A 288,358-nucleotide genomic window follows, 5' to 3' on the forward strand; every position below is an offset into this window, starting at 1 on the left:
TGTGAGGAAGTTAGTTGTGTGAATAATAATATATATAAAGAATTGTTTTAATGAACGGACAGAATACTTGAAAGTGCTGTTTAATACGTACCGGAACTTCGGAATGTAATTATGTACAATACGCAATTATTACAATACTGACTCATGACATTTTCCAAGTTTCTTCAGTAGGGAGTCTAAGTAGAACTACTTCATCTTCGGCAGTATAGGACGTTTCTTCAACCGATGTTCTGTTCGTATATAAAGAATGCCGCCTTCAACGTGTGGTCGCTCGTGCCATAAATAAATTATCGTCGGAGGGATCTTGTGGATCAACACCCCCGATAACTAAATGGCCAACCAGATCCCTCATTTCAAACAATTGACAATCGCTTGTTAACTCCACGTGGAGTTTTAGTTGCCCAATTCCAAATGCTGTTCTTTAAGTTAGTTCTCGATTCCCTGTTCCCAAGACCACTTCCTTGTTCTTACATTGCCTGACATCTGTTTCATATTAGCCGTAGTATTGGGAAGAAAGAACAGACACAGTGGGTGTTAAGACACAGTGGGTTGCAACCCCTCAAATGTAGTCAAAAGATGGATGGAGGGAGGAAGGGATGTTGTAAAAATCGGCATAGGAACTTAAAAGAAATTTGTCAAACTGCACTCCAATTGAGTGAATACACCATAAGAATATATTGCGGCTCAGCTAATGTTGTTGGATACAAAGCTCCAATGTGCTTCCAAGCCCCTAATACTTTTAGTTGTTTTGAAATTGGTTTTGGAATAAAAACATACAACACACAACAGTGTTTTTTACCACTCGTATCTTTCTTAAAGTTCTTCCAAATTACGCTTTCCTGGTGGCAAATGCAATTGCACTTAACAACGGTAACAGTTGTAAAAATTTTTATTTGATAGATCTGCATGTAGTTTCTGCAGTGGTTTCGTTTGTTTTCAAGTTACTGTCAACAGAGTCCAGTGAATTCATTGTTTGCTACGATTTGACTTCTGTTGGCTAAAAAGCCGAAATCAAGGAAAGTATTTATTGACAATCACTTAAAACGAAACAAATCGAACTACGAGGAAATTTTTGAAGGCAGGTGCTTTTCGTAACATTCCAGTTCCTTCTGTGGGGAATTCTTCATCTTCTAGACCCTCAATAGCAAATGCAAAACAAATGACCTACCCAGTATTTTTGACACTTTTTTGTTGTTTGTTTGTTTCGATGACAACTCACTCCATTGCCACATTTTCTTCGTAGGACTACAAATTAGCTAGCTATTTATCTGCAATAATTATGTTAATTTTTGATGGCATCACCATGAACTCCGCATGCGATAAACTGACAGGTTCTTATTAGTTTCGCCACACACTTTCTGAAATGTAAGTTACTGAACAAAATAAATAAATAAAATGAATGTCCTATAGTAAGCTAAGCATGGGCAGATGTTACAGTAACACAAATCTGAATAATATTCAGTTATTCGGCATGCTCCCTGATCCGATTTTCATTTTAAAATTGAAGACTTCTAGTAGATTTTTAGACTATAATCATACATTATTTTCGACGCAGTGTGTGTCTGGATCCGAAAAGCGGGTATCTGAGTCCAAAACCCAGAATCGAATACCCGGTTCCAGAACTAAGAAATGGGTACCCAGATCCATCATTACCTGGGACCCAGGTATTTCAGGATCCGGTTCTGGTCATCCCTAATGCGCTCTTCTCTGGGCCTTAGCTGGTGGTTTTCCCAAATTGGTGAAGATGATGCACTGCAATGGACTGGGATATACCGGGTTAGTTTGACAATCGTCATGTGCTATTGGATGGATTTTCGCAATGTCGTGTCGTATGACCTCAGAATCTGTTACCGTTGAGTGGCCGTACCGGACCTTGGCTGAACTTCCACATTTTTACAATCTACACGAAATTTCTGGAGCGAATTAGTTGAAGTGCTGTGGTTCACTGCACCTTCCACTTTCGCATGACAAATGTTCTGATTTGTTGCTGCAACATTATGCCAGAGTTCTAATCCATAGAGTAACAGTTCACATATCAAATGTTGTTGAGCACTTCATGTCACTGCCGCTGAAAACTGACTAAAAATAGTGACGGAGTGGTGGCCTCCGTGTTAAATAGTTCGCTTGCTACACTACCTTTTGAGCCAGTTTAACTTTGTATTATCCGCCTGTTGATCGGGTTTTGGAATTATTGACTCACTTCTGAAACAGACCAAAAGATAGCTCACACCTGATCAGACAATACGGAAAGCTTTCAGTGTGGATTTATTCTTTTTTTTTTATGCTTTAACCTGTTTGTTTCTCGATACAGTATAGCGGACAATACAAACACTGAACATAGAGAATAGGAAGCCAAGATGAGTACATGTCCACCTTAGTTGGAGGAAGACACATATTGCTCATCCTTTGCCCTGACTCTCGAGTCCAGCAGAGAGATTATCAACTGAGAGGGCAGCCAAAGTACATGGAAACAAGATTGTAATAAATGAATGCAAAATTGAACCGTTCTCTTAGTCCCAGCCCTTCTCCACAATGAAGGACCTTGCCTCTGCTTGAAGTTATCACGAGATGAGATTAAGTAGCTAATAGAAAAAAAATAATAGTATAGAAGTACAATTTATTGAAATAGAAACAACAGTAATAATGAAATATCATTATATAGTGACATATCAACAGAAGAAGCTTCTTTTAGTCCATTAAATGTGTTTGAATATACAGTTAGCGTGGTTGAAATAAAAACAGGAGGACATTAATCAAGTTAGAAATACAATACTTTTATTTATTTATTTATTTATTTATTTTGGTAACACAAAGGGATGCAGGTAACAGCAGAAAATCGATACTTGAGGAACATTCGATATCAAATTTTCTTGAGTATCTAGTATATTAAAGAAAGTTTTGTAGGTTTACTTGAAAATTACAGTTTAACTTATATTCTCCGTACCTTTAAATTCTCTTATTAATATGTCTCCAGTTATCAAACTTCTTGGCCTTGACTAATTTTTCGCTTATATCTGAATTTGAAAAGCATTATTTTCTTAGACTTTTCTAGTAAAAGAGTAACTTCGAAACTTTAAAGGAGTATGTACTATAAGGTATGAACACAAATTTATTTCTTAGTGTTGTTGTTTATTGAATACAACTTTCAGTTCTTCCTATAATAGTTTGTACCTCTTAAGTTGCCTTTTGATTTTATTAAGATAGTGTAATACTTTACTTCCGGAAGAATAATGTAAGTCAACGTGGACTAGATTATTTTATGATAGAGCAGACTTTGTAAAATTGACATTATTTGTACAATTTTAAAGTGATTATTTTCCTTTTTTTCTGTTGTTGAAAAATCAATCCCTTACGTATATTTCGAAAATTTGGTCATTCTGTTTAGAAAAAGATCTTAAGATATTTCATCTCGTATTATTTATGAGCTGTATAATGTACCAAAGCTTCCAGTCTTGGTACTTACTCAACAGAAAGAATTTGTACTATTGATTTTATCAGACTGATTGTGATTCATTCTGCTCACTTGCTTATTTGGTTCTTGTCGTGGGTAGCGGATAAAGTAAAATTCCCCTTTCTTAGTGTCATAAATTCCCCTTTTTGAGTCATAAATTTTAGTAATCCCCTCCAAAATAGAGAAATTCAACGCGCTTCTAAAGAACAATATTCCTGTGTTGAATATAAGTGGATACCAAGAAATTGTGAAATTAGTTTAAACTTTTGATGGCAAGATAATTGCGGATTTTTGATATTTTGATTTTCAGCCATTTATAAATCATCATCTATCTGATTCCTAACTATAATCATCATTGATAGTGTTTTGTAGCTTGATAACGTTTGTTTACATGATGTTCACGTTCGATATTTACGTATCAGCCTTCGTAAATACTGTAATTTAAGAAAATTTCTTGAACTGCTGTCGCTCACTTGATAATCGTTTTTCGCTGCAGCATAGAACAATCACTTTGATCCTAAAATGTGAGCCTGGTAGTGGACCAATTCTGTGTGCATTTTTCGGAAAGACCCATTTTCCTAATTTATGAATTCACTAATTATTTCGTCGTCATTTATCATAATCTCAATTAGCGTAATACAGAATCACAGAACAGAATATTACATAAAATAAGACAAAAATTTTCTTGAGTTTTGAATATACAGTATGTTGTAAATATTTATGTATTAGTTGCCATGAAAGTCTTGCTGTTTTAATATTTGTAATAGGCCTAATCATCATATTTAACCTTTGTCATATTTAATTTGGGAATAACTTTCCTGTTCAAAAATTTGGCTCGTTTTAGAGTAAGTTTACACCTAAATAATACAAAATTAAAATGTGATTTCTTTTGTAACAATTATATCGAGTAGTAATTAAATTACACATATCTTTACAAAAAATAATGGATTATTATTTTCCAAACTTGAACAACACACATTATCTTTAACTAGTCATAATTGTTAGAACAATGCAGAGGTAAAAATATTTCTTTTCGTATTTCGCGTCAGAGATGTATTCTAATTTAACAATATCACATATACTCCAAACGGACCAATTAAATAACTTGTGCTTTTGTGCATAGAGTAACTTTCAAGCCTTGTCAGTCAACTGTTTGAAATGGTAAGTATTTCCATAATATAGAATGTATTCAAGATGCTTCCCAAGTTCTGGTCCCTCTGGTGATAAAGGGAAGATATTACGGTGTCACTGGATGTCCTTGGATGGGAAATTTAATTTCTCTTGCGCACCATCATCTTTTGTCTGAAAGTAGATTTTTCAATTAATAACGGAAAGGTAAACAATTTTAATATGATTTACACACAAATCTTAAACATTATTTTCAGCTAATATCTTTGTTCCAGTAGTGTATATTTATCCTCAGTTTACAAATTTTCCGAAAAGAATTGAGTTGTTAATTGGTTGGGTTGATTGATTTAACGTTCCTTTTCAGTATCCTACGTCTCCAAACTGAGTCAGAATCATATGTACTTCCTACAAGTAAACCAGGATCTCGTGGGACAAAAAGCAAGAACGTTAGACTTAGCTATCGAGGAATTCTGTAAAACAATCGTGTTTTTGTTAAGAGAAACTCCAATTAAGTCAACGGCAAACAGTGAAATTTAGATTTCCCAATTAATAATATTTGATAATATATTTAAGCTAAATAATTCGTCAAATATTTTGTCAACTCTAAAGTGTTTCAGAGCTCGCTCCCTCGTGACTATATGGTTAGCGTGACCTGGATTCGATTCCCGAGTTGTTCATGTGGTTCGAATTACACGTTAAGATGTTAAGCTGTAAGTCCGCGTCTCATGTAGCCTCGGTGCTATAATGTACGTTAGGTTGTAATCAATCAAATAATCAAGATATTCGAAACGAAATATGGAAAAGGATGAAGAAACAACAAATCTGTTAGTTGGAACGCAAAAGGAAACGAGTAAGTATTGGGGAAAGCAGAGGAAAAAATAAGAATATTGCAGACAAAACAGGAGATTAATGATTAGAACGTTATTTGAAAAAAGTGTAGATGATGTGGTAGAAAGGAAATAAGGAAAGGGAAAATATTGCAATTGATTGATGCCATTAAAATAGATAATTCCCTTGTCGTGACGGGTCTTTTGTCTTTTTATCTGGGATCAGTAATGCATCTAATTAAAAAAACTATGTCAAAACCATCATGATGGATGCTCTAAAGAAAACCTTGGAAAATGTTGGGATGTATGCCGTACGCGACGCATAGAGGCTTCGCCCAAGTCCTGTGAGAAATGTGCAGGGGCTACCGAGTCGTGAACGGGCTCGGTTAGAGAAGCTAGTCCATGTAAGGGTAAGAGTGAGGACACTTAATGTCGGGATAATGAGTGTGCGAGGAAGAGAGATTGCAGATCGGATGGAAAGAAGAAGGTTGGGAGAGGCTGAGTAAGAAATAAGATAGAAAGATAATAAGGCAAGAATGCTAAGAGACGGCATATATATATATACAAGAGCTATGATCCAGTAAGAAGTAGTGTGGGATTAACACGCTAAATTTCTGTTACGGTTGAATTATACCAGGGTTCATCCTTAAGCCCGTACCTCTTCAGCGTTGCCATAAATGTTATAACTCAAGATGTGAGGGATGAAGCTTCCTAGTATATGATGTTTGTCGACGGTATTGTACTGTGTAATACAAATGAGGAAGAGGCTGAAGGAAAAGTAGACAGTTGGAGAGTCTTTAAAGATAGAGGTCTAAAAATTAGTAAAAATATAACGGAACATAATCGAATTCAACGGAGAAGGAAATGGGAAATAAGGATACAAAAGAACGATTAAATGAAGAACGATTAAAATTGTAAATACCTAGGCTCATATGTTGCCAAAAACGGTGACTTGGACTTGGAAATAAGACACATAATGCAAGAGGGAAGGCGAAATCGGAAGAAGGTATGTAGCGTTCTGTGTGACTACAAAATCTTGGTAAACAATAAAGGGATGATTTACAAAACATTAGTTAGGCCAGCATTGAGATACGTAGCAGAAACATGGTCAATAAAAAAGCACAAGAAAAAAGGTTGAATGTTACCGAAATCAGAATGCTACGCTGCATGTGTGAAATAACAAGAAGAGACAGAATAAAGAATGAGGCAGTAAAGCGAACAATCAAGGTTATAGGGATATTTAAGAAGATCCAACAAAGAAGAATGAAATGGTATGGCCATCTCATAAGAACGAACAACTATGTGGCCAGAAGAGAGATAGCAATGAAATTAGATAAGAAGCAAGATAGAGGGACAACAAGAAGGAAACGGATGGATATGGTTAAGAATGACTTCAAGGAGAAAGGTCTAACAGGGAACGCCGATTTATGAAGAAGACTCGTCGACCACACATAAGTAAGAAGAAACGAAGAGAAAGAAGAAGAAGAAGTAATGCGTGGAAACTTCTTCTTTGCACCAACCAGTTACGGCAAATCCAAGTACTACTTTTGGGTAACAAATATTATAGCCATTGTCTATTCACTTGAGTGGACAATTTATCAACTCACCTTGTTAGAGAGTAAAATACCTATGCAAAAATAGACTTAAAGTGTCTAAAACATTGAATTGCTTCCAGAAATTTGCTCTCAGGAATTGGAATTGCGAAGTTCCTTTTGAGAAATAGTTAAGTAATAGAAGCCAAACGATGGAAAAATTAAATTAAAAAATCAACAGTGAACTCGGAATTTGTTATTAGGAATATATATAAATCAAGAAATTTTATAATTAAAAATATGTACTTAAATTGACTATACATTATTAGATCTACTAATAAGTGATGCTGTAATATGAAAGTGTCTCAACAATACAGAAAACTTACCACTGTTCCTTTGAACTCCATTATTTCAGTCTGTAAATAAATGCAAGAAAAAATAAATGTTAATATTTGCCTTGAAAATTAACTGACATATTGCACAAAAGTATTTTTTGGACATACTTGCTTGATACTTTATGTTGCGTGTTAGAGTGATAAATGACTGCATATCATACATCAAATATGGAATATTGATTATAATTTATTCAAGCAGATGTGTATATATAGAGTGTGACAAAAAGGTACGGCAAAATTTCACGGATGGATTCCTTATGGGTAGACAAGCAAAAAAGTTCATATGACCTTATGTCGGGAAATGCATCGTTACAGAGTTACGGCCATTGAGCCACCTGACGGTGTGAAATAATCACATTATGGTCGCCTTCCAATGTGACTCAATTTAAACCTCAATAACTCAGCCCCTAATTAAGCTAGGAAGATAATTTTGGTATCAATGTGATCCTGAAGGACGAAGCTTTCCGCCTATATGCATTTTATGCACGTGAGGAGCACCACGGCGAACGAGGGACAGTAAAATAATAATTTTTCGTTTTTTGCATCAGAATTTTGGGAATGACATATGCACAAATGCATATCAGCGGCAAGCTTTGTCCTTCAGGAACACATTGATATCAAAATTATCTTCCTAGCCTAATTAGGGGCTGAGTTATTGAGGTTTAAATTGAGTCACATTGATGGACGACCAAAATGTGACTATTTCACACCGTCAGGCGGCTCAATGGCCGTAACTCTGTAACGATGCATTTCCCGCATATGGTCATATGAACTTTTTTGTTTGTCTACCCATAAGGAATCTACCCTTGAAATTTTGCCGTACCTCTTTGTTACACCCTGTATAAAATTCTGCAAGTTGTAAATATAATCTATATGGTCCAATTTCTCAAAACTACTAGCCTTGTAATACTAGTGTAAAACTTTTCAAAATGAAACATTTTACAATTGTATGAAACCATAACAAACTAGATATGTTAGCTTTAGTATTTAGAAAAGACTTACTATTATTCTAGTGTTTCTACTTCAGGATATTTTACGACTTGTAAAGCACATATTGCAATACTAGTAGCTTTAAGAAATAGACCCTACTAAGCTAGAAACATAATCAGCGTGTTTTTTACTTCTGTAATAAATAAGCAATACTTTACATGTAAGTCAATATACTCGTGTATTAGTATATATTCTTCTGAAAAAACGCTTCAATTACCTTTCCCCTTATAGATTTGAACTTATTGAGGAAGCCCAAAGAGCGATCTGCTTGCATGAATTGTACTTCTTCTTCTTCCCCATCAATTAGGGCACAGCTTTCAGCTGGAGGTAATTCTTCATCTCCTTCCCCATCCCTACTTCCAGATGACTGAACTAATTTCATATATTTGTACTCAAGACGTTGTGTTTTCTTCCAAAAGTGAAGCATTAGTCCACATAAGAAGACAGCTGCAGATATTGCCGCATATATCAGCAACTATAATAATAGTAATAAAAATACATTATTCAGTTACTCTATCCAATATTCTTTTAACTAACAAACAGAAGCAAATGTTATAGACATGTGTTGCCCCTTTCCATCAATGTTACTTATATTGTTTTTAACTGCTAATGTTAAAGGAACACTTCGGATAAAGTGTCACGTAATACGTTTGCTTCAAAAGTGAATCTTATTACCAAACAATTGAAAATTTCAAAAGGAAATAAATTAACTTTGAAAAATGTATAGCATACATAATCATAAAATTACCTTACGAATTTATATGAAAAATCAATGTTTCACTACCGGCACATCTCTAAAATTTAGTGTTCATTTGTCTCCTGTTAAAAAAAAAAAAAAAAAAAAAGTCAGACGGAAACTATCATTTCTCTAAAATGCATTCTGTAATAGGAATTTTTGTATGTTTTGCAAAGAAACTATAAAAATGAGGAAAATATAAATTCAACCACGGTCTTTTTCAGTATATACCTTTCTATTTTCTTTTTCAATTAAACTTAGTAGCAAATATCCCCTTGCATACATACCTGCCACAGGAAAGGAATGTACGTTTTACAAGGAATGCTCTTTGATGTTGGCATATCTGAAGGCATAAAACAATGAGCTGAAGGCAAGTAATGAACAGACTGCATACCATTAACACATTCTCCTTTGACCATACTGTAGAGAAAAATAAACTATAGTTGTATCGTCTATATTTAAACTGTAGAAATACAATTTTTGTGTGTATATATAAACTTTTCTTTTTCCCTTTTTTTATAAATTATTTTATAAATCTGAGTAACTGTAAAACATAGTAGCAATAAAACAAATATATAATGTGACTAACCAATACGGAACAATAATACTAAAGGAAAATAGCTCCTGATTTCGGATATAAAGGACTAGAAGGTCCAAAAAGGACTGCCAAGAAATGACAAAACAACAAAGTAGTATCATTTTCAATAATATGGCTTACACTAAAATATCATTCTCTTTTCACTCCGACTATACTTTTTTCTTTCTCTGTTTTCTTTCTTTTTATTTACTTTCCTTACTAGTTAAAAACAAAAGAGTTTCTTTGTACATTATAAAACTATGAAGAATTCCAAATTCAATATCGAAAGGAGGAGTGACAGATCTACACTTCTGGCTACTTTTGGCGTCAATAAAGGAATTGGGACAGAGGTGGAATCTGTCCTTGATACACTGAATCAAGATCAAAAGCCATTTATCGCTATCTCTTACCATTTTTGCTCTAAGATCTAACATTAATTCATGTCCTATGAGAAACATTGAAACCGGAAGTGTTGGTTTCAATGAGGGCTAAGAGTTGAGATGGAGACTATTCTCGAGACGCTGGACCCGTATTAAGAAACATTTCTCGCTATATTTTACTATCTGCTCTATGAGGGTCCAATATTGAAACCTTAACTGCTACATATTATCAATCTACTACATGATATGTATGTACTTGAAGTTGTGCAGATTAATTGAGCTATCTCAAGCCAAACCGAATTATCTACATTTTTGTGCTGACGGAATATAGTCCTTTAAGGAAACAGTGGCACCTTGACACGAACTGCTGCCAAAAATAAATATTGTAGATAAAAATAGCTGCCTTTGTTATTTTACATCCACGTGAAACAGGAAAACAAATAATTACACTCAGTGATAATATCATTCTTGAAATCAGAATGCACTAACTACATTTTCGCCGATTTGTGTGTTTAAGCATCAAATTATTTACGTTTCACGTATTTCACACCGAATCTTATGCTACATCAAACTAAGTGTAGAAATTGATGCAACAGTCACATGAAGCTCATTTTCAAAGGAGAGCAGCTCGTGTGAAGTAGTCATTGTTTCCATAAGGACCAATTTCCCACAGCATTCAGAAAAAAGCTTGTTCAAACGGCTCAATTTTTGTTGGGCAAGAAGAAAAAGTTATTAAGAATTAAAATTTCGACAAAATTAATCTGTTTGGTCATTATTAATGCTTTTGAGCAGATTAAGAGAATACAAAAGTAACGACTTAAAAAAAAAAACTCCCTTATAGTAAAATAGAGTAAAGTAGCATATGTTAGCGTATAGCATATAGAGTATAGTAGTGTAAATTATCGTACAGCAGTGTAGGTTAAAGAAATGTAGAAATATAATAGGGAAGAATAGTGTAGAGTATAAAGGAATTTAGACATTCTACTCACTGGTTAAACATGTATAAAATAGACACTGTACACTAGCTTTGTACTAATCTAATTCGCTTTCCTGCAGGGCAACTTAGCGAAGGTGGATATGAACGTATACGAGGATTTGTAACGTTAGTGTGATACTTTCTGGATACATGGAGATTCTATAATCTTGTAGTATGTGTTATGGTTTCTTGTTATATAGTAAAAGCGGTGACACGAAATATTGTTGGTTGGTTTGATTTTAGTTTAACGTCTATTTTGAGCTGCAAGGCTGTGTGAGATGGGACCCTATTGTTTGAAATGAGCTCCAAACCAGTGCTTAGGTTTGCATTCTGGGTAACTACTTCCACAAAAAATCAAACCCAAGACCAAACACACACCACGAGGAGGTACTATGATACATTATTAACAAATAATATGTCACGCTATTACTCTAATATAATAACCCACTCATCATACAAGGATATAGGATCTCCACATCTGCAGAAAGTGCCATGCCAATTCCCTAGCACAGAAAAAATATCGTGAACCCTCTTCATCATCATGCAAACCAGCTTTCCCAAATATTGAGCAGTCTATTTTCATTATGCCTATATATGTATGTATTAGAAAATGAAATGAAATCTTTGAGTTTTACGTCCCACGGTTATGCCGGTTAGGCTAAAGGAGACGGTGATGATGAGAGATGAGTGAAATGGTGGAATGAAGAAAGTGGGAGGAAACGGGAGAACCCCGAGAAAACCCACGAGCACGGTGTTTGTCCACCACAAAGTTCACTTGGCGGGGGCTGGAATCGAACCCGGGACCCCAAGCACCAGAGGTGAACGCTCTACCACTGAGCCACCGCGCCCCCATGTATGTATTAGAATCTTACATTCATAGTATGAAAAGTAGTTTTACAAAGAACTCTGCAATTCATTCTTATAACACAGATTATCAGATAAATTCATATTAATAGTGTAACCATATTGATATACAGGTTGTATGATAAATCACTTCTTACTTTTAAATCACTGTAACTTTTTTCATGAAATGATTTTTATGAAAGGTTTTTTTTTCATTTTATTTTATTTTAGAAAATGCATTTGAGGTTTTATTTGACTTTTCTTTTTCAAATTTCACATTATTACCAGCACTCTCAACATATTTCCTTAAACGAGTGATACATTCACCACTACTGCTTAGGGAAAGTTTTCTGGAACGTTGCTGATCATGTCGGCTATTGTTGCTTCCAGTTCATCCAAGTTGGTTTTCTCTTATAAACATCCTCCTCAGCTAACCCCAGAGGAAAAATCAAGTACACTAAATATGGACTGCAGGTCGATCATTCATGTGCACCACGTCTCCGATTCCAACAACCTGGCAACTTATCACACAGTCATTCGCAGACCTCGTTATCATAATGTGCGGACGCACCATCGTGCATAAACAGAAGCTGTGATTTTTTCCACTGTGAAATTAAGGGCCACACACAGGTTATAACCATATCCAGAAATCTTTCGCCGTTCATTGGTTTCGTACAAAAATATGAGCAAATTGAGCTAACTAAGAATTAGTTATATTTATTTGTACTTTTTGGCTGTTGTCGCTGACAACAACGGATATGCGTATACAAGTGTCAGGACGATATATTAAGTTTACTACTATGGTGTTGTGGCTATCAAATTATTTCATTATTTTATTTTATTTTATTTTATTTATTTTTGTTTTGCTGGATTAAATATGACTGGATGAATTTAATGCACATTTGTAGCTTATGAAATAAAACTAGTTAGTTCTGTAAAATTTTTAGGTGTACATATATCAGCAAATTTAAAATGGGATTATCATATAGAAAAAATTGCGAATAGGTTAAGAAAAATGTGTTTTGCCGTACAAACCATCAAAAATACTATAAACCGAAATACAGCAAAAATATTATATTACTGCTCATTTGAATCTATATTAAGATATGGATTAATATTTTGGGGAAATACTGTAAAAAGTAGAGATATTTTTGTTCTTCAAAAAAGAGTTGTACGAATCCTAGCTGATGTAGGACCCCGAGAGTCCTGTAGGAAATATTTTAAAGAACTAGCTATACTACCTTTACCATGTTTGTATATATATTGCTTAATAGAATTTGTAAGATCCAATCTAAATGAGTACACAACAAACGGTGACGTGCATGGATACAACACAAGAAAAAAGACTAATTTTCATCCACCAAACCATAGAACAGCAATGTATGAAAAGGGAGTAAAATATGCTGGTATTATGCTATACAATAAGTTACCAAACAAATTAAAGGTAATCAAGTCTGTTACATTAAAAAGAAAATTAAAAGAATACCTATTGTCACATTGCTTCTATACAATAGATGAATATAATCAATTAAATAGTCACAATGTATATAGTAGTAGCAAAGTAACAAGATAGGTTCATTTATGTATAAGATATGCTGCAGTATTGGTATAATGATATTTCAAATTACTGTAATGTATAAAAGTATGAATTATGTTTAACAAATGTGTGTAATATATGTACTGCATCTATTAATCATGACGAATCCCATGTACTATCGGAAAATTATTTCCAAGTTTGTACAGAATGGAGGATAAATAAAATGAAAATGAAAATGAATGAAAATGAATGACTAATGGATTATAAATAAATACAAACTACAAACTCAATCCTGAAGTACATATTCTACTTCCTGCCATTTGTTTGACTGAACAGCACGCAAAACTCCAATATCTATTATTATTACTATTATTATTATTATTATTATTATTATTATTATTATTATTATTATTATTATTATTATTATTATTATTATTATTATTATTATTATTATTATTATTATTAAGTTTTGCATGTCAATAGGTGGTTTATGGACTTTTGGAAATTTCCTTGCTAACACAGGGTAATCATTTATGTTTACTTCAAACCGCTGGACGTAACGGCACAAAATTTGATATATTGGGACTTCTTGTTTCAGAGAATACGAATCTCTTTACTTTCCCAATTCAATGTTGATGAGCAGAAGGCAAAGAAATGATTGTGGCTCAAAATATTTACAACGCTGAAACACAGAAAAAATTGGTAGTAATGTACAAAATATGTTCAATTTTCTTTCTTCGAACAAGGCACTTTGTGTTCCAATGCACATAATTTGGGTAATATTAATTAATGTGAAGGATGAGCTTACAAATGTGTAACGTTACTTTATATATCATCATTTCTCATTATAAATCATTTGTATTTCCTGTGCCTTTATGAAGCTTTCACAAGAAAGTCTTAGACATGTTTCTGGTGTGCCGAACTTAACGTTTACAAATACCCATGCAGAATCCATAACCAGCAATCCATATGTTTTTGAGGAACTTGTACTTGGCTTCGAATATTGAAGACAAACAGTAAGAGAACGTTCTTAGATTTACGTTTATTTATTTTTTTTTCTTTTTAAAAATGGAAAAGAAGTTATTTGCAATATTGTGATCTCCCTCGTGATCTGATTCGATTGGACCACAAATAGTGGTATCCGAAATCTTAATGTAAATTGTTTTGTCGACATACTACTTTCTGTTATTACAACTTGCTTACTAAGAGCCACTTAGCGAAGTGCAAAATAACATTTATGTTACTGTGCAAATTTCGTTGCACCTTTCGAACAGTTGGCATATACAAATATTGCTTGTTCATGATTGTTTTCTAGTAAAATAAATAAAAAAAAGAGTACTGCTCATTCTTAGGAGTAACAATTGATTGTAATATCATTTGGGAGAAACATAAATAATCTTGTTTCTAAATTGTCACCTCTGCTTTGCAATAAGAACAATAAGGAAAAACTAAATCTACCAACCGCTACCTTTCATCTAGTATTAAAATTTGGTATCATATTTTGGGGTAATTGTAGTAATTGGGGTAGTAGTAATTGTGGTAGTTGGGGTAATTGCTTTTAAATTTAAAAGTAAAAAAGTGGTCAGGATTTTATGTCGAAAAAATAAAGGAACTTCCTGTTCAATTCCTGCAAGTGTTTAAAGATCTTGGTATTTTACCACTACACAGTTTATATATGTAACATGTAATACTATATGCAAAGCTCAATGGTGAGTGAAGATTTCAAATTAAATAAAGATTTACATGCGATTTACATGCGTAGAAGAAATTATTTCTACATTGATGAACATAAAAGTAGCATATATCAAAAAGATGTAACATATACGGGCAAGAAATTGTACAATATATTACCCACTTTAACCCATAATATACCTAAATTCTAAAAAATCGAATTCACTCACAATTTTTTTTTATATTCAATATCTATTTGTTACCAAATATATGAGAATTAATAAAAAAGTAGAATGTGTCCCATTTTTGGTACAGTTTAGGGACGTATGATAAATCATACGCTGGGATAAGAGAGGAAAACACTGCGTAACATGACTTTTTTTATTCTAAAAAATAACCTAACCTAACCTTTTCCTGTACATGCTTCATTACAAACTAAGCTTTAGTTTTCTTGTCTTAACAATTATAACATATTTATTACAATGGATCTTGTTTTCTCAGTACATGCTTGAAATAAAAGGAACACTTTTTTAAATTCAATCAAATGTTGTACTTTATGTATCGACACCTTTAACAACATCCAAATTTTACTTCTTGTGGTATAAAAGGAAGCACTTTTTTGGGTGTAATCCAATGTTGTACTGTAAAAATCAGAATTTAGTACACTTTTCACACCGCTGTGTTTCCTCCTCATCAACGAGATGGTCTATTTTGTCATATCGAATTTCTGTTGGAACGTTCCCAGATGACTTTAGACGAACACCTCTTGGTCTATGTTGAGTGAAGACAGAAAAGCAAACTGGAAATATATCAGTGAATTCTCCCAGAGGCAAATTTTTATTCAAATGTCTGTAGAGTATCCGCAGGTTGACAACAGCAGAATTGATATAAAATCTGACAAACAGCCAATACCAGTTTTTTGATCTGATTTGAATTCTATACAACGAATGAAGTTTATCAAAAAGGTCGACTCCACCCTGTTCCGGTTATATTATTCAATGATCGATGGACGAGGAACAGCAACTTTCTTCTTGTCTTTTCTGCTATATCTGTAGCAGGTGCCTTCCTCAAGAACACCTTCATTGGTGACATTGGTTACTACTGTAACTTGGTTATTGGCATTCCACCTGAAAGGGGAGTAAGATCACCAGACATATCCTGGAGAACATCAGAAGATCCCCTAGGCTGACTACGGAGTTCACGAAGTGGTGTCTACTGTTCGGTCTTTACTAATTGTACCAATATACTTTATACCTTCTGCTGAGAGTGCTTCCAAAACAGACAATGAGTTGAAATAATTATCAAAATCAATTGAAGTTCGCCTGGATTTCCCACTTCTGTGAAAAGATCTTGCTTCTCATTATCATTCAGTTCGTCTAGCACATTTAGGATCTCCTCTGCACCTAGCAGTCTCTTTGAACTAAAAATAATAAAAGTATTGTTTAGTAAGGTCAATGTATTAGTAACTTTGTTATTCATATGAACATATTTGGATAGTCACGTGCTAGAACGAAGTAATCCCCAAATCTGTAGTAATCGCTAGTAATACCGATAGTAATCGCGAGGCAGTTGAATAGAATGTATGGTCGCTAATGGACGCGGCATACAAACTCATACAATTCGTTGACAAACCATTCAAGGTAGAGCCATGATTCGCTGTTACATAGAAGAAACTAATTCTGAACGAATATATTACATTATCTCAATTTACTAAAAACGGAGCTACTCCGTTCTGGCACGTGCCTCTCGATTTAGAATGATGTTTTCCTCTGGCTGTTAGAGATCGATGTCTCAGGTATCAGAATGGAATAGTGATCACGATTGGGGAATCAGCCAGAGCTTCTTTTGAAGTACAACTCTATAATGCACATTCACAAATTTAGCTAAAATTCTCTCCAATAGAAATTGAAACCTTAGGATTCGAATCCACGACATTCAAAATGCAAGGCCAATGCTGCAGTCTATATGATATTTGCTGCAAATAGAGGCGATTATTAATAGTTAACCTAATGTTAAAATATTTAAAATCTGTATTTCATAATCATTTATTTACACCTGACAATTTTGGGTATATATTCTTTAAAAAAGCACATAAAATATGTGGTATATATATATATATATATATATATATATATATATATATATATCCTAACCTAACCCAAAATTATTATTACAATAAAGCAATGGTTCTAATAGGTCGTTGTTTCACAGCACAGTATATAAGAACTTTTTCCAAGTCCCCTCAGAATCATAAAATAAATACCCCTAACACAGTTTCTAAATGCCATTTATTTAAAATTTTGAAAAAATATTGCAAAAGGGTTCAATGCACTTGACGGTGCCGCGACGCACACTTTGAGAAACAGTATACTGAAGTAAATGTTACGCCTCTTTTTAATAATAACCCTTACGAATATTTAGACGTGTTATCCTTTCAATGAAAGAAATATGTAAGTTGAAATGTATATAGACTAGAAAACTCATATTGTGTTATTTTTGTTGCCCAACGTATCATATTCCATACATCAATTTTCAAAATTCTGTAGCTAGACATCTAATTATTAGATTTGAAATAAATTTCTCCTACTTTATCTTTGAAAACCTGCATAGATATTGGTTAACTATTTTTGTGTATGATTTAGAAATACTCGAGAAATTGGAAAAATAAACTTACCTCTGTGCCATTTTGGACACGTTTTAGAGAACATCAAAATTCTTCTGATTTCCAGCGAAAGTCAATACATGTGCTGCGAGAACAAATTCTAACCAGAAGTAAAAGTACGAGTATGAAGTTCCTGTAGCAACTGCTATTTCCTTCATAGGGGAGACAGTGTGTATTTAATACAAATATAAAATGTATCTGTTTTACGTATGAACAATACGCTGGGATATAATGGGTACAAAAGGAGAAAAATGTGGTTAAATTCAAGAAATTACTTAAAAGGTATATCCCAAACAACTGTTTTTATACTCTTGATGAGTTTTATAATTTTGACTGTAGGAGCATGTAATTATGCTTGCTATTTGACAAACAATATCATGTATATGAGCCAAGGATGCAAAAATTGAACTGAATTGAATTATTACATCCGAAATCTTTTATTATTATTATTGCACTGCAGAAGCAGAGCATGGAAGTGCTCTTTCAACTGCCAAATACTTAAAAAGTGAAGGATTATTACTTACTTGAAATCATTGTTTTTACATATAGCACAAGCTACTGCACTTTCCCACAAGAAATGGAAATTACAGCCATCACAGGTACCATCAGGACATTTTGAAGGAGGGCTAATAGTTCCATGTTTCTTTTCGGAAGGGGAACAGCGTAGAGTTACTGTTGTTGTTCTTCCATCTGGACAAGATCTTGTTGTTCTGAAATAAAAGTCAAGAGAATATCAGTCATTTTGTGAATTTCACAACTCAATGTCTATGAAAGTTAATACCTAATTTCTACTTTCACATCTTTCACTCTTATATAAGTTACGTGTAATGTTAATGATATTTCTTTCAAGGAAAGTAACACTTCAGCGATATATGAATGTTTTTTGATATAGCCTACAGATACTTATCCTACTTAAAGAATACATAAAAGTACAATCAATAGGAACTTCGTTACCAATATACAAATTCTGAATTTAAGTTAAAATAATATGACAGCACTTCTCAAACATTCCTCTCTTAATTTTTTGCTTCAATTAAGACACTTTCGAAAGTATATACTGTTAACATTCCTTTCATTTAGTTATTTTAAAGTCTTTTATACAAGGATGTTCATACATATTAAGTGCACTTTTTAATTGGTATAAAATAGCTTTAAACAATTAGACATTATGCAATTAGATGCAAAATATTGTAATAGAAAGATGGTTTAATATTAGATTTAACATGCTTGTTGATCCTTCCTTTCTTTCCAGTAATCACAAACCACTAACGCTTAATATTTGTTTATTTTTGTTTAATTTAATTTTAGAAATCTTCAAGGAGCAATATTATTTGTGATAATTTACACGAAACTGGTAGAAGATGCTGAAGAACTGTACTCAATTAGAACTATAGATCAATAAGTTGAACCAGTAAAATTTAATGAAAGAAAGGCTCAACTATATGGAAATATTTGAACCATTAGTCTTCCAGTTTTAATACTTACAAGTAGCAACTGACATAAAATATTTTAATTTGTATGAAGACTACATAAATAAAGTAGCTTTTTAAATAGTACTACTAAATGTAAGTATTCAAAATTTTCTGTGCATCTAATCTTAATTTTAATACACAAATATCCATTAAGAATCAGCCATTTTGTTAGAGCTTTAAGATACACTATTTTGTAGCTCAAGAAATCCATATTTCTTGTTGACATTTCCATTTATCATTAAAGGAAGGAAATTCTTGATTTAAAGTATTGGGTTATCAGTTAAGTTTGTTAGGTTTTTGTAATTAACGCTCGTCTCCGCATTCTGAAATGGAACTACGGATAGCAACGATAATAGTCTACTCAAATAGTTATACGCTACAAGCAAATAATCAGGTGGATGAAACTTGAGTTTCAGAAATGTTGGTCAATCAGTAAGCTTCAAGTTGAAACGTTTAAAGTGATACGAATTAGAAGTAGGCAAACTTTCAATGAATACCGGATCAGGATGCACTCTTCATGTCAATGAGGCCGCGAATGCAACACTGCAGGGAGAGTCAATACATGAATAGGTAGACAGGTCAGTAGAGAAGTGAGCACCATTGCTGTCCTTAAGAACGAGCATCCCATTCTCTTCAAGAAATTCAATTTCCTGACGACCATCCCGATTTCCGACGATCAACAAGGGTGGTTTGAAATAATTGTAAAACTGACACAGATCATCTGCCAAAATGGCTTCAGAATTATGGATATATAAAGAATAAATTGTGAGCGAGAGACGAAGAAAACTAGTATCACAACGGCTTGTGAGCGAGAAATGAGGTTGATGTGTCTATAATGGCAGGATATTGATATGCCGATGGTAACTTATTTTTCTCGAAAATCTCAGGTTTTTCAAGAATTTAGAAACATAAATTTTACTTAGGGAAGCAGTAAGAAAGAGAACAATCCGTATCGTGAAGGAATCGCGACCGAAGAACTCCCCATCTGAAAGACCATTCTCTAAGAGATTCATGTAGATTCTCGTGAATAAGCTTGTTCAATCGGTTCTGACTAAACTAAACAGGCCGTCCAAAACGAAAGTTTGTGAAGTCAAATTTACCCTCCTCAAAAGTTAAAAACCATTCCTGTGGAATTCATTTAACAGTACTGGCTTCTGTATACACAGCATAAATGTCTCGAGTAGTTTGGGCAGTTTTGAAACAATTAAAAACAAATAAAAGTAACTGTCGAAAATATTCGTTTCTTTCTGCTTAGTACTCCATCGTTGTATGACAAAAAGGAGAAATTGTAAATAAACTTTGAAAACAATGAACAAAAATATTATAGGAAAGATTAAAACAGAATAAAAAAAAAGCACTGTTTCTTGATAGTTTAAATAACATTGAAAAAGTGAAGAAATTTGTCTGACAGGCATTTTAAATGATCCGGTTTCCAAATTAACTTACATGGGTGTTGAGTAATAAAAATGAAGATCGTTGGGATATTTGGAACTGATGAACTCTTCAATAACACTTATGTTCATGTATGAAGTGTCTTTGGTGACCCCGATCAAATCGTCTCCTAATGTTACTGATTGTGTAGAATACGTGGATCCTTCATCACCCCATTTACTTGGCACGATTGTAGAACGACAAACCAATGATCTAGTCTGAAATTAAAAAGAAAGAAAATGAAAAAAAAAATCTCATTATAGTCAAAAACAGTAAGGACAGGCAAACCAGTCATTGTACACTGAATATACTAAGGCAATATCAAAATATCTTCAACTAGCACTCACAGGATATAGTTTTCGACCTTTTTATCATGGTTATATGTTATATAAGACAAACAAGAATTAAACGAATGTTGATATAGTCATTGGATGTTAAATAAAACAGTTTTGAAAGAAACATACTATTGTTGACGACTATACATGAATATGTTTGAAAAGATAATTCATTTTAAGATTATGCACAAATTACTTCATTTATTCTAAAAACAAACATCATGTGGTTCGGGTTCCACGTTAATCAGTAGATCCACGTCTCATATAGCCTCGCTGCTAAAAGAGACGTTAAACTCAAATCAATAAAATCTAAAAACAAACAACTGTTAGATACTAAACATAGTGTTAAAAATCACGGGACTTTTTTCATATTTAAATTTAACTAATACTTGATCTTGCTAAGAAGATGATGAAATAAGATGCAAAAATAGTACAGAAACAAGCCATTAAACAACAAATAGTATATCTTTAAAATAATATACATATGTATCAAATTAAAACGTAAAAAACAATTAACTGTTAAGGTGTGTTCGTGAGGAAAGCATCTATGTACTGTTCAATAAAGATAACATGTTTATAATCTTACCTCCGAGTTCTGATCCTCTAGTTGGTACGTGAAGTTATTTGAGCATTGGGCTAATGCTGAACCACAGAGATTAATGTTAAAGATGTGATAATACATGTTTCCTGACGCAGCAAACAGAGGACTGCCTTTCACCAGAAATGTTCTGCAGGAGGAAGAATGTTGTGATAAATGACTTCTATTACTAATAATACCCATAAACTATTGGCTGATAATTGCACTTCAAACAAATTTAATTTGAAAATAGTTTGTTGTTTGGAGGGAAGGGGGGGGGAGATTTGTAGTTAAAAATTAATGTTTTGATGAATGGAATCCCTGTATTGGATGTCAAGTTAGCTCTACTTGAAGGATTTTTGAACGTTACGAAAACGTCAATCAAGTTGTAACATGCTAATGCTCTCTCTCTCTTTTGATTGGCATTTTCCGCTTCAGTTAATGTTGGCTCGCTCATCTTCAGAAAAACGTTTTGGTGTGGCAAACTAGATATTAAAATGTCAACCTTTTTTTGTTTACTTTTGAAGTGAATGGATGATAGGAAATTCATATCAATTTTCAAATAATTACGCTATCTTGAAATTAATTATCTAAATCATCATCATAATTTGATCCGAGAACACATTTTGCAAACATGTTTCGCATTGCTGTGACATTTGCGGAGTCCTCTACACTAATATACATCTGGAATAAAGGAATCCTGAAGCGGGAATGGAAAACAAACTACACAACAGAAAATCGTAGATACTATCCACAACATTATGAAAATAAACTGTAAGCATTTCATCAGGTATGAGGAAGACAACAAAAAATTCAAGAACAAACAAATAGTTCTTTAACACTCATGAATTCCAGAATCACTAATACAGTGTTCTATCGAGCAGCTTCACAACTACATTATATATATATATATATATATATATATATATATATATATATATATATATATATATATAATTTTATTTTCCCTTCTCTCTTATTTTTACCCCTCCCCTACTAGATAAAGTACTTAGCAAAACCTCCTATAATTACTTAAAATTCGTTATTTAAAGTAAATGTAAACACCGTAAGTTCATATGTTAGTCTTCCCAAATTTATCAACTAACACCATCTACCTATACAGTTAAAAATATAAATTTACCAACATTGTTCATTGGTCTATTAACAAATCAAAATTCAAATATAAGTTTCAAGATAACGTACTATACAGATATTTATCAATTTCATGGGAAAACCTGAAGAAAGTGCAGCTTAGTGAGTGGAATATTACCGCGTTCAACGCATCACTCAGTCCCGCGAGAGAGGGTGGGCACGGAAATCTGCACCAGATTTGTATCTCCAAAACAGACCACAGACGTTCAGTTATGTCAAAGTCCGGGAATTGGGCAGGTCAGGGGAGGTGTTCTTCCTAATATTCCTCGAGCCACACCGCAACAGCTTCAGCTGTTTGATTGGGTGTATTATCATCCTAGAATGTAGTGTCATTTCCCGGAAACTACATGTAGACCACATGATGCACATAGCCCCCTAAAATAGCGACATAATCACGGTCAGTGACGCAACCCGTAAGCGTAAGCACGGTCCCACTGCAAACCAGGATATAAAGGCCAAAACCATCACAGAGCCACCGTCAAATTTCACGGTTCGGCGCAGACACTTCGGATCACACGCTTGTTTGGGCATCCGCTACACAAACACAGTCTGTTGTTTGAAATAAGATGACAATGACTCATCCGAGCATATCACACGTTTCCAGTCATCAGCGGTCCATGTTGTATGTTCATGGAACTATTGCCGTCGTGCTAAAGTGTTACAGTCTTAGCGGATATAAGCTATTTTTAGGATAGACATGAACAAAAACACAATCTAAAACTTTACTTTGAAAACTGAATTACGCCACCAGAATGTACAAAATAAAAAGAATACTACACAAAAGAAATTCTGTCACAAGGCGCACGACAGTTCTGGATAGCAATCCGCTTTAATACCCGACGGGACCTGTCATTGACGGTTTCCTTTTCCTTAGCCGATGTGGTGTTGCCATGAGTTTTGTAGGTCGTCATCACCTGGGACACTGTCCTTCACACACACCCAACACACCAATACACTTGCCACTTTCATCACTCCCACTCCACATAACTAAGCGCTAACAATTTGCCTCTTTGGAGATCAGAGAGGTTGCCATTTTACATTATCATCGTCTGCTCAGTTCACTGCACACTGCCATTCTACTCTTCCTCGCGTACTACGGAGTTTATCCTAACACAATACCGCTAACGGCATAGCGGTCGCCACCTAGTCGTTACCAACCCATACATCTGATGTGTTTTCAACTTCAGGTGTTACCATTAAATTGATAAATAATTGTACGTACGTAAGGTGCTTCTAGGAGAGATATGGACAGAAACACTGTTTAGAATGTAGCTTTTGAAATTGAATTAACATCAGAATGTACAAAACAAAAAGAATACTAGACAAAAGAAGTTGGGTCACATAACTTACTGACAACCATATTTCACGTTGTGCAGGGATTCTCTTGTCTAGGTTTTTTTTTTTTTAATGTTCAATCTTGGAAGACTGAGTGCTTTTGTTTGACTTCTTTAAGGTGGATCACCACCCGGAAGTCAGTACATATTTTAGCTCATTTCCTTAACTACTGCGCAATGAAACGCTACATATTATAAATATTGCACTATAAGATAGAGTATTGTTTCAGCTACAGCACAAGACACTGTTTCATTTCATTGCGTCTCCTGATATCGAAAAATATAACAAATAAAAGAAAATATTTGATTTGTTTTACAATGAGCACACAAGATGGCACTTGCTGTTAGATCTTACTAGAAGTGCTCCGTTTCATGAAATGTTTATTTGTGTGCGTAAAGTACAATTTTAAAGTAACAATCTTATCACGAAATAGATATATTATTTGACCGTTTTTCGTGTTATGTTTCATGTTTTATTTAAATATTAATTTACATTTAAGGAAATAGATTTTTAGACGAAACTTGCGCAGAATGCCATAATGCGTTGTTGCCAAATTTGTACGTTTACTGTAGTAGTCACAATAAGAAAATTCCTGGATTCTAGCGTTGCAGCTCGAGAAGAGTAATTGCGGCAAAGGTCGAAAAATAATTTCTCCAATAAGTACCTAAGCAGATTTCCATGATTACTTCCTTTATTATCTGGCATCAGTAAACACTCGACACTATCTGATAATGCCACACTATTCAAGCAGCGTTTAGCATAGCACCGAGAACACCTAGTGATCCACCTTAATATGTTTCTGTTCGTAAATGTCAGGTAAATGACTATTATTTTGATTTTGATTTATATTTTTATATAAGGTTTAAGTTGTATTCCACTTTTCTCACGGGACCTTTTTGTTACATGGAAACCATGTAGGAATAGAAAATTGGAATGCTAGGTCTAACGGTAGACAGTCTATAGCTATTGATATAACAAACTGACTGTTTTTCTAATTTCTATACAGTATTGAAAGAATTAAAATGCTGACATTATTTTATAACGAAACTTACTAGGAGTTTTTTGTTCTTTCTTCTGCATACTGAGTGCATACAAATAGTATACCTTCTCCCTCCCTTCCCTATTTCTAATGCAACATTTTCAACAGGTGATTGGGCATAGTGAACAACTTATTGTTGGCGTAAGCTCGTAAGCTGTCTTGACATCTTGATGGTTCGAAAATTTGTCAAATATTGAATGTTAAATGTGTGAATAGTGTAAGGACAAGAAATGCAACTGATATTTTAAATATTATGTCACGTCGTGCACAGTAAGTATTGGATTAGAATTCCAGTATCATAAGCAAAGCATACGTCTACTTATGTGCAATATTTTCTAACTTTCTGGCTTTCATAAGAAAATTTTGGGTATTGTCACTCTTGTGTGTGTTAACAGGCATTTTAGTTAGAAACGGAATTGTAAAGACAATATTAATATCGTTTGCTTTTCTATTTATCTTTACTAAAAATGTTAGATCATTTCAGTATATTTATACTTTAACCCTTTCCCAGGCCGTGGGAAGTGTACTTTATTTTCCCACCAAATATTTTATTTTCAAATGTCTCTGGGAAGAGTTCTTACCATTTTAATGGGTATTGTAGTATTACCACAATTTGAAAACTGTTAGATTTCTGATCCTGCACTCGGATGGTCTATTATATCACAGTTTGTGACATGTAAATGTGCCAAGAAAATTACCTTATTAATGTTATCTATGAAGATTTACATTATAAATAAGTTTGTATTTGCTATTTGTTTGAGAGGGGGAAAAAAAGTAGAAAATTGGTGATTATTTTATAGTGACACCACAGGCAGTGAGAAATAACATTCAAACCACAAATATTTAATGATGAGACCAATCTTCCAAGAGATCTCACAAATTGTGATAAAATTTAAAGTTTAGGGCACATATCACATATCTGAACAACACAATTGATGGACGCACACAAAACATGCTGCGCTGTTAGGATTAGGATTTTAGATTTCTGGGCTTTCGGCATCTATGGTCATTTAGCCCGTCACATATGAGGGATGACGTCCCTCGGCGAGCACACTATCCAGGGAAAGGGAAGGAAGAAAGCGGCCTGGGACCTATAAGTTAGGTACCACCCCGGCATTTGCCTGGTGCGAATGAGGAAAACCCAGGAAAACCTCATTCAGGATGGCTGGCCTGAAAAATCTTTTTACACTTTTTCGGCCGAGTGATGCTGTGCTGTTGTCTATTGATAAAAGTATTGACATTTCGAAGATAGATCATCACTGGAAACAATCCATGTTCAATGGCGCTGATTTATCTATAACTTTGGGGAGAGGCCATTCAGATGTGTGTTTAGTTGCAGACAAGGGTCTAAGAAGGTATAAGCCTATATGAGGATTTTAATACAAATTTAATTCAAATTATGCCAAATATTATATATTCATAAAAAATGCATATTGCAATACATATAACAATAAAAAATACATATTCATAAAAATACATGAGGGTCCACATGAATATTGGGAGCCGAGGTCCCCTGACCTCCCAGGATCGGCGCTATTGTCCATGCTCTTGCAATCTGTGAAGATACAAGGTGTGGAGTCCAGCCGATTATCAAATTGGCAATGTGATGACCCTAGGTCTACCACAACTATCTCAAGGAAGAGCAAGGATAGAATAACTTGTCAGGTGAGCTGTTGTTCTGCTATTGCTTTATATAACTGAAATTATGGCATCCGAGCACTTCTGTCAGCTTCGGCAACGTTATCCAATTCGTGAATTCCTGAAAATGGTGGCATCATACGCCGTATTTCCTCGTTGATTTAGCAATCGTAAACGCGGCTGTACTCTAGAAATTAAGCAGAAGAGATCGGCGTTATCAAGACTAACCTAGGTTTCGTCTTTTGATAGCAAGACAAATGATTGCAGGATTCTTCGATCTCAAACATAACGGAAGGTCTCTTAGTTTCCTGAGGAACTAGAAAACTGTCCCAGAGAAAGTAAGGTTGAACAAAGTTAATGATTATTTATATTTATCTGCTTTGGGCAAAGCTTCCAGACGTTGCCAGTGATATTCCACGAAGAGTAACAGAACAGAAAACCAGATATATTTGCAAAACATGCAATTTCCAGCTGTGTATGCATCCATATTTAAAAAGAAAAAAAAATGTGGTTATTCCATGTTAAATTGTCTCATCAATGTTATCCGTGAAGACTTACATTATGGTAAGTTCTTTATCTACTATTTGTTTGCCTGAGATAAGAAAATAAAGAAAGTAAAAAATTGGTGATTATTTTATAGTGACACACTACAGGCAGCGGGAAGTAGTATACTCACCACAAAAATTTCCGCTAAATGACAAGTAAATGTTTCATTTCATATCCATTCTGATTCCAAGTACTCATTATTGTGTCATTTCTTTTCTTTTTTTCTTTTTCTTTTTTCTTTTTTTTTAACTTTAAGACAATTGTCCTCGTGACAGTAAATATATTAAGCTAAATAAAATAATCGAAACTTACCCTAGTAGTGACTGCAAATTATACTGCAGTCCATTGATATCAAAAGTACAATTGGCGGTTTGACATGAAATCCCATCAAGACTAATTAATCCTGGACCACATGGTTCACAAGAACTTCTTCCAAAAGCAAATTGCTCCGAAACTATTGTATTAGGGGGGCATCGAATGCATTTTGTCGTATTAGCTTCTATGTAGTGACCGGCTGGACACGGAATACATTGCTCATCAGTATTGTCATTATCATCATCTGTTTCCTGGATATAAAATAAAAATTGCTATCTATGTAAATTCTCATTAACGCATGAATAGATAAAACTTTCCACCAATTATACTTCTAGATTTACTTAACATACGTGGGGGTTAATGGAAAAGGAAAGAAAAAAAAAGTTCAATTATCAACTGAAAACATCAACCACAAGGTTGAGAGGAGCTAACTCAATAATAACCTCACTGAAAGTTTGACGAGCACTACAGTTAAATAGTAAACTGTGTCACATAAAATTTCACATTATATATACGTATTCACATATCTTATGCCAAGGTTGCCCAAAACTTGGTAATCTTACATTTTAGATATAACAGTTCTTTGAATCCACGGATTGTGTTAATCTTACATCTACGAAAAAATCAATTCGTATTATTTTACAGTTTCATTTGAAGAAGTAAAAAACAATCCTTTTATTTCATGTTGTTGTTTGTTTAAAGAATTCTTGCAATAAACGTGTAGCTCTTTACACATATAAGAATGAGCTTTTGAAGTGAATTGTTTTTGTATTGTATCTTATTTATGAAATGAACTTTATATATAAGATATATAAAGTTCATTTCATAATTTTAGAGAGATTTTGGAGAGAGAGGTGTAAGAGCGGAACCCATACCATATTTCCCTCTACAAAATCTGTTCCGCCGATACATCCCAACTCTGAAACATGGTTATTTTGATAGGCAGTGTACTAGTTTCTCCAATATTTCTTTAACCGCATTTGATACCTCTCATAGTTTTCGAGATATGCAGCCTCAAATTTACGTACAATTTTCTCGATTTCGGCGTCCCGTAACTTTGAATCAATGCTTTTTTTGCTTTATGTTGATATGGACTTTCTTTTTCTTTTTCTTTTTTTGGTTTAGTTGTGAGGATTCCACCAATGGATTTTGGGTACATAATAAATGAACACCCTATAATATATATATATATATATATATATATATATATATATATATATATATATATATATATATATATCTTAATGATCGTATTTTGCTTAAAATCCATTAATCCAATATTTGAAATGATACTGCGTATACAAAGTACTTATGGGTAAATTTTCCAAGGATACCATCGAGCACCAACTTCTTGAGACAACTAGAAAAAAAAGTTTGAGCAATGATCTATTTTCAAATACAAATCTAAGTTAGGAATCCCAGGTATTATTACTATGGCGCTGACTGGTCTGATGGTGGTGGAAATTTGTCTCTCACTGCTATTAATTTACACAATTTATGATTGACAATTCAGGAAAATTCTTTAAATATTGGTCAAATTCTGCAAAGTTTATGAGAACATTAAAACCTCTCGCTGCATTCTCCTGTACTGGAAGTTGCATAACTACTACCGTGAGTACGCACGTTTTATCAAATTAATCAATGAAGTTATTTTTATTTAAGGAATTATGCATGACATCGGAAATAAAGCAACTAATGTATACCTGATGACAAGGTAAACACATCGCTGCTCCTCCGTCTATCGTGTTTGTAACATTAATTGCATATATTTTTACTGTATCCAAGTCTACTTCCCTCTCTAAATCAATATCGTCATCTGGAGCATCTTCAACTCTAAATGTCCAGCTGAAGTTATAGCTATCATTTTGCATTACTGAGTACGTGAAATCTTGCTTCACGTGGCGATCTGTCCAGGTTTTGAGAACGGTTACTCCTCTGTTACGGGAATTCTGGAATTAAAATAAATATGCGTAAGAATCAAAACAAAACAGGTAACTTGTAATTTTGGTAAGCTATGTGAAGTATTAAATGCACAATTATTGCTCAATAATGCATAAATATTTGTAAAACATTATAACGTATATTTCAAATTAATAGTAGTAAAAACCATAATAAAATGAGGCTTTAAATAATGGTTCCGACGACAATATAAATCAACGATGCGTAAGTAAATAAGAGAAATGAGATCATTATTTTTGAAATAAAATTGCAAGAAATTTTATTGAAATGAACAATAATTCTAAACCAATATTGAAGTCAATGATGTCAGGAAAAAAAAATGAAAAGAATATTTACAGTATATGTTTCAGGTGAATTTAAAAACATATATCACATTTGATGTCACCACTCAGTGCGACTTAAGAACACGTGAATGTAAAGAACTTTTACTTCTTTCTTAAAAGTAAAAATAAAAGCAGCTCCTCTAGAACATGTGAATTTCGGTGTTGATATTTTTTAGCTTTGATGTACGTGTAAATTAGGAGGGTAAGGAGGGAGCCATCAAATTTTAAAGACTTGAAGACACACACAGTTGATTTATAGGTAATTACTACTCTACTTACAGATTGTGATGAGGAGGGAATGTTTCAAATGTAGCCTCTGAGTAGATATATTTTCTATGTTGACAAAAAACATGAAGTAACTTCAGATTATGGTAAAGCCAATTGAATGGTAAGTGGAAAAAGGAAAACATTCCACACCATACTTTCAAAAAACCTAAAACATATATCACCTGGAAATACCGTTACTTGCACAAAAAATTGTATGGGACATATTTAACGTATATTAAGACGTTCCATTTTCCAAAATTCTAAAAACGTAATGAGAATGGATATTTTTCTTCATTATTTTTGGTATATTCTTTTTCCACTCACCGATTCAGTTATAGTGGCACAAAATCTGTTGATGTTATGTTTATATTTTCATTTATTCTGCGTATAGACATACTTGCGAATTTGAAATGTTCTTAAGTAGATCCTTATATGACTTTAAGGGTGTAGTACAAAAATTCAAGTGTTAGCGCCAGACAATTAAGATTGTGTAATACTAATATTAATTCTATGTATTTTATATTCACAAAAGAACTTTCAACTTCTTTAGCTTATTTATTTTTATTTTAATAATAATAATAATAATAATAATAATAATAATAATAATAATAATAATAATAATAATAATAATAATAATAATAATAATAATAATATATTTATTTAATTATTGATGATGATAAAGACCACAGCCGAGGCCAAAATGGTCATATGTACAATAATATACAATAAAAGATTACGAGAGAAATACAAACAAAACGAAACAAATTAAAAATACATCAAATCATCTCGACAAAATACAAATAAGGAAAATAAATAAAAATTTTACACATAAATTTGATACAGACTAAATTATAAAATAAAGATATAACATAACCTCGATTCAGTAACTATTAAATCAAGCAAAACGTTTTATTAAGAAATTAAATATATTGAACATAATAAAAAAATAAATTACAAAGAGATTTTAAAATATAATACACATAAACAGATATAAACAGGGTAGGTAAAGCAAAGACAATGAAAATTCAATAGACAATATACCAAATCATAGTGAATTTTGTATATTTATTAAATAAAACATTCCAAATATTGTTTTTTAGTATTGTAAAATTCGAATCAAAAAAATCAATTTTAAGAGGTTTTTTATTTATATTGTCAACAATAGTAAATAGGGGAGAACCAACCAATTGATTGTTACATAGTAAAGAACGGTAAACCCTAGAATTATACAGGGGAACTTTGATATATAAATATTCAATTAAATTCACTTTAGCGTGTATTATATCATGAATAAATTTGATTTGCCTTAAATCTCGCCGAACTTCAAGAGCTAGTAAATCCAGTTTAGCAAGAATCTCCCTGTTAGTCATGTCGTGTAATTTAAATTTATATTTTAACCAAGCCAAGAAAGAAATCTGGATGAGTCCCAGGTTTCTTCTAGCCTTGGAAACCATGGTAGAGACATGATGATCAAATAGTAACTTAGAGTCCATCATAACACCCGTCTTTTTTGATTGAAACAGCTTGAATTGTATGCTGATTTATTGAGTATGAAAAATAAGATATATTCGTTTTCCTAGAGAACGATATAATTTTTATTTTGTTCATGTTCAAGGGAAGTAAATAATAATAATAATTAATAATAATAATAATAATAATAATAATAATAATAATAATAATAATAATAATAATAATAATATTTTGTTTGTAAATGTAACGCTAATTCCTAACACTTAACCATCACTGCTCCACTACGTTCCTAAGGACAGTGCAATATTTAACATGCTCTACTGCCAATCCACATGAAGTATACTATCATTAACACTCACTATTATATGAAAATAATAATACAAGTACATATATAAAATCCTCAAGTATTCCATGTCAAGCAATATATAATTTAGTAATTAAGCAGTATGAACACGGTGTACACTACAGATAGTTGTTTATTCAACACAGTCTGCTTTTAAACTATTAATTAACTATAAACTAGAATCAAAAGTGATTATTTTAATTCACGAAACGTTATTGCATATACCTACAACTAGATACCTCTACGGTGCAGATATATACCACTGTAGGTATACGAATAAAAAATAATCACATATATATCTCGCCTTTTGGGCAAAATAGATCCTTAATATCCAGCCGCGTAACAACATTTCAAATATAGGAGGGGGCAAGTCTTTTAGTTGCGCCCCTCTCTCAACAGCGCCCCCCCCCCCATCACAGCGTGTAATTAGCACTAATCTTTACAGTATTACTGTTATGTATTTTTTCGTGTGTGCGGGAAAATAATTGTAATTTACGAAAACAGCTATACATTTGAAAAATTAAAATATTAGACTTACTTGAAGTAAAGACAGTTTCTTCACCCACCCAATGTAATCATTCAACACAAGAATCGTACATTAGTAAAACTAGTAGATCTCATTTGATTTGCGTCGGGATAAGTATGAAATACAGTTTACTATTAATTAATCACTAAATAGTACGACATGATTGTTCCGTATACGTTCGGCACTAAAGCCACATTCTAACTTTCCAGAACTCATAGGCTGAAGGCATATCACAACCACAATTTTTTTTCTAAAGTGATCAACAGATTCTCACAATACACCTACACGCACACTTTTTTTTTTTTAAATTTTACTTTTACACCACATTAATCTTCAAATGTTTCAGTACATAGATTGACCTACACTTTATATTGATATACCGGGCTAGAGATGCAAAATAGCCGGATTTTTGAGACGTGCTTTATTTTCGTTAAAAGAAAAACGGCTTTTGGAAAGAACACGGAAATTTTCACTCTTTTGATACAACTAGCATCTCATAAGTCCCACGTTGGTTGTCTAACCATGATATCAAGTTCTTGAAATTTATACATCTTGAAATGTATTGTTTGGGTTGCTTAAAGTCAAACTGGCAGACAAGAAAAAGTATCACACAATTGTTTCAGATACTCTTCAATACCTAATATTAGAGCCGAAAAGGCTTCATAATTTTGTTCATTTTTCAGAAGAAAATGTTTCACTAATAGCAACAGCATAATATGATTTAGTTTAAGGAACTCGAGCAACAAAGCTTAGTGCGGTGGCTCTTACCTTTTATTTTTCTTCAGAATACAGTATTTTTTTAAAGTTAGAGTATGATGGGAAAAGAAAGCTGGAACACACTGTTGTTTCTTCACTAAATATGAAATATTAAGAGAAAAAAATCCCAAGCCAAAAAAGCATGGAAAAGATATTCGTTTTTTTAAAAAAGTTTTTTTCGAGACCTTAAACCACCATTTAAAACAGTTATTGTTCCCACCACTAATTTTTCACTAAACTTTTTTTGTCGTTAAACATTATTCGAAGAACTGTACAAACAATTCGTTCGAACTAGAAAACCCTATACATTAACCCTTTTGAGATTTCCACATTTTTAGGTGAATGGTTCATACCCCGTTTTATTGGGAATGAAACAGTTTTTTCCTAATTTGTAAATTTCCCTAATATGTACCTAAGGCATTAAAATTCCTGTCCAAATTGGGAAAAAAGATTTTTTTTTAAAAAAAAAAGTCCCCATTTCCTGCAAATTTCTTCCCTCCGGTACACAACACGGACATGCGAGTGTTACTCCCTCCCCACCAAAAGAAACCTTTGCTTCACTCCAAACAAAACGAGATATGAACCATGATACTGGGGTAAATAGTCTTGGTGATAAAATTCATTTATACTATTTTTTCCTAATGTCTACTATTGTTATTCAACAAGCTCTAGTGTTAAGACTCTTTAACGTAGGATCATGGTTCGTAACTCTTTGTATTTGTAATAAAGGAATATTTCCAACTGTGCCATTCAAATTTCCCCATTATGTACCAGAAGGGAAAAAATCCTGCTCAAATTGGGAAAAAGATATTTTTGTGAGGAAAAAATCTTTTTGAGAATTTCTTCCCCCAGATACATGTTAGTGCCATAGCAGTGGTACAGTTCGAAACGTTACTTCATGACAAACAAAATGAGGTACGAACCATGGTCCTACAATGAACATTCTTGACGCTAGAGCTTATTGAATAACAATACATTAGTAATTATTACCCAAAAATGGGGAGGGAAATTTAGTAAATCAGCTCTAACACCAAGACTATTTATTCTAGGATTATGGTTTGTACCTTTTTGTTTGTAATGAACCAGTGTTTTAAATCGTATCACTTGCATGTTCATATCATGTACCTGAGGGGAGAAATTCCCGCCCAAAATGTATAAAGAAAAGCGGGAAATTCAAATTTTCAAAAATTAACTTTATCGGACATTTATCTCCTCAGGTACATGACAGCGCAAGGGTAGTGGTACTGTTGGAAACATTGCATCATTACAAACAAAATGAGGTACAGACCATGATCCTACGACAAATAGGGATGACCGGGAATAGTAAAGTAGCGATTATGAGTAGCTACTTTACTAAACACGTTCACTAAAAGTGTGTAATAGGGGAAAAATTCAGATTTTTTTTTTTAATCACTATTTACCCTACGATCATGGTTTGTACCTTGTTTTATTTGAAATGGTGGTAGGTTTTAAACGGTACCACTCACATGTCCCTGAGAGGAGGAATTCCCGAAAAAGGAAAAAGATCTGAAAAATCCCTTTTTCTACTTTGGGTGGGATATTCCCAATAGGGAAATTTGAGTGGTACAGTTGGAAATATTTCTTTATTACGAACACAACTAGGTGTGGTCCATGATCCTAGGATTAATAGCGATGTGTTAGGACTTTTTTTTTTTTAAAAAAAAAGAGCACTAAATGTATCATTTTCTTTCTTCCTTCGTCCATGTTTGTGACGTCATTGCCCCCAAGCATCGCAAGCGTGACTGCAAAATGCTCATGAAACATTCTTTGATGCGCCCCTGCTTGAATGAATGCAAAAAACACGATGTGAAAAGCTTTACTAGAGAATTATAAAACAAATCCCGAAGGTCGACGCCATGGTTCAGATCTGTACCAAAAGTCCCCAAAGGATTAATATATTTGCCCTTCTTTTTCTTATGAGTAATCGATTATTCTTGATTGTTGAACTTCTCATATTTATTTTTCTTCAGAATGCAGTAATTAGGTCTCTTTTTCTTCTTATAATGAGAAACAAAGGTGGAAAGTACTTTCTTCATTAAAGTTGAAATATTAAAAAAAAAAAAAAAAAAAAAAAAAAAGTTCAAAATTTGACAGGCATAAAAGCGATGGAAGAAACTTTTTTTAAAAGCCGTTTTTTGAGCCCTTGCGTGCGTAACATCCAGCTTTCAATATATTTAACAAGAACGGAATAATATAGTTTAAATTTGATTAAATGTTCAATGTAAAAAATAACGAGCCACTGTGATCCTATAGCTCATTTCGGCACAAAAACTGCACACTTCAAAGAGCAGAATTCACACTTTTCCGAAGGCAGTTGAACGATAGAAGCTATTTGTGAATTATCTACACAGTTCCTTCACGTCCAGTGAGTCAAGCCTGTCTGGGTATGCATTAAGAACTGCAAAATGGTTCAGTCTTGCCTGGGTCATTATGGACCTCAGATAAGTTTTGAGACGCCGCAACATTGAGAAACTTCTCTCGGCAGTTGCAGATGTCGCCGGGATTATAAGCAGGAGACGAAGGACTTTCAACACTTCAGGAAACAACTCTCTTGTTTCTTTACAGAGTTTCTTGAAGTTCTCAAGCAGGTCTCTCAGATTTTTTGAAGTGGGAATAGTGGTGAGTAACTGTTGCATCTGTAGTTGTAGTCGGTCCGGATTGACGTGGTATTCTTTTAAAATGTCACTAATGTCTTGAGAAAAGGTACCTTCCAAAATTACATCCTCTACTGCACAATATTTCTTCAGTTCAGGCTGATGGAATCGACTACATTTTGCAAATGATATTGTCCAAATATTCATAGTAGGTTGCGCGTAATTTCTCTTCTGTGGTGTTGAATTGATAATTTTTCGCGGATCTCTGCGAGTGTTCTAGTCTTTTCAGGGTCTGTTTCCTGAGCGGTAGCTGAAGAGATCCTTGTTTTTTTCTATCGAAGGCCCTCCTATACAATCAGGGGCAACAAAAGGAATAATTAATACATCTGCAGCCCCCTTGGTGCCATATTATATAATTGTTTATCCTATTGAAGACGCCCCTATACAATCAAGGGCGACAAAAGGAATAATTAATATATCTACAGCGCCCTTGGTGCAACATTACATCCTTGTTTGTTCTGTCAAAGGCGCCCATATACAATCAGGGGCAACAAAAGGAATAATTAATATATCTACAGCGCCCTTGGTGCAACATTACAGCCTTGTTTGTTCTGTCGAAGGCGCCCCTATACAATGAGGGGCGACAAAAGGAATAATTAATATATCTACAGCGCCCTTGGTGCAATATTACATAATTGTTTGTCCTATTGAAGACGCCCCTATACAATCAAGGGCGACAAAAGGAATAATTAATATATCTACAGCGCCCTTGGTGCAACATTACAGCCTTGTTTGTTCTGTCGAAGGCGCCCCTATACAATGAGGGGCGGCAAAAGGAATAATTAATATATCTACAGCGCCCTTGGTGCAACATTACATCCTTGTTTGTTCTATCGAAGGCGCCCTATACAACTAGAGGCGACAAAAGGAATAATTAATATATCTACAGCGCCCTTGGCGCAATATTACATTCTTGTCTGTTCTATCGAAGGCACCCCTATACAATCAGGGGCGGAAAAGGGAATAATTAATATATCTACAGCGCCCTTGGTGCAATACCGTATTATTGCATCTTTGTTCTGTCGAAGGCGTCTCTACACAATCAGGGGCGACAAAAGGAATAATTAATATATCTACAGCGCCCTTGGTGCAACATTACATCCTTGTTTGTTCTGTCGAAGGCGCCGCTATACAATGAGGGGCGACAAAAGGAATAATTAATATATCTACAGCGCCCTTGGTGCAATATTATAAACTTGTTTGTTCTATCGAAGGCACCCTATACAACTAGAGGCGACAAAAGGGATAATTAATATATCTACAGCGAACTTGGCGCAATAGTACATCCTTTTTTGTTCTATCGAAGGCGCTCTATACAATCAAGAGCCACAGAAGGAATAATTAATATATCTACAGCGCCCTTGGTGCAATACCGTATTGCATCTTTGTTTGTTCTGTCGAAGGCGTCTCTACACAATCAGGGGCGACAAAAGGAATAATTAATATATCTACAGCGCCCTTGGTGCAATATTATAAACTTGTTTGTTCTATCGAAGGCGCTCTATACAATCAAGAGCCACAGAAGGAATAATTAATATATCTACAGCGCCCTTGGCGCAATATTACATCCTTTTTTGCTTTATCGAAGGCGCCCCTATACAATCAGGGGCGACCAAAGGACTAATTAATATATCTACAGCGCCCTTGGTGCAACATTATAAACTTGTTTGTTCTGTCGAAGGCGCCCCTATTCAATCAGGGGCGACAAAAGGAATAATTAATATATCTACAGCGCCCTTGGTGCAATATTATATCCCATTTTGTTCTATCGAAAGCGCCCTTACAATCAAGGGCGACAAAAGGAATAATTAACTTATCCGCAGCGCCCTTGGTGCAATATTACATCTTTTTGTTCTATCGAAGGCGCCCCTATACAACTAGAGGCGACAAAAGGAATAATTAATATATCTACAGCGCCCTTGGTGCAATGCCGTATTACATCTTTGTTTATTCTATCGAAGGCGCCCCTATACAATCAGGGGCGACGAAAGGAATAATTAATATATTTACAATGCTCTGTCATTGTAACATTAATTCCTTTTATATTCTTTCGAAGCATTATGTCGCCCGTACATAATGAGGGGCGACAAAGGATTAAGAAAATGTTTATATCGCTGCTTGACTGTCATATAGATAATTTTTATTTCTTTAGTTTATTGTATCAAAGCTACCCTAGACAATCATCACAAAAGGAACAGAAAAAGTGTCCATCAGTTATAATATTACAAAGCACTGCACTCTATATTTTGTCGAAGATTTGGCAGTGCATACAAAACACTCCTTTTGTACATAAACTTTTCATTCTTCAATTTGCTTTAAAAAAGGCAAAGTAATCATTAGGCGCCTCCGGCGCCCCCAATAACTTCTACCAGAACTTTGGGTGGGGGCAATGCCCCCTTGCCCCCCGTCTTGTTACGCCACTGTTAATATCTTTAAAAACGATATTTTATAAGCGACGTTATATTCCTCGTATAGATTTTCTTTATGGGGTTTTTAATCATTACTACTATAAATACAGGATTTTCTACGTTGCAAATGTTCGACTCAAATTACCTTAAGATCGAACTAAAATCAATTTTACTGTAAACTTTTCTCAGATAATAGCAGCGTCATATATATACATATATATGGATAAATGAATGTATGTATATTCCAGCATAACTCTAGAACGCCTGGATCGATTTTAACCAAATTGGTATACATGTAGGGATGCATTCGAGTCGAGTCGAGTCGAGATTTAAGCCTGTCTCGACTCGTCTCGAGAAAATGTTGTCTCGACTCGTGTCTCGACTCGAAAATATGTTTCTGTCTCGACTCGTGTCTCGACTCGACAGTCTCTGTCTCGACTCGACTCGAATTCGAGTCGAGACGTCTCGAAATTCGAGTCGAGACAAAATGTACGAGTTAAAATATACGCACACATCAGCCAGACCATCATGACTACCTACCTAATTGTCAGTATGTCGACTTTTGGCATGGATAAAAACGGCGACACGTCTTGGCATACACGCAATGATTCTTGATAGGTCGCTGGAGAGAGCTGGCACCACATGTGCTCACTCAGTCACCTAATTCCCGTAAATTCCGGGAAGGGGGGCGATGTGTTCTGACGTCACGTTCAATCACATCCCACAAGGGACATCACTCAAATGTCCGGTTCCAATTTCAATGAAACTTTTTTTGCTGATAGAAGGCATGTATGCATCATTACTTGTGATGACAAATTTTTGCCATGGTGCATGTTTTCTATTTTTTTTAATAACTTTTAAGAGTTGTGATGTGGTTATTAGAGATTACCACAGAAGTCCCTTACTACCCTTTGTAAACGGAGCGTTAATGAAGAAAAGTGAAGAAAAACCATGTGGATACATATAAGTCCTGGGGGGAAGTCGTATGGCAGATATGACCTTGATGGCAGCCATCTTGAAATCCGCCATTTTGAAAACTTGACCTTAATTAAGGTCAAGTTTTCAAAATGGGAATAGGGTAATATGATACATAATTTCGGGCTAGAATTTAATTAGAAAAATAATGGTGAGATTAGTTTTAAGATACACCCATTTGGGGGAAAGTTACCGGCATATTAATTGTTTTTACTTACTGTGTGCGTAAGTCCCTTCTTACTTTCGTCTCAAGACCTGTAAATCGATCGCAACGGCAGAGCCCGGTTTCGCACTAGTGCTTAGAAATCTTTAAACTCACTTGAGGCAATATTTGTGGATTATTGTATTGTATTTTGCCTTTAATTAAATTTGAACCCACTTCATGATCTTGTGTAAAGTATCACTAAAAGAGAATTTCTGTTTTTATGGAGAACGTAAGCATAGCAATTATAAAAAGTGAGTAAGGTGCGTATGTATTTATAAGAAAGTTTATTTTACGAGTCTTTTGTGGTTCCGCCAACCTATTCTTTAGTTGTTTTTTTTTTCAAAATACTCATATCTCATAAATAAAAGAGCTATTATAAAATCTCTTACCACTATTCTTTAATACTTATAAAATTTTATTTATTGTAAAAGCACTGGCGAGATATTTCTTATCGCCCACTAAAATTATGGTGGAGCTCCTTCGTGGCTAACGGTTAGCATACTTGCCTTTGGCGTGGGAAACCTGGGCTTGATTCCCGGTGGGAGTTCATGAGGTTCGGATTCCACGTTAATCAGTAGGTCCACGTCTCACATAGCCTCGCTGCTGAACGGGACGTTAAAATCAGAATCAATTCAACTCAAAATTAGGGTTTTGACTTTATTATGATGTCATTAGTTTAAACGCCCAACTGCCCAGTAATTATAAACATTGACTACATTATAAAATTGTAATTTGTGACGACTAAAATATCAGAAATTAAAGATTATTCTTTGGGTTTTGGAACATTTTGAAAAACGTGATAAACTGGTACTGCACCGATACAACACACCTTTTGGATTTGTCATTGTGTAAAGTGATACAAACTAAAGAAGAATTACAACTTTATGAAATTGTATTAGGACTTATTATTTAGAAATAAACACCAAATAAGTGTAATGGTTCATATCCGTATCAAATACCAAGTTTATGATGAATCAACTACACAAAGTAGGATCCAAAAACGCTCATTGCAATTTGTTCCATCCTTCAGTCGAACCAGGAACTGAAACATAAAGGGTGACATTTTCTTTTTAAAGATACTTTGTCCAGCTAAGTATTATGAAGGTTTATGTCAGTAGAAGGAATTGCATTCCATTATAAGAGCGCAATTTCACAACTTTATGTACACATTAATAAATATCGAACACCCTTGTCCATATGATTAGCGTACGCGTCTTTGGTGCGGGAGACCTAGGTTCGATTTCCGATGGGAACTCCTGTGGTTCTGAACCCACGTTAATTTGTAAGTTCACGTCTCATATAGCCTTGATGCTGAAAGGGACACTAAACTCTAATCTAATACTAAATACAAATATTTAAAGAAAAATGATGACGCACCAAGATGACGTGAATTTGGCTATCAAATCCATTTTGTGTTTTCAGTTATTTTCTAGTAGTATTTTTTCTAGGCATCCTTTCAAAAGACAGTGATGCAAATTTCGTAATTGCGAATTCCTGTTAGAAGCCATGAAATTATCCGATTAGATGCAAAATTTCCCGTCCACTAAAATAGATACCGTAAATTTACAATATCTAACAATAAATAATTTTGAAAGATATCGCTTTCGAGGGAAAAAATGAAGTGAAATCTTTGAGTTTTACGTCCCACGGTTATGCCGGTTAGGCTAAAGGAGAGGGGTGATGATGAGAAATTAGTGAAATCGTGGAATGAAGAAAGTGGGAGGAACGGAAGAACCCCGAGGAAACCCACGCACACGGTGTTTGTCCACCACAAAGTTCACTTGGTACGAGCTGGGATCGAACCAGGGTCCCCAAGCACCAGAGGTGAACGATCTACCACTGAGCCACCGTGGCCCCGCTTTAGAGGGGCCATGACGTATAGTTGAACTCATTCTCGTAGTATGAAAGGCATTATTTATAATTATGCATGATAGGATCACAAACAAAATTTAAAAATATTATGTGCACTTTCTTTTAACAAACATTATATTGTCTTTTATGGTGTGGAAGGGAATGTTATGTTCGAAAAAAAAAGTCCTTAACACGATTCTTGTTGCTACACACTGCATGTTTCTAGCCACAGAAAAGATGCAGCGATATGTAGGCTATTTTTCAATTGCTTTACATTAGCTTGATGTTTCAAGTCTTTTGTGTGTTTCTGAAGTTCACTTTTACCACAAAAGAGCTCAATATTAACATGTCTTACATAGCTTTGGTTCGATTCTCAACACGGACTGCAACTACCTGTTAAATTGTGCATCCGAAAGGCACTCTTTGTTAAACCTCGCTTATCACCGCTCATCTTAATAATATATATATAACTTCACCTCGAAGCAAATGTTGCATTTGTCTCTTTCATCCTAACACAAAACAAAACTAACCGCAGCTGTGACACGAAGGAGCTATTTCAAAAAGAAACAAGCTGTGCTTCATAGAGATGTGTACCAAATGATAGAAGTATAAAGTATTGTTTTCTTTCCTGTTTATTGATATCAGTTGGTGTTCTTAATGAGTTTACTCATTAGTTTAGAAAGAGTATATATGGAATTTGGACATATGTTGTACGTATTCTCCTGAGAAATTGATGAGACCAGAAAAATTATAAGGACAGATGGAATAGGTTTAAGCGCATCTACGTGACTTTATCAAATATTTATTCTCCATAATGGTACCACGCGGAAAACTTGGTATAGGCCTACTTTTATCTTTGCCTCCCTCTGTTAGCTGTTTTGTATCATATATATCGGATGGTTTTGATATTTCTTCTGATCATTAAAACAACAATGGTACCTGTGTGCGTGCAGAAATGCAAAAGCACAAGGTAACTTCCTATTTGTTTTGGAAACAACAAACCCATTTCACATGTGCGAGAGAAATTGAGCACAGCGAGATCGGGTGTTTACTCACGGTCAGTTCGCAGCAGGAGTCCATGGTAAAAATATGGCTATCTCGAAAACACTCGCAAAACCTTACAAATACAAAAGACTGCGCTTCAAAGAAAGTTTATACACAGATGTTTCAATTTTCTTTTAGCATCGTTCTTCAGCAAAAGAGTCGGTTCATTGTATTCGAAAAAGAGAAGGGAGAAAGGGTGAATTTATATTTTATGTGGGGGGTAACGTTGTAAGTAGTATAAACAATACATACCGCTTCCGACTCTGTACGCATACACTAGCCGCGGAGTTCACACACACACACAGAATCAGAGTCCTCACACACCAAGGGTGAGAGCTGTGCCACTGAGTCACAGCGGCCACGGGGCTAGGTCGAGTCCACTTTACGTACATAGTTTCTTAGTACATAAATGTTACGATTATGAAATAGATTTTCCTTAATGAGCTGCATAAAAATAAAAGCTTTCGAAATGCATTAAACAATTAGCTCGATTTGAGTGTGAACTTAAAGTTATATCAGAGTGTAAATACGGATACGCACAAAAGCTCGAAAACTTAATACACTATTTCTCCTATATAGTCAGCATGTATCAAGCAATCATTCAGCTTTCATTTGAGAGGATGGAAATCCCAGGTTTCTGAACAACTATGTTACTAGAGTAAAGTGAGGAATTTATTTATCTTACAGTGAACTGCTTTGATGCCAAGGGGCCTAACTCCAAAATTGAAATTTTCCAGGAGTGAAAGTTGAAGTTCAATATCTCATGAACAATCCATATTTCTTTTATGTTGGGAACCAAAACCATAACTACTGTATGTAGTTCATTGTTTTATAACTTAGTGTTTACAAAAATCCTTTTAAAAAATACCTATTCATAGAAGTGGATGGTACTTATCTGTACTAGTTCTTGGCATCCAAGCAGTCCATTTATTGTAATACTAGCTTAATATACCCATTCTTCGCATGGGGGCTGTATTTGGAAGTCAACACCTGTGGAAGTATCACCATTCATTTCAGTGACCGCGAAAACTAAGGATTTGACACTAGTATAAATCAATATGGGCTATTTATACATGTCTCGGTATTCCTCACCCGCTGACACCCGGCCCGCATACAGTAGTAGCTGAATTTGCAAGTCATCGCTGATGGAAGTGTCGCCATTGATCTCAGCGACCGTGAAAACTATGGATTTGACACTAATGTCGATCAATTTGGATTACTTTTACTACATGTCTCGCTAAACGCCCCCCTGAGACCCCCTGGTTCCAACTTTGACAAAAACGCTTCGCCTTAGACTGGGACCTGGACCAAGGTATCCGTGACCAAAATTTGGTAACTCTCGGTCAACTTGTCTGGTCCCCAGGTCGGTCCCAGTAAACGTCCCCCCCGAGACCACCCTGGTTCGAAATTAAAAAAAAAAAAACGCTTCGTCTTGATCTGGGGCCTGGACTAAGGTACCCGTGACCAAATTTTGGGAACTCTCGGTCCACTCGTCTGGTCCCCAGGTCGCACAGACAGACAGACAAACACACAAACAAACTCTTTATTTTATTTATATTAGATAAGATATACTATGTAAAACAGTCTCGTATCATAATATGTGATGTACAACAAATGTTACATTATATATTATCCATAGCTCGTGATATGCTGCAACATATTAAAGGCTGAGAATAGTTGGGCAAGCGAATAATCCAGAAGTTACGTAACCCTATTGCGTTCATGGGAACGAAAACACAATAATTATAACTATGCTAAATTACTATAGACTACCAACTGCTCATTCAGAGAATTTATGAAGTTCACTCTATCGCAATAGTTTTATACAAACTAGATTTAGACTACGGATAATAGTTTTATACAAACTAGATAATCAATTATTATTATTATTATCATTATATTTACAGTACAACCAAATACAACGACATTAACTATTAGTTCTAATTAACTGAATTGAGCTGAAAATTAAATCTTGATCTTTAAAGATTAACTATTAATTTTATGCGTTCTGTACCTTTCTAAAGAAATAAAAGCTGGAATTGGTTTCAAGGCTGTTTCTGAGTGAATACTTTCTTCAAAATAATATTAAAAATTATAGAAAGATTTTCGAGACATTCGAGTCGAGTCGAGATTTTTAAGAGCCGTCTCGACTCGACTCGTGTCTCGACTCGAAAATTCGAGTCGAGAAATACGTTTGTCTCGACTCGTCTCGAATTTTACAAAGTGTGTCTCGACTCGAATCTCGACTCGAATTCGAGTCGAGTCGAGTCGAGATTCGAGACATGTCTCGACTCGAGCGCATCCCTATATACATGTCTTACAGTCTGGAAAAGTACTATGGGAGTAAGACATCCCTTAGAGGGTGGAAAGAGGTGACATATAGAAATAATCGAAAACGATCGGTATTAGTGTCGAATCCATGGTTTTCAGGATCGCTGAGATGAATAGTGACACTCTAAATACCGCTTAAATCCAAGTTCAGCCTCCATCAGAATGAAGGGTGAAAATAAATCGTCAAAAACGACCCAGATTAGTGTCAAATTCATAGTTTCCGGGGTTGAGAAATCGACTGATCCGTTTGAAATGACTTTTGGAACATAGTTATTACCAATTTCAAGCTGGGTGTTTATCAAGCCTCAATGGTTAAAGAAAGCACTCACAGAGAGTAGAATTTTTCAAAATTTGTGGCAAAAGTGGAGTATCTTATGGATTTTTGTCATTACGCCTTCATTGAAATGCATATTCTAAGGAGGAAAGGGACTCAAATATTTCCCATAAACCTATTCCCCTTGTGCGAAGAATGGGCATTTCAACAAGTTATAACGATTTTCCTAGTAACAAATTTAGAGTAAATGTGACTAAAGATAGTTTTCTTTTTACTTAATGTAATTTTACTCAAATTACATAAACTAATACTATACTTTTGTAACACTAGATGTAGCATTTGCTTTATTACAAGTAGCTTCCCAAACGAGGGCCTATGTCTTATGGTTGATCTAATGATAAAATTCGGATTGTGCTCAGATATAACTTAGCAGCAGTCTACTGCCTAGCAACTGATATATGTAATTTGTTGTAAGTTTAAAATTGTGTTTCTAATATTGACAAAAGTCAAGATAATTCTGTAAGCAAATAGTTACATATTTAATTTTAAATCAATAGAAATAATTTTATTCGAGCTTACAAGATGTTAATACTCTTTACAACTAAGCTGTAAAACTGACATTTGTCTGAAGAAACTTAAATATTGCACAAATTACCTGCATGAAAGAAAATTCACACTTGTGATAGCAAATTAGCTCAAAAGTGAACGATATTTGCCCGGCTTCAAGACGTTGTCCTCCCATAATGCCTCCTTTGGTTCTAAATCCAGCCACATTTAATGTAAGAAGTAGGAGGGCACCATATGAGCGGCTTTGAACAGCCTGAATATGAGTTTCCGCCAACTGCCAACCTATGTTTGACCCACACAGTTCTCCTGCAAAGATACATAACAAATAACGCGTATTATCCCTACATAACCAGTAAGTACATAGAATAGAAATATAATGTAAATTTTGACATGAAAACATTTTAAACTCAAAATATTTAACTTTTAGAGAGGGATGGAAATAAACATTTTTGTTTTCATTATATAAGTCAATTGATGACTCTTCCGAAACGTTTTCAAATATCATTAGTGTAATTAACCAGTTCATACGTCCATTTTTTTTTTTTTTTTTTTACATTTGTCTTTTCATCGTTAAAACTTTCTGTTTTCTGAACTAACTGAAGTTAAGGCTTCCTGGACTAACCACAAGAGGAGAAATTAGCTTATTTTTCTTTCTCTACTAAGTGATTTCACATTCTCCTACACACATTATCTTAAAAAAAAAAAAAAAAAAAAACTCCGTCACTTCTCAAAATTAGTAATCATAAGGTATCTTCCGAATTTTAAGGTTTCATTTTTTCTGTAAATTGTCTTCAATCATTTACTGTTGTTCATTTACATTATATTCTGAAGTTTGATTAACGTAACAATTTAGTCTCAAAACTCCATTCTTTAGTTTTTTTTATTTATTTTTCATTTCCTAAACATTCGAAATATAAAATTATCTTTACAAACTTCAAACAAGAAAATAAAACAACCTTAATTACTGTAACAATTTATATACTTATTTCATGGACAGTGGTTACAAATTACCTTCCATTCCTAAACACGTGGTTGTCATTATTTTTGGCCACTCAGTCCACCGTATAAACTGATAGCCATAATTTGGAGTGGTATCTGGGGGGCATTCACTACAAGATGATATTCCATCAGAATAATGGTTTCTTGGGCAAAAGTCACAGTTAGGACCGTTGCGATATTCCATTCCTGGGTTGCATGGAGGACATTTTCGCTTTTGGCTAGCTGGAGGAAGTTGAACAGCTTCATCCATATCATCACGACATATTTTTGGTTCCAGCCATTTGTACGTAATTTGTGTCTGCTCATGAAAGAATCGTAAAATTAATAAATATTCCATTGCCACTAAATATTCAAACTAGATATAATAAACGTGTACTCCAAGTAGGTATACAAACTTCGGTCCAAACCAGAAACTTTTTCTATATAATACCACACAACTAACATTATTTAAGTGCAATTTAATTTAATATCACTAATTAAATTACTTGTGTTTAATATTAAAATGTATACTGAATCAATTCCAGAAATTAATGTAAAACTTAATATTATATATATATATATATATATATATATATATATATATATATATATATATATATATATATATATATATATATATATATATATATATATATATATATATATATATATATCGTTGTCGAAGATGTAATACCTCGTATGTCCAATTTGTTAGGTTTGCAGGAGACGAAAAAAATCGTCACTGTATGTATTCATAATATTAACATTTCAGATCTTTTAAGAAGTGTTTTATCCTTTCAAAACACGCTGATACAGCTGCTCTCATCACAGCACATATACTATAATACATTGAATACATTGGCATACGAGGTATCACCTGAAGTTACCAACAATCAACATGCAAGAAAACGCTGTAATCGATTTTTTTCAGCGATCGATATCTAGTGACGCACCAGGGTTTGCTAGAACATGGGGTATTGCTTTAATCAGGTTTATGCAAAAAAAAAAAAAAAAAAAAAAAAAAAAACTAAAAATCTTAAAAATTTATATTTATATATAACTTTATTTCTACAAATAAAGGTGCCGGTACGCTGGACCTCAGGTTCATAATGGTTCAAAGGTTGCATACCTTTCAAGGTATTACTATTATTATTATTATTATTATTATTATTATTATTATTATTATTATTATTATTATTATTATTATTATTATTATTATTAATGTCTAGCAGCATATCACTACAGTCTTGTAACTAAAAACTCTTACGTACATATACATGCTTTAAAAATATTTGATTCTTAATTTTCTAATACCAAAAACGTAATAATCAGTATTTCTTAGTTATTTTTTTCTTGTTTTTTTCTCTTTTTGTAAAAGGGAGTGTGGAAATTGAAACACTTCGAGGTGGGTAGAAGTTAGTGTGTACCTAAAATATACTTATACTAGGAGAAAATTTTTTAAGACTAAGTATTAATTTCTCGACGCATTCCAAACGAAACTTTTACTCGCATACCCCTGTACAATATGGAAAAGGTTATGATTTTTCAGTTTACAGTATTTTTTCTCACAAAAGACTTGAAAATTCAGTTTTCTAATGTACAAAGAGTATAAAGGTTTTTGGGTACCCTCTGTGAGAACGTCTCCATAAAATATGTTCATATTTGTAACTTGTGTAATCACTGAAACACTACGTTAAATGTAAGTTACAATAAGTATAATTGCAATAATTATGAATATTTATTCAAAGTAGTTTACTTTCTAGTTTAAAAAATCAATATTATACACAAAAGGTAGAACAGATACTTGTTAAAAATTAGGTACAAAATTGAATAACACAAATAAGCAATTAGTAATACATATTCGTAACTCGTAATTTGTCACCTTAAAACAAATCTGACATCTAGTTTTTTTCCTGTTGGGCTTCAAAACTTTTTCATGGTAAATCATCAGTAGAGAAATGATGTCAATCCTTCAGCCAAGAAATAACTAGCTCATCTACCTTGAGCTTGTCTAACAGTGGGTCAGTCATTAACATTGATGAAAAGCAAGTTTGACAATGTTTGAGCACTTAGTCTATTTCTAATATCAGACATCTGTAAATTCATAAGTGAAAATCTCTATTCGCACTTCGCCGTGGAAATTGGTAATACTTCTAATTGGTAATACTTTCTGCAACTTATCACTGACAACTTATCACTGACCTGCTTGTTAGACTTATAATTCCGGAAGTCTGATAACGATTTTTCTCGGTCAGATTTGAAATAATTAGCAAGAACTATTACCTCTCTGTCACCATACAACATCTTTTACATAGTGTCAGTTGGCCATGTCGACTCATGGAGAACAGAATCTTGATCTACCGCAACTTCGGTAGGGAATCTTGCGCATAAATTATCAACTAGGGACTGATAAACTGATAACTTCTAATTTGTTTACACAGTAAAAAAAATCGTTGTGTTAATTTAACTCAATTTTAACACAGGGCAATGGTTCCAGCGTGTCTACCACTGTGCGGTGTTAATTCAATACAGACCCCACGGTGTTGGCATTTAGCACATGGCGTGTGTTACATTTTTAACACACAACCGGTGTTCAGTGGTGTTAAACTCGAGTCTGCGTTAGTATTTTAGGTGTTGAGTCGACACTATGTCAGGGTCGGTAGTGTGGCGGTGTTGCACCAAACACGAAGAAAGTATCATTGCGTGTAATGTGTTAATTATTTTGTGTTAATATTACACCATGTCAATTATCAATATAACACAGTCTCTGTGTTATTTCAATATCATTTTCTTATTATTTCAACACACCATCTATGTCATAATTCAAGGCCAAAGCCACATAAGTAACACCGCTTTGATGTTAATTCAACAACCCCCTGTGTTAAAATTCAAAATCAGGCCCCTAGATTAACACCGTTTTTGGTGTTAGTTCGACTCCACTTCTGTGTTACTACGACACCTATTTCGGTGTTGAAATAACTCCGCCTACGGTGTTGATGTAGCCCTTTTCCTGTGTTGGAAAAGCTTGTGGTGTGCATGGTTACGCTTACGGTGTTTCGCCATCTTTGAATACTAGCTAGTTAACATGACAACCAATTCATTGTGTTTGGAAATAACGAAACAAACAAAATTAACGAAAAGAACTGCAACAAATTAATTCGTGAACATCGTCAATTTCATCAAGTGTTTTCTAACGCGCTCTTTTTTGAAATGCCCTTAAAAATGTTAGCAGGACGAGGAAGGAAACAAAATATAATTTTAAAATAAGAATAGTAAACTACAGAACACTTCATTTAGAAAATTTCCATAACATTTGTTATCGTTCTCCCCATCATTTATTGTGATGTATTTCTTAATGGTGCGAAATACAACTTTCACCAACATCTTGTTGAAGAACGATAGGAAACTCTTACCTATATCTTTATAATTTGATTGCTTCTTAATCGTGTTTCTACTTGTTTTCCGCATTTTTTTTAACACAGTCCCCAGTGTTGACTGGTGAGCTCTCGTGTAGTGTTGAAGTGACAAAGTAATACGGTGTTGTTTCTCGTTGTTGACATATTTCTTCAGAAACATTATGTAAAACAATTGAAAACACATCTCGCGGTTTGCATGTTTAAATTTTATGAATACATGGATTTGTTTAAGTATTTCTTTCTACTGTGTTTGTTTGTAGCTTCAGTACGTAAGCCTTTATAATTAGATGCCCAACATATTAGGCAATCACGCAGAAAACGACAGCGAAGATTCTACACTTGTGTTAATTCAACACACAGGCTGTGTGTCATTTCAACTACCAACATTTGACAGACAACTCCAAATGGAGAGTGAGTTGTTCTAACCACCTGTTTGTGTTATATTTTAAGACAACCATGTTAACACATAGGCATGTCGTTGAAATAACACAACGATTTTTTACAGTGTAGGTTAACGGTCTGTTCTTGTTCCACAAACTGAAGTACAAACTAAAATAAGGAAACTTCCCCACCCTCACTCCCTTGCTGCAGGACATTGTTACGCCTCCTTATCTGACTTGTAATTTTTGTAATTATACAGGAAGGTTTGATGTCATTACCAAGTCCCCCCTCTAGAAAGCACAAAGGGAACGAGGTTCCAGGAAAGTGTTCAGATGGGCCTGGGAAGTTCCCTCCTTTCCCTCTTTCAATTACCACACTGGTAAAGGGGTGAAAGTAAGATGCTATTTGTTTTCAGAAGGCATCAAGAGTTCCACACAAACTGAATTTCAATAACAACACACACACCGTACATTGTTCACATAATGTTCTTCAGAATACTGATCATGCTACCAACATGTTCTACAAACCTCTGCAAAAAAAATCTAAAAAATATTTTCACTTAATCCTCTTTCTAATAATGAATAAAAACAATTAATTGGATACATTAAAATAGGAACTTAGCAAAGGCTCCTCTCTGGAGACAATACAGAGGTGGTGTCCCAACAGAATTTTTGTACTGGCTTTTAGTTTAGTCGAACTTCAGCGACAGACAAATTTGTTGGGATTATTTCGTTGTGGAAGGTCAGTCTTTTCAGAAAAAAATATCTGGTCGGTTTAGAGCCTTTATGGTTTATATTACCATTCGAAAAAGGAATGAAAAAGGGAGGCGGGAGGACGTGCCATAGAGCGAGAGACAGAAGGACCCAAATATTTCTAGCCCCTGAATACAATTGACTGACTTCAAGAACGAACAAAGATTCGGAACTCTTTCTCTAGAGAGAAAAAAAGGAAAATTAAAACAATAAAATCTCTGATTTTCAATAAAACTATATTTACTATTTGGTATTTTCGAAGTTTCTAGTCAACCCTTTTTAAAGACGGAAGAGAAAATATTCCATTCTGATTAAAAGGTGCCGGTACGACGTACCGTTGCGTATCGCCAGAAATAAAACTATATATATATATATCGTCGCTTCCATGACAGAGGGGCGTAAGTGACATTTTTTTTAAAATGATTTTTTTTTTCGCTCATTGAACCACTTATGTTACATTCTTGCACCTGGCAAATTGATGTACGTTAATTCCCAATAAAAACGGATTTCCAGTTTAAAATTTGGAAGACATAACAGAGTGTTTCATAAAGGTGTTCATGACAGAAAGGCTTATGTTCACTTACGCCTTTATGTCAGAAATATAATATTCACATTGCAGGAAACGCATATCTGAGCGTACATACAATGGATGGGCGTAAGTTGCATTCAGATCCGTATTAAAGCAGTTGCGACTTCAAAAGAAGCCACATTACGTTATATATTTTTTCTCTCCAATGTTTTATTGTAGGCGGTGAATAAGTAAGCTGAATAAGGTTGCAGTTTGTGGCATTATTGGTCTTCTTTAGTTTTGTAGTGTGTATGGATCTTGTAGTTGAGATGAAGAGAGTGATCAGGATGGACGGTGTTTCGCTATCTGATCAGGAAATATCCAGGCTTTTGGGGAAAGCCGACTCTGGACACTCCGTTACTGATATTAGACTATCCTACGATAGTGATGCCGACCTGGATTTTGAGGTGGACAAAGATGAAAGTACTTCAAATGATAAAATGCTAATAGAAATAAATGTGGCCACAAAATCATCACATGCATCCAAAGCAAGGAACATACATCGAATCCCATGAACTGGAAAAAGAATAAAGCCAAAATTAATCGTAATTTGTGTAAGAAATATGTTACCAGTGCTGGCAAAATTCGTGATTCGCGCAGAGCACTCAATGTTTCATGTAGATGCGTGTACATTGGAAACAAATTATCAAAGAAGAAAAACTGAAATTTGTGCATCATTTGTACTGGAAACTAGAAGACATTCATAGACAGAGAGATTATCTTCTGCGTCACATGAGGCGAAGGTTAAAGTTACGCGGAAAATATAACACCACGTCCAGAAGGCAGTACACAGTTGACTATTATTTAACTATCGATGGGAAAATGATACTAGTCTGCAAGCAGTTTTTCTTTTATACTCTTGACGTTAGTGATAAAGTATGTAGTTTCGTTTTGCAGAAAGGGCTTTCTTCCGGAAGTACAGGTCACGAGCTTCGAAGGAAACATAAACCGAAACACAGTTTAACATCAGCAGTCAAAAATATTGTAAAAGAGCATGTACTATCGATGCCCCGAGTTGACTCTCATTATTGTCGATCTTCAACCTGCTATTACTATGTTGAGGCAGCACTGTCTTATGTGAAGCTTTAGAACCTTTATAAGGGATGCTGCAAGGAGAAGAAAGTCTCACATGGAAATGTAATAGGGCTTACTTCATACTGGAAAATTCTGAAAGAAATGAATATCAAGATACACAAGCCGAATAAAGATCAATATAAAACTTGTCAGTTTTAAAAATTTGTCTTCTGAGGAAAAGAAAGAGAGAAATTGGTTTATGAATAACATTTGAAAAGAAAAGAAGAAACAAGGTAAGAAGAGCAAAAAGACAAAGAAGAAGCAACAAAGGACGAAACTCACGTAGCTTGAACTCCAACAAGTCTTGACAACGCCATCACGTAAAACGGGTGTTGTGTTGTGTATTATGTTCGTAAATTTAATGTTTACAACCTCACCATCTACAATCTAGTCACGCGCGAAGAGGTTTGTTACATATGGTATGAAACAAGGGATAAGAGAAGTCCTGATGAAATTGCCTCCTGAATTCTACTCTACTTGCGAAATTTACCTCCTCGAGTAAACAAGTGACGATGTATTCAGACTGTTGTGGTGGACAGAATTTGAACAAGAAAATTCCAGCAATGTGTACGTATGCAGCCATAATACAAGTATAACCTGTATTGACCACAAGTTTCTTGAACCAGAACACACTCAGATGGAAGCTGATTCCATGCACAACGTCATAGAACGCGCAAAGAAGAACATAGATGTTTATACACCTGATTGGTGTATAGTTGCTAAGATGGCAAGACGAAAGCCGTAGCCATTCACGGAACATTCGATGACAACAGAATATTTCTATAATTTTGATGCCGCAAAAAGCTATTATAAGTTAGTTACATTCAAATATCAGAACGGTGTTACTTTTTCATGGCAAAAGTTAAGATGGCTGAGATTCACAAAATACGAAAATAAGATTATCTTCAAGGAAAGGATGACAGAACCTTTTAGAGAATCCTCGCATTCAAGATCCTTCCGAACACCTAGAAAGAAATACAATCCTTTTCAGCTATACTCAGGACTGCTACCAATTTCCAAGGAAATGAAGAATGATTTAATGAAACTCTGTAACACTAAAGTAATACTGTAAGAGTATCAGTTTTATCGCAAGTCCCGTTACATTCGATTACGCTAAGGACTACTTAGAGATTTCCTACTCGGGCACTCAGTAAAAGTACTTGTGCGTAATCTGAAACCGCTAATGAAGATTGGAATTAATCTTATGGGTAAAAATCAGGGGCGTGTAGTGCATATTACCGCTGTTAGCGGCGGTAACGGTAAAAATATGACAGTTTTCCGTTGTTTTCATATGTCTTTAAATTTCATCAACAACATGCGAAGATGTTTACATATTCATTTTCTTTCTTTCTTTTTTTTAAAAAAAAAGTTCGGACGCCCTATGCCGCATTTACAATGTGAATGAACATAACATGCTAGCGCCAAACAGGAACATACTGTTGTTTATACCGCAGATTTCAGAGGTAACGAGAACCCCGATAGCGGTCAGTCACTCCAGTAGCACCTTTCAGCGTGCCAGCCAGAAGCATCCTGGGCGCTCGTATTTGGACTTTCGGAATGACCCTTTATGTTACCGTTCGGCTGAGTGGATCAGGAAAAAATAGGAACGTTCCCTGTCAACACAAGGAGAATCTAGAATATGATCAGCATGTTTATTCTACTCGCTCTCCTCTCGCCTCGCTACAGAGGATCGAGCTGAGCTGACATGGAAACTTGGCTGTAATTTCCGTTTTCGTAAGGTTATTTCATTGTCTTGACAGTACCGTATACAATTTCAAATAAAAGTAGCAGGTTTTTCATAGTAATAGAATTAAACATCTACTGTGAGACTATGTTCCGAAATGCATTATTTATATGTTAAAATATCGTTTTCGCATGACTGTATGTTAATACGTTTTTTTTTTTTAATTTGAATAATATACCAACAGAGAACAAGAACATATTAAATAGGATATTCTAACAAACAAATTTATTATACAGTAGGTTTGCTTTGATTCAATAGTTTCTTATTGACTGTTAATTTGATCTATACAAATTTCTTCTTCTTCTTCTTCTTCTTCTTCTTCTTATTATTATTATTATTATTATTATTATTATTATTATTATTATTATTATTATTATTATTATTATTATATTTGAGATTTTATTTCTGTTTAAATGGTAGAAAAAATTAGATGGCAGTTGTTTCGCACCTGAAATAGCAAAGAGTCAATCTCTGAAGTGTGTCATTAAATGTACGAGAATGCCCATCGATGAAACACATTGTACTATATGTGAACTGTTTCAAGAGCAAGTGGGGAATAGTAATGATAATTAAGGAGAAGTAAAGATGTTTCCCGGTGCTCCTTCTAATTCGAATACTTATTATTTTTTAGGATTTATGCTAATCAAGTTGAAAATATTTTGTTTTTAATTTAGTATAGAATACTTTCGATTCAGCAAATTTCCAGCTCTAGCCTCTAGCCTAGTAGTTGAATTTACACTTTGATGCAGTTTGATGTGTTGAAAAAGAACTGTGCAATCGTTTCCACCATACCGTAGTTTGACTGTCTCAAGTTGTGTTTGACCGTCTGACTAGTTTTCAATACGGAAAACTTGTTGCTCAAACGTACGATGGAGCTTCAGTTATGGTTAGTGAGGTAGGAAGCTGCAGCCTCTTGTTAAACAGAGATATAAAGAAGACTAATTTTTTTCATTGTTATTCCCATACGCTTAATTTAGTTTCTTCCGTTGACTATACAAAAGGGTGTAAGTTTTTTTCTAAAACTATGTTGTGATTTGCTTATTTTTTCTGTCTTCAAAAAGAACAGATGCTTTGGACTATGTAGTCAACAAAAGTATCCCAACAGCCTCAAACACAAGGTGGAACTATAGAAGTAGTATAAATGATGTGATGTATAGCTTTAAAGATGAACTGTTAGGACTCTCTAAATCTATGACGAAAACATCGACGAATGGGGTTCTCAAACCAGAGTTCGTGCAGCAAAATACTATCAAACCCTTCAAAGTTTTGACTTCAATTTTTTATTTGAACTGTTTTATTCTATAGGATCAAGATAAGAAATCTTATTCAATATCTTACAAAAGAAAATTCATGGTGTAAGTTACTGCAGAAAGAAAATAGATTACTTTGAAGAATATTTAAGATCACTGAGAGATAGTTTCGATTATATTTAGTAAAGAAAAAAAATGTGGAAGAACCTGAAGAGCCACACCTTTCAGAAAGATCAATGTAATTGAAGTGGGATTTGACCCCCCCCCCTAAAAATCGTTGCCAATGCCTATATTTTAAAATGATTGATACGCTGGGAAAAAGATACTAGATTTTCTGATATTGAAAAACTGGAGATACGTACTTGTAATATCAACAACCGGTAACAATCGTCAAAGTGTCACGACACGCCACTGGTAAAAATTAATCAGCACTATTGAATCTCACTATTGCATCTCTATGTATGAAATAAAGTATTGAATTCTCTTTCGTTATCTTGGTTGTGTAAACAGAACGTATCAAAGTCCAATCTAGAAAAATTACTATTCCTCTGATAGAAAAAATACTGGCGAAAAGGACTGCTGTTATAATTGTGTTTTTAATTCATTGTGTATAATCTGTAACTAGTTTTATACTGTTTTATTATTGCGTAAGTAAACAACAGTAATATGTACAAATTCATTTAAGTACTTTGTTGGAAATAAATTGTTTATGACATAAGGGCGTATGTACAACACTAACATGTAGAAATTCAATAAAAAAAATGTTATGTATGAAAATGTACATGACAAAAGGCATAATGAATAAATTTTGACCTCTAAATATCAAAATAACGAAAAAGATTTGAGTTTCTTCTAATCTGAGAGAGTACCGAGAGATTCATATCAAGCAAAATCTTTTTTCCTCTTTCCTGTAAAAAATTAAAATTGCAATTTACGCCCATCTGCCATAGAAGCGACGATATATATATATATATATATATATATATATATATATATATATATATATATATATATAATTTGTTTGGAATTTGACGTGCCTTTTAATGTTAAGATTATGTAAGACATGGATCTTCAGCTAAATGTGGAATCCGAACTGGATGTCCTTCCAATAGGAATCGAATACAATATCAGGTTTCCCTGTTGATATACAATAACAATTCTACTCATGATGCCAACATACATTGTTGCATTATGTCAACTGGTAGATAAATGTATTCACAAGTTTTGAACGGAATTCTATAACAATACAAAGATGAAGGTATGCACAACACCTAGCATAAATATATGTTTGTTTGTTATCCATAACACGTCAACATGATTGATGCTCAGTATCACCTAGAGAGTTAGTATATCTTGAACTCTGATAATTTAAGTTGAAAATAATTTCGTTTTACCATGTATGTAAAAAGAAAAGGTTTGATTTTATTTGTTGAAGAAAGTTGTCACATATCTTTAGGACCTAAATTTGTTACATAAAAGAATACCCACCTCATGATTCTCATCACACGGAGTTCGAATTTGATAGAAATCTTGCTCTGTGCAGCGTTTCCTTGGGAAGCATTGTGATGAGCCACGAGGCGAATATTCTGTTTCATTATTACAGGGAATGCATGTACTTGATCCTTCCCCTGAATAATGATTCTCGGGGCATTCTATACAACTACGTGCTCCTTCATGGCTGTAAGTACCACCCCGACATGGAGTGCACCGTGATGCCTCTGAGACACCTAAAATAGTCAATAAACAACATAATACTGTTTTATTAGCAATTACTATAAAACTTGTCGGCAAAATATGTTTTATTTAAATATATTTTTTTTATTTCACCAATGTAATATTTTTAAAAAGATATATTTTCCATAATTAAAATCAAAATGACTTCTCTCCTTTTTATAGTCTTAACTCATTTTTTCAATTAAATACGATTAGCTCAAAAAGTAGATTTTTTGAAAAAAAAAATATTAACATTTTTGCATATAGTTACCTCTTCAGACTATTGTAAAATGTATGCAATAAATATTGAATTCCATATGCCGTGCCTCAATCTATGTGTATAATTAGTTTAACATCCCATGGTTATGCCCTTTAGGCTAAAGGAGATGGCTGATGATCAATGAAAATGAATGATTATGATATTAAAATTTTGTGTTCTCCCACCGGGCATAGTTGTCTAGTTACATTAAAAAAGATTGACCAAATCTATGACTCTTACACTCTCCTCTGTAATTTGAATTGGATCTAACGAACACGTATATTCTTCAAATCCATCAGCTATTTATAGCAATTCAACATATTAAAATATTGTAGGTACGATCGAGAGTAGAAAACTTTCGGAGACAGGTGGATGGCTGGGTTTTCTTTTTTTTAAATACTGTTGGATAAACCTCTTCAAACATAGTACCAATTACAAAATATTTTGTTTACCATTAACTGAATGTGAACGGTCCAAATTCAGCACACTCCTTATACGAGTAAATTACACATAATCTGATTTACTTTGTCTTTATTTTTGTTTTGTTAAAGTTTAGCCTCCCTTTTCAGCACTGAGGCTGTTTGAGACGTGGAATTATACAGGTTTAAGGTGAATCCAAGCCACTGCAATGCATTGAATGCTCTCCCACTGGTAGTAAAAACACGCAATAACGTGAACCAAAGACGCGCATGCTATCCAGTAGACTAGTGAGAAGAGCTCTTTAGTTTTCCGTTCATTCATAAGCAATTGACGAAAGAAACTACATCAAAAGGTCACCACTTAGTAACATTAATGTGTATAATCATGTTGTGTATCTGCTATGGAATCAACATTCATCAGTTTGTGGATTTGCATTTATCATTGATCTCTTTACACATAATCCACTTCGTTAGTTTTAATCTACTTTCCACATGATGAACCTGCGACTTCATGCTTAGTTTCAACTTTCATCCCAACTTCATACTTGGTTTCACCTTCTAAATCATTTTACATTCCACGATGAGCAGAAGTACAGTTAGTAACCATATATTATTATAACCATAGAAAAGTATCATTGAAATTACATTAAGTATAAATCAACGCTAAGATATGAAAGGTTAACGTACCACTAATTTCAATTGACTTTATTAATACTGGTTTGCCTTGATTTGATTCTATACCGAATGTTTTCCATTGTAACACATTGAGTCCAGCTTGTAGAGGAACTGTGTGATTCCTCCATTCCCCTTCTTTTGTAATTGGAGCCCATTTAGACCCTTTGGCATCTATTGATTGGCACTGTCCATTTTGAACCTATTTCATAGCAGGTAAGACTAACATTAGAACGGTATGTGATCTTTTAAAATGACACCTGTATTAAACCACTGTTTTAAAATTTCATTAAACAAAGATAAGTGTTTCACTCTCATGTACTCTTTTGTATATCCTTTTACATAAAAAGAGCTCCCTTGTGACTAAGCGGTTATCATATGTGTTTTCGGCTTGGGACACCCGGGTTCCATTCCCGGCGGAAGCTCATGTGGTTCGGATCCCACGTTAAGCTCTACGTCCACATCTCATATGGCCTCACTGCAGAAAGGGACGCTAAACTCAAAATCAAATCAAAAAGTACTTTAAAAAGATACAGATTTTTGTTAATTCATCTTAGGTGATCGGAAACTGAGAAAATATAACTTTACACAAAAAAGTGGAAATTTGGAACCATCTTACAGAAAGTGTTCCCTACGACAAATATATTCAATTTAAGTAGTATGTTAAAGGCAGAACATACAATATTGCTTCAATTATTTTAATAATATTTTCGCAACATTTATGTATAGAAACAGGGAGCGTGAAAGCTTAACAGCATTTTGGATGTATATTGAACAATTCGGTCAAAGTTCTTATGAAAGATTATAACAAAAAAAGAAAAAAAAAGTGCATCATATGTGGCCTTACTCACTGGTACAAACTGGTGCAAAATAGCTAACAGCAAAACTAAACCGATAAAACATTCTCAAAGTGAAGGTACAGTACATTTGCACTCCATGCCAGTAAATCACAATTCCCAGAATAATAAAATAAAATAAACTTATAAGGTCAGCGACGACCCTGTTTTATCCTTCCAGGGTTAATTTTGCATTACAATCAGATTATAGCCTAGTAACTGACATAATACATTAATTATTCTAAATTAAGGGGAAAAACTTTTCTTTTTCAGGCCATAATTTTATCTAATGTTCTTCCAGATTAACGCTATTATTTAGTGTAACACAATTACTAATTAAAACAAGTCTTGTAATACTCATTTTCAAATTCTTTTACGTAAAAACAATTAATACAAGTCCACTTACTTTTCACGTAGTTCTCCGTAAAACATTATCTGTTCCATTTATTTCCGTAAAAATATATTTTACTCTTATACTATTCAGAAGAAATTTCTCACATGTGTACAAAATAATTTGTTTTAGAGTAACTACACTATTTTTTAAAGCAATATTCATTTTAATGTTCAAATATTATACAGACGAAGAGAAATCTAACCTCAAAATGAAAAATTATATCCTTGTTCGAGTGTTGGTATAAATAAGATAAATTTCCGGGAGTCTTCAGGCGAACAGTATACGTTAATGTTGCAACACATGGTGCACCAAGCGAAAAAAGAAATTCTCCTTTCGTATGCCAGCCATATCTATAGAATAAATGAAATAATAAATTAAATACAACCTATAATGAAGCAGATAAAGTGTATCAATTTATCTTAATATTTAATAATAATAATAATAATAATAATAATAATAATAATAATAATAATAATAATAACAATAAAACTACTTTCAGCGCTGTGAAGAGCTTATTGGTAAAACTACAGCAGTAAGCTAAAACAATTAAACAGACATTTTAGGCAGATCAGAAAATTTGTAGTATAGAATGAATATTAGCAGGTTAAGGCCCTTGACAGCAGTACTGGGACCCAGGCCCGCAGCCAGAGAGGGGCTAGGGGGCCTGCCCCCTAAACTTTTCGTGGCCCCTCCAGACCTTAACACAAAACGCTGTTATTAATACAAAAAACACAATTTAGCTATTTGTAAGAGAATTTTTAATGACTTGTCCCCCTAACATATTCATGGCCCCCAAACCTCTGTGACTGGTTGCCGGCCTGCTGGGACTTATTTCAAATGAATGTATTCCAAATACCTATTTAAAAGACAAAATATCATTTTGTATTTTATATTTTAAATACCGTTTCAAAAACTATTTTGTATTTTATATTTGAAATAGGTTTGTAGTGTCTTTTGTCATTTTCCATAATATACAAAATACAAAATAGGTCTGGTCTTGGCAATAAAATATTACGCAGTTTACGAATCTGCACACAGTATACTAGAAACTAACAGTTATAAACACTGCGTGGCGGCATCATTGTAGATTGCCTGCTGTTGCGGAACTTGCAATGTTCGAGTTATTGAGGCTGAGTTATTGAGGTTTAAATTGAGTCACATTAAGGGGTGACCAGAATGTGACTATTTCACACCGTCAGGCGGCTCAATGGTCGTAACTCTGTAACGATGCATTTCCCGACATATGGTCATATGAACTTTTTTTACTTGTCTACCCATAAGGAATCCATCCATGAAATTATGTCGTACCTTTTTGTTACACTCTGTATATATATTTATATACTATGTTGCCGAAAGTTGCCGGATACTCGGTACTGTTGGTTCGAAAGGCACCACACTTATAACAAATAAGATGTTGGGCCTCCTTTTGCTTGAATTACAACGTTTACCCTTCGGTGTAGGCTAGCCACTAAGTTCTGATACCCTGTTGGCGGAATTGTGCTCCATTCCTCCTGTAGCACGGTGAACAGTACACATTCAGCTGTTGGTCGAGGGGGTTTGGCACGCAACCGACGCTCCAATTCATCTTCTATACGATTCAGGCCGGGGCTTTGCTCCGGCCACGCAAACACTCCCACCTGATAATCTTAAAATCGCGATTCAATGGCGCGTGCTGTATGATACAGAAAGCACTATTGTGTATAAAGAAGCATTATTGTGTTGATAAAGAAAGGGGCCTGTCCCAAACTGTTTCAATAGCGTCAGCAGCATGTTATTGTCTAAAATGTCGTACATACCAGAAGCCATCGACCATTCGATTAAAACTAACGAGCCCAACACAAACCAAGAGAAATAGCCCAAAACCATGACACTGTCACCACCAAATGTCATGGTTGACACAATACGCTCCAGTATATACCGTTCGCCAGGTCCATCATAGTGCCAGAGCATGTATTGTGATTCATCACTCCATATTGCATTCTTTCACTGCTCCAAAGTCCAATTACGGTGCTCTTTGCCATTGAAAACGCCTCCGCGCATTGGTGCGTGTGATTACTGACTTCCTGGTTTAAGACGACCATGAAAATCAATTGCTATCACCTGACGGCGGACAGTCCTGTCACTGTGTACCTAAGCTAAGACGGAATTCCTCTGGAACTTCTGCCAAAGATGTCTGACGGTTGTTTCTCACAACACACTTCAGGGTTCTCCGGTTTCGATCACTTAGTTTCTTGGGCCTATCAGAGCGAAACTTCGGTTCAGTACTTTACACTTGACTATGACATCGCTAATTGTGAACTTGCGTGCGTTTAGCAGCTGAGAAATCTCTCTGACCGTATGTTCAAATCTATGGGCACCTACAATCATGCCTCATTTGAATGCATTCAACTCGTTCCGTTGACTCACCGTGATAGACAACATGAGTTTGATGCTCCAGCATTTCTGGCTTCACTTATATAGAGTCGGTGATATGTACCGACATCATTCTGGGATTGTTTACTTGACGTGAAGGGATGTCCGGTGATTTTTGGTTACATGGTATATGACACAACCTGGGTGCACAAATGCTTCCTTTCGGAGTTATTGACTGCCGAAAACATATAGAAATGAAGTTTAATGCTCTATAGCTCCAAAACTATGGGACCTACCATAGTCGGGTCCTATCCTAAAACACATGTTTCAGAATCCTAAGGTACTCACGCAACAATTTTTATAGAGGCTCTTGTTTCGTTACGAGCATATAAATTGAAGTACTCACCAACTACCTCTATGGAAATTGTTGCGGAAGTGTCGAAGGATTCTGAAACTTGGGTATTTGGATAGGGCACATGCATAGCACTTGGGTATTGCTATGCATAGCACTTGCCAATACCCATGCACTTGGGTATTTGGATAGCTTCTAAGTGAAGTCTTGATCCGACTATCGTGGGCTCCATTGTATTGGAGCTATGGACCATTAAATTACATTTTTTCATGTTTTCGGCAGCCTATAACTCCGAAAGGAGGCATTTGTGCACCCAGATCGGTCTGTACTTTTCGTCTTATCTTGGTGTCAGGAATCACCTCCCAAACGTTGTCTGTGCTGTTTTGAAACACCCGATATATATATATATATATATATATATATATATATATATATATATATATAGTTGAGTTTGAGTTTAACGTGCCGTTCAGCACCGAGACTATGTGAGACGTGGACCTACTGATTAACGTGAAATCCGAACCATGATATATATTGCATGGGTTTCAAGTATCAAAGTACAGGTTGCGTCTTCGTTCTTATTCCTCTATTAAAGTCGGGAGTGATAAAAATCTACTACAACTCCTGGTTTCAATGTAACATCTCCATAGACCCAAAATAATAATAAACAGCGAAAAATATATCATTCAGCGTTCCAAGAATATATTGTACCTTCACTCTTGTAGCTCTCTTAAAAACGGTAGTGGTAGAAACATATATCACTTCCGGGTTCAACTTCGATCTCCATACATCAGCAACGGTAAGTTAGCGAGAAACAGTTTTTATATATATTGCAAATAGATACATCACCGCCCTTATTTCTCTATTGATATTGGAAGCACTAGAGCACTTCTTAGTATCAACATTTGTTTCATATAGTTTGGAATAATATCGTAGTTTCACATTTCTGAAACGAAACACACTTGTGTTTAATACAAAATAGCATAATTTGAATACTATTTAGGAAACCCACCTGCTGCAATTTACTTCGCTGTAAAGCCTTCCCTGAAATGTAAATGGTTCACTTTGAATATGAAAATTTGGTGGCAGCTCATCCCAGTTGTCAAACAAAATAGTGTCACCTAAAGAATATTTTCCAGCTGGACACCTGTTACATTGCAATTCCTCTAATGCGTAATAATAACCAGGACTGCAATTTAGATCTGGAAAAACAACAACATATAATGTAAATGAAGTTATTTCCACATAACTAGGACTACTTATCATAATACAAACAAATGTGGGGCAAACGTTGGTATTATATGGTAATTTTCACAAGAAGAGTTAGTTCAGCTAGGAAGAATAAGTATTACAAAGTGAAATTAATACATGAGTAAAACTACAATTTAAACTGGTATTTTGTGAGAGATACAGTTATATGTTTAAACAATGACGAATTTGTAGACATTATTCGTAGACATACTTCTGGGTATGGTAACATCGTGATATATGTGGTAATATCGTGATAACTATCTTTTAATTTCGTGATCAACAAAAAGTGTATAAAAGAAGAACATCACTTCCGCACAAATAATTATGTCTGTGCGGATAAATGCACAAACATGTCTGAAGGTATCGCATGTAGGGAGAGTTCTTTACCTCAGGGGTACTTTTTATATTTTGCTTTACAGAAGTGGCAATAATGTTTGCCGGCCAGAATAATGTTTGCCGCGGAGGCCATTTTGTTTCTTGGTACATCAAGAAACAGTGATTGCTTTATCCAGGAACAATATCAAATCTAATGATAACACAGGTCTGCAAAAATAAAACAATGCTAAGCTGTTTGGGTTTGGTTAACTGATTCGTATGTGTTGGGGTGAGCTGAATCCAGGAATGACAACTGTTTTGTCCTGGGACGTCTGGGTTTCCAACAAATGGATGGTCATTGTTGAACAAAAATATGAACACAAATATGCGATTTACAGAAACACCATTAACAGTGTAACACAAAGTAATGTACAGAAACACGCACACACTTGAAGACAAAAAAAAAAAAAAAAAAAAACACCCTCAATTACATTGCTCGTGAAATTGTCTTTTTTTAAAGGTCAAACTTCGTTTGGAGCTTGTCCTTTTGCAGGTGGCTGCCGGAAAATCCCTAAACAGCATCCAGTAGTAGTCTACCATCATCGTAACACTCAAGTTCTCCTGATACCGTTGTTCTATTTCTTTGATATCTTGATGGAAACGCTCCCCCGCTGTTCACTCACCGCTTCTACATTGTCAGGAAAGTAGTCAAGGTGGGAGTTGAGAAAATGGACTTTTAAGCTCATGGAGCAACCGAGCTTTCGGAATGCGTGTAACATTTTTCCACCATTTCCTTGTACTGTGGGTCCTTTTGGTTTCCCAAAAACGTTTCGATTACCATAGTAAAGGCAACCCAAGCCTCTTTTTGAGTTGGAGTCATAGAACTGATGAAGTCTTTGTCGGATATGAGTTTTCAAATATCAGGGCCAACAAAAACCCGCGCACTCGTAGTATTTTAGCAACAATCAGTGTAACCAGAACTACTCACCAACGTTTTACAAATCAAAGATGTAATTTTACTAAATTCGCTTTATGAACAGATTTATTGTTTTTTCTTTTTTTTTAATTATTCATGGTACATTACGATATGTGTCAGTGATCCCCATCCAGATCAATATACATGTATTTTCATGTTTTGGGGAGCACAAATACATTTAATCTTCCATGTTTATTTTTATTTTCGTGTGATGCATTTGCAATTTAGCGATTTCCAGCTACCTGTTTGACTACGTTACATTTCGATTGTGCAAAAACTTGACGTCCCAGGAAGAAACGGGGGTCATTTTCGACTTCGGTGCACCCAGAAGCATAAAAATCAGCTAAACTTATGCAAACAGCTTTTTGGATGCAGACCTATGTAATCGGTTGTTTTCAACGACTAATTTATTCCAAAACAAACGATAAAATATATCAAAGAAAGAAAAGGCTTGTTCCTGTTTCTCATTACCAGTAGTATTTTACTGCACAAAATATATTTGGTAACAAGGCATACAATTTTGTTTTAAAAGCAAATATATTACAGTTTTATAAAATTACACTGGTCGGCAAAATGAAACTTCTTTCGCTCCCACAAACGAAAATAGGTGATTCCTATAAGGAGTGCGATTTAAGTTAAAGTTACTGTCAAAAAAGTATGCATGAAACAAAGATAACTCGTTCAATCTCAATGAAAGTTTTACTCCTTGCTCGTCATAGTATCTCACGAGTGTACGGTATTATAGCGAGCTAGCTTGTTTACCAGCGGGGGCTGAGGTAGAGGGGGAAAATTTTCAACATTTTTTCTGCCTGACTCTTGCGACACTCCCTTACTCTCCTCCTATATGTCAGCGTTGCCAGTCGTAACAAAATGTCACATGAATGTCATTCTAAAGAGTTAGTTGATTATTTGTTGAGTGTTGTTGTGGTCGCGGTTCTGTTGCTTATTATTCATTTGACAATGGCTTCACAGCATAAGAGAGGTCAAACTATACACAGCAAAGCTAGAGAAGTAATAAGGAAGGTCATAGTGCAGTGCGACGAAGAAGCGAGGGAGAAAAAACTAAAACATTTGTTATCTAATTTGCGTATTTCCATGTACATAGGGATCTCTGTGCGAAGTATGACAAATATACGGAAAGAGGGACTGGACGCTGGTGAAACATCACTCACCACTCCAGGTAAAAAACGACCTAAAGCGGAACAGTATAGGTTTCATTGTGATGAATTTGACAGGTGCGTTATACAAGACTTCTATTTGTAGAAGAAAATTGTTCCAAGCGCATCAAAATTGTCAGTCATCAAACAAAAAAATGTATTTCTTGTGCATAAGGTGTGATTTGAACCATTCCATTCAGCTGTCCCCAGCGGAATTGACCCTTTTATCTTGCAATCGAAGACTAAACTGCTAGACCGCTCCACCACGCCGGTGGTTATAAAATATAAAAAGTGAGTAATATGCAAAATTTACCCAAATACGGTAACTGCTTATGCAAATTTGTAAATGATTTTTTTTTTAAATCTTTCGATAGGGATTGCATAATTTGCATAAACTCTTTGAATTAAGTGAGTATTAGGTGAATTTTTTGACAACGCACTGGCAACTCTGCCTAGGACCGTCGAGTGGCCGTTTCTTGGTGACGGGGTGGGGCACCTGGAATCAACTCTGAATTCTTCAGCCAGCTCCCTGCTTTATGAGGACGTAAACATAAACGGGAAGCAAATGACAGCCAAGCAGGCCAAGGCTGTCTGCAAGCAGTTTATCCAATTTAGAACCTGTACTTGCGTGACTTTACGGCAGATTTAAACTATTTTAAGAATGAATATCCTTATAGTGCAGCGCATACAATGTTGAAAAATTATGTGTAGCCTGCGAAGCACCAAGAAAGAAGAAATCTGGTAGCCCAATTTCAAAATGTACACAAAAAGTGAAAAGTGCGATTAGACGAGAACTCTTGAAGAATCTTGTCAAACAGTTTTTAGGACGAAAATATAAGATTTCTGAATTCAGTGTAAGCAAGATCAAGAAAGAACACGTATTAAAAGTTGAAAAATGTAAAAGTGCACCATTTTATACAGACGAACAGAAGAAACGAGCTAAGATCAACTACCGCAAACTCTCCAACAAGCAGTTCGCGAACAAGATTGTGATCATGGATGATGAAGCTTACTGTCAAAACTTAGTGTTCGCTCCTGTTTTCAAGTATGTATCGTGCATTGATAAACGTCAAGTTAGTCCTAGCAAGTTCGTAACAAATAAAGACAGATATGCGAAAGAGTTTTTCAACTGGCAAGCGATGCGGCAAACGGCAAAGTTTCGTCTGCTGTTGTTCGAAGTTGGATAATCAATGGTGACCGCTATTTAGAGTGCATTGAAAAAATTTTGATTCCACAGATACAAAAAGAATTAACTGGACATGACATTGTGTTTTGGCAGGATATGGCATCCTCACATTATGTGAAAAAAGTACGCCACACGCTTACTGACGTTGGTATCGAGTTTGTCGGTACAAACGAGAACGCGTCAAAAGTTCCTCAGACTAGACCCATTAAACCTTTTGGGGCTTTAGTTAAACGCAAAATGGCTAAAAAGCATAATTTCGTCAAGGATCTGAAAGATATACAAAAGAAGTTGTCGGAAACATCAAAAGAAGTGTCAGAAAGTAGTGGACAAGCTCTTTTCAGGAAGTTCCGGTTCAAGCTTCGAGAAATCGGCCGCAAGAGTGTCTACAGCGTCAAATAGTAAACTACTTCCTTTTTCGGTTATCATTTGTTTACTATATTAAAATGTGTAGTGATTTCTCAAGAAATAAAAAAGTTATTACAAAAATTCAAAGTTCCCTTAACTTAAATCGCACTCCTTAGGTTTCGAGCTCCTGAGTTCGAATCCGTAACCCGTTTTTCTCCAGGACGTACCAGTTTTCAGGGAGGAGGGGGGAGATGTTTCAATACCCACCCAAAGATGTAATTCTCCACCCATAATGATTTGCACGTTATAATTTAAATAATATAAATTATGCAGATAAAATTGAATAAAAAGTTAAAGTTTAACACTTACGTGCCAATTGGTTTTCCTACTCCTCTTGTAATTATTACAGGGTGTCTCGCGTGTCACATTCCAACAGAAGTCTGCTAACATATTCACACTCCATTTACCACTGTAGCGCCTCTCCATGGTAGTATTTGCTGGTGAAACCTTTCCCAGTGTTCGTCAGAGACCTCCCCCAAGCTGTACACTTCAGGGAAGAAGTCCAGATGGCAATGCAGGAAGTGTAACTTTAGGGACATATTACATCCTATGTTACGAAATGAAGTAATTAACCTGCCCATGATGTATTTGTAATCAGGTGACGTATGATTCCCTAGAAAGTTACTGTACACTTCTCGAAAGGCCTCCCAAGCCTCACTTTCCACTTCATTAAGCTTAGAAGAAAATGTAGTATCCTTAAAAACGTCTCTGCTTTGAGGTCCCGTAAAAACAACCTTCTTTCACCTTGGCCTCGCTGAGTCCTGGGCATAGTTTTCTGAGATGATTAAATGCTTCACCATCCCGGTTCAGGGATTTGACGAAGACCTTCATGAGCCCTAATTTGATATGAAGGGGTGGTAAGAATATTTTCTCCGGATCCAGAAGACGTTCACTAGCCACGTTCATCTCCCCTGGGACCAGTTTCTTCCTTGGCGGCCATTTTGTGATGGTGTACTGATCTTTGGCTCGACTATCCCAATGACATAAGAAGCAGCAGTGCTTTGTGTAACCTCCTTGTAAACCGGTGAGGATGGCAATAACCTTAAGGTCAGCGCGCCTTTGGCGTGGGAGACCCGGGTTCGATTCCCGGCGGGAGCTCATGTGGTTCGGATTCCACGTTAATCAGTAGGTCCACGTCTCATATAGCCTCGCTGCTGAACGGGACGAAAACTCAAAATCGTCGTCGTTAAGGTCAGCGCATACAGACCACTGGAACTGTTCGTACTTTATTTTCTGCAATAGGTTTCGCATGTTCTCGTATGTTTCTTTTATATGTACAGCATGAGCAATAGGGATGGCTGGCTTTTCATTGCCATTGTGTAGTAACACTGGCTTGAGACTTATCCTAGAGGAATCTACGAATAGCCCCCAATTTTCAGTGTTGTAATTCAACTTCAGTTATCCCATAAGCGATGGAATGTTACTGCAATACTCCAAATCACCATCCTTTGTAAAATTAGGAACTAGGCTCACCTCTCTTTTCCTATACATCAATATGTTCACATCTTGGTTTAGTAGATTCCATTGTTGAAGTCGTGATGCAAGCAACAGGGCCTTAGACTTGGGAAGGTTTGTCTCTGATCAGATCATTCAGCTCTTCCTGACTTATCACATGTGGTTCATTAGTGTCAGGCACTGGAGCGTAATTGGGATCAAACTGTGTACTCGAAGATTATGCAACATCCTCACACGCACCAGGTTCTTCATCGGATATAACACTGCACAGGGTGAATGAGTCTGGTGGTACGGGTACAGGCAGCCAAACATCATGTTTCACAGGTCTCCTCGCAGAATCCAAGTTAGGATACTGTATTTTATGCTTCATGTTTTTTGAGAACCCGTTTATATTAGTCAGGCAGAAGTAACAGTCTGAATCATGATCACCGGGCTCGCGCCAAACCATAGATACGGCGAACGGCATCGATTTATGTGTACCTTTCAACCATCCTGTGAGAATACGCGCACAGGAGTTACAACTTTGTATCGGAGCCCAAACGCGATCCTAGTCGCCGATTTTACACCCGAAGTACAGATGGTAGGCTGTCTTCAAGAACGCTGACAATGGCCTACTTTGTCCCTTGAAAATCACTTCCCCGCATATGTAGCAGAATGAATCTGTCGAATTGTTGCAAGTTCTCGGCATGTTCGTTTAACACAAACGTAAATATTTCACGCAGAAATATTTTTCATCTACGGTGTACACAGACACAGCGTAACACCACCTTCTAACACGAAGATCAACTCGAAACTCAAATATTTATTTCACGCGACAACGTGGTGTATGTCTTGGTTCCTTTTTCAACAATTTGTCTGTCGTCTAGACAAAAGGGAGCCAACGAATGATCGCAAGTTGATTACGAAACCTTTCTCCGTCAATAACGCCTAGGTTTTAGTGTATGCAGTGTGGAACAACAATAAATCTTTGCAACCCAAAGGGAGGAGGTACGTTTCCGGAGGGTCGTGAGCTAGAGAAAAAAAATGTTCCTGGGATATAGCCTAGTAACAGTTCTTGGATTAAGATAAAAAAAATTCAGAATTATGCACTCCAAACACGGAAAACATATTAAATACGAAAAATAGAATTTTTCTGTCAATTATGGAAACAGCACCCCGCCAAAAAAAAAAAAAAAACTTACGTGCTGGAACTTTCTCGATGAGATATTCGTAATCAGTTTCTCGAAATCTATCCGGTACACCCTTTCAGCCTCGTGGGAGGATTTTCATGCCGACCAGTGTTATTTGTTGAAGAAACAGGGAATGAATATGAAATTAGGCATCTTTATTTCAAACAAGAACATTACAACAAATAATGCTCATTATATCCAAAGTATTGTTCTTTGGTACGATCATCGCACAAACCAAAAAAATTCTTTTCTAGAAAAGAAGTGTGTGATAAATTAAAACTACCTAAGTGTAGAAACAATAGATAGACGACTCAAATATGCATTATTCGCTAGCCACCTTCATTTATATACAGCAAGAAAGAAAATCCCAAATATAGAAACCAAAAATTACTTTTGCACACGAAAACTATAAATGACCATTTCACTGACTTGTTTCGTTGCCGTAATGCAACCATTTCATGGTACTCAAATCATTCTTGGAAAAATGACTTCATGGGAAGGAAGAAAGAATTGCCTAGAAAATTCGGCCGTAGGTGTTGTGTCCCCTACATCCTGTCTCTGGGATAAGCAACTTTCCCCTAAATCATGTACAAAGAGGACTAAACCATAAATACTACGAATAGTGTTACCAACAACTTTATATGTGGAAATTTCATTTTTTTCTTTTGTTCCATGTTGCAAACAGTAACCTTAATTGAAAAATCAACATCGGCTTTGTGACACTCATCACAAACAAATTGCGGACAACTTGTTCCAGTATACGGCAAATGCATTTTGTTGCCACAGAGCAATCATTCTACCCACCCCTACATCATTATAATTTTTAGGTATCTCTTCACACAACTAACTATATTTCTCTCACCACAGCTCAGTTTTTGCACTCGAATCATTTATGAGAAGCTTACTCTTTACTGCCTTGTCACCGACGAACGGGCAACCAAGTTTACGAGTGTCTGTTATCATCATTTTGACTCTTAAGTATTCGACTAAAACTGTTCTTTAGGATGTTCCATAGTACGTCATGTGTCTTTACAATTTTCTATAGTGTACAGTTGTTTTTCAACATTATATACTGTAATACGAAGATTTTTGTGCATGGTTATCTGTGACAGAGTTTTTTATTTGCAATTTTTACATAATATCCAAGTGCTCACCTCGCTACATATACAGGCATTTGCTATGTTACTCTTCTGGCCTACGCTTATCGTGTCACACAAGCTTTCGTTGTGTAGTTACATTCACTGCAAGGCTACACAATGTAGGCAAGAAGGAACGTGTAAACCTTTCAACTTCACGGTCGTTGATGTCGTGGCAGGTGCTAATATAACATACCACGGTATTACCTATATCATGATATTACCAACCTTTACCCTATAAAACATGCCTCCATAAGTGATTTAAAAATCTGAAATTTTGTACGATGCAAATATCATCAGCAGGAAGATATTTACGTACTCTCTAATGATACCAGATAAGCAATGTTGCCAACCCAACATAAAGTTATATTTTTTACAAGTAGTACTAATTTACTTTCGGTTATTACATATTTCAAATCCACATATTAAACTAAAACTTACAATAGCAGACTGCTATGCAGTGTTGCAAAAGAAAGACTGTATAGTATTAAAAACATCGAAAACAACCGAACTTTGGAGTCTTCTAAAACAATAGGGCCTAATGACGCAAGTGGGACGGGCATATCTAAACTACCTAAACGTCGAATACTACAGCCATTCTATGGCGTATTTCGAACAAGTAGAAACAAAGCTACAAGAAATTGAAAATTTGACTTTCTTAAAAGAACTTTATTTCAAAAGAGTGTTTAGATAAGTATCACATCCAATTACGTAGATGGTTTTCTATAGACATAAAGATTGTAACGCTGTTTACCATGGGGGCCCGCAGGATATTTTCCGAGGGGGGCAAGACACACACACACAATTGCTAGAATGAAACCCAACAAAACAAATATTCATGGCTATCAGCACCACGTCAGCAAAAGAAACAACAAAGAGCTAAAACTGAAAAAAAGGGGGCCGTTGCCATAGAAACAAACGTTTCCATAACAACGAATCCTGTCACCGTTCGTCAATCTAAGACTGATTGAGGAAAAAGGGCAACAAATGTGATGCACAGAATAAGTCGTGAGTGGGAACCCTTCACCCCTGGTGGGGATGTTCATGAAGCTATCAGCTTATGCCTAATTATATTGGAATATAATTTCCATTTCTTAATTTCTTAATTTCGAACATACTAGGTTCGATCGAAAAGAGAAAACCTTTTATCGGACTTCTAAAGAAAATAAAATCAAATAAATACATGACCGTGTTTATTACATATAGAATTCCCAGTCACGACCCCCCTTTCAGTTTTATTAAAAATAGAAGAAGAAGATGAAGAAAGGAAGAGGAAGATAGAAGAGGAAAAAGGTAAAGTAAGAAGGTGATAAAGAGGAAACTGTTACTGGATATTTTGAGGAATATGGTAAAGGAAAGTGAATAATTATCTAATTGTGATCATTTCCAATAGCTATTGGGTGAATGTCTGGTATTAGGGTGATCAAAGGTAGACACACGTTAACCCATACATCCCCGATCTAGATCCATTTGACCCTAACTACCAAATTATCCCAATCTAGCCCGGAGATAGATGAGAAAGTTTAATTTTACCGTTTATTCAATATTTCCAGAAGTTTTAGACTAATATTCAATATTTGAAAAATGAACGACGAAGTTGATGGCATGTTAGAAATGACCACAGAAAAAAAAAATCAGAGTATCTCATATGTGTCGAAGATTTTGACTTTCACAGTTCTCTCATGATGATCATTCGTTCAGGCTACTTCAGTCCTTTTTACTTCCTTCATAGAGCCAACTTAAGTTAGTATTAACATTCAATGAGTTTAATTGATAACTACCATTAATTATAATAAACCACACATATATGTCAAAATAATGGATGCACTTAATACTAAACCTACATTTCACTCACACACACATTCATACAGGACAATGTATACTTCGGGTTGTATTTAGTTAAATTAAACTAACCTAACTACATTACTATATACATTTATTACATTTCAATAAAAGAAAAATTAGTTGGACATAACAGGGAAAAAAATTTAATACATGGAAAGAATGTTTCATTAACATGCATAGAAATTCGCTAGTTTTATCAAGACCAAATAACACATTTATCTTCCTATATATATATTAAAAGTTGCATTACATAAAAGAGAATTTGACAAAAAAAAATGAAAGACAAAAATAAAAAAAAATTCAAAGATCAATACATTTAGGATTCAATGTAATGAATATATATATATCGTTGCGGAAAAGAAAGAAAAAAATAAATTAAAAAAAAATATATATATAATTGGTTAATCATTCAAAAAAAAATACTTTAATAGCATTTTATTAGGTCTCTGTCCCAAGAGGAGACATTTCGACGATTTTATGAGTCTTTGTTCTCACATCGATAATAGCTCCTTTTTCCAACTCTCTTTTGCACTGTGGTTTGTGTCCATGAGAGTGTTTAATTGTTTTTGTTTTAGCTATAGACAAATAGTCGCTTCATATCACATATATATTTATATTTCTCATTTTGTCACTCGACGCACTCAATATAAAATTTCAAAGTTTATCAAGGTTAAAAAATTTTGAATCCAGTCACAGACATTGAGAACATATTTCCATATTCCGGTATTCACATTAAGTTATCAACTAAATTTCTCTTCATTAAATTTAAGACCAGTAATTTTCTTTATAGTATAGATCTTGTAGTCAAAAGATTCTAGACACTGAATAGTTAAATTTCTGATCGTAGGAGAAGGATTTGTTTCAGAGTCTACTGATAGAAGATTCGTTGGTGGGGCACACTGTTTCGTAGGTTATTAATTTCACTTTGATCTTGCGAATAAATTTGGATGAGGATTAGGGTTATTTTACTTATCTTACGACCTGCTACTCGTTTTACTTACATGCGGTGTTTAACATTATATTCAACTTTAATAGTTACAGACATCAGTAACCACTCAACAAAATGTAATTTATTACAATATACGCGGTAACGCTATATATCACAAATAGTTGGTAAAGGTCGGGTGTCAAAAACCTATGGCAACCTAAACAAAACTAGGGTAAATACCGAGCCCATTACATACATACTCATATATATATATATATTCATATTATTCAATACAATAAATTTCACTTTAATATCCATCGTAGTATTTCGTCGACGTTTAAATTCTACATAACCGTTCATATTCGACAAGTATTCATATTTTATAAATATTTATATTTTATTGGCTCAAAGACAAAAACAAAAACCCTGACTATCAAAAATTCACTTTTTTTTCTCATAAGGTTGCAACATTGTAATTTATATGTATAAACCCGATAATCAATAATCATTTTCAATTTACTAAAGATCCGCGTAGATATATAAAAAATAGTTAACATAAGAGGTGGAAATGCAACAAAATGAGCAGGCACGTAACTTTTAAAACTATGTAAGCACATATATAGATGTATATATAAAAAAAATCAATGTTATTGGAAACTAGTGGGCCCAGACTAATAATACATACACACTATATGACCAATCAATAGAAATAAAAACCAGTAATCAGTTGTCAATGGATATAATTTGTATGATCCATGAATAACGAATGTTTCTAGGAATCCGAAAGCATAGTGTACCTTCCCATCAATTTCTCCAGTGGTGGATTGAATATCGCGAAAATGGTCCTGAGATGTGCTGCAATACCTCCACGAATTGCATCCCTCGATGTCTCAGTTAGTACATACGATCGAAATAAGTGAAATGAATATTGTATGTTTTATGAGTTTCAGAAACCGGGGGGGGGGGAGGTTGAAATTTAAAAAAAAAAATCTCGAAGTAATGAAGACAGAGAGAGATAGAGAAGAAGGAAGACGAAGAAATAGTGGCGCCAAAGACTTAAGTGGGAAATAACTAACGCTACAAAGACAGAAATCGAATTTCGCTCTCAACAAAATCCATAGCCAAAATATTCTTAACATGCCAAAAGGGTGGTCTACTCAAATACGTAGACTCAAGGAACGCCCTGCTGCCAAGGATGCAAGTTCTGTGTCCATCAGATCCCAATCCCACAAGTATTTGGTTGTAAGATTGAAATCCGATCCCCGTATCCGGCCCAAACCAGCAGGTTCCCGGAAATCGTCCGGAAGTTTAGGGTAGGCGTTGATTTAGAATTTCAAAAAAAAAATCATCCGACCTCTTGGAAACTAGAAGATTCCAGAATAGTAATGAAATTAAAGTAATAGCTAAGATATCCCTAACGAGAATTTGCCAAATTAAAAAAAAATTAAATAAACTGAATTTTGAATCGGTGATTTCAATAACCAAAACATCACCGATAGCTACCCTGCGCAGACACGCCACAGTCTGGGATGTCGTTAATTTCCCTCATCTAATTAAACTAAGAAAAGAAACGAAAATACTTAAGGGGACTAGGGGTCGACATCCGGGTACGCTAATGACATGAATATTAATTTAGTAGCAGTTGATTTAATCGGATAGTCCGGACTGAGTTATATGAACACTGCACAATAACTAAATAAGGTAAGCAACGAAAAAAAAAATCTCGGAGAGGCAATGAATGCTAAAGGTACAAATGACCGAAACCTGTACTTTCCGATGATCACAGGATATAGCAGTTGGTTTTCTTAATTATCATTTCTGTCAACCTTTAGAAGTAATTCCCACATGATGCTACTCTATCTATTGAAAGGCTTAAGATCTGGGGCTGTTGTTAGGAGGTACATAAATGCAAAGTAACACACAATTCCCAACTATAATTTACTATCCAAGTAGCAAACTCGGTTGGATGAATGCACTGGTGTGGAAGTCAAAACGCGAGAGATTTTTTTTTTCCCTCTTCGTAAACATATTCATATTTTCACTATATAAAATTCACTAGGCCTATCCATTTAAATATAGGGGTCATCATTTCATTCATATTATATATCATATTATTAACATATCATTACATTCATTCATTATCTACTAATTTTCGCACGAAGTAATATTTTATAAACACCCTATTTCGTACATTTTACACGCAGGCCATACACATATTTACATTACGCAGTAATAAATATATATATATATAACTATCACAATCTATCACGCTCAAACCACCACACGATCACATTCATCGAACCACGTACTCTTTATTTCGAAGCACCCAAATTGTATTTACCTTGCAGGTTTTTTAAAAAAAAAAAAATCATACATGGATTTACGGAAAGTTAAATTGTCAACGATTAATCTATTTCTGATTTGTTGATAAAACTGAAGCAACAATGGAATTTTCTACAGCTACGGGAAAAGAGAATTTAATACTACATTTTTAAACAAACAGTAACAGCATATGGGCTTTACTTCTATTAAGAAAATAGGTGTTCTTTATTTCAGCGGATTATTCATTAACTACTGGACCTAGCAAGCTGAAATTTTCAGTACAGTAAGATCTCATGCTATTTTATACGAAGGTATACTCATCCGAACCGAAAACCATGTCCAATGAAAGTAATTTTTGAATAAATGACTAAAATCCAACAACTTAGATCACTAAGTTATGCGATGTCGTATTGTCAACAAACTATTGAGTACCGAAACCGGACGCTGTGGCGCTGTAGTGGAGGCATAATTTACCGTGTACTGAAATCTATACTTGTACTTATTAATCAGAAATTTAATATTTACTCTGGTTTATTTATGTTAGAAAAATGGGACTAAATTAACATATATTTATACACTGTCCTAACCGAAATTTCACACACTCACACAAGACTACTAACTACATACACCACTGCTAATACTATACATAAAACAACTAACTAAACCAAACATGCACCATTTAGTTACATGCATGTTGACAAAATAAATACTCCCTTCTGATATATACCGTCGGCTCTATTTAATTTAGAGGGGGCAAAATGAGAAAGATAACCACTAGGTCCAATTGACCTGACCAATTATTTACATAATGACTACCAAAAGTTGATGCCCGGGGGGCACCTTAACGAAGTTTATGTAGGGACCCTTCCCCTGAAAGGGGAAAAGGCCCTAAAACGAACAATAACTAACCCATTCCCCCGCTAGAACTGGTTTAATTCAGAAAAGGGGATAGGAGCCCTTTTGAACTAACTTAAGCTGCCATTATGATTATTTACAGTACTATCAAACCTACTACATACATGCAATTACGAAATAAATAATGATAAATCACATTTACTGTATACACGACCAACATGCACTAATCAGGTCGTAATGTCCCTAATCCCTAATTGAATTTGGAATAACAGAAAAAATAAAGTCACTCTTTCACTTCTGCTATTATAGCTGGGCAGCAAACATGGCTTCCTAGAAAAACAGAACTGGATGCTTCACTAACTTATTGTTTCTTTACGGAAAATGTAGCTTTTTTCACTGTTTTGGGGGCTCCTACACAGCCTTCAGTGTTCAATTATGAAATTAAATCATATTTTTACCTGAATTCTATTAAAATCCTAGTCCTTTTAACGCAGATAGGTAGGCGAAAATATAAGCTGCGTCTCGTAAGGTGTCTTCTATTATTCTAATAACATTGCGCCGAAAAAGCCAGAGGTAGGAGAATTCCTCCAATCAGAACGAAAACTTTAGCCGCGGAAATTACAAAGCGAATGGAAATTTGGTAAATCCAGATATAACCGGATCTGAAAGTGACTATGGACTACTGAGAGGGGGTGAGGGAAAAATTAGGTACCTGACTAAATTCTACATTGGTCTGAAATTAAGAAAATTTATATCCAATGACAGAACTATGTTTCGGTATGACGTCAGAATGGTAAACCTGGAAACTTTTCAACTTATATATCAGAAAATGGGATTTACACTTAATCAAAATGTAAATAAATATATTATACAGTGGGAAATATAGTTATTAATGAAATCTTTCGATTCATTGTATTTAATTCGAAGTAAAGGGAGTAAATAAATTGAGTAGCTAAACCGAAATTGAATAAGAAAAAAAAATTACTAGGTACAGGGTGTGTAAAAAAAAAATTGCCATTACTTTCAACTGTAATGGTACATTACAGAGCGTAATTATCTTTTCAACTCAACTGACGGATACCATCATTCAAAATTCTTAGCATTGCATGCAGCATCAGGGTGAATATAATTATTACTGAAAAAATATGAAACATCACATGGGGGAGAGGAGTGGATTAAAATATTGGGGTATTTGACTAAATTTTGTTACTCTCTAAATCATTTAGCGAATGTTGATTTTAAAAGTGTACCATTGTCACCAGAAGGGCCTATAAATGTTAACCTTTTTCGAAAATCCAGGGAGGGGCAATTGCCCTCTCTTGGCCCCCTCTGTGGGCCCATGCTGTTTACTGCAATTTGATATGAGGGATATGAAAACATGATAAAAATTGCTATATTCCTTAAAATATATTGTATTTGTGAAAACTTTCAGAAATATTTCTTGTTTTTTTCTTTGTTTCTATAACACCAAACAGTAATATTTCAGAAACATAATTAAAAGTTCTCGGAATTACATGAGTTTAAACAGTGTTGAAAACTTTACCAATGTTTCCCATATCTCCAGAACGGTTTGGAAATGAAACTTTTCAGTTTAACGTCCTACGTTTATGCCTTTAGGCTAAGGAAAACAATGATTAAGGCAAGCGAATGATGATGGAAGAATTGGTGGAATGATAATATGGGAGAAAACATCAGTGTCACGAAATATCCCACGGACACGATGTTGTATACCACAAACTTACAGGAACACCACGTACCAGAGGTAAGCGCTCCACCACTGAAACACGGTGCTAGCAAGGAGTAAAGATGAGAAAAAGAAATGGTAACATAATAGATTGTTGCCTTCCTACTCTAATTTTTTAAAGACCTCATGCGCATATATCCACTATTTGGTAGTAGGTGTGTCAGCATAGTGATAGGAAAGGTTTGAAAAATCAGGGCAGAAACACAGTGAAGTAAAGTTAATTTATTATGTGGAGATACGCTTGCAGGAGTTTCTCTTCTTTCTTTCCTTTTTTTTTTTTTTTTTTTTTTTTTTTTTTTTTTAAGTGAGATTGAAAGCCTGACAAAAGCGCATAAGCGAATATACACGTATCTTCATGCAAGCGTGGCCATAATACTCCATGTCAAAACGCACGTTGCGTAACTTCATTAACTACAGTATACTGTAGGACAATTATAGCGTGTGAGAAAGCAAATTAACGTTTTCACATGTATTTCGAAGAACTAAACCTCCTTCAAAAATCCAGGCAAGATATGTGATATTCTCTTCAGGCGGACTGGATAATATTTTATGTGATATTCTTTCTTGTGTTTTCTTTCTCTTTCTGCATCTCCATGTAAACTCATGTATTTTAACTACGTATAATGGTGAAATATAAAATATTAACAACACTTCATTGCAAATACAATACTTACTACATGAGTTTATTCTCTTTGGACGTCCCTGTTCTGAATCTATGATACAGCTTCCGGGAGGATTTGGCACTGCTACACGCCACCGCTTATTTTTATCATCACACTCAGTCAACTCGTAGTGGAAGTTCTAGAATGGAAGAAAAAAAGTTCGAACAGAATAATTAATATGTCTCTACTACTACAAGTTATAGAGTGTCTGTAGGCAATGGTGGTAATATTCCTGAACAGTGTTTCTTTCACAAGAAATGTTCCGGTGGGGCACATTTAATAGTACTTGTATTATTTTATTTATTATTATATCATAGACGTATTATTTTGGTCTCCTCCGGGGGCACTCTCAGAGCTCCGTGGGGGCAGTGCCCCCACAAAAACATGTCTGGAAGAAACACTGTTCCTGAATATCGTATACAGCTGAAAGGCACTTTGAGTACATTACCTATAACATAAAAAAGAAAGAACACAAACGATCTTACGCGAATACGTCAAACATACTGCTATGAAGATTTTCAAATATTTATTTCACACTGGTGTGAAAACTTTGTGTCACTCCCAAGCATCATAGATTGGTGGAACTTGAACTATATATAGAAAGTAATGATACGGGATTAAACAGAAACAACAGGAAGAAACGCGTGATTAGCAGAACAAAAATGGCACTTTTATACAGAAACAATAACTTACACTGAAGTCACTGCGACTCATGATGGTCTCCCGACATTACAGGAGTAAGATGGCCCTTAGAAGAGTGTTTGATTAGCACGGACAGCGATGCATACGCTGGGGATTGAATATATAAGTTAAGAATGGAGATTAAATATATTCTTGCAACGCTTAGTCGATTGCAGAAAACCACTTCTCGCTATCTATTATCGGTTTTGCTCTATAGTGATCAACGTAGAAACCGGAAACTGTTAATTTTTAACACTTGTTTTGTATATTAAATCTATCAATGAACTTCATTCTTAAGTTTTGGACACTACATCTTGATCAAATTTGGTGTTGATGCATAAAGTAGTTGTTCAGATTTTTTCTCTCCCGAACGGATGGATGTATGAACACACGCAGAAGGATACATATATATAAAAAAAACTTTTGATAAACCAAGCTCCTTAGTTAAAAGGATAAAAGATCAGTTTCGAGGGAAGAAATGTCATCCGTTTATACACACAATAAATTGCTGAAAATGTGGTCCAAAAAAGTAAGAGAAATTTTTCTTAATAACAAACTGATTTACTGATTTTTCTGGTTTATTTTATTTTAAATCCATTGTGCTTACATTTCGAATCAAAGCATAAGGAAAATGGATGTGAAACAAATAAGACATAAATAATACGCCAAAATACACCTATATTTATCTATTTTACTATTAAATGCACATTGTTCTCTTTTACTTAAATAAATTTAAGCATCACTCAGCACCAGAATAGTAGGAAAAGCAATATTTATAAATATTAACATCTGAAGCGTTCTCTTAAACAACAGAAGTTGATACTGTCACACACACAGAAATCACCCGCATCTGGCACAGCTGAATTAATGAGTAAAGACTTGTTATAAATAGCCATCCACATGGAATTAATTACATGTGTCACACTTTAATTGATATTCTGTTCTGGAAGCGTAGAAAAGAAAGAAGTAAATGAAAAGGAAAAAACACCTGTTATTTGGTGGTTTGCGGGATGTAGTTTTGGCTCATTTGTAAGAGAAGTCGTTAAAAATATTCAAGTATCTCTGTATCGCGTATTTATGTATTTCTGTATAGGGTACCTCGATAAGGTCATGGTCCTAGCTTTCCTTTCATAATAAATATATTTAAAATATATATCCGCCAAATTATTGATCCAACATTGATTAGAACGTCTATATTTCTGCTAGGGATTATTTAGTAAATGATGTTTTCAAATAAGTTATCCTAAGTTTTTTTTTTAAAGCATGAGTTCTGTTAAATTGATGCAAATGCCATTGTTGCTTAACTAGTATGTGAAACTCCGTCGTGGCAATATATTGGAGATTTGGTTTCGAATCTCGGTAGGAGATCATGTGATTCGTATGTGGGATCTACGTATTATCTTCATTAGCAATATTGTTCCTGGATTGTTATGGCATTAGGGCTACTACGGAAACATAAGCACCTTTTCCTTTTTAATAAATTATCCAATAGAATTAAAATGTTATGGTTACATTTAAATCAAATTACACCAATCGATTAGATGTGACCGAAAGTTTGAACCAATAGATCACCCTTTTGTATTGAATTCTCAGTTGTTATATTGAATATCTAAGCTACGTTCTGGTTTTGAGGCTTAGCACGTGATTTTTTTTTACTTGAAGCCGAGATAAAAGATGGAGATGGAAAAAATGAAATCTTGTAGTTTAACGTCCCACGGTTATGCCGGCTAGTATAAAGGGGACGGTGATGATTAGAAATGCATGAAATGGTGGAATGAAGAAAGTGTGAGGAAACGGGAGAGCCCCGAGAAACCCACACACACGGTGTTTGTCCACCACAAAGCTCACTTGGCGCGAGCTGGGATCGAACCAAGGACCTCATGCACCAGAGGTGAGCGTTCTACCGCTGAGGCATGGCGGTCCCAAGATGGAAATGGTATCTATGCTTGGGACGTTAAAATCACTTTAAAAATAATTTCTCGCTGTTTCTTACCGTCTTTTTTCTATGAAGATTATGTGAGAGCTCTGTGTTTCGAACCCCGGCCAAGTAAGTTTGTGACTTAAGCGAACAGTGTCCGTGATCTTTCTCGAGGTACCCCGTTTCCTTCCACATTACCATTCCACCAATTCTTTCATCATCATTCATTTGCCTTAATCATCATCTCCCTTAGCCTAAAGGCCATAATCGTTGGACGTTAAACCAAAGGAAAGATTTCTCTGGAGATTCAAAATTTAAAGCAGAAGTACCTAAAGGTCTATTATTTAATAATTACAATATCGTGGTAAGTGAGGAAATGGTATCTACTCTTGGGACACCAGTTTCACACAGAATTTCTCGTTCACTCGTTGTTGTAACTTCCTGTCTATGATGAAATTATAGATTTGGTAACGAATATGGTCAGAATAGCGAAAGCTGCACAGCCCTCAAAATACACAAGACGATGTCTCTTGGCGCACTGAGTAACACGGGAAAGAAAAATTTAAAATGACAACCTCAGAGTGCGTTTACTATCCTCCTTAAAACGTTAGATTTACATTAGAAGACATGACATCATCCCTCATACGTGGCGGGTTTAAGGTCGTAAATGTCGATAGCGCCCAGAAGTATGAGGGAGGAAGTATGAGTAAATACATTAATAATCGAGCTAAGATATTAAGGCCCGTTACACAGTCAAGCGGAGCACCGCGCTCCGTCTTCCGCCCTCCGCACTACGCGTGTGTGCTTACACAGTCACGCGGAGCTCCGCGCGCGGAGTCCCGCGTGGCAAGATTGTTCTATTGATTCTTATGGGTGCATACATAGTCACGCGGAGGCCTCCGCGCGCGGAGCAGCCTCCGCGTGGCCCTATCCGTGCTCCGCGAGGCAGATAGGGTAATTGAGCAAATGGGTGCTTACACAGTCAAGCGGAACTCCGCGCGCGGAGCAGCCACTTCTCTTTAAAATTTAAAAAGAAACGTGCATGGTAGCAAAAGCAAAATGAAAACTCATCCAGATTTCTTTTCTTATTTTTAATAGTGAGTTGCTGAATAATATTTTATACTGTTCTATAATACTATTTTCATATTTCTATAATGTTATTTTTAATTTAGCTATAATGTCTTCGTTTAATTGGAACTTCCAATATTAATGCCTTTGCTTAATTGGAACTGTACATGTGATGCCTCTAATGTACCATTGTTAAGAGTACGTGACTATTGTAATTTTTCGACTTTCTTTCAACAAATTTCAGTTTCAGTTTCAATTATCACGGAGGTTAAATTAACACCATGTTAATGGGATTCCTCTTGTGAGGAACACAAAAAGCGTGACATTCGTGAACAGGCATGGAACGAGATATGTAAAAGATTTTTTTTTTTTGTAAAAATGAAGGTATGGACAATGAAAAAAGATAAATTGAGGCAAATAATTTATCTCTATTATTAAATAGTTGATTGGATGAAAAGTGATTGGATGTGAAGTTCTAACCAAATGTACAAACATGCGTTATTTTCATTTGTTAAAAAAAACAGTATCTGTTAAGTTTTTTAACACTGTTTTTTTCTTTTTTTGAAAAAACAAGTTTCTTTTCTTTAAAGAAAAGTGCTGTATTTTAAGAGCGTACATATGGATCCTATTTAAACTGCATTTTTATAATTTCGATGGAATTTTTTCAATTAGGTCATCGAACGACTGAATTGACGTACGGAAATTATTGAAGTACTTCTCGTCTTCTCGCAAATCTATGTACACAGACAAAAAAGCTCTCTTCAGACTTCTTTGAGAAACTAAGGGATGAAGCTTGAGACATTTATTTTTTTTGCGTTTTTCGTTTTCTCTTCTTACAGAAATATTAAGATGCCACTATTGTCGTTTCGAACTTTTCATGTTGACTCGCAACACTGACTGAGAAGAATCATGTATATAATCACGTGACGCGTAGCGCGTAGCTACGGATGACTGTGTAAGCACACACGCGTAGTGCGGAGGGCGGAAGACGGAGCGCGGAGCTCCGCTTGACTGTGTAACGGGCCTTAATATCTTAGCTCGATTATTAATGTATTTACTCATACTCCCTCATACTTCTGGGCGTTATCGACATTTACGACCTTAAACCCGCCACGTATCAGGGATGATGTCCCTTGGCGAGCATACTATCCGAGGAGGGGGACGAAGGAAGCGGCTGAAATCTGTATTTTAGATGTCATCCAGGCATTTGCCTGGTGTGAATGACGAAAACCCAGGAAACTATCTCACTCAGGATGGCTGACCTGTAAAAACCGTTACATCTTTTCAACCGAGTATCCCCACCGGGATATTTTAGCTCGATATCAGACAGGCGAACATACCCATTCTACAAGACTTCTCATACTCATAAGTAGAGAGTTTGAGATACTGAAAGCAATCTTCTCAAATTTACCATTCTCCGATTTGATTGTGCCACTTTCAGTGGAACATTGTTTTCTCCAAAAAAAAAAAAAGTCATGGGCGCGAGGTGCACCATGAAGTCCGCTAATGGGCATCTCTCAGCATTGATAAAGTACAAGGGATGGAAAATAATTGAACAGTGAAGTTGGTTGGTGAATTTGGAGTTTAATGTTTCGTTTTAGGACTGAGGTTACATGAATCGAGGACTTTCAGCTAGATTGAGATCTGAACGACATAAGCTCCCACCGGAAATTAAACCCGGTTCTTCCGGGACAAAGGCGCGTATACTATAGTATACCCATGACGACGATAGAGGTCGCAGTAGGGAGAAATGGCGGCAGAATATGTGCTTAGTCTCTTTTCAACTGATATACGCTATACTCATTAAATCGGTCAAGAGTATAATTACCGAAATTTTTATCATTGCATGCCCCTGATATATATATATATATATATATATGGGAAGGCGTTGTACCTTTGAAACAATGTACCTTTGAACACCTGTGCTATTCTCGAATTCAGAGCTATCTAGGTGCAGTGATTAAAATTAGTTTGAAAGATTAAATGAAAAGAAAAAGCACTACAAACGCGTTTGGCTGTTGTTTACTGAGTGTTATGCCGAGTAATGTTCCTTTTAATTTTTTCACCCCCAAACCAAAGATTTTTTGTAATTACCTTTTGAGTTTTGTGCTCTTCGGTTTTTGCAACTTGTGATATTTATTTGTCCAAACTTGGGGTAGAATCATTGGTGAATACAGTAATATTTTTAGTTTTAACATCTGTTTAATATTTAAGCTAGTGGAGAACTTTTTTTCGTAATGGTGACCCTCTTGTACCTATGAACCAGTGGCGGCGATACCGGCTTCGGGGCCCCCCCGCAAAAAACTGAACCGAGTGGCCATGTGTTACTCGAACTTCATTTACAATTTCTATATGCGTACTAATGTATCATTTTACAATGTTAACAGTATTACCACTATGATTACAGCTACTGTGAATAATAATAATAATAATAATAATAATAATAATAATAATAATAATAATAATAATAATAATAATAATAATAATAATACAGTATGACCACGGTTAACCGATCTAAAGTAGGGTCTTATTTCGGATATTTTTTTGTTGTTTGTCTAGTAAGTCATGGACATCTGTTACCGGACCTGTACTACAGTATTTCTTATTTATCTGAAATGTTTTGAAGATCAAATAACTTCAAAACTCTCTTTGTATACTATAGAGTACAGGGGGGCAAGAGTACGTGGGGGGTAAGGATACGATTCCCTAAAATCATGTGAATATATTCGCGTATGGCAATAATGCGTCACGTGGAGTTTGATGTTAATGGCGTCTAGAACCTAAACAAGTTTGAGTGTGCTGCGGCAAACTACAAGCTATCTAGGTAATTATTTATGTTTTTCTAATAGTTTGATATAATATTGGGACATAAGTAGTTAATGAATAACTTACACAATTTTTTAACGATTTCAAAGTACTATAAAAATTTAGTTTCTAACATATCCATTGTTTGACAGGATGGAGTAAATTGACTTTCTTCCAACAGTTGGCTGCACAACATCACGGGAAAGTCAATTGTGTGGTGAGGGGGCAAGGGTACGCAGATACCTACGGGGCAAGGGTACGCGTGCGTACTCTTGCCCCTTCTGTTCTATGAAAAAAGAATCGAATTTGATTTAGATCTAACAATCAAAAAAGAATGTAGATTCCTTTGTAATAGAGAGTGACGGTAAACTTTATGAATACTGGTTCCCATATGTAGCCTCTAACGTTAAGAATTCTGAAGAATCCTAATATTTTCTTATGTACGAGAGATAAATTGTTATTCTAAGTACCACTCCTTACATAAAATATCTAAAGTGGTGTTTGACTTTTCGAAACAGATAAACGTGTAAGATAGTTAAATCTGCAGTTATTGAATAACATTACGCTTGCTTATTTTATTCAGATTTCAGAAATGCTAATCTTTGTCCTCTTTTATCTTAAATGTCAGTAGTTTTCAGTAATTCCAATGGGCCTTACGCAGAGTAGTTCTGACGCGTGATTAGTGCCATACTAAAAAGTTCGACTACCATATGTTTCCTGTAGTAGTCAGTCCTCTAGTAATCATGCGTTAAAATGACTCTGCATAAGGCGGTATCAGTCCAATGATTGGTATGGGATCCTATAAAGATATATGAAGCTAACCTAACCTAACATTTGACAATATGTAGCTTCATCAAAGATAGGTCGAGAAGTTTTCAAGTTACCCTCGTAGGTGAGAAGCATTCTGTAACTGATGGAATAAGCCAAATTTGGAAATATATTTATAAAGGATCTAAATAATATCTGATTTTTTGTATCCTATGCATTCCCATTACTGATATAAGGAGAATTAAGGATTTTTCTTTTCTTTTTTAAATGAGAATCTGTAACGTCTTTAGGCACAATAAAGCCAGTAGGCCTGTTTACCGAAGAAATGGAGAACGAATTAGTGGAATATATCACATTACTGGATCAATTCTTCTATGACTTAACTTTAAAAGATCTAAGAAGAATGATATACAATTTTGCTGAACGTAACTAGTTGCCCCATATCCTTTAGCCATGCGAATCGAATGGCAGGAAGAGATTGGACAGAGTCTTTCCGTCGCAGACATATGACTATTGTTTTGCCTTCAAAGACTGGTCTGGGGAGAGCTCGTGGTTTTAGCAAGCCACAAGTTGAACACTTTTTTAATTGTCTAAAAAATCTTGTAAGAGAAAACTGCTTTTCTCTATGGGATATCTACATGTACGAAACTGGCATAAATACGGTTCCTCATAAAGTCCCAAAAGTCGACTAAAAATCAGTTGTGAATAAAACTGTATCTAGTGATTTTGGAGTTAACATCACAGCTGTTTTCTGCTGAGTGCATCTGGTCCTTTATTTCCCATATATTTCCCAGAAAACGAGAATTACTTGATGGATCGCCGCTGGGTTCTGTGGGAATGATCTCTGATTCTGGTTCATCAACTCACAACTTTTCGTAGAATGGTTATATTATTTACACCAACATGTGCGATCAAATTCGGTTACGAAAAAGGTATTGTTACTTGTTGATAATCAGACCTCTCACATTTCAATCGAAACGATTGATTTCTGCAGGCAAAATGGGATAGTGATGAGTTTATCATCCCCTACCAGCCATAATTTGAAACCATTAGATCGCTCCTTTTTTTGACCCGCTGAAATCCTGCTATTCAACAGTGTGTGATAAATGGATGAGGAATCATCCATCCCGCCTAATTCCAAGTTGCGAGTTTGTTTACTGAGGCTTACTACAAAGCTGCAACCATTGGTATCCAGCCTTCAAGAATCTGGAGTTGTCCCACTGAATCCAGATGTATTCACCGAAGAAGATTTTATTCCCTCTATTGTGGATGTGGTAGACAAATGTAGAAGCCAGCTCTGAGAATGGAAGCATTCCTAAAGCAACAAATCAAGCATCAGACCTGAATAGACCCAAAATCGTTCATCGGATGATTCACTGGAAGTAAAAAGGGGCCAATGCGGCGCCTCCAGATCAAGAACTTTTTGCCAGTTGCTCGTCCTCCTCCATCTGTTACCAAACCTTCAAACAGTAACGCTAAATCCTTACTAGAAACAAGCAAGAGCTCATGCGGACTGTTCACTTCAAACACTCTTCTGCCGGTTGCTCGTTCTCATTCATCTGTTACCAAATCTTCAACCAGTAACGTAGATCCTCACTAGAAGCAAGCAAGAGCTCATGCAGACTGTTCACTTCAAACACTCTTCTGCCGGTTGCTCTTTCTCATTCATCTCTTACCAAATTTTCAACCAGTAACGCTAGATCCTCACTAGAAGCAAGCAACAGCTCATGCGGACTGTACACTTCAAACGCTTTTCTGCCGGTTGCTCGTTCTCATTCATCTGTTACCAAATCTTCAACCAGTAACGCTAGATCCTCACTAGAAACAAGCAAGAGCTCATGCGGACTGTCCACTTCGAACACTCTTCAGCCGGTTGCTCGTTCTCATTCATCTGTTACTAAACCTTCAACCAGTAACGCTGGATTCTCACTAGAAGCAAGCAGGAGCTCAGGAAGAGAGTGTCCACATCAAACACTCCTCTGCCGGCTGCTCGTTCATCTGTTACCAAACCTCCAACCAGTAAAACTGGGTATTCACTGGAGGTAAGCAAGGGCCCATGTAGACCGTCCACATCATGCACTCCTTTGGTGGTTGTCAGTCCTCCTCCGACTGCCACCAAGCCCGCAACCAAAAATGTTGATCTTCTCGAGGTCAATCAGAGATTCTGACATCCTCTCCTTTCAAGCAGAACCTACTTCTGAAACGGCGCACTCCAAAGAGCAAAGGCAAACATCAACTTGCACCAAGAAAGCTACAACCGAAGGTAGCTCCTCAGGTCAGTGAGGAAGTAGTGTACGAGTGTTCATTATGCAATATCATCTACAGTGATCCACCGATAGAAGACTGGATCAAGTGCCCAAGATGCCATGAATGGTGGCATGAACAATGCACATCATATGAAGGAGTAGCACCTTCATCTGTGATAATTATTGATACTTTTTGGGTGCGTACTCTTGCCTCTTTGATTTCGTACTCTTGCCCCACATATAGGGGCAAGAGTACGAATTTGAATGTTTTCATTTTATGCATTATAGTTTCTCCAAGGACAGAGGTATATAAAAGTTGAGTTCACATTTTGTAAAGGAGAGTTCAAGTTTTGTGTTCCATGTAAAAGTTTTCCGTTGTAACTATTTTTTACCAAAATATATAAGTTTAATTCAAATTTGCGTACTCTTGCCCCCCTTTCCTCTACTTATGTTCTTCATTAAAGTTAAGGAGTTCCATAATTTAGTGGTTACAGCGTTGGATTCATATCCACGTGATCCTGGGTTCAATCATCTACTGGAATACTCCAAATTTTTGACGTCTGCCCAGCGTCATGAGGAAAACTGAGGAATGATACGCCTCTTGGTGGAGGGTGACGCAATGGGCTGACCACCTGTTCGTCATCCAAGTAGTTGTAGGCAGGGTGGATTGATTTAAATCAGTCTGATTTAAATCAGGATTTTAATCAAGATTTAAATCACGATTTTAATCAAGATTTAAATCATTTGATTTTTTTAAAAATAAAAATCGTTGATTTAAATCAAAATCCGAAATAAATTAATTTAAAGTGAAAATAAGTAAAATCCCGTTTCTGTTCTGTTATTTCGATTATGGAAGATAATAATCATAATACAATCGGACACAAATGTATGTAAGCACAGTATGGAAACGAGTATCATGCAAAGGATGATTAGAGAAATCCCATTTTGAACGGATAACGGGTGAATCCTACTTACGGTTTTTAAATCGTTAACTATTCCAACGAGAAAATCACCATGGGCATTTAAAGCGAAAATCTTCTTCTGTCAACGTCTATTTCTTTGTTTCCAGATAATAGGAGCGCATTTAGAGGGGTCCGATCCCCTCTCCTAAAAATAAATAAATAAATAAATAAAACTAAGCGAAATTTATGGACTAAATACATAGAAGTTCCTCGGGTTCATAATACGGCAAATTTTGGACGCGTTAAAATATTGAATAATACTTTTGATAAAGCGGCTACTTTCAAATATCTAGGATCAATATTAACAGACCTAAACCATATTCACGAAGAACTTAAATGTCGACTAAACGCAGGGAATTCGTGTTATTATTCACTTCAAAATCTCTTATCGTCGCGAATTCTGTCGAGGAATTTGAAGCTTAAAATATACAAAACGATAATCATGCCTGTTGTTCTGTATAGCTGCAAAACACGGTCGCTAACTCTGAGGGAAGAACATAGATTGGAAGTATTTGAGAGCAAGATCCTGAGACGAATATTCGGACTCAAGGGGAACGGGAATGGGGAATGGCGGAAACTTCATAACGAGGAACTACATAATTTATATGGTTTACCCAACATTGTTAGGGTCGTCAAGTCTAGGAGGCTTAGGTGGGCGGGTCATGTAGCTAGAATGGAAGAAAGTAGAAATGCTTTGAAAGTTTTGACTGGAAGACCGATAGGAAAACGACCATTAGGAAGACCTAGGCGCAGACGGAAGGACAATATTAAGATGCATCTCGCAGAAATAAAAGTACAAAGTAGAAACTGGACCCAATTGGCTAAGGATAGAAATGAATGGAGAGCTTTTGTAAACGTGGCATTGAAGCTCCGGGTTCCATAGACCATAGAGTTGGTTACTTAATTTTAGATGATATATATATACTTTATATGCATTTCGTGCAGCTAGCTAGTTCCGATTTCTTTAAATGTGCCCTTGCGAAATATGAGTAACTTTCGTGAAAAGAAAAGTGTCATGCTGATAAATGTTGCTGTACTTTTTCCTTAATGCTGAAGAAATATTGTTTGGGATTGAAATAGGTTAACGACTGGAGATTAATTGAAAATTCAACCCCCATACTTTCATTTAAATGGCATAACTAACATTTAATACTAATTCCTAATGTTTTTCTTCAGTTTGTGACTTGTATTATACGAGGAAAAAGATTTGATTTAAATTTTAAAAAATCAATTTAAATAAAAAATCAACAAAAATGATTTTTAAAAAAAATATTGATTTTTTTCCAACCTGGTTGTAGGTCCATCAGTCGTTAACATATGGCATTGAGGCCGGCTCAGGACTTAAGGTCTGTTACGCCAGTGGTTTCAGTTTTTAGTTTTTGTAAGTTAAATGAACATTTTTAGGACTACAGTACATTTATATGTAGTTAGTACTGTAATAGTTTACATTTATAGCATATGGATTAGGTACAGCCTAGCGCGTCCCCGTCTTCTAGATTATTCCCGTACAGTACAGTACAGCACATGTTTATTGGATTTGCGATTTCGGATAATTCGGGCTTCGGTTATCCGGGATTATACTGTAACTACATTCCACACAGAGGAAAATTAACGTAGAATATTTTTTGTGTACTCGCGTAAAATACAGTGTTCTCATTGCCTAAAATAAAACGGAATGGAAACTCTTCTTGTATCGTCACACCGGAACACGTAACACACAAACCCACATGATAAAACTAAGGAGAGATATTGTAAGCGTCACTATCACTATATTTCACTTGAAATGGAATGGAACACAAAATTTGTAAGAACTGTTTACCTAACCTTCAGTTCTTCAGGAGCAAGAATTTGTCCATAATTTTATCCATTTTTTTTTTTTTTTTTTTCATGTTCGATGCTCAAAATGGCAATGAAACTGTTAGAATTAGTTATAGGCTGTGTTGAAACGCTTTCAAATTGCACTAAAATTATAAATGACATGTAAAATGAGTCTTTCTGAGCGTACTTTGTAGCCCCTCCCGCACCGCGGGGTCTGCGGGGCCCTTATCGCCGCCACTGCTATGAACATTAATGCATCGTGTACCTTTGAACGATAAATAATACTGTTTAAAGCTACACAATGTAAGTAGTTAAAACAATTGATATATTTTATATAGGTTAGGTGAGGATATAAAGTTATTAATTATAATTTTAAGTAGTTTCTATATATTCGCTTATTATATAACATAATGTTAAGAGTTGTATATACTCAACTTTATTGTTCACTAGTTTTTGTTAGAACTTCTCTTCAATTTTTAATTTAATTGATAAAATTTTAATTCTGGGGAGCTTTTTATAGCTAAACCGTTTATTGCAATTTATAACTGTTAACATTTACGGCTTCTTTTTATATGATTGTCTGAGAAACGTTATAATTATCATTTTGTCCAAAGGTACAAGAGGGTCTGTTCAATGGTACACGACCACAATGTACCTGTGAACAAAACGGATATGCTCTTGTTATATTCTATAAAAGCTAATGTAATTATGTAACATGTTTAAAAATCATCCTATCTGATAGCAAAGAGATGGCACTTCAAATATACGACAAAAATTGGGGAAAAAGTGCTGAATATTAGCACCAAAATTTCGAAGACTAAAAGTGTTCACAGTTACAACGCCTTACCCTATATAAAGTTGAATGTCCCACAATTATGCACCGAAGCTAAGGGAGACGAAGATGATGAGATGGACGATAATGATGGGATGATAGTAATGGGAGAAAACAGACGAAACCACAGAAAATCTATACACACGTTTGTCCACCACAAAGTCAATTTGGCGGGAATGGGGATCCCTGGTAAAAGTTCAATGAACCAAGTGACTTAATAATTAAATGATACAATACGCATTATAAGTTGGAATATTATAATTCCATAGTCATGTTTATAATGTTTATTTAATTCGTCAAAAATTGGAAAGCAATTCATTTTATTTTCTCTTTATTTTTTGTTTGAATTACATAATTCTAATCATGAAACAAGACATCTTAATTTCTCTAACAATAGGAAGTTTACCACATCCGGTGCTAGTGGAACAAAACCTTGATAAGCTGAAATGATAATTCCTGTGTGGCAGATACAGTGCAAAGCATTCGGCAGCTGGAAAGGAATGTATTTTGACGTCCTATTATTATGCTATGCACACTACTATAATTTAATTATAGACCAATTCCATTTCAAATCGTCCAGGCAAACCACAATTGGTCCCCATCATAGTCTCAGATTTCATTTATTTTTTTTTATATGGGATCTACATGCAATATTATTAGACCAAAATTTTTTCTTTTTGCTGAAAAAAAAATTCCTTCGATATACAGCCTTCCAAAATGGCTGCCCTCCTCTCGGATTGCTCGAAAAACTGACAAACATGTCAAATTAAAAGATTTGTTGTAGAGAAACGAGTGTACTTAGTAACGTAATCGCAATACCAGGAAGAGCATAAAGTTGTATGTTTCGTTGGAGGGCCAAAATTCGTCTATTGGTCCAATAGGAATCGCGCAATTCACTCGCAATATTGCCAACTTTGATGAAATTTTTGCTAACTTCAAACATTTTTTTTTTCTGTCCTCACGAGTAATATCAATATCAACCATCTGCTTCTACCATCGAAATTTACTCCATAAGGTCTCTTGAAAATGTAAAGGACTTACGTTTCTGATTATTACATCCCACGTTATAGCATGATGAAAAGCTAAAAATTTCATTAAGACGCTATGTTTGGACGCCATTTTCTCAAAAACCCCACCTTTTAAAAATCTGATTTTTTTATATGTATTGGAGAAGTACCTAAGTATTTAATATCCGTTAACCGTTCATGCGGCTGCAGCCCCTAACATTCGCAATTAATTATTGAAATTTCAATTTTTGTACTTGCAATGTAAATATTTCCTATGGGCACTTAGGTCCTATACACAAGGCGATTTGAAGGGGAGTATGAAAATTTTGAGAGATGAATCCTGACATCAAATCCAGTAGAAAAGTTCCTATAAAGATGAGTCGAATTCCGCTTCGTTTTCGAGTTACAGGGTTTCCAACTCGGGAACAAAATCGGCTCGCGACAATGGAAAATAAAATATAAATTTCGTGTTAAATCAGAAACTATGTGCTAAAGTTATTATGAAGTTCAGAAAGTTGATTTGTATGAATATGATAATTTTTACGTCCGTTGCAATTCGGTTGTCAGTGTTGCCAACTTGCTAGAACTTTTATTTGTTTCCAAATGACACTACGTGGATTTTATTTGATATTTGGTATTTATTAATGATTGTAGACATCATATGAAGCACAATTTTCCCCACATCACCTCAATTTTTGAAAACTTACATGTATTTCATTATAAGGTTTATGTCGTGCGTTATTGATAGTTTGCAACATTACGAGTGAATTTCACTTGATGTTTGCCATCATTAGTAAAACCAAAATGTCGAATAAAAACTACGTCTGTGTAAGTTATAATAATAATAATAAGAAGAAGAAGAAGAAGAAAAAGAAGAAGAAGAAGAAATATTTTTCTATTATTGCAAAACCTCTTGTAACTCCACGCATCAAGTTCGAACTTAATCAAGAAGTTCTGCTGCAACCACGAAGCAGTTTATTACGAGATTCGGTGTAGTGAACATGGTCCTAGTGTTCTCTGGAACCATGGAAATTGTTTTCACTGATAACATGACATTGTAGTGCACTAGTTACAGTGTTTGTGTGAATAACAATGGGGAAGTCCTACACAGAGAAAACCCCGTTCTCCGTACAGCGGTATATTGTACAAATATACGGTATCCTCTTGGTTACTATAGAAATCAGTACGGAACATACGTTATCCGGATGTTACATAGGCACTGCCCTTAGTTGTTACATCATGCCGTTGCAGGATGTCTGACATCTAACAGTTTTCCGTATATCACATGCATATACTTATGTTACCTTCGTCAGCTATATGTTATATACGTCCATTTGTATGTGAGATCCTGACCGCCTACATTGTTTCATACAGAAAGTACGTATAGATGGAACACTTATACAGAAAGTATTATAAAACATGCATTTTCAGTTATACGTCTGCTGTACGTTGTCCAAAAATTACAGGAATTACGCATATAACCTATTTTTTTAAGTGCGCCACCTACAATTTTTTTTCTCAGTGTATTACAGTAAGGACCGTATTAAATGTGTTGATGACTCTAAAAGGCATAAGATAATTGTGTACAGAAAGAATTCTTGACAAACATTTTATCTTGCGGTAAAATATATGCATTGCGTACAGCGCGTCTGCCAAAACATAGTATTAGGAGAGGATGATTATTCGTGTAAAGGGTGCTTTGAATATTTACTGTGAATAATGTGAATGTGTGTGATATTGGTGATCACGAAAGAAGATGTAAATATGAAATTATGCACCAGCAAGATAAAGAATTTGTTCCTCTGAATGTAGATTTGGAAACAATCAACCAGACATTCAACATGCTAAACATGAATGTGCTCCCATTAAAACGGCCGTTATCGGTGAAACCTAGACTACGGTGAAGGATTCACATCTCAAAATTTTTCATACTGCCTTTCAAATCGCCTTGTGTACGGGGCACAAATAATCATCCTCCCCCAATAGTACGTTTGGGCAGACACGCTGTACGCAATCCATATATTTTACAGCAAGATTTTTTTTTTGTTTTGTCTAGAATTCTTTCTGTGCACAATCATCTTACGGCTTTTAGCATAATCAACACATTTAATACGGTCCTTACTGTAATAGGACTTCTCATTCTTATTCACACAAACGCTTAACTAGTGCACTACAATGTCATGCTACCAGTGTAAACAATTTTCATGCTTCCAGAGAACACTAGGACCATGTTCACGACACCGAATCACACAAATTATCAATAACGCACGAGATAAAACCTTTTAATGAAATACATACAAGTTTTCGAAAACTGTGATGATGTGAGGGAAAATTGTGCTTCATGTGATGTTTACAATCATTAATAAATACCAAATATCAAATAAAAACCACGTAGTGTCATTTGGAAACAAATAAAAGTTCTAGCAAGTTGGCAACACTGACAACCGAATTGCAACGGACGTAAAAATTATCATATTCATACAAATCAACTTTCTGAACTTCATAATAACTTTAGCACATAGTTTCTGATTTAACGCGAAATTTATATTTTATTTTCAATTGTCGCGAGCCGATTTTGTTCCCAAGTTGGAAACCCTGTAACTCGAAAACGAAGCGGAATTCGACTCATCTTTATAGGAACTTTTCTACTGGATTTGATGTCAGGATTCATCTCTCAAAATTTTCATACTCCCCTTCAAATCGCCTTGTGTATAGGACCTAAGTGCCCATAGGAAATATTTACATTGCAAGTACAAAAATTGAAATTTCAATAATTAATTGCGAATGTTAGGGGCTGCAGCCGCATGAACGGTTAACGGATATTAAATACTTAGGTACTTCTCCAATACATATAAAAAAATCAGATTTTTAAAAGGTGGGGTTTTTGAGAAAATGGCGTCCAAACATAGCGTCTTAATGAAATTTTTAGCTTTTCATCATGCTATAACGTGGGATGTAATAATCAGAAACGTAAGTCCTTTACATTTTCAAGAGACCTTATGGAGTAGATTTCGATGGTAGAAGCAGATGGTTGATATTGATATTACTCGTGAGGACAGAAAAAAAAATGTTTGAAGTTAGCAAAAATTTCATCAAAGTTGGCAACATTGCGAGTGAATTGCGCGATTCCTATTGGACCAATAGACGAATTTTGGCCCTCCAACGAAACATACAACTTTATACTCTTCCTGGTATTGCGATTATGTTACTAAGTACACTCGTTTCTCTACAACAAAACTTTTAATTTGACATGTTTTTCAGTTTTTCGGGCAATCCGAGAGGTGGGCGGCCATTTTGGAAGGCTGTATATCGAAGAAAAATTTTTTTTTCAGCAAAAAGAAAAAATATGGGTCTAATAATTTTGTACGTAGTTTCTTATTTTAAAATATAAGCTAAATCTGAGACAGTCGTGTGGACCACCCTGGACGATTTGAAATGGAATCACTCTATACAGATCGTCTCTGTGAGCAGAGTAACCCAATGGTAGATTCCCTACTCGCTCCTCAGGCTACGTGAATTTATGGTGAATATCTTTCATGAGCTTTTCGGGGTATTTCGTTCTGGGCCATTAGCTCTGAACCAATATTTTCCCATAATGATTTATAACAAAAATCTAACTCTACTTTGGCTTTTACTCTATAACTCAAGATAAACAATGGTAAAATAAAATAAAGTAAAATGAACTCAAAACTGACCTGTTCGTAGTGTTTCGCGTAGTCTCTTGCTTCTCCTGTTGAAAACAAGACGGGAGTCGAGGCACAAAGTGTATTTTCAAATCCGAGATAAGACCAGAAATATGAGAATTCTTGTTTCGTTTTCCAAATGAGATGAGAAATTTCTCGAGTCTCGTGGAGAACACTAATTCACCCAAGATTAGATCTTAAGCACTGTTCTAGTAGGTAAGTGATTCATGGTAAAATCTAATAATTGATTACGTGATTTTACGAACAATGAAGAACATTCACCAACGTTACCAAGATACGCAAGTCATTACACAATATAATTCAACAATAAATATGATTTAAATGTTGTTATATCACATACTTTGTGGACCTCTCGTGACGGGATGAATTCTGATAGCTTCTAGATAAAATTATAAAGAAAATCAGGAGAAATTTACGAAATGAGACGATAAAAATTTCGAAACGAAACGAGAAGAACTTTCCAAAAGTAGAAATGACACGATTCTGTCTCGTCTCATGGACAACACTAGTTTCTACTGAATGTTTGGTTGTAATAAGCTTAGTGGATTTTAATGAGTGGGGTGAATTTACTCATTTTTGTATGCGAGGAAGTGGTTTAGCTATGTGTCAACTGTAGGAAAATTAATTTACAGTCGCCTTTCGGAATGAACACAGCTTACTTTTACCCAGCAAAGCTCGACCTTAAGATACTATATATTAATCACATAATTTGTCCTTTTTATAACTGTCTCCCATAGGTTTGTGCATGAGGCAAAAATTGAGACTATCTCGTCTTCAAAAGATATCATAAAAATATTGTCTTGTCTCGAAAAGTGTACATGTTTGTATTAGAAGAGCTCTGTCTCGTCTCGTATATTGCCATTAAAATTCTGTTTCGTCTTGTAGACAAACCGTCGTCCCAGTACTCTGCAATAAGCTTCTATAAATTTATAAAATCATCCTGTGCAGACAAAGCACCAATCCACTTCATCCTAGATTTACGTCCTAAAATATCCTTAAAGGAGACAATCCCTACCGACACAGCATGCAAGCCTACGCTACTTGATAGATCCTCATTAATGTTCAAATATGGATTGGTATAACATATTTAATTATTTCTAAAGACAATTCTACATTCTATGCACTAATAGCTTCTCTCAAATTTTGCAAAATCAATGGCCCATACACGGTATTTTACTCAAGTATCTTACGCGTGCGAGATGAAAAGCAATTAAAGTGCATGGTGGTTCAATGGGAGAGCACTTACCTCTGGTGCACGGGATCCCTGGTTCGATCCCAGGCTAATTAAGTTTGTGGTGGACAACATAGTGTCCATGAATTTCTTGGGGTTACTCCCGTTTCTTTCCACTTTCTCATTTCAACAATTCTTCCATCACAATTTACTTGCTTCAATCATCGTCTTCCTTAGCCTAAAGGACATAATCGTGGGACGTTAAAGTGAAAAAAATCATTTCAATGAAAAGCAATTAATCATCTCCGAAGAAATGCCAAATGTTAGTGCTATGCTTTTGACCTATCATACATTTAATAAAACAAATTTAAGACCTCCTGAATGGAAAGCAAGTACTCCCGCTGAACGTACATACCCGCATCTCATTTTAAACTCTAGGTTCTTGTTTCATATATCCTTGATCAGTGAAACCGGAGTCTGAGATAAGTAAACAGAGCAAACAGTTGGCCTCTACTTAATATTTTGTGGAGCCAACGAGGTGGCTCAATGGTAGGATTTTCTCGTTGACCGTGGAAGTGTGTGGACGTGTCTGCGTGCTCTGCGAAGTTAACGTGTTTACTTGTGTAGTGCCTATCAAATGGAACTGCGGAGTGGTAGGTAAAGTGTGGCCTGTTATTTTGCATGTTCTTCCTGAGACTGCTACACATTTATATAGATATATTATATACGATACTTGACGAACTTTTTTTTTCTTCTGAGTTTTTGTGAAAATGGAAAAGAATTTAAGAGAAAATACAATCAAATTTGCATTTGATAAGTCGACGAGTCGAAATAGGCCTAGCCCTTATGCAATACATAAATGGCTGTCTGATACGATCAAACTCAATGCTGATCAGGTGCAAGGTATACAATTAAATAGCGAAGAATATTGTGTATATTTAAAGTTAATTTCTAAGTGTTCTTTTGAACAGATTATGTCCTCACTGCCTCAGTCTGTCAATTTTCAACATGAAGATGGTCTGATCAGTGAAGTTCTAGTGTCAAATGCTACTGAACAAATAACGAAAGTGAAGGTAGTCAATCTTCCATTGGAGATGGAAAATCAAAAAATTGTCGCGATCTTAGGCAAGTATGGTGTAATCAAAACAGTATCAAATGAACAGTGGTCAGACAAATTTGAATATAAAGTTAATAATGGCAATCGTATAGTACAAATGGAAATAAAACAACATATCCCATCTCGTCTTGTCATAAGTGGCTATCGTGCCTCGATTATCTATTATGGACAACCCCCCACGTGTTTTATTTGTGGATCCGTTGAACACGTAGCTAATAGGTGTTCTTTAAACAGAAGAAGAACTACAGTGACACAGCAACAAAATTTGCCATCCACATCTTCAGGTGTTTTGCAACGGCAGGTAGTAAACTTCCTTCCAACAGAATTATTACAGGATGATGGACAAACTCAATCACCAACTACAGAACAAAAGATAGCTGAACGAATAGAGGAAAGAGAACATATTTCAACTGCCAGATCAGCAGCGCGGTACAAGACTCTCGATCCCCATATTAACAAGAATGATGACTTCACTCTCTCCGAGCACAGTTTCCCTCCATTAGTTCCAGCTGTGACTAAAAAGAGTGCTGCTACCCTTCAAATTGCGGAACCCATAGGTGCTTTACAGCCTGATGACGTTAGTCTTGGCCCAGTTTTTACAAATGACAATCAAATGCAAGTATGTATGACTGTATCTGTTGACAAACCATCAGACGATACTATACCTTCTGTTGTGACAGCAGACGAAGATGGTACTGTTTTAGCTGACAAGAACCATGATATTGCGGACCCAGACGAAGGAATGAGCTTACCAGAGACAGAAGGAATAAACGATGACTTAAACACGGAGAGCACATCACCTGAGATTTTGAATGAGAGTAGAAACAAGAAGAAAAGACGAAAAATTAGTCAAATTGAAAGAACAGACAAGCAAAGTGTACAGACATAGTTTTTGACGTCATAACATACATTTTAAGCAATTTGTGCAGTTTAATAGTTATTTATGTTCACTTGAATGCCATATGTTACTAGGTGCATTTCACTAAATATTAACAAACTACAATCTGAAGTAAAACAGTCCCTATTCAAACAGTTTGTGTATGAACATGATGTCGACTTCCTGTGTCTTCAGGAGGTTACGACTGATGATTTTTCATATATTTTTGGCTATACTAGTTATGTAAATCTTGGGGAGAAGAACTTTGGTACTGCGATCTTAGTTAAAGATGGCATTCATATTTCCGATATTAAAATGTTAGTTGATGGTCGTGGTATTGCTTTATATTGGGATCAAACTGTTATTGTAAATATATATGCTCCGAGTGGGCATCAAAACAGGGAAGCTCGAGAAATGTTTTATATTGCCGACATTTTATATCTCTTTACAGGCACTTTCAATAACATGATTTTAATAGGTGATACTAATTGTCACCTTCGACCACAAGACTGTCAGGGTGTGCCTTCGTATAGTGCAGCATTACAACTCCTCGTCGATCAATTCCATTTAGTTGATTGTGCTATTCAGTGTAAACGAGATCAGCTATTTACATATCTCAGAAATAATGCTGGTTCTAGAATAGATAGGTGCTATGTTAATCGTACTATCATTTCACAATTAGTTGATTATAATGTCTACGCTGTGCCCTTCACAGATCATTCTGCAATTAAACTAGAGCTTGCCATTGGAAAGCCTTTTGTCTCTTATGGGAAATGTTATTGGAAAATGAATGCCCAGCTCTTACAACGCCAAGAATTCAATGAGTTGTTTTCTGAAGAATGGAAATTATGGGTTCAATACAAGCAGCGATATTCCACAACAACCCAGTGGTGGCAAACGTATGTTAAGAAAAATATAAAATGGTTTTGTATACAATATGCTCGGGAAATACAAAATACAGATAAATATACTATGGATTATTATATGAAATGTTTAGCTGAAGCAACCAAACTTTCTCACGGTAATACTGAGATTTCCTACAGGGATGGGAAATATTTCAAACGTAAAATATTACAGCTACAATGTAAGAAAATTGAAAAACTTCGAACTTCATGTCGAAATACTGATATTTTACCTGACGAAAAGTTAACATTATACCAGTTGATTAAACACCGTGCAAGAAGACAGAAACAATTGATTACAAAACTGGAAACTGATTCCGGCAATGTACTATCATCACAGTCTGCAATTTCCTTATGCATATATGAACATTTCAAAAATTTATTTGACAAAGAATTTACAACAGATCTAACTCATCTTGTAGACATTTCTGACGCGACTCAAGTTACACCTGCAGCTAATGATATGTTAATGGAATTGTATACAGAGAAAGAAATATGGGAAGTTATTAAAAATCTTAAAAGAAACAAGACGCCAGGGTTAGATGGTTTAACAGCAGAATTTTACCAGAAATTTTTTGGCACCATTGGAGCAGAATTCACTCATATGGTGAATGAAATTCTTTTCGGTAACGTTAGTCATCCGAATTTCTCCCAAGGTGTCATTATTCTAATTCCAAAAACTAGATATTCACGTAAAATTAAAGATTATCGTCCATTATCTATGCTTTGTGTGGATTACAAAATCATTGCTAAATGCTTAGCCAATAGGCTAATGAAGGTTATACCCTCTATATTACATCCAATGCAAGCTGGATTTAATGATCGGAACATGATTGATTTGCTGATGGATTTAAGAGACACAGTGTCATATTTGGATTACAGCAGAAAACCACATGGAATATTATCAGTAGATTTTCAAGGTGCTTTTGATTTAGTAAATCGTGACTATTTATATCACGTGATGAGTAATATTGGGTTTCGAATTGAAGTCATACAACAAGTCAAAGCATTATATACTATGGCGAGATCCAAAGTGCAGGTTAATGGATATTTTACTCCATCCTTTGCTGTTAAACGATCAGTGAGACAAGGATGTCCATTATCCATGATCCTTTTTAATATATATATGATGCCTTTGCTTTATACACTTGAAGTAAACATATCTGGTATACAATTCGCTGATTTACAATTTAAACTTTTTTCCTATGCAGACGATTTAACTGTCCTTGTTAAAGATACAATTGAGTTGGATAGTGTCATTGCTACTATTCATGCCTTTGCAAAATATAGTGGTGCACAACTTAATATGGAGAAAACAAAATTACTTAAATTTGGAAACTGGAATAATGAACATAATATATCGATCTCCCAAGTTGACAATCTCAAGATCTTAGGAATCTGGGTTTGTAGGTCTGTACATGAAATGATTACTTACAACTGGAATGTGATTATTCAAAACATCAAAGTTACGTGCCACAACTGGAAAGATCGTAATTTCTGTTTAGAGGAAAGAGTTTGGATTTCTAATACATATATAGCTGCGAAAATTTGGTTCGTTGGCCAACTTTTGCCCTTGCCATTACGTTGTAGTAGGCAAATTCAGACTGCACTTTATTGGTTTGTGTGGAAAGGGTCCATCTTTAAAACTCCTATGTATGTAGTAACACAATCCAAATCTAATGGAGGATTGAATTTAGTTGATGTTCACATTAAGTGTAAAGTTTTGTATTTCCTTAAATGGTTCTACATTCTTCATTCAGACAAAACGTTATTTGTGAAAGTATGGAGTTTATACTGGATCGAGAAAACAGGGACTGTAGCACCTCTTAACCTCACGGTGATTCCCTCCTGTGTCAGATACATCAGGACAATATTTTTGAAAGTGGTTATAATGTTCTCGATCCAAGTGTACCAGTAAGATTTAGTGTCAAAAATATGTATCAATCCTTACAACTCACACAGACAGTGATATACAGAAGTCTCAAGTTTCATCCACATCACAATTGGAATCAGATTTGGGAAAATATAAATAATACAATTCTTAACGCCAAACAACGATCTCTTTGGTATAAAGTAGTGCATGATTTGGTACCAACAAAAAGCAGACTACACAAGATTAATCTCACTCAATCCCCAAATTGTGTGTCTTGCTCTCAACTTGATAACCTTCAACATAGACTAAGAACTTGCAGTCTAATTAGTCCCATCTGGCTCCTTCTCGGAACTATTTTACGAATTATATGTCGTTGCAGTATTGATACGTTTTCGCCAGACTTTATGTTATTTCCAGATTTTAAATACTTTCCATCACAAAAACACAATGCAGTGATTTGGCTTTGTGGAATTACGATACAATATCTTTTGACAAATCAGGAATATACAGTGGACAGTTACAAATATCATGTTTTCAAAGAAAAATGGAAATTTTCTCCCAGTGTACGGCAAAAGAACTTTGGCAATTTTCTTGTTGTTTTAAATGAACAATTAACACCATGATGTACTGGTCCATAGTTTTTTTTTTCTTATTCTATGAGGCCTCTTTTGAAATGTGTAATTTCCTGTTACCTGTATACTATATTTGTGTTAGTTAAATAAATAAATAATAATAATAATAATAATAATAATAAAAAAATGGTAGAGCGTTCACCTCCGGTGCTTGGGGTCTCTGGTTCGATCCCAGCTCGCGCCGTGTGAACTTTGTGGTGGACAAACACCGTGCTCGTGGGTTTCCTCGGGGTACTTCCGTTTCCTCCCAGTTTCTTCATTCCACCATTTCATTCATTTCTTATAATCACCGTCTCCTTTAGCCTAACCGGCATAACCGTGGGACGTAAAACTTAAAGATTTAATTTAATTTTTTATCTTCCTGTTTTTCTCCCACAACTGCATTGAAATTTCAAATTATAATTACGTATGCACCTCTCTTCTCTCGGTCTATAATTTCTTCTATTTTCTCATAAATCAACTGTACATCTTCAGCTGTATGCGAAGTGGTCAGTACGTATGTCTGAATAATAATAATAATAATAATAATAATAATAATAATAATAATAATAATAATAATAATAATAATAATAGTAATAATAATAATAATAATAATAATAACAATAATAATAATAATAATAATAATAATAATTATTATTATTATTATTATTATTATTATTACTTCTATATAGACATAGCAACATTAATGGTAAAATATTGATATGTCTTCTCACGGTTTTCTTAGGGTTAAACCTGGAAAAATAATCAGTATCCCCGAATCTGATGCGCAAGTATTTTGCTGTGTTTAAAATCAGTGTTAATTTTTACTTCCCGGTATTTGTTTAAACACTTGTTCCTCTTTATTTTATTATATAACACATATGAACTATTAGGATATATTACTATCATATGCGCTGTCAGTTTTAGTGAAGATTCTGCATTAATCAAACTTTGGAATATGTGGCAAAGCTCTCAGGCACTTTTAGAAATCACCAATAACATAGTACTTCTGAACGATTCTCTCAATCTTTTCATCCATCTGTATGCGTGTGATGAGAGGGTCACATGCTTTTATTTCAACTTTCATGTGGTTCGGATTCCACGTTAATCAGTAGGTCTACGTCTCGTATAGCCTCGCTGCTGAACGGAACGTAAAACTCAAAATCAACTCAACTCAACTCTTTATTTTCACTTGTGTAGCCGAATTGTGCACACTCCTATATTTCACTGAAAGTAGTTCAGGGTTCGAGCCCTAATGTAGGATATGATGTTATTGACCCACTAGTACGAAGTAATTGGATAATTAGCTGAATTAAAAATGGTGAATTCTCACACATAAATAAAACGTATGTGGCATAAGTAAAAACGTGTTACATGCGTAAATCCTGTATTTTTGGAGTTAACGTACGACTATATGTAACATCCTGCGGCAAACATGTAACTGAAAAGGCTTATTTTATAATATTTTCCGTATAAGTGTTCCATCTATACGTACTTTCCGCATGAAAGAAAGAACGAGCTGCCGTATATAGGCGGTCAAGACTTCACATACGGATGGACGTGTATAACATATAGCTGACGTATGCAATATACGGAAGACTGTTAGATGTCAGACATCGTGGAGACATGATGTAACATCTAAGCACGAAAAGGCATTACGTATGTAGCATATGGATAACATATGATCCGTACAGATTTCCGTAGTAAACATATGGAATCCTTATATCGTTGTCCGGCTAACGGATTGCGTACAGGAAGTCACAAAGAGGAGTGACGGTTGGCGACGTGTAGATGATACATTATCATCTAAATTCGTCTGACTTATCACAGGCAGTCGTTTTTGGATAGGTTTTCCCCAGTAAATTTTGCCTGGGGGGCAAAATCGAAATATGAGGGGCCTGCCTCGGACAATATTTGTTTTGCACACGAGTGACTTGTAATTGCATTTTTAATTATTTTAGCTCTGGAAGGGGGGAGAGGAAAAAGAGGCAAAGCTCTCAAGAGATATGCCTGGAATAAATACAGTTTGCAGATTGTAGTTCTATTGATGTATTGGTTGATGAGAAAGCTTTATGCAAACTTCTTTCCGCCCTTTAATATCCTGGTAAGTAAGAGACTCTGATCGTTACGCATCCTGAGGGCAATACTTGCAACCTGATGGGATATTATTCCAGTTAAAGCTATAATTCAAAATAATGAAATATTACATAAAAATAATAGCTAAGGAAGTGACCTGAAGATTTGAGAGTTCGTACAAAAAATAAGGACACTAAAATGATCAGAACTTCACTTTGAGTTAAGTTATTTGGCATGGAGAGTTGGTTGTACAGCATAAAGTTGAACGACTGAAGTGGATTTTTGGTCAGCTGGCTAACACGCATTCTCTTTGTAAGAGTAGTCCCGAGTTCGTCTCAGGGAAGGTATGTACTTGCCTCCGATAGAAACCCGAGTACTGATTTGGATTTCACTCTAAATAGTTGATCCAATCACATAATACATCACGCAGATATATTATCTTGGTGCTAAAAATGGACTTGAAAAACCAGTCGATCTATGAATATAAAATTGAACGCGTATCATTTAAAATAAATAAATAAATAAATAAATAAATTGGATGGGTATGTTCATGTTTATAAGGGCATAGACATTTCTTCTTGATAACCTAAGTAATATTCAACAAGTAAAATATAAAGAAAATATTACAGACACAAACTTACCTTTCCACAAGAAGTATTAACACTTAAATCATCCTCATTCGTACCAGTTATGACACTGTTTAAACACAACCAAAACGATAAACAACTAAGTGAAAATAATTTCATTGCTTGTCTAAAATTTTTCACTCGAACTTCTAATATTTGAAAATAGATTTAATTAATCAACTAAAGACTGTGCTAATAAATCAGCTGTCGCTTGTTTTGATAATCTGTGAACGAAATTACGAATCAGTAGTGTTTCTGCAGCAGAATCTGGAGGAAATAGCGCTGTGTTACATCTACACACTGTGGGTCTCGCGACTGATAAGAAAATCCCTGCAACGTCTACTAATCCAACCGACGGATTTCCGAGCATCTCACATCGACATGTCTGGTAATGGTTAATGACAAGAACAAAGAAGAGAAGGAAATTAAAAGCGCTTGACATTTTCATCTATATTCATGTTCTGTATCAAATTATGAATAATTAAGTTAACGGAAGAACTATTATTCTCTTCTTGATTAAGATCTATTGATTTCCTTTCATCCGCATTTTGCGTCAAATCTAATCTACACACGGATATTTGGAGAATCTTTATGCATTTGCTAGCTTGTTTCTATGATAGGCCTACATTTGGTCGCGAAAATAATTTATTTTATATTTTGCTTTTAAAGAATGTATATGAAAATACTATATACGACACAAACCTATTGTACCGAGCATGGATGTCCGGAAGGGCGGAGCAAGGACTTAGATCCTCCTTATAATTCAAGTGAATCAATAATTTGACTTAAATTTCGGGCCATGAGCAATACCTTCTAAATTTAATTCTCTCTCCGTGTGTGTGTTTTTAACTTCTTTACGTTTCCAACTTCTGTTGTAATATCTATTATGTGATACAAATAAAAAAGCAAATACAGATTTATTCTTCTTATATTATTATTGCTGCAAAGTATGCCGTGCATACCGGAATGTACCACACAAATTAGCGTTCTTTGCACGTCTTTCCCTTCTACTATCGTGAATTGAGCCTTATGTACTAAAAGGCCCTAAATAATAATAATAATAATAATAATAATAATAATAATAATAATAATAATAATAATAATAATAAACAAAGGACTACACATTTTTCCCCTCCTACGAAAACACCTGTGGATGCCCATAGTCCCTTTCAGCAGCGAGCCAATAGAGATGTGGATTTACAACTTAAGCTGAGGCCCGAAATACATGAGCTCCCGTCGGAAACCGAACCCATGTTTCCCGTGCTGAAGACATGTACGCTAACCATATAACAAAGAAGAAGCTCCCTCTAACATTGAGAATAATTTCATGAAAATATTGTTCTTTGAGCAAACTCGGATCAAAATACAGGGTGGCCCAAAAGTAGGTATACAGTACAGTACTGATCAGCTCATTGCATTTAATATAATTTCTTATTGTTATCCATCAGGTAGACTTAGTTTCTTTATTATTTGTCTTAATATATTTTTACTTATATCTTAAGCTCGGAAGAGCCAAAGTAAATAAATATATAAACTAGAATGTTATGGTTGATCAATGCAGGGGTGTATACCCGGAATGGGGAATGACGGAAACTTCATAACGAGGAACTACATAGTTCATACGGTTTACCCAACATTGTTAGGGTCGTCAAGTCTAGGAGGCTTAGGTGGGCAGGTCATGTAGCTAGAATGGAAGAAAGTAGAAATGCTTTCAAAGTCTTGACTGGAAGACCCATAGGAAAACGACCATTAGGAAGACCTAGGCGCAGATGGGAGGATAATATTAAGATGGATCTCGCAGAGATAGGCATACAAAGTAGAAACTGGATGCAATTAGCTAAGGATAGAAGTCAGTGGAGAGCTTTTGTGAACGCGGCACTGAACCTGCGGGTTCCATAAGCCATAGAGTTAGTTAGTTTAGTTACGGGTGTATACCTACTTTTGGGCCACCCTGCACAGTATTAATTGATTACATGTTCTATGGAACTTTTAACAAATTTTCATTATGCTGATTCTTGGTCAAGTGGCAAAAGCACATCTTTCTTGTGCGCATACTTCTGGCAGAGATACTAGTGATTCCAAATAGTAGTTTGTGTAGATCTTGGTTATATAGCTTCGATGTGCTGAGAAGAAACGTAAACTTATATCTAATAGAATTTCAATTATGTAATGATAAATTATCACAACAAAAAGTAACTAAACATCTCTAGAGTGGATTATACTTTCATATTTTCTTGTTAAGATCACGCATATGGAACTTATAAAATTCCAATGTTAGCATATCTGTCTGTTTGTCCGTTAGTCCGCACGGTTATTCTGGAATGAGATTTTTTTTTTTTGCAATTAATAGCAAGGGCGATTATCTCGACTGACTTTGTTAATGGAGTCAAGCCGTTAACATCTTCACGAATAGCAGTGACTTTAATGCTGACTGTCTTTATGCCATTTGTTAATAAATATCCGTTTCGTGTAATCATTTTCATTGTCCTCAAAGTTTATTGAATTCTGTATTAATTACTATTCATTGTGACATCATTCACAACTTGGAAGAATGGCAAACGTACTAGCAAAAGTGGAGGTGGTTAAGAGAAACAAAACAAAATCATGTGGAATATACGAGGTGTGTTCAACAAATATCGAGCCTTTGGTTAGCAAAAATACATTTATTGATTTGGACATCCGAAACACTAATCCTCTTCAAAGCATTCTTGTTGGTAATGCACACACTTTTCCCAATGTTCTCTCCATTTTTGGAAACACTTCTGGAACGCAGGTTTTGGAATGGTGAGCAATCGTGCCTTCGTATTACACATGAAGTCTTCTCTTGACTCAAATCGGGTCTTTTTTAGTGACATATTCAGCTTAGGAAATAACAAACGTTACACGAAATCATGTCGGGTGAGTAGAGAGCCTGAAGACACTCAAGAATGTTGTGTTTGGCGATGAAAACCTGAATCAAATTTCGCGGGCACTCTCCTCATGCCCAAATTTTGCCTCTCCTCATAAAGACGTGGACCTACAGTTTAAGGTGGAGTCCGAACCACATTAGCTCCCGCCGGGAATCGAACCCGGGTTTACCACTCCTCTTTTCGCTATAGATTGACGTATCAAACGCAGACCAAAAATGTATGTGGAATGAAATAGTGAAACACATTTGGTATTCCAGTGTGATCGACAAACATATGGACATATAAACTACGTCTGTGTCAACAGTCCAGTGATTCTTCTGTCGGAAGTTCTAATTTGGCGAAAGGATACCGCGGCATATCATGTAACTAAAGGAGTTCCTGATGTTCACAACTACAGTGTCTTTCAAGTGCTTCCACCTAAGATATCTTTCACAACTAGCACCACTGCTATGGGTGATTCTTAGGGATGCGCACGAGACGAGTCGAGACAGGATTTTCCTGACAAAATTCGAGTCGAGACACGACTCTTCCAATAGAGAAATATACATTTTTCGAGTCGAGACAACATTTTACAGCACATTTTCGAGACGAGACAGCCACAAATCTTGTTTCGAGCGCATCCGTAGTGATTCTTAAGAGGCGGATTATTTTCAGCGTTGATTGAAGATTATCACTTTCTTTATGGTTATGATTATATTCATACTTCCATTATTAGCGTCATCAATCTATTCAAGCCAATATATACTTATTAGGTTTATTTTTTCCCTCTAAAATCAGAGCATGAATTGTATTTGTTTTTACTTGAACTGGTTTGCTCACAAATGTCATATGTTATATTTTTAAAGCAATTTTTGCCAAATAGATGTCAGCAAAAGTTTTTTTTTTTTTTTTTTTTTTGTAAAATTTCAATACATTTGATATGACAAGATCTTATTTTCATTTAAAATTTTCGTTCTTGATTAAAAATTGATTTTTGTTTCTTTCCTTTCCAGTATCGATCAGTATGTACCACCTCCCAATTTCTTCTGCTGTTTATAATAGAAAAGGGTTATATTCTTATTTGGTATATTTCATTTGTGTCCACACCTCATATTTAACAAGTCCTGTCTCAATGTTGGTGGCAGAATACCAACTATAATTTTCGTTGTGAAGATTATTCTGCATACACGAGATTTCTTCCTGTATCTTGTGATATGCAGAAATGAAGGACAAACAAAACTAACAATAGATTTAATAAAAACAACCTAATAGTATTTAACGAAAATTAATATTATGTGAAAGTCAAAAGAATTAATAAAGGAGGAAAAGGGAAAATTTTGCATACTGAGAAAAGAGAATTAAACGCAGAGGCAAGTGAAGGAGAAGTCTAGAATGGAAGAAATTACCTTGCTTTTCCCTAAAAAATAACTCCGATTCCACACCAATGAGAGAATGACAATTTATAGTTTTCCACAACATTCTGCAAGTACTATAGCATTGCCGTTACCACGTCTTCGATTTTCAAACGTTCTTCTAGAAGTTCTAAGAATGTCTATATTTAACACTGTCTCCCTGCATATTTACTTCCAAATGAATACCCTACGTATAATGTCGTTAGTCGGCTTAGTTTGTTTGATTGGAATAATTTATGTCCACCAACAAACTGCACTCGCATATCGATATGTAACACTGAGCTATATTTTTTTTACAACTCTTGTTTGTAGAAAGCAGTTAGTTATTACAGAAAATGATAATGACATATCTCACAATATAAATTGCGTGATGCTTACCCAAATTACACACGATTTTGCCATAATTCAAAAACTACTATGAGTAGATTAGATCCTAATATGACACATGAATTCACTTTAGACCTATTAGACCTATTAGACACATGAATTCACTTTAGGTTTTAAGGTTTATGTCAAGCTTCATTGTTTATTTTTAGTAAATTTACCTATGAAAGAAAGCCTTCTTTAATATTGACCTAAAATGACAGATTACCGTAACCTGCCTAATAAAGTTTTTCTCTACATGCTGTGGAAAAGGGGTCGACATCCAACGCCAGTTCTAAGATGTTTCTCGGAACTCTGCCCTTGCTGAAAGCACTGTGCGGAAGTGCGAGCGTGGATGTATGAGAGCCAAGGATAAGCTGAAATTCTGCCAAGATCCTCAACCCGAATTTGTGTTACCACCGCAGAATACGTTGTTCCTGTTCAGGTCCTGATTATGGAGGAGAGAGGCTATCTACTGCAAATCAGATCTGGATTAGCCATTTGGAGGCTCGGGGCTAGAAAAAATATGTGGCTCTGCTTACTTTGCCTTATACATTTCTATGAAAGTATAGTAGGAAAGTTAAGGTGTTTTATATTATTGCTCATATTTTATCTTATGATGATGATTGTATTTTGTATAATTCATTTTTAGACAGTCAGTTGAGTTTTCTATCAGAGTAGAGGCCCGGGGCTACAGCTCTCTAAGACTCCCGCTTAATCCTGCTCTGCTGAAAATATTTGGGACTTTTATGATTCTCTCTTTGCATCGTCGGAAGAGTTTTAACAGACTACTTGAAGTTGTCCAAGGTTGGATTACTCTACGTCCCCCGATAGCTGGATGGAGACAAGAAGGTCTCTCACTTAAGAAAGAATTTTACAGGATAAGAACATTGAAGTGGTCCCTCATTCATTCTGCTTCCAAGAACTATCACCCTGTGATCATCTTCTGTTTCCAAAACTGAAAGACTCATTGTGAGGCAGATATTTTTAGTCCAAAAGCGCTCAAGGAAATGACAGTCTACAGGGTCTAAAACATATATCCCTCCCCCAACAGACTTCTCAGATGATTTTAATGATAGGATACAAATATTGCAATGGTGAGTAGAAGTGGACGAGAACAATGTTAAGAGATGATGGAAATATATAACTCGAAAATTGAAAACGATGGACGTTAATGGGAATATGGTACGTAATTTTGGCATGCACTTCGTATATATATATATATATATATATATATATATATATATATATATATATATATATATATATATATATATATATATATATATATAGTTGAATTTTCTTATATTATTTGTAATTTAACGATGCTGTTATGGAAGCACATTTGACAGTGATTCCTTGTAACTTTACTGAGGAACTTTAAAGAACTGTCAATTTACAAGGAAATACCTGACTACTCTTTCCTTCTTTTTCATTGCAATTGTGTACCTTATTGTGAATTGCTAAATATATCATAGACCTTTTGAAATAAAGAAAAATAGTAAGATGTTAGACAAGAAGTGTTAAAAAATATTCAAGTATCAGGCGTGTGGTGATATGTTTGCCTCACACTTCTTCACCACTGCTTCAGAGTTCTCAAAGTGAGTACTGTGGAGCTTTGCCTTAAGAGATGGAAACCGAAAAAATTGCGCGAAGCGAGATCGGGACTGTAAGGTGGATGTGGTACACAAGTGATGTTGAATCAATTCAGGTCGCTTCTTCGCAATGTGCTTAATCAGTGTGGCCAAAACGGAAGTGTAGTGTCCCTGTAACAGTAGAGTGAGGGGAAGTACATGCTAGTAAATCATTCCTCTACCATCAAAAAACGTGATTACCATAACCTTCCCTTCAGATGGAATAACTTTCGCCTTTTTTGGTGTGGGAGAACCTAGTGATTTCCACATTGTGGTAGCTTGCTTTCCCTCTGGATCGTAGTCATGTAACCAAGTTTCATCTCCAGTGATAATTGACTGAAGAAACTCATCTCCTCTCTCAGCAAAGGAACGCAGTACCTCACAGGAAGTCTCAACACGCACAGTCTTTTGTTCCCGAGTCAACAGTCGTGGTATCCAACGGGCAAAAACAGTGCCGGCATTCGGAAACAAAGAAAACTGCGGTACAACTAAAAGTCTCAGTATTTGTTGATCAGCCCTCGTGTATATATATATATATGTATATATATATATATATATATATATAAAATGAACTTAGTCATTAATCACTTTTGTGATAACAATCCTGTACACACTTTAAGTTTTTCTACATTGAATACGTAAACCATTATGATAGTAATTGCCCTATATATGTAACTTATGCACATGCACAAGTATAAGCATTAAATATTTTAAAAAGAATTAATACTGATAGGCTGACGTGTAGAGATTTTAAAATTATTTTAATACATTCTAATATTATTATTTTACAGAATTTAAAACTTTTATACATTTCTTCAGTATTGCACTGAATTATTGGCGTTATTCATGTTTAGCTTCAAATCACGACAATTATTTCAACAATCGTATACGATAACAACAAAACGAGAAATAAGCTATGTGTACTGTCTTCTAGTGTTCTTATATTCTGGCAACCCTATAAAGTAATGCAGAGTCACTCATATCTCCCGTCCTAAAAACCCCCTCAACATTCACACTATGCAAACATAACTCTACGAAACAAGTGAGTGCAGTACTCATGAGATATGTAGTACTGGTCACTATTCAGAAGAGAATACATACGTAGCTCAAGAAATCATCAGAACAGAATTATCTCAGAACAGCAGCGTTATTTCATATTTTGCTTTGGAGGGAGACAAGATGCTCCATCGATATAGGCTAAGTAGAGTTTTATGTATTTTATTAGTATGTTACATCTATATCATCCACATTAGTGTATTATATCCAACTCAGGAAGATACTGCCTTCCTTCCTCCCTCAAATGACGCCCCTGATGAGAAAATATAATTAATACAACTAAACCTTTTTAATTACCAACGGAAATATTAAGTTCCTTTCCTTCACGCTTACAAATTAATGTATTCCATTTAGGGATGGGCACGAGCGAGTTCGAGCAAGTTTTCTTTGAAACTCGACTCGACTCAAATCAGACATCTTTCAGCTCGACCCGAGAACTCGACTCGAAAATTTCCTTGAACTCGACTCGAATTTGAGTCGAGTTGAGCCAAATCGAGCCAAATCCTGTGTTCTAAGTACTCTCTTCAGGTAGCCTGCATAATATCAATGTTACTACTACTACTACTACTACCACTACTACTACTACTACTACTACTTATTATTATTATTATTATTATTATTATTATTATTATTATTATTATTATTATTATTATTATTATTATTATTAACACCATGTAAAAACTTCCGCCAAGTGAACTTTGTGGTGGACGAACACCGTGTGCGTAGGTTTTCTCGGGGTTCTCCCGTTTCCTCCCACTTTCTTCATTCCACAATTTCATTCATCTCTCATCATCAAGGTCTCCTTTAGCCTAACCGGCATAATCGTGGGACGTAAAACTCAAAGATTTCATTTTTCATCATGTAAAAACATGAAAGATGGGCGGTTTGTATCTGAATACCAAAAACTAGTTGACTGCCGATCTCGGTAGTCGTAAAGTCTAAGTACACGGCTATTTGAGGCGATCGCAAAGCGTATTTATTGCCCATGCGTACGCTTGGAATACGCTGACCATGTATTTAAATGTGGATGGCTAATCACAAACTCGAAAGCAATAAAAACGCAAAGAAAACGTCAGATCGAGGGTATTTGGTGTTTTCCGGAACAATAGACCGCCTGCTGTTTAAAAGATTTCAAAGGGAAGGGAAAAAAAAGAAAGACGTGTTGCCAGGATTGTAGCAAGAAACAGCTGCTTGGAAGATGGTTTGTGCAGAGTACTGGAACTCTGCTATTACATACCTGGACCTGGCAAAAAGACCCGGAAACCCTGACTGGCTCACAGTATGATTTACAACTCTGGTGAAAGTAAAATTACTGAATAGCCACCTTGGCCGCGTTCGTTATAGGGGGTAACGCATCAAAAACGCTTTCTCAAATAGCCTAAGTCTAAGATGCAAAGGCATCGTTCACAAGGTTTCGGGTTTACATTCCGGAGGAGGGTGTTGGTGGGCATGGGGTCATACGTTTATAGGACTCACCAACTTAATTGCCTTAGGACATATAGTACAGCCCTTGCCATCTCTTCACCCAGAAGCTGGTAGACCTTGGATCAGCTTAATTTCCTGCGTAATGATTGAAAACAGTATAGTGTGATACAATGAAATTTCTCTTCGGTGCGAGCGGTCCCGGGTTCGATTCCCGGTGGGGCTACTCGGTAGAGAAAGTGTAAAAAGCTTTTTCAGGTGAGCCATCTTGAATGAGATTTTCCTCATTCACACCAAGCAATAGGGTAGTACTTAACTTATAGGTCCCAGGCCGCTTCCTTCCTTCCCCAATCCTTTCTTCCTTCCTTTTCTCCGTATAATGTGATCGCCAAGGGACGTCATTTCTCATGCGTGATGAGCTAAATGGCCATAGATACCGAAAGCCCAGAAACCTAAAATCTATCCATTCATCCACAATGAAAATTCTAGCACCTTTTCTGTTTCTAACTATTCACTATCTCTTACCCTAATAGCTTAGATAGCAGAATACACTTGAAATAAAAAAAAAATGTTTTATTGTTCAAAGAGACCTAATGTCATGTGGATTATTGTTCTGCGCTCCTCTCCCAACTTCCACAATACGCACTGATTGAAATTTCACCGAGAAGCATTCAAAAGACTAATACATCTAGATCAAGAAAAATCTTTTACACGAGAATTCTTTGCGTAAGACAATTGGAAGTTACCTTTTAATCTCAGAACTATAATTTCTGATGCTTTTGATCTTCACTTAATTTATACTTTCAATGATATCATCCTTGAAAAACTGGGGGTAAGGAGTGTCACTCAGGGCAACTACTATTTCGGGGTAAAATTTGGGAAACCTAAATGAAAGACACTTCTGATGTCCTTTTGTGTTATAAACAATCTTTTTTCATATTATTCTTACAGCTTTAGTCCTGAAAAAGACTATTAAGATCCCTGATTCCATAGAATCTATTGAAATATTTAATATTTTAATGTTCGTGGCAAACGCTACGTATTCTAGCACCTTTTCTGTTTCTAACTAGAAAAATATTATAGGCACGTAATTTGGTCAAATCACCTAGGTGGGCCGCGGTGACTCAGTGGTAGAGCGTTCACCTCTGGTGCATGTGTCCCTGGTTCGATCCCAGCTAGCGCCAAGTGAACTTTGTGGTAGATAAACACCGTGTGTGGGGGTTTTCTCACGGTTCTCCCATTTCCTCCCACTTTCTTCATTCCAAAATTCCTTCATTTCTTATCATCACCGTCTCCTTTAGCCTAGTTGGCATAATCGTGGAACATAAATACTTAATTTCATTTCCTTTCAAATCACTTCGGCCGTTACTTAGACAAGCTTATGAGTATTTTCTTTCCGCATCACTCTGTTGACTATTTGTGGCCCAATCCTCTCTCTATCTAGAAGTTTGGAGGTTTTACTGCTTCAAACAAACTAACAGGAGACAATAAAAGAAAGAGCATTTTGTCTGATTAACTGATCGTAGAAGATACGAAACACATGAGCACATACATTATTCAAAACAGCATGTTGTAAAACAAAACCAGTCTGTCTCCAGAGAAAGTGTTTTCTCCCTCCCAACCTCGTATAACAGCGCTCGTCAAAAGACTTGCAAGATCTACGTATTTATCTATAGCCCTAGAGATTTTTCTTCGCAATACGGAAAACCAGATTTTTTAAAGTACGGTCTACAGATTTTCTGTACTCAAAAATATTGTTCAGCACATTTTTTTAAAAGTGAGATCAATGAACTATATAGAGCCTATATTTTACTCCTTGAAGGTATCTTGCTAGGGAGAAAATGCGAGGACGGACAATTGTCAAAAGAATGTTTTGCTGTCTTCCTCTTCCTTCCCCCTATCCAGTTTTGGGTCACTTCCACCCTACAAGAGATCTGTCATAAATGGAAAGTAATAACCATAGAATAAACAAACTTGACTTTTGTTTCACATTATGTAGATGCCAACTGTTGAACCTGCCGCTATTCTATCATTATCACATTGCTGCACGAAACATTGTTGTTAGCAGATGAGTGACAAAGAGTTAATTACTTGATTTCTTGAATGCATTTGTTACCTATATATGCGTTTGTATCTATAATTGAGTATTGTATATACAGATGGTGATCAGAAAAACGGAAACACCTGTAGTTGGCAACACGTCAGATGTATGGGTTGGCAGTGGTGTGTGGCGCCCGCAGCGCCGGACCGCTGGTGGTGGTGTGTTAGGTTGGTTTCCATACTACGTCAGGCGCAGTGGAACAGCAGTGTCCAGTGGCTGCAGCAGACGGAGGTAGTGTAAAATGGGAGACCTCTCAGATTTTCAAAGAGGGCAAATTGTTGGTGCGCGGTTATGTGGAGTGAGTGTGCTGGCAGTGGCTACTGTGTTAGGTGTGTCGAGTGGGACAGTGTCGAAGGTGATGACGGCCTACACAACACACGGGAAAACCACATCGGAGAAGCGGAACAGTGAGCGGAAGAAAATAATGAATGACAGGTCACGCCGGGTATTAAAGCGTATTGTCACGCAGAACCGTTGTGCCACTGCGGAACAAGTGACAGAGGAACTCAATCAGCATCTCCCCCACCCTATTTCGACAATCACAGTCCGCCGCGAATTACATGACATGAACTTACGGGGTCGTGTTGCACGGGTCAAACCGCTCATCAGGGACCATAACACTTTCGCACGCCGCAAATGGTGCCGCGACCATGCAACTTGGACCGTTGAGGACTGGAAACGTGTGATATGGTCGGATGAGTCATCCTTCACCCTATTCCCAACCACGGGCCGTGTTTATGTGTGGAGAACGTCCAAAGAAGCTTATGATCTGGAGTGTCTCCGCCCAACTGTGAAACATGGCGGCGGCTCGGTGATGCTGTGGGCCGCCATATCATGGTTTTCATTGGGTCCTGTGGTCACACTTAGTGGACGAACCACTGCCAACGATTATGTCGCAATTTTAGGAGACCACTTCTATCCTATGGTCCGGATGTTGTTCCCGAACAATGACGCCATCTTCCAGGACGATAATGCACCCATTCACACAGCTGGCGTTGTAGGAGCGTGGTTTGTGGAACATCGGGATGAAGTTCAACACTTCCCCTGGCCCGCCCAATCCCCAGATCTCAACATAATTGAACATCTGTGGTCCGTCTTGGAAACACGACTCCGGCGACGATTTCCACCTCCATCCTCTCTCACAGAACTGGCCGATGCCCTGCACGAGGAATGCGAGTGTAAAATTCCACTTGCTACCATTCACGACCTCTATGCCTCCATCTCACGTCGCATCAAGACTGTTTTGAAGGCAAAAGGCGGCCCGACACCATATTAATCTGGTAAGTTGCAATTTCGTTCAGGTGTTTCCATTTTTCTGATCACCATCTGTAGGTCTAAAGTGAAAATTAATTGTTACGTTAAAGAAAATTAACTAAGAACAATGGTCTTTTTTTTCCTACCTCTTCCCTGCCAAGTGGCGAATAGACCTGCCTTCTATGTGTGCGGTCTCGACTATTCTCGAAAAGTTTGCTTGCCTCGGTTTCAACAAGCGGTAGAAGCAATTTTATTATATTTTTCCGGTTGATTTTCTGTATGCGCAAAAAGCTCTCAAAACTAAGGAAACGATTTAGAGTACTAAGGTCATACCCAAAGGGGGCAGGGGACCCATGGTCCCACCCACCTGAACCAACGAAAACTACTAATCACTGCTTCTATCCATTAATTCTTTAAGATAGCTTACACGATTTATCCAGTCGGAAATTTACACCTGACTGTACAAGAACTTAGTTTCGTAATAGTCTTCTTCACAGCCGAACCAAGAATTTCTTTCAATGATCCATTTGATCCACTTGATCACGTTAAATCCTTTGTACCGACTCTAATGGTGCAATTGGTTTGAATGGGTCGACTCATGGCTTGTTCACCACAGAGCCGAGCTCAGAAAAAACGTTAATGTGTCACGTCTACTGTGCCGATGGCTCGCCTCAAGCGAGCAGGCTCGAGCCATCGGCTGACTTGGGCTAAGTTCGTGGCTCATCCCAAGCGAGTCGGCTCGAGCCATCGCTCAATTGAACCGAGTCGATGGCTCATCCCAACCAAACCGGTTTAACCTATCGGCTCAATTGAGCCGAGCCGACAGATCATCCCAACCGAGCCGGATCGAGCTGTTCTCTCAGTTGAACCGAGCCGAGCCGGTTAACATCACTGTCCGGGTTAGGTTTCTGCTTGGGCTCAAAAATTCGACCGTATGGGTCTGAGCCTTGATGGTAAGAACTACAGTATATACTTATATTGGTGCTTACGGTATTTGAGACTGTCTCGTTATAAAAATCTATTGTTGTCTCGTTATCGAGACGAGACGAAAAACCAGCAATGTCCCCTCTCGTGAGCAACATTAAAAGTAATCCATATTACTACTTACATTTCTCATGGTTTTCGCTTTCCAGTCTAATCAGGTCATGATTTCGAAACTAGTTAACACGAACTGAACGAGCGATATATGTATCAAACTCGATTCTACTCGAAACTCGACCTCAAAACAGTGACTCGACTCGAAACTCGACTCGAGAAAATTACCTTTGACTCGACTCGTGCCCATCCCTAAGTGCATTTCCTTAGAAACTGAACATTGTAACACATCATCAACAATTATTTATAGGAGGTATGTTCAAAAAGTATCGAACCTATTTTTACCCATGTAAATCAATGAAGCGTGGGAGACTTTGTTCAGAGTAGATGTAGAGGAGACACTCATGCGCAGTCGTGAATATTTTCCCACTCGCAGAAAGCGTCAGTCGCTGGCAGTCGACCAACGAGTGAAGACGTCTACTGATCGGTCGTCGGATTTCAGTTTTTTTGTAAATGACTGAAAAACTAGAACAAGAATATTATATCAAATTTTGTCAAAAGCTTTGCGATACCCAAGCGGAAACCATTCAATCAAACCGACACATTCAATTTTTAATGAGAATTTGGGCATGAGGAGAGTGTCCGCGAAATTTGATTCAGGCTTTCATCGATTCAGATTCGATTCGGATATCCGAATGGTTCATGTCCGTTCCTTGTGAGTAATTACATGTGATACTTTTCTAAACACTTTTTCGAAATAAAATTCTTTGAAAAAATGTCTAATTTTCTGTTCCTCGTGATTTTGTTTCTACTTATTCGAAATAATCATATGATGAACTAGTATTCGACAATAACATATTTTAGATGTTCGTTACCCCGTCTGTGTAACTTGTTTAAGTAGTGTTGTAGAACCCTCCTAAATTTGGCAGTTTATCTGTGTTTTGTGATATTGCAAATTCCTTAGTTTGCAATGCCTCCTAATAAGCGTGGAATTGTAACTTTTCATTTTACATGTAAATTTAAAATATGTAATGAACTAACGTAGTACTATTTGAAAGACTACAACTTAATGTTGGGTTGGCAACACTGTTAGTCTGGTGGTATTGAAGAGTATATCAAACCATGTCCTCGCTTCGGTCTTTGCATGGTACAAAATTTCACAGCGTTGTACTTATTAATTTCAAAGTTAGAAGCATGTATCAAGATAAATGGTCCATGTTGTACATGAATCTTAAAGCAGTTATTTGTATCCCCAAAAAGAGGACGTTTCCCCATTTTCCATTTCCTGAAAATCTTCACGGGTCTTTTCCGGGGCAAAAAGAGAACATGTTCAGGTAAAAGAAAGAAACTGTCTGGTAACTCTAAGCATAAGCCAAACCTAGGTTTAGTATAAGTATTACAAGGTAAAAGAAATATTGTAGTACGTACGTATGTGATTAAGTGTTCTCAAGAAAAGGTATAGCTAATGGACAGTTTACATAAATATGTGAACGTAATCCTCATCTCCCTCTAATCAACACTATTTCAGTTTTCAGCTAAAAACATAAAACTTGCCAACTTAACTTGGATGGATTGTCACCAATCAGCTCATGGACTTCGAAAACTATGAATTTGACACTATCGATCGTTTTCGATCATTTTTATGAGTCTCCTCTCCCCCCCTAGGTGTACTTGGAGAGGGGCTTACTCTCACTGAGAGGCTGAACTTGGACTTAAAGCATGTCGAAACTTGAAATTGAATGGTGTGATTTTAGATTAATTCTGATATTGGAAATGGCAATATGTGTGAGATTAAATAAGTATGCCTTGATTTGCAGAATACTGAACATAACAACTGACAATTTAAAATATACCCTTGAAATTTATTAGTTTTGTGATTTTAAGTTCCGTAATATGAAACGAAGACTCTTCATGGACATAGGGCGATAAGAGTGTTCACTTTAAAGTGTTCGGCAAATAATATTCATTATTACTATTTTTGGCTTTAGCCTATTTAAAATCAATCATTATATACAAAATGAGAGGAAAAAGAAGATAATGATCCTGTTTTCCGTAGAACCATATCAAACAAGAAAACTTAATTAGTAGTAATGCCACTGTATCAGCGACACATCGTCATTATCCTTATGGACGCCCCTACACGCCTATTAAAATCATTTAATAGAAATTTCTTATTTTAATTTTCATCAACCATACACTAATTTTTTTCATCCCGAATTCTGGTTTGTAAGCTATAATATCAAAATGCTCCAAAATATGTGCATTTCAAATTATCCATACAATCTTGTACATTAACTGAACACATGGTAATCGTAATTGCAACCTTGAATATTTCTTTTTTCAGTTTAAAGTTCCACATTCATGCTCACTATTCTAAGGGAAACGGATGATTAAGGCAAGTGGAAGAATCGGTGGAATGAGAACGTGGGAGGAAACGGGAGTATCCCGAGAAAACCCACAGACACGATGATGTCTACATAAACTTACTTGACCGGGGATCAACACAAGGACCGCACATACCAGAGGTAAGCGATTGAATATTTCTTAATGTGTAACAAAGTGCATAATGTGAATGTTGCAAAACAAGCTAATTTCAAAGCGAATCTCCTTAAAACAACACAATCAGTTCAAAAGTGCGTAGAGGAATGCAAAAAATAGATGGGTCGCCTACTGTGCCAAGTACATTTCTGATTTTTCATTTTTTTAAAGACAAATTTACTACTATTAGCTAGTACAATATGGTACTATTTAGTGGTGTTTTTAAATGCAATTCCCTACTTCCTTTAATTTTGTAGTATTATTTTGGCATAAGCTATAAAGTTGCACTATCCTCAAATATCTTAGTCATATTAAATAATAATAAATAGCAAAAATGTTAAATATAACATCTACAAACATGTATCAACACAAAATTTGCTTACTTACTTTTCCACAGTTGATATTCCCGTAATTGTAGCTGCAGTGGCTAATACTAACCAACGAAAAGGTAACGAAAGCAATTATGCTGATTTCAATAAACGTCCAATAAGTGTCCTTCATTTTTTAAAATATTATTACAAAATAGAAGGAAACGAACTGGTCTCAAATAAAGCAACAGCATGTATGGTTTCTCGAGCGCATTCCACAAACAACTTTTACGTACGAATTCAGATATCTTCGCCTGCGAACGCCACAGACGTCGCAAAAATCAATACATTACTAGAGTAGCAGTACGACGTGAATGAACAGTGCAAGGCCATGTTGAAGAGGTTAGGTAATAACTCAACCTCACAGGTAATGCGGAGCTTCAGTGTTGTAAACAAATAAAATGCGTTCATTGTTTTATCCAACTTACTTTTTTTCTTTTTTTAGTGCAATTGCGGAACTGACTGTCGACCACTAAAGACGCCATAACTCTTTTAAATCAAAGATATTAACAACATGCCTGTGTAAGATGAGACAGGAGAAGATAAAACCAACTTAAACGTATTTTAAAACTTATTTAACTGTCAAAAGAAAAGCAGTAATCAGTGATCACGTCTGGTGTATGGGATCGGGGGTTCGATTCCAGACAATGTCAGTTTAAGGTTAACAATACCGTTTTGCAGCTTTTGTGTGTGGGCAGTTGCGTTTCTTCTTACTGTAACATTATGACGCTAATAATCTCATAATCGTTGAATTGCACTTGGTCTTGCTTTAGGACAGAAAATGAACCACGGGTGCATGAAATAAAATACATTTCCTAGTGAAAGAACACAAACTGCTACTTCACATAAATTTTACATTATGAATAAAGAGCCAAGGCTAGTGAACTGTAGTAAATACAAACAAATTAAATGCGAATTTAAAGTTCTACGCTACAAAAATTTTAGCTGATTGATTTGGAGTTTAGTATCCCGTTCAGCACCGAGGCCATATGAGACGTGGATTTACAACTTAACGCGAAATTCGAACCACATGAGTTCCCACTTGGCAACATGGGAAACCCGAGTCTCCCGCACCAAAGTCGCGTACGCTGACCATATAGTCACAAGAGTGTTTACTACTTTTAAGTGCAATGCAGTGCAAATAATGTAATGTAAAAGAAATAATGCTCAGAGCTAGACATTTTAAGTGCTGCACCTATTTATTATTATTACTATTATTATTATTTTGCTATTAAAATGCCGAAATTAACTTTTCTTGCAAGGAAAACATTGAATAAACACTCATAACTGTGTTTTGGTTGCAGCTTTTTGTGCCTTTGTTTTCAATGTAGGCACTTTTCTTGCACTTTTTCTCAGTGTTATTCCTTTTTGCACTTTTAAAACTTATGTTTGGCTCCTTTGCTGCATTTTGTTCCTATAATAACACAGCCACACACACAAAAATAAAAGTTTGTAGTGGAACCCAGGGTATGGATTCGATATATTTTGTAACGCAAAATCCAAATTTCGAAACCCCAAGACAATCGACAGTCATTTTTTTTTATGGTTGAAAAATTTTAGCGATTTTGGATAGGGAGAATACATGTAAGAGAGCCATACAAAAACCAACGTTCTATGCGGTGGACCCCAGGGTACGTATTCGATGTATTTTGTTACGCAGAATCCAAATTTTGAAAGCCCAAGACGATCGACCGTGTCAATTTCGTTTAACGGGCAAAAAAGAAGTGCTGTCTTACGTGTATTCTCCCTATCCAAAATCGCTGAAGTTTTTCATCCATTAAAAAAGACTGACACAGATGATCGTCTTGGGGTTTCAAAATTTGGATTCTGTATAACAAAATACATCGAATCCATAGCCTGGGATCCGGTGCACAGAACTTTTATTTATTTATTTTCTGTGTGTGTGGCTGTGTAATTACACATGGAACACCGAACATGTGCGTCGTGGTGTCGAGAATTTTGCGCCCGGGAAATTTGCGTCCTACCCTAAAAAGAGGGGAAGGTGCGCCCGCGATGTACATGAATCGGGAAGTTTGCGCCCCGCGAGATGAAAGAACCTGTTTGAGCTCACCCACTGCCCGGAGGGGCGGACATACAGAGTAAAGAATCCTTCCCCACAGCCGTGCCACCTGTGATTTATTTTCATTGGCTGATTGTGATAGCTTGGGACTATACCTAGGTATAAGAGGACAATAAACCTCAATTATAAGCCCAATGGACACAACGGATTAATGCAACGGTGCGTTTGAAGTGAATAACTCTAGCAAGTAAACATATTGTATATAGATCGATTTTTTTGATAATGTTACTGAAATAATTTTACTTTCACTTTACATTTATTTTTCTATATTTTGTGTCCTAAAAAGCCAAATAACTCGCAAGGATTGTGGACAGATATCTGGGAAGTGCCAAACAGCTTTGTGTAGGATTAATTAGACTCACATGGTTAGTTTAGTTAATTATATTAATATACGTATATTAATTTTTGTATATAGGCCTATATATATATATATATATATATATATATATATATATATATATATATCATTAACTTACACTTTTATTGTATATATTGTACTATAAAGAAAAACTGTATTCGTGTGGATTGCCCTTCAGTGAACTAAAATTATTATTATTATTATTATTATTATTATTATTATTATTATTATTATTATTATTATTATTATTATTATTATTATTATTATTATTATCGTTTAGTTCGGGATTTTATAATGGATGTAGTGACAACTCCTGAGACGACGAAAGGCAAGCCCTGTGCTGCGTATTAAAGATTCAAGTATCACGTGAAGAAGAAGACAACAACTGAGAACTAAGACAACAACTTGGCTGTGTGGGAGAGAGAAGAAAGATAAGTGCAGAAAACAGTTAGTAGCAAAGGGAAAAGTAAGAAGTCAACGAAACACAAATGTCAACCAGACATCGCTAAAGCAGAAGTTTGAGTTCAACGGCTGGCAACAAAGAAGAGAGCCAGAGAAAGTGACGAACCTCTATCGAAGATCTACCACGAAGAAATGGGTACAGTGTTTAATCGTGGATTGGATTTCGTGATGGAAGTTCCCGCATACAACAGCTTCAAGGGAAACATGAATTATATGTGAGGTGACAAGAGCGAGGAGATCTTTGAGGCCTAAATTCGAGACTGTAGTCCCGCGTGGCGTAGTCGCGAACGCTCTCGCCTTTGGTGCGAGCGGTCCCGGTCTCGATTCCCGGTGGGACACTCGGTCGAAAAAGTGTCAGCCATGTTGAGTGAGGTTTTTCCTGGGTTTCCCTTATTCACACCAGGCAAATGACAGGATGGTACCTAGCATAATGATCTCAGGCCGTTTCCTTCCTTTCCCAATTGTTTCTTCCTTCCCTTTCATCGGATAGAGTGCTCGTCGAGGGACATCATCCCTCATGTACACTCAGGTCCAAAATTATTGTCGCATGTCTATAAATACGTTGTTGTAGCAAAATAATTTGATAACGAATTCGCCCGGTATTTCTTACAATGTTAGTATGTGTATAATCGGCAAAGACATGTATGTGATAAATTTCATAGCGGTGGAGATTCAGACTCACTGAAAAAAAAAATGAAATATTAAACATTGAAGTGTTGTAAAAGCTGGATTTGTGACTTTAATAATGTTATCTTCTGGGACTTGATATAGGTAGACCTTTTAATACATGAGTGAACTTTTAGATCTTGTACATAACGAAATTAGTTTTTGATACTATTTGCATGAAGACTTACATTTGAAATTTGGACGTTTATTCCAAAATTTTCCACCTTTGTTTACCAAAATTTTTTATCTAAAATTCCTATCTGTGTGTACAGATCATTTCTTATCCAGTGTGAAAGATGAATTACCGTGAGACAGTATTGGGTAAGTTACTTGTAGAAATGTAACGCGTTAGAAGTTACTTTACTTTCCCATAAAAAGGAAACGCGTTACTTGCCCCGGGAAGGTAACTGTTACTTTACTTCAAGAGTAACACAAGTGACGCGTTACTTTTAGATCCGAAAGTTTCAATAAGTAGAAAAAAATTATTTCAATTTTGTTATTATTATTATTATTATTATTATTATTATTATTATTATTATTATTATTATTATTATTATTATTATTATTATTATTATTATTACTGCACATTCTGATCTTTCCCAATCATCGTAAACGTTAAGAACTGTAGGTTTATAATAATACCGCTACCATATCCTTTCATGTGGACAGTTACTTTATTGGAAATTTTGATGTGCTTCGCTAACTTTATAAACACAATAGTGCACGTTCTGAATCGCTTTATGTAGATGCAACAACAAATTCTTACATGGCAGCTATATAAACATTTTCTTATAATGCAACACTGACTAAAATAAATCATGCTGGGTTAGAAAAAAAAACGTCTTATTATTATTCTGTCTAACTTATTATACAGGGTGTTTCAAAACAGCACCGACAACGTTTAGGAGGTGATTCCTGACACCGAGATAAGACAAAAAGTATAGACAACCTGGGTGCACAAATGCTTCCTTTCGGAGTTATAGGCTGCCGAAAACATGAAGAAAATGAACTTTAAAGGTCTATAACTCCAGAACAAAGGAACCTTCCGTAGTCGGGTCAAGACTTGACTTAGCAACTAATACGCGAACTATCTAAAAATATATGTTTCAAAATCATAATGTACTCACGCAACAATTTTTATAGAGGGAGTTTGGCTACGGGCATATAATTTGAACAGTGGTGTATTTGGGGGGTGGCTATCAGGCTTATGGCTCCCGAAATAAGTTTGTTATATGCATAAGTTCATTAATTTTTTTCGGCACCCAAAAGGAAAAATATAAGTGCTTATTCAAGTGTTGTGCATACCCCCCCGAAACAAAATACTAAATATGCCACTAAATTTGAGGTACTCACCAACTACCTCTACAAAAATTGTTGCGGAAGTACCGCAGGATTCTGAAACTTGGATATTTGGATAGGGCACATGCTCGTTCCTAAGTAAAGTCTTAACCCAACTACGGTAGGTCCCATAGTTTTGGAGCCATGGATCTTTGAAGTTCATTTTATATATATATATATATATATATATATATATATATATATATATATATATATATATATATATATATATATTCAGCAGTCTATAACTCCGAAAGGAAGCATTTGTGCACCCAGGTTGGTCTATACTTTTTGTCTTGTCTCGGTGTCAGGAATCACCTCCCAAACGTTGTCGGTGTTGTTTTGAAACAAGCTGTATAATAAATAATTTGTTATGCAAAATTAAAAATACGAAATATAGTTATAGAGAATCATTGCGCTATAACTAATAAACTGAGAACACATGAACTGGAATTTAACCAAAACTTACCAGTAACTCTAAAATTGACACATGTTCTAAACTCTTTAATTAACTTAACTCTAGAATATGCAAACTGATCTGAAAGAACTCCAATATCACATACCGTCAACAAAGTATTTTCTAGTAATAAAGTAGGCCTGCTCAAGAGTAACAGTTTATTCATTTGATTTGATTGATTTGATTTTGACTTTAACGTTCCTTTCAGCAGCTAGGCTATATGAGACGGGACCTACTGACTAACGTGAAATTCAAACATGAGCTCCCGCCGGGAATCGAACCTGGGTCTCCCACGCCAATGGCGCGTACGCTAACCGCTTAACTATGAACAATACGCTATTATTGAAATATTATACTGCACTGTAAAAAATTGTTTACTTTTTGTACGCTTAAACTGCAATGACTTTTCATCATAGGTTTTACATTTATATATGCGTGCAACAGGAGTGCTAATTGTGTACAAAACGTGTGAAAAATGTGCACGACTTACACCCTTGGAAGCTTCTGCACATTTCTCACACATTTTGTACATAATTTGCACTCCTGTTGCACGCATATATAAATGTAAAACCTATGATGAAAAGTCGTTGCAGTTTAAGCGTACAAAAAGTGTAGGATTATTTTTACAGTGTGTGTTACACTATTTGTAGTTGCTGTAGAATATTGTAAACATGTTTATTGACAAAAAATGTTTTGAAAAGTAAAAAAAAAAAAAAAAAAAAAAAACATTAACCATTAATCTTAATTATTGATTGATAAGGATATTTATATCCTGTAAATCAGTTTACAATATTTTTTACATCGAAGTTTTGACGTTTTGCTGACTAATTTAAAACATATTTATTCTAGTTAAAAGAGTATATCATAGAAAATCACTATATCATTGTCACGATAACCAATCAACACATTACACCTATTTCGCCTACACTCAATATATATATTTCCTTATTTAATCTCTTGAGAAAATGAAATCTTATGGTAAAGACGGGGCAAACGGACATGCTAAGCAGTTATCTGTTGCTTGTATGAATATTTACGAATGACCGAAGAGAACTCAAGATGTTTCTTACAAACCAGTAAGCTTTCTACGAAGTAAAGGTATAATAAAGAAATCGGTTTGTCAGTTAGTCAAGGATATATTGAACAATTAATATATAAGGGTGTAAGATGTCCATATGCTCCATGGGGTGGGGCAGAAGGACAAAAATAGTGGGGAAAACGGGCAGTTACAGTTACAGTTTACAAACCACTAACACTCTTACAATGAATACATAGAAAGTAAGCATCACGGCCGTTTGGATCGCATTCTACATGGAACCAGAAAAAACAATGCTTAACATTTTCATGAGTTAAACTTCTAGCTCTAGCATAGGACAATGATTGCGCTACACACACACTAAGTGTTTTGTGACGCTGTAGGAAACCACGCACTCAATCTTTACCAGCCATTTTTACATCATTATTGAATGTGTGTTTGTATTTGTTTGCAACAGCAAAGATGTACGCCAACTTTCGAAATTCGTAATTCGTAAAGTTAACCCAAATCCCATTTCATCCAAGACGAGAATGTTCTATGATTTCCAAACTTTCGGATTATGTGCGATGACATAACGCATCGTCGTAGTTTATTACAAGGTACATTGAAAGTTGTCGCTGCAGTTGACAGACCGTCTCCTTTAGCCTAGCCGGAATAATCATGGGACGTAAAACTTAAAGATTTCATTTCATTTTCATTTCATTTGCAGTTGACAGAGCCATCTTGTCTTCGCGTATCGCTCTAAGAGCAGCGGCCATGCACGCATCTTTCCATTTGCATCTGTCTGTTGTGCGAGATCGACGACGTACCATGTCTGGAAAAAATGGTAGTACTAATACGAAACCCGCCTCTTAACTAATATCACACACAGAAATATTGTTTTCCTACTTCATATTAACCATTTAGGTCACTGTCCATTTGCCCCACTAATTGCGTGTCCGTCTGCCCCGAATACACATTGGTTTCAAATATTTCTGACCCTACTCAATAGAGGGTACGTAACGTTCATTTACTCTAGTGGCGTGTGTGCCTATCCATGCTATTGTCTGCTGCTCTTCCCGCGAATGTTTAGCAACTTTTCTTCCTTGTCAAATACTTAATTAATGAAGTCGAGTTTTTAGAAATCACGTTTTGGGACACTTACTTCTGTTTGCCGATTTCATCACAATAGTGCTGTAAACACACGATATTCAGTGGATTCCACTCCTGCGATGTGTAGCACGAACTATAACCATACACCACACACGACTCAAATCACTGTTACCAGGTTAGTATATTTCTTATTACTACATTTCTTAACTCCTGTCGGTCTGCCCCCACCGTCCCTCTGGCCTGTTCTTACCACATTTTTTTTTCTTGCTTTGTTGCAATGGAAACTTTTCCCCCGAAGAAATTGCAAGTTCTAAAGTCTCCATAAGTATAAACAGAATAGTAATATACAAGAATGAAGTATTGAAGAAAGCATTAATATAATATTATTAAGAGCACGATGCTTCCTCAAATTTGTGGATGAACTTCTGGCTGTTGATAAATATTTCTCGCTGGGGCACTCCAGACACTTTACTTTTAAATTCTGTCCACCCTCACCCTTAATTTTTAAGAAATATTTATCAAATGTTCGAACGATAAAATATTTTCGTTCTCCGTCTTCATAAAAACAACACCAACCAAAGTATACTAGACTACCATTGTACTCGCAATTCACTCACTGAATGTATTGATTGGGAGCTGTCAAAATCTGACAAAATCTTCCAGGTGCTTGCATCAGGTGATTTCCCTGAGGCTGTACTCATCTTCCAGAAACAGCAAGTGGCACTAACATCTTATTTGTTACTCTTTGTGTCGGTGGTTGACTGTCGGTTACTCACTGGCATAGCTCATGCTCCATTGTTCCATTCTGAGAAATTTACTTACAGGAAAGAAACGTTTGTTCCCGAAAAAATATACTATTATAGTTACTCATCCGAAATGTAACGCAAACTAGGTACGTCGCTTAAAAATTTGTAACGCGATACCGTTACACTTACTTTGGAAAGTATGTAACGCATTACTTCCGTTACGTTACTTCCCAAGGCTGCTGTGACACTTGGCTGGAATGTACGGTGACTAGAGACGTCCTCTTTTAGCCGGGAAGGTTTGTTTTCTAAACTATTGTCTCGTATTTTCTGATTCTCAAAAGGGACGCCTAAATGTCCCATTTTTACGCAAGAATGAACGAAGTGTCCCGTAATTCTTATTCAGAATATAAACGATCAGATCAAATTTTACGCTGTTTCATTGAACTGACCGTGAACTATCTAGAGATGCTCTGAAACTTCTTCTATTCAGTAAGCTTAATTTTGATCAGTCTTGCATCATTTTCTACGAACTATTGAGTACATACAAATAACTTGTAAAGAAGATTATTCATTCCAAAACTAGCAGCGAACATTACGTTATCTTGGTCAGGAATGGATATTAAATGATAAATAGGACCTACATTATTATTACTAGGTGCCACGGCCATGGCCGCCTGCAGCGGGGAGTAGTTGCTTTCCCTTTTCCTGACTTCGAAGCGTGTTCAGTTCTTGGAAATGCATGTCAAGACATACTAATTTGCTTAGTCACTACTATAGTACTTAATATATTTATATCAAATACTATAGTACTATAGTTTATTCATCGTAGTTCATAAGGATATATGCGTTAATAACTGTTGTTTTATGTACACGCGTGCATAAAATTGTGTATGTGTATTCACGACTGCGCTTGTGTGTTTGTCCCCTTCCCCTTTGGAAAAAATCCTGCGAGCGTCCCTCGTCTCCTTACTGGAATGACATTTGATCACCATCAAATAAACTAGCTCTTACGAGAGTAAAGCTGGATTGTCACTTTACAAGAATCTTGTAGCTGTCGTTAAAAAAAAAAAAAAAAAAAAAAAAAACTACAACCCTACAATATTTCTTCAAGGAAACATATCTTGAAAGGAACACACAACATTTTTTTTATTTTTTTCATCTTCCAAGGAGTCAAACCATGTGCAACTTTCTTGATCGTCTTGCTTGCTACCTGATATCTCCCTCCCTCTGACATAAAGAAAGAAAGAAAAAAAAACGTTTCGCCGCTTCCGAAAGAATGAATTCTTTTGGACTGGGAAAGGAAGTGAGTCAAAATACACGTTTTTAATGAGGAGGTTCACTATTTGTGCACTGGATTGCAGTGTTGCATGAGGGAGATATCTTTCTTGCTTTTAGAAAGTTGTAATGTGTAAACAGTAAATAGAAAGATCGGGTTACAAGATTTTTTAATGACATCTACAAGATTCTTGTAAAGTGACAACCTAGCTTTAACTGATTGAAGTTTCGTACTCCTTTTCGGTACAACTCATATAAAACAGGAGCTTATACACACGCGTAAAGTAAAATCCGAACCGCTACTTCGATCTGTATTCGAGGTGAACACACTACACAGGGAATAATCCAACTCGAGATTACACTCACACGGGTAAAACCTTAGTAACAATGAAGTACATATGAACTTACAAGGCTTCTTAACTTCACCATCATCGGATTAGTAAAGAACTGTGCGGAATCCAGTAGGAATTAAACACTTGGACATACTTGGAACCTGCAATTGAGTTGTCCAGTTCCAAAACGGCTCTTGTCCATTTACAGAAAATCCCAGAAAACTTAGGAAAATGTAAGATCTGCGTGTTTTTTTAGAACTGGGGATACTTCTGTCCAGTTTTTCTCGGTTTTCTGGGATTTTCTGTAAATGGACAAGAACCGTTTTGGAACTGGACGACTCAATTGTCCTTTATCAAATTTTCTCCAGGTCATATTTCTGTATCATTTACTACAGTGTACACTAGTTATTATTGCATCCATTTCAAAAGAATATCACAATTAATCATAATAACAGCTTTTGTTTTGGGGGACACAAAAATCGGGATTATTTTAACAATTCAACAAAACCAAGAGTGATGGAAGAAAAACATTTTATTCATAGTAATAAAAACCTTAAAATTTGCCATTTAAGAAACATTCATAGAATTTATCATTTCTTAAAAATAAGGTCCTTTAGATGCCGTCCTCCTGTACGAATGCATTCTTGAAAAACCTTCCCTGGACTCTGGCCCCCTAGATCGCCAGATTTGTCCGTTTGTGATTTTTTCTTTGAGGCTATCTCAAGAGTAAAGTGTACACGATTCGACCAAGAACTCTGAATGAGTTAAAACAGAAAATTCAGGATGAAATCTACAATATTCCAGCTGAGATGTTGTAGCGGTAAATTATGATTACAAGAAAAATCCCGACTCGACTTGTGTCTCGACTCGAACATTCGAGTCGAGAAATACGTTTGTCTCAACTCGTCTCAAATTTTACAAAGTGTGTCTTGACTCGTGCGCATTTCTAGTGGTTAGAATTTCACTGTCTGTGCAGGATGCCGGGTTTGATTCCCGTTGGCAGATACCGTTCAACGTATCGAGACCAAATTTTATAATTTAGGGTTTCATAGGATTCTCCATAGGAGTATTTTTTATATATAATTTTATTCCTATCACCCAAAATAAGAGTTGTTTATTGTAGGGTGAAAATAAAGAAATTTTCTCAAGAACGCCTCTATAACTATTTTATTCACATCCCATACATCGATATTTCATTGACAACCATATGTTACTCTGTAGGTCGTTTCTCTGAAGAAAAAAAATCAGAAGGGGTAATTTACAGGGTGAGTTCACAAAGTTTCAAGACTGAGTGATATCTGAGTAGGGGTGCGCGCACAGACCCGTTCCATTGACAGGGTGCGGTAGTTGGGGATGTCAGCTAACCGTCCACACGAGCCAGGGCTGTCAACCGTACCATAATTATGGTACACATACCATAATTTCAAGTCCTGTACCATGTATACCATAGTACACTATTTTTCCTATACCATAGTACTTTCATTATGGTACGGAAAAGTACCATAATCCAGGAGATGCGACTGTATTTTTGCTTCACTTAATTATTGGAAAATCGGACGAATATGGAATTTTTGTATCTTTTCTACATAGAATATAAAGTTATAAATATGACACTTGTTTCACTTCCTTTGTATTATCTGTCTCCACCTTCTGAAGTAAGGTACCATAAACATATAGTATCCCTGAATATTTTTATTGCCCTGTTTACCAGAAGGACAACTTTGTTCCACTTTAGAACGATGTGACTGGGGTGGTTTTCTTTTCGGAAAACAGTTATTGGCAGATGAAGATTCTGTCTGTTCTTTAACACTTACCTCTGCGCCGCATCAGAAACTGGGAAGGAAAGAAAAATGCAATTGCAAGGGGACCCCTGCATTGTATTGGATTTTTTAAAAATAACTTTTCTCATGTATTATAGACCTCAATAGTAGACGAGTTTTTAGGAAACTTCTTCAGAATGTAATTTTTGTAGTGCAGATTTATTAATGTAAATATAGATTTATTTATACGAGTTCTGAACATTACTGGCATCCAAGGCCATAAGATCATCGTGTATCAAAAATAAACAATCTCGGCGATCACACTATTCGGGTATGGGGAAGGAAGTAAGCGACCTGAGACCCATATGTTAGGTGCCATCCCGTCATTCATGAGTTTGAATTAGGAGAAACCAGGAAAACCATCACTTAAGACAATTGTTATGCATCTTTTCGACAGAAGTCAAACGCGGACAGCTCGCACCAAAGGCGAAGAGTTTAGGAATTTCGGTACACGGGGCCACGTAGTGCATAGAGCCTTTCCATTATGTACGTGTTAACGTTACCCAATCTTTTTTTTAAAGTGTAGTACGTGCTTGTTTCGTTGGAGTTTCATTCCTTACAGCACAGAGAGATATCATGTTGAATCTGAGCAAGGTTTGGGGCTATCGTGTCTCTAAAAGGTGTAGTGAAAGAGCTGTCTCGTCTAGAAAAAATTAATTCTATTTTTACTGGAAGAGTTCTGTTCATCTTGTAATTCATCACGAAAATTCTGTCCTCCCTTGTCTCGAGGACAATACTAGATGCATAAATTTAATCGGTCCCGAACCACACGAAATCCCACCGCAAATCAGACCGAGGTTTCAAGCATCTAAGGTAGTAACAGAGATCCTCTGTATATATCACCGAACTAGCGTAGTAAGTGATAAGCGTGAGCTTTGCAATTGGGAGATCCTGGGTTCAAATCGCGAGGCCGACCATTCTGACTGGGGTTTCCTATGGTTTCCTCACTCTCACCATGTGAATGCTGGAATGGTACCTTTAAATAGGGCTATATAGGCCCTGGCTGACTTGCTTCCAAATTTTCCTTCCCTAGTTATTGATAGTATTTGAGTGTAAAATATCCCTTCAGTTGCTGCCTCTGAAACCTTGGTTATAAATAAATATTAAACGGAAGAGCAATTCTAAATGAGAGAGGTTAGTTTGCAAAAAACGACTATGGTATTCTGTGCATGAGAAAATAATTTGACATGCTGAAATGCATTACAAATAAAGTTGTGCAACTTTTAAATTTTATGCAAAGTTAAAGTTTCTGTGAAGCCACAAAAATTTTGTGTGTATTTTAGCGTTTTCCTTTTAGGTTTCTCATAATGTAGCATGATAAAACATAGTCTTGTATGTAATGAATCTAGTGCTTCTTCCTTACAAGACGGTGTAACCAGTGGCGTAACCAGACGGGGGCAAGGGGGCATTGCCCCCCCAAAGTTCTGGTAGAAGTTATTGGGGGCGCCGAAGGGGCCTAATGATTACTTTGCCTTTTTTTAAGCCGATTGAAGAATAAAAAGTTTATGTACAAAAGCAGTGTTTTGTATGCACTGCCAATTCTTCGACAAAATATAGAGTGCAATGCTTTGTATTATTATAACTAATTGACACTTTTTCTGTTCCTTTTGCGTTGATTGTCTAGGACACATTTGATACAATAAAATTAAGAAATAAAAATTGCCTATATGACAATCAAGCAGCTATATAAACATTTTCTTAATACTTTATCGCCCCTCATTATTACGGGTGACATAATGCTACGATAGAATAAAAAAGGAAATAATGTTACAATGATGGAGCATTGTAAATATATTAATTATTCCTTTCGTCGCCCCTGATTGTATACGAGCGCCTTCGATAGAACAAAAAAATATGTAATATTACACCAAGGGCGCTGTACATATATTAATTATTCATTTTGCCGCCCCTGATTGTATAGTGGCGCCTTCGATAGAACAAACAAAGATGTAATATCGTACCAAGGGCGATGTAGATATAACAGTTATTCATTTATCGCCCCTGATTGTATACGAGCGCCTTCGATAGAGCAAACAAAGATGTAATATTGCACCAAGGGCGATGTAATATATTAATTATTCATTCTGTCGCCCCTGATAATATAGGGGCGCCTTCGATAGAACAAACAAGAATGTAATGTTCCACCAAGGGCGATGTACATATATTAATTATTCCTTTTAACGCCCCTGATTGTATACGAGGGCCTTCGATAGAACAAATAAGGATCTCCTCAGCTACCGCGCAGGAAACAGACCCCGAAAAGACTAGAACACTCGCAGACTTCCGCGAAAAATTACCAATTCAACACCGCAGAAGAGAAATTACGCGCAACTTGTTATGAATGTTTGGACAATATTGTTTGAAAAATTTAGTCGACTTTATCAGCTTGAAATGAAGAAGTATCGTGCAATAGAGGATGTAATTCTGGAAGATAACTTTTCTCACGACATTAGTAACATTTTAAAATAATACCCTGTCAATCCGGACCGACTACAGCTGCAGATGCAACAGTTACCACTATTCCCACTCCAAAAGATCTGAGTGACCTGCTTGAGAACTTCAAGAAACTTTGTAAAGAAACAAGAGAGTTGCTTCCTGAAGTGTTGAAAGTCCTTCGTCTCCTGCTTGTCATCCCGGCGACATCTGCAACTACCGAGAGAAGTTTCTCAATGTTGAGGCGTCTCAAAATTTATCTGAGGTCCACAATGACCCAGGCAAGACTGAACCATTTTGCAGTTCTTAATGCATACCCAGACAGCCTTGACTCACTGGACGTGAAGAAACTTGAACTGTCTAGAGAATTCACAAATAGCTCCTACAATGCAACTATCTTTGGAAAAGTGTGAATTCTGCTCTTTGAAGTGTGCAGTTTTTGTGTCAAAATGAGCTATAGGAATCACAGTGGCTCGTTATTGTTTGCATTGAACATTTAATCAAATTGAAACTATATTATTCCGTTCCTGTGAAAGATATTAAAAGTTAGATATTACGTACGCAAGGGCTCAAAAAACGGCTTTCAAGAAAGTTTTTTCCACCGCTTTTATACCTGTCATTTTTTTTTTTTTAATATTTCAACTTTAATGAAGAAAGTAAATGAAGAAAGTACTTTCCACCTTTGTTCCCCATTATAAGAAGAAAAGAAACTTAATTACTGCATTCTGAAGAAAAATAAATATGAGAAGTTCAACAATCAAGAATAATCGATCACTCATAAGAAAAAGAAGGCCAAATATATTAACCCTTTGGGGACTTTCGGTACAGATCTGAACTATGTCCTCGACCTTCGGAATTTGCTTTATAAATCTCTAGTAAAGCTTTTCATACAGTTTTTTTTTCATTCGTTCAAGCGGGGAAGCATCAAAGAATGTGTTTTATGGGCATTTTGCAGTCACGATTGCGATGCCTGGGGGCAGTGACATCACAAACATGGACGAAGGAAGAAAGAAAAAGATAAATTTTAAAGCTCTTTTTTTTCTAAAAAAAAAAATCCTAACACATCGCTACTAATCCTAGGATCATGGTCCATACCTAGTTGTGTTCCTGATAAAGAAATGTTTCACACTGTACCACTCAAAATTCCCTAGTGTGTATCAGAAGCGGGAATATCCCGCCCAAAGTGAAAAAAGGGGATTTTTCAGATCTTTTTCTTTTTTTTGGAATTCCCCTCCTAAGGGACATGTGAGTGGTAACGTTTAAAACCTACCATCATTCCAAACAAAAGAAGGTACATACCATGATCCAGGGTAAATAATGGTTTAGAAAAAAAAATCTGAACTTTTCCCCTATTACACATTTTAAGTCAACGTGTTTAGTAAAGTAGCTACAGGTCATCCTTATTTGTCGCAGGATCATGGTCTGCACCTCATTTTGTTCGTAAATGATGCAACGTTTCCAACGGTACCACTACCATTGCGCTGTCATGTACCTGAGGAGATAAGATTCCGAGAAAGTTAATTTTTGAAAATTACAATTTCCCGCTTTTCTTTATACATTTTGGGCGGGGATTTCTCCCCTCATGTACATGATAGGGACATGCAAGTGATACGATTTAAAATGCTGGTTCATTACAAACAAAAAGGTACAAACCATAATCCTACAATAAGTAGTCTTGGTGCTAGAGCTGATTTACTAAATCCCCCCCCCATTTTTGAGTAATAGTTACTAATGTATTGTTATTCAATAAGCTCTAGTGGGGGAAGCGGTGACTCAGTGGTAGAGCTCTGATGCTTAGGGTCCCGGGTTCTATCCCAGCCCCCGCCAAATGAACTTTGTGGTGGACAAACACCGTGTGCGTGGGTTTTCTCGGGGTTCTCCCGTTTCCTACCACTTTCTTCATTCCACCATTTCATTCATTACTCATCATGACCGTCTCCTTTAGCCTAACCGGCATAAGCGTGGGACGTAAAACTCAAAGATTTCATTTCATTTTTTCAATAAGCTCTAGCGTCAAGAGTGTTCATTGTAGGATCATGGTTCGTACCTCATTTTGTTTGTAATGAAGTAACGTTTCGAACTGTACCACTGCCGTGGCGCTAGCATGTATTTGGGGGAAGAAATTCTCAAAAATGTTATTTTTTCCTGACAAAAATCTTTTTCCCAATTTGAACGGGATTTTTTCACTTCTGGTACATAATGGGGAAATTTGAATGGTACAGTTGGAAACATTCCTTCATTACAAATACAAAGAGCTACGAAATATGATCCTACAATAAAGAGTATTGACACTAGAGTTCGTTGAATAACAATAGTAGATATTAGGAAAAATTTTAGCACCAAGACTATTTACCCCAGTATCATGGTTCATACCTCGTTTTGTTTGGAATGAAGCAAAGTTTTTTTTTTCTTTGGTAACATTTGCATGCCCATGTTGTGTACTGGAGGGAAGAAATTCGCAGGAAATGGAGACTTTTTTTTAAATCCTTTTTTCCGAATTTTGACAGGAATTTTATTGTCTTAGGTACATATTAGGGAAATTTACAAATTAGGAAAACATTGTTTCATTCCGAATAAAACGGGATATGAACCATGATTCTTCGATAAATAGTCTCGACGCAATAGCTGCTTGACTGAAAATCTAAAATTTACCTTAAAAAGTGGAAATCTCAAAAGGGTTAATATATAGGGTTTTCTAGTTCAAACGAATTGTTTGCACACTTCTTAGAATAATGTTTAACGACAAAAAAAAGTTCTAGTGAAAAGTTAGTAGTGGGAATAATAATTGTTCTGAATAGTGGTTTAATAAGGTCTCGAAAAAAAAAAGAAAATTAACGAATATCTTTTCCATGCTTTTTTGGCTTGGGATTTTTTTTTAATATTTGATATTTAGCGAAAAAACAACAGTGTGTTCCCGCTTTCTTTTCCCATTAAGGTTTAACTTTTTAAAAAATATTGTATTCTGAAGAAAAATAAAAGGTAAGAGCCACCGCACTAAGCTTTGTTGCTCCAGTTCCTTAAACTAAATCATATTATGCTGCTGCTATTAATGAAACATTTCCTTCTGAAATATGAACAAAATTATGAAGTCTTTTCGGTTCTAATATTAGATATTGAAGAGTATCTGAAACAATAGTGTTTCCGGGACGGTGGTGACACTTTTTTCTTGTCTGCCAGTTTGACTTTAAGCAACCCGAACAACACATTTCAACATGTATGAATTTCAAGAACTTGATATCATGGTTAGGCAACCAACGTGGGACTTATATGACATCCTAGTTGTGTCAAAAGAGCGAAAATTTCCGTTTTCTTTCCTAAAGCCGTTTTTTTAATGAAAATAAAAAAATGAAATGAAATCTTTGAGTTTTACGTCCCACGGTTATGCCGGTTAGGCTAAAGGAGACGGTGATTATGAGAAATGAATGAAATGGTGGAATGAGGAAAGTGGTAAGAAACGGGAGAACCCCGAGAAAACCCACGCACACGGTGTTTGTCCATCACAAAGTTCACTTGGCGGGAGCAGGGTTTGAACCCGGGACCCCATGCGCCAGAGGTGAACGCTCTACCACTGAGCCACCGCGACCCGTTAATGAAAATAAAGCACGTCTAAAAAATCCGGCTATTTTGCGTCTCTAGTCCGGTATATCAATACAAAGTGCAGTTCAATCTATGTACTGAATCATTTGAAGATTAATGTGGTGTGAAAGTAAGATAAGAAAAGTGTGCGTGTAGGTGTATTGTGAGAATCTGTTGATCACTTTAGAAAATTTTTTTGTTCTTGTGATATGTTTTCAGCCTCTGAGTTCTGGAGAGTGAGAATGTGGCTTCAGTGCCGAACGTATACGGAGCAATCATGTCATACTATTTAGTGATTAATTAATAGTAAACTGTACTTCATACGTATCCCGACGCAAATCAAATGAGGTCTACTAGTTTTACTAATGTACGACTCTTGTGTTGAGACAATACATTGGGTGGATGAAGAAGCTGTCTTTACTTCAAATAAGTCTAATATTTTAGTTTTTCAAATGTATAGCTGTTTTCGTAAAATTACAATTATTTTCCCACATACACGAAAAAAATACATAACAGTAATACTGTAAAGATTAGTGGGAATTACGCACTGTGATGGGGGGACGCTGTTGAGAGAGGGGCGCAACAAAAAGACTTGCCCCCTCCTATATTCGAAATGTTGTTACGCGGCTGGGTGTAACACTATATATATATGAAACATTAGCTACTAATTTTCCTCCTCGCATTTGAGGCGAATAGTGACCAGACATGTGAGGAATTGGAACTGAAATTCAGTGTGAGTGGAGAAACCATTTGGCAGCACCTCGATCAACTTGGGAAGCACTACAAGTTGGGTCGATGGGTCCCACATGATTTGACTCCGGACCAGAAGACAACGCGAGCAAACACCTTTGTATCTTTGCAGTCTTGTCTGAGGAAGGAGCCACGTCTGGACAGCGTGTTGAAGTGATGCGAAATGGGTTCTGTACGAAGCTCAATTGCGCCATCATCATTGGTTAGCATCCCATGAACCGGATCCGAAACAGCCAAAGCTAGCACTGCACCAGAAGAAGGCTTTCCTGTGTGTTTGGTGGACTGCTCGCGGCATCGTGCATCGGGAAATGCTACCAGCTGGTCAGAGCATTATTGCAACTGTCTACTGTCAGGAGTTGAGCCGTGTTCAAGAAAAACTCAAAACTCTGGAGCCAGCATTTCTAAATCGCAAAGGGGTCTTCCTGTTACAGGACAACGCTAAGCCGCACATGGCTAGGATAACCCGGGACACCATTCTGCGCCTTGGATGGGAAACACTATCGCATCCGCCATACTTCCCGGACATTATACCGTCCGATTCTTACTTGTTACATTCCTTGGAAAATCAGCTTAGAGAACGCCAGTTCAAATTCCTAGTAGAGGTGCAAAATGCACTTGATACATTCTTTCCTTCATGGCCCACCAAGTTCTACCGCGATTGAATCCATGGCCTTCCCGAACGTTGGCAGAAGGTCATCAATGTTGATGGGGACTACTTTTGATCTTTCAGGTACGTGTTAAGTGACATATCGATGTTCGAAGGTGGTGAGTGAAAAGGGATAGAATTTTCTTGGTTACCTTTATAGTTTGTACAGATAGGTACTAAAATATTCCAATCATTTTTCCTCTCTCTTTTTCCTTCTTTTCTTTTTTCCTCCCGAATTTTGCACCCCTTACTTCGGCGCCGGGGTCCGTCGCCCCTCGCAGCCCTCTCACCGCACAGGACTGCTCACTAGCGTACATTAGTTTTTCTTGACTTGAATTCTTTTCAAAAAGATACAGTTGTTAAGAAATCTTTGAACCAACGAATTCATATGAATGTGCATTTCATTATATCTTTCAAATATAAACTTATGAAACATTGTATTTCTCGTAATTATAGCCCAATTTGATATATTACATGACCCCCTTCGTATTTAAAAAAGTCGAGCGAGATAAGAATGGCTGGTTTCAAGATGGCGGCCATGATAAGCATACCCTCAAATAGATGTCTACTTGCTCCCGGTGTCGGCTAATGTTTTTGTTTTTCATTCCTTTACCCGTTTTGCAAATAAAATGAAATTTTCAAACTTGAAACACTTATTACGATCAATCAGTTTTTTGGGCACTGCGGGCGTCTTTATGGACAGAAGCACTTTAAATTTTGTTTACGCTCGTTTCTCGATATTCCACACTTCTCTGCAAGTTTGGTCAAAAAACTAGTTTTCCCACATCGATACGTTTACCTGTAAGAGAAGAAAACTATGAAATACGGTACTGGTACAGAACTTTCTTGAAAAATTGCGAGCCACAAGGGTGAAATATTTATTATAACATTCATTCCCTGTCTGCGTTTTCATTTGTGTTATTTGTCTGAAAAAATAGCTGCCATAAGCAATGAGCAGTGCAGTGTTGGGAAGTAACGTAACGCAAGTAACGCGTTACTTTTTAAATAACGTTTCCTAGTAACGCGTTACATTTTTTCCAAAGTAACTGTAACGGTAACGCGTTACAAATTTTTAAGTAACGTACCTAGTTTGCGTTACTTTTTTCGCGTTACATTTCGGATGAGTAACTACAATATATGTATATTTTTGTTTTTCAGAAACAAATGTTTCCTTCCTGTAAATGAATTTCTCAGAATGAAACAATCGAGCATGAACTACATATGTCAGTGACCGACAGTCACAGACACACAGAGAAACAGATAAGTTCGTAGTGCCACTTGCTGTTTTTTTTTATTATTTTTTTAATTATTATTATTATTTTTATTAAGATGAGGACATCCTTAGGGAAATCACTTGTACTGATTGCAAGCACCTGGAAGATTTTGTCGTAGATTTTGACAGCTCCAAAGTCAGTAAACTAGGAGTGCAATGATACCGGTAGTCTATTTTACTTTGATTGGTGTTATTTTTATAAAGATGGAGAACGAAAATATTTTACCGTTCGAACATTTGAAAGAATACTTTTTCTTAAAAGCTGAAGATAATGGTGGACAGAATTTAAAAGTAAAGTGTCTGAAGTGCCCCGGCGGAAAATATTTATCAACAACTAGGGTGCCATAATTAACGATTTACAGTAAGGGGTTAATATGAATAAACTGTGTTTTGATGAGCAGGCCTACTTTATTACTAGAAAATAGTTTGCTAATGGTATGTATTATTGGAGTTCTTTCAGATCAGTTTGCTTATCCTAGAGTCCCGTTGATTATAGAGTAGTGTAATGTTTCTCTATATTCTTTATTTTTAATTTTAGATAACAACATCGTTATTATTATATAATTAGTTTAGCAGAATAATAATAAGCAACCATTTTTTCTAACGCATAGGGATGAACACGAGTCAAGCTAAAACTCGACTCGACTCGAATTCAAGTCGAGTTTCGAGTCAAGACAAGGGTAATATCCTCGAGTCGAGTTCCGAGCCGATTCAGTTTTTCGCGTCGAGTTTAGAGTCCAGTCGAGTTTGATAAATTGCTCGTTCGTTTTCATGGCCTGATTACACTGGAAAACGAAAGTCATGGAATACTTTTAAGTGTTGCTCACGAGAGGGGACAGTGCTCGCATCTCGTCTCGTCTCGATAACGAGACCACAAGAGATTTTTTATAACAAGCTCAGCTCAGCTTGGCTCAACTGAGAAGATGGCTCGAGCCGGTTCACTTGGGGTGAACCATCGGCTGGAGCTGGCTTGTAGGGATGAGCCATTTGCTCGGTTCGGCTCAACTAAGCCGAGTCGGTTGGGTGAGCTCTTGGCTCGGCTCACTTCTCGGTTCGGGTCGATAGTGAATGAGCTGTGAGTCGAGCTGCTCGAGTCGTTGACAATTCTAAACCCGGGCCGAGCAGTTTTGAAGATATTTGGCCAGTGCCCTATAACTTTTAACAGTGTTTGGCTCGAGCCCGAATACTCAACCTAGACCCTCAACCCAAATTCAGAAGCTCGTGAACAATGTTCTTGACTCCTAGACTTCACGACTACCGAGGTTGGCAATCAACTAGTTTTTTAGTATTCAAATACAAACCGCCTATCTTTCTTTTTATATACGGTGTTGTTATAATTAATAATAATAATAATAATAATAATAATAATAATAATAATAATAATAATAATAATAATAATAATAAAAGTTGTAGTAGTAGTAGTGTCATTGATAATAATTATACTGTCTATGTAAGATACTTGAAAAATGTACTCGAAACTACACACCGGATTTGGCTCGAGTCGACTCGGAACTCGACCCCAATTCGAGTCGAAATGGAGGAAATTTTTCGAGTCTAGTGCTCGGATCAAGCTCAAAGATGTCTGTTTCTAGTCGAATCGAGTGTCAAAGAAAACTCGCTCGAACTCGCTCGTGTCCATCCCTACGAGTAACGCAGTATGGCATTTTATCAATGTTACATTAAATGAAAATGTTCATATATCAAGTAAAAATTTCCATTTACATAAAGCGACTCAGAACGCGCAATAATAATAATAATAATAATAATAATAATAATAATAATAATAATAATAATAATAATAATAATAGCGGTAGTAATAGTAGTACAGGAAATTGAAGTCATAATTTTTTCACATTTTTAAAGTTTCGGACCTAAAAGCAACGCGTTAGTAACGCGTTACTTTCGAAGTAAAGTAACAGTTACTTTTGGGGGGCAAGTAACGCGTTACATTTTTACAAGTAACTTGCCCAATACTGGAGCAGTGTGAGCATTTTCACCAGAACATGTTGTAGATGGGAAAATGTTATAACGGGAAATGGGTATAACCACTAGACCAACAGGGAAAGCGCAAGATATATATATATATATATATATATATATATATATATATATATATATATATATATATATATATATATATATACAGACCTTGGTGCAAGTTAGTTGTAAACCTGGGGCCCCGCACCTCCTAAGGCTGGCCCTGCATGACGTGATGCCAGTTTGACCTTAGCACCAAAGGGGTTTGCTCCCCAACACGAAGCAGAATATAATGAACAAGAGCGTGTGAGTCAGTCAGAAAGCAGTTTGGGTGCTTTGTGGTGGTGTTTCTTACAACGATATGGCCCGAATAAAATATTCCAAGAACTTCACATGAGTAAGAATCGTCGAGAAACTGGAAGAAGGATGAAATGTGACCAATATAGCCCAGAAATTTGGATGACCAAAGGATTCTTTCATGTGCATGAGGAGCATTCCGAACCACAGCTAATACTGCCCGAAGGAGCGGGGGTGGTCGACCACGGTTAACTACAGCAGAGGATGGCCATTGCATTGTGCAACAAGGAAGAAAGGAGCGATGTTAAACAGCGGTTGCAGCTGCAAACATATTTAACAGAACTACAAAACACTCAATCTCACGCTCAGCAGTATCTCGTCGACTGCATGGGAGTGGTATCTTTGTTCACGGTCATTACAATGTGTTCCGTTCTCATTCCCACACTGACGGCACCGTTTCTGTAGTGCCAAGAACATAAGAATTGGGTCGACGATGAATTGGATCATGTTCTTTTCTCAGATGAGAGCAGAATCAGCCTGTGTAGTGATTCTGGACGTTCAATTATCTAGCGAGAGGTGGTAACGCATAATACACAAAGGAACGTTATCATACATAATCATTTTGGTAATTTGGTGTTCTTGTGTGGGGTAACAATGTTATATGGGCATACGGACCACCTAATATTTGAACACGGTACACCCACCGGTCAACGTTATTATGAGACTGTATTTCTTTCTCACGTGCGTCATTTCAGAGGTGTAGTTGACCTCAACTTCATTTTTCTGGATTATAATGCACAGTCAAATCTGAAAGCGCCATTGGCGGAGCTCTTGAAACTAAAAGATATTCGGGGAATGTACCGTCCTGCTCGTTTGCCGAACTTAAATCCCATCGACTACGTGTGGAATGCTATAGGGAGATGCCTAGAGGCACACTCAGATTCACCAAGAACCATTCAGCAGTTGTCAACAGCGCTGATGGAGGAATGGACCTCATTACCAACTTCGTGAGCAGCATGGAACCACCAGGAAGAGCAACATGAAACCACGTTGCAGAAGGCTGATCGCTGTCCGCGGTGATCACACACCCTACTAAGGACCATTTGACCCTTCTGTAAGTCAGGAGGACCATCATAAGTCCCAACGACTTCAATATGTTACTGTTTCAGTATGAAAGTATCATTTTTGTTTTCCTATCAAGTGTTTCTTCCTTTTTTTTTTTTTTTGTATCATTCTCTAGCATTATTTTTGTCTATGCATGGTTTAAATTTCACCAATCTATACCACTTGCGAGTGACACAGCTTCCAAACATACTTTCGTCGTTAAGTTTTTCACACCTGTACCATTAAAAAATCTATAATACGGTGTGAATAATTTTTCATTATAAAATTCACAAAGATAATTTCCCGGATAATTTTCTCAGAAATGACTCAAGCAATTTTGTTCCTGTTTCGTAAATAAACGTTCCATTAAGAAATATACTATATATAAATAGTATAAATCATTTTTCATTTAAAAAAATCACAGGAGGTAGTTTACTCTTGGGGGAGTTTTCCTAGACAATTTTCTTTAAAACGACTCAAGCAATTTTATGTAATTTCATAAATGAAAATTCTATTAATTTATCTACTTTGTGGTAAAACTCATTTTTCGTTAAAAAAAAATTCACAAGGCTTAGTTTACTCTTGGGGGTGAGTGGTTTTCGGACTATTTCGTCAAAAGCTGTTCAGTTGATTTGGTCTTGTTTCATAAATAAATATTTAATTTTAAATTCTTCAATAAATCAATCATCTTGCATGAAGTCGTCTACAACTAATAATCTTGTGGATGTTCCTTCCTGACGACTTTCTAAAGAATGACTTAGACTTTGTTTATATTTCATAAATAAACACTTCTGTAACAACCTTACTACATGGCATGAATAATTTCTTATGAAAAAACTCTATAAAGGATAGTTTGTTCTTGGAGGTATTTTCTTTGATCAGTTCTCTAAAAGCGCCTGTTATAATTTTGTGCGTATTTCATAAGTAAACGGATCCGTAATAACTACAGCATGATATGATTCAATTTAAGAAATGAGAGCGAGAAATATTTAGTGTTGTGGTCCGTTCCCTTTATTGCATATTTGATGTTTTAAAGAGTATATAAAGCATGGATTCACTCAAAACAATGGGTATTTTCTTTTTATTTGTTTCGAAACTAGGAACGAGTAATCGATCCATTTGTCGTGTCGTTCGAGAATGGTAGTCGTTTCCATGGTAACATTCAGTAAACGTAAGTTTGTTTATCACAAACTTGTTCTTCTGCTTCAGGATGATTCTTATTGTACCGACAACACGTTAAAGATGAAGGACGTAAATGCATAGTCTCAATGTCTTCGCATTACTTTCTTGATAATCGTAAGTTTCTTTTCGTTTTAACTTTCAAATTCAGTTGTATATAATGTGTCAAACATTGCGCAGCTTTAATTTATTTAAGAAATAATGTTTTTAGAGAAGAGTGTGCTTTTTCTGTCTATTCATTCTTATGAATAATTATTTACACTTTCTTTGGTGCTTGCAATAATATAATCTTTTACATCCAGCTCTACCTCGTTATAGTTAAAAGCTGTTCTGAAGGCATAGGAATTAGTATTTAGTTTACCGTCCGTGTTAATAGACTACATTAAGGCTAAAAGAGACGGGTGAGTGAATGATTTTAAAGTAATTAAAGATTTCTTGCAGAAAACACTTTACAATAATATAGGACAGCAGTTTATATATATATATATATATATATATATATATATATATATATATATATATATATATATATATATATATATATATATATATATATATATATACTGCCGGTCAAAAGTTTCCGGACAGATCAAAAAACAGGGAAACATTAAATTAGGCTTGTAATACGATGCAATTTTGGACAGTATACTTGGTAGTATAGAAACACAATAATAGTTATAACATCAGAATAATATAATAATGTTATCCAACAACGAAAATTGGCAAATTCCTTAAATGTTCTTCTCGTCAAAGAAACCGTCCTTCGCCGTTATCACACGCTTCACCAATCGGGCCATGCGGCTTCCAAGTTTTTATAGATTTTCATCCGAATTATTATTTCAGGCGTTCTGCAGAATATCAAAAACATCAGCAGCAGATGTTGGGCAGTCTTTTTGTACACTTCTGCCAAGCTCTTCCCAGAGAAGTTCGACGGGGTAAGGATCTGGAGACTGAGGAGGCCATTCCATGATACAAATATCTCATTTGGCTTGTTTCTTCTTAAAATAATTAGAACAAAATTTTGACGTGTCCTTCAGATCAGTATCGTGCAGAAAAGTGATTCTGCGACCAATCAAATCAAATTCTGAGGGAATATATGGCTGCTTAAAATGGAATAATAACCATTTTTGTCCAGATTTCCTTGTATTCTACGAATACAACCAACTCCAGTATTTGCGAAACACCTCGAAAGTATCATAGATCCTCCTCCATGTTGAATAATCGGGATTACATACTTAGGACGCATCTTTTCTGTAACAGATCTTCGAACATAATCTCGGTGTCGTTGTCCAAAAACTTGAAATTTTGACTCATCAGTCCATAATACACGTTTCTACTGATTTGTTGTCCAATTGTTGTTCTTCGAGGTCGATTAGAGCCTCTGTTACTTGTTTCCACTGAACTATTAACTGTTTTTGCACAGTTACTAACTATTACCCAGAGTGCAGTTACTCTCAAATGTCGATTCACAGTAATAACTAAAATGTTTGTAGGGTAACTATGATTAAATTCTGATTGGAGTTCCGCTGCAGTTAGTTTCAAATTTATTTTGCTAAACAATATAATAATATGATCTTTCGTACGTGACGTAATACGAGACCTTCCAGTTTGATTTTTGCCCATGTTCTTTCGTCTTCGCTGAAAACGCTTGATGAAGTCACCAAAAGTAGATGGAGTCTATTTCAGTTTGAAAGGTATTTGACGAATAGAAATGCCTACATTATGACGCGCAATGATTCCACCGTGTGCCTCTTCACTTAAGATCTTACCTCTGTCCGTGATTTCTAACAATAACGGCAACAAACCCTCAGAAGAGGCAAAAAATCCACACAAACATTAGTCAAAACGTTACTGTACTCTATCTTATAATATTGTTCACTAATGATGTAAACTTCTGACGTTGTGTCTGATAAGGCCTGTATACTAAGGAATTATAATCCAAGGGTAACTATAAAAAGGAATTAACTGCTAACGTTTAACCGTACTTTGATCAGGCAAAGTTATTGCATGATCCTGATTAGGGATGGTACCGAGACCGAGACGGACTTTTATATACCGAGACGAGACCGAGACCGAGACGGACTTTTATATACCGAGACGAGACCGAGACCGAGACGGACTTTTATATACCGAGGCGAGACGGAGACCGAGACAGACCTCTATAAATCGAGACGAGACCTTGGTCAGTCTCGAAAGTCTCGGTCTCGTCTTGAATATTTACAGCTATTTTGTCTTTACTCAAAATTTGTTTCGTTGCTGTGTGAGATAATATGGGAATGTTGACTGATGTACAGTGGCGTATTTAGGAGGTAGATGTCGGGGTCAAGCCCCTCCCGAAATAAATTTCTGATCATTTTTTCGCATTGCACGTACAACACAAATGTTTCTTACCGTTCCTCAAGCCTCTCCCGAAACAAAATCCACTCCTGTTGTACATAATCTCTCTCTCCCACACACACACTATATATATATATATATATATATATATATATATATATATATATATATATATATATATATATATATATATACCACGATCATAGTATTTGACGCTAAGATACAAACGATGCGCATTGCACCGTCTATGCCATTTGAGTTATTAGAGATCTCCAAAATGTTGATGTTGGTGATACTGTTTTGTCCTTTGTTACACTGAATAATGTATGTGGTATTGTGGTTTTATTTAATATTTAAATTGGAAATATGTAATACCTTACCTAGTGCAATTTGAAAAAAATACAACTTTATTTTGCGTTGGCAACACTGCTTGTTTATCTAGTGGTATTGCAGAGTATCTGGAAGAATTTTCCCTTCAATATTTCACACAACATGGTACACATTTTCAGCATTTTTAATTATATATATATACAGTCGCGGATCCAGGATATGATCAAGGGAGGGGCTAAATTATACTTTGCCTCTTTATCCAGTGTAAATCAGGATTGAAGCTCATTTTATTTAGTGTATACCTGAGCGTTAAGGGAGGATAAAGCCCCTATAGCCCTTCCCTTGGATCCGCGAATATATATATATATAATTAAAAATGCTGAAAATGTGTACCATGTTGTGTGAAATATTGAAGGGAAAATTCTTCCAGATACTCTGCAATACCACTAAACAAGCAGTGTTGCCAACGCAAAATAAAGTTGTATTTTTTCAAATTGCAGTAGGTAAGGTATCGCATATTTCTAATTTAGATATTAAATAAAACCACAATACTACATACATTATTCAGTGTAACAAAGGACAATACAGTATCACCAACATCAACATTTTGGAGATCTCTAATAACTCAAATGGCATAGACGGTGCAATGCACATCATTTGTATCATAGCGTCAAATACTATGATCGTGGTATAATGTATTTCGAATGAATGAAGGAACAAAGTTACCAGAAATGGAAAATTTAACTTTTTCTAAGACTTTACTTCGAAAACGCGCTGACATATCACGTCTCATCATGTAGATGCTTCCAAAAGACTTAAGTGATCATAATGTCATTTACAACAATTGTTATTTCAAACCGTTTCAGAGATAGCAAACACATGGATAGTGATTGTTATACTGCTTAAAATAACGTATTTGTGTTAAATTTTTATGATTGTTGCTTTAGTTTGCTTCTATAATATTACAACAATAGTTTTTGGTGGTTTTAATTACAAGTCGCAGTTCCATTATTTTAAGTAGTGTTGCCAACGTAAATAAATTGCTAAATAATATTCTAAATACAGCGCAAATAACGTAGCTAAACTGTAAAATATTTTAAAATTACTCGTAATTTGTTTTATGGTGCAAGAATGTTTTCAAAAGACGATTTTTTTTCGTAGTCTTTATAATGTTAATGTCAATGTCAAAGTTTTGGTTCCATCAATACGTGTATATGCAAATTCTAACTAAAATTAAACGTGACTGATAACTTTTCAGTAACCCTAGTTGTTCCCTTAATCCTTAATCCTGATGTACACAAAACCATGGTTAATTAAAAGTTCTAATTACACCCTAGTTAGATTACACTTGTTTTAGTTTGACCACCGACCACCTCAAACTCGATCCATACCATATAGCTAAATGCAATTATTCAAGGACTTACAGTTAGTAATAGACATTGTGTTGATTTTTGGTTTGGTTTGTTTTAGTTTAATGTCCCACGATTATGCTAGGGTGTCTAAAGGAGACGTGGAGCTAATGATTATAATGGAATCCGAACCACTTCGATCGTTTAACTGTACCCCCACCGGAAATCGAATTCGGGACCACGCGAACCGAAGTCAAGCGTGCTAACCACTAGACCAAATGGAGGTCCTCACATTGTGTTGATTTAAATCATTGAGTCAGTGTTGTCAGATTCGAAGATCAAAAACTAGCGTGTCTGTGCTCCAAAAGTAGCGGATTTGAAGTATTTGTAGGCCAAATATATACAGTAGAAATGAATTATTTAGCAACTAATGAAATGATTTTTAACATGGACTGAAAAATGTGCTGGACATATTGCAAGAAATTATGATCGATGACCAAAAACAATTCTAGACAGGATATAACGAGATAAAAACAGCCTAGAAAACGTCCTTGTACAAGAAGGTTTGACGAAATCAAGGATAACTGGGGAGTAACCTGAAAAAGAATTGCTCAAGATAGATAGTTGTAGTGAAGACTTGCAAGGATCTTCATCCAGCAGTGGGTTGATAATGGTTGATTATGATTATGGTCATGATTTTATTATATCTGGACCTCAGAGATAAACTAAACCAAGTCATAATTTCGTAATTTTACAGGAGAAGCGAAAAACGGTTCCTTAAGTAAGAACTATAGTACTGTTTTTCAAACTATACTAAGTAGTTACAAAGTAATAGGATGCTTTTAGATTTACATTATTACACCACTAGAAAGAACATAGTCTATTAAAAAAGTATTGTTAACTCAATTTCGACCAAAAAGTGACTTGGCATAGTCTATCTCTAAAGTTCATACATACATACATACACACACACACACACACACACATATATATATATATATATATATATATATATATATATATATATATATATATATATATATATATATATATATATATATATATTGATTCTTCATATTAAAGCAAAACTACGAAAATTAATAGAAAAGAAAACTAGAAAGTTTAGAATCACTTGTTTTGTCGGGACAGAGAAAATAGATACATATAGCTCGAGTTACCTATATAGACCTACTTATATAATATGTATGTCCATGTTTCGTAAGTAATTTTCAATCAATATACAATTTCAACATAATGAACGCACGATTAGTTTTCTCGAATAAAGACCACATGCACCGCTGAGAGCTCAGGAATAAGCTTAATCTATGTTACAGCACTGGATATATGCTTGTATAATACATTACGACCTTATGAACTTGTATAAGAAACAGAATGTACTTAAAGTGAGACACGAACTATACGAAACATCGGATTTAGAATCTAACTTGTTTGGTGATCCAACCCGAGACCACAGATAGCAAAGATGAATGCCGTAGCTCCCACCACAAGGTTAAAGAAGTTCCTGTTTTAAAGTGTCAATTAAACACTGATATGTGAAACGGTAATAAAGTATTTGGTCAATTTGAAACAAAATATATTGTAGTAATAATTTACTCTATTTGTTAAGATAATGAACGTTATATTATTCTGTTTTTAAAATGACAGTCAAAGCAGAATGTATTGGATAATAACTGAGAAATTGCAAATTTGAAGTTCGGCACGATTAAATACATTCGTGCTGCTATTGTTGCGTTATCCGTTAGGAGGTATTGAACAACTTTGATTCAAAGGAAGGAAATAAACTACTGTATAGTACTGGAGTTAATTTAAGTTTAATTGTATAGGCAGTACTGAGGCTATTTGAGACAAAGTCTATTGCTGAAATTGAAATATGGGTTACTATTATTGCTTTATCCCAGGTATGTTATACCCACTGATGATTGAAGCTGGAACACACATATGGAAAGCATTAACGCTAGCAAATTAACTACGAAGAGGTACATCATACCATAATTCTGTCAAGAATGAAGGCAAAAAATAAGAATCGGAAACGAATGACTGTAATAATAATACTTTCACAATTTTAATTTCACACTATTTATTTCGAGACTTTCGAGACGAGACCCGAGACGAGACCGAGACGAGACCGACACTTGGCCTTCGAGACCGAGACCGAGATCAAGACAAGCATCTGTTGACCGAGACGAGACCGAGACCGAGACGGCGATTTTTGACTCGAGACGAGATCGAGACCGAGACCGCTACTTATCAACCGAGACGAGACCGAGACTGTATAAAGTCTCGTCTCGTCTCGTCTCGATACCATCCCTAATCCTGATCACGCTATTTTTAATTAAAATGATCGCCGACTTTACAATAATTCAATAATCTTTCTTTTTTACTACATGTAAACATGTTACAAAAACGAAAAAAGTCTTTTATCCTCCTGAGACATTATAGAGACTTAAACAAACAAAAGATTTCGAATTGGTGGTTTTCCTATCGAATATAAATTGATTAGCTCATAAAAATGTAAGTTGAAGCGCCTGTCCGGAAACTTTTGACTGAACACCAAAAAACTTTGGAAGATGAATCCTCACACGAAAACATTACAAATATACGAGCTGTTCGGGTGAATATAATGGTATCACATTTTCTAACTTTTGAGTAAACTGGAAAAGGAGGTTGATTATTCCCATGCAATTCAATTTAATAACATATATCAAGCAAGTTTAGCCTACCTCTGCAGATGCATTTCCGAAATTAAACTACCTACATACTCTTCTGTGGCTCGATCACAATTTATTCCACCCGATAACTCAATTTCACTAGAGGTGGTTCTTACCATTATGTTCGCCGCTCATATACTATATACAGGGTGTTTCAAAACAATACCGACAACGCTTGGGAGGTGGTTCCTGACACCAAAACAAGATAAAAACTATAGACCAATCTAGGTGCACAAATGCTTCCTTTCGGCGCTATGACAAGCCAAACATTCATCGGAAAAATGCAAAAAAAATAGCCATAACTGTCGCATCGAAGTCGGGTAAAAGGGAAAGTCCATCATTTTTAGTTGTAGATTCCATTAATGTACAACTCGATGTTGTGCATTGGTGGCGAAAGGGTGACCTCCAAAGAAACTGAAGTATTCCTGGGGATTTTATCAAAAATTGACTAAGAAAAATTGACTAGAGTCAAGTACACTGCGTCAACGAACAAAAGTCGCACACTACATTTTTCAAGTTAGAAGACCATTGTTAGAATTCATAAAACAAGATACACATATTTGATTGATCTATAAAGGTAACCAAGGCTGTCGCTTTTTCACCCACCACCTTCGAACATCGATATGTCACCTAACACGTATCTTGAAGATCAAAAATTGTCCCTATCACCACAACCTTCTGCCAACGTTCTGGAAGTCCGTGGATTCCATCGGATAGAACTTGGTGGGCCGTGAAGCGAAGAAGGTATAAAGGCATTTTGCACCTCTACTAGGGATTTGAACTGGCGTCCTCTAAGGTGATTGTCCAAGGAATGGAACAAGTGATTTAGTCGGACAGTGCAATGGCCGATGTAATAGTGTTCTTCATCCATGGTGTAGAATGGTATCTTGGGTCATCCTAGCCACGTGGGGGCTTAGCGTTGTCCTGTAACAGGAGGACCTCTTTGCGATTCAGAAATCCTGGCTCCAGAGTTTTGAGTTTTCTTAAACACTGCTCAACTGCTGACAGTACACAGTTGTATTGATGCTCTGACCAGCTGGTAGCACTTCCTGATGCACGATGCCGCGAGCAGTCCACCAAATACACAGGGAACCTTCTTCTGGTGCAGTGCTGGTTTTAGCTGCTTTGGAACAGGTTCATAGGATGTTAACCAATGATGACGGCGCCGCGGAGCTTCGTACAGGACCCACTTCTCATCATATGCCAACACGCTGTCCAGAAATGGCTCCTTCCTCTGACGAGACAGCATGGAAACAGATGTCTGCCAGTGTTGCCTTCTGACCCGGAGTCAAATCATGTGGAACTCATCGACCCAACTTGTAATGCTGACTAAGTTGAGGGAGGTGCTGCCGAGTGGTTTCTCCACTCACATTGAATTGTAGTCTCAGTTCCTTACATGTCTGGGCACTTTTGGCCTCAATTGCTGCCAGAAGATCTTCATTTTGTGCCTGTGTTGGTCTTCCGGCATGTGGTGTGTTTTCGAGTGTTTCATCGCCGTCCCTAAACCTGTTAAACCACCGCTGTACTGTTCACGTAATCACGACACCCTCACCAAAAACCTGACATATTTTCCACCCCGCTGCAGCGACGTTTGACCCCACTTTGAACTTGTACAGCATACACGCCCCTACGACACTCTGTGAAGGTCCCATGTTTACTCTGTCCTTACGCAAGTTTACGGTGTAATTGAACTGCCACAACCAGGCAGAATGTTGGATATACCCACACTAACATCCGACCTTCGCCTTATCTCCATTCGCATTCAACTCACGATGTGAGGGCCAATTGAATACAGATCTCTAAAAAACCGACAGAAGTTCTTTGGTTACCTTTATGCTTTGTCTCAGTACAGAATTAGTTATCGGAGGAAGAATTGAAATGATGTGAAGATCATAATGTTTAACTTCTATGCCTTCTAGGCTAATGAAAATAAAGAGATCGTGTGACTATGTGGTTAACGTACACGACTTTGGCATAGGAGACCTGGCTTCGGTTCCCGATGGGAACGCATGTGGTTTGGATCCCACCTTAGAGCGCAGCTCCACGTCTCATATAACCTCGCTACCGAATCTGAGACAATAGTGGACACAGACAATAGATGAAATCTAATAATTGCGAAAGAATTCGTGAAATGAAAATGTAGGAGAAAACAATGATTCGGGGAAAACTCACGGGTACGATGTTGTCCAGCACGAACTTTTATGATCTGCGATCAAACGAGGTTTCCCCCGCATCAGAAGTGAGCTCTTTATCACTAAGCTACGGCGCCCCCCACTTTGGAGGAAGAACTATGATTCTGACAGATGTACCGGTCTAGTAAATAGTGTGTGTGATAGACCAATATAAAATATTTCAGGTGATCAGAATGTGGAATTCGCAGTTTCCTTCGTCCGGAAACAGTTAAGTACGTTTTTCTAGGTCAGTTATTGTTAACTGATGGGCCGAGTCTTTCCAGGGATTGCTGGGCGAACGGTGGCTCAGTGATAGAGCGCTTACCTCTGGTACGTGGAGTCCCTGCAGGTTTGATCCCGGCCCAAATGAGTTTTCTCGGTATACTCCTGTTTCCTTCAACATTCTTATTCCACCAGTTCTTATATCATTATTCATTTGCGTTATCATCGTCTTCCTTAGCTTAAAAGGCATAGTCGTGAGATGTTAAACGAAAATATTTCATTTCATATTCCAGGGTTGCTGACAGTTTGTCGGTGGGCTCCGTTACAGTAGTTTTTAATACGTTGTATTATTGTTGCTATTATTTGTAAGGAAGAAGGGGTCGTATGGGGCTCACAAAGTGAGGATCATAGTCTTCAAAAGACTGAAGACTGCTGTTAATTGTAAGCAATGCTAGAGGTACGAACTAGATTTGATTTGTGAGTCTTTTTAGCATTATTAGTCGTATTATGGCCAACAAATGGTTCAGACAATTTTACATTGATGGAGGCACGGGGAAAATAATTCTACAGTGACTAAGCAAAGTGGTTCATTGGCAGATGACAAAAACGTAGTGGAAGGATAGTGCGTCGAAAAATAGCATAGGTAGTTTCAAAACATATTTGATAAGACCTAGACTTTAATATGTGAAGATGTTTTTTGAGTACTTTTCGTAGTACTATATTTCATATTACGATTCAGCAGACGTTTAAAGATTTTTTTCTTAAGCAATATTAAATTAACTTGAATCGATTGATTCATTGAGTCAGTAACTATTTTTTAACCTATAAAGTATTTTAAATTCGGAAGAAACTGATACAGGAACTAACTGAAAGATTCTTAACAGTGACAACGCCACTTTTAATTTCTTGGATAGGAGCAAGCTGAGAGACAAAAGTACAAGTACAAGTTTACAAGTACAAGTACAAGTACAAAAGTACAAGTTTGGAAGATAGCAATTTTTGTATACGAAAAGGGTAAATTTATGTTACTTTACCTATATTACAATATAATATTCTATAATATTATACAGGGTGGTCGTGCATGAATGTCGGAAAATTCGTGAGATGAATCTACAGGTAAAAACAAGCAAAAAATGTCATATGAACATTGGGTGAATGCGGCTTCGTTTGGACGCTAGAGGCGTCTGAAATGTCACCTTCCGAGGCGGCAATTTGCAATATCTCAAGAACGGAGAGAAATACGAATGTCGGGTCAAAACATATCAAAGGAAACCCCATCCGAAGAATCCAATTATGCATAAGTGGTGGCGAAACAGTGGCGGCGCTAGAGGGGGGCACTAAGAAAGTGAATGAAACATGGAGAAAAGTGAACAATTTACACTGAAAAATTGTAGGAGGGGATGTTACTTGGAATATGCAACAACAAATGTTAATGAACAAAGGCAACAACGGCTAGTCTGTAGGGACTTTATGGGAGGCGGATTGTAGGAATACAGTATCTTTGTAATGGTGAGAAATAGGAATGTCGGGTCAAAAGATATCAAAGAAAATGCCATCCGAAGAATCCAATTATGTATAAGTGATGGCAAAGCAGTGGCGGCGCCAGGGGAAGCACAAAGAAAGTGAATGAAACATGGAGAAAAGTTGAAATTGGTGAAAACACAACTATTTGAAAGCAATCAGGAAACAAGGAATACAACTCTAGGTGTACTGTATGATACATGTCCGATGACAGAGGGCGCATAGCTACAGTAGGTGGAACAAGGGGGCGTGTAGAGCGTCGCGTAGTAGAGTTAGTTATAGGAGTAGTGAAAGCGTGGGTAACGAGAGCGTTCGCATCGAAGGTGCAGAGGACAGCGCACAGTTCATTCGTACTGAATGGGGCAATGACAGTAACAGCACAAGCGTTTTAGTGCTACACTCTACAGGCAGGGCAGTAATCCATGTGTATGTGAATGTGGTTTACTTTGTGTCGTGTGAAACAGTGTTGATGTTGACAAGCGCTATGTGTAATGCACCACAACGAATAGGGTAGTATACACTAACGCCGAAATGGCAGATATGCATTTGATGTACGGTTTAGCGGAAGGTAATGCAGAAGAAGCACGTAGGTTATATGCGGAACGCTACCCAGATCGACAAATTCCAGCACCGGGGATGTTTATTCGTATTCATCAGCGATTGCGGGACACTGGGTCATTCCTTCCCAACACAGACATTCCGAGACGACGACGCGTTCGAACACCCACCTGGAAGAGAGGGTACTCCGACATGTGACCCGGAACCCGAGTATTAGTACCCGACGAATAGCAAGGCAGGAACACGTTTCGCATCAAGTCGTGCTAAGCATCTTGCATAGTAATAATCTCAGACCATACCACGTACAACGAACGCATGCGTTATACGATGGTGACTATGAAACCCGACGACGTTTCTATCGTTGGTTATACCGCCGCTGCCGTGTATCACCAGTCTTTCTAACACAGGTATTGTTCTCGGATGAGGCATTATTCACACGGGATGGCATCACAAATTTCCACAATGACCATCGATGGGCACTCAACAACCCGCATGCAATTGTAGAGACGAAGCATCAACAGCGTTTCCAATTGCATGTGTGGGCTGGTATTATTGGCGACAACGTTGTGGGACCACATTTCTTACCACAGCGATTGAACGCAATATCGTATCTCCAGTTTCTGACTCAGAACCTACCTATTCTGCTTGAAGATGTGCCACTGAGGACACGACAGTGTATGTGGTTTATGCATGATGGCGCCCCTGCCCACTCATGTCACACCATTCGTGCATATCTGAACAAAAAAATTCCACGCAGGTGGATAGGTCGTGGTGGAAGATAAGCATGGCCTCCACGTTCACCCGACCTGAATCCCCTAGATTTTTTCCTGTGGGGTTACGTGTAGAGTCTCGTGTATACACGGCCCCTGCATGATGTTGAAGATCTTCGCCAGCGTGTATGTGCTGCATTTGTCACATTACGGCAAACGCCAGCGATATTGGCACCAGTCAGACAATCCTTACGCCATCGTGTAACTGTCTGTTTCGAAGAACAAGGAGGACATATTGAACAGCTGCTATAGAATGCCATTATGTTGATCATGGTAAGTACAATACCTCTTGTTTTTACAGTACACTGGGTCTCATCTTCCATACGTGTTTTTTACGATCTGCACGTTTCATCACTAAGAGTGTTTAACAGTTTCTTTGCAGCTCCCATGCGCCGCCACTGTTCCGCAGTACGTGTGCATAATTGGATTCTTCGGATGGGATTTCCTTTGATATCTTTTCACCCGACATTTCTATTTCTCTCTTTTAAAATGACACTGTATTTCAACATCCCACCTCTCATAGTGTCCCTACAGCGTAGCCATTGTTGCCTTTGTTCATTAACATTTGTTGCTGCATGTTCCATATAACATCCGCTCCTACAGTTTGTCAGTGTAAATTGTTCACCTTTCTCCGCATTTCATTCACTTTCTTTATGCTTCCCCTGGCGCCGCCACTGTTTCGCCATCACTTATACGTAATTGGATTCTTCGGATGGCATTTCCTTTGATATCTTTTGACCCGACATTCCTATTTCTCACCATTACAAAGATACTGTATTCCTACAATCCGCCTCTCATAAAGTCCCTACAGACTAGCCGTTGTTGCCTTTGTTCATTAACATTTGTTGTTGCATATTCCAAGTAACATCCCCTCCTACAATTTTTCAGTGTAAATTGTTCACTTTTCTCCATGTTTCATTCACTTTCTTAGTGCCCCCCTCTAGCGCCACTACTGTTTCGCCACCACTTATGCATAATTGGATTCTTCGGATGGGGTTTCCTTTGATATGTTTTGACCCGACATTCGTATTTCTCTCCGTTCTTGAGATATTGCAAATTGCCGCCTCGGAAGGTGACATTTCAGACGCCTCTAGCGTCCAAACGAAGCCGCATTCACCCAATGTTCATATGACATTTTTTGCTTGTTTTTACCTGTAGATTCATCTCACGAATTTTCCGACATTCATGCACGACCACCCTGTATTGTAATATAATATTTGGGCATGAAAAGTGGAAGGGCACCGTGAACGAAACTTCCACTATGTGAACTTTATGAGAGAAAGATGGAAAAGAGAGTCAGAAAACATATGTAATAAAGGAAGTTAAAAGGTCCTATGTTAGAAAGTTCAATAGCGAATTAGTTCAGAAATGTAAACACACTAAGAATATATTCTAGAACTAAAGAAAAAGAAAGATAAAAGAGAAATTAAAGTAGTGGATTGTTCGTAAAATACAAGGCATTTTTAATAATTACACTTACAAAAGCAGCGCTTTTCCATACAACATACACATTTCAGTATTTTCCATGAATGATAAATCATACACTCAAATAATATGTTTATCGGAGGGACAGCTCCTTCTTCGTGGGTTTATTCTACGTTCAGATAAACTAGCTCGATCAAATATATACATCTTTTCTTTTTACGAATTCTAACAGTATTCGCCTAACTTGAGCATCGTGACATATTTGTTCGTTGACGCAATGTACTTGATCTAGTCAATTTTTCTCAGTCAACTTTTGATAAAATACACTAGAAATTCTTCAATTTCTTTGGGGGTCACCCTTGAGCCACCAATGCAAAACATCGAATTATGCATTAGTGGAATCTACGACTAAGAATAATGGACTTTTCCGTTTACCCGACTTCAATCCGACATTTTATTCTCGAGTTATGACTGTTTTCGGATTTATTTCGACAGATTTTCGGCTTGCCATAGCGCCGAAAGAAAGAATTTGTGCACCCAGGTTGGTCTATATTTTTTGCCTTGTTTTGGTGTCAGGAATCACTTCCCAAACGTTGTCGGTGTTGTTTTGAAACATCCTGTATATATTTCAACCAAACTTGTTACTCATATTATTTACAACCTAGAAAATAATACTGGGGTAAGAACTTAACACACCAGGGGGGGGGAATGGAAAGTAGTAACTTATAGAAATAATCGAAAAATATACTGATGTTAGTATCGAATTCATAGTTTTTGGGGTCGATGAAGTGAATCGTGACAAACCCGATACTGCTTATGTGTAATTTCGGCCACCAGTAAGGGTAAGCCCATCTAGCACCCCTAGGGGTATGCGGAAAGAGGGAACATGCTAATATTTAAAAAATCAATATTAGTGACGAATCCATAGTTTTCGGGATCGCTGAGTGAATTGTGACACATTCTATGCCATTTAAGTCCACATTCAACCCCTAGAAGCACTCGTAGGAGATGAGAGTAGACTGATATGTAAAAATAATACAAAAAACAACGTCCGATATTAGTGGAGAATTCATAGTTTTCCGAGTGCTGAGATGAATAGTCGCATTCCTGATACAGTTAAAGTTCAAATTTAGCTCCTATCGGCATGGGGGTTAGAAGGGTGAAAAATAAAATATCTAAAATGATCTAGGGGGTCCGTCATCAATCATTGTGTTTACGAGGTCATTGAGCTGTTAGGTGCCAATCCTGCTGACACTTAAGTCCAAGTTTGGGCAGAAACGGGCATGTCAGCTGAGTCGAAATTTTACAGACACAACAGTGAAAGCGTCACTCGCATATAAACATGGATAGATGCTTTTGCTTGTGTGTGTATGTTATGTTTTGCCTTAAATTTGAAACGACTAGAGCAATTTCAATCAAACTTGTTACAAGTATTATTTACAGTTTAGAAAAAAATGTAGAGTAAGACACCTTACCTCTACTAGGGTTGGGACAGAAAGGAGTGGCGTGTAAAAATAATCGAAAACTACCTATATTAGAGTCAAATCTTAGTTTCTGGGATCGCTAGGATGAATACTGACTTCCAATGCTGTTTCAGTACACGTTCAGCCCCTACTAGCATGGTAAGTGAGAATGAAAGTAAAATATCCAAAATGACTGAGAATAGTGTCTAATCTATAGTTTTCGTGTCGGGAAATCGGCTGACCTATTTGAAATAACTTTTGGAACATAATTATCTACTTTAAGTTATTTTTTTGTCATGTCACTTCGATTAAAGTTCGTATACTATCGGATAGGGTGTTGCAAAATGTATGCCAAAGGTGGTAGAGTATCTTATGGATTATCATTACAGTTAAAATCTTAGGATTAAAACATTCCTATTTTGTCCGTGTGAAGAATGACATTTCAGCTTGTGTATATATATATAAGGTACCAACATGAACGCAAAAAGGAATCATAACTCCCTGAAAATTGGAAAGATAAAATTAAGTCATAAATGGAGAAAAAAATGTCTGATCAAGGTTGCATAAGAGAACATATACCTAATGATTATTTTGAGCCTATATTACATTAATGCACCAGTGGATGTGAAAAAGGGTTAGCCTCAAAATACTGTATAAAGGGAAATTCTTGAGGTCTTCTGGAAATAAAAAATGATAAATTGCAAACTGAAAACTGGCATACATTTCATATTCATTGGCACATTAACGGAATTTAGGCTCAAAATGATCACTACGTGTTTTACCTGACCATTACACGATATTTCTTTCTCTCATGTAATGATATTTTTCGTATTCTTGTGACCAATTTTCGTCGGGTCATAACTCCGAAATGATGAATGTGTGTAACCATGTTGGTTTACATTTTACGTTATGTCAATTTTAAAATGATGTAAAACGCCGTAAAAATAAAATTTGTTTCTAAAAATAGTTTATACACTGAAATTGTGCGCTTTAAAATAGTTTCAGAAACTTACCTCGTGTATATACACAAAATATTAAAATCTGGAACTTTCAACATTTTCTTGAAGAATACTTCAATTGCTGAAATGAAAGAGTAGGAGACAGGAAGAAAATAGAGAAAAGGATAAATTCGAAAATCTAGAGACGTAATGCGATCAAACAAATATTTAAGTGTCCTGTGATCGAAGGTATGCTATTTGACAGCAAATGCATCTCCAGCTGAGCGGTTCCGGGTTCGATTCCCGGTAAGGATACTCGGTCGGCAAGGTGAAACAGTTTTTTTCAGTCCAGTCATCCTAGTGAGTTTTTTCCTGGGTTTTCCTCATTCACACTAGGCAAATGCTGGGATGGACTTCATATACAGGTTCCATGTCGCTTCCTCATTTCTTTCTTCCTCCCCAATTCCTCGGATAATGTGATCGCCGAGGGACGACATCCATCATACGGGACGAGTCATAGATACCGTTAATGCCCAGAAATAAGTATAAATAAATAAGTATCCTCATCTCCAAGACAGGCGCTAGGCAATTTCCCACTCCATGCAATAGAAGAATTTGCTACTTTCATTTCCAAGAAAGAATGCCTTTTAAAACCCACGACTTTAACTACATTACCTCATCATAATTTTTTTACTAGTGTAAATTAAAATTAACCGAATAATAATAATAATAATAATAATAATAATAATAATAATAATAATAATAATAATAATAATAATAATAATAATGTATTAATAGAAAGAGTTGTATAGCGTAGGTTGGTTGTTAAAGTTACTGTAAGTTAGTTTGTAAGGGATTAAGTTTAAAACAAATACAGTGTCCATATTACGGGAAAGAAGGGCGAACTCCACACAATTTCCCTACATGTCAAGTAGCTGCCCATATCATTTGCAGAAATTATTAAAAAAAAATGACCCGTTGTTGAGTCTGACCTCACTAGCCGGAAAGACTTATATGCTCTGCCCTTCTTCATTTCCAATCATAGTAAGTAGTAGTTTCTGCCTCTAAAGTAACATCGTCCGTCTCCCTTAGCGTGAGAGGCATAATTGTGAGATATTAAATTGGAAGATTTCGTTTTCCAAAGTAGCATCGTCATCTGAAGAATCTTATAATACAATTGGCATAAAATCATCATTTTCCGTTGCACTATCATTTTCTTTTCTTTTCTTATCCTTTCTGTTTCCGATTGCTGCTAAATTTGGACTTCCTTTATATACTGGCTTTGCCTTCAAAACGTTTGGCTCTTTCCGGAATGTCTGTGAAGATACGATTTCTGCCTTTCTTTCTACGATGTTTCTTGAGGTGACACAAAACACTGTTACGTTCTTCTTTCTGGAAAACATTTCCTCTCGGATCTACATCTATATTTTCAACTTCTTGAATTAGAGGATTGTTGCTTGAAGAAGGTGCAATCAGTTGGTCTTCTGTCTGCTTTTGAGTACATACGTAGAAAAGAAAACCAGGGTCTGTAAATACATTTTGATAGTGAGGAAACATTCCTGTTTTTCTGAAACCTGCTTTGATGTAAGTTGGAATCACTGCTCGTGTAAATGCTATTCTCAAGTATTGACCTACTTCGACATGGATACTCTTGGGTTTTGTAACAACCATGTATCCACAGCTACATTTTAATGTGCTTCCAATGGTCCGAACACAGGCACATCCAACGGTTGTATTTTATTGCTAGAATGTTTTAACAATTCCTCATTCATCCATCCTGATGGACTTCTCAAACTGTGTGTGTTAGGTGATGCCTCATTGATCATGTGTGTTTTAAATTTTTTCCTAGGATAAACTATAGCTGGCGGCAAAAATGTACCCGTTGGTTACAGTCACACACGTCACAACGAGGACCCCTTTTCGCCACTCGTGCATAGATTTAATTGCTTAGCATCTTTCTCTGCTATTACTTCCTTGGATGTCCGAACTGTTGTAGTTCCTCTCTGATCCAAGTTGGAAAAACGTGAAAGGATACAGAATTCGAGAAATTTCGTAGATAAATTGCGTAAATTATTAAAGAATGCCTCAACATTGTGTTTGTTGAATGACGTCAATATTGAGAGTCCAAGATTGAGACACCTAGATCTCCTCCCCCTAAACTTTTCAACATAATCCAATGAACTGTAGCTCTGGTTATGAACAACAGTATAATAGGCCGCGGTGGCTCAGTGGTAGAGCGTTTACTTCTGGTGCATGAGGTCCTTGGCTCGATCCCAGCTTGAACTAAGTGAGCTTTGTGGTAGACAAATATCGTGTGCATGGTTTCTTTCGGGGTCTCCCGTTTCCTCCCATTTTCTTCATTCCACCATTCATTCATTTCTCATCATCACCGTCTCCTTTAGCCTAGCCGGCATAACTCTGGGACGTAAAACTCAAAGATTTCATTTCATTTTTTCAACAATATAATAGGCGAAAGTTCCCCTCAACTGAGCTACTTTTCTCTCTTCTTTCCCTGCAATTAATTGCACGGACTAAAGATGTTTATAATCCAACTACAAAAGAATCGCCTTAGAAACTTAAAATGATGTCTTATAAAAATGTTTTACAAGAAAATAATATCCAAATTATTTAAATCAGTGATACAATCTACCTTCAATATTATTCCTGCGTTTATCAATATTTATTTACATAGCTGTATTTCCCAAAATTACATTTGTCAGTTCAAACTGGTGAAAAGCTGACTTTTCTCCTTGCGTCATGTGCGATTATCAGGACCGGATTGACACATTTCTAAGCCCTAGACGAAAGCACAATTCTGCGCCTTTAGCCCCTCAAAAAGATTGTTTATAATTTCTATTAACTTACCTAATGTCTTGCTGGAGAAAAAGTCATTCATCTTCCCTCTGCTTGTACACTCCGCATCAAAAAAATTGCGACAGCCAATGCCTTGCAGCTAGGCCACCCAATATACACTTTCTTATCCCATAATCGTGTCTGGTAAAGAGACCCTCTCTCTCTCCTCCTTTCTTCTCTCCCATACTAAAATTAGCTAACAACATGAGCGCAATTCCAATTTCAAACTACTAGTATCGATAAAATGAAATATCAAAACCGAGATGGAACAAGATTCATAAGATGTAGGGAGAAACTGAAACACAATGAAACATTGAAACCAATGGATGTCTATTACACAGAGCTTCAGAAATGAGGCAGAGAGAGAGAGAGAGAGAGTGAAGGCGAGAAAAGAAGAAAAGTAAAAGGAAGAACAGATACAAATGTGGAATTTTAACGTAGTAAGAAAAGAACCTAACATTATAAAGATCCGATACCAAAAATCTAACAGTAATATAGAAATAACGTTTGTTTTTATATATTTTTCATTACTATTAGAATATATAGAGGATGCTTGAAACATTCATTAGTCACTTTCAAAAAGGATAGTATACTCAATTTCCAGTAGAACTGTAGATCTCCGAGACACATATAAGATAATGTAAAAAGCTTAGCACACATGCTTTGTTACCACGTGGTTCGGTTGTAAGTTCGGTAGTGTTCATTGGACGTACTGATCCAAACTACTTGCTAATAAACCTAGTAGGTAGCGTAGGCCATATCTTCCATTCCAGACTACTAATACAAAGTGAACAAAAAAAGAAAAAGAAACGAAAAGAAAAGGAAGGAAAGGTAAAATTGAATGAGTGCTATTTTACTGCTAATTTTTTATCAGAAATACTGTATCCTATATTAAAAGTGCAAACTATATCATAATGAAAAGTTACAAATGTTCAAATGGAAAATTGGATGTTCTTTATAAATGTAGCAGACCTTGCATGTTTCAAATTTCAACGTGAACAAAACACATAGAATTATAGGATGGAAACGAATTTTGTGTCAAACTAGTATAAATAAAATTTGTTTTCAAATAACCAAAGAGGTTGCCCTTTTCTAGTTTTTTCCGAAGATTTATCTGTTCCCAACATCCAGCATCAATTTCACCTCTTGCGGATATAACGTTGTAATTTGCACAGATAGAATGAACACGCTAGAGCTCAAACGGATCATAGTGTCAGTCGGATGATGTTGGTTAGCTTATGGACCACCACTGGGTCGAGGATTCAAACCCGTAGTGACCCGGTAATTCGGCTGAGACTCTTTAACCCAGATGATAAAAAAGATATTTTGCTTATACCTTTGCGTTTGAACAGTATTTCTTTCAGAGATGACCACGATTGGAGATGTTATCCCCAGAGCACGAAAAACACGACGGTAAAGTTGCCAGTTAATTACATTTTCCAGACCAGGTCTATCGGTCTCTTGCTCCGTTTTAACTTTGGAACACACACACGCACATGAAGAGCGTGTGTGCGTGAGAGAAAGAGAGGAGAAGTGAAAGATGCAAAGACAAGATAGGGAAAGGTCAAGAAAGAGAGAGAGAGGGGGAGGGATGAATATAAATATGAAACATACTTATTATTACAGTGTATGATAAAGAACGCACACACTGTTTACTCAAATTCTCACCAGTAATGCCTTGTAACTTCTCCAGTAGGAGATGAATCTCTGTTTACAGCCATTATTTTATTCGAAAAAGTTATACTTCCTGACGGGAAATCGAACCAAGATTTTCCATTAGGAAGTCTGGCACTTTACCGCTACACCACCGATCGCTTTACCAAAACTTTGTTGAACAAATGGTGTAGTGTTTATTTCTAAGAAGGATAACACGAAAAGTGTATACTGCAGATCAATGAAGTGTTTCGAATGTCCTAGTAACTCCCTTGCCCTTTCCCAACCAACATTCGTAAATCGTCTCTATCACGATACAGGTGTTTGCTTCCACATTCTTAAGTATTGCTCGACTAGTATGAGATATAGATTCTACACAATCACTTTGTAAAAAATGCAGCTTTGGCGTGAACAGGACTTGAACCAATGGCGGAGAGCTGTATTAATCGTAAGTCCATTACGTTACTTCTACATTATAATACCACCTAAAACAACAAGCCAAATATTATTTCTTTAGCCTTGATCTTTGGAACGATCAAGCTTCTTGCTGTAAGGTTATTTGCACCTAAGTGCACAACGTAATTTATTTATTCGAGTTCCTAGAAAGAAATTAATGCCCACTAATAAGGGAAATAAAATACAATCCAGGAAAAATTGCAGGTAGCAAGACGATGGTAAATATTTTGGTACCAAATAGTAACCGGTGGCCACTGTCCAACTGGCCACTGGTTTGGCCAGTAGCCAGTTGTATAGTGGGCATCAATTAATATTGGCGTAACATTCTATTAGGGATTGATTAACACAAATACCGTCTCTTTATGACTTACCGTTCCCGTGATATTGGCCAAAAATGGCCAATTTCTAGATATTTAAGGAGCCATAGCTCGGGAACCATAAGCTGTAGAGAGATGCTATTGACGTTGGTCAATACCTAAGAGGATGGTAAATATATTGGTATCAAACAGTAACCGGTGGCCACTGTCCAACTGGCCACTGCTTTGGCCAATGGCCAGTTTGCCAGTGGCCACTAATTAATATTGGCACCAAATTGTTTACCTTCTTCTTAGGTATTGATTAACACCAATATCATCTCTCTATGACTTACCGTTCCCTTGATATTGGCCAAAAGTGGCCAATTTCTAGATATTTAACGAGCCGTAGCTCGGGAACCATCAGTTGTAGAGAGATGATATTGATGTTGATCAACACCTAAGAGGATGGAAAAGATTTTGGTACTAAATAGTAACCGGTGGCCACTGTCCAAGTGAATCACTGGTTTGGCCAATGGCCAGTTGGCCAGTGGCCACCATTTAATATCCGTACCAAAATTTTTACCATCCCCTTAGGTATTCATTAACACCAATGTCATCTCTCTAGGACTTACAGTTCTCATGATATTGGCCAAAAAATGGCCAATTTCTAGATATTTAATGAGCCATAGTTCGGCAACCATAAGCTGTAGAGATATGGTATTGATGTTGATAAATACCTAAGAGGATGAAAAATATTTTGGTGCCAAATAGTAACCGGTGGGCACTGTCCTATTGGACATTGGTTTATCCAATGGATAGGTGGGGAGTGGCCACCAACCAATATTGGTACTGAAATTTTTATCATCCTCTTAGGTATTGATTAACACCAATATCATCTCTCTATGACTTGCCGTTCCCGTGATATTGGCCAAAAAATGGCCAATTTCTAGATATTTAACGAGCCATAGCTTGGGAACCATAAGTTGTAGAGAGATCATATTGGTGTTGATCAATACCTAAGAGAATGGTGAACATTTTAATACCAAATAGTAACCAGTGCCCACTGATTAACTGTCTACTGGCCAACTGGCCACCGTTCCCCAGATATTGGCCCCAAAAGTTCAAATTTCTAGATATTTAAGCAGCCATATCTCGATAACTGTAAGTCATAGAGAGTTAATATTTTACTAATTTTTGCGAGAGACAGAGAAGGTGCGGATAAAAAGATTTACATCTAGGAACAATGGCAGTTTTCCTTCCCTCTCCATCTCTCCATTCTTTTTAAGGTCGTTCTGGCAATGCTCATGGAGCATTCTCAACTGGTTTATATTTGAAACATATACATACCATTACCAACAATTGTCAATCCATTGCTGAATTAAGATCTTTCCAATACTTTTTGATAATCATCTGTCTTGATAATTCGTTTCCAAGATATTCGCAGTGCTACCTAATTTCGTCACAGCACCTTGTATTAGAATGCTGTGTAAGTCTCTACTTGTCCTTTGTGGTATCCGTAAAAACTTTGCTTTTATCTACCTTGTGTAGTATGGTTTGTTTCGTAAGAGAATTATATATATGAGGAACATTCAAATGAAAACTGGTCAGTGCATCTAACTTTGCCTTACATGTAAGGTGGCACCACGTAACTGCGGGTATGGTGGCGCCATCGATTGGTAGAGAGACTGACGCGTGCGCACCGTTTAACGTTGCATAGAGCCAGTGTGGTTTCACGCCGAAGAGAAGGTGGTCACACAAGTTATCGTCCATTACCGAACATGCAGGCAAGTAAGCAGGAACAACGAGGAGTGATTCGATTTTTGGCGGCGGAGGAAGTTAGAGGCCGTGAAATGTATCGACGAATGAAGGCTGTGTACGGTGAGTACAGTCTGAGTCGTGCAAGTGTTGTTGAATGGCGCAAAAGATTCCTTGAGGGGCACGAGTCACTGGAAGACGATGCTCGTTCTGGACAGGCTCATCGTGTCATCACACCGGAAATGATTGCAGAAGTGAACGCTTTAGTCTTGGACAACCGCAGAATACCGTGGACGAGATCCATCGGTTACTGAGTATTAGCGTGAGCACCGCCCACAGCATAATGCATCAACACTTGAACTATCGAAAAATTTGTGCGCAGCGGGTTCCCCACCAACTGACCGCCGAACAGCGCAATACTCGAATGGCGCTGTCTTTGAGTCATCTGCAACGTTATGATGAGGAGGAATACGGCTTTTTTCGCGTATTGCCACAGGGAAAAACACTGTGTCACCATTTTGAACCGGAAAGCAAGCGTCGGAGCAAGCAGTGGAAACATGCGACTTCACCACCTCCAAAGAAATCAAACGCCGTGCACACCAATTCTGGTGAGGTCATGATGTCCTTTTTTGACCACAAGGACCCACTGCTTGTCGAGTTCCTGGAACGGAGTACCACCATCAATGCCCAGCGTTATCAAGCCACTTTAAAGAACCTTAGACGAGCCATCAAGTCGAAACGCCCAGGCATGTATACTGGCGTTATCCTTCTGCATGATAACTCCCGCCCACACAAGGCCAATGCAGTGAAGACGACATTGCTGCAGTTTCGGTGGGAAACGCTGGAACATCCACCGTACAGTCTCGACCTTTCACTGTGTGATTTTCATGTGTTTGCACCTCTAAAATAAGCTATTCGCGGGTATCGATTCGCAACAGACGACGAAGTGTGTGACTGGGTCCAGGCCTGGATCCAAAACAGCAGCCTACTAGCTTCTTCAAGGATGGAATCGACCGGCTAGTGTCGCAATGGGATAAATGTGTCAACAGTTTTGGAGACTATTTTTGAGTATGTGTAATGTGTATCACTACATGTTTCATTTGAATTCTCCTTTTATATATATATATATATATATATATATATATATATATATATATATATATATATATATATTAGAGACCTGCACGGGCCGAATTTTTCGGCCCGAGCCCAATCCAGCCCGAATGTACGTAGGCCCTGCCCAGCCCGGGCCCGAAAAGTTTTTGAGATTTTCGGCCCGAGCCCGGCCCGGCCCGGGCCCGATAAATTTTCGAAGTTTCATTTTGTAACATTTTTCACGGGCACACTTCCTCAACGTTTGCCTTTATTCTAATTATCGTTAATAACGAATGTCAATAATTATTAAAGAATTGCAATTAATGGGCCCCAGCCCGGCCCGACCTGAAGAGAAATCAGTGTCGGCCCGCCCAAGCCCGGCCCGTGCAGGTCTCTAATATATATATATATATATATATATATATATATATATATATATATATATATATATATATATATATATGCAGAACCGGTTGTTAAAAATTAGAATAACACCACTGCCGTAAGGATGTCAAATTCGTTACTATAAACTTTAACAAATGTCTGTATTTATATTAAATAATATACTTTTCATATCTTATAATTTTATTACCTTAACAGTAGATTTGCCGCCTCATGCAAATGCACATTTGCATACGATAGAGCCGGGCCTGTGCAACCAAGTCATCGTGTTCGACTAACAATTAGAGCAAGGTCGCCAAACATCGTATAACAAAAATAGATAAATAGAGTGAAAGAAAAATAATTTCTCCTTAATTATTTCTGACGGATTTTGTTTCATTGACATACCATACGCCAGCAGCGTACGCAAGGAGGGATTCGATATTTTACCCGCTCTTGAGGAAGATACTATGCAAAAATAAACATTAACAATAATAATATATTTACATAAACATATGAAATTATATCAACTTGGACACTTGAACTCCCCTTGGCAAACTTCTGTGTACGCCACTGCCGTATGCTAATCTTTCTGTGTAATAACATATGAAAAGTTTTTGTCTATATTAATGTCTTAGTCCATGAGCCAGACAACATTTTGGTACCATTCTGGGGAACAAAATCCCCCAATACTTTTTCAACAGATACGTGGTTCAGGGTGACAAAACTGCTTGGTGGACTTTCGTCCGTCACAGCTTTATGCAAAATATGACGTCATCAATATGGCTGCCTACAGATTTCACCATAGCAATTTTAAACAATTACAATTGCACTATCTTTCAAGATAGATACTTAATTCTTGCTTTATTGTCGAGAATATGCACCAGGCCTATATTTTAACACCAAAACTTTTCTAATTTTTGCCTCCATTTTGAACTATAGTGCCTGAAAGTGGAGAAATGTCATTGTCACATATTCAATCTCAACCTTTAATGGCAAATAACTGCGAAACTGCTATACTTACGCAAAAACAGAACGAAATAAACAAAGTTGTGCATTTTAAGAGCTTTCAAACGACACCTAAATCATAATTGTATCTTTACAAATAATGGAAATAATTCACTTTATCCACTGCTACATGTAGGTTTCTAATCATTCAAATATTAGAAATTTTACTTTGATTTTGATTTGGCTTGAGTTTAGCGTCCCACGATAATGTCATGGCGGCTAAAGGAGACGTAGAATTACTGATTATAGTGGAATCCGAACACGTTTTTTTGTTGAACTGTACCCCCTCCGGGAATCGAGCCCAGGACCACGTGCACCGAAGATCAACATATTAGCTACTACATCAAGCAGGAGTCCTCCGAAATTTTACCTTGTCAACATCTGGATCTGACTTTTATTATACAATAAGAATGAGACATGGTGATATTGATTTCGGCAGAAACACATGGTCTTCAATACGAATTGATCATTTACTGAGGTTCTAGATTTGCATTACCATGTTCATACAGCCATTAACAATATGGTGAGAACTATAGGAAAGAGATTTAAAGGTGCTAGCTTACGGGACCTGACTGTGCAATCCAGAGTGTCAGCGTAGGATTCTATTGGTGCAGCACTTGAAAATAGACATTAAAATAGTGGAGTAAGACGGTAGAAGTTGCTCTACAAAGTCTTGACGAGATTGGCATGGAAGCGCTTTCTTAAATGGATGGAAATAAATAACCAAAACATCATCCAAGATCTTAACAACGCTATCACACAGTTTGAATTACTTCATGACAATGTGTATTACGAGAAGTTTATAAGGTGCATTAGAGAATGTATCCTATATTCGCAATCTGAATCTCTTCAAAGACTACCAGAAATTCCTGCGAAACGAAAATGATGATTTATCATTTTGAACGAGCTATATTGATATGGTAGAGATTGTTCTGGGCCTAGATAGTGCTTCCAGAGAAGGAAACTGGTTTCTTCATCTTGCTATGATTAAAGAGATGATTCCATGGTGTTTTGCATATGATAGGTAAAATTACTCTAGGTATCTACCGGTTTATTACCTTGGAATGACTAGACTGACTTGAAATGACTTAAAATTGTCCACCCACAGTTGTATGATCATTTCACCAGAGGAGGATTCATTGTATGTCTTGGAGGAAGCAATCCTTTTGCAAGAATTCCAGTTGTTTAGGCAATAGAGGGCACAGTTAACAAAGACACTCAAACCACCGGTGGAGTTAAAGGACATAGTCTCCGTACAGGGGCAGTGGCCAGGTATTACAGAACAGTAGAATACAGGTGCGCATGCCTTAGGAATCTAAGAATGATTAGTGGTATAAAAAGAGGTGGTTTGTCAAAAGCTGATCTCGAACCTTCTAGGATACAGAAGGATGAAAAGAATGTACAGTCACTTCTTTACACAAAGGAGAACAGTTGGGGAAATCCTTTTCTTGGTCCAGTAGACTTATTATCATTATCGACTGGCATACTTGCTACTACCGAAATTGGAATCTCCTAAATATCAAAGAGAAGGGGCAAATGCTTTTATCAGTTTTAAACAAGATAGAATGAAACCCAATGAGTCATCCATTAAATTCCATGACCGCCTCCAGGAATTAAGGCTTATGACTTTCAGTGATATACAAACGTTCAAGAAATTGGGGATTTCGAATAAGGATGTTGTTTTGAGAGCTGATAACAAGTTATTTGGCCATATGATCTTAGCAGTTGGAAAGATAAAACTGGACATGGGATTAGTTCTACATACAAGGGATTAGGACAACTTCCATGGGCTTTGGCTAATTGTGATGGAACCATGAAGAAAACAAACAAGGCCACTCTTCGCAGATATCTTGAGGAAAAAAATGTCTGCTACAGAAAACATACCGAAACCGTCAGCCTGTTTAATTGATGGGATGTGTCTTGTTCACAATAATGGTGAGCAAAAGACTTTTGAAGAGGTATCAAAGAGCATATTTGCAGCAGCCTTGCTAGATGGATCCGACAGCGACAGGATTGACGTTGTATTCAATGTATACGATGATAAATCCATAATGAACGCAGAGACGATTAATCGAGGGTCCACCTCTGGTTTGCTATACAAAAACATAATGTCCAATCAAAAAATCAAGCAGTGGAAAAGGTTACTTGCTTGGTCTGCAAGTTAAACAACACTCATCGTGTTTCTTGTTAAAAACTAGAAATCGCCCACATATCTCCAGAAACTTGATGATAAACAGTTTTTGTTACATTGAAAGACGAATGCATAAGACTAACTTCTAAAGAAAGTATGACTTGTGAAGATCTTCAGACGTCTCAGGAAGAAGCTGACTCCCGAATGCTTCTGCATGCAAAACAAACAAGTGTCGATCATCCAATTGTGATCATTGTGTCTATTGACACCGATGTTTTTGTTCTCAGCCTTTTCTTCAGTGAATATATTCGTAATGTGTTCATAAAATGTGGCACTAAGAACATAGAAAAGTGCATTGCTCTGAAACGGGTTGCCTCCTCATTGGGAAAAGATGCATGCAGAAGTCTTGTTTGTTTCCATTCATTCACTGGTTGTGATTCTGTCCGTGCATTTAGTAGCCGTGGGAAGATTAGAGGCCTTAAATTTATAAATATTGCTAATGGACTTCAAAAAGCAATGGTAGCTCTTGGGCGGAAATGATACCTTGAACCAGAACTTTTTCAGAAGCTACAGGAATTTACATGTAGGATCTATGCACCGAATTTACCTATCACCAACGTCAATGTGCTCCGGCTGAAGAAAGGTGAAATCGAATCTGAGCAGTTGTCACCATGTGCGGATACACTGTATCTTCAAGATAGAAAGCGCATTATCAGTCATCTGTCTGGAAGAGAAGCCTCGAAAAGCATCCCAACATTCCCAGCCCAGTTAGCCATAGATAGCTATTTGAAGATGACCAGTTACAAATTGAGTAGATGAAAGGTCCCCCGACTACAGATGAAATTTTGGAGTTCCTGGCGTGCAAATGTACCAAAGAGTGTAGGTCTTCTAGTTGTCGGTGTATTAGCAACAACCTGAAATGCACACCTGCCTGTAAATTTCAGACATATAGTAACATGTTAGAAGAGCATAATCTTTACATTCAGAAGAACAGATGAGTACAGTAATGAAAACATGTAACACGCTAGAGCGGTGCATCAAGGTGTATATATGTTTCACTTAGAAGCAATACCAATTGAAAAAATCTATATATATAAAATTGAAAATCACTATGTTTGTGGCTCTAAATCTCCTGAGCCGCCTGACCAATCTCGATCAAATCTGCAACATGGATGAAGTTTGAGGCTGGGCTGGTTTTAGGCTATTCAATTTGATGGTAGAGCTGTGGGTTTGGGGGAGTGGGAGATGTTATAAAAATAAATAAAACTTAATAACTCCTGAACCACTCGACCGATCTTGATCAAATTTTCAACATAGGTGAGGCTCAGGCCTGGGATTGTTTTTATGATTTAAATTTGACGGAGCAACTTAGGGGAGGAGAAGGAGGGGGAGATATGTAAAAATCAATTTATATAAGACTGAAAGTGACTATTTTTGTAACTTAATAACTCTTGAACTATCCGACAGATCTCAATCAAATTTTCAGGATGCATGAGATTCGGATCTGGAAACATTTTTGTAACTTCACTTTAACGGTATATACTAGGGGAGAGGGAGGGAAGGAGGGTGTATAAATAAAAAACTAATAAAACTTAATAACTTTTGAGGCACCAAATCAGTCTCGATCAAATTTTCAACATATATATGAAGTTCTGACCTTGGGTGTTTTTTTTATCGTTTCACTTTGACGAGCCAACCTAGGGGTGGGGGAGGGGGAGAATGTATATATATGGAAAAAAATATTTACAGTACCTTAATATTTTAAAGAGTTTATGAAAACCAGATTTCTGAAATGTAACATGAAACCTAATGTGACATGAGGATCATTTTTCATACAAAACGTACCACGTGTGCTGAGACTTCAGTGAGAGGAGTGGGCTTGATTTTGTGCCTGCAGAGTTCTTTAATGTCAGATGTTATGGTGGAAATCTGCAGTCTCATATCTAGTTCCGCATCCAGTCTGTTTCGGTATTTGCTTTTGATGGAACATACACATAAAATCCCAGCTTTACTAGGTGCTTACAAACGGAAGTAGCACCTTAATAGCTTTCTTCGATAACCCCGAGTACTCTTTTTTCAACTGGCCCCAGAAGTCTATCAACGGCAGCTTCTTGAACTGAAGTTCAAGGGGTGAATCGAATGTTAAGTCTATTAGCTTCTCGTATTCGTCAAGTGAGGCGAGGAAACTTACTTTGGATGTCATATGGATTTTTTACTGACTGATGATGATGTTCACTTTCATTTTCTGGGAAATACCGATTTACATTGTACTATAAATTCTCCAAGTGAACAATAAATTCTTTATTAATGCCATCGAATTCTACGAGATTCCCTTCGTTCTCCTCAAGGAGATCTTTCGCTGCAGGAATTATGTCATATTCAGATTGAGTGATACTTCTGCTCCAGAACTGTAACTTCCTCTTAAAAGCCGTGATTTTGTCCTCTGCTATAGATACATTTGCGTTCTTTCCTTAGAGGGACAGATTGATCTCATGCATTTTCAGAAATACTGTATGTCAGCTAGAAAGACAAGCCTAAAGAGACTCTGTTGATCACTCAAACGTTCTTCCAACTCGAAGTAGTGATTGATGAAGAAAACCGTTACCTCGTCTCTTGGTTCAAAGAGTGTGCTTAAAGCTTTACCACGAGAAAGCGATCTGACTTCTGTATAGAAGGAAGGATTTATGAAGACTTCCTATATCGTCGCAAAGAATTTTGAAGAGCATTGCATTTAGTGCTGTTGACTTGATAAAGTTTATGATTGTGACTGCTTACGACGGTTTAATATATAATTACTACTTTTGCAATTTTCCGCAACGTCCTTTATGCGTGTAACAGCTTCATCTATTTTTCCTACCATTGTCTTCGCACCATTAGTGCAAACATCAACGCAGTTGCTCCATGGTATCTGATTTTCTTCTAAATACTCAATAATAATTCTAAAAATTTCTGACCCAGATGCATTAAATGAGAGGTGTTTACATAATAGCATATCTTCTTCCAGAGTTTCTTCATAATAGTAACGTACAAACACAAGCAGAACAGCCAGCCCTGCTACATCGGTTGACTCATCTATTTGTAGTGTGAAGTGGAATGACTTGAGCCGATGGTTCAATTCTTCTTTTATGTAACCTGCCATATGTTCAACACAACGAGCAACTGTGTCATTTGAAAGTGGCACTAAAGAGATTTGTTTACTTGATCTTTTATTTATCATGCAGTTAACCATGTCAATCGTGCAAGGCTTTATCAATTTTTCGGCTATAGTGGGCCTCACCTGCCGGTGTAGCAGGAAAATCAGACCCCAGGAAAATTGTCACCTCAGGGTGCTATTTTTCCCAGGAAAATAAGACCCCAGGAATCACCTTTACACGGGGTGATACGTTTCCTAGGAAAATTATCACCCCGGGGTGTTAATTTACCCAGGAAAATTGTCACCCCGGTGGCATAAATTTCCCGAATATCAATTAAAAATGTACATATGGGGGTATAACTTTCCTGGCCAGGAAAAATGGACCCCCACCTAACAAACACAGAAAAATACTACCAAAAAATTCAATCCTTTGCCATTTCATTAGTCTTTAGAAAGCCGATTTGTCCACACAGTAGGGTGGGGGTATGATTTTCCTGGCCAGGAAAAATGGACCCCTCCTAAAAAAACGCTGAAAATAAGCACCAAAAAATTAAAACTTTTGTCATTTCATGTGTCTTTAGAAACGAGATTTGTCCACACAGTAGGGTGGGGGTATAATTTTCCTGGCCAGGAAAAATGGACCCCACCTAAAAAAACGCTGAAAATAAGCACCAAAAAATTAAAACTTTTGCCATTTCATGTGTCTTTAGAAACGAGATTTGTCCACACAGTAGGGTGGGGGTATAATTTTCCTGGCCAGGAAAAATGGACCCCACCTAAAAAAACGCTGAAAATAAGCACCAAAAAATTAAAACTTTTGTCATTTCATGTGTCTTTAGAAATGAGATTTGTCCACACAGTAGGGTGGGGGTATAATTTTCCTGGCCAGGAAAAATGGACCCCACCTAAAAAAACGCTGAAAATAAGCACCAAAAAATTAAAACTTTTGTCATTTCATGTGCCTTTAGAAACGGGATTTTTCCACACAGTAGGGTGGGGGTATAATTTTCCTGGCCAGGAAAAATGGACCCCACCTAAAAAAACGCTGAAAATAAGCACCAAAAAATTAAAACTTTTGTCATTTCATGTGTCTTTAGAAACGAGATTTGTCCACACAGTAGGGTGGGGGTATAATTTTCTGGCCAGGAAAAATGGACCCCACCTAAAAAAACGCTAAAAATAAGCACCAAAAAATTAAAACTTCTGTCATTTCATGTGTCTTTAGAAACGAGATTTGTCCACACAGTAGGGTGGGGGTATAATTTTCCTGGCCAGGAAAAATGGACCCCACCTAAAAAAACGCTGAAAATAAGCACCAAAAAATTAAAACTTTTGTCATTTCATGTGTCTTTAGAAACGAGATTTGTCCACACAGTAGGGTGGGGGTATAATTTTCCAGGCTAGGAAAAATGGACCCCCACCTAAAAAACACTGAAAACAACCACCGAAAAATTCAATCCTTTGCCATTTCATTAGTCTTTAGAAAGCCGATTTGTCCACACAGTAGGGTGGGGGTATAATATTCCTGGCCAGGAAAAATGGACCCCCACGTAAAAATCGCAATAAATAACCATCAAAAAATTCAACCTTTGGTCATTTTATTAGTCTTTAGAAAGGAGATTTGTCCATGCAGTACGATGGGAGTATAATTTTCCTAGCCAGGAAAAATGGAGCCCCACGTAAAAATCGCAGTAGATAACCACCAAACAAATCAATCTTTTGTCATTTCATTAGTCTTTAGAAAACATATTTGTCCACACAGTAGGATGGGGGTAAAATTTTTCTGGCCAGAAAAAAAGGGACCCCCACCTAAGAAAAGCAGTAAATAAACACCAAAAAACAAAAAAAAGTCATTTCATTAGTCTTTACAAAGGAGATTTGTCCACACACTAGGGTGGGGGTATAATTTTCCTGGCCAGGAGAAATGGACCCCCACGTAAAAATCGCAATAAATAACCACCAAAAAATTCAATCTTTGGTCATTTCATTAGTCTTTAGAAAGCATATTTGTCCACACAGTAGGATGGGGGTATAATTTTCCTGGCCAGGAAAAATGGATCCCCACCTAAAAAGCGCTGAAAACAACCACCAAAAAATTCAATGTCTTGTCCTTTCATTAGTCTTTAGAAAGGAGATTTATCCACTCTGTAGGGGGGGGGTAAAATTTTCCTGGCCAGGAGAAATGGACCCCCACCTAAGAAACGCAGTGAATAACCACCAAAAAACAAAAAAAGTCATTTCATTAGTTTTTACAAAGGAGATTTGTCCACACACTAAGGTGGGGGTATAATTTTCCTGGCCAGGAAAAATGGACCCCCACGTATAAATCGCAATAAATAACCATCAAAAAATTCAATCTTTGGTCATTTTATTAGTCTTTAGAAAGGAGATTTGTCCATGCAGTACGATGGGAGTATAATTTTCCTAGCCAGGAAAAATGGAGCCCCACGTAAAAATCGCAGTAGATAACCACCAAACAAATCAATCTTTTGTCATTTCATTAGTCTTTAGAAAACATATTTGTCCACACAGTAGGATGGGGGTAAAATTTTTCTGGCCAGGAAAAATGGACCCCCACCTAAGAAAAGCAGTAAATAAACACCAAAAAACAAAAAAAAAGTCATTTCATTAGTCTTTACAAAGGAGATTTGTCCACACACTAGGGTGGGGGTATAATTTTCCTGGCCAGGAGAAATGGACCCCCACGTAAAAATCGCAATAAATAACCACCAAAAAATTCAATCTTTGGTCATTTCATTAGTCTTTAGAAAGCATATTTGTCCACACAGTAGGATGGGGGTATAATTTTCCTGGCCAGGAAAAATGGATCCCCACCTAAAAAGCGCTGAAAACAACCACCAAAAAATTCAATGTCTTGTCCTTTCATTAGTCTTTAGAAAGGAGATTTATCCACTCTGTAGGGGGGGGGTAAAATTTTCCTGGCCAGGAGAAATGGACCCCCACCTAAGAAACGCAGTGAATAACCACCAAAAAACAAAAAAAGTCATTTCATTAGTTTTTACAAAGGAGATTTGTCCACACACTAAGGTGGGGGTATAATTTTCCTGGCCAGGAAAAATGGACCCCCACGTATAAATCGCAATAAATAACCATCAAAAAATTCAATCTTTGGTCATTTTATTAGTCTTTAGAAAGGAGATTTGTCCATGCAGTACGATGGGAGTATAATTTTCCTAGCCAGGAAAAATGGAGCCCCACGTAAAAATCGCAGTAGATAACCACCAAACAAATCAATCTTTTGTCATTTCATTAGTCTTTAGAAAACATATTTGTCCACACAGTAGGATGGGGGTAAAATTTTTCTGGCCAGGAAAAATGGACCCCCACCTAAGAAAAGCAGTAAATAAACACCAAAAAACAAAAAAAAGTCATTTCATTAGTCTTTACAAAGGAGATTTGTCCACACACTAGGGTGGGGGTATAATTTTCCTGGCCAGGAGAAATGGACCCCCACGTAAAAATCGCAATAAATAACCACCAAAAAATTCAATCTTTGGTCATTTCATTAGTCTTTAGAAAGCATATTTGTCCACACAGTAGGATGGGGGTATAATTTTCCTGGCCAGGAAAAATGGATCCCCACCTAAAAAGCGCTGAAAACAACCACCAAAAAATTCAATGTCTTGTCCTTTCATTAGTCTTTAGAAAGGAGATTTATCCACTCTGTAGGGGGGGGGTAAAATTTTCCTGGCCAGGAGAAATGGACCCCCACCTAAGAAACGCAGTGAATAACCACCAAAAAACAAAAAAAGTCATTTCATTAGTTTTTACAAAGGAGATTTGTCCACACACTAAGGTGGGGGTATAATTTTCCTGGCCAGGAAAAATGGACCCCCACGTATAAATCGCAATAAATAACCATCAAAAAATTCAATCTTTGGTCATTTTATTAGTCTTTAGAAAGGAGATTTGTCCATGCAGTACGATGGGAGTATAATTTTCCTAGCCAGGAAAAATGGAGCCCCACGTAAAAATCGCAGTAGATAACCACCAAACAAATCAATCTTTTGTCATTTCATTAGTCTTTAGAAAACATATTTGTCCACACAGTAGGATGGGGGTAAAATTTTTCTGGCCAGGAAAAATGGACCCCCACCTAAGAAAAGCAGTAAATAAACACCAAAAAACAAAAAAAAAAGTCATTTCATTAGTCTTTACAAAGGAGATTTGTCCACACACTAGGGTGGGGGTATAATTTTCCTGGCCAGGAGAAATGGACCCCCACGTAAAAATCGCAATAAATAACCACCAAAAAATTCAATCTTTGGTCATTTCATTAGTCTTTAGAAAGCATATTTGTCCACACAGTAGGATGGGGGTATAATTTTCCTGGCCAGGAAAAATGGATCCCCACCTAAAAAGCGCTGAAAACAACCACCAAAAAATTCAATGTCTTGTCCTTTCATTAGTCTTTAGAAAGGAGATTTATCCACTCTGTAGGGGGGGGGGTAAAATTTTCCTGGCCAGGAGAAATGGACCCCCACCTAAGAAACGCAGTGAATAACCACCAAAAAACAAAAAAAGTCATTTCATTAGTTTTTACAAAGGAGATTTGTCCACACACTAAGGTGGGGGTATAATTTTCCTGGCCAGGAAAAATGGACCCCCACGTATAAATCGCAATAAATAACCATCAAAAAATTCAATCTTTGGTCATTTTATTAGTCTTTAGAAAGCATATTTGTCCACACAGTAGGATGGGGGTATAATTTTCCTGGCCAGGAAAAATGGACTCCCACCTAAAATGCGCTGAAAACAACCACCAAAAAATTCAATGTCTTGTCCTTTCATTAGTCTTTAGAAAGGAGATTTATCCACTCTGTAGGGTGGGGGTATAATTTTCCTGGCCAGGAAAAATGGACCCCCACCTAAAAAAGCAGTAAATAACCACCAAAAAACAAAAAAAAATGTTATTTCACTAGTCTTTACAAAGGAGATTTGTCCACACACTAGGGTGGAGGTATAATTTTCCTGGCCAGGAAAAATGGACCCCCACGTAAAAATCGCAATAAATAACCATCAAGAAATTCAATCTTTGGTCATTTCATTAGTCTTTAGAAAGCATATTTGTCCACACAGTAGGATGGGGGTATAATTTTCCTGGCCAGGAAAAATGGACCCCCACCTAAAAAGCGCTGAAAACAACCACCAAAAAATTCAATGTCTTGTCCTTTCAAAAGTCTTTAGATAGGAAATTTATCCACTTTGTAGGGTGGGGGTAAAATTTTCCTGGCCAGGAAAAATGGACCCCCACCTAAGAAACGCAGTAAATAACCACGGAAAAACAAAAAAATATCATTACATTAGTCTTTAGAAAAGGAGATTGGTCCACACTCTATTGTGAGGGTACAATATTCCTGGCCAGGAAAAATAGACCCCCTCTTAAAAAACGTTGAAAATAACCACCAAAAAATTAAATCTTTTGTCATTTCATTAGTCTTTAGAAAGGATATTTGTCCATACAGTAGGGTGGGGGTATAATTTTCCTGGACAAAAAAATGGACCCCCAACAAAAAAAACGCAGTAAATAAGCACCAAAAAATTAAAACTTTTGTCATTTCATTAGTCTTTAGTAAGGAGATTTGTCCACACACTAGGGTGGGGGTACAATATTCTTGGCCAGGAAAAATGGACCCCTACTTAAAAACGCTGAAAATAACCATCAACAAATTCAATCTCTTGTTATTGCATTAGTCTTTATAAAGGAGATTTGTCCATACAGTTGGGTGGGTGTATAATTTTAATGGCCATGAAAAATTGGCCCCACCTAACAAACCTTAAATAACCACCAAAAAATTCACTTTTCTCATTTTGTTAGTCTTTACAAAGGAGATTTGTTCATACAGTAGGGTGGGGGTATAATTTTCTTTGCCAGGAAAAATGGATCCCCGCCTATAAACGCAGTAAATAACAAAAAATTCAATATTTCGTTATTTCATTAGTCTTTACAAGGGCGATTTGGCCATGCAGTAGAATGGGGGTATAATTTTCCTGCCCAGGAAAAATGGGATCAACACGAAAAAACACTGAAAATAACCATCAAAAATTAAATCACTCGTCATTTCATTAGTCTTTAGAAAGAAAATTTGTCCATACACTAGTGTCGGAGTATAATTGACCTGGCCAGGAAAAATGGACCCCAAATAACAAACAGTAAATAGCCACCAAAAATCAGACTTTTGTCATTTTGTTAGTATTTTGAAAGGAGATTTGTCCATACAGTAGGGTGGGGGCCAATTTTTCCTGGCCAGAAAAACTATACCCCATCGTAGTGAGTGAACAAATCTCCTTTCAAAAGATCTACGAAATGACAAAAATTGAATTTTTTGGTCTTTATTTACTATGTTATTTAGATTTGGTCCTTTTTTCCTTGCAAGGAATATACCCGCACCGTACTGTGTGAATATATCTCCTGTCAAAAGACCAATGGAATAACAAAAGTCTGAATTATTTGGTGGTTATTTACTGTGTTTATTAGGTTTTGGTCCTTTTTTCCTGGCCTGAAAAATTATACCCACACCCTAGTATGTGAATAAATCTCCTTTAAGAAGACCAATCAAATGATGAAATATTTAATTTTTCGATGGTTATTTATTGTGTTTGTTACGTGGGGTCCATTTCTCCAGGCCAGGAAAATTATAAGCCACCCTACTGTATGAACAAATCTCCTTTGTGAAGACTGCAAAATGACAAAAGTTTGAATTTTTGGTGTTTATTTACTGCGTTTCTTCGGTGGGGGTCCATTTCTCCAGGCCAGGAAAATTATACCCCACCCTACTATATGAACAAATCTCCTTTGTAAAGACTAATGAAATGACAAAATTTTAATTTTTTGGTGGTTATTTACTGCGTTCTTTTTAGGTGGGAATCCATTTTTTCTTGGCAGGAAAATTATACCTTCACCCTACTGTATGGACAAATCTCCTTTCTAAAGACTAATGAAATGACAAAAGATTGAATTTGTTGATGGTTATTTTCAACGTTTTTTTAGGTGGGGGTACATTTTTCCTGGCCAGGAAATTTATACCCCCACCCTACAGTGTGGACAAATCTCCTTTCTAAAGACTAATGAAATGACAAGAGATTGAATTTTTTGTGGTTATTTTCAGCGTTTTTTAGGTGGGGTCCATTTTTCCTGTCCTTGAAAATTATACCCCCACCCTAGTATTTGAACAAATCTCATTTAAGAAGACCAGTGAAATGACAAAAGATTTAATCTTTTGGTGGTTATTTATTGTGTTTGTTACGTGGGGTCCATTTCTCCTGGCCAGGAAAATTATACGCCATCCTACTGTATGAACAAATGTCCTTTGTAAAGACTGACAAAATGACAAAAGTTTTAATTTTTTGGTGCTTATTTATTGTTTGTTAAATGGGGTGAATTTTTCCCCGCCCAAACAATTATATCCCTATCCTACTGCATGGAAACATCTGCTTTCTAAAGACTACTGAAATGACAAATGATTGAAATTTTTGGTGGTTATTTTCAGTGTTTTTGTAGGTGGTGGTCGATTTTTCTGGCCCGGAAAATTATAGCTCCACTCTACTGTGTGGACAAATCTCGTTTCTAAAGACTAATTAGATGACAAAAGATTGAATTTTTGGTGGTTATTTTCTGCGTTTTTTAGGTGGGGTACATTTTTCCTGGCCAGGAAAATTGTACCCCCACCCTAGTGTGTGGACAAATTTCCTTTCTAAAGACTAATGAAATGACAAAATTTTTAATTTTTTGGTGCTTATTTTCAGCGCTTTTTAGGTGGGAGTCCATTTTTCCTGGCCAGGAAAATTATACCCCCACCCTACTGTATGGACAAATCGGCTTTCTAAAGACTAATGAAATGACAAAAGTTTTAATTTTTTGGCGCTTATTTTCAGCGTTTTTTTAGGTGGAGTCCATTTTTCCTGGCCAGGAAAACTATACCCCCACCCTACTGTGTGGACAAATCTCGTTTCTAAAGGCACATGAAATGACAAAAGTTTTAAATTTTTTGGTGCTTATTTTCAGCGTTTTTTTTAGGTGGGGTCCATTTTTCCTGGCCAGGAAAATTATACCCCCACCTTACTGTGTGGACAAATCTCGTTACTAAAGACACATGAAATGACAGAAGTTTTAATTTTTTGGTGCTTATTTTCAGCGTTTCTTTAGGTGGGGTCCATTTTTCCTGGCCAGGAAAATTATACCCCCACCCTACTGTGTGGACAAATCTTGCTTTTAAAGACACATGAAATCACAAAAGTTTTAATTTTTTGGTGCTTATTTTGAGCGTTTTTTTAGGTGGGGTCCATTTTTCCTGGCCAGGAAAATTATACCCCCACCCTACTGTGTTGACAAATCTCGTTTCTAAAGACACATGAAATGACAAAAGTTTTAATTTTTTGGTGCTTATTTTCAGGGTATTTTTAGGTGGGGTCCATTTTTCCTGGCCAGGAAAATTATACCCCCACCCTACAATGTGGACAAATCTTGTTTTTAAAGACACATGAAATCACAAAAGTTTTAATTTTTTGGTGCTTATTTTCAGCGCTTTTTGGTGGGAGTCCATTTTTCCTCGCCAGGAAAATTATACCCCCACCCTACTTTGTGAAAAAATTTCATTTCCAAAGACACATCAAATGACAAAAGTTTTAATTTTTTGGTGCTTATTTTCAGCGTTTTTTTAGGTGGGGTCCATTTTTCCTGGCCAGGAAAATTATACCCCCACCCTACTGTGTGGACAAATCGGCTTTCTAAAGACTAATGAAATGACAAAAGTTTTAATTTTTTGGTGCTTATTTTCACCTTTTTTTTAGGTGGGGTCCATTTTTCCTGGCCAGGAAAATTATACCCCCACCCTACTTTGTGAAAAAATTTCATTTCCAAAGACACATCAAATGACAAAAGTTTTAATTTTTTGGTGCTTATTTTCAGCGTTTTTTATGTGGGGCCAATTTTTCCTGGCCAGGAAAATTATATCCCCACCCTACTGTGTTGACAAATCTCGTTTCTAAAGACACATGAAATGACAAAAGTTTTAATTTTTTGGTGCTTATTTTCAGCGTTTTTTTTAGGTGGGGTCCATTTTTCCTGGCCAGAAAAATTATACCCCCACCCTACTGTGTGGACAAATCTTGTTTTTAAAGACACATGAAATCACAAAAGTTTTAATTTTTTGGTGCTTATTTTCAGCGTTTCTTTTAGGTGGGGTCCATTTTTCCTGGCCAGGAAAATTATACCCCCACCCTACTGTGTTGACAAATCTCGTTTCTAAAGACACATGAAATGAGAAAAGTTTTAATTTTTTGGTGCTTATTTTCAGCGATTTTTAGGTGGGGTCCATTTTTCCTGGCCAGGAAAATTATACCCCCACCCTACTGTGTGGACAAATCTTGTTTTTAAAGACACATGAATTCACAAAAGTTTTAATTTTTTGGTGCTTATTTTCAGCGTTTTTTTAGGTGGGGTCCATTTTTCCTGGCCAGAAAATTATACCCCCACCCTACTGTGTTGACAAATCTCGTTTCTAAAGACACATGAAATGACAAAAGTTTTAATTTTTTGGTGCTTATTTTCAGGGTATTTTTAGGTGAGGTCCATTTTTCCTGGCCAGGAAAATTATACCCCCACCCTACAATGTGGACAAATCTTGTTTTTAAAGACACATGAAATCACAAAAGTTTTAATTTTTTGGTGCTTAATTTCAGCGCTTTTTAGGTGGGAGTCCATTTTTCCTGGCCAGGAAAATTATACCCCCACCCTACTGTGTGGACAAATCTTGCTTTTAAAGACACATGAAATCACAAAAGTTTTAATTTTTTGGTGCTTATTTTGAGCGTTTTTTTAGGTGGGGTCCATTTTTCCTGGCCAGGAAAATTATACCCCCACCCTACTGTGTTGACAAATCTCGTTTCTAAAGACACATGAAATGACAAAAGTTTTAATTTTTTGGTGCTTATTTTCAGGGTATTTTTAGGTGGGGTCCATTTTTCCTGGCCAGGAAAATTATACCCCCACCCTACAATGTGGACAAATCTTGTTTTTAAAGACACATGAAATCACAAAAGTTTTAATTTTTTGGTGCTTATTTTCAGCGCTTTTTGGTGGGAGTCCATTTTTCCTCGCCAGGAAAATTATACCCCCTCCCTACTTTGTGAAAAAATTTCAATTCCAAAGACACATCAAATGACAAAAGTTTTAATTTTTTGGTGCTTATTTTCAGCGTTTTTTTAGGTGGGGTCCATTTTTCCTGGCCAGGAAAATTATACCCCCACCCTACTGTGTGGACAAATCGGCTTTCTAAAGACTAATGAAATGACAAAAGTTTTAATTTTTTGGTGCTCATTTTCACCTTTTTTTTAGGTGGGGTCCATTTTTCCTGGCCAGGAAAATTATACCCCCACCCTACTTTGTGAAAAAATTTCATTTCCAAAGACACATCAAATGACAAAAGTTTTAATTTTTTGGTGCTTATTTTCAGCGTTTTTTATGTGGGGCCAATTTTTCCTGGCCAGGAAAATTATATCCCCACCCTACTGTGTTGACAAATCTCGTTTCTAAAGACACATGAAATGACAAAAGTTTTAATTTTTTGGTGCTTATTTTCAGCGTTTTTTTTAGGTGGGGTCCATTTTTCCTGGCCAGAAAAATTATACCCCCACCCTACTGTGTGGACAAATCTTGTTTTTAAAGACACATGAAATCACAAAAGTTTTAATTTTTTGGTGCTTATTTTCAGCGTTTCTTTTAGGTGGGGTCCATTTTTCCTGGCCAGGAAAATTATACCCCCACCCTACTGTGTTGACAAATCTCGTTTCTAAAGACACATGAAATGAGAAAAGTTTTAATTTTTTGGTGCTTATTTTCAGCGATTTTTAGGTGGGGTCCATTTTTCCTGGCCAGGAAAATTATACCCCCACCCTACTGTGTGGACAAATCTTGTTTTTAAAGACACATGAATTCACAAAAGTTTTAATTTTTTGGTGCTTATTTTCAGCGTTTTTTTAGGTGGGGTCCATTTTTCCTGGCCAGAAAATTATACCCCCACCCTACTGTGTTGACAAATCTCGTTTCTAAAGACACATGAAATGACAAAAGTTTTAATTTTTTGGTGCTTATTTTCAGGGTATTTTTAGGTGAGGTCCATTTTTCCTGGCCAGGAAAGTTATACCCCCACCCTACAATGTGGACAAATCTTGTTTTTAAAGACACATGAAATCACAAAAGTTTTAATTTTTTGGTGCTTAATTTCAGCGCTTTTTAGGTGGGAGTCCATTTTTCCTGGCCAGGAAAATTATACCCCCACCCTACTGTGTGGACAAATCTTGCTTTTAAAGACACATGAAATCACAAAAGTTTTAATTTTTTGGTGCTTATTTTGAGCGTTTTTTTAGGTGGGGTCCATTTTTCCTGGCCAGGAAAATTATACCCCCACCCTACTGTGTTGACAAATCTCGTTTCTAAAGACACATGAAATGACAAAAGTTTTAATTTTTTGGTGCTTATTTTCAGGGTATTTTTAGGTGGGGTCCATTTTTCCTGGCCAGGAAAATTATACCCCCACCCTACAATGTGGACAAATCTTGTTTTTAAAGACACATGAAATCACAAAAGTTTTAATTTTTTGGTGCTTATTTTCAGCGCTTTTTGGTGGGAGTCCATTTTTCCTCGCCAGGAAAATTATACCCCCACCCTACTTTGTGAAAAAATTTCATTTCCAAAGACACATCAAATGACAAAAGTTTTAATTTTTTGGTGCTTATTTTCAGCGTTTTTTTAGGTGGGGTCCATTTTTCCTGGCCAGGAAAATTATACCCCCACCCTACTGTGTGGACAAATCGGCTTTCTAAAGACTAATGAAATGACAAAGGATTGAATTTTTCGGTGCTTGTTTTCAGTGTTTTTTAGGTGGGGGTCCATTTTTCCTGGCCAGAAAAATTATACCCCCACCCTACTTTGTGAAAAAATTTCATTTCCAAAGACACATCAAATGACAAAAGTTTTAATTTTTTGGTGCTTATTTTCAGCGTTTTTTTAGGTGGGGTCCATTTTTCCTGGCCAGGAAAATTATACCCCCACCCTACTGTGTGGACAAATCGGCTTTCTAAAGACTAATGAAATGACAAAAGTTTTAATTTTTTGGTGCTTATTTTCAGCTTTTTTTTAGGTGGGGTCCATTTTTCCTGGCCAGGAAAATTATACCCCCACCCTACTGTGTGGACAAATCGGCTTTCTAAAGACTAATGAAATGACAAAAGTTTTATTTTTTGGTGCTTATTTCCAGCGTTTTTTTAGGTGGGGTCCATTTTTCCTGGCCAAGAAAATTATACCCCCACCCTACTGTGTGGACAAATCTCGTTTCTAAAGGCACATGAAATGACAAAAGTTTTAATTTTTTGGTGCTTATTTTCAGCGTTTTTTTAGGTGGGGTCCATTTTTCCTGGCCAGGAAAATTATACCCCCACCCTACTGTGTGGACAAATCGGCTTTCTAAAGACTAATGAAATGACAAAGGATTGAATTTTTCGGTGCTTGTTTTCAGTGTTTTTTAGGTGGGGGTCCATTTTTCCTGGCCAGAAAAATTATACCCCCACCCTACTTTGTGAAAAAATTTCATTTCCAAAGACACATCAAATGACAAAAGTTTTAATTTTTTGGTGCTTATTTTCAGCGTTTTTTTAGGTGGGGTCCATTTTTCCTGGCCAGGAAAATTATACCCCCACCCTACTGTGTGGACAAATCGGCTTTCTAAAGACTAATGAAATGACAAAAGTTTTAATTTTTTGGTGCTTATTTTCACCTTTTTTTTAGGTGGGGTCCATTTTTCCTGGCCAGGAAAATTATACCCCCACCCTACTGTGTGGACAAATCGGCTTTCTAAAGACTAATGAAATGACAAAAGTTTTATTTTTTGGTGCTTATTTCCAGCGTTTTTTTAGGTGGGGTCCATTTTTCCTGGCCAAGAAAATTATACCCCCACCCTACTGTGTGGACAAATCTCGTTTCTAAAGGCACATGAAATGACAAAAGTTTTAATTTTTTGGTGCTTATTTTCAGCGTTTTTTTAGGTGGGGTCCATTTTTCCTGGCCAGGAAAATTATACCCCCACCCTACTGTGTGGACAAATCTCGTTTCTAAAGACACATGAAATGACAAAAGTTTTAATTTTTTGGTGCTTATTTTCAGCGTTTTTTTAGGTGGGGTCCATTTTTCCTGGCCAGGAAAATTATACCCCCACCCTACTGTGTGGACAAATCTCGTTTCTAAAGACACATGAAATCACAAAATTTTTAATTTTTTGGTGCTTATTTTCAGCGTTTTTTTAGGTGGGGTCCATTTTTCCTGGCCAGAAAATTATACCCCCACCCTACTGTGTTGACAAATCTCGTTTCTAAAGACACATGAAATGACAAAAGTTTTAATTTTTTGATGCTTATTTTCAGGGTATTTTTAGGTGAGGTCCATTTTTCCTGGCCAGGAAAATTATACCCCCACCCTACAATGTGGACAAATCTTGTTTTTAAAGACACATGAAATCACAAAAGTTTTAATTTTTTGGTGCTTAATTTCAGCGCTTTTTAGGTGGGAGTCCATTTTTCCTGGCCAGGAAAATTATACCCCCACCCTACTGTGTGGACAAATCTTGCTTTTAAAGACACATGAAATCACAAAAGTTTTAATTTTTTGGTGCTTATTTTGAGCGTTTTTTTAGGTGGGGTCCATTTTTCCTGGCCAGGAAAATTATACCCCCACCCTACTGTGTTGACAAATCCTGTTTCTAAAGACACATGAAATGACAAAAGTTTTAATTTTTTGGTGCTTATTTTCAGGGTATTTTTAGGTGGGGTCCATTTTTCCTGGCCAGGAAAATTATACCCCCACCCTACAATGTGGACAAATCTTGTTTTTAAAGACACATGAAATCACAAAAGTTTTAATTTTTTGGTGCTTATTTTCAGCGCTTTTTGGTGGGAGTCCATTTTTCCTGGCCAGGAAAATTATACCCCCACCCTACTGTGTGGACAAATCGGCTTTCTAAAGACTAATGAAATGACAAAGGATTGAATTTTTCGGTGCTTGTTTTCAGTGTTTTTTAGGTGGGGGTCCATTTTTCCTGGCCAGAAAAATTATACCCCCACCCTACTTTGTGAAAAAATTTCATTTCCAAAGACACATCAAATGACAAAAGTTTAAATTTTTTGGTGCTTATTTTCAGCGTTTTTTTAGGTGGGGTCCATTTTTCCTGGCCAGGAAAATTATACCCCCACCCTACTGTGTGGACAAATCGGCTTTCTAAAGACTAATGAAATGACAAAAGTTTTAATTTTTTGGTGCTTATTTTCAGCTTTTTTTTAGGTGGGGTCCATTTTTCCTGGCCAGGAAAATTATACCCCCACCCTACTGTGTGGACAAATCGGCTTTCTAAAGACTAATGAAATGACAAAAGTTTTATTTTTTGGTGCTTATTTCCAGCGTTTTTTTAGGTGGGGTCCATTTTTCCTGGCCAAGAAAATTATACCCCCACCCTACTGTGTGGACAAATCTCTATTCTAAAGGCACATGAAATGACAAAAGTTTTAATTTTTTGGTGCTTATTTTCAGCGTTTTTTTAGGTGGGGTCCATTTTTCCTGGCCAGGAAAATTATACCCCCACCCTACTGTGTGGACAAATCTCGTTTCTAAAGACACATGAAATGACAAAAGTTTTAATTTTTTGGTGCTTATTTTCAGCGTTTTTTTAGGTGGGGTCCATTTTTCCTGGCCAGGAAAATTATACCCCCACCCTACTGTGTGGACAAATCTCGTTTCTAAAGACACATGAAATGACAAAAGTTTTAATTTTTTGGTGCTTATTTTCAGCGTTTTTTTAGGTGGGGTCCATTTTTCCTGGCCAGGAAAATTATACCCCCACCCTACTGTGTGGACAAATCTCGTTTCTAAAGACACATGAAATGACAAAAGTTTTAATTTTTTGGTGCTTATTTTCAGCGTTTTTTTTATGTGGGGTCCATTTTTCCTGGCCAGGAAAATTATACCCCCACCCTACTGTGTTGACAAATCTTGTTTCTAAAGCCACATGAAATGACAAAAGTTTTAATTTTTTGGTGCTTATTTTACGCGTTTTTTATGTGGGGCCCATTTTTCCTGGCCAGGAAAATTATACCCCCACCCTACTGTGTGGACAAATCTCGTTTCTAAAGACACAAGAAATGACAAGAGTTTTAATTTTTTGGTGCTTATTTTCAGCGTTTTTTAGGTGGGGTCCATTTTTCCTGGCCAGGAAAATTATACCCTCACCCTACTGTGTGGACAAATCTTGTTTTTTAAGACACATGAAATCACAAAAGTTTTAATTTTTTGGTGCTTATTTTCAGCGTTTTTTTAGGTGGGGTCCATTTTTCCTGGCCAGGAAAATTATACCACCACCCTACTGTGTTGACAAATCTAGTTTCTAAAGACACATGAAATGACAAAAGTTTTAATTTTTTGGTGCTTATTTTCAGCGTTTTTTTAGGTGGGGTCCAGTTTTCCTGGCCAGGAAAATTATACCCCCACCCAACAATGTGGACAAATCTTGTTTTTAAAGACACATGAAATCACAAAAGTTTTAATTTTTTGGTGCTTATTTTCAGCGCTTTTTAGGTGGGAGTCCATTTTTCCTGGCCAGGAAAATTATACCCCCACCCTACTGTGTGGACAAATCGGCTTTCTAAAGACTAATGAAATGACAAAAGATTGAATTTTTCGGTGCTTGTTTTCAGTGTTTTTTAGGTGGGGGTCCATTTTTCCTGGCCAGAAAAATTATACCCCCACCCTATTTTGTGAAAAAATTTCGTTTCCAAAGACACATCAAATGACAAAAGTTTTAATTTTTTGGTGCTTATTTTCAGCGTTTTTTTAGGTGGGGTCCATTTTTCCTGGCCAGGAAAATTATACCCCCACCCTACTGTATGGACAAATCGGCTATCTAAAGACTAATGAAATGACAAAAGCTTTAATTTTTTGGTGCTTATTTTCAGCGTTTTTTTAGGTGGGGTTCATTTTTCCTGGCCAGGAAAATTATACCCCCACCCTACTGTGTGGACAAATCTCGTTTCTAAAGACACATGAAATGACAAAAGTTTTAATTTTTTGGTGCTTATTTTCACCGTTTTTTTAGGTGGGGTCCATTTTTCCTGGCCAGGAAAATTATACCCCCACCCTACTGTGTGGACAAATCTCGTTTCTAAAGACACATGAAATGACAAAAGTTTTAATTTTTCGGTGCTTATGTTCAGCGTTTTTTAGGTGGGGTCCATTTTTCCTGGCCAGGAAAATTATACCCCCACCCTACTGTGTGGACAAATCTTGTTTCTAAAGACACATGAAATCACAAAAGTTTTAATTTTTTGGTGCTTATTTTCAGGGTTTTTTTAGGTGGGGTCCATTTTTCCTGGCCAGGAAAATTATACCCCCACCTTACTGTGTGGACAATTCTCGTTTCTAAAGACACATGAAATGACAAAAGTTTTAATTTTTTGGTGCTTATTTTCCGCGTTTTTTATGTGGGGCCAATTTTTCCTGGCCAGGAAAATTATATCCCCACCCTACTGTGTTGACAAATCTCGTTTCTAAAGACACATGAAATGACAAAAGTTTTAATTTTTTGGTGCTTATTTTCAGCGTTTTTTTTAGGTGGGGTCCATTTTTCCTGGCCAGAAAAATTATACCCCCACCCTACTGTGTGGACAAATCTTGTTTTTAAAGACACATGAAATCACAAAAGTTTTAATTTTTTGGTGCTTATTTTCAGCGTTTCTTTTAGGTGGGGTCCATTTTTCCTGGCCAGGAAAATTATACCCCCACCCTACTGTGTTGACAAATCTCGTTTCTAAAGACACATGAAATGAGAAAAGTTTTAATTTTTTGGTGCTTATTTTCAGCGATTTTTAGGTGGGGTCCATTTTTCCTGGCCAGGAAAATTATACCCCCACCCTACTGTGTGGACAAATCTTGTTTTTAAAGACACATGAATTCAAAAAAGTTTTAATTTTTTGGTGCTTATTTTCAGCGTTTTTTTAGGTGGGGTCCATTTTTCCTGGCCAGGAAAATTATACCCCCACCCTACTGTGTTGACAAATCTCGTTTCTAAAGACACATGAAATGACAAAAGTTTTAATTTTTTGGTGCTTATTTTCCGCGTTTTTTATGTGGGGCCCATTTTTCCTGGCCAGGAAAATTATATCCCCACCCTACTGTGTGGACAAATCTCGTTTCTAAAGAAACATGAAATGACAAAAGTTTTAATTTTTTGGTGCTTATTTTCAGCGCTTTTTTAGGTGGGGTCCATTTTTCCTGGCCAGGAAAATTATACCCCCACCCTACTGTGTGGGCAAATCTAGTTTCTAAAGACAAATGAAATGACAAAAGTTTTAATTTTTTGGTAGTATTTTTCTGTGTTTGTTAGGTGGGGTCCATTTTTCCTGGCCAGGAAAATTATACCCCCACCCTACTGTGTGGACAAATAGGCTTTCTAAAGACTAATGAAATGACAAAGATTGAATTTGTTGGTAGTTTTTTTCTGTGTTTGTTAGGTGGGGGTCCATTTTTCCTGGCTAGGAAAATTATACCCCCACCCTACTGTGTGGACAAATCGGCTTTCTAAAGACTAATGAAATGACAAAGGATTGAATTTTTCGGTGCTTGTTTTGAGTGTTTTTTAGGTGGGGGTCCATTTTTCCTGGCCAGAAAAATTATACCCCCACCTTACTTTGTGAAAAAATTTCATTTCCAAAGACACATCAAATGACAAAAGTTTTAATTTTTTGGTGCTTATTTTCAGCGTTTTTTTAGGTGGGGTCCATTTTTCCTGGCCAGGAAAATTATACCCCACCCTACTGTATGGACAAATCGGCTATCTAAAGACTAATGAAATGACAAAAGCTTTAATTTTTTGGTGCTTATTTTCAGCGTTTTTTTAGGTGGGGTCCATTTTTCCTGGCCAGGAAAATTATACCCCCACCCTACTGTGTGGACAAATCTCGTTTCTAAAGACACATGAAATGACAAAAGTTTTAATTTTTTGGTGCTTATTTTCAGCGTTTTTTTAGGTGGGGTCCATTTTTCCTGGCCAGGAAAATTATATTCCCACCCTACTGTGTGGACAAATCTCGTTTCTAAAGACACATGAAATGACAAAAGTTTTAATTTTTTGGTGCTTATTTTCAGCGTTTTTTAGGTGGGGTCCATTTTTCCTGGCCAGGAAAATTATACCCCCACCCTACTGTGTGGACAAATCTTGTTTCTAAAGACACATGAAATCACAAAAGTTTTAATTTTTTGGTGCTTATTTTCAGCGTTTTTTTAGGTGGGGTCCATTTTTCCTGGCCAGGAAAATTATACCCCCACCTTACTGTGTGGACAATTCTCGTTTCTAAAGACACATGAAATCACAAAAGTTTTAATTTTTTGGTGCTTATTTTCCGCCTTTTTTAGGTGGGGCCCATTTTTCTTGGCCAGGAAAATTATACCCCCACCCTACTGTGTGGACAAATCTCGTTTCTAAAGACACATGAAATGACAAAAGTTTTAATTTTTTGGTGCTTATTTTCAGCGTTTTTTTAGGTGGGGTCCATTTTTCCTGGCCAGGAAAATTATACCACCACCCTACTGTGTGGACAAATCTTGTTTTTAAAGACACATGAAATCACAAAAGTTTTAATTTTTTGGTGCTTATTTTCAGCGTTTTTTTAGGTGGGGTCCATTTTTCCTGGCCAGGAAAATTATACCCCCACCTTACTGTGTGGACAATTCTCGTTTCTAAAGACACATGAAATCACAAAAGTTTTAATTTTTTGGTGCTTATTTTCCGCCTTTTTTAGGTGGGGCCCATTTTTCTTGGCCAGGAAAATTATACCCCCACCCTACTGTGTGGACAAATCTCGTTTCTAAAGACACATGAAATGACAAAAGTTTTAATTTTTTGGTGCTTATTTTCAGCGTTTTTTTAGGTGGGGTCCATTTTTCCTGGCCAGGAAAATTATACCACCACCCTACTGTGTGGACAAATCTTGTTTTTAAAGACACATGAAATCACAAAAGTTTTAATTTTTTGGTGCTTATTTTCAGCGTTTTTTTAGGTGGGTTCCATTTTTCCTGGCCAGGAAAATTATACCCCCACCCTACTGTGTTGACAAATCTCGTTTCTAATGACACATGAAATGACAAAAGTTTTAATTTTTTGGTGCTTATTTTCAGCGTTTTTTTAGGTGGGGTCCATTTTTCCTGGCCAGGAAAATTATACCCCCACCCTACTGTGTGGACAAATCTTGTTTTTAAAGACACATGAATTCACAAAAGTTTTAATTTTTTGGTGCTTATTTTCAGCGTTTTTTTAGGTGGGGTTCATTTTTCCTGGCCAGGAAAATTATACCCCCACCCTACTGTGTTGACAAATCTCGTTTCTAAAGACACATGAAATGACAAAAGTTTTAATTTTTTGGTGCTTATTTTCCGCGTTTTTTATGTGGGGCCCATTTTTCCTGGCCAGGAAAATTATATCCCCACCCTACTGTGTGGACAAATCTCGTTTCTAAAGACACATGAAATGACAAAAATTTTAATTTTTTGGTGCTTATTTTCAGCGTTTTTTTAGGTGGGGTCCATTTTTCCTGGCCAGGAAAATTATACCCCCACCCTACTGTGTGGACATATCTCGTTTAAAAAGAAACATGAAATGACAAAAGTTTTAATTTTTTGGTGCTTATTTTCAGCGTTTTTTAGGTGGGGTCCATTTTTCCTGGCCAGGAAAATTATACCTCCACCCTACTGTGTGGACAAATCTCGTTTCTAAAGACAAATGAAATGACAAAAGTTTTAATTTTTTGGTAGTATTTTTCTGTGTTTGTTAGGTGGGGTCCATTTTTCCTGGCCAGGAAAATTATACCCCCACCCTACTGTGTGGACAAATAGGCTTTCTAAAGACTAATGAAATGACAAAGATTGAATTTGTTGGTAGTTTTTTTCTGTGTTTGTTAGGTGGGGGTCCATTTTTCCTGGCTAGGAAAATTATACCCCCATATGTACATTTTTAATTGATATTCGGGAAATTTATGCCCCCGTGGTGACAATTTTCCTGGGAATATTAACACCCCAGGGTGATAGTTTTCCTAGGAAAAGTATCACCCCGTGTAAAGGTGATTCCTGGGGTATTATTTTCCTGGGAAAAATAGCACCCGGGGTGACAATTTTCCTGGGGTCTGATTTTCCTGCTGCAGCGGTGCCAATCTATAAGTTACAATGAAAGATGCTTCTGTTGCATTTTCAGTCATACTAAATGACGTCTGAACTAAGCTCTTTTGTGAATTGAGTAACTCATGACGTTTTCTTTCAAAGGAATCAATATTTCTTGTTTTGAAACTCACTACGATTAGTTTCAAAATGACGCCGTAATTTTGCAGGAGCCATGAAACTGTTAGGTAAAACTCTACCACACACAGCGCCGCTTTGAGCATCCATGAAGCCCATGGCTAAACAACTGTCGGGAAGAAGCTTTTGTCATTTTCTATTTTTTCAAAAAAAAAAATCATATATTTTTAATTGTATTCCGGTTCAAATTTTCACAAACAAATTCCGAAGGACCTAAAATTCAAACCAACTTTTAGATGAGAGAGAGACTTGCGAATTTTTTATTCGCCTCCTTGAGGTCGGTTTAAAAATGAAAATGAAATGAAATCTTTAAGTTTTACGTCCCACGCTTATGCCGGTTAGGCTAAAGGAGACGGTGATGATGAGAGATGAGTTAAATGGTGAAATGAAGAAAGTGGGAGGAAACGGGAGAACCCCGAGAAAACATACGAGCACGGTGTTTGTTCACCACAAAGTCCACACGGGGCGAGCTGGAATCGAACCAGGGACCCCAAGCGCCGGAGGTGAACACTCTACCACTGAGTCACCGCACCCCCTTTAGGTCGGTTTATATGAAAACCCTAGGAACTCTTTAGGGAACCCATGAGTTCCGCGGAGCACACTTTAAGAAACTCTGCTTTAGGCTATTCACTTTGACAATGCAACTTAGGGGAGGGGGGAAATTTAAAAATGATCAAAAATGACCGATATCAGTGTTGAATCCATAGTTTCTGGGGTCGATGAGAGAAACAGTGACACTTCTGATGCTGTTTCAATCCAAGTTCAGCCCTGATAGGGTACAACGTAGGGGCGGGGGATAAACATTTAAAAAAGATGGAAAATGACTAATATTTGTGTCGAATCCATAGTTTTAGGAATAGCTGAGATTAACAGTAACAATTCTGATGCCGTGTGCTGCAGCACCGAGGAGGGGAAAGAGAGCTATGTATAATAATGATCGAAAATGACCAATATTAGTGTCTAATCGATAGTTTTCGGGATCATTCAGATGAACAGTGACAGTTCCGGTCCGGTTTAAATCCAAAATCAGCCCCGCCACTTGGGGGAGGGATATATATATATATATATATATATATATATATATATATATATATATATATATATATATATATATATATATATATATAAATGATCGAAAATGGCTACTATCAGTGTCGAATTTATAGTTTTCTGGGTCGCTTAGATGAACAGTGATATTTTCGATCCCGTTTGAATTTAAATTCAACCCCGCAACTTGGGGAGTGGGAGGAAGAGATTTAAAAATGATCGAAAATGAGTGTGTTGAATACATACTTTTGGGTCGTTGAGATGAACAGTGAAACTTCCGATGCCATGGTCCGCAACATGGAAGAGGGGGATATATTAGGGTTAAATTTTTAATTCTTGGGGTCGCCGAGATGAACAGTGACACTTCTGATGCTGTTTAAATCCAAATTCAGCCCCGCATCTTGGGGGAGGGGGAAAGGGAAATACATAAAACTGAATCAAAAATAACCAATATTAGTGTCGAATCCATAGTTTCCGGGGTCCGCTGAGATGACCGGGGACACTTCCAATCCCGTTTAAAACCAAATTCAGCTCCGCAATTTGGAAGAGGGAGAGATAATAAAATGATCGAAAGTGACCAATATTAGTGTCGAATCCATGTTTTTCGGGGTGATCAATTATCTTTCCGATGCCATTAAAAACGAAAACAGCATATTTCACGGGTACTAAACACATAAGATACGGAGTTGTGCATTTAAATTTTCATTACAATCCAGCGAAGCGGGTAATATATACTAGTATGTATATAAAATTTCGTATAGTAGCATATACATATGTCGTCTATTTTACAGATAGAATAAACTGTAAAATAGGGTATGAAACCAGATATAGTAACGTTCATATAATACTTATGAGGCATAGTAAATTAGATACAAAAGTTTTCCAGTATACTTTAAAGGTGATTTGAATACTGTTATTTTTTTTACATTATAAAAATATTTTGGATTGTATTCGTATATCATCATATAAAGTATTATCTGTGTAAGAGAAATAAACAACCTTATGGCAAAATATACAAAAGTAGTTTTAAAATAATATATATACACTTTACAATACAACATATTACTTGAAATGAAATATTTATGTAGTTTCTCAGTGTAGATAGGCCTACATACTGTATGTATAAGTTTGTGTGTGCGTGACAGAGAGTGTAGAGTTTATGATCATTCACATGAATACTGTTGAATACTGCCTTGTAAGTAGTATTTATACCTTCAGTATATAAGTAATTACGTCATTTACGGTTACATAATCTATTCATACTCGCTCAGTAAATTTTACTGTGTATGCATGTTTGCTTAATTTCCTTTAATGTTTTACGGCAGATTGTAATTGTAAATCTAGAAATGCAATAAACGATAACTACATATTGAACACTATATATTTCTGGCAAAATCAATATCACAAGGCTTCATTCATATCGTATAATAAAAGTCAGAGCCACATATTGACAACGTAACATTTCTAATATTTGAACTATTAGAAACCTACATCTATCAGTGCATAAAATGAATTATTTTAGTTATTTGTAAAGATACAGCTAAGATTCATGTGTCGTCTGAAATCTCTTGAAATACACAACTTTGTTTATTCCGTGGTGTTTTTGCGTAAATATGGCTGTTTCGTAGTTAGTCGCCATTAAAGTTGCGATTGAATGTGTGACAGACATTTCTCCAGTTTCAGGCACTATATTTCAAAATGGCGGCAATAATTAGAAAAGTTTTGGTGTTAAAATGTAGGTCTGGAGTACATTGTCAACCAGGAAGCAAGAATTAATTTTCTATCTTGAAGGATAATGCAATTGTAATCGTTTAAAATTGCTATGGAGAAATCAGTAGGCCGCCATATTGATGACGTCATATTTTGCATAAAGCTGTGCCGGACGAACGTCCACCAAGCAGTTTTGATATCCTGGACCACGTATCATATCTGTTCAAAATGTATTGGGGGATTTTGCCCCCCTGAATGGTACCGTTGACCAAATTTTAGGCGTCTGGCTCATGAACTATATAGTGTTGAGTGAAAAGTTGTAACATTAGTAAAATACTATCTTTTGAAACAGCATTCTTCGTATTATTCTTTGGCTAAAGGTTAATTTCTTTCTAACTCCTCATTAGGTATATGTTAGCCTACACCCATTCAGCGCTACAAATACGGGTTTGACTCCCAATTGACCTCATGTGGTCCATATCCCATGACCTTTGTGGTGAAAAGGACAATAAACTCCAGAAAACGACCAATCGAATACTTTATTCCGAAAGAGTTTATTTTAATGAAGAAAAGCAAGGAAAATCTCGCTTCAACCAACAGAAACAGACGGATGCGATTCTATGTGGCTTGCTACCAGTCCAGTTTGCTACAAAATCCATTTTAGTCCGTGTAGCGACTACCTTCAATTGAAATGATGATGAGATTAGAGCACCGCCTCCTACGGATGTAGAAGGCAGTGGATTAGAGCCACGAAAACAGAACAGTTTGCGATCAAACGACTAGTTGTTTGAACAATCCATTTGAACAGGGTAAATCACTGAACCAGTTGTCGATTTCTATTTCTTTATATTATGAATACTTATGACTAATGTAATAAAAGTTGGATTAATTTGCTTCTTAATATGGTGTAGTTGTTAATTACTAAAATAATGATACAAGTAATACATTTAGTCATCAACTTACAACCACCCGCACTTACGATCAGTTGGAAAGATTAGGTTAAATATTGTTATTATCAGCGTCGTATAATAATAATAATAATAATAATAATAATAATAATAATAATAATAATAATAATAATAATAATAATAATAATAATAATAATAATAATGTTTATTTCTGTGTCATGAATAGCCTAATGGCAACAATACAGCACCTTATCAGACAAAAATAAACATACATTACATACAATGTAACCTATCTACTGAAACAATAAAATAATAATATTAATGATGAAATAAAATAGTAGCGGATTAAACAACAATTCCTTGTCAAATTAATACCAAATATTTTGTCTCAAAATAGATACAACGTGAACAAAAATACTACAAATAATATTTGTCGAGCTTTAAAATGTATGCTTCTGTACTAATAAAAATAAATGGTTCAAATTAGATTAAAAGAATTGGCCATTCTTCTTAAAATTACAGATTTTGGATTCAAAGGAACTAATGTTAATCCATTTCTCATATTGTATATACATTGGTACACTTATGCCTGTATTATGTAAGCAGTATTCACTATGATATCTATTGTCTATCAATAAGTTTTCCCCTGTCACTTAATGCCTGTAATCCTCAAAACAGATTCCAGTATTCATAACTATGTGAGTAGTAATCTCTATTCATTTTACGGTCTAATAAAACATTTTTGAACTGTCTCAATTGTGTTTGCCAATGTTACACATATAGTATTCCAAATAATTACACCAAACTCTAGTCTTGACAACAACAACAACAATAATAATAATAATAATAATAATAATAATAATAATAATAATAATAATAATAATAATAATAATAATAATAATAATAATATAAAGTTACAAATTATGGCATATTCCATCCCAGATTTCTTATATTGGTTTTATTTGTATGCTACAAATACTGTAAATCTTATTCATAGGTAGCAACTAGGAAAAGTTTCCTTCTTCTCCTTTCCTTAAAAAAAAAAAAAAAAAAAAAAGTTTCCATTGAAAACGTCATGTCACTCTAAAGATCATACATATGTTTCTAAAAGAAAACTAAATGAACTCTATTTAACTTTCCATTCTGCACACTAAACGAGAAGGATGGTGAATGCGTGAGAGTGATCATGAAATAATTTAAGGACTATAGTGAAAATAAAGGAGAGAACCACGATAAAACCAAAAATTATCAGATAGTACAGCCAATGGCGGACTTACATATGGTGCCGCCCCTAGGCACGATTCGACCGACCGGTCCTTTGTGTTTCGCGAATATAGGAAACGTCTCAACCTAATAGGAGATTAAAATTTTCCGCCATTGACTCGCTCTTATTCACACCTTTGTCCAAGAAAGGCACTGTGAAATAAATTGTTTTGAATTTTTATTAATACATTTCGAGATGAAAAAAAAAAATCTTGCCATTTAGGCGAGAGTGAATGTAAATGAATAATTCGCAGGACGCGATACCGTTCTTAGCAAAATTCGATTAAAATTTGCTTGGTCTATATTATGCACTATATTTGAAAATAATATATTATAAAAATATTCATATATTCACTTTCTCATTCATTGATGAAAAAGATTCAAAATAACAACTCACAAGATTTGTAAGTTTTATTTATTGCACTTAAGAAGTAATAGTTTTAAAAAAACACATACAGAAATTAACTGAAACTCAATTTTCTTTTTTGATATTCAGGGATAAAAGCGGATCTGAAAAGGTAGGGGGACGCATGAGATCACGCCATCCCCCGTGCTTATCTTTACCCATTGTATTTTTTTTAAGTAGGGGAGACGGCACATATATTTTCTGGAGATGGGGAGGCGACGTCCCACTGCGTTCCCCTTCACTTTTACCCCTGGATATAATAGTTTATAATGATAAATATAGTGTAAAAATTATCATTAATATTCTTTGTATGTGGAACATGTAGTATTGTTTATTAGTTTTACTACCAAAACAAAACTGCTAAGGTATTATGAAGATATATTCTTACATTAAACGTTTACGCTTTGCTTTCATAACAGAAAATTCTTCAATTAATTGTTCAAATCCAAACTTTTTACCATTAAGGTTCAATGTTAAGAATTGCAAGAATTGTTAAGAATTGCAACAATATAGCCCTTGTACTCACGTAAATGCTAAAATTAATACAAAACGACACAAAATACCATCATCGACATCATAAGAATGTTTGATTTCGTAGTACTAAAGGGAACTAGCATATCTCAACGTTTTTGTGCCTTAAAATCCTGGTTCTACTATACTATACAAAGGCCATACTTTGACTCTACCTCTATAATTAAGAAATTTGTTTAATTTATTTTAATTTTCCACCACTTCACGCTTCTATTATTTTCCAAAAATATATGTTTCAAAGAAATAAAATCGTAAAATAATCACAAAACATTAAAAACTGTGCAGTAAGACTGATAAATATTAAAACTTTATTGTGCTTTCTGCAGACTCATAGCAGACTACAACTACTAGGCGGTAAGACCATCGGACTACTTACGTCACAAAATGCGAGGTTGCCTTATTTACTTCGCGGCTAGCAACTATATAGAAGTCACTGAATATTTCATTATGGAATTCTTTTAAAATAACCCTCCGAATGAAATTAAATTGAGGGTCACATTGACCAATTGTAAGTACATATGTTCCTATAATTTACCGTTAAAAACAACTTCTTCCGGCTGCCGCCCTCAAAGGCTGTGACTCTAGGCACGTGCCTAGTGTGCCTAATGGTAAGTCCGGCACTGAGTACAACACAAACTCACATGACTAATCTTTAATGTTCGGAGATCAAACCATTGACCCTTCTTACTAGAGGTTAAGGTTTAGAGGAAGAAAATGATTTTGGAAAGGTAAACGTACTTTTTCTTCAAATTACGTCAACTGCTCATTATTGGTTGGGATACTGTCCCAGTAATATTTATATCGCTTTAATAAATCCAGAAATATTAATTCTAGGCATTCAACAGGCATAGGTCTCTAGCCGGATGATGTGGATCAGCATATCGGCTTTATCAGTATTGTTCCTGCTTTTTTTAGAATACAATCCGGTAACCTACACGTTAATCTTTTAGGGCCTTGTGCAGAGTTGTAATGACGCGTGATTATTGCCATACTAAACAGTTCGACTAACATATGTTTCCTGCAGTAGTCAGGCCTTTAGTACGATGCGAATCATACGTCGAAACGACTCTGCATAAGCCGGTTAATGTTTTACGATGTCTAGTCAACACTGTGAAAATATTGTGCTCTACCACAAATAGAACCCAAAAATCACACACACAGAGCAGGCCTTGTTCGAAATGTCATTTCGTCAGAACATAATGAATTATAATGAGGCTTTGCTTAGTTAAATAAACTTTCTGAACAATTAATTAATGAAGAAAATCTATATTCAAACTGAAAATTGACAGGAATGTAATAAAATATTGTTACGTATAAAAAATGGAATTCTAAAAAATAAAAAAAAGAAATACAACACGCGAAATTCTCACTAAAATGTAACAGAAATTTGATATTTTTAATTTTCCATTCAGAAGCTTTTGATCTGGTGCCATTTAGGTCAATATTCTATTATTTTTGAGGAATTATTAATATCCTGTTTAAAAGAGCTACGCAAAATTTTGTGATCACCAATTCTTTCTACCTTGGTTAATTTATTTCTATTATAACAGTTAAATACAATTGGACCTAACAACCAGTTCAGTAATTCCTGCTTCCCAAAGGTGTCTGTCAAGGAATTAGTCACTGTTAATAGAATTAGGTTCGGAAACAGAACTATTTTATCATAGCTGACAAATCTTACCTAGCTACCGCCAAGTGAACTTTGTGGTGGACAAACACCGTGTGCGTGGGTTTTCTCGGGGTTCTCCCGTTTCCTCCCACTTTATTCATTCCACCATTTCATTCATCTCTTTCATCATCACCGTCTCCTTTAGCCTAACCGGCATAACCGTGGGACGTAAAACTAAAAACTTTCATTTCAATTTCAAATCTTACCTACTTGTCAATCAGAGATGATCACTAAAGAGACGAAAATTGAGTTAATCCCAAACTGGATTGATCGAACACTGGAATATACCCACTCATGCACCCCCTTACTTACACAAACACACACAAAACAGGAGAGAGAGAGTTCAAAATGGAGCAGGGAGCTGGGAAACATGAGGCATTGCAGTGTCTTGTTTTCAGTACTTAAGATCTCCTGTGGATTAAATAAGCGTTATTGCCAAACATATTTTATGTAAAATTTTAAAGTTTTTTCTATTATATCACCAAACATAAGGAAGACCAACTTCCTTTCTAACTTTCATTCTTAATTATTCAGTTTACAAAGTAAAAAATGACTTAATTAGTACTCAAAAGTGCGCATCTTACTTATTATTTCACATTTTTCTTTTCTGTATTTTTATGGGGTGAACACTATCTTATTCACTTCTTTTCTGCCACAATAATTCATCCCTTTACTACGAATATGAATTTCATTTTGTATCTAATTAAAACCGAACGAGTACAAACATCAACTAGAATTGAGAGCTCTGACGTGTGCCAATAACATTTTTAGTGGGTAATTCTGACCTATCTTCCTTTCTTTATTTTCATTTAAAACATCGAAAGCTTACGAAGAAAGAGTTTAATGGTCACTTTAAATTAATGTTCTTAGTTTTACTTTGAAGTCGAACCTTAGATACAAGTATCCAACAAAGTATCCAACAAGTATCCAATAAGTTTACGAAACACAAGATATAAATCAGTGTAGAAACTCTGTGGACAAATGCATACGATCATAAGTCTTGATCAAATATTGTTTTCATTAACCCCTTTCTGCATGATTTTTTTCGGTTAGCGAAAAAAATAATCAGTATTGATGATCCTCATATGAAAACTTGAAAAATGAATTAAAACTTGAATTTTATATTTTTTACTCAATTCTGACGAGAAATAAGTAATGGCACACTATGCGTTAAGGTAAACTTTTCTAAAAGTATGTAGGGTATGGATCGTGCAATATATGTCACTTCATGCAGTAATATAGGGCTATCTAACATATATATTTATATTCCCTCATGAAAAATGTTTAGAAAATAAATTGCCATATTTGTTGCTTTCAGTATAAAACTTTCTTTTTACGGTCCTTCTTACATAACCATTTTTTGATTATATATTTTTTCATAGGAACAAGAAAAGTTTTTTTTCTGCTTCTTATTCAACTACTTTTCTACTTCATAGCTTGGTCTTCCACGTTTTCTTGAATCTGACTTTTTAGCTTTCCATGAAACATGTGCATCTAATAATTTGAAGTCTCCAAAGGTATTGTTTCTTTCATATTCCTCCTCCAAAGAAGCGAGGTGTTGACGCACACTGAATCAAATAAGTGGAACATTATCTTATGGTACCACTTCTTTGATCTAATATTGATCCTAGAGCACCCTAGCATTGGTCTAAAAGATCGACACCTCCATATAAGTATTGTAAACGGAAGTGGGATCATCTTTTAGGTTTTCTCTTTATGAAATATCTGTGTTTCTAAGTTGTTGGCTTGCTCGCTGCGTATGTCGACAATGTATTTACAGTTTTGTTATAGTACAATGTCACAAGTGGACTTTCATCTTCTGCTACATCCACTTTTTATTTTATTGCATCCTGTTCAGATTTCAGATTCAGCAAGAACATCGCAATTTGGGATACGATTCGTACGCACTGTGACTAGGATAGAGTACCTTCCTTCTTGAGATATAATTCTAAGGCTAGACTTGTAAATCAATTATCGAAGAATATTTTGTGGTTTATATTTCGAGGTACAGACTGCAGTCAACTGCACAACAACGTTACTACTACCGCTTAAGTCTGGAGCCGCAGTAGGAGCAACATTACTTTGAGCCCAAGCAAATATTTCAAACTCATAACTGAAACCTGAAATTCCACTCAGAACAAATGCTTTATCACCCCATTTATGAGGTTTCTTTGCATTATATTGTTTTATCGATGATTTACACTTTGTGAGAATGATTTGCTTATCCACTGCCAAGAATTCTTCTTTCGAAACATATCTCAGATGTTCTCGTATCTGTTCAAGGCCTAATTTTACGAAGTTTGCCATCGCCAAGTTTTCCTGCGGGAATAAAAGTTGAATTGCCGTTGAAGGAATAACTCATTCGATCTCTTCAAACCGATCATAACTCATCACCTGATTTACCGCTTCATTGCCAAACCTTCCGTTCCAGTAATGCCTGGTAGCTGCGAGTTGAATAGTTGACATTTAGAAAACCATACTAAGCTGTTCGAGTTTTTGGTAATACAAAATGAATTTTTTGGTCGAATTTGCATTGATTATATGTTTGACTATTCAACTACGTAGTGAAGAATCTCATCGGTTAAAAAGTACTTGAAATATTCAATCGGCCTTGGATAGCTGTTTTATTTCTTGAGGTAAGTCTGAGGACTTTGAAATTTTATATCTTCTTGGGACTATTCCATGTTTCTAGGTTTCCTCTTGGTGTTTTTCAAATTGCTCGATGACGTAGACCTCCTATCCTGAGAATTGTTTATGAAGCAGAGATCATCTGCATCTGAATCCACTGCATCGTCAGACTCGGGTATAACGATCCTCTCAGGGGCAGGAGCAACGGAATCTTCATCCGAGTCCGACGTCAAAACATTGGTATTTCTTATATCTAGTGCTGATTCATCTTCGGATAAATCTGATAATTCACTGCCTTACCATTTGGAAATTCTCTAACAGCTACTGCCTAACACTCATCATAAAAAAGGCCTGGACCCATTGCTGTAAGAGAATTACAGAACAACTATATAGTTATCACTTCCGCACTTCGACGACATAAAAGTACCTGTAAACGCATGGTGTGACATATATGGCACACATGTTTTTATTGTTGGAAATACATCTCAAAGTATTTATCTTGAATGTAATATTTTTTGTTTGGGAAAACTGCGCACAACGTGTCACCAAAAAAATATTTTCACTGACAAAAATCCACTTCTTCACAAAACAACATGTTAACATTTCCCCGCCTAATACAACTCACAAAAACATGCGACATGACACCAAAATATATTGTTCATACACGTCAACATCTCTCACAGCAGACGAAATAGTCATTTGGTGTCTTTGATAACTCCCACAAAAGCTAAAGTGAAAAAGAAGGTACGTGTCATATATGGCACGGTATGCATTAAGGGGGTAAATTACTTCTGGCGTTATAAAAGAATTATAAATCTAGCTAAAATAAGAGCTTTGTTAACATTTTGTTACACAATGCAATAATTATAAATATATTAGAAAATACTTAAAGTAACTGTTTTGTGCATGTATATGTTCATTAAAGTCAATATTTGTGTTGTGTGAGAGATAATTATATATTAACTGGTTGTTGTTTTACAATTTCTCCCTCAGAAACACTGAAAATGATGAATGAGAAGATAGATATAAGTTCAAGGGATGCTTTCAGAAACAATGATGAAGAAAATATATTTAATGACAAGCACTCCGCAAGAAAAAATCCAAAAAATTATTCACCTCCGAAGGATCATTTGGATTTCATCCTTAATTCCTGCTATGATCACCATAGGATAGTGTTTGCTCGACCAGAAGACGTTTGTTTTAGCTGGAATACCATCAATCATGACTTTTAGTAAGTATTTTCGTATTTAACAGCCTGAATTGGAAAAGAGTGATAGCTTACTCATCTCTGGTCCAAAATACATCTGGTTCTACCCCAGACTATACAAATTTGAGGCGGACAACATAGTATTCATAAGACTTATATTTTGTACACTATTTTCATTGAGCCAACTTCTTCATCGTCATTCACTTTGAGTTTAGAGTAAATATCTTAGGTGAAGGCACCGCATATTTTCAAAGGTTTCTCCTTCTTGCATGGAGTTTGACGCTTCTTAATTTAGGTTTAAAACAAAATCAATCCTATCTTATTTATCCACTTAAGATATAGTTTATCTTATACTAAATATTAGAAAAGCAAGATTATAATAAACATTGTAATGTTTATTGTAATCTTTCACACCAGGGTGGCCCAAAAGTAGGTATACAGTACCGTACTGATCAGCTAATTGCATTTTATATCATTTCTTATTGTTATGCATCAGGTAGACTTAGTTCCTTTATTATTTGTTCTTAATGGGTTTTTACTTCCATCTTAAGCTCAGAAGAGCCGAAGCAAATAAACTCATAAACTAGAATGTTATACTTCATCAATGTAGGGGCGTATACCTACTTTTGGGCCACCTTGTATATTATTTAAAAATGTTGTATTTTTTATTAATTTCCTTGTTCCACTAAATTATTTATTACTGGGATGCATCGTTAATGCAGACAATTTTAATTCCTTGCGGACGAATTTAAAATACCGTCCTTCTCAACAGACCCAGGATTTTTGGTGCTTTTCAAACATTCATAGAGACAAAATCGTTTAAGTTGTTATTATTTTAAATGCACTAGTCTCGCGTCTCCTCTAGGTTGCTTTCCTTTGTTGACTTAACTTGGGATTAAATGTCATCGGAAACGTCATCAATCAGCTTATCGACGCAGAAAACTATAGAATCGACTCTAGTATCTGTCGATCTCGATTGTTTTTACGTGTCCCACCGTTCCCGCTAAGGACACTTGTGGAAGCCACACTTCGACTAAAACGCAGCGGGAGTGCCATTAGTCATCTCAACGATCCCGAAAACCACTAATTCGGAACTAATATAAGTTGTTTTTGATTATTTTAATATGTAACTTCATTTACAACCCCTAGGGGTGTCTTACCCATGCAGTATATTTTTTCAGGTCGCTAGAGGAACAGTATCTGATTAGGCGAAACTGATGCTGCATACCAAAGATCCAGGTGAGGTGTCAAATTTTTAGCTTCATTGGAAGCCATAAAAGAAGGCATTCTTCCTATCTCCTTACTCTAATAACATAACAATGTTCCAACTTTCCATGTATGACAATGGTTACGAATATTAATAAACGGATGTTTTTATGCGAAACTGGATATACAATACCATTCCCTAACATATGAGAGCTCGACATTTCTATGCGAAAACACTAATTACAGTTCTGAACATCAGATGGCAGTGAAACAAAACCCACCTGAATTAAAGTTTTCGTACAACATACTAGACCAGAATGTCCATTGCAATAGGGTTGTCGAAATCAAATAATTACTTCTAATATGTAAACAATAATGTATACAGATAGAAACGTAACCCTACTAGCGTCAACCTCAACGTAATTGTTTTGCTCGTGCAGCAAATGTTCAGATATCACCAGCATCGTCAATGCACTTTGCAGTGCGCGTCAGTATATTCAGTGTTGCCCGAAGGGTGTCTTCTCGGCGCTCTTTGACGGTGTTGAATGCCTCTAGAATGATCTGAATTAACTTTAATCGTGAGTTGTTCTTTCGTCTGTATACTACGTTCTTTAACCACCCCATAAGCATAAATCCAAATGTGAAAGATCCAGGGAGCGGGGCGACCAGTGAATAATTGACTTCCGTCCCCTGCGATCCATCCACCGATGAGGAAACTTGGGGTCACCATATTAACATACAGCTTGTGTTGCATCAGAGGGGCCCCGTCGTGCTGGAAGTACATGGACGCCCGAGTTTGAAAAGTCATATCTTCCAGTAGTACTGGTAATTCATGGCGCAGGAAATGCAATTAATATTCACCGGTCAAACGCTGGGGCAGAAAAAACGAGACCAATGATCTGATCACGGACAATCCCCGCCCAAACATTTACAGAAAATAGTTCCTGATATTGTCTTACTGTGGTTGCCCTAGGATTTTCGTCACTCCAACGATGCCAGGTGCGGGTGTTGTTTATCCCATTCCTGGTGAAAGTGGACTCATCAGTGAACAAGATAATTGGCACATTAGGATGCTCCTGTACCCATTGGGAGGAACCAACACGTAGTTCACTGTCTTCTGGATGGTGATGTTGCACTCTTTGGACATGAACGGATAAAGCCCTTCTCCTCGCAGTACATCATGTACTTATGTACGTGGAAGTTCAAGTTTATTAGAAACTCACCTAATGCTGGTGGTTGGACTTCACTGTACAGTCTGAATAATGTTGTCTTCTTGTTGAGGCGTGTATTTTGACGCTCGTTCAGATGTTAGCTTTACGCTGGAAAGCTGACCAGTTTCCCGCAGTTTAGTATACATGTGTGTAAAGACTAGTGCAGTAGACACTCTGCGGTGCGAAAATCTTCGCTGGTGTTCTTCCACCGCACCTTTTTCATTACCATCACAAAACCAGTAGACGTACTTTATATCTGCATTTTCAGCGTGGGTGTATTGAAACGGCATTCTACTACAACACTGTCGGACTTCTTTCACAGTCTACACGCAAGCACTTTGCACTTCCCCACGGTACCGAAACTCCTGCTATCACTTGCACACACGAAACAAAATACAGTAGCTAATAAAGCGCCCTTTTAAGTTAATAAGTTGCGCCGCTTGCAGAAGAAAAAAATCGAGGGAATTGGGCATTAACAGTGGCAACGTCTCCGTTGGGTGTACGTGACAAGCAATACATTTGTGTGCATTGGAAGTAATTTTTTATGATTTCGACAACCCTATTGCAATGAGCATTCTGGTGTAGTATGTTGAACGAAAACTTTAATTCACTGCCTCAGTTCTTCAGAACTGTAATTAGTGTTCCCTCATAGAAATATCGAGCTCTTGTGTGTTAGCGAATAGTATTGTATTTCTAGTTTTGCATAAAAATATTCGTTTGTTAATATTCGTAACCATTGTCATCTATGGAAAGTTGGAGCATTGTTACGTTATTAGAGTAAGGAGTTAGGAAGAATGCCTTCTTTATGACTTCTAATGAAGCTAAAAATTTGACACCTCACCTAGATCTTTGGTATACAGTATCATTTTTGCCTAAGCAGATACTGTTCCTCTTGCGACAGTGTTTCCACTCAAGAATAGTGCAAAATTGTTTTAAAAAGGGAATTTCATATGGAAATTTGAAAAATTTCCCTCCAATATTTCCCTCTTGTATTCAGTACTGGGAAAATCTGTATACCATCTGCAAGCCTGTTTCATTAGCTTTGAAACGAGGTATAATATGTAACATAACCCCAACTACAGGGTGTACTAGAATGTTTCAAACGAAAATCGGCAAGTGCAAGAGTCAAAAAGTTACCCCCACCCCTTCGGAACATAGATGTTCATTTTACTTCGACCTCACTCACCCTCGCCCTCGCAGTAGGAGTTAGCCCTCGCCCTCGTTCACCCTCGCCCTCGCGAATGGAATTGTCCATCGCCCTCGCGGCCAAAACTTGTCCTCGCCCTCGCGCTCCCTCGCCCTCGCGTCACTGTGGGCGAGGGAACTTGAGGGTGATGATGCCCTCGAGAGGGCCACCCTCGCGAGGGTGAACATCTCTGCTTCGGAACGAGAAGGAATAGACCCTATGTTCACATAAGCATTTTTTCTTAGAATGACCTCGCCTATCAACTCCCAAAATCTTTGACTTTCCTCACCGGACAACATATATATATATATATATATATATATATATATATATATATATATATATATATATATATATATATATGTGTGTGTGTGTGTGTGTGTGTGTTCTAACATAACTCTGGTATGCCTAGAGTAATTTTAACCATATTTCTTAGTCTGGAAAAGAGTACGTCTGATGAGGATCTTGGCTAGAAGATCGAAACGTCACGACGTCACGTGTAAATGTGTTTTTATATTACATATGAGCAGTCTTGTTCAGCAGTGTGTTTATTTTTCTGGAAAAGAGTACTGTCGTGTTAGCTATGCGGAGTGGGAGGGGTTGCTTAGATAAAGAGTAGCACCCCAGATATCATTTAAGTTCAGCCTCCATTAGCACCCTGAAGGGGTGTGTGAATTTGTGACATGTAAAAATAATTGAAAATGGCCAATGTTAGTGTCGAATCCATACCTTCCGGGGTCCCCAAATTAATTGGGAGCAGTTCTGATCACCTTTAAATTTAAGTACAACTTCCAGTAGAGGTAAGATCCCCTAGAACATCTACTAAGGATAATCGAAGGGAGGAACATATACAATGATTCAAAACCACAGATATTAGTATAGAGCCCATAGTTTCGGGATCACTGATATAAATAGCATCATTTCTGGTGTCGTTTATGTCCAAGTTCAACCCATTAATATCCCTGTGTTGTGGGAATGGTGACATGAAAAAAATAATAAAAAACGACTGACATTAGTATCAACTCTATAGTTTTAGGGGTCCTTAAATTGGCTGTCGACACTCCCAATACCATTTAAGTCTCTAAGTTTAGCTTCCATTAGTACCCTGGGTGGGTGGGAAAGGGGTTGACATTTAAAAGAATATAAAACGACGATGTTAGTGTGAGGTGAAAAGGGAAGAAAAATAAAATGTCTCAATTGACTGACAAGGTACATTCGCGAAGTGTACCTCGGAATTCGTATAAAACTGATTCAAATGCAAAGTTCTCTGCGGCCCATACTGGTAATTTGCATATTTATGAGCTTTCATATATATATCCAGAATTAAATCATACATTACAATAACGCTCGGACACAGATTGCTTTGTTTCTTTAGATGGAACTGAATATGAATGTGAACATATGCAAAACCAATTGGATCATATCGCCGCTGCGCCTCGAAGAACCGCTATGTGTTAAAAATACAACTTTTCTGGAGAAGCAAAAAACATTCCAAACTTAAAATTTTGCCAAATATACACGGAAACACTTTAAAAATATAATAAAATTGGTTCTGCGTATATTATGCACTGGACATTGTTATAGCTTACTTCAACAATATTATATTACTATTTTTTGAGTTTACGTAGCACATGCTGGTTTATCTTTTGCGTCTTTATAAGCACATAGAGGATCAATACGTATGTGATGAGAACTTGAAGCCTTTAATTTCAACCTATTATTTTTTCATTGTTGCGGCGAAACAATTGAATATTCATTTATCACATTATAAGGGACGCTGCCTGACAGCTTTCAGGTATATTTGCACGGCATAACTCATTTTCGACAAAAACGTCACATAGCGGTTCTTCGAGGAGCAGGGACGATATACAGCTTCTCTGACATATGATACCCACCCGGCCGCCATCTTGGATCCGCCATATTGGATTCAACTTCAAGTTTTTTAAATGGGAATAAGTGCAAGTGATACATCAAATTCGTGTAAAATTTTCTCGGAAATTTATTGGTTACTGGGTTTTACCGTAGCTTATACCGTTTGCAACGCATTGCATGTTAAATGTCAGGCACTTCACAAATATTGAATCAAATAGAAATTTATGGAAGCCCCCGTGTGTGCATGTAATCTTTTACGTGAATTATCGTTGACGAAATATTCTCTGAACGTGCATACATACAGCCACACAGACGTCAATACGGAAATGGTAGGTCTTCAACCAAATCTGGTTCTATATGGATTTACATTAGGCATTTTGACCGTAATACAATACTTTTTTGTTATAGTACAACATGGAAGTAATAACAATTACTCACAGAAATATAAAAAGATTATGACACCAATGTTGTAAAGAGTTTGTTTATACCTACAGTATTTTCCCAGTTAAAAATTGTTTTGATTTGTTAACATCAAAAACGTAAGCGTAACTGATATTACTCTGCAATGTCTATTCGCGAAGAGCCTGGAGGAATTTAGCACACAATACCTTCCAAACAGTCAAATTGTAAAGTTGTGCGTTCGATTCCCGTTTGGGTCAAAACTTTTTTGTATGATTTTGTATTTTTCCGAAAGCATGAAAATTATATAAATTAATTACATTAAAATAAATCATTTCCGTATGTATTCATATAATCATTTCACGACATAAGTAACTATTATGTTTAACATGTAACATCTGAGATGTGGTAGGTGTTAACAGAACGTCGTTATTTGTGATCCTTAAATACAAATTAAGTAAAACGTGTAATGGCAAAACATAAGTGTGTGTTATGTATTTGGCTACAGCTATTTCTCATACAGAAATTACTTTTCAATATTCTGTTTACACCATGGGATTTACGTTTGCAAATATAGAATTATAATAGTTAAATATGATACTTTGTGTCTGGTGCTTAAGTCACTGCTAAAGTTGTGTATTATTATATATGTACTTTATTCGCCTAAAGAAGTGATTTCCAACCTTGTTTACTTGGCGTCCAGTTCGTAAACCTTGCATACTTCACGCCCCATCTCTCATTCATTTTTACTCTAGGCCATAAGTGTTTTTTTTTTTTTCTGATTTATGCGATCTCGAATACAGCTTTGAATTCTCAAATCTTCAATAATAATAATAATATCCTATTCTATATGGTTATGAAAGAATTCGTGAAATGATAATGCAGGACAAAACAGGACAACTTCGAAAAGTACACTATAATGCTACAGACGTTAATATTACTTTAGTGTTTTTCAATGTCGAAGGGTGTATTGTCATTCATGATCTGTTCCCCAATCGGAAGCAACACCACTCACCGCTGTTGGGATTGTTTATGAGCTGAATAGGTGTTGTTGCAAAATTTAATTAAGACATATTTAATTACTTCCGGTGTTGTACTGTATAATCTACAAAAATTATTCTTTATTGTACTGCTTGAAGTCCAACCCAATATTCTTTCTATTGCTCCATAACTTTATTTGGCAGAGTATACTAATTAGGGTTATATGACAGTCATGATCTGTGACGAAATGTTGGCATCATACATTTGCGAACGAAAAAAATGTGGTCATATGATAATTGCTTCATTCGTTGTAACACGTTTGCTCCTATAATGACTCTTAATTCCTTTGCGAAATATGTTTTGTTGCGTTTTGTAACGGAAAACATATTTTTGGTTCGTAGCAGAACCTAGCTAAATTACTCACTCGTGTCCTAAAAATAGTAGATTCACTCAGACCGGAACAGGTAAGCTTACATATTTTCATCAAAATGCGTAGACCTATCATAACGATAAAAAGTGTACCTTAGGAATAAGTTAAACATTCCTTACACTTGTAATATATACATATATAATAATTTACTTATAAATTACGTAATTCTCGATATAACTCTGAGATTATTACTGGGTTTTGTTAAAATCAAATAATGTTCATTGTTGAACAGTTGTGTAAGTCATACTTCAATTTTACTTCTAATCTCTTTAATTTATTCATTGATTTCTGCTATTTGTACTTGTATTTACTCTGATTGTTTGACGTCTTCATGTTATAAAACAACTGGCGTCTCTGGCGTGTAAAATTTGGGGGGGGGCATCAAAGAAAGTGATTTAAATGGTAGTACCTAGCCCAACCTATTTATTATCTTCTATTCCATTTGTTACCTTACCTTTACGGACCCCCTGAGACATATCAAGAACTCTGTTATACACAGGCTGAATATTCCAAATAAATATAATTATTATTATTTATATGCTATTCTGTCGTTAGTAAATAAAATTAATTAGAATAGAATATTGAATATTTTGTACTTCAAAATATTGGGGGACGCGTCCCCCCGCCAGAGACGCCCGTGTATAAAACACAAAGTTTACAAAGGATAAGACCTATTATTATGTAGGTTCTGAACCACACTGGTGGTTGGTGGATACATAGACCTCACACAGAGCATACGCTTCCACATCACACTATTACACTTCCCGAAGAGCTGATTTACAGGGTTGTGTCACAGATCTTGGTGTCTGGATTTACTTTTGAGTATTCGTCAGAAAATGAAAACTGTGAGGGCTAGGTTGTGTCAGTCATAAATTTAGACAAGTCAGTTTGAATAACCATTTAAATTATTTCGTTCTAATATATATTTGCAGTTGTGAAATGAAACTGAGAACGAAAGGAGTTCCCATAAAATCTGAAACGCTGGGCCATCCTGTTAAATTCGTCCAAGTATCCAAAAGAAAAGGTGATATTCACAATGTAAGACTGGAAGTTGGATCTCCCCACATATTTCACACCGTTCGTGGATACACGCGGAAGCCTGATGGTACCTATTATAAATACTGAAGATGGTCGGGTATTTGCAGTAAATATACCACATCATTCAATAAGTTCGTAGGATGACATATAGATTTCCCCACTATTCACAAATCCATATAATGATACGCGTCAAAATTTCATAACAATCTGACCTTTAGTTCACAAGTTACAGTGGTTTTAGTGACGCTACTTTTGTAATTTTCAAAACAATGGAAAAATCTAAATTTCGTGTGTTGATAAAACATTGGCTTTTAATGAGAAAAAATACCGTTCAAGCAAAGCAATGGCAAGACAAGTTGCTCCATCGAGACAAGTCGTTGAGAAGTAGTTTCTGATTTTAAACGCAGCCGTATAAACATCGATGATGCTGAACGCTCTAGTAGCCCAAATTCGGCAGTTGTTGCAGACAACATTACAAAAAAGGCCACAAAATAGGTTTGGCCGAACAGAAATTGAAATTGCGTGAGTTAGCTAATCGATAGCTTAAAGATATCACAAGGCAGTGTGTTCACCATTCTGCATGAACATTTGTCATAAGTAAGCTCTGTTCGAAGTGGGTACCGCGTTTGCTCACAGTCGATCAAACCAACAACGTGTCGAAGATTAAGAGCGCTATTTGGAGCTGTTTCAGCGCAGTAAAAAGGATTTTTTTCATGTGGTATGTGACAATGGATGAAACATAATACCATCATATACTCCAGAGTCAAATCGGTGGACAGCAACCGATGGAAGCCGCCCAAAGCGACCAAAAACGCAAATGTCAGCTAGTAAGCTTTTGGCTTCCGTATTTTCGGATGCGCAAGATATTTTATTAATAGATTACCTTGAGATAGGAAAACCATCAATAGCAAATATTATAGGGCGTTATTGGCGTGTTCGAAGTAAGAAATTGAAAAAAAGTGATCGTTCACCAAGTCAATGCACCGTGTACCAAGTCGATTGCAACAATGGCAAAATTGCACGAATTGCTTCCCCATCCACTGTACTCTTTGGATCTGGCTCCCAGCGATTACCACCTGTTTGCAGACGTAAACAGAATGCTTCAAGGAAAGAAATTTGGCTCCAATAAAGAAATGATTGCCGAAACTGAATCCTATTTTGAGGCCAAACATAAATCATTCTATAAAAAATGCATTGAAACGTTGGAATGAATGTGTCACTCTTGAAGGAGACTACGTTGATGAATAAAGTCAAATTTTGCCTAAACGTTGTAGTTTTGTTAGCTAACCTACGAACTTATTCAGTGGTGTGTTATAAAGCTTTCAGTGACAATGATTTATTATGGTAAAGCCGACCATTATTAGCATATATCTTCTGTTTCATTTACGTTATTGGCAAAATGAAGAGCTTTATTGAATTATATATTAAAAGTTGTATCACTATGGTTGATTGTTATTACTTTGAAATTGTACATAATTAAACCCTTGATGAAAGTGTTGAAATAAATATTGAAAATTATGGATCTTTTGTTTTTACCATGTTTATTAGCAAATCCCCCCCCCCCTCACACAAATGCATGCAATGGAGCACCAGGTATATAAATAACTAGGGGAGAGTAGTACACAGTGAGACAAAATTTACCTTTTGACGTGTATTTAGTATTATATCTGTAGTACAAAAATGTCAAATTGCCATTATTTAGGTAAGTATATAAGCTATAAATTTAGATATACTTATCCTATAAATATTCCAGTATTTGTGGCAGTAAATAAAACCTGACCTAGATGTGAACATCTCACTATGTACCATTTGTAGTGCACAGTGAGACTATTTGTTAAGTACATTTGTTATTTATGTTCAGTTATTTATACATATTTCTGGGCACTACCAGAATATATGGTCTTAAGCCTGTCACGTATGAGCGGTCAAGTGCCTCGGTAGGCACATTTATCAGGGAAATGGGAAAGGAAGGTAGCGGCCTGAGATCCGTATGCAGGGCCGGCCTTAGGCAGTGCAGGGCCGATTGGGAACATTTTGCGGGGTCCCAGGTTTACAACTGGTATATATAGGGTCGGATTTAGAGTGGTGCAAAGGTGCACGTGCACCCCCCTTCGTTGTAAATATACACTATCTAAAACGAGAAGCTAGCAGTGAAAATACCAACACTTTTCAAAACTTTCTGCCATAATTTTTCCTTTGGGGCTTAAAAGAAAGCAGAGGTTTGTAAAAGCAATAGTTTAAGTCGATTTTCAAATGGTTGAAGGAAAAGGATGCATCAAGCAAAATAATATAGCATTTGTCAAGTAGGGAAGAAAACAGAATCCAGTAGGAGAGAACATTTTTTCCTGCATAACAATTGCGACCCTCTTTATAAAATACTTTTCTCAGTTCTATGCATCAATGTTGTCAGGAATGAAGAACATTGTCAGATGTCACTTTGAAGAGTTTCAGTGCGATTGGTTATTTTGGTAGTTACTGGTGCACCCCCTCAGACAATCCTGGATCCAGCCATATATATGAGGGCTGACTGAAAAGTTTTGAGTCGAGGAAACTATAAGAAGTACATATTTGGTAATACCTTTATTTTTCAACATAATCCCCTTGAACAGCAACACACTTGCTCCAACCGTGCTGCAGTGCTCTTATCCCAGTAGAAAAAAGTTCCTTTGGTTGTGACCACAAAAACTCCTCCACGGTTGTCATGACGTCATTATCTCTTGCCAAACGTCGTCCTGCTAGAGTCTTTTTTAGATTATGGAACAAGTAGAAATCTGAGGGGCCAGATTTTGAGGATAGAGTGGATGAGGAACGAGTTCAAAGCCGCATTCATGAATAGTAGCCATGGCAACTGCTGATGTGTGGCCGGGAGCATTGTCATGATGGTAGAGAACGCATCTGGAGATCATTTGTGGCCCTTTTTCTTGAATTTGGACTCGAAGTTTTTTTCAAAAGGTCACTATGGTATTCTGATGTGATAATATGACCCCTTTGCAGGTAATCAATGAATATCACACCTTGGGAATCCCAAAAAAGAGAGGCCATCACTTTGCCAGCGGAGGGGATCACTTTTGCCCTCTTTGGGGAAGGGGATGAGGGGTGCTTCCATTGTTTGGATTGTTGTTTTGTTTCTGGCTGTAATGGTGTACGCAACACTCGTCCATAGTGATGAATCGATAGAAAAATCGTCCACATCACGTTCTAACAATTTCAAATTGTCCACGGATAGGAGGTATCGAGTGCGTTTTTGTTCTTGAGTCAGAAGACGTTTGAAAATTTGAAAATTTCACTTTATTCGTAAAATGCATTCGGACGAATAAAGCGATGAAAAACAAAAACACGTTAACCGATATCGGGAGGAAGTAGACATTTATTTGAGGGTATGCTTATCATGGCCGCCCTCGGTCATCTTGACGTCGGTCATATTGTCTCTCTCTCGACTTTTTAAATAGGAAGAGGGTCACGTAATGTATCAAATCTTTGAAGATCTTTTTGAAAAGAATTCAAGTCAGGAAAACCTAGTGTACGCTAGTGACAATATCGTAGGTAGCTAGTTATGAAAGGCATAATCAGCTTGAAATCATTATCGACTGCAGACAAAATGAAAAAGTGATGAGACGATCACAAACTTTAAGGAACTGATGGAAGATGGATGACATATTTTCGATTGGATTATTCGAGTTAGAATACAAACCTTCATAAGCAGCCATCTATTCATTATGCACTACTAAAAAAAAAAAAAAAAAAAAAAAAAAAAAAAAAAAAAAAAAAGTATACATTCGGTTTTCCTGACTTGGTTTTTTAAAATAAAATCACGTTTTTTTTTTTTTTTTTTTTTTTTTGCAGGAGAGGGTAAAGTTTGTCTTCTGGTTTTGTATTTTTAATATAGTTATAATAAGCACTGGCGCAAATCACGGGGGGATGAGGAGGATATGTCCCCCCAATCTTGGGACTGGGGGGACTGTCCCGCCCAATAATCCGATTTGGGATGTGTTTTTTGGGGAGAAATGTGATAATTTGTGTCCAACTACCATAAAAGAAAGTGAGATGAAATTGATGCCCCCCCCCAGAATAAGCCTCTACCAGCCTCACAATGTTGAAGACAACTCTGCTTCTCTGATCTCCCACAGCATTGTTTTTTTAACTTCATAAATATTTTGAACATCACCCACACACACACACACACAAAAAAAAAAAGAGCGGAACGGTCTTACCCATTTTCCTCAATGTTGAAGACAGATCTGCGCCGCTGAAATAAGAGAAAGGATATGCAAAGAAGTCGCACTGAGGCTGATTTATTTGATACCATCTCGGTATTCGTGGTAGTATCACATTACATAATCAGCAAGAACGCCAGGAAGTTTTACTTAGTTGTGTGTTCAAAATAAAAGAGGGTGTGCACTAGGGTGGGCCGAAAAAATTTTTTTCAGATATTCAGGATTGAGTAGTTATCAAAAGTTGTGTATTGGTACGAAATGAAGCCATGTCAAATATGTTGATTTTAAAACAATATTTAACCGGGCCCCCGTGGCCCTAAAGTTCCTAATTTTTTGTTGAAATAAAATGATTTTAGGTAATAAGAACATTTTTCCAGACATTACTCTTAATACATAAAACATGAAATACATGGTTTTAATATACGCAAGTAGCTATTGAGACCTTAACTAACTTTCATAACTACCATATTAACCACGAAAAACCTTCGTGTTGAGCCCAGCTCAGAACTCTCAAACTTTAAGAGAATATCACTTTTTCGCATCTGGATGCAAAATGCACAACACTGGCTTTCCGAAGGCGGCGCTTACATTGCTGAATTCAAATAAACTAGAAACGATATGGCTGCGAGCCTCTCTTCCTGTATTGTCTTGCCTTCGAATTAAGGATATGATTTTGAATTACAAGTCAAAATACAAAACGATCATTAACCCCATTAAGAAATAAGATACCTCCATTAAGAGCTAAATTAAAGAAATTTAAGAACGGTGCTTAGAAGTTATTTGATATTTTCTCTTGCAAATGCTGCGATAGAGTAACCTGTAGGTGTGATAAATCAAATTAAATACCGCCGTGGGAGCTCATATTAGATCAGAGAAATCAGAGACAAATGACGAGCTGCAATGCAGATAAAGCAGAAACCCATAGGCTCAAAAGAAAGCATGATACACAGATCGATTATAATGCTGCGGTACCAAATACAAGAGGGTTACAATCGTTAGCCTCAATCACGCACTTGGAACATACATTAAGTGCTTCCACCCCGAATTCAGACGATGAAGAGTTCGCATGGAGCTATCGTTTAGAGAATAAAATCTAAAGTAAACCTAAATAAACAATAGCGAGCCCTAAACAAATGAGTACCGCCAAAGATTTAACAGGTGTCTCGAATAAGTCGGCTCTAAAATTGTATCCGCTGTTTTAGAAGATATTAATTTGCTGAACAAAACTAACCAAGACAAGGTAGTAGATAAAACCAGAATCCATAGGAAACTAGCAAAAAAAGAAAAAAGAAAGAGAAAAAAGAAACCGTCTACAGTGTAAAGCTACTAATTTTAAGGGTCTATTTTGATGGCCGAAAATACCAAACTATAGTTCTAATTGATAATTGCAGTAGGCAAAGCACTGAAGAATATGCGGATTATATCGATTTGACCGATTGGTCAGAAGTAATAGGAACGAAACCTCCAATTTTGGCTAACGTATCAACAGAAGAATTAACCGAAATGATTGTGGAAAAGAGGAGGTTTCACAGTTTGTCACGTTCCCCTTCCACACACAGGCTTTGGAGAGGTGTGTAAAGGTAGTAACAGAACCTTCTTCAGAAGAATGCGGTAGTGTTGCACGAGACGGTTATATTCGCGCAAAACTGGAAGCACGAAAGTATCTACCAAGCTTCGAACATAAATCTCAATATTTTGTTCCAAGATTCAACTAAGGACCTTTAAGTAAGAGGAGGATGGGTTTGAGGATCTCGCTGTGTAGCCATCTCCACGTAGTGAGTTCTGGGCTGGTTTGGTGTTTGTTGCTCAATTTTTCTATCTTACCTTATGTATTTGTGTCGTACTATTATATCTACTAAACACCAATCAGACGAAGAGCTGCACATCAGATCAGAACATTTAAAATCCTGGGGTCAAGTAAAAGTATTAGGAATCTTAACCAATTTTCTATACATACTTAAAATAATGGTATATATTAAAAAAAATATATAACACTTTTCGGATCCGCAGGTCCTGGTGAAATATTTTTATCTGCCTCTGTTTTGGGGAAGAAACACAGCATTATACAACTTTTGCACGGTACTCAAACTTAATTTTCTGAAAACAAATATTTCAATAATACGAGTATTTTCACTACTCACAACCACATTTTTTCAGCATTAACGTTCTTTCGGGCTCCCGGGGCCCGGTTAAATATATTTTTATTCGGCTCTGTTTTGGCGAGGAAACATGACATTATAAATTTTGCACAGTACTCAAACTTAACTTTCTAAAAAATATATTTCAATAATATTTTCACTATTTACAACTATTTTTTTAATAAACGTTCTTTAGGGCCCCCGGGGCCCGGTTAAATATCTTTTTCCGGCTCTGCTTCTGTGAAAAAACATAACATTATACAACTTTTGCACGGTACTGAAACTTAACTTTCTAAAAATATATTTTAATAATATTTTCATTGGTCGCTACTTTTTTTTTTTTTCAAAATTACTGTTCGTTCGGGCCCCTGGGGTCCGGTTAAATATCTTTTTATCCGGCTCTATTTTGGTGAGGAAACATAATTATACAACTTTTGCATGGTACTCAAACTTAACTTTCTAAAAAAAAAAAAATTTCAATACTTCACTGCTCGAAACTGTTTTTTTAAAATTAACGTTCTTTGGGGCCTGGTTAAATACCTTTTTATCCGGCTCTATTTTGGTGAAGAAACATAACATAATATTATACAACTTTTGCACGGTACTGAAACTTAACTTTCTAAAAATATATTTTAATAATATTTTCATTGGTCGCTACTTCTTTTTTTCAAAATTAGCGTTCTTTCGGGCCCCCAGGGCCCGGTTAAATATATTTTAATCCGGCTCTATTTTGGTGAGGAAACATAATATAACATTTTACAACTTTTGCACGGTACTCAATTTTCTAAAAAAAAAAAATTTTCGGCCGTTTTCGGCCCACCCTAGTGTGCACCTAGTATAATGATATACATTTTTACACAAACTCAAAGAAAACAATATTTTTACACCCAGGGGTGTATGTAAGGAAATTTGGGGGGTGTTGGGGGTTTGCACAATACTCCCTGGACGTAATGTCTATTTTTACAACAGAAGTTGTAAAAAAAATTAAACTACTGTAGCAATGAATTCAGAACAATTTTGCTTATGCCTGGAAACTTGATACAAACTATTGATTTCCTTGTTAGGGAGAGGCCATACCCTCCCTTGTGGAGTCTATGGAGGTACTTGTAATGTGTTGTTGTGTGTACTTGACAACCGCAAGTAGCAGATGCATCTTAACGGAATCATAGCTCTTGGTTGGGGGCCCCGAAAGCATTGGGGGCCCTGCGAGCACAATGGCATGTATTAATTTCATGTATTAGGAGCAAAATTTAGTTATAGAGACCACAACACGCTTGTTTGCTCTGGAACCAAATATGCTGCTAAAACGTCATTGGAAAATAAATTAAACTGGACAGCAGAGTAGACGGCACTAGCGCGGGACCCCCTTAGGCGCGGGGCCCGATTAGGAAAAATCGGTCCAATCGGCTTAAGGCCGGCCCTGTCTGTGTTAGGTACTATCCTATCATTTGCCTGGAGTGAATGGGGAAAGCTCAGGAAAAACCTCACTTAGAATGAATTGCCTGAGAAAGCAGTTACTCCGTTTCGATCGAGTGTCTCCACCGGAAATCGAACCCAGGGCTGCTCCCACCAAAGGCGAGAGAGCTAGAGACTACGCTACGTGCGATCACCACACTTATTTAACCAAACATTATTTTTCCACTAGTTACAACGACAAATAAAATTAATATAACACAACGAGAACTAAATGTCATTGACTGATACGAAACAGATAAAGAGCAAAAAACATGTATTAACGCCAATTTATGCTTTCAAAGCTGAAGAAAAGCTTATTATAACCTTCCAGACGTTCAAGGCCTTATGCAGAGTCGTTCTGACACATGATTAGTGCCATACTAAATAGTTCGACTAACATATATTACCTGCTGTAGTCAGGCCTTTAGAATGACGTTAATCATGCGTCAAAACGAAAAAATGAAGTGAAATGAAATCTTTGAGTTTTACGTCCCACGGTTTTGCCGGTTAGGCTAAAGGAGACGGTGATGATGAGTAATGAATGAAATGATGGAATGAAGAAAGTGGAAAGAAACGGGAGAACCCCGAGAAAAATCACGCACACGATGTTTGTCCACCACAAAGTTCACTTGGCGGGGTCTGGGATCGAATCCGGGACTCCAAGCACCAGAGGTGAACACTCTACCACTGAGCCACCGCGGCCCATTGCGTCAAAACGACTCTGCATAAGGCGATCAGTTTTTATTTAAGGGGATTTCGGTAGAATTGCTGTGACATCGAATGGATCCATTACTGCAATATCTGGTACGATAGGCTTTACGAACTCATTCACTTTAACATTCCGGCGACACGAAACATCTTTTGCGGAACACGCCAGAACATAATCACCCGGTGAATGTGCTGGTATTATTTCTTTCTTTTAAAAAATGTAAGGAAAAGATGACAGACAGACTCATAAATTTCATGGCACCTGATCTAGAAATTGAAAGAAAATAAGAATCCAATAAAAGACACAAACTTCTTTTTTGACTAAATCTGATAGATTTTTGATTAAAATGTTAGTAGTGTCTTGTATATTTTTTTTAATAATTCAGCTCAGTGACAATTTCAAGGGGTAACGCGGGGGATAAATTTTCCCCGGAGCTGCGAAATTCTTCCGGAAGAAATCTCCAATGGTGATCAACAAGGTTTACCTGTATTTTCACAGAACTACTTTCACTCTACGTGTATTGAAATTTCCTCAGGGAAAATTAAAATTATCACTTGCTCAGTTACACAGAGTAGGGGAAAGTTGTACAAAATGGGGACCCTTATATATTTTTGCACAAAAAATTAAAACTATCAATGATAAAATCGCTAGATGTAAATCAAAACCTTCAGTGGAATGTTGGTTACTACAAAATAAGCCTTTTTGTATCATAAGAATGGTTCTTTTAACAAAAAATAACGGAAACTGAAAAAGAGCAAAAGTGCCCGTCCTATACTACTACTCGGGTAAAACATAGTTTCCTTATAAACTTACCAAAATACTTACAAACTTACAAATATCTTGCTTAACACTTTTTAAATCGTGTTCACAACTTGTTTATATCTTATGCACGTATCTTGTTTACAACTATCTTGTTCATAATTATTCAAGAAAGAATAAATATGAGTTTTCGTACTAAATAATCGAAACTAATTAGAAATAAAATACTTTTATCTAGTACGCAACATTTTAAACTTTACGTGCTACAAAAGCCACAAACAAATGTATCTTCGTTCGCGTTAGAGCAGGCATCGTGTGCTCACCCATTGTAACTAGAACACGTAATCCATCCTTTTTTCTTCCGAATGACTTATAGAGTTCTTTGAAAAAAAAAACAAAAAAAAAACAGAGTTCTTTGCAACATCAGAATTATCTTCCCCTTTCGATGATGAAGATAGTATTGTTTCCGTGTTGAGTTTAATTATTTTTTACTTTGGATCTTGCGCTTAACAGACAAGATCCCTTTTTTCATTCCAATACGTTTGCTCACTTTTTTTGTTCTTTAGTAGTAGATCCTTTACTGTTTGTCTCTCCGGGAGTAGCCTTATTAAATTCAGCTTTGTATGGTAAGGAAGAGAGAATAACGCCTTACAACTTCTATCATTTTTATTTTTCTTAATTCTGCTCAGTTATTTAGGTGGAGGAATGAACAATTTTGGAGAAATGCGAAAACCTGAAAAACTTTCTGCCGGATCCAAATTAATTCCAGATGTTGAAGGTCAAGAACGCTCAACATTTGATGTTGGAGAAGTGGCAGCCACAGATGTGGAGTGTTGAAATGGTTCAGCTGCTGGTGGCAGGATATAAGTGAGCACATAACGTTGAAAGTTGAGAAAGCTCAGCAGTTGTTGTCGATACGCATGGTCTCTCGGTCATCTCAGATGCAGCGAATAAGTGATCAGCAAATACATCTTTATTTAAGGTGTATATTCCAGTTTTCCTACAGCCATTTACTCTGAAGCTACTTTTACAAAAGCTGCATTGAAGAGCTTTCCCATTACTATCCGGCTAGAAAGGTACTATTAATTGGCAATATATAGGAAAAATTAAACAACATAAATGCTTATTACCTCATTAACCTTAATTTTAATTAAGAAAGACATTTTATAGATTTACGTATGTTCTACTGTTGTATGTTGTTAATTTTAACCAAGTTGCTTCCTCAGCCATCGACTTAGCACTAGCCGATAAAGTTCCGTGCTCTCGGCCGCAAGCGGATTGTAATACGCGAACTATAAGTAAATTATAATGATGTTACATGTTGTCTAAAATGGGGACGTCCCCAATTTGTACTACCTTCTATGTCTCCGTTTTGGCAGAATGTGGCATACATGGAAAAACATGGCATCCCTATGCTCATGGTATGGCATCCCTATGCATGGGAATCAGGCAGTAAGTCAAATAGTAGACAGGTGACACGTCATAAAGTATTTTGCAAAAAACTTCAAAACAATACACGTTCACACAAAATGTACAGTGATGGTTATATTCCTGCTCAAAATGGTGTAATTGTGACCTTGAACAATAGTACATAGCCTTCCCTCTGTAAGCAACGCCAATCACGTAGAAACAGCCCGCCTTATGCAGAGTCGTTTTGAAGTATGATTAATGGCATACTAAAAGGCTGACTACTACAGGAACCTTATGTTAGTCGATCTCTTTACTATGGCACTAATCACGCTTCAAAATGACTCTGTATACGGCCCAGCAGGTCCTCGTTTGAACCGCCGTCCCCGTTTTATACAACTCTCCCCTATTTAGTTTCGGTAAACATAATACAACAATCCAGCTCATCAATCTTTTTAAGAAGAATTAATTCACTTAAAAGGAATTTATTTATTAAAGTATTACGGATATCGAATTAAACAGTGACGTGTTTTGTATCATTTGTCTGTGTCTCACGTCATTGTGTACTATACAGTAGATAACAAAATATGGCAGTCGAATGAACAAGGTCGAGTTAAATGCTTTCTCTCTTTGTAAACTAAAAGAAAACATGTCTGTTTTGAAATTTACCTGCAGAATGACATAACAAGAGAAAAAGGAATGTTACAATAATTGCTTAAAAGCTTCAACGGAAGTGACGTTTTATGCATAAAAACATAAAAATACCTGTAATTTCTCGCCCGTCTTGCAACGGAAAAAAGTTGAATGTCTCATTGTGTACCAAGTCTTACTGTGTACTTCTCTGTCCTATTTAAAGAACACAAGTTATCTGTGAATCGGGTAGTATCTCAAGGCGAAACAGCCCCACGTGACAAGCGGAATTACATCTACCAAAAATATGCTTCAAATTTCCAAAGAATATACACAAGGTCGTTTCAGGTTTATGGTAGCGAATATGAAACTCTTGCCACAACGCCACCAGTGATCGATATACCATTGTGGATAAAAATGAGTTTCAATAGCTCGTGCAGAGTATGAGACCACGTTTTTTACACACACACACACATTTTATATCTTAACTATATCTCAACTACATGGGCTGACACAAATTATTGAGCACTTCCTTTAGGGCTACAATAAATAAATTTGGCATAATTGTAGCTTTTCGGGACAAACCCACGGGAAAATTGCCAAAAGTAAATATTTTTAATTTTAAGGGGTCTAAAGAGGGGATAAAGAATTTCTCCATGCTATTTAAATGGGCCTTTTATTGGACATATAATCTCATGTTTTAGGTACTTACAAGTAAACCTTACGTTTGGGTGAATCGAGTTGCTGACTGAGACACATATGAAAAAGTAGTACTAAATGTGGTCAGTATTTCAGTGAAGTTTTAGGTGCGAAGCTCCAGGGGTTTAGGAGATACAGCTACCAGAACATCACATGAAAGTACAGAATAGTCTTCATACAGTTGGAGGTAAAAGCTCTGTAAGACCTCTTGTAACGACAAAAGATGAATAACAAATATATGGGTACATATTAGGACTAGGGGGAAGTCATATAGTAAGGGTATACCTAACGGCGGCCATCTTGAAATCCGCCATTTTGAATTAAGGTTAAGTTTTTAAAATAGGAATAGGGTCATGTGATACATGATTTAAGGCGCAAATTTAATCAGAAGAACAATGGTGACGTTAATTTTGATTTACGCGCAATTGGTAAAAAGTTACAGGGAAATTAAATATTGTTGCTGCATATGTATTAGTCCTTTACCCCACCTTGTAAATTTTGTGTTAATGATAATAATTAAATAAAAAGCAGATGGATAAATATTAGGTCTATGGTAAGAGTTGCCTTGATGGCGGCCATGTTCAAATCCGCCATTTTGAATCAGACAAAAGTTTTAAACAAAACGCATAACAGTAACACCTTATTAATAGCAAATTTTACCATAACTCCAACGGTATAACCATTTTTGCTTTATCATTAACCAGCACAAAATTAAATGGATCTCTCCTTACGACTACTGCTTTGACGGAATTGTTAACGACAAATGTGTTAAGTGTAACTGGATTGCCTTTGTAGGTGTGCTCACTGTGAGCAGAGCATTTGTGCAAGTCATGCACTCTTTTCTGAACTACATATTGATTGTACTAATTGAGGACTTTTCTGGAAGAAAGACCCAAGTTCAATTATGACTCAATTCCACTTTGGTCATTTTTCCTTAAATTAGCAACTTGTTTATGCGATAACAAGTGCTGGTTAATGATAAAGCAAAAATGGTTATACCGTTGGATTTATGGTAAAAATTGCTATTAATAAGGTGTCACTCTTATGCGTTTTGTTTAAAACTTTTGTCTGATTCAAAATGGCGGATTTGAACATGGTCGCCATCAAGGCAACTCTTACCATAGACCTAATATTTATCCATCTGCTTTTTATTTAATTATTATCATTAACACAAAATTTACAAGGTGGGGTAAAGGACTAATACATATGCAGCAACAATATTTAATTTTCCTGTAACTTTTTACCAATTGCGCGTAAATCAAAATTAACGGCACCATTGTTCTTCTGATTAAATTTGCGCCTTAAATCACGTATCACATGACCCTATTCCTATTTTAAAAACTTAACCTTAATTCAAAATGGCGGATTTCAAGATGGCCGCCGTCAGGTATACCCTTACTATATGACTTCCCCCTAGTCCTAATAAGGACCCATATATTTGTTATTCATCTTTTGTCGTTACAAGAGGTCTTACAGAGTTTTTACCTCCAACTGTATGAAGACTATTCTGTACTTCCATGTGATGTTCTGGTAGCTGTATCTCCTAAACCCCTGGAGCTTCGCACCTAAAACTTCACTGAAATACTGACCACATTTAGTACTACTTTCTCATATGTGTCTCAGTCAGCAACTCGATTCACCCAAACGTAAAGTTTACTTGTTAGAATTGGAGTAAAAACATGAGATTCGGTATGCTTTTACGTTTTTGTTAGCGTTACCCAAGTGAATTATCAGAAATAAAAATTTCCAACCGTAGAGTGGTTTTATGGGGAATTGGAAAATCTTTCCCATGTTATTTATATGGGACGTCTTCTTCACCCCAAAATGTTTAGGCACTTCTGGCAGGATTAGAATGATGAAATTTAGCATGATTGTAGCCTTCCAGGACTAACCGAGAGGAAAATTGCCAAAAGTGAGTATTTGTAATTTTTTAGATGTCTAGAGGGGGTGAAGAAATTCCCATGCTATTTAAATGGGCGTTTTCTTAGGACACAAAATCTTTAGATTTAGAATTAGGAAAAGAAACGACAGAATTGTGGGTTCAAGAGGTGCGAGGCTGTAGGCCAAGCATACTCAGGGGACTGGGGGCGGAGCCCCCAGCTAGCCAAAGGCTAGTCTATATATAGGGCAAAGAACGCAAACTGCGTAGAAGTCAGAGATACAGCTTTTGACTAGAGAATTAAAGAGTAAGTCTATATAATTAATGCCTAGATTCGCTGCATCAGCACAACACACACTGAAAAGATTAAGTTTCAAGACACGTTGTCTGATACGTTAAAGCTGACTGCTACAAGATATCTTTGTAACGATGTAGATCGTGGTATTTTCGGAAAGCGACTCTGTATCCTATTTGTCAGAACATTCATCTCCAGACATTCTTTAGTGTATTCTACTTAAGCACTACTTCTTCAAAATAATAAATACATTATAAAAGTAAAAGCAAAACCAACTGAAAACAGCAGATTTCATACAAAGACTGCCAGGAACTGGTCGGTGAAAATCAACCTCACGAATGAGTTTTTTAAGTTACAACTCCTATTGCTTGTTGTGTGATCTAGTCCGTAGGTTTTCTCGGGGTGTTCTCGCTCCTTGCTACTTTCTCATTCCACCAATTCTTTCATCACCATTCACTTGCTTTAATCATAGTCTTCCTTAATCTAAATGGTATAATTGTGAGACGTTAAACTGAAAGATTGAAAGAAAGATTTCGTGTGAACTAGTTAATAATAAACGATTTTTAAAAGATCGATTGACGAACAGAGAACTTCTTAAAACAATTGAATGAACACGGATTTTCACGTCATGCATTCATGTGAAAGAAAAGTAATTTGATTTTCGTATGCTTGTCCTGCAGTTTCTTTATCTGAACAAACAATTATTCGATAAACTATAACGATAGTCTAAACAAATCTCAGCGTAGACATATTTAAATCTAAATGAAAGGTATTTCTATTTATCTCGTACAACACACACAAAAATAAATAAATAAATAAAATAAAGCCCAGAATTCACGGTAAAATAATAGATGAAGTCATATGAATGTTCAGATTTCTGCAAGAAAATGACAACTTCATGCTTTCAAGCAATTAGTTGCCCTCCCCTTCTATTTTTCCTTTCGTTACACATTAAAAATGCCAAATTTAGATTATAGTTTTAAATTAATAATAATATCAGAGCTGAAAGGTGTAGAATGAACAACGATACAGGTATGTAAGTTACAACTATTAAAATAATCAGCTAATCACAGCGTGTGGTAAGGTAAGGGCGTATGTAATGGAATTAAAAAATTGGGATATTAAGCAACAAAATGAAAAACATCACGATAAACCTTACACTGAAAGGTTTGAGTTATTCCTGAAGTGCTGTACAAATAATATAGATGCAAACGGCAAAATACAATAACATCTATGAGCAAAAGTAGGCTTTTCCTTAAAATAAAAGCTAAGGGAAAATGTAAGTATACTGCAACGGTATTTTCAAAACTTTTTTTTAAAACTTTAGTCTACCAAAATGTTCCTTGCACATTTAACTACGGTTTATTTCTAAGCTTATTACTGTTTTAAAATTATTATACTAGCTATTGTCTCTTACTTGTACTTTTCAGTCATTTTTCGTTTTTACTTTATGAGTTTTTGGCTTTTATTATGATAAGACAAAAGTCATAAATGAGTGTACAGTCCGCAGCACAAAACCTGCAAAATGAGCATGTAAGTTTATTGTGAAACGACGAAATCTTTTGCTCCAAAATAAGTGTGCAGGGGAGGACGTCAAAGTATCTCTGGCGTGATTCGTGCCACTCAGACGTTATGTTGATTGCCTGCGCTGTTAGTAGTAGTTTCACAATAAACTTACATGCTCATGTTGCAGGTTTTTTTGCTGCGGACTGTACATGATAGAATGTAGACGTATCCCATATTTAATTAAGAATTTGATGTAATTAGTTCGGCTATGCACTGAATATTGACGTAGTGCATACAGTGATGTGCAACTTTCTCGTAAATTCATAGGCACTTAAAAAATAAACCTGTTCACGAATAAAAATGCATTAGAATGAAAACACAGGAACTCAAATACAAGCAGCCGTCTTCCAAAATCTTTTCATTTGTGTGGTAACTATTCTCTTAATACCGGAAACGAAATTTTGACAAAAATCGAAACTACTGGGAACGTAAAAGGTTGAAGTACGCGTACGTTAAAAATGAATTCACCATTGCATCGTTGATCCAACTGCATTTTGTGGATGATTCACCAATATGATATTCCACTACACAAACGAAAGGCGAAAGATAATGCGAACAGTTGTAGAACGAAGTTGGTTATACAGCACTAATAGAAAACAGATAAAGTTTGGAGTTGCCAATTGAAAAAAACAAGTACTAAACCACATCCAAATTAGTCTTAAAATTTCCATTTTTAAATGTTTTTAATATACCATTCTTTGCGAATCGAAATTTCCTGACATGTTAGCAGAATTGAGAAATGCCTCTTAAATAGCCATTACATTCTTCTGTTATTGGACGTCCACATATGATCCATACAGTCTTCCTTACACCCGCACAACATATCCCTGAGAGTTTTACTCGGGTTTTATTCTCTCCTCACAAAAATCGAACGAAACCTCTTTGCTCTTTAAACAAATGCACCAACTTTCCTCTGTAGTTCACGCTTATACTGCTAGATACACTTGAACGAACAACTACCAACTATACATTTTCCATTTAATTTGTACGTCACAGATCAGCACAATATCGCATGAAAATAACTGTTGTGCGTTACCTATTGATACGAACTATAAAAAGAAACTAGAGAGACCAAAACTGTAGGCCATTAAGGATAATTCATGTAATGCGTTCAATTTCTGATGCTGGTTAGCAGTACACTTTTCCCTCCACTATATTACAATAATAATGCTAGAAAATAATAATAATAATAAAATACGTCACTCTAATCGTGAATGTTTTACTTACCTCTTTTTTTCTGAGGGGAGCGCAGTGGCTCAGTGGTAGATCGTTCACCTCCGGTGCTTGGGGTCTCTGGTACGATCCCAGCTCACGCCGTGTGGACTTTGTGGTGGACAAATACCATGCTCGTGGGTTTTCTCGGGGTTCTCCCGTTTCCTCCCACTTTCTTCATTCCACCATTTCACTCTTCTCTCATCATCACCGTCTCCTTTAGCCTAACGGGCATAACCGTGGGACGTAAAACTTAAAGATTTCATTTCATTTTTCTTTTTTTTTTCTGAATTGATAAGTTTAGATGAAGGAGTGGTCAACGCTGTAAAAACTCTCAAAAGATTGGGTGCAGGAACTCAAGCTCGAAAAGGTATCACACTAATAACGAATACCTCCAAACTGGTATACGTGTTCAGAAATTCTTAAAAGTGGATGTAATAGTTTCTTCAAATATGTGACTTTCTCCGAAGTTTAGCTGCTAATGGTCGTAAATAACAAAATTGTGACGCAATAAATATCTCATATTCACGAATCCAGACACCGGCAAAATTTGTACATCAATATCTTCAAATTAATTATAACAAAATACTTTGGATTGAGTAATAATTACCTGTACCTTGGGCAGAAAGTGCTCATACATGTGCACTATACTTAGTAGAATGTTAATTTCATATTAACAAAAGAAGAATGTTTTTAAGATATGTAAAATATTACTATGGGATAGTTGTTGCTATGTACATGTTTTATGGATACCTAGTCAGCAAGTTTGTGTGCTTGACAGTTTTAAGGAAAAGATATTATAAAGTATATCAACTAATAAACCATTTTTAGCACCGTTCATAGACGTTATCATTCTTATTAAAAAGGTGAGATTAATAGTATATAATTATTGAAGCTAATTTTTACATGCAAAGAAATACTACCACTCGAAATTTGTATATCTTACTTAGCCAAACCAGGTTAACGACTATTCTTGATAAGTCGTTGTATAATGTAACAAACTTTGGGAACACAATATATACTACACGCTATCCAGAAGCATTATCACCAATATCATAACACACTGTCATCAACTCGGTAGAAACCCATCTGCGTTCAAACACACTTGAAGCTGTTTTATATATATACATTTCGTACGAAACAGTATTACACCCTTCGAGGAAAACAACTAAAGTCAGAAAGTTCACTCATTGCTCACGATAGGAAAATATAAGAGAAAGTATTACTTATTCTAATGAATGTAGTTTCGAAGGTCATCCTAACTTTATTTATAGACACATATGCTGACTAAAGATCATTATCATAGATAGTTTTCAATAGTTTGGTAATACTTTTTTTTTGGTTCAACATCCCATTTTATGCTCCGAGGCTAAGGTAGATGGTGTTGATGCTAGCTAATGAACGAGTTGAGTTTAGCGTCCTCTTCAGCAATGAGACTTTATGAGACGTGGACCTACTGCTTAACGTGGGATCCAAACCACATGAGCTCCCGCCTGGAATCAAACCCGGGTCTCACGCACCAAAAGTGCTTACGCTATTCACATAACCACGAGGGAGCTCATGATAATGAACGAAATTGTGGCATAAAGAAAATGGGAAACTACCAGTAAACCAACGCATACAGTGTTTGAGTACCACGAAGTCCACTTGGCGTGGGTTGGGTTCAAACCAGGACCTCACGCACTAGAGGTGACCAATCAACCACTGAGCCATCTATTCTCTTTATAAATAATTAATCTTTTTATAAATAATTATTCCAAGTTTATACTACATTATGTATGCTTAAAGTATGTTGATATGGTAGATACCTAGTATTAGTACGGACTATTTGCAGAAATATTTGCTTTTGTAAATAAAATTAGAATAACTTTCGGAACTACTTTCATCAATACGCTATTCTCATATTTGTGGTCATGATTCGTGCCACGTACACACACTTTATGCACACTTGGTCTATCACTAGGAGCCATATGCATATATGTTATGCATACTTCACGTGTTATTCAATAGGATAGTGAACGCTGCCTGCCCCGGAGTAAAACATATGATTCTGGGGCTTGGCGCTTCAACTTTTAAGGAGTAAACAATCTTTCTTGTCTTCTCATGTTTCTATGAAAGTTTATAATACTACTTCGTATGAAGAATAAATTTTGTTCACCATTATGGGAAGCACTCTGAATATACAGGGTGTTTCAAAACAACACCGACAACGTTGAGACGTGATTCCTGAGACCAAGATAAGACAAAAAGTATAGACCAATCTGGGTACGAAAATGCTTCCTTTCAGAGTTATAGGCTGCCGAAAACATAACAAAAAAAAAAAAAACAAAAAAACATGGGATCCAATACTATGGGATCTGCCGTAGTGGGGGCAAGACTTTACTTAGGAACTAGTATGTGCCCTATCCAAATATCCATGTTTCAGAATCCTGCGGTACTTCCGCAACAATTTTTATAGAGGTAGTTAGTGAATACTTCAAATTATATGCCCGTAGCCAAACTCCTTCTATAAAATTGTTGCGTGAGTACCTTAGGATCCTGAAACATTTCTTTTTGGAGAGCTCACATATTAGTTCCTAAGTCAAGTCGTGACCCGACTACGGTAGTTCCCATAGTTTTGGAGCTATGGACCTTTAAAAGTTCATTTTTCCAGGTTTTCGGCAGCCTATAATTCCGAAAGGAAGCATTTATGTACCCATGTTAGTCTATACTTTTTGTTTTATCTTGGTGTCAGGAATCACCTCCCAAACGTTGTCGGTGTTGTTTTGAAACACCCTGTACAATAACCTGGCATACTGCCCTTTGAAAAGAAATAAATTTCTACCAAGCTGACAATACCACATGAGTTGGTAATAGAGCTTACAGATATTCTGTGTAATACTTATTATGTTAGTAACACTCCTCAACGATAGATTACGTGAATTTGAAAATATTTTACTTACAGATTCTGACACTGTTTGGATTCACAAACATCCAATATTTACGCGTCATAGTTCTGTTACTTATGATCATTAGCATCCTCAACTTCGTAGGTCACACCAAGGGATTTACTAAATCCATTTCTCAGCCCAATATAATAGTTGGGAAACATTCTTTGAAAGGGAAATTTCATGTATGAACTGTGTTTATAAATATGCAGTCACAGTTTGCTATTCCGTCACGATATGAAAGGAAATTAAAGAAAGAAGGCACACCTGAACTCAAACTTTTCTGCTCCACTTGTTCCGAAGCTAAAAACTCCTTGAGATTTACACATTTAGATTCAGTGACATCATGACGAAAGCTGGCTAAACGAGGATGATACATGTCGTTGTCAGTACTGATTTCTTTCTTGTTATATAAAAAAGAAATTAAAATTATATATTTAATGATCACTGCACAGCGCAATCAGGATTAAATTTTAAAGTTCAAGATTCTCTTCCTGACATGATACTCGTACAAAAATGGATTAGTGCAAATGTTAGGTGGATACCAATGTTTGTATTTACTCAATATCTGCAACCCAATTAACGAGGAATACGGTGCATGAGGGACAAAAAGTAAAGCACGACACAATAATTATAGCATGAAATGTTATGAAAAATTTTACTACTTTAACTACAAATGATCAAAATAAATATTTTCACACTGAGGAAATAGCAGCATTTTTCACATTATATACACATATATTGTGAAATTCATTTGATGTGAGTTAAGATAATGGCTATGACACGTACTTCATTTCTTGAATATACAATATTATCATTTCAATGAATTATGAGAACACCACAAAATAATCAATTTTCATAAGATATTCAAAAATACAATAGAAACTCAACAGAGGAACCAACTGTTACACACAACTATCGAATCACTTCACCTCTTTAGGTGTTCACTTTGTTGTGTAAAAATAAAACTAAGTGAAACTAAATAAAAATGTACACATAATATACATAAATATACAAATGAGATCTTCAATACTAAACTTTGGAGATACTGAATTTGCAACTATACAACGCAAAGTCTTTCCAGATGTAGTTACTAAACACAAAAGTATAGAAGAAGGAGCTCACCATTGTACTACCCAGTGACAGCAGACCAACACCTTTCACTTGCTACAATCAATGAATTTTACAACTTTGTAAAGCACTGAGACATACAAATTGTCATACGCCAAAATTTGTAGTATTTTATACTTATTAGTTTTAAAACTCAAGTAACATATAAAAAAAATAATAATCATCTGACACAGTTCAATGAATCAACGAAATAATGTTTATGAAAACTTACAATAGTAAAGGAGAAATGTACGCACCATTTTCTTCCAAGCTACAAGGCGTGTCATCAAAAAATTAAAAACTCAATAAAAGAAATCGTACTTCTCCACAGTAGTGTACCAGTTACCAACCTTTCTACCTCAGATTTGCCTGCAAATATTGATTGATTTTTCGAGAAGTGTCTAATGAGTTACTACAGTATGGTTCAAAGTGTTTAATACCAGTTTTCTTCTATGCTCTTTTATTATTCAAATTAAAGTATCCCACTTACGGGAAATTATTGATTCTTTTGTGTATTACGAAAGATTTACATTCCATTACCATACGCATTCATGATTCGTAAAATAAGGCATTTGGATTTTTTTTAAAAATGTTTGAAGTGGTAGGATATGATGCTATGCCTCTGTAGAGTTGAAAGAGTACCATTACTGAGGAATATATATGCGCAAGAAAACATGAGCTGGTTGGAAACATATTTGTCTTTTTTGAAAGAATATTTTGATCATTGGTATACTAAATAAAATCTTTAAAATATATATATATATATATATATATATATAAAACTGTTACCGCTTCATTTTGAATATTGATGTGTGTGTGTATACCGTATTTAAGCAGGTCCTTCCTCATCCAATAAAGTGTCAATTCTTCTATAGTTCTTAATGTGCTGTCGCCAGCAAAAGTAAATATTTATCTCACAATGTTGTTAGTACCTTTGGAATTAATTGATCTTTTTGGGTATAGTAGTTTTCTTTGACGAAGTGAGAACAAAATTGTTTGTAATTTACTCAAATCGATATACATTAATTTTTATTTGAGACTATTCGATCAAATGTAGTACATATAAATATACGCGAACTGATTTCCGTACATGTTTCGCACAATGACATGTAACTTATATATTACATGGACTGACGATAGGGATTCTGGAATTACATGAACTGTATCATATGATCAACGTGATAAAACAGCTTCGTTTGGATTTCTGTTTCGAATATATATTTATTTTACAATTAAACCTATCTAGTAATTAGCAATGACGTAGTACTAGCACACACTTATACAGGGATAAGAAACCGAGCTGCTAGCAAGGAACACTGCATAGAAACATTCATTTTATGTATTATGCAACCTTGCTTTATGAATAATATAATGAAATATGATGTATGTCATCGCTGATAAAATTTCATAGTGTGTGTAGTCATAATATTACCTAATTCAACTGCTTAAAATAAAAACCAGTCCTTGCATTTCTTTTTTCACCCAAATCCGCCCATAAAAGAATGTGATCAGTACGAGTTGAGAAAAAAAAAAAAAAAAAGAAAAAGAAAGAAAGACATCTGAATTTACTGTGTTAAATAAAAAATATAAATTGAAGGTTTTACGGGATAACACTAATTGGTATGAACATGATTTGTACGAATTGACTGATTTTAATTCCGTGACATAAATTAAGCGAAACTTGCAATACAATGAAAATAGATCATCCAGTTCAATTTTTAACTAAGAGCTTTACCATGTAATGTGAATTTCTTTAAGAGCACAAACATTAGGCACACTATATTACCATAAAAATCCGGACATTTGGAAGACAATGCGAAGCTCGTGTTTGTCTTACAGCACCTCGGCTCCATTTTAAAATAAATGTTTTGAGAAAACGTACGATAGAAGCTAAACCAGTCAGTACGCTTTATATTTATTACTAGATTTATATCCTGGTAATAAATAGAAACAAGATATTATAATCGTACAACAAAATGTTACTCTTCCAGTTCATATCAGTAACATTTGGCGGTTTGTAAATTTGCAACTGTAGCGATTTGTGCGCTGGTGTTTGTTAAAAGCAAGTCGAAAATTACAATTGAAAATTCTGACTCCGAGTTATGGGTCTTTACTTAAGTCTTCATCATCTTAAACAATTGTTTCGTGTTCATTCTTTCCGTTTCAATACCTACTTTGAAAAAATAAGATCTGCTATATGATTTTTAAGAATGGTTTATTTGTTAAAGTTCCTTTATTTCATCAGTATTCACTAGTGTGCTTAATCGTTCTTTGTTAATTATTATTTTCTAGTGTTCTTAAGGTATAACAGCAGCAATAATTTTTAAGTCGGTATTGAGGTTTCATAGCGCCGAAACCCGACGTAACAACACTAACACTACAATTAAAACATTATAATGCATCTCGATAAAAACGAGACTTTCCTCTATGCTGCATTATCATGTATAAACGATTTGTTTTGCATAAGCACATGAAAAGATTGGAGAAACACACATGGCACATAATACCAATAACGTAGAACTAGTTCAATTTTCTCAAATGTTCCACAATAGTTCGTGCTTTAAATTGTCTAGTCCCGACTAAACTGTTACGTGGCAAGGATTTTTTTTTCTTTTTTTGTAATTGTACAGTATTTATCAAAAGTATGTAAAACTATGCGTTTACTTCGTAACTTAAGTTACTTTCAGTATATATATTTCTTCTTAGTACAATCGAGGATGAATAATGTTTCAGTCTTACAAAGTTAATTTATTTACGTATACGTATTTACTGAATACGTATTACAGGTAGAAAATACCTCGAAATTTTTAGTTACACCTATAATGCAACTACATCTATTTAAGTCTTAACGGACACACACCTAGAATTTGTAACTGTACACCAATGAATACTTATCGTGCGAGAAGAAAACGAATTTGACCTTATTCTTTCAATTTGGAATTGCAAATTAATACAGAAACGAACTGAACATACGAAAACGATTTACAGAAACAGCTTTAACTTTTTATTCATTGTAATAAGACAAAGATACTTTTGGAATGTAAGGCACTGTTGTGCAAATGATTCTGATCAATTTAGATATGACAGTGCTCTTGACAGCTATTTATGATTTTCCGTTTACTGAGAACTTCAGGACGTACTTAATAATCATCCCTGACATCCTCGGAAGACGTCCCTCTTAATTTTCAGAAATATGTATTTAGTCATGAATACCAATGGTAGCATTCTCTTACATGCACAAAATATTCATGGAGATCTAAGATGTGGCTAGGTAAACCAGTATTTTCAAATCACCATCATAAGTTTGTTAGCGATGGACATTTATCATATGACTTTCGAAGTTCAAAAATACTTTCCCTTTTAAGTTATCCCAGTTCACCTTCTTAATTGCTACTGAATGCAATACATTAGGTAAAAAAAATCATATTTTAAACGCATCTTTAAACTACGGAAATATTGAAACAGACCATTCATTCCGAAATCACAGGCACAAGAAAGTTTTTGTAAGAGAATTGTATTCGGTTTCTGTAGTTAAGAGAACAATAAAATTGTCGAGTTTGATTGATCGGAAGTTTAATGGGAATGTCAGCATCGAGGTTACTTGTGCCCGTCATTTTCGAGCTTAAAATTCGTGTTGCTCGAAAGAAGAATGTTTACTAACACTGTATGATTGTTATTTATTGAAGATATCCTCTGAGTATTCTTGCCGGAATTCAATTTCCGGAGCTCAAGAGGTTTGGATCCACATTAAGCATAGGTTCAAGTTTCATGTAGCTTCGGTACTAAAGCAGAATTACACAATCGATAATCTGTAGTCTATAAGAAGAGTGATAATCGAAATGGAAAATCCGTTCTAAGCAAACTGGTGCATAATCTACATATTCGAAAAACAGTCCTGTACTTATCTAGTTGGATTTTAAATTTTTTTGCTAAGTTATAATACCACAAAGAAGTTTGGAGTGAAATTAGCTCCCGAAAATAATTCTACAATTCCATTTTATTAGATTCAACTATTCACCGAAATTTCATTTATAAGCTCGGCCAAATCTGGATAATAATCTAGATCCAATAGAAATATACTTCAATAATTGTAGTAACTAGTGTATTTTTATATACAGTAATATTTTTTATATACAGTTTGCCTTGAGTGACTTGCCAAAAGTTAAAAATTATTCATTAACCATCATGTCATGCTGATTAAACTACTTTAGCGCATGGCGTGTTGTAGCTGTAAAACAGAAATATTCTAGAGAATTTAACGTTCTAGTTAGGGATTTAAGTTACACGATAGAACTTTCGTTTTAAAAGTATACTTTTAAGTTGTTACCACGGCGTTACAAATTAGTTCATTCTAACTACTAATCAATGTCTGATATATATTGTGTTATTTTATACTAACGCACTGTCAAGAAATGCATTATTTCATAGTGTTTAAAAGCAATTAAGCATTCAACAGACAACTATTTAAAAAATTTATTCAAATAAATAACGAAAAAGAACAAAAAACAGGTACTTAAAATGTACACAAAGGAATTACAGAATAGATCATAACAGAAAAAAAAGAACTCATTGTATCTGATTGCTCATGTGTAAACTACTTCATTAATAGAGTACTGCTAGCATTTAAAATGCAACACTATAACAAAGATGTAAAATTACAATACTTTTTGAAATATGAACTTACATTTGTTTCTGAAAATTGATACTGAGGATTTCATTACAAATAGCATTTTCAAATATCCTATTGTGTATATTTGCATCTTAAAAACACAGATACTAATAGTGAAAAATGGCTTAAGTACACTTGAATAAATCGGTATAAGATTAAATTCATTACAAGAAAATGATCGCATAACTATAATCCGCAGGTTTCAAGAAACTATATGAGTAAAATTATCACAAATACTGAAAATCTGTTATTCCAAGAAATGAATTCTGCGCTCAAGTTTGGCTCTTTACTATTACGGTCGAAAGTTCCTTCCGAGTTATAATATTGAAATGAAACTTTTGACAGTACTGAAATGGAACACATCAATCGTGACACTTAAAGTCATCAACAAGAATCATTCATTTGCCTTCAAGAAAATCGAAAAACCTTAGCACATTGATATCACGACGAAAGGCTGTGTTTATTAGGGTTACATAGTGATAAATATTTTAATTTTGGTGACATTTTACTGACGTACTCTATCATGTCTTTCTTTACTTTAATCGAAACAATGCCTACGGATTAATTTCATTTTAACTTCTGTTTACCTTAATTCTGATGGTACTAGAAGGAAAGCTAGTTTTCTAGAAGACTATACATATATACATAAACAACTAAAATATAAAACGTAAATACTGTTTATCTGGATCGACTTTTGCTTTAGCAAATTCAGCGTTAACAATTAAAAATAAAATGAACCTCTTTTTTTTTACTGTTGTTGTTATAAACAAACATTTTCAATAATGCATTAGAAATGGGTTCTCGATATTTTAAAAAACGACATGACACTCGATACTTCTCTTGGAACTAAATGCTGCTTAACTAAGATTTGCCTATATTCAGTTGCAACGAAATATCAAAAAAAACACACATTTCTTGACAAATTACTGTCACTATTTTACGAAATAAACATTAGTGTATATTATTGTTTACTTCTTCAACTCATCTTCATTACACACTTCCTAATATTGTTACATGATTCATAATTTTGTCAGACATGTTTTTTTTATTTAGAACTATTGTATTTTCAAAGCAAAATTCACGACCTCAAACGGAACTTCAACTCTTCCTCTTTAGTTATTGATTAACGACCTAGCAGCAATACTGACATTTAACACATATTCCTATTCAGTTACAAACTGATGTGAAATACACTAGAATTTCTATCTTAGTATTCATTAGTGTGAAAGTAGAACTTGTCCAAAGAATGAGTGAACTAACAAATACATTGAGAAAAATTTACAATATTTTAACTTTAATATTTATATTCTCACTCTGTGACTACTATGTGTAATATTAGGATTGCATGGTAAATTAACGTTTATCTCTTGAATATTTTAACTGGTGTTAGGAACAACGTGTCAAATGCTAGTTTCAGGTACGAATACGAAACCAACAAGCTTTTCTAAAGAAAGACGAGTGACAATGTACGTAAGATGTTTCATCTCTGGGATCCAAGTTAATTTTTAATATTTTGTTTAACACAGAATTCATCATACTGTACTGAATTCATTATGAATTACATCCAACTAAAACAATGATATACGTATGTGTTACATGTGTGCGTCTCAGGTAACTTTCTAATGTGCGGAAACTAATATACTGGATACTATGACCAAACAAAAATAACGTATCGAGTGTATTGGTCGACTGAGTTATATCGAAATACCCATAACTAACTAATATATAAACTTGTACTTTTTCACAACAAATGCATTTTTTTTTTTTTAATTTGCTTGACAATTCATTCGTACTTGAAAATATGAGGAGGGTTTCCTCACCACTAAAATTCATGAAAACGGGACAATTAAACAACGTTTTGCCTTTCAGACAAGGATAAAAACTTTCTTGAAATTTGTGTTTGAAAACAATAGACCACTAGAATCAAGTTTTCTTCGTCGCACTACACTGTTGAAACAGTGGCGAAATACTAGTAGAAGCTTCTTGTGACAAATTTCCAGCGAAACCTACGTTAGGTCTCATCTCACCAAAACAAACAAAAAGAACGTTCTTCAATAAGAAGCGTTTTACTGTTTATAACTGCAAAAATAAATCACACCTATTAGGTTCTTGAATACTCGACCATTACTCAAATGGTCTCGAAAGTATAACTGATTTATTTACATAGTTTTTATTGTACAACGTATATACACGGAACATGCACAATCCTATATCTTCTTTTTTACGGCAGCATCACCTAGAAATAGAAAAAAGTGTATATGTATATATATATTAGGCATACACAGTACAAGAAGTATATATCTTTCAAATATTATTATTAGTTGGCTCCGTTACATACTGTTTGGAAACTAGCATTGTATGTCTTGAAGACTAGACTTTACACAGAACCACGCGAACGCAAGTGTTAAGCCTTCAGATATTATGATGCTACAATGAATCGCAGTGATGTTGACACAAGCAGTTCTACAAATTTAGTCAGGAAAATTGACTACCCGATACGAAATTTAATGTGGTTTCTTTACAGTTACCAATCTTAAACAGTTCTGTTTCACCTAACTTTTCTGAAAGAATTGATTCTATGAAGTAAATGACATGAGTGCCATAGATATTTCTATTATTAGTTACTGCGAACATATAAACAGAGGAAACTGAAGTGTTTGCGCATTAATTATCTAAACAGAAAGCGACTGAACATGGATTAATATAATTGTTTAATGAATTGAAATAATTTTATGATAAGCTTCAGTCACTGTAAGTCACTGAATTCACTGTATGACTTACTATATTCACTTTAAGTCATTCGAATTGTTTTCTTCCTCGAAGTTCTCATTTAGACTTCAAAAAAAATAGGACATTCTCAATTCGACCCGTTTATATGTATGTATGTTCTGTCTATGTGCACGCATAACAAACATAGATATTTCTTTTGATTATTCCTTTTTGTTTCTAACAGTATATTTTCTCGCAGGTTCCATACAAATTCTATTAGGATCTGATGACAAGTCTTCGGAGATAAGCAATGAAAGTCCTCAACAGTTGTGTGTTAACTGTATGTGTTCACAAATAATTCCGTAGACCAACATTATATATATATATATATATACTATATGGTCACATATGCTTCTTAAGCCGATCTATTTTATAGGATTAGTTAGATACCTAAAAAAAACACTAAACCGCTGGGGTAAGGGAAAGTGGAAAAATTAAAAATAACAGACTTAAAACGCACTAGAAAGCAGAAAATATGAATATAAAGCGCTTTAAAGCAGACAATACTTAATTACTATTCTTTATAAAATATTACGAAGTTTTTGCCAAGCCAAACAAATTAATGCCACAGAAAATTGTCATGCAAATTAATTTTATACTGGGAATTATTCAGCTGATCTAAATTGACTTGTACAAGTGTACAATTTTTGTAAAACGAAGATTGGTTGAGGTCAATGACAAACTCAACATAACTGAGAAGAATGAAAAAATGAAATTAAGTTTTACGACCCACGGTTATGCCGGTTAGGCTAAAGGAGACAGTGATGATGAGAGAGGAGTGAAATGGTGGAATGAAGAAAGTGGGAGGAATCGGGAGAACCCCGAGAAAACCCACGAGCACGGTGTCTGTCCACCACAAAGTCCACACGGCGCGAGCAACTGAGAAGAATGAATGACTGTGCCTGTTTTACTTCCCGAAAGACCGCAAACTTCAACCATAGCACCCGCGCTACTCGCAAGAAAGAAAAGAAGAATCAATAATCCAGCTATTGGGAAGAAAGATACATTACCTTCGGGTAATGTCAAGAGACAAGAGTAATCATGGACAGCTAGCTAGTGACAAAGATCCAATCTTTAGATGAAAAGCTCGACTTTTTTAAGAGGATAGTTATTATTAAGGCTGTTAAAGGATAGTTAGAGCGTCCCAAAAGGACGAGAATAAGAGAGAGAAAAATAAATAATGAGAGACGGAAAGAGCGGAAAATTATTAAAATTACAGAAAATAAATAAAAGTAAAGAAGAAAGGTATGGGCCGCCGCATTAAACTTTCTCGCTCTAATTCCTTAAACTAAGTCATGCTGTGTTGCAGTTATTAATGAAATGTCTTCCTGTGGAATACGAACAAAATATACGGAGTTTTCAGAAAATTTCATGGAGAGAAAACTCGTCCCTAAAGGTAAACTACCCCTTGTATATTTTTCCATAAGAAAGAACTTATGCCACATGTTAAGGTTATTAATGAAATACTTGTTTACAAAATAATAATGAAATCGGATGAGTGGTATTTAACAAAATTGTCAAAAAACTCACCCCAAAAGCATTTCTTGTCTGTATTCTCATGGAATTGATTTATACAACAGTAATTATATATGATCAAAATCGCCTCTGTCGTTTTTGAGAAAGTACTCAAGAAAAGAAATTCATTCCTAAGAGTAAACTAGCCCCCGTGATTTTTTTCCGTAAGGAATAATTTATACAATATTATAGAGTTATTAACCAAATATGAACAAAATAGCATGTCATTTTTGAGAAAATCTCCCCCCCCCCTTTCCACAAAAAAAACCATCCCCAAGAATAAACTATCCCTCATACATTTTTAGGCAAACGAGTTGTGCGTATTGTAAGGTTATTAATTAAATATTTACTTGTGAAATATGAAGAAAATTGCGAGTCGTTTTTCAGAAAATCGTCCGAAAATGTCTTTCCCCAAGAATAAATTACTCCCCGTATATATTTTCAGGAGAAATAAGTTGTGCTATATCAGGTTATTAATGAAATATTTATTTATGAAATTTGCACAAAATCGCATGAGTTGCTTTTGAGAAAATCCTCCGAAAAAGTAAGAAAGAAAGAAAAAAAAACATCTAGAATAGAAACTATCACTCGTACATTTTTCAGTACAAATGAGTTGTGCCATATTGTGATGTTACTAACGAAATATTTATGAGCTATGAACAAAATTGATTGAATAATTTTTGAGAAAATCATCCGAAATAAAAACACCCCCCTCGAGAATAATCTACCTCTTCTCATTTTTTCCAAAAATTACTTACACGTTTTTTTTTTTTTTTTAATTGATTTATGAAATATGAACAAAATCGATAGAGCCGTTTCTGAAAAAAATGCAATTTTTTTATTCTTACCTTCAAGTAAACTACCCTTATTTTTAGAGGCAGGAAGAAAATTCGAAAACCCTTTCCTGGAGGATCACATAAACAAGTTTAAAGCTTAATTGAGATACGTTGAACGGTATAGCTTCTAGGTGAGCGTACATCAGAAGAAACAGAAGTCGAAAAATCACTTTCTCAGTATCTATGGGCCATGAAACGTGTAAGTCCGTTAAAATCTCGAATTTGACTTTTCTCGCGATCACCACACCTTTTCCCCTTTCATCGCTCGAAAGTAAAAAATCATCTTGACAATTAAAAGTATTGGACTGACGCGATTAAAATTTCGTATTTTGCGTCTGGTGCAAGAGCTACATTTATTATTATTATTAATTTTAAGTATGATTGATATCCTTACTTTAAGCTCTTTTCAGTATTACTACGCATTTTCGCAAAACGTGTAGAAAGAATTCTATAATTATTGTCTACAGCATAGGGCTTAACTACCTAGGTAAAAAGATTTCTTTTCTATCTTTCAAATTACAGTAAACCGGAGAAAGATCTTCAGTTCGTCATATAAGTATAGAGAACGGAAGTACAAATACATGACAGAATTAATGGGTGTACAGATGTATGGTCACTGTCTGCCATTTTGAACCTATATATGAAATTTGAATCAATATTCCATTAAATTAAAATTAATTTAACCTACACACATTTAATCGATTCTGAGATCTCGAGGTCGAAATCAGCTGATGTTATATATATGAAAAAGGAACGTAATATGAGGACCATAGTCCTTGGATTAGACAAATGGTGAAAGCCATTAAGTTCAAGTCATGACTCTTTCTTACCTGAGCTGAAAAGAGAGAAATTACTTTCACTCTTGAAATTCCATCTATTATTAGATGATGCAACAATCGTCCGAGAATGTATCTCCTCTCCTTTCTCTTTATTAGTATCTACAGGACCTGAAAAACAATAAGTATGCGTGACCAGCAAATTCAAATATACACTTTTAACTTATTAAAATATGATAAAACACTAACACACATTATATATCAGTATTAATAGCATTGTATGAGATGTGAACAGTCAATAATCCATGTAAGAAAACATAATGCTTATCATTTAATGAAAAACAGAAAAAAATGACCATATTACGAATCAATCACTATGAAGGGAAAAGAAGAAAAGTGCTGTATACAGGGATTCTATGAGAAATTAAGAAAGTTAAAAACTTATTTTCTATAAAGGAAGGGGAAAAGAAAGGAAACAAATCTCAACGCATCACAAATGATATCTAGTACTTGTATAATTACGGAAGAAGAGAATTTACATGAGCTGCCTTCTTTCTGCAACTCACGTGTTTTTTCTTGATTTATCGTCGACATTTACTACAGGATAATGTTGTAAGGTTCCGTATGTCTACACGTCATGCAATAACCACGTGTGAATTACATTTGTTAATAGTAAATAAAAACAAACAGATGACAGTCCCGAAGAGGAGTCGCTCACCATAACCAACAGTCAGAAGGACGAGAATCAACGAAGGAAGCCGACAATACAGGATAAAAGGGAACTGCACGCCTCGACCAACATCAATCTTCCCAGATTGATCGAAACACCTAAAACCTCTCTCACGACGCTTGGTCACCGGGTTCCTTTCCTCTTTCTCACGCACGGTCACCGAGAGAGAGATACCTAATCTACACCCCTCTCACGACGCACGGTCACCGAGAGTACCTCAGCTCAAAGCCCACGACGCTTGGTCACCGGGTTCTTATCTTAATCTTACCTAAGTAGATATTACAGGAATTACTTATTATAATTGTGTATATAAGAAGACTTTTTATAATAAAAAGGTGAAGAGAAAGTCCAAATCCCGAGTACATTTTATTGCTCTACCCAAGAAATTTTACAATATAGTTAAAATTAAAGAAACGAAACTACCAAGACACTTTTTCCGTCGTTTTTTTCTTTTTTTTTTAAAAAAAAAACCTTTTTCCGCTCCTCGTAATAATAATAATAATAATAATAATAATAATAATAATAATAATAATAATAATAATAATAACCAACCACTCTCACCTTCACCAAAGAATGTCTAGCTGAATACTAGCAGAATGTGCTTTCTTAAACGTAACTGACCGTAATTTTTCTCAAATCTTACTATGTACTACGCAAAATAGGGATGAAACTCAGAAAGAACAATGATGACCACGTACAATGATATATAAATCACATTTCTTTCAGAAGATATATACTCTTATCTGTAGCAAGAACTGAATGAAACAATCATATCTTTGAAGACTTTCTTGAAAATCTACGAACTGAAAGATCCTACCGATGCAGAGCCATCGAGAATAAATGGCACCAATTCTATCCGCTTATTTTTGACATAAATGTATGAACAATCAAAAATCAATGTGGTCCGAACTGTATGATCTAACTTTCCTGAATACTAATCAGATTTCTGTAATCTCCTATAACATGCTCTTTTCACCCCACCCCCCCTATAAAGTGCAGAGAAAAGCTTTGTTTTTGTTACTATATTAAGTAATGAAAAACTTACTTCTCACAGTATCAGTCTCGATCGTGCTTGCAATAGAAGCAGTAACGTCTGTTGCTCCGGCCTTTGGTTGATATCTACGATTTATTCTTTCCTCCACCTGCAAATATCACAAAGGTAAAATACAATAGATTTCATTTTTTCATATTACATATATATATATATATATATATATATATATATATATCTATATATATAAAAGAGAACGCACAAAATCCTTTGTCCGCTCATCACGCTAATACGGCTGAACCGATTTCTTTCATTTTTGGGGGGTTGTTAGGATTTGGACCCTAGATGGTTTTTATCATATCACTTTAATTTTCAATTACCAGTGTCTTGAGATAATTGACCAATCAGGTGTCAATACGTACAAAAAATCCTTTGTCCGCTCATCACGCTAATACGGCTGAACCGATTTCTTTCATTTTTGGGGGGTTGTTAGGATGTGGACCCTAGATGGTTTTTATCATATCACTTTAATTTTCAATTACCAGTGTCTTGAGATAATTGACCATTCAGGTGTCCATACGTAGAAATCCTTTGTTATTAGTTCATCATAGGTATAAAAATAAACGTATTTATATGCAACCCGCATGACCCTGTGACTCGGCGGGTTAACATAACTAACAGGCGCTATAAATCACTTGAAAGCGAAAAAGTAAAAATTATCTAAGTAACAAAGTTTATTGCGTTCCGGGGTGACCGCTGCTAGTATTATATAAAAGAGAACGCACAAATCCTTTGTTAGCTCATCACGCTAATACGGCTGAACCAATTTCTTTCATTTTTGGGGGGTTATTAGGATTTGGACCCTAGATGGTTTTTATCATATCACTTTAATTTTTAATTACCAGTGTCTTGAGATAATTGACCATTCAAGTGTCCATAACGTACAAATCCTTTGTTAGTTCATCATAGGTATAAAAATAAACGTATTTATATGCAACCCGCATGACCGTGTCACTCGGCGGGTTAACATAAATGACAGGCGATATAATGTTAACATTTACTGCAATCTACTATGGTTTTTATCATATCACTTGAAAGCGAAAAAGTAAAAATTATCTAATTAACAAGGTTTATTGCGTTCCGGGGTGACCCCAGCGAAGCGGGTCGGCGGGTTAACATAAATGACAGGCGATATAATGTTAACATTTACTGCAATCTACTATGGTTTTTATCATATCACTTGAAAGCGAAAAAGTAAAAATTATCTAATTAACAAGGTTTATTGCGTTCCGGGGTGACCCCAGCGAAGCGGGGTGAACGCTGCTAGTATGTAATAAATTACTTGCCACAAAAAAATAACGAAAACATGAAAACTTTAAAAAAAAGCACAAGTATACTTATTTAGTTTGATTTCAATTTAGGATTTCTTTGTACCTACATTATATATGTTGGAAGAAGCGCATTCAAGAATACCCAGTAAAAATTTATGGATATTCGTGTAGCCTAATCGGCTGGGACCAGACGCCACCTAATCATGTTCAATATGTGCTAAATGGGGTTTTAATTCAAAGACCTAGCAGGCCAAGTAGGAGGCATATTCTTCTTAGAGTATGTTGCCGGAATAAGAATGCACGTTAAATACTGGAAGATGGGTCCATCGCAAAGTGTCCAGGAGAGATTGGAGGACAGAACTCCACGGATGTACGATGATATGTTCAGGTGATTCGTCATACTCCCCTGAATGGCGAATCAGCGGGAAATAGGTGTAGCTTATTGCCCCATACCAGAAAGTCTTATGTGGGTCCTGTACGTCGAGTACAAACATACACTACATTTTCCCCTCACCCGAATATATGAAAATAGAAATGCACATGCCTGCAATTGTGCCCAAGATAGAAACGATTTCCGTCACTAAAATACCACCAGCCTCTATTCGTCTCGCCACTCCATTCTCTCCCTACCTAATGATGACATTTCTCTGCCGTTAAGTAGGTGTCAGTAGTAATAATGCAAGGAAAGATGGAAACTTAGACCAGCTTCCTACAAGCAATTCTTTAGCGTTCGTGTATTCACAAGGAAGACACGGTGGCTCTTACTGCACTAGGCATTAGAGTGGACCGAACGATTGTTCATACTGTGTGTGAGAGAACGTTATCATGAATCAGGATAATTTTGATTATCCACGACGCCGAATCTGAATGGCAGCTGCAATTTAACCATTATTTCACAGTACACTTTCGATGTGACATGTATTTTTTCTTTCTTTCATGTAGTACGCAAACACACATTCTTGGTCCCAGGAAGCGCTACTATGACTCTGCGGCCTAAATGTGTTTATTTAGGCTTAGGGGAACCTGAGTGACCTCATTGCGTGGATTGCTTTTAAGGCTCACCATTGACGCAGGAAATCCCGGTTTCCTCACCAATCAATACATGCGAAACAAATCTATCCGCATCCCTCTCTCACCGGTGTTTAAGAATGTACCGTGCAGCTCCGATCATCTGTACTTATAATCGTCAGTCAAAATTTTTCGAACCCACCTGGCACGAAGTTTCTGATAACTCAGCTGTTTGAAACATCGAATGTACCGTTTTCGTGGACACCTCTGCACACTCCATGGTTAGCGAAGTAATGATGAAGCGACGATTGGATTCACTGTTTCATTCAAACATTCCAAGAGATCCTTCGTCCGGACACTAAGTTTACCGCTTCCTACATCGTCGTGCATGTTGTACAACCTTGCCGTAAAGTTCGGGACCATGCCGTACTTTACTTGCAATCATTATTGCTGGCCCATAAAAGACATAATTCCTGATAAATTTCTACTGCATTCTGTTTTTTTGCATACAGAAAGCGATTACTGACTGAACCCCGCATTTGACAGTAGTTTGTATTACTGTAGGCATTGTCACTCACTGTCATACAAGTACACAACGCTATACCAACGTTTATACATGCGCTACGTGCACTGAAAACTAGTGCATCCTACTGAGGGCATGCGAGCTCGTCAAGTGTTGTCAGACATACTTTATAAACCAGTGTTGTTAGACCCCTTTCATCGGACATGCGTTTTGTATTAATTTCATTGACATGTTTTCCTGTTAATTTGTGGCTTCCATGTTTATGAACAATACCATAAATTTCCTATGACTTTTTGGGTGCATTATTTCTGAAGTTTAAAAATTTGTGTTAACATTCATTTATCATATTACATTTCAAAATTTCCAACATACGGTTAGTGAATTACGTGTATGTTGGTCGACACCAATCTTTAAGACTATGTAAGTGTACCTATTGGAATGTTTCACTTTAATTCTATTTAAAAAATAGATAAATAAATAAATGAGTAGACTATAATGGAAGTGATAAACTAAGAGGAACAAAATGGAAATAAATACGACTCTTCTTAAAGCTATATTCATTAGTAACAGAGCAAACGATGTCTGACTATATTTATAATATATTCTTATTTATTTCCCTTTTGTTCCCGTCCTTGAAGTCTTCTTTCCCTTATGACAATTTTAAAATCAAAGCTAAAATTCTTAAGTAAACTTTTACACTGAAGGAACATCAGAGTAGTTTTCAAATTTTGATTGTTATTTGCTGCTTCTTATCCAGGTGTAATTCTAGCTAGTGCCATGTCGGTATAAACAAGGTCCTTGCATTCGAGACGGGAGCAAATAGAGTCTGCACTGACGTCCCCTTAAAACTTTAACCAATCAATCAAGCTTCGCCCACTTTTGTCGCTCGTTCCACTATTCCCTATTTCCATTCTTTCAACTTCTCTGATCTAATCCTTCCATCTTGTTTGTAGTCATTTTTTAACGTACGACGAGAATTGGGCCCTTTACAATATGGCTGAGTCTTCATTAGTTGACTCCCACATGAACTCCCCCCAAACAACCAAACACAATACTGCATTAAAAGAAAGTTACGTACTGTATTCAGTGGACTATTCGGAGTACCGTGGATAGCTAATTACTGCCACTTGGGCACACATCAAAGGGATTTACTATGGCAGCAATTACAGCGTCTCTACTGAAAACGGAAAACCGTGGACCCACTGTTTGTGACTCGCCAAGGTGTTATTCTGCTTCAGGATAACGTCAAGCTACATGTTACTTAGGTTACTAGTGATACTTTTATCAGACTTGGGAAACGCTAATGGGTTCGTCATATTTCCCGGACATTATAATGTCGGATTATCATTCATTTTATTTATTCGACAGACATCTGTGGGGACGACGATTCCAAACACTCGGCACAGTGACATTTTGGTTCATGTTCCTCTGGATTCTACCGCGTGGAATCCACGGTCTCGTTCGGGCATTGATGATACTTGTTTGCTGCTGATGGGGGTTTTAGAGGGCGCCTTACTTCATGTTATTGCCTTTCTATTTCTAGTCAAAGTCTATTTTTTTTCGGGGGGAGGGGGTACAGGGGACTTTTTGAAGTATGGGGTGAATAAGAATACAAGAAATTTGATAAATGCTGTGTAAGGTAAGAAAATTAAGCCTTAATTCTTACGCAACTTTCGTTTCGAAGATATAGCAGTCAAACAACAAACGCTTGTTTCTACATATTTCAATATACAAAGTAGACCAACATAGATCAACTCACGTATTTAGATACAATTAGAAATTGAATTTTGATACAAAATTCGTAATTAGGTTCGCCGAACTTACGAGGAATGATCTGATGTAACTAACCCCTCTAACTGATGGCACAAATAGTGCAGGAGGAGATTTACTTCCGTTTATTTATTTTCAGGTAGCTGTACAAATGTGCTAAGATTACTCGTTTCCTTTGAAAGGTTTTCTTTTCTCATGGAATTATGACATATTGATGCTTTCCCTAAATCACAGAAACTTTCCTGAAAGCCTATATGTAAAAGCACACTAATTAGACGCAGAAGTATAGTTGTACTGACAATACTTATAAAGGAAGCAGTTACTGAGATTACACAAAAACCATCAGATTTGTTTAATCTTTCACATTTGTTTCAAAACATCTACACAGAAAGAGATTGCTCAACTTAAACACAAAGACAAAATTATAGCTAACATGGAGATCTTTTGAATAACTTGCATATTAATTAACACGTAAAGAATATAATGAGTTAGGAAAGAATAACTTTTTGATAGCAAGAATTTGATGATCTTTGTCGAAAAAAACACCACCATTAAAAAAAAAATAAAAAAATAAAAGTACTTACAATTTTTATATCGTCAGTCCTTTCAGGGTTTTGACTCGATTTCAGTTTCGCACATTTATCACAAAAGAAATCTTCGTCTTCCGCAATATCGTCGTTACCCAGGCCAACACAAAGATAATGGAACCATTGGTCACAACCCCCATCACACTGTACCCAATTCACTTCACTACCTGCAGGAAATAAGAAAAGTAAAATTGTGGTTATACAGGAACCATTTGTATCAAGCAGTAATAACAGAGTTCAAAGAAAAATATAGTTTACTCTAAAACATTAACCCTTCAAATGCACAGCACATTTCTTTAATCTCAATACAATAAGTGGATTCATCCGCTACTGTTAGTTAAGAGAAAAACTATATGGAGGAACAGATTTTCGATTATTACAAAGAAGCGAATGTGATTTACATTACGATGTTATTGGTTAATGCTAAATCGGTATAAATAATGTAAGATCGCTCTGGTGATCTTCCAATTACGCACCATATATACCAAAATAGTGCTCAACTGGATGATTTACAGTTACCTTTCTGTTCTTTAATTTTCCTTTCTGTTCTTCTTACCTTTTCACAAAATTGATTTTGTGGATTCCAGAAAATACTACATCATGCCTCACATAATAGCATATCATAACCACCTGAGCAAAACAGCCGCTCTCTACGAGCGTGACTAATCATCGGCAGTCCATGATTTTGAATAGGAACGACCTATTCATTTCAAAGTTCCTGAAATCACTTATTTGTACCAAGTGCCTACCTGCGACTGCGACTGAGTGAATGTTTCTCCATTCATCAAGTTAACCACTTAAAAACAATGGGATACGGGTCTTTCTCTCATTTTTTTTCAAGGGGGGGGAGGAGTTTTTTTGTTCGTATTATCAGTAATAAATTGAAAACACATCTTATAAACAGACTATCTGCGTAGCAACATGCTTTTCGCCTACGCTTATTATACTTATCTCACTATTTCGTACAAAGAATCACTTCTCAAAGTTCGACGGTATCCTTCTGAAACAATGGCGGGCTCAATTTTTGGTTCTGTGCTGCAATGGGGAGGGACACTCTTTGATGTAATATATTAAGTAGAACGCTAGTCTTCGCAACGCGTAACCTACAGCTCAAACCCCACCAGAAGTTCAAGGCAATCCTGATTTCACTTTAATAGCAAGCTACAATCTTCTATTCAAAAAAGGTAGAGGATGAACACGATAAATAAAATTACTTAAATATCAGTAGTGCTATACTTTCGTAACGTCGTTGCTCAAACGTACAAAATTAATTACTCAAGTGCAGTAGCGGAGATATACGAAGGCTAAAACTCACCTACTCGAAAACTTGACCCCCTTCTTAGTAGTAAAAATGTTACTACTAAAATAGTAGTATAAGCCGATACATACGTTGTATCAAAAAACTTATTATTATTTTTTTTTATTTATTTTTAACGGAATACAACTATGGATGATCCCACATAACTAATTTTTGAGTTAACCACTAGGAAAAAAGTTACTATAATGAGTCTCGAGTGTAATGTTCGTTTAAAACTATATTGTGGTTCTTATTTTATATATATACAGTTTTTATTTCCTATTGGAAACCTTTAGTTTTGTTTAAATCAAGTCGAAGCAATGATCGTTTCAGGTTTTACATTTCAAGAAAAAAGAAGAAAAAATACTACATACTTTGGGACAGAGACAGAGAGAGCTTTCTTTCCAGGAATTTTAAAAACCCTGTTCACTCCTCTGAACCCCCTTGTAGACTTTGCGACAGGTGGTTGAGATATATTATCCCTTCTGGCTAAAAACCAATGTTGCCTCAATTCCTTTCCTTCTATTTTAATACTTCGTCAGTTGCGTGAGAAAATATATTGAGTGACAGCGTCTGTATAGTTTTGGGAGTGATTTGTTTTGTGTTTTTTCCATCGTTGTACAGAGGTGCGGTAACAATGACTAGGGATGATACCATACCGGGACCAAGTACCTGGGGAAAACCTATATATTGTCTGAAAGCTCTTGCCATGAGAAGTACGAAACCGTTTTCAAATCACGGGCAAACCCGCAACCTGATCCTATAAGGGGATGGTTTGTTGGTGTTTGTGACTCTATGTATGGCATATTCGACAAAAATAAAAATGAATATTACGATGCATTATGCGTAAGCACCTAAGTCAATCATGTTCCTTTTTGAATAATTGCTAGAACGTCACTCGAGCAAGGGTTTGATAATATCATTTTGCACCCAGATGTACCCACTTGGTCAGTGTTGCCAACGAACTGTAAATACATTGTGGAAGATGGTTTATGTACCACTGGATGTATATCCATGAAACGCGGCATAAACATCATTCGTCATTGGAGAAAATATACTGTGAACTTTTTCCTCTCCCAAGTACCCCAGTTTGTGAGTGTTGCCAACCAATTTCAAAAATAAGAAGTCCTAAAAAAACACGTTCCGTACTATGAGACGTTTATACACCAAGCTTGGCAGAAACATCACACCACACTATAGCAAAAAGACGTTTAGTGTTACCGTCTTCCAACCATTCTAGGTTGTCAGTGTTGCCAACCAAGCGTAAACATCATAATGTTGCAAATGCGTGCGTGCCATTGAACGAATATAGAATAAATGCGACAGAAGCAGCATCAGATAATGCAAAGATAGTGTGAATGTCCCTGTCTCCCAAGCACCTCAATTTGGCAGTGTGGCCAACCAATGCGATCATTCAAGATTTTCGCATGAAGTCTACAGCACTGGCGAACATAATTAGACTGCGACCCATACTAGGTTTGTAGTATGTTAGTGTGAACCAACAATCACCCATATTGTCAGTGTTTCCAACCATTGTAAAATATATTTTCTCGAAAGGTTGCGTAATCATTGCATACATAGAGACAGAACTAGGCATAAAATCATTCGACAAACAGCAAATATACTGTCGTTGGTATCATTCCCCAAGCACCCAGTCTGTCAGTATTGCTAACGTTTTCAAAATGGAAGTTTTTCAAATAGCAGTATGTTAGCTTGGTAGTATTTTTCTATTGTCTAATAATATGCACATCCGGCTGAACATATATCATGGGACATGACCGTTGACCACGCAACAATGAACGGCACAGGTTAGGAGCTCGTATAGAAAGAGAGGTTTGGATGAATCATGCATGCGGAGCTTTATTGTAACATACCGTATAGAAAGCAATTGTGAAGAAACCACGATTTGTCTTTAGAGTTTGCTTATCGTACCAAATTGTGTAATATGCCACATTCTAGGGTTGGCATATCACGTAACTATGATGTTTACGCTTGGTTGGCAAACACAGATAATCTAGAAAGGTTGGAAGACGGTAACACTAAACGTCTTTTTGCTATAGTGTGGTGTGATGTTTCTGCCAAGCTTGGTGTATAAACGTCTCATCGTACGGAACGTGTTTTAGAACTTCTCATTTCTACAATTGTTGGCAACACTGACAAACTGGGGTACTTGGGAGAGGAATACTTCCACCGTATAATTTCTCCAATGACGAATATTTATGCCACGTTTCACGGATATACATCCAGTGGTACAGAAACCATCTTCCACACTGTATTTACAGTTCGTTAGCAACACTAACCAAGTGGGTACATCTGCGTGCAAGGTGATATTATCAAACCCTTGCTCGAATGACGTTCTAGCAATGAGTCAAAAAGAAACATGATGGGCTCAGGCGCTTACGCGTGATGCATTGTAACATTCATTTTTATTCTATCGAATATGCCATACAGAGAGTCACAAACACCAATAAACCGGCCCTTTATAGGGTCAATTTGCGGGTTTGCCCGTGATTTGAAAACGGTTTCGTACTTCTCGTGGCAAGAGATTTCAGACAATATATAAGTTTTCCCCAGGTACTTGGTCCCGGTATGGTATCATTCCTAGTGAGAGCAGTGACAGCTTATATGTTCGCGAGGACTAACTGAGGGTTGTGGAGGGAGAAAAGAAGCAGTGGTCGAGGAAAAATCCTTTAAGCCTATCCCGAACTTTATGTACTGGATTCTCGTTCCTCTACACATTTCGTCCTCTCACAAGATCATCTTCATCTTTCCAGTTAGAAACCAATGTTTTATCAATAATTGGTTACAATCGCTAGCGCAGAGGCGTCATGCACACCCGGATTACCGCCTAGGCTGAGACAAGAGCCTAGGGCGGTATATTTGGCTCCCTCATCTTATATATTATAAAAAACATTATAGGAATTTTTTAATATGGTCGTTTATGCATTAGAAATGTTCTTCTCTTCTCGAGCGATCCTGCTAGATAAACGTATTTAACAATGAAATTTTACTTCCCTTTGAAAAATACTGAAATATATAAAGTAAAGGATGGTTATACATACCTGTTGGTCTCAAACACAAGTCGGCTGCACAGTCGGCATCATCCTCTTCATCCTCGTCCTCCACTTGTTCTTGTTCTAACTGCTTCTTAGAATTGGCGTTTTTCTTCTTATCCATTTCAGGCTTTTTCCTCATCTGAAAAATAAGAGTCGGTATTATAAATGACATTTCAAAACAATGTCATTCTAAATCACTCACAAGTTTACTGAAGTTATGAAACCCGTTAAACACTGTACAACAGCAACAGCGATACATAACTTAGATGCTCCCCACAGATTAGAAAATACCTCGTCCGTCATTATTATTTTTATATACATATGTCAACACATCAAATTATTTCTCCTCAATCCATTATAAACTTACAATGAAAAATACACATCAAAGTCTCGAGAAGGAAGAGCCAAATGTGCTTTAAACTCATCCGCAAAACATTTAAAATGGACCTGAATTTCTTAATGACAAGAACGATAAATCGAATTGCATGGATATACATAGTTCGCAGTAACCTGTGCTTTTAATTTCGTCTATTAATCATGCAGATGTTCAATATATAAATGTATCTATCTTTGTTTAATTTTATTCTGTATTTCTTCGCCTCATACAGCTGTTATTTACCTCTAGTTTTGTGCTCTAGGGTGAATATATAACTTCATAGTGCACACACACTGCTAACAAAAAGATGTTAAAGTAAAAATGAAAGTTCATCTAATAACGACTGTTTCTAATGTAACTTTTTTCATTTCCTTTGAGTATAAGAAACATGAATCAGCGGACAGTCTAATGGAAGAAACTATGTATACACTTCAGTTTCTGTTTACAAAGAAATTTTCGGGAATAAAGAATTCAGTATTGATAGTCATTATACATTTAAAGAAAATACGAATAACAATATAAAATACAAAAAGATTCTTCAGTAAAAAACAAAAAACAAAAGTAAAACATTCTTTTTTCTATTTACAAATCATAGATTAAGTATGTATAATGAAAACTAGAAATAATCGATGCTACGCAAGTGTCGGTACCAAAGCAAAAACGGTAGGAGATATGGAGAAGCGCTTTTCTACAATCGATTCAGCGTCCCAAAAATTGGTTCTCTCTCTTCCATTAACCTGTTATTCGAACCGAAAGTGATTGAAATTAACTATTTCCTGTTTCAATGTTTTTCGTAATGGAACAAAAACGGTAATACACAATGACTTTTTCTTTTCTTTTCAGCGTCTGAAGGGAACATACTGTCACCATGCACAAAACACTGTCAAAACCGGATGTGATTGAAATTCCAGTTTCAATACTGATTCCTACAGAAACAAAAACAGTAAATGATACCGAGAAGCAGCTTTTAGCAGTCGATTCAGTGTCCAAATGATAAGTTCCATATTCTATGATAAACCTCTATTCAAATCGGAAATGGAAGAAATCAACCACTTCCGGTTTCAACGTTTATCATCATAGAATGAAAACAGTAACAGTGACAGTGACATCTTTGCAATCGGTTCAATATCTCAAGAGAACATACCATTACAACCTGCAACACTTCGAAAACCGGAGGTGGTTGAAATTTATTAGTTCTTCCGTAGTAGTAGGTAAAAGGGGCTTTTGCAGCAACTCCCGCTTTTCTAGACCACATTTTCACATATCAATCTCAATATTTAAAACACCCATACCCCAAAAGAATATAATCACACATAACTATGACATTTGAACGATTTCAAAGTTTTAACTGGAAACCCAATCGTGAAACGACCATTAGGAAGACCTAGGCGCGTGTTGAAAATTTGATCGAGATTGGTCTGGTAGTTTAAGAGATTAAGAGTCACAAACATAGTCACTTTCAATTTTATAATATAGACTATCCTTTGGCCTTACTCCCAGACCCCCGCCAGTGAAAATATCGCATTCTGTCCTACAGCGCCTTAAGTTTTGAACTGTGGCTTAAGCTCTTTTTCATCACCAGTTTCGTCAACTTTTAGAGGACATGAAATTAGTGTGGAAATGTACGTTGTTTAGAATCATATTAGGTGGTTAAGTGCAGAGAATTGTCTTCAGAGACTCTTTTAACTGAGAAAATAAATCATTGATTTTCCTTGCCATTTTGCTCCATCAAATATATACCTAGAAAAAAGGTTTCGAAGCACTAATTTTCTTCAACATTTGAAATTTAAGAGATGGGCCTATTATAGGGCATCTAAAAATAAGCTGAACAGAAAGCTACACGGGCCAATTAGTTTCTGATTTTATGCAACATACCAATGGATTCAGTAACAAACTGAAGCTTTTCCATTCTGCTTTAGAGAAGACTAATTTAGCGCGGTTTCCAAGTTTCAGTCGTCTGACAGATTTTGAAGAAGTATTTGATCCTTCTGACGTTTGTACATAGCGAGTAAAATGAATGAATTTAATTCAAGAATCCCAAATTTTGACGAAGTTACAAAATATATTCCATTGTTTAATAATACATTGATAATGAACATTGAAGAGCAACATACTAACTTACAGTTCAAATTCTGTGAATTTCAGGCTACTTTCTAACGAACGTTTTCATAACTTTTGTCGGGAAAAATGTGAATGTTTCGTAGTACTTATTTGTGTGAAAATGGATTTTCCACCATAAGACTTAAAGAGTCGCTTCAGAAGCTGTGTAGAGATTCTTCTCTTTTACATCATCTGCATCTGCAGTCTTTTACATCATCTCAGTGACAAAAATGGATATGGATATTCCAATCCTTGTAAGTACTGCTAGTCGCTCTCATATGTGTCACCGAATAAGGTTTGTCACTTTTCAAATACGCTTTCTTTTGCGATTATTTCTTCTTCTTCTTCTTAAACTGTGATACTCCACCTTACCACTAAACGTGGTTATGGCCATTAGGTTCATTATAATTGGACAATACTGGTATAGCATAACGCAGACGATGACCTGTTGTCATATCAAAAATGATTCACAAAATAGGTTGTCTCTAATGATGATACCCATAAACAGACTCTCTCGCTTCTATGTAAAAACGTTGCGGGATTTACAGATAGTTATTGCTTGTGAAATTAATTGTCTTCGAATGTGATTCTTTGTCTTCCCTTGGCAAGCTGATCGCTCTTGTACTTGTCTACAACGCTGGAGAACTTATGCGCTGCACTTACTATTTTACCAAGTTTTGTAGAAGTTTCAGTAAATTTGTGCCTTCACCAATGTCCAGTCTGTTCCTAAATACGGACCTATGCAATATGTTCTGATTATATACATTTTAACTGGTTTCAATGCACATAATTAATGCGTGTTCATGATATATGCATGTTAAAGTAGGGTGTGTATATGAAATTGAATTATACTTAATGTAAGAATGGGAAATTTAATTCCATTAAGTTGCACTTCCATTAAGGAAAATTTAAGTGAAACATGACTTTAATGTAACAATTTAATGTGAAAACTTTTAAATACTGTAGTTAATGTAATTTCACTTGTAAAGAGCAGAAATAGAACACAGTGCCTTACATTTTTTATTTTTATTTTATTTATTTATTTTAGGTAAGACTTCACTGTAGTATGAAAGGAATTCAATTAACCTTATTCACATTCATGGCCTGAGGTAGGAAGATAAATTTGGATATAGAGTATAGCACTCATGAGAACAACATGCGATCCACTATTTTCAATATTCTCAATAATTAAAATGTTTGAACTTTATTTTTTAATCGTATATCAGATGTTTAGAGGCTTAAAGACACACTACATGTTTACCTTTCGCGTTCTCTTCACTTCTTTTCCATCTATATTCTTCTTTCTTTCTCTTGGTCTCTTTGCAGCTGCGTCTTCATCTGTGCTGCTCCTGTTTGCTCCCACTTTCTTGCTTTCTTCTAATTTTCTTTTCGCCGCTCTTCTTTTGTCTTTATCACCACCAGCTTTTGAATTTACATCAGAGTCCATGTCCTGCTAAAAATATTCCCATTATCTATAACAAATGCGCACACTTAATTTAACATTACTTAACTAGTGAGCTTCCTTATTGCGAAAAAAAGCCCTACATTGATTTTAGCAAATCTCTGTTAAAATTACAAACCTCTATACAAAATAGCTAATCAATCATCTCATCATTGACTTCTGTATGTCTCAAATTTAACGTTTAACAATTTTTTTCCATGTATTTTTGTTCTAAATGTAGTTTTCTTTCTCTTCCCAGAAAGAAACTGACTTAAGTTCAAATCCCAAATTTCACTGCTCATAAATCAAGAATAAAAAACTTAGACATAATATTTCACCAGATTCTTAAACTCGTCAAGGTCTACCACCATGCTACATTTGGTCAAGATCAGATTAGTTTCAGTGACCGCATAGAGAAATATTTGGCAAAAATTTCGTCTGGTCAAGATCGGATGCATTTCATAGATCACGTACTATTCTTGTGATATTGATTTATTTTAGGTAAATCAAATGGCGCATCATTACGTCCTTTATTAAGTTTGTATACCCTACAAGTTAGTTATCTTATAGGAAGTGTGCGATATGGAATTAAGTTGCAACTTAATCTATTTCGTAATACAAACGTTGAAATGGAGGAATAACTTTCCGCCAAACAATTACAGGAAAATGCTCTCTGAAATAAGTATATGAATGTTTGTACTCAGTCATAATTTTTGATACGTCTGGTATAATGAAGGACCACATCTTTAACAGTATTAACGGGGATCACACCAGAGTTCCTTTTACACATGGAATGTGAATAATATAATGTGTCATTTAAGAAGTTATTTTCAAATGAAGATTATTACTTATCAAATTAAGTACAGCTCACTGCAGTATGGTGTCGCTCATTGGCAATTAAATGAGATGCTGTCAAAATCTACATTCTTGGAAATCTTTAGGTTTTACGTCCATGGTTATGCCGGCTGGGCTAAAGGAGACGGTAAAGATGATAAATGAATGGAATGGTGGAATAAGGAAAGTGGGAGGAAACGGGAGAACCCCGAGAAAACCTATGCACACGGTGTTTGTCCACCACAAAGTTCACTTGGCGCGAGCTGGGATCGAACCAAGGACCCAATGCACCATAGGAGGACGCTCTACCACTGAGACACCGCGGCCCCTAATCTACATTCTTGGATATATAGACAAATTATGCTGAAGTTGGAGTCATTTTCCAGCTTCTTGAACGTGGGGAGTATTGCAAAAGTGGATTATTTAAGTTTTCTTTTCTAACTTTTCAACTCTGTCGAAATCTTCTACATATGGCGCGTGTGCAACAAGCGTGTTTCAACCAATTCTTTGTTAGCTTCCAAATAAGGAGCAATTCTGGTATTCTCGTTCATTTCAAAGAGGAGACAATTATGAAAACCGTATGGGATTAAGAGGAAACAGAAAAACAACTTTTTGACAATAAATACGTACATACTATGGAACGAAGGTATTAAAAGTACTATTTCTACTTACACTTAGTGTTACATAACGTTCAAAAAATGTCAGGTTGACTATCTTCAGTTTAATTAAATTGTTTGCTGTCTTCTTTACAATCCTATATGGAGCACTGTTATACGCAAATAACACATACCTGCTGCCAAGAGTTCAATCTTGTGTTAAAACTTATATTACATACCGTGAAACGCATTCTCCAAATGCTTCCTTTCTGATAATTAGTTGTAATAGCCTAAAAGTTCTTATTAGAACTTTTATTTTAACGATCACCATATTTTCTACTCTCCTTTCGTCGCTCGAAAGTAAAAAAATCTGTGCATTGTCTACGTCGATGAAAAAGCTTTTGCAACGTAAATTTACTTTTGTCGATGACTGTCCATTGTAAAAGGAATGCAATAAACATATTCTCTTACCTCAAATTCAGAGAATTTTTCCTCTTGTCGTGGTTTCGTCGCTTGCAAAATTCTCCACATAAAATACGGCTCATTCAAACCGAGTTCTAGGAGATCTCCTTCCATCATAAGTTCCTCCAATTCTGCTCTCGTTCGTTCAGTTAATGCCACAATTGGAGGTTCCAACTGACGAGGTACTAAAGGAGATTTTCGACTATGCTTCCTTCCGCCACCTGACATCGATTTTGAGGCTGAAACGAAACACAAAATAGTAATTTCTACAGCGTATTACTTACTTACACACATATAACTACATCAACACGAAACGGTGGCTCATTAATGGTACGCCAATCTACGGGTTCTATTCTAAACAAATGCACCAAGTCTCTTATCATAGCTCATTTGCAATTCTCAGTCACTTTCTATAGTGAATAATTTTATTTGACCAATACATATATATACACATGTATTCACAATCGTATATGAATGTTAAATGATTTACAATGATCTTCTGTTCGGTCCTTCCGAAGAAAGTTTTCTCCACTACTTTTGTCAATAGCATAATGAGTATTAGTGTACTTAATGTATGTACTCTAGGGAACTTTAATTACATTATATAATTAGAAATTTAACTTATTGAAAATGTACAAGTCAAATCTGAGCACTTTCACATCGGATACTTGCACACTTGGTACTGAATTACTATAAAACAATGTTCACGGATTCACGATAAGCGCCGAATGAAACAAAGACGACGGTCGAATAAATGTGCATATTTGATTGTTTTCTTTCGGGAGCTCGCATACGTACGGAGTAAGAATTTAAGGGGTCATACAAATTGAGATACTTGCTACACGCAAGTACTGTATTATAACTTTCGTGCTATTAAAAGTGTGTAGGTAAGGTAGAACTTCCTCCTTAGTGTTGAGACAAAATCATGACATTGATCAAAACTAGGCACAGTACAGCCAACTCCAAAAGTCTTCAATCCTTGATACAATTTACTTCGCCCGTAGCTTTGAAACGGATAGGTCAATATTTTTAATTAATTAATTAATTTATTTATTTATTAACTGTTACAGATAATGAGAACTAAAATACCTGAGGAATATGCATGTTCTGAACTACTATACGATGTTGGAAGGCCAAAATACGACGAATCTTCATCTGCACTAGACTCCAAAGATAAGGATGGAATCATAGACGATAGTGTGTCGTCATCCTCCTTATTGAAGGATGCCGCTGATGTTTCACAGTGGTCACCACTTTGACCTGCCATCTCTTCCTCAGGTATAATATCAATGTTCTGGCACAGGGATCCATCAAACTGCAAAGCAAGCAACACAAAAAACAAAAATCAGTAAAAGCAGGTATACAGTGTGCAAAAATAATACTAAAAACTATACCTAAAGTGTTAATTACTGAAAACGGGATATGTTCGTCTTAATAACATATAAACTTCCGTGTTCGAGATTCCTTCAATAACATGTCGCATAAATTAATGAACAGAACAACGCGTAAGAAAAAAAAAACTATTATCAAAACAACTGCAATGAAGATAGCAACAATTTCTTGTTTGTTAGGTAAAGAGTTTGGCATAGTACAAGTACATGACAACGATGGGAAGACAAGCATCAACATGGGCACAAAAGAAGACTTCAGAAATCTAAATCTCTGAGGAATTCTGTGAGTATAGAAAGTTGATGATGTGGCCCTTTATGACCAAAAGACTAATGAGCGTGGTCTCTAGTTTGATCCTCATAGATACTGGAGTAGTGGTTTGTATCCCACTTTAGACGAAGGTCCCGTTTTATACAACAAAGTTGTGAGTTACAATTCCAAATGATCCATTAAAAAAAAAAAGTGTTACAGACGGTGCTTCTAACAAAAAGTGGAAATTCTGTTCTCCCAAATTACCTGAGGATGTAAATTTCCAATGAAGATGAGGCTATGTTTATATTGAATAGGCTTTATGAATCACCATAAATGTGTGCATTGAAGCAGTGTTCCAATATCACATTACGTAAAAGCGTGGCACTAATGTACCAGGAGTAACAACAGTTTGGGCCCCGATGTCATCACGGGTATTACTGAGTCATGTCCTTTGATGGTATTTTCCACTAAAATAGTACCCTTACATGTACTACAAACGTAATTTTGGCCTCCAGTTCAGCATAACACTGGTGTTTCGTTCCTAAGTGACAAGTGGTACACCAAATTGTCTTAAGAACGGGTGAAATCCCATTTCGAAGAATCATGGATAGGGCGGCGTGGGTTTACAGAATGGTCACTTTGATCATCGGACATACTCCATCTCATTTCTTTTTGTGAGTGTACTAAAATATTTTGTGGACAGGGACAACCGGGAATCGCTCATGAACAGAAACCCAATTTGATAAAAAGTTATTATAATATTTAATTATAATAGGTGTATGTCGTAAGGTTTGCTCCAGTATGGTGAGTAGGACTACATCCGCTATTAGTAGATGGAAAGTATTTTGAACATTTTATCTAAAATGATGAGTCAGCATTTCTTTTGTTTTCTATTTGTATTTTAAAATCTGCAGTATAAGTTAAACAGAAAATAAACGATACTGACAAAAAGGGTGTTACTTCTACCGCATAAAATAAACAAATGCCGTAATGAATGAATAATTGTGGTTTAATGGGGGAGTCAGCAGCAAGGCTATTTGTTCCCGCCATGCTCATAATCTTTTGTAAATGAAACACAATCTGATACCACCAGCTTCCATACGTCACAATTGTTAATTTTGATTTCGCTACTAGTAGTACCAATTCTTTTGAAGTTCAACACCCTTTTCCAGGAATAATGCTAAACGACACGTAGATTTACCAGTTTAACATGGGATGTGCTTAAACGAAAACAGAACCCAAGAATCCCAAAGATGACAATGCTAACTGTTTAGTCATTTGGAAGTTCAGTAATATCTGCGTAGCCCCACGAAAAAGTGGTTCTTTTTGTGGAACCACACACTTCTGTCCCTATACGTGTTGATTCAGTTATTAGATGTTTATAAATGATAATCTTCCCATCCAGATCACTGTTTTTCCATTTTCTGAAAGTACGGAGTAGCGTTGAACTGACTGTAATATATTTCACATGCGGATATGGCGCAGACCCAATAATGTAGTAATTGGTCTGATGGGAAAGCAAAGGAGAAAAGTTACATTTTACACAGACTTAGTTGAAATGGATCAGCAGTACAGGCTGTGTCCCACTCGACATGAGTATAGTGTTTGTCTAGGCATTATTTTAAAGTTGACTGTACACAATGCTCCACTTTTTACGTTACTAGAGGTTTCATGGAATAATCAAAGTTAAATAAGCAATCGATAACAATTCGGAGATTTGCAATGAAGACACTGCTATCTTTCATTGAAAGCGGTCTTAGTTTTAGAGCCACTGACAGCTAAACATGCAGAAAAAATATCACGCCGTTTGTCTCATGTTTCTCCTGCACACAGTAACGTAGACATGATCATGGGAATGGGGGAATGGTTTCAAACAGAAAGACAAGTGACCTATTCACTTGAGAGCCAGCACTTCGGTACGTATGCCGTCTGAGGTGTTTGACAGAGGAATGCATTTTTTTCAGTTTATAACGCCCCACGATTATACCCTTTAGGCTAAGGGAGACGATGATTAAGACAATTGAATGAAAATGGAAGAATTGGTGGAATGAGAATGTGGGAGGAAACGGGAGTGCTCCGAGAAAACCCACGGACACGATGTGTCTGATAGAGCAGTCTTGGACGTAGAATAGTAGCGATTGCCGAGCCACGACATCGTGCTAGTTCATAGTAGGCAGTCGTGGTGGTAAAAGTGAAGAGATTGTGTTTACAAACGCAAAAAACATGATCCTGATTATGTAGAATGCAGAAAGAATACCTCAGAAACTGGTGTGTCTACGCAGAAATATCAGGACAGACGGTAGCCATCGCGAAAACATGTAAGCTCTTTGACAAATTGGGGGACACCGAAAGTGTGACACCGCGACATGTGCAGAACAGGCCAATTATAGGTGAGGTGGGTGCAACAAATGTTCTAGCTGCTGTTGCTGTTAATCCTCACATTAGCTCCGGTGATACTGCTACGGACGGAGTATGAGCCAGCGAAATGTATGACGCATTCTGCATACGTATACGTTTCACCCTATCAGGAACTACATGCAAATGGTTTTGTGAACCGCGTTCGGTTTTGCATATGGCTGTTATTACATGACACAACAAATTTGTCGCGTATCCTATTCACCGACGAGGCAACAGTTACTAATCATGAAAACGTTAACCTAATGAACGTGCACCATTAGTCTGTAACAAACCCACATTGGCTTCGCCAAGTAGAATGCCGGCGCCCATGGAGTTTTAACGTCTGGTGTGGAATAGTGGGTGAACATCTCCTTGGGCCTTTTTCCATACATGGGACACTGAATACTGACCGATACATACACTTCCTAGAAAATAAATTGCCATCACCATGAGAGTACATGCCGCTTCAGAGAAGGAGGGAAACGTGGTTATTAACATAACAGGTGCCCAGCTCACAGTGCACGACGCACTACAGCATGATTGAATAATGTGTTTTCCAATCGGTGAACAGGATGGGAAGTACCTGTTAAATGGCCAGCTCGTTTTCCAGATGTAACGCCGTTAGACTTTTTTCTCTGAGGCAAACTGACGGACACCGTCTACTGGGATGTGTGCCAATACCACCAGACGATATGTAACAACGCATTACTGCAACTTGTAGAGCCATTCCACATGAGATGGTAATTCTATGGAATGATTTTTGCGTGTGCGCCTGAATGCCTGTATCGCAGAGGACGGCCATCATTTTGAATATACACTTTGACAGACTAAGTTTACGCTCATTGCACAGGTCAGTCTATGGTTCTTTCATATATTGTCATGCTTATTGTAATTATATTATGCACACTATCAAATGAAGGGTGGTGACGATGTCTCACGTTATCTTCTTCCGTCTCGAACGCCATACGTTCGTGTTAATCCTCACATTAGCTCCGGTGATACTGCTACGGACGGAGTATGAGCCAGCGAAATGTATGACGCATTCTGCATACGTATACGTTTCACCCTATCAGGAACTACATGCAAATGGTTTTGTGAACCGCGTTCGGTTTTGCATATGGCTGTTATTACATGACACAACAAATTTGTCGCGTATCCTATTCACCGACGAGGCAACAGTTACTAATCATGAAAACGTTAACCTAATGAACGTGCACCATTAGTCTGTAACAAACCCACATTGGCTTCGCCAAGTAGAATGCCGGCGCCCATGGAGTTTTAACGTCTGGTGTGGAATAGTGGGTGAACATCTCCTTGGGCCTTTTTCCATACATGGGACACTGAATACTGACCGATACATACACTTCAATTATTCTCTTCCCAATTATTCTGACAGTTCATACGTAAAGCAAGTACAGGCGGTCACGTGAGTCACTTGTTTTCCTCTTGACAACCATTCTCATGGTCATATCTCCGTTACTATGTGCAGTCGAAGCATGCGACAAACGGCGCTGTATTTCTCCGGATGTGCTCTTTCATGTTTTTCATGCGTTTGTTTATAGTTTTATTACAAAAATTCACTTCGTTCCTGATGCCTTATTTGTCGATATTTTTCCTAGCACACAATACATTCGTTTGACGATTTCAGGTGGTACTTTTAGATGTCTCAATGTCTCACCATATATATAAGTACTATGGAGTTCGTATGGAGGCAGAATATGCTGGTGGTTCATCTTCATTTTAAGACGGTCAAGCTTTATTTTAAAACCTGCATATTATATATCTATATATAAATAATTTCATTAACCCGAAGAAATCGGCCAAATAAGCTTAATACAACAATTTCAGAGGAATTAGAAGAAGTTTAGATTTTTTTTTTTTCAACTCATGAGTCATGCTTACTGTCATCAACAATTGATTGATATCTATCTCCACAAGTACTCAGTTCACCGGAAAGAGACAACAGGTATAATTTTCCCTGTTGGCTAATGATGTTTCCTTAGTCCATTCAACTGATGGAAGTTAACAAGCAGAAAAATATCGCAAAATAAATCGTTCAGAAAAGCAATCTTTGTACTTAAGATGTGTCGGATAATGATGTACTGAAGTTATTATTTCTGTAGTATTTCAACAACTGAATATTGCTACAACAGGGCAATTTTTCCCGTTACCCCTACTACTTATATCTTACAATTAAAATGTTCTTATCACTTATTCAGTATGCTTCTTACACTAGTGCACTACAGTAAATTTCTAGTATTCTTTGATATACATATAAAGAAAATTTATCTTCTTTATAATTTGTCCTTTTTTCAATAGATTATGACAATATAATTAGTGTATTTGTGAAGATAATTAAAAAGTGCTATCTATCTTCACAAAAATGCTAATGTTTTCAATGATTTATATCGAATCAGTGCGAGACGATTATTGCTTTTTTTTAAATATCCTCTTTAACCTACTCTTAATACATTTTTACCAACCTTCAATATCTAAATTTCTGGAAGAGAAAAAAATACCGTCAGTTGGGGTGGCTTTGGCACATTAAAAAAAAGTATTCAATTATATTTACTCCCAAACACAGTATAATTTCTGCACTTGCTGAGTCTAAGTGAAACAGATATTATTCTCACAAACCATCTACATTTATACGAATCAAGATTTTTTTTATTTTTTTTCAGTTTCACACACTATTTAAAAAAACAGCTAAGGATAAAGTCATTTTTCAACAGCTGCAAAACTTCAGAGCCACACGTCACACCACAAAAAATATCCGTTCCAAATTTTGCATGGTTATTTACTTAGCTATTCCTTTCACAATTCCGAAAGTACGAAATTGTTGCACACAAGAGCATGTACATTACACATTTTGAACTGGGGTGACTTTGGCATCCTTGGAACTAACTAGGTTAACTTTTTCTTTAGCATCCCTGGAAGTTTAACTAAATTAACTTTTTCTTTAATGTTGCTTGTTTGTAACACTTTCAGCTACCCAGGTCGAACAAATTCAAGAGCAAGTAGAGTCTATACTAAACGCAATGTTAACTTGAGAGCCGAATCACAAGCGCATTAGTACATGTTGGCGCGCGAACCTTTTCACAGGGAAGCCTTTGTATGTGTGTGTGTGTGTGTTTTGGTTGGGTTCTCATTCGCCAGGGTTTCAACTGGCGCTGCTCTGGGTCTCAGCTGATATGCGCGAAGCGGTGATTTCTCGTTCTTTTCCTGCTGCTACGAAAAATGTTTCTTGGTTTATTTTTTAATAATTCATGAAGACACGACAATAGTAATAAATGTATTGGAAATTCGCACGTGATGTATTTGCAATCCTCACAATTAAAACTCGAGAGCATGAAAACTATTTTGATTATTCATTTCAATTGATTAAGGTAAGAAAGGATAAGAAATGAAGTTACTCTCACATATCTACCTGGAAAAGGTCAATCAAACAGAAACACACAAGCAGCCACCCTCCCACATAATAAATTAAAAATACGATTTTTTTTTTCTCAAAGCACAGCAACTCTACGTTAGCAATGAGTAAACCAGCTGCGAACCGGCAACAATCATATCAACAGTTTTGTCTGCATATTTTTCTCTAAGTCGAGAGTACACATTGTTGACAATTTACTTTGCTTGACTTTAAAGAGGTTTCCCTTCCTCGTATTTGCGATAATACTGAGAAGATAATTCGGATTCATTCATGATTTCAATTTCGCACTTAACACTCTCCATGGTTTCAGTTTCACTACACCCACGTACCCACACTAACACACGCGTGAAGACGATATTTGGCAGAGCAGTGTTACTCTCTGCACAAAAATTGCAGAAGTTACATGTGAGTCCCGTTATTTCTTTTGTTTCATTTATCAGGAGGCATAGAAGTTTCTTACGGGGTAGCAACTCTATTTAATTTATATATCATATGAAAATATTAAGCCATTTCCTATCCATTGTGGACGATTTCTAACATTGATCAATTAACTAATTTTACTGGTCTTCTGTTTTTGATATAAGATTTTTCAAGTTTATAATCTTGCAACACTTTCAAGAGACTCGCATCTTAGCTACCGGCTTTTCACTCTTTTCTTTCCTTCTCTCTTTCCGATTCTGAGTCATGACGTCATTTTCATAACCCGTTACTAATAAATCTAGTACCTTTTATTTTAAATATTATTTCTGTATTAACATTTTTATATACTTGAACTCAATTAGCTCTTTGAATTGATCTCCTAAGTAATGTTTTAAGTACGTAACGTGAAGAACTATGTAACATGCGCGGAGTCGCCCGAATTGAAGTTGCGTATCTCGGCTATCAGGATAAGGTCGCGGCGAGTATACATTGGTAAAGTTTTTACGAGAAAGAAAATTTGGAAACACAAGTGGTGTCAGAACTATACGAAAAAAGAAATGACACACTGCCAATCCAGGCAAAAGTGTGACGGCTGCAAGGTCTTCAGGCACACAGAAAGATAAGATTTAAACTTACCTTCACATGTTCAGTCAAATGATGATACTGTTGAAAATGAAGCCACTGCCACCAACATGGACACCTACCAGTTTGCAGCTCCAACAGAATTTAATCATCCTCTTGGGAAATTTGTTCCAGTGTCATTCAAAGGGGGTAAACGAAATGAACAAACCTGTATGTATGTTTGTGTCATCAGAGAAGTCCTTGAGGACGCAGAATTTAGGGTTACAGGACTCCATTCCAGCAATACAAAAAGTGTGTTCAGTGTTGTTGAATCGGATCAGTCTACAGTTGGACTACATGATATACTGGCAGTATTGCCTGATCCAGTTCTCCAAGTCTAAGGATTGGTACGGGAAAGATATGAATTTGCAATGGACATTGATGTAGCAGAAAAGTGACTGTTTTTGTATTCCGGGTTTCTTTCTTTCTTTCTTTTTTTTGGGGGGGGGGGTACACTCCTGTAACCACGCGCTAGAATAATTGCTTTGTTTTTTTCTTTCTTCGTTCAAGGTCCACACCTCTGTAGATAATTTGTGCATGGGAATTTTCCTTCCTTATCAATGTACTATCTTTACTTGTAGCATTTCTACATTTTTCTAGAAGCACAATACATCACTCAATGTAGTATTGTATTTTAATTGTCATAAGTGATATAAAATTGAAGGTGCCAAAGTTACCCCAAATTAAAAAAAAAAATCTCTATAACTTTGCAGTAAGCTATCAGAATTACATGGGAGTTTCGACTTTGGCACCCTTCTGATGTATTCTGTTCATTTCTGCAAACAAAAGAGAGGGTGCCAAATTTACTCGAATACTGTTGTAATATTGGCATGGTGTAGTTGTTTCTTTTCCTGGATTATGAGAAGTCCTACTTTTAAGTCTCAAATATCCAATTATACAGTAGCCTTCCCTCAGTATTTATATATCACAAACAATGCAATAGCTTGATCACAGAAAAAGTTATGAACAAAAGTATGTCCAAATCACCTCAGCTGACGGTAACACACACTCTCTCTCTCTCTCTCTCTCTCTCTCTCTCTCTCTCTCTGTGTGTGTGTGTGTGTGTGTGCGTGTGTGTGTGTGTGCGCCAAATGTGTCTGTTACAAAGTAACCAAGTTAGAATATCAAGAGCTTTCAGCTATAAAGAACATTTTTGCTTATTTTATATATAAAGTATATGAAGTATGCCAATGTCACCCCAACTGACGGTACTATTTATTTATTTTTAATTTTCACTAACATCCCGCCTCGTTTCTCATCTCCTGCGAAATGTTACAACAGTCAAAGGAAAACATTAAATTCCTTGTATAATCTTCTTCTATTCGTAATTACTATTTTGTATTTTGTTTTTGAGATAATGCTTGTTATTGAGAGGTATGCCAGCATAATGTACGACTCATAATTAATTTAAAGAGAAATCAAGTTTTTGTAACAAAAAACAACCTAAAGGCACGAACTACTCTACTGAAAACTATTTTGTAAGTGTGAAAAAATTACAAAACACATATTTAATATTATTTCATGTTCTCAATATTTTGGAAAAGTAAGGAACAAGCAATGTAGAAATAGTGAATGATATTCTCCACTTCTTTAAACTTAACGTCAGTGGTCGTGTCCTATTTGTTAGTAATAATAATAATAATAATAATAATAATAATAATAATAATAATAATAATAATAATAATAATAATAAAAATAAAAGTTATGAAATACCTAGAAATGACTTACACTTACGTCTTATACGATTCTGAAACTGGTTGTTGACATGTCTAATGTTCGTTAATCTAACGCCTTAGATTCTTCGACTACCCAATAACACAATGTAACCTCGTAAAACACTATTTTATCCTTAAAAGTATGCTTTTTTAACTAATTAACTAATTGATTAATTAATTTTATTTTCTTACTCCTTGCTTTTTCGTACTTTTCTATCATATATATGATTTTCATTACTGAACATAATTATGTTTCATTGCTTATTAATCTGTTAGAAAATGCTTACCGATTGACGAGGACTAGGTGGAGATCCCAATGAGTCTTCACTTATCCCACTAAGAGAAGAAATTGCACGTAGGCGTTCGTGCAATTCCGGTTTGCTAGCTGCCTTCTTCAGCTCGCTGCTGATTATTTTCTCCGCTTTTTCACGTGCAGCTGCATCCGTCGGTCTGTGAGAATTCACGTACTTCTTAAGAACACTGATAGTTTCTGGGGTTTTCAGAGCGGCTTTTGCTCGATCCTTCAAAAGAAAAGAATTATGCTTATTAGTACCACGTTCTATTGAATTCAAATGGCGTGTATGAACTTGTTTGTTTTAAGCCTACTATGCTTTTTCCCCCCAAGTCTTTCTCGCTAAAAGTCTCATGAAAACACTGTTAGAGAAATTCTTCACTATTTAAATTTTCCATTGTATAAAGCAATATGGGTAGTGATGTACATTCTAATACATATCAAACTGTCTACAGAACCGAAGAAACAGATAAACAAATCATTTCGTTATATGAGAATGTAATACAGGGTGAGTGGTCTTTGGATACTCGTCTATTTTGAAAACTGCGAGGAAAATGTGAAATAAGTTAATAGGAAATGATAATACAAGGGAGGGGATCTCAACTTACAGGGTACATGACTGCCATGACCGCAACCTTGAATGCAAGTTCGATATTTCAAATAGAAAGGGGGAGGGGCATGGCGTAAATCAAGTAACACCAGAATGAGCTCAAGAATAGAAGGCGTGTTGCTTTTTTCATATCTTGTATAGTCTGAACGTTATGAACACTGACATTTTGAGAAGTCGCACTGTCACTGCCAGCATCTCTCATTGTTACAGGTGATCCAAGATGCCTGACAAAAGAACAGAATAATAGAAGCCATTCTAATATCAGGGAACTCAGCTCCAGAAACATTGCAGAGGACTCCAACAAACATCTAGACAGACATCCAGTATCGCACAGCACGATCACCTACGTGATCACTGAATTTTCAGAAACTAGCACTGTGAAAGTTACCTCAGCCTGTCCTTCATTATTCCGACAGTAGATACCAATCTCTACAATCGTTATAAACAGCACATGTAGTAAACTAAAGGGAAATGACCGAGAACGGCAAGTAGAGTACTGCGCGTGGGCTACGAACGAACATAACTAAATTTCTCATTTGCACATCACATATCATTCACCGTCGAGGCCTATTTCTGTTCCAATGAGAAGGTTAATGGGATAACTATCAATAGTGATGTAATAGTGATCGAAACTGGGTTGATCCGAGTAAGGAAGATAGTCCTGTAAAGGAAAATTGTGTGGTATGGAATATGAGACAACCGTATCACTGGTCTATTTTTCACCAATACTACCTTAACGATACAATAGTAACTAACGCTCCTTAAGGTGCATGCGTTCCCTTTCCTTCTGAACCCAGACGAAAACTTTCCTTCTTATTTTCAAACAAAAGGCTCGATGCATCATCACAGGGAAGTGGATTGGCAGTCGTGGTTTCGTGAAGTAGCTGTCCAGATCAACTGAGATTGTACCCTTTGATTTCTAGCTGTAGGGCCAACTGAAGCAGATCATGTATGCTGAGAAGCCCCGCGATATAAAGCAGGTTTAGGAATGCATGTAGCATACGTGTGACCACACTTCAGACATTTTGTTGTGTGTGTAGTAGGAATGGACACGGCGATTATGGTCGTGTATTAGACGGAATAGCCACTACACAGAACATGCGTTGTTGCTGCCTCAGTTGTAGAGTGGTATATCTGAGTTGTGGGATCGCAGTTTCGATCCCAGCTCCTGCCAGTACGTTTTCTGGTGGACAAACGGGTTTTCACGGGCTTCTGTTTCCTTCCACATTCTCCATTCCACTATTAACACCCACTTCACCATCCGCGTCTCCTTTAACCTCGGAATATAATTGTGGAATATTAAACTAAACTAAACTAAAAAGCTGTAGCGTATAGTTGGTGACTGACTTTCAAACTTCCAGTGTTCACAACGTGCAAACCATACAAAATATGAAAAAAACAATTACATCTTACATTTCTGAGATCACACTTGCCTTACTTGATATGCGATATGCCTCTCTTCCCATATAAAATTTCGAACTTGCATTCAAGATAGTGGCCACGGTCACCATGTACTCTAGAGGTTGTGCCTCCTCCCCCTTATCTCATTAACAGATTCCAAATTTTCCTCTTATGTTTCAAAATACATGGGCGTCCAAAGACACTTGACTTGTTCTGTATTACACACACACATTATTAGTATCCAGAAAACAGTACATGACGTCATATAGACGAGTAACACAAATATTTCCCCGGATGTTAAGTGACAGAAAAAATAAATATACAAATACTGACTGGGAGGTGCAGTTTTCTTCACAGAATTGTAACATTCGAACTTGCATATCAGTTATTCTACATTAATTATCAGTATTAATAACAATAAAAAATTTCAACATGAAATTCACTGCGGTGTATACAGTGTATACAAACAAATCACAATACTAAAAGTTCACCTGAGCTCTTTGCTAAAATGTTTTATCAAATACGGATAGGAACAAGTAGGGAGGGATGAAACAAAGAGCAGAGAAAACTGAGAAACGTCTCATATGTACATCATCTTACCTGCCAATTTATCGCTCGCTCTGTTAGACACTGTAGAGCTTCTCCTTCCTGTAGCCTAATTGGCATTCCGTGTAGCTGCTGAAGTAACTTTAGGATTTGTTTTAAATCTGGTCTTCGTGAGCGTAAGCAACAAGGACACAGGAATTTGAAGTCCTTAAGCAGTGATGTCGCCATTTGTTGTGTACCTCCAACTGAGTTTGGTTTTAGTTTCGATGAAATTGACTTTGGTAATGAAACACATCCAGCTGGAATAGAATACGGGTGTAGTTATTAATATCTTTGCGTAACATGATGTCTTATATTCATAACGATATAACAAAAGTTGTATCTTACTTCAAAACAAACGTTGCACAGTGAAAGAAATAATGATGAAATGAGATGACAATTTCGTAATAATGTAAGTCAAGAACGTTGAATGCAAATGTAAGGATACCTTTCCTAGTAAAATTAATGAAATGAAATTTCTAGTTTTACGACCTGCGATTATACGACCTTTAGGATAAAAGAGAGAAGTAATTTTATGAAATAATTGGCGAAATGAGAAAGTGGAAGGACACGGGAGAATCCTGAGAAAATCTACTGACAAGTTGTTGTTTGCCACAAACTCAAATGGCTGGTAACATCGAACCAGCGACTCCTCGCATCAAAGGCGACTTATTTACTACTCGGCCACCATGCCTCACAACTTCCTTTGGTGTTGAAATTATTTTTATTAACTTATTTTCTCGAAAGTAGTTCTGCTAATAAATTGTACGAACACAAGGAGATACACTAAATAAATAATAAGAGGTTTCAAATTCTTCTCTTACCAACACCTTTAGACACCAATACACAATAAAACAGTTTATTACGAAGGGACATCAAAAAGTTCGTACAATCTCTCAGAATAAAAAGAACTCTCTCGGACACGCGTATTGTACCTTGTTTATTTTAAGCTACAAATTATTGATCCGCACTTTTTGTTTTTATTGAAGATGCAATGACTGACACAGTTGAGGCACAGCATTTTTATCAAATTCCTGCATCTACAGGGGAAATCATTGAAACAAATTCACTAGGAGATAAAAGTAGATTACGGGAGGTATCCGAATGGAAACTGCAATTTCAAACTGGATACACGACTACTTCGGATGCCAATACATCTGGGAGACTATGATGTCATGATGGACAATGTGAAGATCATACTGGAAGACAGAAGAATTAACAATGAAAATGATGTGGCTGAAATAAGTGGTAGTTATAGGTCCGTCTGGTATATAATTCATAACCAGCTGCATCTTAAGAAAGTGTCAGCAAGTAGAATGACACGGTTAATTACCCCTTTCCAGAAGAGAATTTTAGAGGGAGTGTCAAAGGAATTGTTGAATCGCTGTAAGCGTAATGAAGACGACTTTTTCGGTCGACTAGTAACAACAGATGAAAGTTGGGTAAATAAAGGAAATGAGCAAGAAGTGGAAACGACTCTCCTCTTGTGTTCTGGGACTGTGAGGGTAACATTATGACAAACTACAAGCCAAGGGTCAGACTATCACTAGTCAATGTTGCTGTTATCTGCTACCTCGGTTACGAGGAACTTAAGACCAATTGAGAAACAATGCTCAGCCAAGTGTTGCTGCTGTTTCCAAATAATGTACCAGCAAATTCATTCAATGCATCCATGACGAAGGCAGTGCACTTAGAATATGAAATCATGTTCCATCTTCCATATTTACCGGACCTGGAACCACTCATTTCTTTTCTTCTTTTTTAAAAAATGAAGCGTCCACTCAAAAGACGAAATTTTGACAACAAAGATGACACCACTTCTGAAGTAGAAACATTGTTTCAAGCTCAAAGTTCACCCTTCTACAAAAATGGCTTACGCAAGGTGAAAGACCGCTGGCAAAAATGTGTCACGAAGTATGGCGACTACGCAGAGGACTAATGCTATCATAGTCTTATAGGTATGCACACCTGCTTCCTTCCAGGTGAATGCACGATCTTTTCTGATACCCTCTCATATATATAAATAATAAAAGTAATCGAGATTTTAGCATTTGACACACCATACACTTATGTATCTGTCAATATGTTCTGCGAAAATTTAATCCGGTGTGGTTAGGATGTGTGAAGAAGAAAGGAGTAAATCAACCTCAGTTGGAATGTTGATGCTGTAATATACTTTTAAAAACACGTTTCCATAGTAATTATCGTTTATTATTACTATTATCTATTAATTAATTAACAAAAATAATTTTGATGCAATATAATATCATTGAGTTTTCTCCATCATTCTTATTACTTGAGTCTGAAATAGGTCAAGAATAAGGAGAGTGAATTTAGCTTACCTTAAAAAAGACGTTCCATGATAAATATCGTGAAAATTACGCCATATCATTAATCATACAGATTATTCTCTTTGAGACTTGAAGTAACTTCTATTGTTTACAGCTGAAATTAGTCAGAGATGTTTTCTTGGATGCCACGTTCACTGGATATAATATCATGCACTCTTGAGATTCCGTTTACAAATTTATCGTATTGTTCAGTGACGTCACCGACTATGACAAAGTCGAAAATGACGAGTTAACTTGAAAATTAAGTCATTTAGTTTTAAGTCCCACCTTACGCTCTGTGATTAGACGGATGAGTAATTATGGAGAACAGGTGGAATGAAAATGGAGAGGACAACCTCGAGAAAACCCACGAACACATTGTCAGCCACCACATGTGGCTGGAATAGGACTAAAAGTGACCGCTCTACCACTACTCTATACCCCCACTCAAGCACTGAATACCAGCCTTTATTTCTCTTGTCTTGCTATTCTTTACTTGACTCCATATTTCTAGCATGTTACTTGACATGTTATAAGAACAATATCATTTGCTTGAACTCTCTATCTACTTATTGGACACCCTATACACATGTGCAATTTCTGTGTTAAACTAAATTTTTTGAGTCAAGCACTGGTGGTGCAAGCAAAAATTCAAAATTCTTGCCGGCTTCTGTAGTTACATAATTTAAACAGGAAACGTAATTAAAAAAAACAGTATAATCAAAATATACTGAAACTACATATACAGTCTCGATTTCCGAGTTTCATGAATGTTCTAAAATATTGTGAGGTACAAACAAAAGCAGACGTTTATTTTCTAATTAAAACACAAATATGAATATCATAAAGCAAAGTGAAAAATCTTACCATGGAACCAATCTTTGCACAATTCACATTGTAGCATCACTCCAGACCATCCTTTACGACAGAGGCAATACTTCGAGTCTCCTGTATCTTTCGCCCTCTTTTGCAGGTTTTTAATTCGAAGCAGTCTCATAGCCTCCATTTCCCGGTTGCTAGCTGCCTATATATATAAAGAGCAATGATGTATCAATGGAACGTTTGGAAATTAATGAACTATTTACATTTGACTAAATAATATTAATGACTATGCATGAAAGTTGTTTACTGTTTTCAATATTAAAGAACTCAATAACAAATCTATCTTTTTATTTTATTGAGTTTTTCGCTACTCAATTCTTTAATATTGGAACCATTAAAAATATGTCTTTCGTATCGTTTATTTACATACGATTTCTCAGTATATTTGCAAAATCCACCTCAGTTATAGAATAGAATTGATATGTAAACAAAAACACATTATTTCTTTATTATAATAAGTCATATTAAGTTACTAGCTGAATATACCCATTCTTCGCATGGGGCTGTATTTGGAAGTAAACGCCTGTGAGAGTATCACCATTCATTTCAGCGACCGCGAAAACTATGGATTTGACACTAATATCGGTCATTTTGGATTACTTTTACATATCTCAAACCCTACTCCCGGTGACCTCCGGCCCGCAGCCGAACGGGGTGAATTTGGAAGTTAATGCGATCGGAGTTTCACCATTGATTTCAGCGACCGCGAAAACTATGAATTTGACGCTAATATCGGTCATTTTCTACTAAACGCCTCCCCCCCCCCCCGAGACACCCTGGTTCCAAATTTTGAAAAATAAATAAATAAATAAATAAAAACGCTTCGTCTTGATCTGCGGCCTGGACCTACGTATCCATGACCAAAATTTGGTAATTCTCGGTCCACTCGTCTGGTCCCCAGGCCGCACACAAACAAACTCTTTATTTTATTTATATTAGATAATAAAGATCTCAACAAACTCATCAGTCACTTCCCGTTGTCGAACAGTCTTGAAATTATCTATGCGTATGCTTGGTACACAAGTAGCCAAGTGAGTTTCATTCCACAGCGTGCAACTTCAGTAAACTTCCAAACTATGGGAATTCAATACTGAAACTTGTAGTAGTATCTATAACTACTGGTTGTAAATGATTAATAAGATACAACATAGAAGCTGATTATCAAACGCTGAATTCATATTATAAAGCCAAAGCCATTACTTGCTATTCCTTACTGTTTCTGTTTTATGATGATAAAGGTTGAAACAGGAAATCGTTAATTTGAACCACTTCCAGACAGAATACATGGTTAAGGAAGAAGACAGAACCTACTCTTGGGAAGCTGATTCGATTGCAGAAAGCTGCATCTCAACCTCTCTTACCGTCTCCGCTCTATGGAAATCAGCATTGAAACCGGAGGTAGTAGTAAATTTAAACCACTTCTGGTTTTGGTGGTGTTGCAAGTTGCCATCGTATGTTCCCTTGACACCCTGAACTGATTGCAGAAAACCGCCTGTCGCTATAGATTACATTTTTTGTTCTATGCTGATAAATGTTGAAACCGGAAATCGTTAATTTGAACCACTTTCGGTTTAAACAGAGGGTTAGTGGAGAAGGCGGGATCTATTCTTGGGAAGCTGAATTAATTGCAAAAGTCCGCATCTCGATATTTCTTGCTCTGATATCTGTCAACAGACGGACGGACGGTCAAACTTGTTGTATACACTTTACGACACTTACGCATAGCATAGTTTGGATGTCTAATAAATCGTAAAGGGCGGTCCAAAAAGTGTTGGGAAATTCAAATAAAATCAAAAATATCTAAGAAATATATAATAGCATAGTCTGTATGAATGATATGGAAAAGGGGGCAAACCTAACAGGACGTATGATTATTCTGAAATACGGTATCTAGTATTTTACTGATTTTAAATGACTATACGTTGAATAATTCTACCTGACGGACATTTCAAACAAACCATTTTCGAATGTGGCAGCACGCTTTATGTAGGTATCAACTTAGCAAAAGAACAAATTAATAACGATTTTAGGAAAACTCATTTTAGGGGTGTAAGAATTGTATGCCACGACAAAATCTATCTATTTCGGATGAAAGAAAGCGATTTAGCTAAATCTCTTTGGGAAAGTTCAATCTAGTGGCGGCTATGGGAAAATTCAATTTCAAAGTATGTCAGGTTTTCGTGAAATGGTGACCCTTTTTAGATGAAAGTGATTTACGTAGACCTACACTTCGGGAAACTTAACTTACAAGTCATTTTGAAAAAACTAATTTGCGCACCTAAAGGTAATTGTATACCGAAGGCAGTTACTTTTCCTAAGGGTTTTTAGAGGAACTTGGCTTAAGTACCTTGAAAGCAGCAACTACTTTTGCTGGAGGCGGTGGCAAATCTTTTCCTTCCGATGCAGTCGCAAAGATCTGTAGTGGCACGGAATCATCTTTTCCTCTTCTTTTCTTTGCTTTTAAGCTATCAATTCCAACTTCCAATCTCGGAGAGAGAACCTAGGAAAGAAGAAAAACTCTTACTGGCAAAACAAAATTATGTATATAAACTTTGCAGCGTGATTCAAAATATGTCGTTGATTACATTACGAAACATCGGTAAGTACTTTTCCTCTTTCTTTAGAAGAACAACTTAGAAATAGCACATTCGAATAAATAACTCTCACTGAAAGAAAGCTATTAATTTCAGAAAACCATTTAGAGATATAATCGCCTTGTTAGGTAACAGACTCATACGTATCGGATCCATGTGTGATATCTGTCTCAATTTTGACACGCTTCTTCTTCATATGAGCAATGGTATAACATTCAAAATGCTAACAGTGAAATATAACCAGCCTATTCTTTTCCTAACACAATAAAACCTGTTAATCTGGCCAGCTCCACGTTGGCTATTCGCTGTAGCCTTTTTAAAGCTGCACCATTTTGGAAATCCAATTTTAACTCAGTTTTGTACGAACAGTGAAAGACGCATTTTATTTAACGTATTATTACTACAGTAAGAAGCTTCTGAAATGCAGTTGACATTATTTTGAAATAACAAGTATTATTATTAAGAAGAAGAAGAGGAAGAAGTGAATTTTAAATTAAACTTACTTTTAGCGTATGTTCAATCTGGATATTAATCTGTGAAAGTCATAAGCAAGAAAACTTACTTCAACACTTGCAACTAATAGTGTTATTAAAAGTATTTATGACTAGAGATGAATATATAAGTTACTGAAATGCATCACTAAAATTAAAAATTGTTGTAATTAGCCAAATTATTTTTATTTCAGAAACTCAAAGTAAAGCAAATCGTATCAATCAGCTTGAAAAGTTTTCGGGTTTATTTAAGTAATCATTAGGACAGTAGATATAATATTACGTTTGAAGAGTTATCATATTTAAATAGCAATGCCATCTAGTTTGCAATATATGTAGCCACTGTGTTTTAAATGTCAAGTGTTTCTAGTCATCTGTTTTACTTGAACTTGCTTGCGTGAGTCTAATTTACCCAATTTACGCAGAAGCGCAATGTAGTCAGCTCAAAATAAGACGAAGCTCCCTCGCTAGCGTACGCGCCTTTGGCGTGGGAAACCCGGGTTCGATTCCCGGCGGGAGCTTATGTGGTTCGGATTCCACGTTAATAAGTAGATCCACGTCTCATATAGCCTCGCTGCTGAAAGGGACGCTAAACTAAAATCAACCCAACCCAACTCAAAATAAGACTATTGTGCTTGGAAATTATGCGTCTAAAAGAAAGAAAAACGAAAGAAGGTTCTCAAAATTTAAACCTAGAAAATATGACGCTCGATGATGATTTTCGACGTGGAAGGCTCTTGATCCCAGATAATGATAAACCAACTGGATATGCAAACAATAATTGGAGTCCTCGTCTGGAGACACAAATTGCACTATGTGGTAACGTCGCAAATAAAGAACCATAGATCTACCAATCTATCAAATAGTTCTGTCGATTCTTTCCAGATGGCAGCTAAAGTCGATATTCATTGACACTAGCATCATTTATTAGTTCAGCCCTCGATTCGACTGCTTGTTGTATTTGTAGAGTAATGCTAATGGCTCCAAGTTAATCTACGGCGTTGCCACATTGTGAAATTTTGATTCCCCATAGCGGCTAAAGGAGGCCCCGGAGGGCATTTCATTAAATAATATTTTCGCTTTATTTTGGCCTGTAGAATAGTGCTTTGCGGTCCGTGGGCGCCATTCTTAGAACACCCGATATATATATATAGCGGGTCCATCAAAAAATATACACACATGTCATAGAAAATTTATTTTCCAACCTACATTTCTGGGAAAAGTAAGTTACAGTCCACCTTGAAAGAGAAGCGTACTTTCTGCCGAAACAATGTTCCAAATGGTGGTTGAAGTAAATGCTCAAAATGGTGGCATTCAGTATCGATATATTTCTGAGTACAGGTCACGACTGCTTTCGCGTTCTTCGCACCGGAGTGTCCAATGGTATTCCTATGAACACCGTTTGAATCTCATCCCAAAATGTGTACAGGTTACGTGGTTTATGATAATGTTCCTAGTATTTTACTGCGCCCCATAAGAAAAAATTTAGCGGGGTAAAGT

General features: G+C 36.1%; 3 protein-coding genes across 6 annotated transcripts in view; 1 reads left to right on the forward strand and 2 right to left on the reverse strand.

Annotated features, from left to right (window-relative positions):
* Nucleotides 1–2,598: 2,598 nt before the first annotated feature.
* On the reverse strand, nt 2,599–123,490 carry LOC145688518 (endosome/lysosome-associated apoptosis and autophagy regulator family member 2-like). 2 transcript variants are annotated; one of them, XM_081762868.1, is made up of 17 exons: nt 107,163–107,498; nt 80,098–80,224; nt 63,692–63,881; nt 60,178–60,325; nt 58,761–58,947; nt 57,171–57,409; nt 46,531–46,816; nt 45,608–45,825; nt 29,249–29,494; nt 27,543–27,796; nt 21,530–21,671; nt 20,624–20,826; nt 18,230–18,415; nt 9,347–9,479; nt 8,541–8,798; nt 7,325–7,354; nt 2,599–4,753 (listed from the first exon to the last, which is right to left on the reverse strand). In XM_081762868.1, the coding sequence occupies exons 1-17, from the start codon at nt 107,265–107,267 to the stop codon at nt 4,697–4,699; spliced, it is 3,009 nt and encodes a 1,002-aa protein (XP_081618994.1). In that variant the 5' UTR covers nt 107,268–107,498; the 3' UTR covers nt 2,599–4,696. The 2 variants fall into 2 exon arrangements, with proteins under 2 accessions (XP_081618994.1, XP_081618993.1); XM_081762867.1 differs by lacking the exon at nt 107,163–107,498 and adding an exon at nt 123,238–123,490 and having other exon boundaries at nt 2,600–4,753.
* Nucleotides 123,491–148,107: 24,617 nt separating this feature from the next.
* LOC145687800 (cilia- and flagella-associated protein 276-like) lies at nt 148,108–220,270 on the forward strand. Its single transcript, XM_081761228.1, has 3 exons — nt 148,108–148,232; nt 210,246–210,483; nt 218,677–220,270. Exons 1-3 carry the CDS (start codon nt 148,205–148,207, stop codon nt 218,867–218,869), a joined length of 459 nt encoding a protein of 152 aa, XP_081617354.1. The 5' UTR covers nt 148,108–148,204; the 3' UTR covers nt 218,870–220,270.
* Nucleotides 220,271–239,303: 19,033 nt separating this feature from the next.
* Nucleotides 239,304–288,358, reverse strand: part of LOC145688519 (lysine-specific demethylase 5A-like) — a 155,794-nt gene continuing 106,739 nt past the window's right edge. For 2 of the 3 annotated variants that reach the window (XM_081762872.1, XM_081762870.1), the window contains 12 exons: nt 286,121–286,273; nt 283,759–283,915; nt 280,577–280,821; nt 277,961–278,194; nt 268,539–268,764; nt 267,459–267,688; nt 265,378–265,569; nt 261,647–261,779; nt 257,285–257,454; nt 252,123–252,219; nt 250,402–250,518; nt 239,304–246,687 (listed from right to left, as the gene is read on the reverse strand). In XM_081762872.1, the coding sequence (XP_081618998.1) occupies nt 246,659–246,687; nt 250,402–250,518; nt 252,123–252,219; nt 257,285–257,454; nt 261,647–261,779; nt 265,378–265,569; nt 267,459–267,688; nt 268,539–268,764; nt 277,961–278,194; nt 280,577–280,821; nt 283,759–283,915; nt 286,121–286,273 (1,983 nt within the window). In that variant the 3' untranslated portion in view covers nt 239,304–246,658. The remainder of the gene's footprint in view (nt 246,688–250,401; nt 250,519–252,122; nt 252,220–257,284; nt 257,455–261,646; nt 261,780–265,377; nt 265,570–267,458; nt 267,689–268,538; nt 268,765–277,960; nt 278,195–280,576; nt 280,822–283,758; nt 283,916–286,120; nt 286,274–288,358) is intronic. The other variant, XM_081762871.1, reaches the window with a different exon arrangement.

The sequence above is a fragment of the Thermobia domestica genome, chromosome 6 (assembly GCF_964235325.1).
Source record: "Thermobia domestica chromosome 6, izTheDome1.hap1.1, whole genome shotgun sequence".
In the NCBI taxonomy this organism is placed as follows: domain Eukaryota; kingdom Metazoa; phylum Arthropoda; class Insecta; order Zygentoma; family Lepismatidae; genus Thermobia; species Thermobia domestica.

Excerpts from the sequence above, each read along its gene's own strand:
- LOC145687800 (XM_081761228.1), top strand. The coding sequence starts at position 148,205 with ATGTCTTCGCATTACTTTCTTGATAATC. Across the intron at positions 148,233-210,245 it reads GCATTACTTTCTTGATAATC|AAACACTGAAAATGATGAAT; the intron begins GTAAGTTTCTTT and ends TTTCTCCCTCAG. Across the intron at positions 210,484-218,676 it reads ACCATCAATCATGACTTTTA|TTGTGAAATGAAACTGAGAA; the intron begins GTAAGTATTTTC and ends ATATATTTGCAG.
- LOC145688518 (XM_081762867.1), bottom strand. The coding sequence starts at position 123,351 with ATGAAGGACACTTATTGGACGTTTATTGAAATCAGCATAATTGCTTTC. Across the intron at positions 58,948-60,177 it reads ATATAATTTTTCATTTTGAG|GTTCAAAATGGACAGTGCCA; the intron begins GTTAGATTTCTC and ends GCTATGAAATAG. Across the intron at positions 21,672-27,542 it reads AATTTGCAGTCACTACTAGG|AACATTTCTGGTGAAAGGCA; the intron begins GTAAGTTTCGAT and ends TTCCTCCTGCAG.